General features: G+C 42.9%; 3 protein-coding genes across 22 annotated transcripts; 1 reads left to right on the top strand and 2 right to left on the bottom strand.

Moving 5' to 3' along the window:
* Nucleotides 1–2829: 2829 nt before the first annotated feature.
* Nucleotides 2830–101908, top strand: ARNTL (aryl hydrocarbon receptor nuclear translocator like). 16 transcript variants are annotated; one of them, XM_034995367.1, is made up of 22 exons: nucleotides 2831–2966; nucleotides 32052–32173; nucleotides 32264–32336; nucleotides 51332–51448; nucleotides 68012–68140; nucleotides 70895–71019; nucleotides 71887–72039; nucleotides 74340–74378; nucleotides 74693–74734; nucleotides 76134–76291; nucleotides 78046–78125; nucleotides 82620–82712; nucleotides 84064–84181; nucleotides 85828–85977; nucleotides 88439–88685; nucleotides 89769–89875; nucleotides 91197–91347; nucleotides 92203–92291; nucleotides 93798–93906; nucleotides 96522–96615; nucleotides 100270–100372; nucleotides 101284–101908. In XM_034995367.1, exons 7-22 carry the CDS (start codon nucleotides 71900–71902, stop codon nucleotides 101442–101444), a joined length of 1881 nt encoding a protein of 626 aa, XP_034851258.1. In that variant the 5' UTR covers nucleotides 2831–2966; nucleotides 32052–32173; nucleotides 32264–32336; nucleotides 51332–51448; nucleotides 68012–68140; nucleotides 70895–71019; nucleotides 71887–71899; the 3' UTR covers nucleotides 101445–101908. The 16 variants fall into 16 exon arrangements, with proteins under 16 accessions (XP_034851267.1, XP_034851258.1, XP_034851256.1 ...); XM_034995376.1 differs by lacking the exon at nucleotides 51332–51448 and having other exon boundaries at nucleotides 2830–2966; nucleotides 88442–88685; XM_034995365.1 differs by lacking the exon at nucleotides 51332–51448.
* A 760-nt stretch (nucleotides 101909–102668) lies between these two features.
* Nucleotides 102669–178591, bottom strand: BTBD10 (BTB domain containing 10). Of its 5 annotated transcripts, none has more exons than XM_034995383.1 (10): nucleotides 178401–178591; nucleotides 158045–158202; nucleotides 124383–124576; nucleotides 121528–121813; nucleotides 119176–119278; nucleotides 117374–117494; nucleotides 109465–109662; nucleotides 107545–107649; nucleotides 106810–106920; nucleotides 102669–103805 (listed from the first exon to the last, which is right to left on the bottom strand). In XM_034995383.1, exons 2-10 carry the CDS (start codon nucleotides 158143–158145, stop codon nucleotides 103495–103497), a joined length of 1530 nt encoding a protein of 509 aa, XP_034851274.1. In that variant the 5' UTR covers nucleotides 158146–158202; nucleotides 178401–178591; the 3' UTR covers nucleotides 102669–103494. The 5 variants fall into 5 exon arrangements, with proteins under 5 accessions (XP_034851274.1, XP_034851275.1, XP_034851277.1 ...); XM_034995384.1 differs by having other exon boundaries at nucleotides 158045–158174; XM_034995386.1 differs by lacking the exon at nucleotides 158045–158202.
* Nucleotides 178592–199135: 20544 nt separating this feature from the next.
* On the bottom strand, nucleotides 199136–202039 carry PTH (parathyroid hormone). Its single transcript, XM_034994984.1, has 3 exons — nucleotides 201804–202039; nucleotides 199845–199935; nucleotides 199136–199712 (listed from the first exon to the last, which is right to left on the bottom strand). Exons 2-3 carry the CDS (start codon nucleotides 199928–199930, stop codon nucleotides 199451–199453), a joined length of 348 nt encoding a protein of 115 aa, XP_034850875.1. The 5' UTR covers nucleotides 199931–199935; nucleotides 201804–202039; the 3' UTR covers nucleotides 199136–199450.
* Between the last annotated feature and the right edge of the window lie 21416 nt (nucleotides 202040–223455).

Raw genomic sequence — 223455 nt, 5'->3', positions numbered from 1 at the left:
TATTTATTTATTTATTTATTTATTTATTTATTTATTTATTTATTTATGAGAAAGAGAGAGTGAGAGAGCACACAAGCAGGGGGCAGGGAAAGGGAGAAGCAGGCTCCTTGCTAAGCAGGGAGCCCAATGTGGGGCCCGATCCCAGGACCCCAGGACCATGACCTGAGCTGAAGTCAGACCCTTAACCCACTGAGCCACCCAGGCACCCCTGGTCATCCAATTCTTATGTAGACACTTTCTGTGACAGGAAATTCAACTTATCAAGGCAGAGGAGGTTCTAGTTGTTAGAAAACTCTTCATATTGTTTCATTCTAGAGGTTCTACCCGCAGGTCCCCCTTCCACCCTTTAGGGCCCTGAAGAACGAGTCTAATTTCTATTTGACAGCCCTTCAAATACATGAAGACAGTTACCTTGTACCTCCTGGGGCAAAACCTTCTGCTTCCTTTAATCTTTCCTCATATGATGTAGTTCCCAGGCTCTTGACATCCTGGTCCCTCTCCTTGTGCATGTGTTTACTTTTCCTTTGCCAAGCCTTAACTGGAGACAATACTCTTATGTGTGTAATGACCAACACTGAGTGGTACTGTAACATCCAACTTGCTTTATATCTCAGACTTTTATCGATGCAGCCTAAGACAGCATTCATTTATTTGGGCAGCCATACTGAGGACTCAGATCAAGTTGTCTGTCACCTGAGACCCTTTAGGTTTGCTCTCATATGCATCTGTTAAGATACCTCTGTGTTTCAGCAGTTAGTTTCCCAGGGTGGGACCCCCAGATTTATCCCTGTAAGAGCTAGACCACTGCTCCCACATTGCATTTGGCTTATGTTATGTAATGGTATCTCTTCCCCTCCTGGTTTTGTGTCATCCTGAAATGTGATGCAAATCGTCTGGGTTTTCATTCAGAGCACTGATAAAAGTCCTAAAGTCTAAGCCCTGGAGAGAGCCTTCTATCATTCCGATGGTAACTGGTATGGTATGAAGGTTTTGAAGTCAAAAACCTGGTTTGAATTATGGCTCTGCCACCTATTGGGTGACATTGGACTAGCTGGTTGAAGTTTTGAGTTTCAGTTTCTTCATCTGTACCATGGTGTTGTGAGGATTAAGGGAGAAGATGCAGGGAAAGCATTTAGCTCATAATTGATGAAGCACAAATATTGATTCCCCTCTACCCTTTCTTCAGACCCACAGAGATTCATTAATCAGGCATCTATAGGTTATGGTTACTTAACCAGTTATTGGTCCAATTAATTATACTAGAACCCAGGCCTAGATTTCTTCATCTTGTCCACAATATCTCGTGAAGTGCATTGCTATAATGCCACTTACATAGAGTGGTTTCCTTATGAAATCAGGGCAGGGACAAAGTAAACAGCAATGATTCCACATGCATATAAATTTAGGAAAAATAGTAAGCTACCAATGAACTTGGTCGACCTTGAGAACAGTCAATATTCAGGCCACAAGCGCATATTGGGCTACCACGCTGTGCCTGGCAATGAGCTGTGGACAGCAAGGGATTTACCACGATTAAAATGCAGTGTCTGTGTTCAAGGAAAGAGACGAGAATTCTAGACTCTTAGGGGCTAGTCTGGGTCACAGAATTGAGTGAAGTGATTTCATTCCGTTTGTTCATGTATCCAGTCAACAAACACTTATCAAGCACTTGTTAGGTATCAGGCTCCTGCCCCCACCCCTCCATCTCCCTCCCATCAGGCGCTTAAGGGGAGCGGGGTGAGTATGAGAAAAGAGAAGACACCGCCCTCGCCCTCCTCTTCAGCGAGGTTGACATCTAGAAGGTTAAGAGATCTTTGTGCTAAAGGCCCTCTGCTAAGTGCTTGAGACACAAAAAATAAGACAGATTCACTGTCTTCTCAGTACCTAAGATGTGTTCCGTCATGAAATATTTATTTTTTGTAACTCTTTGTTTCCTTCCGTCTCCCTCCCTGGGCAGCTTTTCGCGGCAGAGACCGCGGCCGCCGGGACGGTGTCTGCCACACAGTAGGTGGTCAAAACCCGGGCACTGGAAGGAAATGCAATGGAATCGCCGCAGGCTTGAGTTTTGTCTTTTCAACAGCGAGAATGACAGCTGCAACGGGACGCTTGGAGGTCAAGACGAACGAAAGGAACGTAAGAAGCTTGGATGGGGAAGCCTTCTAGAAATACTAAGTATTCGTTCTCCCGTTTGGACTTTGGCAAGCCAGGCTGTTTTAGGAAGGGTCTGGCACTCTGTGTTCCTAAAATTGGTTTCCTAGATGGAGTTGGAGGGAGGCGAGCAAGGAAACGCTGCTTTTTGTCAGGGTGCCCGAGGGAAGAAGGGGAAGGAGGAGGGGTGAGACCGGTGAGCCAGAAGCAAGCCAGGGACCCGGAGAAGAGGGACATCCCAGGCGACTGCAAGGAGTGCGGCGTCTGCACCCGCAGTGGCCACCGCGAGCGGGAGACCTGAGGGGAAGGGAGAGGGCAGGGGCGAGGAAATCCAGGGAAAGCGCGCCGATTGGTCCTCTCCTCGGGGCGTGCGCTTCTGTGCGCCCAGCGATTGGTGGCGAGAAAGTAGCAGGTAAACCGGCCCCCGCCGCCCCGCCATTGGTCAGCAGCTTCTCTAGCTGCTACACCACTGGCCAAAGGGCCGCCGAGCCGCGCGCGGATTGGCCGGGGACGACCGCCGAGACCGGCTCCCTTCGGGTGCTCGGATTGGCTGGTGGAAAGAGGCAGGTATCCGGGCTCTGGGGCTCCTCCATTGGTGGGCGGGGAAGGGGGGTTGGGCACAGCGATTGGTGGGCGGGGGGCCGGGCCTGGGCCGGCGGGGAGCGGATTGGTCGGAAAGTAGGTTAGTGGTGCGACATTTAGGGAAGGCAGAAAGTAGGTCAGGGACGGAGGTGCCTGTTTACCCGCGCCGGACTCACCGCCGCCGCCGCCGCGGGATCCGAGTGGGGGCGCGGACGCGGGCGCTCCCGCGAGCCACGGTGAGTGTCGGGCTGGCCGCGGCCGGCGGCGCGGCCCGGGGCACCCCGTCGGGGGCCGTTAGCACCCTGGCAGGCGCGGCGCCCTCGCCGCCGCCCGGGGCGCAGCCCGGCCGCCGGGGAACCCTGCCCGACGTGCCCGCTGCCGGCCTTAAAGGGCCCGTGCCCGCTCCCTGCCCCCACCCGAGCCGCGGGGAGGCTGCGCCCCTTAAAGGCGCCGCGCCCGGCCGCCCCCATCCTCTCTCGCGGGGGCTGGCGCTGCAGGGTAGGGCGGGCAGAGGTGCCGTAGGCGCCCTTAAAGGGACCGGGAAAGTGTCCCCGGGAGTACCCACCTCCCCTCCACGGGCATCGCTACCTGACGGGGGGGGTGGAGGGGGGGGAGGAAGCAGCTAGCTGCCTCTTAAAGGGACAGCTCCGCCCTTTGGGAGCAGTGATCCGGCTCAGGGCGAGTCCTAGGATGTATCCCGGGGAGCTGGGGGGACCTCAAGAGGACCATTCTTGACGGCGGCACCCCAATGGCGTTGGGCAGGCAATGCCTCTTCTGCCCTTCCTCCGCATCTCCTCCACTTCCCTTTCGGGAGCCTGCGGGGCTGGGAGGTGGCGGGAGGGCGTCTCCGTCCGGCTTGGGGAGTACGAGTCTGCCAGCCCCTTCGGCCCTGTTGCGGGGCCTTGGCGCTGCACCCGGGAATCCGGGGTCCATAATGGGGCAGACCCCAGCTTGCGAACTTTCGTCCGGCCTGCGCCGTCTGGGTCCTCGGCCGCCCCGGGAGTATCCCCTGTGGGTCTTTGAGCAGGTGCCCGACGGCACGGGGATGTCGCCCGGCGTCCAGGTGTGGGCCCGCCGCCCGCCCTAGAAGCCCCGGAGCCCCGCGGAGGGCGCAGCAAGGCTGGCTCTAGCACCGGGTTTGACAGATGTCAGAAAAGAAAGGTTCCCGCTCGCGATTGCCGGGCGTTGACAGCCAAGAGAGCTCTTTTGCTCGGAGATAGAAGTGGAAGAGCAGAAATTAATGACGACCTTTTGGGGCTTGAGTCAACGACCCCGGAGGGGTCTCGAGAAGCCGGCTGCGGAGCGCAGGCAGGTGTCGGAGGGTAGTCGCCGGGGAAGGAAGGGTTGCACTGGACATTGGCGTCGGTTGTTACTGTCGATGCTGGCCGATGAGGGACCAGGCTGACACCCCTCACCCCACATTCCCGATCCCCTTTTCCCTCCTCCGCTTCAGCCCCTTGGCCCCTTCCCGGTCCAATAGCGTTGTCTGGGCACTTTGGCGCTTGCTAGTCTCTTCTCCCTGCTTACAGAGCTACTCCTCGGCATGGAATTATTAGCCAAGTTTTCTCACCTAGCTTCCAGAAATAAGATTCGGTATTTGTGAGGAAGCATTTCTTGAGTGTACCTGTATTTCCAGGGTCTTCGTTTTTAAAAAAATCCATAAAAGCTGCCCATTAGATGCATCTCATTTCCCACAACGCTTGCTTGTCCTTCTGACATCTGCTGCTGTTCCCCGCTTTAATCTATTTTTATATGACAACTATTATTTTAATTCTTCTGGTCCCATTGATATCAGGATCTGTCAATTTGGGTTGGTGGAGTTTTTAATTAATGTACTGGTTGAATCATGAGCTTAAAATAGTCATTGCTGCTCCTGAGCAGTTTTGAATAATCTCATGCTCTTTATGCTTGCAAGGGAAAGAAAAAAAAGTCACTGCTGTTAAATTAAATTTCCATATCAATGAAACTCCAAAATATTTTTTAAAACACAAAATTGAATCTTTTGCTCCATGATCTGTTACTGAGTTCACTTTACTGATAAATCTTTAAAACAGCTTCTTGAACCTATTTAGAAGGCTTTGAAATTGCCTGTATCATCTGATGCTGGAATCTGTGGAGGTATTTTGGTTTTGATGGTGGATGTAGCCAGTGAATAATAATAATAATTTAAACTATAGTTAAATTTGTGCCTTATTTGAACCCCTAAAGTTTAAAAAGAGGGAGAGTGAAAGGAACAGGTGGTCGAAGAGCGTTAGCCTGAGAGTTAGAACCAAGGCTGGTTCTGGCCCAGACTTGGATGTTCGTAGCTGTGCCACCTGGGGCAAATCACTGAGCCTCTCTGGGTTCTGTTTGCCTCCAGTGGAAAGTAAGGCAGTTGAACTAGGTGATCTCAAAGGTTCTTTCTGCTCTAGAGTTCTCTGCATCTCTAAATATTTAATACATTTGAGTTCAGGTTGGTATTTACCTCCAGAACATCTGAGCCGAAGTCCTATTTTCATAGGAAACTTAAACAGAACAACAGATGGGGTTTTAAAGACTCCATTTCAAATGATTTATAAAATGATGACGACTCAGGAGTTTGCCTTCTGCAGAAGAGGTTTGCCTACCACATGAAGAAAAGGAAGTGGCCGTGTTTTCAGATTTTTCCTTCCACGCCAACCATCTTTGTGCAATTTATATACTAAACAGTGAACAAGCACTGTGGAAAGACTTGGCTATGTTAACAAAACTGCCTGAGAATCTATGGAAACTAAATATTTCATATCTCTCTTTGGTGTAAGAGTTGCTTTCTTTCTGTGAGCTTTCTTCCGGTGGTGACCGCAGCATCAGCTCTGAGGGTGGTGGTAAGAGAAAGTCAGCATCAGAGAAACAATTTCTGCCCCTTACCATGTTACAGTTACAGAGTGATTTTAGTTAGCATCATGGGAGATACTTGCAGGGAAGTAAAAAATCCTCTCTAGACCTTGAGGTTTAGTGAGGAGCCCAGAAACACAGGCATGTCACCCTTCTGCAGTCTTTTCTCACCTCATTGCCACTTCGCCACTTTGTCACAACACCCAGACTTACCCCAAACACTCACCCTGGCTTTTCTCCTCTTTCTCTCTCAAAATAAGACCTGTTCGGACTTGAGCCCCCTCAGCATCTCTTCTTTCCTGCTCAGAATGGCCTGTCTTCTACACCCTCCCACCCCCATGTCTCATCCTCTCTTTCCAGTTCAGAAAAAGCAACTGGGTCTGTCCTCTGTTTCTTTTCCTTGGACCTTCACCTTGGGCCGGAGCCTGGGACTCTGGTGGCAGGACCTGGGACTTGGGTTCTGATTAGACAAGTGCTTGATCCCTCTGACCGCAGGCTCCTCGTCTGTAGTGTCATGGCAGTGCCTGCCTCCCAGAGTCTGTGTGAGGATCCAGGGAGACGGTGCGTGTGAAATGCCTGGCACACAGGAAGCCCTCCCTCAGTGCCTGCTACCACTCCCTCCCAGCGCTGCCAGGGTCCTGCCCCCTGAATATCCTCACCAACCCCAGAAAAGCCTTCATCTCAGTTTAGTAGAAGAAGGATGGAAGGGGAAAGACATAGCCCTTCTGCAGGCCTGTGATGGAGCAGGCAGCTTTCACCTGTCTGTACGTGGTACCCCTGAATCTGTATGTCTTTCTCTCCCCTCCCTGCCACGCAGCCTCTCACGGGGCTGCGAACATTCACCTCTTCTACTCTCTCATTTGCTCTGTCCCTAGCTCCCACCCTCTAGCTGTTCTCTCTACCACCCTTCTCTATGGTTAGCAAAGATCTCCAAAAACTTTCAGTCGTGAATTCCAGGGGCCTGTCCTTAGTCCAGAATGGTTGTTCTTGGCCCCTGTGTTGCTGTTCCCCTACCTTTCTTTCCATCCTTCTTGAAATTGCCTCGTTCTTCAGCCTTTGGGTCACGATGCTTTCTTGGTTCTCTTCCTGCACACTCTAAAGGCAGGTTTTTGTCCTGGCCCATTTTTCAGTCCTGATCTGTCTCTCCTGCTTCAACTGCCAGTGGGTTCATCGTAGACGTTAATGGCAGCCTGGAGCCAGCATTCGTGACCTTGGAGCTATAGGTTGCACGCTGTTTGCAAGCACTGTCTCATTTCATCCTCGTAACACACTGTTGCCTGTGCCCTTCACCGCCAAGCTGTCCTGAGAGGCAGTTTGAGTGGTGAAAAGTGCAGACTTTGGAGCAGATTGCACATCCTAACTGTTCCTTATCAGCTTTATGATGTGTGGTCAAGTTGCTTTGCTCACTGTGTCTTGGTATCCTCAATTATAAGACTGAGATCTCTGGAGTCCTTACCTCAAAGAGTTGTGGTATAGATTAAATGAGTTAAAACTATTAAAAAATACATGAAGCTATTCATGGCACATAATGAGCATTCAGTGAATGTTAGCTCATGGTACCTCTGCTCCTTCTCGCCTCTCCATATCCAGCCTGCCTGTCCATGTGCACGGGACTGTCTAGTCAAACTGAACGGCTGTCTGTTGCCCGGACCAGCCCTTGACCCATTCCATGTTCCAACTTTCTCATGTCAAAGTCTTACTCTTCTCTAAGACCCAGCTCAAATGCGTGGTCCTCCAGGAGCTATTTCTTCGTTGTGTTTTTCTTCCTCCCCACACCTGGCAGCAGTGTCCCCCAGCCCTTGGTTTAGCTTGAATTCGTAGCTACTGTTCCATCTATATTGTGTTGGGCTGCCTCTGGGAATATCTCCCCTGCTTGCTCAGGCCAGGCACTTTGCGGGGAGTTCATCTTGGTTTCCCCAAATCACAGCCATAGGGAGCCTTTAAGATGTGCTTGTCCAATCTAATTGATTAGTGATCTTTGAGGGGAAGGAGATGGAATGAGGTGCATCAGGGACGCACGTTGGACATGGCTGGGCATAGTTAGGTCTACAGGGAAGAGAGGTTTGAGTTTGGGACTTAATGTGGTAGGGGGGGTGAGATTGGGTAAGTTTTAGTCATCTTTGCTTTAGGGGAACGTTGAGTGCCAGCATATGATGAGAAATGATTTTTACGTTAGTACATGCTGTCCTTTTAAATAGTATAAACTCATGTTCATCCAGCCCAGCTAAAGAAGGGGATGGAGGTCTGCCTGATTTCCTATTCTGGCTAATACTGTACCCATTGGATTTTGGATGTATACCGAGTAAAACATTTACATATATTTATGCCTTCAACTGCTGTTTGAAATGTGTGACCTGGGGCAATTAGTTAGCTTCTTTGAGTCTGACTTACCTCATTTGCAAAACAGAAATAATGGTCCTGATGGCATTAGTGGCTAATATTTATTGAACACTCTCTATGTGCCAGCAAAGATGCGAGTCACCTTATGTTTATTAATACGTTTAACCTTCATCACAACCCCATGAGGTAGGTGCTGTGATTATCCTTTGTTTTCCCAAGTGAAGCGGTCTTGGAAACTGCCCAAGGTCACTCACCTGGTGTGGGGCAGGGCAGGATTTATGCCCAGAGGACTCCAGAGTCTGGTCTCTAAGCACTGTCTTCGGGGCCTGCTGTGTGTGTGTGTGTGTGTGTGTGTTGGGGGCAGGGGCGGCGGCCACCACCTGAAACGCTGTGTGTGCAGTGCCCAGCACCGTGCTGGGAGGCAGGCAGGCCTGTGGCGATGGCTCACCCATCTTACTGTCGACAGATGTGGTCATGCACCTTCTCTTCAGCAGGACTGAAGTCCTTTGCGGCAGGACAGGATGCCCATTTAGATCTCACCCGAGTAGCAGTTCCAAGGGCTCGTGAGCATCCTTCTCACACCCTGTTGTGCACTTCTGTCTCTCTTGCTTCTTCATGCCTCTCTGGGCATCGCTCTGACATGGGCCTCGTGAGGCTCAGCCAGCCCCTCCCCGGGCAGCTCTGGGCATCAGATGAACCTTCAAACAGAGCTCGGTACCCCTTGCCCCCCTGTAGCCATCTGCAGAGCTCCTCACTGGGGAGGAGACCTTTTCAAGAGTCTCTCACCTTCTTCCTCCTCTCCCCAGCTTCTTAACCCAAAGGCAGGCATCAACAGCCTTGGTGTATATATATATATATTTTAATGCCAGTTGTTTCCCCGAATACATTTAGATAGTAAGAGAAACATTGTCTTATGTCAAGAACCTGTTACATAAAAATGTGTTATATAATGTTCAAATATATACTGCACAGTGGAATTAGATACCACTTTTTTTTTCCCCCCAAAGAATAGAAAGATAATAAACACAGGCTATACTGAATGTAATTAATCTTGGATTTGGAAGGCATAGAAAGACATGCTCTGCCCTCAGAGCTGTTGTTTGGAACCTCTGTTATCCTCCTTGAGTGCTCCAAGTGTAGGATGTATGGGAAGTTGACCTGAATCTGCCATGGAATGCTGTTGTGAAATACTCTGGAAATTGTCTTTTTTGGAGTGGGGGGAAATTCCTTGACATCTTGCTTACTTACGTTTTTCTCATATCCAAGCAGAGGGAAGAAGCTCTTTTTGCCCCTCATACTTAGACCAGTGAGGTCATCTTCTAACCAGTTTTCTGTTCTACCCTCTACCTCCTTCACTTCTTCCCATACAACGGGGCCAACTTTGCCTTCCAGAAACAGCCCTGTTGCGAGCGGCCTGTGGTTCACACCTCCGTGTTCGGTGTTCCAGACTCTCCAGAGTCGGATCCTTTTCCCCTTCAGTGGCCCTGCTCCTCCACCCCAACCCCCATTCCCAGACTGAGCTGGGCACCGGAGGTTCGGTACTGCCCTGCTCTGCCCTCCCCTGCCTAGGCCACCCCCATGCCATGCTCCTCCCCGCTTGCTCCCATCTCCCCCTTGACCTGAGGGGCCTGTCCTCTTTGTCTTAGCTTGCCTCGAATCACACTTCTGGGTGAGCCTCCTCTGGTGTCATTTGCCCCCTTTACATACACACTGTGTCTCTCTTTGTCACTTTTGATTGCCAGCCGTTCGTTCAGAAGCAGTGGTACTTCATAATTAGAAAATTATCACATTGTAGCTAATCGGGATGGCCAGTTCTCTCATTTTTTAATCGTTTCATGAGTAAATATCTTGTCCTCACTTCCCATTCTCCACCTCTACTCATTGACCCCTTCAGTGTCGTGGAGGGATGCCTACTGTGTGCACAGCACTGTTACAGGCCCTGGAGATACTGCAGGGAACAAAACAGGAGTCCCAGCTAGAGACAGATCGTGAACAGTTGAAGACGTTCGCTTCTGGTAGCGATAGATAGGCAATCGCATAAAGTAAAGCAATAGTGACGATGAATGGTGGGACGGAGGTTGCTTTAATTGGGTCCCTTGGGGAAGCCTTTCTGAAGAGGTGACATTTAAGCCCAGCTGCAGGAAGATCTGGGGGAAAGTGTCCCAGGAAGTGGGAACAAGTGCAAAGGCCCTGAGGTTGGAAGTAGCTTGTTTTTGAGGAAGGTAAAGGCTTGGTAACTGGATTATGCATTCCTTGTGTGCAGGTATTTTATCCTCCCTGTAACCTTAGCCCAGTGCCAGAAAGTCCCTTAAATACATACAGAACTGGAGCATTTGCCCTTAGTTATATATGGTACAAATAGCAGTTAACTAGACTCTGCACAGAAGGCTTTTAATAAAACTTTGTATTGCACATAAATTGACGGTTCAAAGGGTTTTCTCATAAATGTACACCTAGCATGAATTGCTGTTTTCATTGTGTTTAGTGCAGAGCTTCAGCCCTCAGAATTCTGTTTTATATATGCAGCCATCTTATAAGCAGGTCTGTTCCAAAAGTTCATTTGTAAGGCACTTGAAACCAGGGATGGATTTTTCTATAGAAAAAGATGAACCAACTGGTGGTTTAGTTCCCAGGTGAGCCCACAAACATCATTTCGTGCTGACTCTGGTTGAAGCCATACTGTTTAGTGCTAAAGTATCCTCAGCATTAATTAAGCCTGCTGCAGCTGGACCCCCTCATCTAGATGGCATTCTAGGTCATTTACTATTAGCATCAGAGGGACCCATCTCCTATTATTTTTCCAGCCTGCCAAAGAAGTTTTATGAAAGGAATTCTTGCCCTTGTGCCTTTAAGATTTAGCTCCCCATGTTATAAACGAGCCCATGATGTGCAGAGTAGGGAGAGCCCTGCACTGGGAGCTGGGAGAGCCTGGGGCCCAGTGTCGGCCCCGCCACTGGCTTGCTGAATAACTTCGAGTAAGCTGCCCTCACTGAGCTTTGATTTCTCAGGTCCTTCTTAGATATAACACCCTGTTTTCTCACCACAATCGGAAAACATACATATATTTCATTGTTCCAACCTACCCCCAAATGGCTGCGTCCGGTTTCTGCTTGAAGAAGTAGATGTACTCAAATAATGAGGAGCTCAAGAAATTCCCGTGTATGGTGCTCAGCAGTTACGCACTCCGTCTGCACCCTCATTTTGATCTGCTATCTTTCTTAATGAGTGGAAAGAAATTTCGTCCTAGAACTTTTGGTCCAGATAAGATTCCTGTGTTCTTGGCCAACTTATCTTCCATATAATTATGTAAACTGGTTTTTCTTTTTAACTCTTAGGGATAAAAATGGTGACTATGGTTTGTTACTTATGAATTATACTTCTAAGTGCCCTTAGGGAATGGAATGAATTTGCAGGAGAGAGCAGAGCTGAAAGAGTGTGGGATCAAAAACAATTTTAAATGTTAAATGCAAAGCTATTTTCAGTATCCTGCTGGAGGAAAAAAAAATTTTTTTTTAAGGCTTTCAATGATAGAAGAGGTTTCTGCTCCAAAGGAGAAAGGAGCCTCAGGTTTTGCAGTGGTGAAAACTAGCTAACAACCACCCCTCCCTTCCTCCTTTCCCCTCTCTGTGTTTCACTTTGGCGATATGAGCCACATTTGCCCTTTGACAAGTTTGCCATTTAAAGGACTCTGGGACGCAGGGTGTTCGGGAGTTAGAGCTCACATGGCCCAGGGCGCAGGGTGCTTTGCTGCAGACTTCCCCACCAGATTCGAGCAAGGGAAGCCTCCTTGGGATTTAAACAGCACTTTCAGCATGGCCTCTGTGTGGTCAGTTGTGAATGAGATGTGGTTTTTTTTGTTTTCTTGTTTTTTTTTTTCCTTACGAGAAGGCACAGCAAGGAGTTGGGGCAAGAAGTTTCTGCTGGATTTCACCTCGGAGCTGGAAGGTGGCATGATACCTAGCCTTCCTCCTTAGATGCTAGACTATGAGCAGAATTGTATCTGTTTTGTTCTTGGCTGTATCCCCAGCAACTAAGACAGTGTCTGCACAGAGCAGTCACTTAATAAATACTTACCAAATGAATGAATTCAGCCTGGGAAAACCTTAACTTTCCTTCCCTATCTAACCCTCGTGAGCTTGGTCTTGCAATGTACTTTGGAGTTTAGGTCACAACTTCCTTTTGACATCTGTGTTTTTCTTATTCTTCAGGCTGGTCAGATATCCGTATCTTTTATTGATGATCAGGGCTTAACTGGCTGTGGTTGTCCCTGCCTGGCTGATATTCATCTTTATGTTATCTTTAATTGGCCTCAAAGTACAACAAATCAATAGCTGAGCTGCATGAACTAAAAGAACTGTGTATTTCTTTGGGTGTAAGTACTACACATTTATTTATTCAGTCAACACATATCTGAGGGGCCAGATGCCAGACACTCAGTCTAGACCCAGAGGGAGAGCAGAAAGAGTTGTTGTAGGGGCGCCTGGCTGGCTCAGTTGGTGGAGCATGTGACTCTTAATCTCGGGGTGGCAGGTTAGAGCCCCATGTTAGGTGTAGAGATTACTTAAAAAATAAAATCTTCAAAAAAAATTAAAAAAAGAAAGAGTTGTTGTAGCCAAGGAGCCTGCAGTTTCATCTGTTGATGGACGATAATCCAAGGCCATGTATAATGCCAACCAAGTGGTCTAGACTATTTTAAGTACTGCAGGAATTCAGAGACCAGAGAGATCTTTGTGAGTTGTCATGGGAGGGAGGAGGCCTCATGGAAATGACCAGGTTTAATCCAGACCTTTAAGAATGGGTAGGATTTAGATTCACAAACAAGGGGTAGCACAGCTATTTCCAGGGAGTAGATGGGTGGGAACATAGCACAATTAAAAGCACAGAGGTAGGAATGACCAACCTGTATTCAGGAACAGAGACTTGCCTAGAATGGAGGGTTCTCAAATAGTGGTGCAAATTTAAGTTTGGAAGATCAGTCAATGCCTAAACATGATGCACATCATTTCAGATGATAGTAATTACTAGTCTATAGAGAGTTTTTATGATGTCCTTCGCATTTCACATGTATTATCTGATTTAATGCCTATAAAACCCCATGAAGGGGTATTATTATTAGCATCATTTTTAGAGATGAGGATCTCGAAGCACACAGTGATCCTAAGGTCAATATAGCCAAGAAGCAGAGGATCCAAGCTTTAAAACCAGGCCATGGAAGCTCTTGACCATTGGACTCCGCTGTCTCCCAGTGTCCTCCACATGCAGAATTTGGATTTGGTTGGGTGTTAGAGTCATGAGCTGGAAGTAGACAAGGCTCTATTTAGTCTACTCCTTCATTTTATAGATTAGGAAACTCTGTGAGGTTGAGTGGCAGGTCAAAGTTTACCTGGTGAGGTAGAGACTGGTCAGCAGTGGAGGGAGAACCACTACAGTTGGTTTTACTGTGGTTGTGATTACTATTTCAGTGATGTGAAATAATTATCCCTAAAGCATCAGTCCGGTGTGAGTGTTTCAGTTATACTGGAGCAGAGAGGGACTAGCTGCAGCAGGGACCTGATAGGAGGCTGCTAGCTGAAGCCAGACAGAGAGTTAGAGGGAGCCAGAGCTGGGAATTGTCAATTATGTTAATTGGCATGGCTGTTTTCCGTCACCCTTTAGATTTCTAGAGTGCAGGGAACATCTGCCTGTGTGAGTGTCTTTCAAGTATGTGAATCTGCACTGTATTGTGACCGAGCTGCCTTGGTTAATGAATTCTCTAGAAGCAAAGCACCATTATGAAAGTTGAATGTTTAAAAACAAATACCCACATTTTCTGGAAAAAGAACCAGATGAGGAACCAGATAACTTGCATTCTGGGCTGCTTCTGCTACTTAAGCACCAGATAGCCTGAGCCAAATTACTTAAATGTCTCAAACTGGCTGATTCCTTATCTGTGGAACAGGTGTAACAATTCTTGCCCAGCCCCTTACAGTGTGGTTCTGATGCTGGAATGAGATAAGGAACGAGTAAGGGTTTTGAAAGCTGTAACGTTGGTCCCGGGTTGAAGGGAGCCACCGTTGTAGTTTTCATAGTGAAGATGTACTGGCCTTGCAGGGAAAGCCTGGAGGGCAATGCAGGAAGTTCTCCCGCCTCCGCCTCCGGGGCTTGTTTAGGGATGCGGCGCTGTCCACCTAGTGGGTGCTGACGGGCCTCACTTTGCTGGGTAGGGCCATATTTTAAAGATGATGATATATTTCACCCTTAGAGATGAGGAGCCACAGCCTGGGCATGGCTGGAAAGGTTAGGCATAGATACTCAAGTTAATCTGTTCTTCTCTGCACACACTTCTCAGGATAGTGATGGGCAGCTGTGAACCAGAAAAACAAGTGTCGGGATCTAGCCAGCCGGCCAGTTGGGTATGCTTGGATGTTTTACCTATCCTGGGGCATGAGGCAGAAATCCAGAAGAACCTTGATTAGCCTAGGGGCTAATGGGTGAGCCAGCACACTGTCTAGGTAATGCCCGATTCTAAAGCCTGTAGCAAAGGCTTGATTGGAGATGTGCCAAATCTTAATTTTTGTTAGTTTTGCATGGTTTATTTATTTATTATTATTATTATTATTACCTAACCTTTGAGCATTTGCCATCTGTCAAGAACCGTGCAAAGTGCTTGCCTTTTCCCATTTAATACAGTAGCCCTGTGGGGTGGACACTGTCAGTCTCACTTTCTAATTAAGGAGACTGAGACCCAAAGATGCTTCAGATAACAGACAGGGTCCCGGGATCAAGCCACATATCGGGCTCCCTGCTCAGTGGGGAGTCTGCTTCTCCCTCTCCCTCTGCCCACCACCCCTTGCCCATATGCTGTCTCTCTCTCAAATAAATAGATAAAATCTTAAAAAAAAAAAAAAAAGAAGTCCAAAGGCTTTAATAGATGATCAAACATGGAATTTATGTAATGTCTTTTAAAAGTTGACCATCAAGTTCTCGGTTAGGAACACAAGCTCCTGTTATCACATTGTTTCCATGGAGAAATTAGCCTTGGCTCACATCATTTCAGCTCTTGGTGCCTTTTCCAGGAATGGAGTGAGCCACTGTAGGAGAGAGGACTGGTCATGCTTATCACTTAGAGCTCTTTCCCCTCCTGTTATTGAAGGGAGCTGATTTGCTTCTTTGAGCTCTCTCAATTCTTCCTGTGATCCAAACGTAAATCATCTTTGAGGTCCTGGTAATTGTATTTTTTAGAAGTTTTCCCTGAAATAAATCTGAATGGAACACTTTCTTATATAGTTTTGAACCTCCTCTTTCAAGTATTTAATTGGTGGCAAGGGGCTTTACTCAGAGAATGTAGAACTGTTGTCACTCAAACCTTTTTGGTTGGGACACCAAGCAAGTTTCTGTATTAAAGAGATCCACAGTCACAATGGCTAAAACTAGTCCATAGTAGGTAATTGTCCAGGCCTTCTGTCTTCATCATGTGGTTTTCACTTCGTGGTTGAAGGGGGCAGCTTCTAATTTCACCATCTCCTGGGGGAAAGGGTCCGGGGAGGGGGTCACATGTAGTCATTTTAAGGTCAAGACCTGGCAGTAGCACATTCTTTTATCCTAGGGGCCAGAACTTAGTTTTATGGCTACATCGAACTGCAAAAGAAGGCTGAGAAATATCTTTAGGTGGGACATCATGAGTCCAGCAAAATCTATTTGTAAGAGTGGGGAGGAGACTGAACATTAGGAGAAGCTTGCACGGTGCTGCCTTGCGGTACCAATGGGAAGGATTCAATAGAGTTTTGAAGCTCTCCTGAGAGCTGGGAAGATGCCTGAGCCCAGGGTCAGAACCTAGGCAGGCACACAGAAATCAGGACATATGCAGCCTTCTGGAAGTCAGGGCAACTCATGGCTCAGAAACTAGGTAGCCAGGTAGAACCAAGGTGCTAGAGGGAATATGAATAATCTGAAAGACTTCAGTTGTCTATTAGAGGAAATTAATCAGTGTAAGTGGTACAGTAGAAAGAGCACTGAGCTAGGAGTCAGAAGACCTAGGTTTGAGTCTAACCCCTTCTGCTTCATAACATGGGGCAAAAAAATACTTAGAAGAACGTTGGCTTTATCATCTACAATATGGGAAAAACAGTGGTGGCCTTTCCTGTCTCCCAGGCTTAGTGTGAGAGTAATGGAAGGGCACATGCTCTGCAAACTGCAGCTCCATGGAAACTGGCATAGCGTCTGTTACTCACCTGTGTCCCCAGCACCTGCTGTAAGGGCTGGCATGAACATACTCGTGGAATGAAGTGTCAAATGTGAGAGGTAGGAAAGAAAATGCATTGTGCAGAGATCTTGATCCAGGATGGTCTTCTCTGCTGGGCAGAGCGGTTCTTCTGTTCTCTACTGGCCAAGGTCTTGGGCCTACATGTATAACCAGGTACCCCACCGGGGCGCAGGCAGACATCAGGGCAGCTCCCAGCCAGGTAGCGCAGGACACATAATACGTCTTTGGCAAGGCCATTTGCTTACTTCACTGAGTAGGTGACAGAATCCAACAAAACAGGAGCTAGGACTTCCAGTTGGATGTCATGGTCCATGAATGTGAACTGATCATTTTTAAGTAGTCTGGTCTACCTGCAGATCGGAAGACGAAGCCTTCCCAAGGCTGTCAGAACTTAACTTCTTGCTTCAAAGTAATAAGATGTGGTTATAAAATTCCCCTGTCGATTTGAAGAAAAAAAATTATGTGGCTTGTTCAAAACAATAAATGTTTACTGAAAATATGATAGAGGTAAGAGATTACAAAGATAAGCTTATGGTTTCTATCCTATGGGTGTGTTTCTATCCTGGCCAGAGTGTTTTTTTTTTTTTTTTCTTTTGCTGGAGAAATGGGGGCTCAGTGGATAATCAAAAAAATTTTTTAACTTTGATTCATTTTGTTATTTAATTTGTTTATTCACTAAGGGTGACCTTCTTTCTTGGAACACAGTGAAGTATTTTTAAATGGACTTTATTGGAAAAAAGCAGGAATTGAACTTACATTCACAGTATGCTCCTGACTCTGTTAAAGGCTCATGCATAGAAGGAGGGAAAAGCACCAAACCGTTAACAGTGGTTCTCATCTTGTAGAATTCGAGGTGATTTTTATTCTCATCTCCTTCTCTGTGGTTTTCTATTTTTCAACAGTGAGCATGTGTTCCTCTTATAATCGTAAACGGCTAGTTAAAAATGAGTCTCAAAAATTAATACCCTCCAGCCAAATGAAGAATTTTTATTTTTGGCAACCTGGCCTGGGCTATAAGCTCTCATGTTAGCTCAGACTTGGCCAAGTTATTTTCTGACAAGTTAAGGGGTTTGTTAGAAGGAGGGTGTTTTCCTTGTGGAAATCAACACAGAAAGCAATTGTTTTGTAATATGTCAGGAAAGAGGTCCTGAGGAACTCTGCTCCTGGAATTTGACCAGCCTGTATTAACAGTCACTTACGGAAATGAACTTCGCAGCTTTCCCACTCACCCTGGCACTGTTTCCCTTTCTCTTATACTCATGTGTTCCTCAGGGACCCCCAGACTCCATCTTCCTGGGACTGGGGGACCCTGTCCCTTGTTTTCTCAGGCCCTGCCACTTCCAATGTCCTCTGTGCATGTTCCCCTCCATCTGTTTGTGACTGTAGATTTGGTTGTGGCTTCTTCCCACCGCCATGTTTGTAGACTGAAGAGAACTAGTTGTTGTTCTCTTCTCTATCATAGCTGTCCCTTGCCCTTTTCATTGCTCAGGTGAGTGGCCTGAGCTGTGCTCCTGGGACAGAATGAAGAGGAGGGGTCAGGACTGTAGGGAAAGGGTGGGGATACTGAGCTGGCTGCGGAACCTTGGAGAAGCCACTGGGCCATCCACCGAGCCCTTGACCCGTCCCTGGCAGGGCCCGCTCTGGCACAGCTCCTGCAGACGGCTGCTTGGTGCTTGAAGCCCTGCGTTGATCTCTTGCCGTCTTGTTATGTGGCAGTCACTATTCTAGATGCTGTCAGGGGGCATAGTGATGAGCAAGGCAGACCTGCCCTCTGCTGTCACGGAGCTTTCATTCTCGTGGGAGAGAGAAATGGTTCGCAGGGAAATTAACGAAGCTCATTACGGATTGTAAGAATGGCATCAGAGATGGTTACATGTGCCCTTTTGTAAGGAGCAGGAGGGCTGGGGTTGGGATGATCCCGAGGCCGGGCTCCTTCTATGCCCCTGGTGCTTTCTGGTGGGGAGGGAGAAGATCAGGGAGGTCTCTCGGGAAAGCTGAGCTGCTTCTCCCATTCAGGCTGCCTGGGGCCAGGTCTGGACCTGCAGATCTGCAGAGAGAGCAAAAGCTGATGCATAAGCCTGGGACTGGCCCTCTTGGTCATTCCACTTGCCCATTTCTGGGCTGCAGGTGCACATCCTCCTTTTCTGAAGAGCTATAAGCCAGTCTGCACAAAGAAGTCCCAATCTGTGCAGGCTGCAGGCCTGTCCGAGGCCAAGCTTGTGTTTTCTCCCTTATTTGCAACTTCTAATGAGGACCAGCCTCTCCGTGTCCCTCCAGCAGGATACTGGACTACTGTTCTTTCAGGGACAGGGTTTTCTATTTTGTTGTTGGTGGAGTTGTTTTAGTTTTAATGAGCTCCTCCCTGCTGCCCCATCCTCCACCCGCCCCCAGTCCTGGCCTTGTGTGGATTTAGGCCGTCTTGCTGTGCCATTCCCCTTTCTGCAGCTCTTGATCACCCACGCTTACAGGACCTTTGGGTCCCACTGTCTGCTTGGCTTTCGACTGCCCAGAAAAGGTGGAAGTTGGGTAGTTGTGAGTGATTTTCCTGAGCTTCCTTACTGAGTCTTCTTTTCTATTATACTTCTCTGTCAGATGGGCCATTTGTCCTGCTCTTTGTGCCCCGTCTTTCTGAAAAACCAGGACAAACAGGACCCTCACTCCTGTGGAAACTCAGCATCCTTCCTCCTACAGACCTTAGTGACTGTGTTTTCTGACCCTTCTCTTCCCATCTTTCTCTTCAAAGAACAAAGCCTTTGAAGCTTTCCTCTCACTGGTTTGATGCAGTATGGGGAACTTCCAGTTACCTGGCTCCCAAAGGGGTTTGGGACTCACTTGGCTTCCAGAGCTCCCCTCACTGCTCTCCCACCCATGAGCTGTGATGTTCAACCAGAGAAGTCATTCACACTTTGATCATTTAACACTCCTACCAGGGCCGACAGGAAGGCTCTTGTTACTAAATTAATTTTCTTGGGGAGTGGGGGAGCTTGTTACTATTCTCATCCTTTTGGTGTTGTTACCATTCCTTTAAAAATATATCTGCGTAAATGCATGTGTGTGTATGTATGTTTATATAGTTCTACATATAGCAAAGGGCTTGGGAATGAAGGGGGCCCTCACAGGGCCTTGATTTAAACCCCAGGAGTGGTCGTGATTCTTTGGACAATATATCCTTTTGTCCCAAATATCTACTGGCTGAAATTTGTAAAGTTTTGTTTCAACCTTCATTTCATAGTTTCCCCCAGTTTCTGGGACAGCTTTGGGGTTCACTGGTTGTAGCATCCAGAGTCATTGGCTCTACCCCTTAAAGATGCAGACTCAGTAAGGAGAGCCTTCTGTCGCCTGCCTAGTGCCTGTCGCTCTGAGGCCTCCGGCATCTCTTACACATTGTCCTCACCGAGGATGTTGTCGGGAGCTTTGAGGCCCCAGGGCCAAGGCTCCTGTTCGGAGTGCGCCTGTTACAGTCAGGATGGCCGGGGCCGTCTGCAGACCTCCTTGGTCCTAGCGTGGTGGAGTGCGTCCAGGTTGCTTTGGAATAAGCAGTTTTATTTAAAAACAAGTTTAATCCAAAAGTTGCCTCTGAGGTGGTCTGAATGGCTAACCTCTCTGCTGGTTAGAACAGCGGCCTGGCTTCGTCTGCCTGGCCACTTCTGGCTGGCAGGCCCCCTGACCCCTCAACATGGCTTTGCCTCCCTCCGCTAAGGAGGGCGCGGAGAAGGCATGCTTTCCCTTGTTCTGAAACAGGACCAGCCTGCGCAAGGCTGCAGGGATGAGGGAGCTGTCTCTTCATTCACCATTAATCGAGGGTCCTGTGTGTCTGATATGATTGATGGGAAGCCACTGGAGCATCGAGAGCAAGAAAGTAATACATGATTTATGTGTTTTAAAGGTTTTCCTGCTGCCTGTGGCCTCAAGTGGGAAGGATAAGCATGGAGCAGAGGGATGGGTTAGGAGCTGGTGCTTCCGGTTCCGGCAGCCGGGCTGGCTCGGACACTGCTGGGAGCAGACAGGGACAGACAGGCCTGCACTGGCTGCCATTGCCACTTGCCCTCGGGCTCTAGATTCCCTGCACCATGAGCCTGCCCTAAGTATGCGAGGCCCCGCCGAGCTCCTGCTTCATGGCTGGTGGTCTTCACTCCACCTGGAATGTTCTCTTCCCCTGCTTCCCAATCCTGGTGCTTCTGCCAAAGCTTTACCCAGTGACCTTAGGCAAGTTACCAGATCTCTCTTGAGCCTCAATTTCTTCATCTATGAAAGAGTGATCATAGAACCACCTCATGGGATTGGGAGGGAAACATGATACGCACTGCAGGCCTCTGCCCTGGTCTCCTGCTTCCAACCTTGCCCTGCTCTGTGTGCTCTCTGCCCAGTGACCCAGTGAGGAGGGGTCCACTCAAGTCATACTGGCTCAGAACCCTCTTAACAGTAGCTTTCTGTCTCACTCAAAGCAAAAACCAAATCCTCAGCGTGGCCTGCAAGGCTGCCTGGTTTTCCTCTGGCCTCATCTCCCACCCCAGGGCCTGGTGGGTAACCAGGCAGGCTGAGTTGTGCCGAGCTCACTGTGGTGCATGTGGCTGGCGCCCCCCTGAGTGTGCAGTGCACAACGCACGTGGCCGGACGCATGGATCCTGGCTGCCCCTCTCTTGTTCCACTCTGGCCACATGTTCTGCAAACATCCCAGGCCTATTTGGGCTCAGGCTCTTTCCTTTGATGGCTCCCTCTGCTTTGAATGCACTTCCTCCAGATTATCAGTGTGGTGTGATCACTCAGCTTCTTCAGGTCTTTTCTCAAATGTCACCCTATTTAACATTGTACCATTCGGCCCACTGCCTCCCAGATGTTTCCCTGTTTCCCCTTTGATTTATTCTTCCTCTTGGCTCTTATCATCACCTAACATAGTGTACATTTTACTTAACTTATTTGGTTTATTGTCTCTTTTCTCAACAGAAAGTAAGCTGTGAGAGCAGAGACTAGTGTTTAGTTCATTCCCTGCTGTCTCCCCAGTGCCTCAGACAGTGCCTGGCAGGTAGCAGGGGCTCGCTAATGAATGCATGACTGAGTTTGCACTAGAGCAAGTGAAGGGTTTCGTACGTTTGCTGAGCACGTAGGAAGCACCCAGCGAGTGCTGGCTGCCATGGTTTCCATGGTTGGTGTTGATTATCCTTTGGGGACCAGCCCCGTCCACAGGTTGAATTGCATCATGGCCACCTCTGCTCCTCGCTGCCCTTCTCTCTGTGCCCTCTGCCTCTGTGGCATTTATCACACTGCATGTGTGGGACTTGTCTCACTCTTTTCCCTATATGAGCCCAAAGTCCTGTGGGGCAAAGATTGGCTTGTTGGGATTTGTATCCTAAGGACCCTGTACCCGTGGGGGGTGGCGTGGAGTAGGCGCTCAGGAAGTGTCTACTGGTGGCAGCCGTGACAGGTGGAAGGGGCTCTGCAGTCCCTTCCTGGTGGGCCTGGCTCCAGCATTGCTGCCTCATGTGTGCGCCCCCCTCCCAAGGGGCACTAAGAGAGAGTTTGACAACCACTTAAGTGATGAAATCTCTAATAGTATGTTTAGAACAAATTTGGGGGAGCAGAGGGCCTCCTGTGCCTAGTCCTTTGGATGACGGTGTCTGGGTGACTTTGCCAGTTCCACACGTGAGAGTCTGGCCCTTCGGCTGTTCCGGTCCCAAGAAGACAGTGTGATTCAGTTTACACTCATTCAGTGGGGAGCATGTGAGCAACACCGGTGTGTTTGGAGGAGGCCGGGGAGAAGCAGAGAGAGCTTGAGCTGGCCCCTAGGGAATTTGGGGTAGGAGAGGAGAGCATGGCTTCTGGAGAGTAGCCCCTGCCCAGTTCAGGGACGAGCATGGGTCCCTTGGGAGGCATGAGCAGGTAGGTGATTTGGGCCATATGAGGGAGGACCATAAATGCCAGGGCAATGAGTTTGGCCTCTGGTACTTGGCAGAAGAGTCCAGATTAGGGATTCTGATGGGATAGGTGTAAGAATCAAGGGGGTCAGGGGAGGTGGGGAAGAGCTTTGGAGTCATTTGTCTCCTGTCTAGAGACAGTTGTCTTGTGAGACCCACAGACGGCATACCAGTGCCAGAGGCCCTGCCGCTAGGGACCAGCACCAGCACCAACAGGACAGTAGAGCTTTAGCTGAAACAACAGAGTGTGGGGGACTGAGGATTTAGAAGTGGGGGTTCAGCATAGACTGGGTTCAGGATTGGGCTTTTTCTCCTCAAGGGGAACTGTTGGTGTCCCTGGGTCACTGGGAGTTTCCTACCCTGCTCTGGGTGGACTCAACAATTCATAAGCCACTGTTTCTCTGGAATTAGCCAGGTTTCTACACTTTGTGCTGGGCCAGTCAGCCTGACTCATCAATCAGTTTTGTACCAGAGTGCTCTTCAGAAGAGCTTTAAACCCAGAGACTGGCAAACTCAGGTTCAAGTGTCAGCACAGCCCATAACTCTCTGCGGGGCCTTGGTCAAGATGCTCATTCTCTTGGGGATTCGCCTTCTTTATCTGCCAGGTTAGCACCACGCTAAATCCATGGGTGGTAAGCTAGAGCCTCTCAAATCCCTCCTGCCTTGGGTCAGAATTAGCCCTGGAGACCTGGGTGGGGCTGAACCTTCGGGTGGGAGTCGTGGTGGCCACACTGTGGAGGGGACTAGGCTTGACATTGTCTTAGGGGTTTGAACATTGTTCTCTCACCCAGGGATTGATTTCTTCTGCAAAACTAAGGAGGGTTCTCTTCCCATTCCCCTTGCCTGCTTTTGGATGGAATTCCTGAAATGATCTTGGCTTCGTGGGTCCTTTCCCATTTCTCGTTGGGCTCTCCTAAACATGATCCCTCCCCTATGGCCAGGGGCCTCATTCTCGTATGGCTACCACGTTTCTCTCTGGCCTCATTGCTTGAGATTTCCTCTTACCTCTCTCCTATCTTCCTTTGCATCTGACTTCGAACTCCAGGCCTGATCTGCCCTGCTGGGGCAGCCTTGATGGCATCAACATGCACCTGCATGTTTGCACTCCCTTTACTCTTAAGATCATATCCTCAACCTGCTCCATGTGGCTCCCTCGTTTTTATCATGCTCATTTAAGATGGCTGCATAATATTCTGTCAAGGGAGTGCCTTCAATAAACCATGAGTTTGTTATGGGGCGTTGAGATTGCTTTTAATTTTTGTTCTTTCAGCTAATGCTACATTAACCATCTTTGTGTATTCCAGAATCATTTTATTAGGTTGGCATTTATCTAGCTAATGGCAATGGCCCAAGATCAGATAGAGAATCAGAATTTCTTTTTTCAGGAGAAATGTTGTGAAGATATATTTAAATTTTACTTTAAATGCTAGGAATGTTTTTGTTGTATTTTCCGTGAACAAAGAAGCAGGGTAACGGCAACAAAAAATGAGACACAAGTGAAAGGCTGCATATTTACAAGTAATACATGACTTGTTTGTTGCTAAGTGTGGAGGTGAGCCAGTACATTCTCTTAAGGAGTAATTTATCTGCTCAAATTGAGGAATTCTGTATCCCTATAGCTTCGATGCTAGAGTAAAATAAACAGTGATCCCTTCTTAACGATGTTTTTAAGAAATGCTCTAAAACAAGAAAAAGTAAATGGGATTTTTTAGAAACAAACAAACATACAAACATGTCTCCTTGAGCCAGAGTGAGCCTGTCAGGGAGTGCTCTTAACAGTGGGAGCAGGTTGCAAACTTGCTGAAGGGGTTTGGCTTTTTGTTGGTCATAAGGAAACAACCAGAATGAAACCGACAAACGAGCATCACTGACGTGGTTCCCAGTGCTCTTTTTAGGCTGGAATCTGTGTGGCTTTGGGGTGGTGGGGAAGGCTTCCTGTGCCCTGCTGATCTCTTGTTGCCATTTCAAGTCTCTGGTTGATGATTACGTGGACTGTTTCAACCTAATCCAGCAAATGTCAGCTGAGTCTTCACAGTGCATAAGATTGCAGGGAATAAAACTTGGGGAAGAAAAACCCAATGCATCACCCTTGTTTCCGAGGAGTTCATGAACTAGGATTGAGAAGGATAAAAGAAGTCTAAACTGATGATCCTTCAAGGGCAACTAAGAAGAGGGCGCTGGGGCAGTCAGCCCCACCCTGTTAGAGAAGGGCGGAATTCCATCTCCTCGGGAGGCTAGCGTGGGAATGCAGGTGGGGGTCAAGGAAGGTGTGATGGAGGAGTTGCTTTTGTGGACTGGCTGAGATGGGGACTGGACGCTGCCAGCAAAGCTAAAAGGCGGATAGAGGAGATGGAGGTTTAAGTACATGGGGATATGTCTAGGATTTGGCTAAAACATTGTGTATCAGATGCCAGGCACGGTTCTAAGCACTTCCTATATATTAGCTCATTTAATCTCTACTGAGACCAAGGGAGGTACTGTCATTGCCTCCATTTTACAGATGAAGAAATAGACATAAAGGAATTCATTAGCCGCCCAAGACCATATTGCCGTAGAGCAAAGATCAGACCCAGTCGATTTGGCTCCAGAATCTCTGCTTCTAACCAGAAAGCTGTCCCGCCTCTGATATAGGGGAAGAACAGACACTAGAACCAGAGGCTTGGTGTGCCAGTGATCAGGGGTACACAGGTGGAAGAGGGGTCAGGGTGGAGGTGAGAAGGATTGCAGGGGTGGGGGAGTTTGCTGAGAGCCAAGAGGGGCCACAGGAAGAAAGAGCTTCAAGGCGTGGGTTTGTCAATAGGGCCCAGCACAGGGGCCAGCAGAGTTCTAGGAGGTGAGATTTAAGAGCAGGTCTGAGCCAAGGAGAGAGCTGGGCAGGCCTCCGGAGAGGGCAGCCAGGCTGCAGACGAGGTGCTGTTCCTTCTGGATGATTCTGTGTTTTGAAGGTAGGGAAGCGGGCACAGGCATTGGGTATCATTGTCTGTGTCCTCCTGTCAGTAGAAATAGGTGAGCATGGCAGAGGGGCCGGTGAGAGCCGGCACTGCTAATTTGGCAAACCCAGGGGCTTTTCTGCAGCCTAATGATTTTTGAAAGCTGTTGGCAATGCTGAGGCCCAAGTGTGACTCCCTTATCTGAATGCTGTAGCAATTGCTGTTTTTCCTGGAAAATTGGGCCCATGTGGGCCCTGTGTGTGGTTTATTTGAGTTCCATTTTTATAACCTGATTACCTCGTCCCCATGATGCGAGAGGCCTCTCTTTTCTCGAGCTTTGCTGTGAAAATTGTTTCTTAAAAGGCACAAAGTGATCTCTCATCATTTGGGTGGTGTTCTTCCCATAGTAGCTCTTTTCTGCAGACTCTGCACACACTTTTCATCACCCCTGACACCAGTTGTCATGTTTTTCTGATTGTTGGCAATTTACTGGGAACTTTTAGGCAGCTCTTAAATCTCACTGCCTAGGTGTTTGTCACGATTTCTCCCAGAGGAGTTTGTGCATGTACATATCCATTCAACTCCTACCAATGACCTTGCTACGGCCTGACACCCAGTCCTGTCCTCTCGAGTTGATAACAATGGCGATTAGCATTTATGGAGACTGAGCTGTTACCAGGTCCTGGAGTAAGGTATTTATGTTCATGATCTCAATTATTCCCAGTCTCTATAAAGAAAGTGCTATTACTTCCCCCATTTTACAGATGAAGAAAATGAGTATTGAAGAGGTAGAATAGCTTGCCCCAGGTCACACAGCTAATAAATGGCAGAGCTAGGCTTCACCCGAGGCCTTTCTGACCTTGGAGCCCAGGTACTTCATTCATACATTCATATATTCATTCATTCAACATCAAGTGATTGTCTACAACATGGCAAGCACTGTTCTAGACTCAGGGGATACAGCAAAGGGGGAAAAAAAAAGCACAAAAATTTCCTGCCTTCGGCTCACATTCAAAATTGGGGAGATGGAGAAAAAAAATAATAAATAAAATGTACATTACCCAATATGATAATAAGGACTATGGTGAGAAATAAAGCAAGGAGGTTGCCTAAGAAGCGTTGGGAGAATTTTAGAGTAGTCAAAGAAGATCTCATTGAGAAGGAGACCAAACTGTTGGGTGAAGTAGCAAACAAAGCCCCAGATCTCAGTGTATCAACTCAAGAAAACTTTATTTCTTAATTTACAGTAAAACTTTATTTCTTAGTACAGAAAGATTCCAGTGTGGCTGCTCCTTTCCCTTGTGCTTATTGAGGGACCGCCCTCTTATATCTTACGGCTCTGCCTTCTTCAAGGCCCTCAGATTGCTTCCCATTCAGCTGGAGGATGAGTAAAAAGAGAGAGGGTCTTGTGGGGGAGTTTTTACAGCCCGTCTGGAAGAAACCTGCATCTCTCCCACCCGTTGGTCAGAACTCAGGCACGTGTTTGCTCCTTCCTGCGAGGGAGGCTGTTGGGAACTTGGGTCTAGCCATGTGCCCCCAAGAGAAAGGAAATGGGTTTTTGTGAACTTGTGGCGGAATGTATGCCATAGCGAATGAAGGAAAGAAGTGAGTCGTGTGTGTCACTGGGGAAAGAGCATCAGGGAGTGGGAACCGCAGCGTCAGGGTAGCCAGCGTGGCAGGAGTACGGGGAGGAGAGTGGCAGAAAGTGAGGGCAGGGGCGTCATGGGGGCTGGGCCATTGGGATCACTGTAAAGACTTGGTTGCACTGGGAATGACCAGGGGGGCCAGGAACATGGCAGGGTTTTTGAAAGAGGACTGACGTGGTTTGAGTTACATCTTGAAAAGATCACTCTGGCTACTGTGTTGAAAATCGACTGAGGGAAGAGAAGTTAGCGTCTGTTGGAGTTGCCCCGCTGAGTGATGAGAGTAGCCAGCTCCAGGGTGGGTGGCGAGGGCGGGGGGCAGGATTTGAGGTCTGTCCTGAAGGTGGAGCCACTGGGCTTGCTGGGGGCTTGGGGGGAGGTGTGAGACAGAGAGAGGTGTCAGGCTTGTTCTGAGGTTTTGGCTTTCGCCTAATGACTGTTAGTCTCACTTTCTCCCCGCAGAAGTAAGGGGAAAAGTTTTGGAGAGAAGATATATGAATGCCTTCTGGGCCCTGACCTATCTCACAGTTGGCTTTCCTCCTGCACAGTACTTTCTTTAGCACAGCCAAGCAATTCATAGTCTTTTTTTTTTTTTTTAAGATTTATTTATTTATTTTAGAGAGAGAGAGTGCACACAAGCATGGGGGAGGGGCAGAAGGAGAGGGAGCTAGAGAATCGCCAGCAGACTCCTCGCTGAGCACGGAGCCCAGTGGTGATCTCAGTGGGAGCATAAAGGGGGGGGGGGGAAAGTCTGTCTTAAGCAGAGCAGGGCGTGAGTCATGGCAACAAATGTTCCATGCCTACTAGGTGCTGGGCACTGGCTAGGTATTTTGTTTTCACCGGAGAGCAAAACAGTACTGTTCCTGCCCTTGTGGCAGAGGTAAACCCATGTGGATAGACTGTAGAATGATTCGTTGGAAGACCTTATATTTACGCCTAACTATTTCTTTTTAGCAATTGTGAATGGCATTGTATTTTTAATTTTGATGTCCATGTGTTCATTGCAAGTATATAGAAATAAAACTGATTTTAAAAAATTTTTCTATCTTGTATCCTGCATCCTTGCTAAACTCACTAATTAGTTCTAGGAATGTCTTTTGTGTATTCCTCAGGATTTTCTACATAGGCAGTCATATCGTCTGCAAGATATGGAGATTTGTTTTATTTCTTCTTTGCTTTTTTTTATTTCTCTTTGTTGTCCTTTGTGCTGACTAGGACCTCTAGTACCATGCTGAATAAGATTGGTAAGAGTGGACATCATTGTCCGTTCCTAGTCTTGGGAAGGCAGTCTTCCACCATCAAGTCGATTGTTAACAATAGGGATTTTTGCAGATGTCATTTGCATTTTGCTGGTATGGGTGGGGATGGAATAGGGTTTTCTGTAGTGCTTGGTTGCAATAGAGTGGTTACTATCTAAAAGTTCTCTGTCTTGCTAGAGGGCACAAGCTTTGTGTGTGTGCGCGCGCGCACACACACATGCGCCTTCTGCATTTCTAGATTGCTGGCTTCTTCAATTCCAAGTCTGGGATATGTGAGGCATACACACACACACACACACAAAAGTAAAAAGAAAGAAAGAAAATGCAGGGAACTCACCATGGTGTCATTCATTCCTGAGGTCCTGAGATCGCTAACTGGTCTGCCTTCTTCACTCTGCCTTTCAGACATTTCTTATGTTTGCATTACATATGCTGTCCAGGAGTTTTTGTTGTACTCCATCTTCCTGGAAGTGGCAATGGTTGGGAGCAGCTAGAGAGTATAACCCCCCCGCCCCCCAGTTTTGGGGGGGAGCTTAAGATCCCAGGGGTTTGATCCTGTAGCTGGTTGGAGGGCTATATCGCGGTGTGGAGGGTTGGGTGGGTGGGGGAGTGGCAGAGAAAATGGGAGGCTGTTGCCTGGGTCCAGGTAGTAGACAAAGGGGTCCAGTGCTGTGACAACAGACATGGTGCAGAAAGGAAGGAGAGGAAAGTCCCCATGGCAACAAGGAAGTGCGAGGAGACTAGGCTGAGGATGAGGCTTCTAGCTTGGGCCACCAGCGAAAATTGGGAAGGCCATGAAGCGTCTGATGCAGCAGAGTGGGCATATTCCAGGCATTGAGAGCACATCTGGGAAACCAGACTAATGGTGCTGCCCTTCAGGGAAGCCATAGAGCTATAAGTCTGGCTGCTCCGTAAAGATCCAAGGAGCATGCGCTCTGGGCAGAGGACACAATGTGGGAAAGGACACAGGTACGGGTAAGGGCATGATGGGCCTGTCAGGACCCCCACTGGCTGACATGTAAGTGGGTCGCTATTGGTTCCATAACTGGGCAGGATGCTGTAGGAGTTAACAAAAGGAAGATGTTCCAGAAAGGGAGTTGGTGCCACCGGGAGTCCGTATGCCGCTTGTCTTCTGTTCTTTGTATGTGGGTATCAGTCTTTCCTCCTGCAGACAGACCACCCTCCTCGTGGTGGCACCTCTGCTGACAGCCCCAGTTTAGCGACTGCAGTGAAGTGGCTGCATCTGTATATCAAGTCTAGACAAAGTCTCTGACTGGCTTAGGTTGGGTGGTGTGCTTATCCCCTGGGGCTAATCACTGTTGCCAGGGAGTGGAGGACTCTAATCTGGGCTGGATCATTTGCCCAACCTTATTGGGGCATTCATGGTCTTTTTAAGAAGGTGGAAGAAAAGTGTCTATGGAAGATAAAAAAAGATTTACCCTGGCTTACTATAATATGTTTTGAAGAATTTATAGTACAGCAATGTAGGAACTCTTTGGAGAATTTTAAGCAGGGGACTTGATCAAATTTAGGTTTTATTAAAATCATTCCACTGTGTCTGGGATTGCGGTTGGAAATAAATAAGTGACTAGAGGTGGGGAAACTGGTTAGGAGGTTGTCGCTGGAGCTCCAGGGAGAGCTGACGAGACCCGAACTAATTCAAGTCCTTAGTTGTTTCATTTGGACTTTACCTCCAGCCACAGCACGGTGAAGAGGAGGAGTGGGATAAAGTCTAGAGACAATCAGGCAACCAGGGCTTGGTGACCAGCTGGAGGATGCAGTAAGAAGAGGGGCTTAAGGAGGATCACCCCCCCAACACCGCCACCAAGGGGGTAATAACTATTCTCCGGAAGGCTAGATTTATCTTTGGAAACTAGTTATTAAGTGGTGGCAGACTTGATATATCTTATTTGCTTCTTGAGAAATGTGAGTGTTGTTGGCTTTTTGTGGTGCCTTAACTGGAAAAGAAAGCTGATTGATTGTATTTTTCTCCCTTTAAAAAGTTTCCTTTCTTTATGAACTCAGATAATAGGAGCTGCAGCTGGGACTGCCAGTTGAGAGATGGATGGGAGGAGGACCCTGGCCTGAAGACCCTTCCTCGGGCCTGCCCCTGGGCCTGCAGGTCTACTTTAGAAACGTTCATCCCTTTGCCATTGTCCTTGCTAGGAAGGCTTTTCAGAATTTTAAGCAAAGAAATGACCCGATCTGACTGATGTTGTGACCAATTCCCGCCTGAAATGGGAATTGACCACGGATGGAGGGAGGAGTGACACCAAGAGCCAAAGCGGGGAAGTAGGCACACCCGTTGAGAGGCTCTTGCAATCATCTACATTGGTAATGGTGGAAGGAGTGAGAAATGGTCATATTCTGAATGTATTTTGAAATAAAAACTGATGTTGGTGAGGACTGGACTATGGCGTAAAAGAAAAGAGACGAGAATGGCTCTAACCTTTTGGCCTAGGCAACTGGAAGAACGTTGTCTTAAACTGAGATGGGGAGGGCTTGGAGGAACAGGCCCGGGGGAAGGCGAAAGGCATTGGTTAAGTTTGACACAGTGAACATGACTTACACAGATCTCCTGTCTACATGACATCTTACTGGAAGCAGGCAGTTGGATATATCCTACTAGCCAGGAGTTGAGAGGAGAGGCCCAGGCTTGGAGAGAAATCTGGGCATCATCCTCAGCATACAGATGATATCTGAATCCCAGACACTAGGTGAGACCACCGGGAGGTGACTGGAGGTATACAGAGACGAGATGAGAACAAGGCCTGAGCCCTGGGGCACTCTGACATTAAGAGGTAGGGAGATAAGGAAGAACCAGCAAAGGGAAAGAGTAGCTAGTGAGGTGGGTAGAAAACCAAGAGTGCTATCCTGGAAGCCAAGTGAAAAGGGTCATCAAACAAGAGGGAATGGTTTACTGGTGTCAAAAGCCGTAAGACAAGGTCTGAGACTTGCTTATTGGATCCAGCAACATGGAGGACAGGCCAAATGCAGGCCAAATGCCTGCTTTGGGACCCCAGCCTAACCTTTCAAATAAGTCACAGTTTCCCCACTAAAGAAGAATACAGCTGTGCAAAACAAATCATTTAAGACGGATTGAAATAAATCCAAGAAAGATGAAGACAGTGCCATGGGAGTCTAGTAGGAAGGGACAGTACTTCTGGCTTTTGTGGGGAGGGTTGAGGTCAGATTCATTCATGTCTTCATTCATCATTTATTCATTCCACAAAAACTTACTGGGTTTCAGAGACTTGTGGCGGGGAAGGGAGAAAGTGGAGCTAATTGTTTAATGGGTATAGAGTTTCAATTTTGTGGAAAAGAGTTCTGGAGCTGGATGGTGGTGATGGTTCCACAACAACATGAATGTACATAATACCACTGAGCTGTACACCCGAAAATGGTTATGATTATAAAGTTTATGTCATGTGTATTTTACCACACACACACACACACACACACACACACACACACCAGAAGAGGAAAAAAAAGTATTGGCCCCATGATGAACTTGGTCTGGGATATAATGTTGGAAATAGATGGCATTTCAATAGGAGATAATATGGAGAGAAGGGGAGAGACACATCCAACTGGAGGGAATGCAGAGAGGGAAGGGACCCGCTATCAGCTGTGTGTGTCTGGGTAGTGGGGTCAGTAGGGGAGGCTGTGCAAGCTGAGGCTGTGGACTCAGGCTGGGCCGGTTGGTACAGGCCTGGCAGGCTGCTTACAGAGTTGCGCTTGCCTTCTTAGATTCTGGGAGCCTCTGAAGGCTCTCTGCCCAGGGGAGTGCCATTCCAAAGGTGTGCATTTAGAAGATTAATGTCATTAATCCTTCCTGTTAAACCATTGCTTATTAAAATCAGTGGGATTGAGGCATGCATTTCTCTAGGGGAAAATGTGGCCTAGCAGAATTTTCAACACCCAGCTACATGTTAATGTACCGAGTGAGTTATTTTTCCACCCATTTTACAAGTATTTCTTGACAACTACCTAAATGCCCACTGTGTTCTAGGCGGTGGGGTAAGAGAAGGGGTAAATTCAATAGGTCTCTTCTCTTGAAAAGCCTATACTCTAGAGACCCCCATTCCTAAAGAAGAAATTGTGGTCCCATATGTCATGTGTTACCATAAATGTCTCACCAGAGTTCCATGGGAACTGAGAGGAGGAGGTGCCTGGCTTGCTGGGGAAAAGACTGTCCAGTGGATTGGAAAGATGAGCAGGATTTTCTAGGCAAAGTAACAGAAATGGGCATCCTGAGAGGATGGTAAATCAAAACTTATTGGGGGTTATAAATTTAAAGACAGCGTATAAATATTCTCTCTTAAGGCTAAACTCTTATCTCATTGGCTTTTAGGTGGTGCTGGCTAGAGTGCACACTTTTGGACCCAAACTTAAGTTTTCAAATGTGGAATCCTAGGCCTTCACTGGTAAGTTTGTTTGATGCCTCCTTACCGAATTATGCTATTGAGGATCGGTGTTTGGAATAAAGGGCAAGGAAGTTATCATTGGCACAGGTCTGTGGAGGTTACCAAGCCTAGACTCTAGAGAAGCCTGTAGTACAGCCAGAAAGGACTCACAGGAAAAGTGAAATTTCACTGTTTCTGCAATAGATGCAGAGAGGGGGGCCAGAGGAGGGGCATCCGGGGGTGTAGGGGATGGACACAGCTGGCCTCATGGAGGGGTGGGACTTTGGCTGTGTTTGGAAGGAAAAGTCCAAAAGGAGTGAAATAAGCTTTTTGGGTTCAAGGAGTTGGGTGTAAGATATAAAGAAAGTGGGCTCACAGCAGCAAACCCACAGGAGTAAGAGCTTTATCCAGAAGAGTCACAGGCAAGACATTTGGCAGGATAGGATTACTCTAGACCAAGGTCAGCAAACATCTTCTGCAAAAGGTCAGCTGGTAAATATTTTTGGCTTCACAGGCCATGTGGTCTCTGTCACAGCGACTCAGCCCTGCCATTGGAGCATGAAAGCTGCCACAGCTGATCTGTGAATGAATGGGCGTGGCTGGGTCCCCGGAAAGCTTTACTTACAGGTACAAGTGGTAGGTAGCATTTGGCCTGTGGGCTCCAGTTTGCAGACTCCATCTCTAGACGCTGAATGTCAGGCTGAGACACTTGGACTTTATCCTGGAGGCAGTAGGAAGCCATTGAGGTTATTTTGGGCAAAGAATTGAAATGGCAGAAGTGACATGCTAAGACCTTTCATCTGATAGCTAGACAAGAGGCAAGGGGCCTGTTCAAATGGGCAGCAGCAATCCACGTGTGACATCATGTGGCTAACAGTGGTTCAGATGCGAGCGAAGGACCAACAGAAGAGAGATTGCAAAGGGAGAACCATAAGATTTATAGTCTTCTTGGACTTTAAAGACAGGAGCCAAAGAAAACGAAAGTTTGGTAGTTCACGGTGGTACCATTGACAAATGTACAGACTGGAGATGGAGAGGGGTGCCTGATGCATCTGGTTTTAGATACACCGAATTTAGGACGACAGTGGTTCATCCGCAGGAAATGTCCCATAGACAATTGGAGATGCAGGGCAGAAGCCTGGACTGAGGTTTGGTCCGGAGATGTAGAAGGGAAGCCATAGGATTAAATGAGTTCTCCCCATGATGAGCAGAGAGCCGAGCCTTGGGGAGTGTGCGTAACTCTGGATGGAAGAAGAAGGTGGAAGAGAACCGGAGGCCAAGGAGGAGAGAGTCCCACAAAGGGAAGAGGAGGGAGCAGCAGAGACTCTGGAGAAGGGCTTGAAGGAAGGCTGCTGAATTGGTGACCAGTTGCTTACAGATGGCCTTGAGGAACGTGATGCCACAGAGGGGAATGGGGGCTGAGGGCTCCAGGCTGCACAGGGTCGCACATAAATGAGGGATAAAGCATCAGAGACATGAGTGAAAGAAAGAGGCCACTCAGAGAGAGTGTGGTAGAAGAAGGGAGGTACACATACGATTTGGACATTTGCATGTCACAGTTACCTTTTCTTTAGCTTTGAGGCAGGCCCAGCATGCCATGACCAGTTCTCATTTCCTTCTCTGGAGCCAAGCTTCGGTGGGGGGTTGTGTATACATTGGGCTTGTGATTGTGTTCTTCTGCTCCCTTTGGGGTGTGGTGCTCATAGCTTTGCCACAACTTGCAGCGTGGAATCCAGCCCATGTCTGGACTCTTGCCGTAAGACAAGGTGTGATCTGTTGGGGAGATAGTTGCATTTGCCTAAATTGAGGGAGAAAAGAGGGTAGACCGAGGAACTGAAACGAGACTTCTTACTGCCGCGTCTGCCCACATAGGGGGCTTTGAGATAATTCTTCAAGCCATCCAACCAGATGTCAGTTTGTGCTCTGAGTATTTCAGGTGTCCATTCTTTGGTCTGAATTCTGTGGTCTTTTTGGCTTGGGTGGTGTGAATACAGCAGTTTGAGATCTGGTCATAAAAGCAACAGGTGTAACTGGTTTCGAGCCACCATTTATCGAACTCTCGCTATGTACCAGGCTTGGAGCTGGGTGCTCGGTACACGTCATTTTATGTCATCTCTGCAACAATCCCCAACACGGGGTTTTAGTATTACCACTTCAGCAGTGAGGAAATCAAATCATAAAGAGGTTGAGAAACCTACCCGAGGTCACAAGAGATTTGAACCCAGATCTGAACCCTGGTTACACTGCTCCCTGTTTTCTCTCGCTTTGAGTCTGGAAATTTCTCCTCCTACTTACGTAGAAGGACTAGAGAAAGATTGAGCTGTACAGGTTAAATATTCAGAGCCTATAGTGGGTGTTTCCACCTCTTAGGAGTCTGTTGAAAGGGTGGAGGAAGCGTGGGATCTCTGAAAAAAACCAAGACCAAATCTCAAATACTTTAACTGTTTCCCCAGGTAAAATCTTCCTTAGTTGGAGAAGGCGACAGTCTTGGGTTTGGAAAGGAAATAGCACTAGGAGGCATGACAGTCAGATCCCAGGCCTCGCATGATGATAGTTGTCATCTACTTTTTGTTTAAATATTTGGCATTTCTCTCTGCTCACCTCCAACTTTCAGCTCTGAGGGCAGGGTCCTGTTTTGTCTTATTTACCAGCACTCCCTGCAACATCTAGCATGGTTTTGCCATGTAGGATGTACTCAGTATATATTTGTTGTTTCTAAAGAGCCGGGAGGCTTGGGACAAGCCTCCTCTGTGTGCCAGGCACTGCTCTGGGCACTGTGGTTCTGGGGGTGACAAAGGACAAGTTCTCTGTCCTCATGAGGCTACTCGTGGGAATGCTTCTAATAGGGGAGACAGAACAAATGTGTGAGATGTGTAATGTCATGATAATGCTCTGAAGTAAAATAAAGTGAGAGAAGGGGGTAGAGGTGATGGGCCCAGTAGTTTAGTTAGGGTCATCGAGAAGGGCCCAACCAAGAAATGAAGTGAGACAGAGTGGCTTTTGGGGACAAAGTCATAATAATTCTCTTTGAGGGTTCTACAGACGTCAGCTGAACTGTCAACACTTCTTCTTAATTCTTTCCTGGGCCCTGGTGGCTAACAGCTAACTGACTGCTCCCAGCAGTGCGGAGCCCCTGTTCGGGCCCCGTGTTTGCGGCCCGCTGAGTGCTCCCTTCCCCTCCCTGGTAGGTGTGCCATCTCCTTACCTGGCCTGCCTCTCCTGGTTCTCCTCCAGCCTCAGAGGCCTCGCCTCTGCAGCCTGCTTTGCCACTTCTCTTTCCTTGGTCCTTACCCTTAATAAGGCTTTACTCAGTCCCTTCCTCATTGCTGCAGAGATCATCCCCGGGTGAACCCCTGCACTGCTCACCTCCACCCTGCAGTCCCCCAGAACTGCAGAGCCAGCCCCGAACCTCCTCCCAGGCCGCACCGCTAGCTGCTGCCCGCAGGCATCTGGCGCTCACCCCTGTCCTTGCGGCGAGTGCGTCTGTCTCCCCGTGCTGCCTGCCTTGCCCGCAACTGCAGCCCCAAGTTGTATCTCCTGCACGAGCCATCCCTAGCTCTGTCCTTTCCCCCAACTGTCCTGTTCTGTTGGTTACTGCGTCCTCCTGAAGAGGACATCTTCTGATTTGTCCACTCACTTCTCTTCCTTCCCTGCTCCTTCACTTAGGACTCATCCTTTGGATTCCTTTCAACAGCCTCCTAATTGGTCTTCCTGTGTCCATTTTTGTCCTTCCTCAGTCCACCCCCACACTCCTCATCAGCATGATGTTTATAACTCACTCATCTGATCATGGCTCGCTCCTGCTGCAGACTCTCCGAGGGCTCCTCATTGCTTGTGGGATAAGACCGAAGCCCCTTCGGCGGGCCTGCGGTCTTTCATGATCGGGCCTTGGGCCACATTCCTCATGCCCTACCCCGGATTTCTAACCTCCCCAGCCTCCCGCCAGCCATCCCCGCTGGACCCTCCTGGGAATGACCCGGCCCCTGTTCCCCATTTCAGCAGCTCAGGACAGGTTTCCAGTCTTCCCGACACCTTCCTTCCCACGCTGCTCCTCTCTGTGACCTGGACATGACCTTCCTGCCGGCTCCCAGAACACCCTGCCTTTCTCTCTCCCAAAGCACTTATCAGCATTACTGTTGATTTACTACTTGTCATGCTCAGTAAACTGCGCTCCTTAAGGGTGGGGATGACACATGCGTGTGCATGCGTGCACACACACACACAAACGCACGTGTGCACGCATACACACTATCTCTGGGTTCTCGGAGCCAGCAGAGTACCCCTGGCTCAGGAAGTATTTGTTGAAGGAGGAGGGATAGCAGTGTCTGTGCAGCCAAACAACAGATCTATAATGTGATCAAATGTATTTGGAATTGGAGGTTCGTTGGCCGTTGCGTTCGGCAGGGCCACCCCTCCCCTCGGCTTTGAGTGCAAGATGCATTGCTGGGGGTTTGGGTTGGGCGCTACCCGTTGTGGGTCTCCCGGCAAACTGAGGCCTGAGGAATGTCACTTCTCTATAGTCTTTGCCCCGCACTTTAAAAAAAATTCCTGTTGTTGATGGAATAGTAATAGCAATTCAGAATGAAAAATAATCCGTCAAGGAATGCTCAGGAATGAGGTCTACCCAGCTTCATCCTGGGTGAGTCCCACACTTCCTAAATTAGCCAAAATAATGATTCTTGCTCACTGCTGACAGCTTCTCTCCCCCATCGTCCAGCTGAGAATGCTTTTCTGGCTGGGAGAGGAGGACAGCTAGTGGTCCTTTGTGGAGATGCCCCCAGGGCTTCTTTTTCTGCATTCGGAACCTTGTCCAGTCCTGGGTGAGCACTGAGGAGTGGCAAACGGGAAGGGGCTCCGACCCGAGATGCCAGGGCAGTGTCTGTATCCCCCATAGGAGCTGGCACCGTGCACCTGGCCAGCCCACCAGTCTATGTGCTCCTGCTTCCCTGTGGGGCCGTCTGCTCCATGCTTGTTGCACCTTCTCCGTTTCCTAGTTCTGCCACAGGGAACTGGGAATTTGTACCGAGAATGCAGCTTTTGCGTGGGGGCTCACAGTAATCTGGGAGGGCTTCCTCGAGGAAGGAGCCATTCTTACTGCGGAGGTGCCCTGCTGACCAGGGTGCTCCAGCAGGCACTGGAGCTGCTGTCCTCTCCCGGTAAGACGTAGAATGCTGCTTTCCCTTTCGGGGACTTTCCAGCAGCCGCTCCCGCTGCATGGAGGCATTTTCCTTCTGCTTTGCCTCGTCGGCGCCCATTCTCTCTGATTTGCCTCCTCCCAGGAAGCCTCCCCCAACCTCCCGGATAAGAGACCTGGTCCTGTCGTCACTGTTACCATTATCATTATATACGGCCTATTGATTGCTAGCCAGGGGGCATGTGCTGGGACAGTGCTTGCTGGGCAGGCACTTGGTACCAGGGCCTTGGTGGGTGTCGGCTGTGCTAAGTGTCATCGTTAGTACCCCACAGACCCCCTTTAGGGGACGGAGGCCCAGGTAACGTAGGACAGGCGAGCACGGGTTTGCCGCAGGTGCCTGGGTTGTGGAGCACCGGGCTGCGCTCTGACCCGTTCTTCCTGTGCCACCGTCCCTCTGCCACGCGTGCGCGCAGCCCGCCCTCCCGCTCGGCTTGTCGTCCGCGGCGCTCGCCACAGGAGCCGGTCTCTGTTTATTTGTGTGGTTGTAGATAAGCGCATGTTTGCCCTGCCCCCCTCTCCCTGCCCTGCCCCGGGCCGCACGGTGAGCCCAGGACTGCAGGGACCTGCCTGCTAGGTAGGTGCTCCACACCATGGCCCGCTCTTTCTCTGTGCCCCCTGCACCACGGGCGTCTGGGCCGGGAGCGCAGAGGGGCTTCCTGGGGGGCCCCGCACGTGTTAGCCTCTGTCCTCACCTGTTTCCCCTTCCGAGCCGCTGTGCTGAGGAAGCATCTGTACCTCAGCAGAGTCCCTTCCTCTCAGACCCTCAGGCCCCCTCCCTTTGTCCTTTTTCTGCAACTTGGGTCCTTTTCTGCAGCTTCCTAAGGAAGTGGAGCCCATTCTCCCCCAAGGATGGAGCCAGCACCTTCCTCTGCTCCTCGGGCCCTGCACACACTCTGGGGATGGCTGTGACCCCTGAGGGCCATCATGACCCGTGTGCCTGCCCTCCCCGTCCTTCCGGAGCCCCTGGGGGCCAGGGGGTGTGGTGTCTGTGGCAGGGCGGCACCGTGTAGAGTCAGGGCTGTGGGGTCTGCGGACGCAGGTAAGGGGGGACAGAAGTCACTACCTTAAGAGCAGCTGCTGATGCAGTTTGTGTGTGCGTGTGCCTGCGTTGTCGGTAGCGTGTGTGGGCCAAGGGGTGTGTGTACCTCTCGCTCCCTGTTTTCATTTGCATAGTTTATCCTGGGGCATGTTAGAGACGCCTCTCCCTCTCTCATGGCTCTGATGCGGGGACCTTGAATAATAGATATTTCATAGCCACGGGCTAAATAGATCTTTTCTCCTTCCCCAAGCTGCAGGCGCCTCCCCTCCCCCCTCCCCCTCTTTGGTACCTCAGTGACCACTTCACAGGGCTGTTGTGACCGTCAGCACCCGCTTCCCAGACCCCCTTCAGAGAGCAGTGCCGCGAAAGCCCCATCTAGACCCCAGCAGGCTGCGCTACCCTGCTGAGGCTGGAGGCAGGCCGGCCGTTCCTCCGGGGGGCACCTCACCGGGCCTCCAGGGCCCTCTGGGGCCAGGCTGGCCGAGCTCCGAGTGACTCACCCTGGCTTTGAGCGGGAAAAATAAAAATAAAATAAATGGCTTCTGACCAAATGGGGAAAGTGGGCATGGGGGAGGAGCCGCAGGAGGACGCTGGCCACGCCTCGGGTACATTTGCCCGCAGCAAACTGAGGTTGGCTTAAAGCCCAGACTCCACCTTTAAAGGGGACTCGCATGCTGGTCTCACGCCCCGGCCCTGGAATGTCAGACTCTGTGCCTGCGAGTGACGTGGCTCGGACGACCCACCCAAGTTCTGTAGGCCTCAGTTTCCTCACCTGTAAAATGGGATGGTGATAATAGTCATCATCTCGATGAGGTTCTTGTGCGGGTGAAATGACAATGTGCTGAGCCCCGGCATGTCGAAAATGCCAAGGAACTGTTATTGTTGTTCTTTAAAAGTCGTATCGTTAATAACAACTGTGAGACGACTTTAGACAAGATACAAAGTCTAAAATGCAGTTAAAGGCCCTGAGGAGTGAGATAAGGTCTAGGAAAGGCACTTCGTGAATTGTGAATTACGTGCAGATATTGTTATTAGCACAAATATATCTTGTTGTCTGGGCTTTAGAAAAAATGACTGAGCACAGTTGGATGATGTTAAGGCTAAATTCTTGGTTGTTTTGGCTTTTCATTTTGGAGGGAGATTTGTTAGGCCTTCCCTGGAATCTTGCCCAGAGGCTGTGTGACCCACACTGGTGCTCCTGGGTGCCAAACGCCTAAGTCGCACCTGGCGCCAGGAACCTTTCCGTGCTTGCTGTTGTTATTTGAAAAGTCTTAGGATAAACAGCTAACGCATAGTAGTAGGCTAAGTTCTTAGAGATTGACTGACAGCAAATTGTGGAAATTTGCTCTGGACCTCAAGTGCTCTCACTCTCAAGTGTTTTTATGCCTAGGATAGCCGAGTAATTTTAAACAATGTCTTCACAATTTGGTATGGACAACTACCCTTGTTTTCTCAAGTATGTTAGAAATATATTCCTAGGGGCGCCTGGGTGGCTCAGTCGTTAAGCGTCTGCCTTCAGCTCAGGTCATGATCCCAGGGTCCTGGGATCGAGCCCCACATCGGGCTCCCTGCTCCGCGGGAAGCCTGCTTCTCCCTCTCCCATTCCCCCTGCTTGTGTTCCCTCTCTCGCTGTGTCTCTCTCTGTCAAATAAATAAATAAAATCTTAAAAAAAAAAAAATATATATATATATATATATATTCCTAGTATCAACTGCTTGACTCTCATTCCATATTATTTCCCTGCCTCCTCCCATCCTTCTGAAAATAAAATTGAACGAAAATTACCCATTAAAAAAATGTAGATACTTTCGGGCAGAGGTTGGAAACTCGACTCATGGGCCGTATCTGACCTGCAGGTGTATTTGGTTCAGTGTTCACGCTATTTTAAAACTTTACAGTTAGCGGCAATTGAAACTTGGTAGGTGTTGTCTAGAAATCTGGATTTCTAGCTCTGCATGAAAACCTGCAGGTCTGACAGCATGGGGTCCATCTTTCTTCATGGCAATGCTCAAAAGAGAGTGGTGGTCCCTCCTCGAGGCACTGGTCTCTCCAGTTGGCCCCACCCTGCATCTTTACCCAGCCTGCAGATCACTGAGCTGGCAGTCTCTGCTGAACGGAACCCATACCTCTTAGACACTGCAACAATTTAGAGTTATTTTCATGAGCAACTATGCCCATAGATAGGAAGGTTATTTCACCCCATAAGTTGACATTTTTATGAGAACCCAAGCTTCATTTAGGCCCTTTTGGATTTAGGAGAGTCACCTTCTCTCCTCCCCGTGGGATTTCCTCATTAGTAGTTTTTAAGAACTCTTCAGCCTGACCTAATAAGTCAACATAAAATATTGGATAATGCAGGATATAAATTTTGATTGCCCCTATTTAAGAGAGGTTGAAAACAAGTGAACTTTAGTTCCGTAATTTATGATGTTGTAAATTTGAACAAGACACTTAATCCTTTTTATTAGCCGTCTTGTTGACATAGTTGTAATTTGGCAGAATTCCTATTGAAATAGGGGAGGGGTTTGAGATTCTCAGTCCTGGAGGCCATCCCCACCTTTGGTCCTTTCTTGGGCAAGCCCAGGAGTGCACAGGGGACCGGTGGCCACACGCAGAGATGGGAGAGGAGGTGGTTACTTTAGGGGATTCCTTGCAAACACTGAAATTTTAAAAATTATTATTATTCTATGACCTTTTAGATCTAGTTTTTGTTTCTGTCATCAGGAAAGAGTATACACTTGTAACAAATGCAGGCAACACTCAAGTGCATTCACATGAAGGAAGAAAGTCTTCATGACTTCCCCACCCCTGACTTTCTCCGAAAATAGGTACTTCTGAGACTTTGTTGGGTATAGGCCTGGACTTTATTTGCTCGGTGTTCCCCCTCCCTCGTTTGCCCTTATCCCCAATATACGCATTTTTACTTCTTTTTTTTTTTTTAATTTCTTTTATTTATTTAATTGACAGAGAGAGACAACGAGAGAGGTAACACAAGCAGGGGGAGTGGGATTGGGAGAAGCAGGCTTCCTGCCGAGCAGGGAGCCCAATGCAGGGCTCGATCCCAGGACCCTGGGATCATGACCTGAGCCGAAGGCAGTCGCTTAACCAACTGAGCCACCCAGGCATCCCTGCATTTTTACCTCTGTTTTGTAAAAATGGAATTTCTCTCTTCGTACGGTTCTGTGACTTTCAGTGGCCACCTCCCAATTATTGTGGTCATCTTTTCAAGTTGATATGTACAGGGAAATGTGCCATATTATTTTTGACAGCTGTACCCCATGGTGTGGATACATTTCAGGTTTATTGCATCATTCCCGTACTAGCAGACACCCAGGTTCCGATCTTTGGCCATTGCACCAACTGCTGCTGCAGCCGTGGCCGTGCCCACTTGTGAACTTCTGCGTGAGATTTTCTGTGGTGTAGATACCAAGAAGTGGGACTTCTGGCTTAAATAGTTTGCATTTAAAATTTAATCAGTATTGCCTAATTGCCCTTCCAAAAGCCTGGACCAATTCATGCTCCTCCCAAGAGTATCCAATTATGGCGTTAATAATCTAGCTTTTTTTGCTTGAGCACATAGAAGAAAAGTAAACTTCAAAAAAGTCACACATGTGCCGTCTAAATGACACATTTGTCTTAGTCTATAGGTTTAATTAAATGAGTTTCATGTTTTGGTTTTGGTGCTGGTTATCATCTTACATGATGACAAAAATGCTCCTCAACCGTTGTAGCCAATTTAATTATTAAATACTTAAGGGGGACCTGGATGGCTCAGTTGGTCAAGCATCCGCCTTCGGCTTGGGTCATGATTTCCGGGTCCTGGGATCGAACCCCGTGTCGGGCTCCCTGCTCAGTGGGGAGTCTGCTTCTCCCTCTCCCTCTGCTCCTCCCCCCTGCTTGTGCTCTCTCTCTCTCTCAAATAAATAAATAAATAATCTTAAAAAAAATGTATTTAAGGATCATAGTTGTGCCAGGTAGCCTCTGGAAGAGTAACAGCCAAATCACAGCTTCCTTTTCCAGGGCTCTCCCAGGGCTGCTTGGGTTTACCCCAGAGCCCTCAGTACAGAGGCTGGGTCAGCATTTACACGGGCTGCAGGTGAGGTAGTGAGGTACCTGAGGTTCCCAGCATCCCTTCTTTACATCTGAACACCCTTTTACATGGACAGATTCTTCCCACATGTATTATCTCATAGCGTCCCTCCCTACAACCTCTCTGTGAAGCCGGCATTCCCCTCTTCCCCCTCTTTATATCTGGGGACACTCAGGCCCAGAGAAGATCTGCCGTACGGAGTGTGGCACGGCTGGTAAGGAACAGTGCCTTGAACACAGGTCTTCTGACTCCAAGTGTGGTGGAGTCAAACCCCTGCGAGGCTGAGTTGTAGCTTTTTGCCTATAGCACATCATGGAAGTTTCCTTTACTGAGCTGGAGGTGGAGAAAGGATAAGGAAGGGACATTCCCAGACTTCTGTGGTCACTTATGCCCACAGCTTTCTCCTAGCAGTGCTGACACTCATGATCATGTTCTTGAATGTTTCCCCAGCAATTGGGAAAGATCTGTGAATTCTCAACCAGGGGACTTAGCTGATCACACGTGGCTGAGAACCACTGACCCAGAATGTATCTCCTTCTCAGACAGGATGGGTCTGGGGAGATGGTCGACTTACCACGTGCTAACTGCATGCAAAAATTTTGAATTCTGTCTTCTTCAGAGGCTTCCTCTCTGCCTCTCTGACCTGGTGTTTGGCTTTTGCTACCAGATTACCGTGTGTTGGCCAAAGCTCCTTAGCACTCACCTTACTGATGAGCCTGCAGGGAGATTTGATGCCCAGACCATTCATCCTTCCAGGATGCCCTCAACTTCGTTAGACCCATGCAGGGGGGCTGGTCTAGTGAAAGCAGGGATCTGGAGTCTGATAGACCTGGGATCAAACCCTTGACTCATCACTTTTAGTAGCAGTATGAAACTTTGGCTGTTGACCTCACCTCCCTGAGCCTCAGTGTCCCCTTCTACAAAATAGGGATAATAATTCTCTCATGGGACATTTTGAGGAATACATGAGTTAAGATTTAAAAGGTGCCTATGTTCAGCACAGAATGGATACGTATAAATGTCAGTCCTGGCTCTTTTTCCTGCGATAGAGAGAAGGTTCTCCTCTGGGATGCTCCAAACTGCAGGCTGCTGGCTGGGGATCCTGGGGCCAGAGGAGGGCCACCAAGATGACTCATACACGATGTGTACTCTCAGGAACTCACTATTAGGTAGGGGAACCCAATACGTGCCATCACAATGTGATGTGTATATTGGTAAGAATCAATTAACAGAGCAGAGATTAATTAACCTGGGGTGAGGGGGAAGAAGTCATCAAACAAGTAGGGTATTGAAGATTGAATAGGAGTTTGATGGAGACAATAAGGCGATAGATAATGAACAGCCAACTCTGTTCATTAGCCATCAAGTTACATTATTTTATATGTATATATGTTAACTTCATTGACTCTTACCAATACACTGATATATTCATTCATCCTCTCTCTTTTCCTTTTTCCTCTCCTCTGCCTCCTCACCTTCTCCCCTCCCAGCCTTAAGATACTCAGCCACTCAAAATTTCTCAAAGAATTCCTTTATGCTTTGGTAAATCCTCAGAGAATTGATGCTCCTTTACTCTGCAAAGTTTTTACAAGAGCGCTGGTATAGCTCCCTTCTTTCCATCCCCTTTTTTCCTACAGTATGAGTAAGCTCTTTTGCTTTCTCAGCAGTGAACCAACTACCAGCCATTTGATGCTCGCTGCGTCACTCCCGTATACCAGGGGCATGTGTCATCCCGTTTAGCAGCCAGAACAACTTTGTGAAACAGGGACTCTTTACAGATAAAGAAACGGAGGCTTAGAGAGGCTGATATGCTGATTCTTACACAAGTCGGGGAGCCACGGTTCCACTGCGGGCTTCTTTCCCCTGGCCTCCATTGCTTTGTTCAGTGCCTGGCACACAGTAGGTGGGCAGCGAACATTTGTCCCAAGGGAACGAGAGAACTGCTACCCACGCATCTGGTCTTGTAACCCTCCTGGGGCAGTGACAGCGCTCCTCACTTAGTGTCCCATTTATTAGTGCGGGTCCCAGAATCACACAGCAGTCATCATTGACACAAAAGACAGTTTCCCATTCCCCTTGCTCTTATTTCTAGGGTACATGTAAGCAGATAGGTTAGACTGTTAAAGTGTTTGGCTTTATCGCTGCCCTGTAAGAAATATCTGGCAGAGTGCAGGTGCAGTGCTCCCAGAGCCCGGCCCGGGGTTCGGGGGCTTGGATTCCAGCTTCCATTCCACTGGTGACTCCCCAGTAACAGCGGGCACATCACACCCCTCTCCAGAGTTCCATTTCCTCGGCACGCTCTGGGGCTTCGTGGGTTCCTAAGGCTCCTGGCTGCTCTCCGAGCTGGTGTGATAGGGGGAGGCTGAGGAATGTGCTGGAAGGAACATAGGCAGGAAGACGTGACTGAATCCTGGCTCCAGTACTCCCCAGCCCTGTGACCTTGGGCAGATCACCTAACCGCTCTGATACTCCGTGGTTTAGATCTGTAAAAGAGCGCAAGGAGGACCTGCTTCCAGGCTCACTCTCGTGAGAACAGGAGGCCATGTAAACGAGGGCGGTTTCCTTCCCTCTGTCTGACGCCTGAGTGCTTTGGGTTTGGACTCGCTGGGTGTTTCTGCAGTGAGACCCAAGACACATTTCTCCGGTGCGGTGGTGTTCATGACACCTCATAACACCCCGAGATACTCAGCCCTTAGATCTCTTGAAGCCCTTTTGTATCGTTAGGAAACTCCTGGAGGGCGGGCACCATTCTACCCCATTGAGCTGGGCTACTGCCCCAGGGGCAACACCTGGTTGGTCCCCGTGTCCCTCGCGGTGTGCGTCACTGCGCACGCGTGTACTTTCTTGCGTGTCTCGTTACAGAGAGGAGAACTGCGTTCGTTTAGCAGTTTGCCACGCGCAGGCCTTATGTCAGGAGGGGATTGCAGAGAGGAATAGTCTCACGGTCACTGCCCTCAAGGAGCTCACAAGGAGGAAAGGTGCAAATAGGGGTGATCCAAGGCCATCGGGGCACACGCCGGGGCACCGCAGGAGAAGGGAGGGCTGAGGGCAGTCCGGAGGGCCTTTAGACAAGAGGTGCCTTTTGAGCAAGTCTTAAGAGACGAGTAGGAGTCTAGCCTAGAGAAGTGCAAGACAGCATTCCAGGCAGGGGGAACCACAGAGCGGAGGCCAGAGCCTAGACAAGGTGATGCCTGGGGGCGGGTCTGGAGCTGGGGCCAAGCGGTGGAGGACCTGGTGGTCATCCGCACGGTGATGAGCTCAGACCTTTCTCCCGAGCCCCAACCCACATACCCGCTGCCCACTCCAGCATCCACACTTTGATGTTTCATGGGCATCCCAGACCCAACATAACTCAACACAGGTCTTGATATTTTTTCTTAAAAAGAAAAAAAAAAAGGCAAAGATATGACTCCTCCCCCATCTTCCCCATCTTACATGGCAGGCCCATTTCCCTGGTTACACAGGCCCAACGTGCAGGCGTCGTCTTGGATCCTGCTCCTTCCCTGGCACCTCACTGCTTGGGTTGTTGATAGCTGTTCCGTCAGAGTGTATCTTGAAAGCCACCACATCTCCCTACCCTCGTCCAGATGTCGCCCATCTCGCAGCTAGTCTCCCTGTTTCTGTTCTGGCCCCACTGCTATCAGTCTTCCACAGAATCAGGCAGAGTGACCTTTGAAAAAGTAAATCAGATTGTGTCATTTCCCTGCCAAAACTCTCCGATGGCTTCCTAGCATCCTTGGAATAGAAGCCGAACTCCTTGCCATGGCCTGCCAGCCCATCCTGCTTCTCTGGTCTCATCACTTCGCACTCTTTGCTCTGCTCACTCCATCCCAGCTGCGGTGTCTTTCTTGCTGTTCCTCTTTCTTGCCTCAGGGCCTTTGCACTTAACTGTTCTCAGCCTGAATCAGTCTTCCCCAACATCCCTGCCTGGCTGACCTTCATTCCATTCTGGTCTCTGTTTAAATGAGGGTGGGGGGGACAGAGAGGAATGGACTTACGGTCACTGTGTTCAAGGACTAAAATGCACTGTCCTACTCCACCCCTGGCCCCATCACTCAGCCCGCTTACCTTGCTTTATTTCTCTTCATTAGCACTCATCACTACCTGCCTTTATATGATAGATTTATTTGTCTTCCTTACTGTTTGTCTTACCCTACTAGAATGTAAATCCCTGAGGCTGGGTGCTTGTCTTACCTGTCTCATTCACCACTCCATCTCCAGGACATAAAACAGAGCCTGGCACCCAGGAGGTGATCATCACACATTAGATTGGTGAGGGAAAAAAAAAAATGAATGAATTAATGCAAGTGAAGACTCTGGCGTTTATTCTGTAGGCAGTGCAAATCTAGTAGACATCTTTCAGGAGGTGAGTGACGTGGTCAGCACTTTTATTTTAGAAAGCCAGCTGGTGGCAGTGTGGGGGCTGGACTGTAGGAGGAGGCAGCAGAACTAGTTAGAGGCAGTTAAAATGGTGCAGGAAATTGATGCTGAGTCCTGGGTAGGGCTGTGGGCATGGCGGAGAGGGGACCGATGACAGGGTGTGAAGGCCTTTGAGGATCTTTGGTTCCTGTTGGGGTAACTTGGTACAGCAATTCCTCTATCAGAAATACAGGAGGTAAGCTGGTCTGGGAAGAGGCTAGCAATCCTCTGTGGAGTTTTTTCTCCTCCAGCAAATGTCAGCTCTGGGAGGCACGGTCTCTGCAGTGCCGTTGGCTCTCTGAGGAGCGACTCTGCTGCTCTACAGAGTCCCCTGTTCAGACATTTGGTGAGAGTGTAGTCAAGATGGCGGTATCAGTGAGACCAATTCTTCTTCCTGCAGACGTGCCCTTTGCTCTTATACACTATAACCCCACTAAGTCTTTGGTTCCTTCTTGCAACGAGTACTTTTCCTCATATTTAACTCCCAAGGAGACTTGCTCTAACAAATTCTCTTCTCTTTGAGAACGCCTCTGCTCTGCCCATGTCCCAGACAGGGTTTACCAATCACGTGGGGGTTCGGCATCTCCCTTACCACAAACACACACGGGGACTCTTCTCCCTGGGGTGTTAGAGAGTCAGGTTGTCGGTGGGCATATATTCGCAGCCCAGGAAGGGCCATGCTCTTCGGTACTGCAGCCTCTTGAAAACTTTCTTTTGGAGCTTGAATTATTCCTTCTTCCAGAAGTCCCCAGTCCTCTCCAACTTGCAATGAAAAGCCTTTCATCTCTGAGTAAATGCATTCCTAGCCATCCTGCTGAGGTGTCCCCTCTCTGGTCCTCACTGAGAATATGCCAGCCCAGGCTCGGAAGCCTTGGTGCAAAGTTCCTAATCCTGTTTGTCGAGCCCCGTGAAGTGAAATGCTGCACCATCCATCTGTACTGCCAGATGCCCACCTCCCACCGTCCTTCTCTCTCCCAAAGGTCCAGATGCCATTACATTACATTACATCAATAGCTACGCCGTCGAGCTCCTGAGTGCCAGGTACTGTGTTAAGCACTTCGCATGCATTCTGTCTCACCCTTCCCACCCTGCGAGGGTGAGTAGTAGTAATCTTTTTACAGATGAGGAAACTGAGACTTGGCAGTGCAGTGGAGTTAAGAGCAGGAGCTTAGAGTCCCAACGGACCCAGGTTTGAATCCCCACTAACTGTGGACCTTGGGCATGCTACTGAATCTTTTTAACCTTCTTTTTGCACATCTAGAAGACAGAATCGAGAGGGGGGTCATGTGTCACTGTGAAAAGTAAACAACATGTGTTATCTCATAAGCATAGAAGCGTTTGTCTGCTATACTCTAGACTTCGTGCTGCCAGTAAGTAATAGCTCATCGTAGATATTATTGTCTCATTGTCGTGGTCCTCGCCATTGTCGTCATCTTCATCATCCCTCAAGGCTCACGTCTCGAGGCTACATGACTAGTACGTGGGTGGGGTCAGGACTGAACCCAGGATTGAACCTGTCTGGCTGCCAAGCCCTTGTTCCGTCTCCTGTCCCAGGCTGTTGCTCCCAAGTTCATGCTGCCTAAGACTTTCTGTCCCTGAGGTTGCTCTCTTGGTCTTTTCTGGTTGTGCCTGGGCACTCGGCTCAAGCTGGAGCCCAGAAGTTCCTCAGTGCCTTCTGGCCAGTGACCTCATTTCAGTCATTGACCTGAGCAGTCCCATGGCCAGGCTGTTCAGGCAAGAGCTTGGACAATTTTCCCTGATTGTCCATGTCATCTTGTCTACTCTGCAAGCCAGGGGGGCTCCCCATGTCGTTGTTTATGTCACAGGATTGTCCAAGGAAAACAGGAGTGGCAGCAGAAAGGGCTGGTGGGTGTCCCTCCCTTTCGGGGTCACAGATCATTTTGTGAATCTAGTGACATTTATGGAGCCTCCCTCCAAAAAATGCACGTGACAGAGTCTCACAAGACCAACATTGTTCATGAGACATTTGCTCTGAAGCCCCCCCAGGAATTCTAGCTCAGAAATTCAGAATCAGAAGGTTAGCTTATGGGCTTGTCTGTCATCTTACCCCCACTCATTCACAATCAGGACGGGCTTCCAGTGTCTGTAGGGTGTTTGTATTCACGCGTTGCTAGGCCATCCTGGTAGCATTTGGAAAAACCTGTTTTATCGATACCATTTGCCATTTTCATTTCTTTCCCGTGTTTGAGAAGTGTATCTCCATACTAGAATTGGCTGGCCGTTTTGATGAGACTGACCTGCTGACTTAATTCAAGCCATAGCCCGCATCTAGCAGACAGCCTGGGGAGGAGTTTTGGCTCCCAGTATCAGACTAATAGGAATTGTACTGTGATACACAGCTTATAAAGGTGCATACACTGAGCTTCAGCAGGGTTCAGTGTTCTAAATTCAGGTAAATGTAAATCTCTACTTTTCAATTTTAGGATTTTTGAAATTTCAACCTTAAAAAGTGTGCTTCCTTTTTTTTTTTTTAATTCCAGTTTTCAAGGTGGGGGTATGGGGGAAGGCACATGCCAAGCCCACTTTATAGTCTTCTAACTTGCTCACAGGCCTTTCTCTCCTTGGAAACGTTCCAGCAAATTATGGAGTAAGCCTGCTGATCCTCACAGCAATAGGAGTCACGGGTGTCCCTGCCAATGGCGTCTCCCCTCCCTGCCTGGCCTCCTGAGCGCCACAGAAGGGAAGGAAGGAACCTTCCATAATGGGGGCTCAGGAACCCTTCCTCCACTCTGGCTGTGCATCTGTGGTGCCGATGCCCTCTGCAGACAGCGGGGGGGCTGAGGTCTGGGGACACAGGAACCGAATCTGTCATATATTAGATCATTTGATGTAAAGCTTTTTCTGATACATAGTTTTTCCTCTAAAGTTTTTCCCCTTTGCTTTTTCTAAATTATAAAAGCAACAGATGCTCACTTCAAAGCCAGGATTAGAACTTTTCACGCCTGGCTTGGAATTCCAGCTCCATGAACTCATTAGATGTGCAGCCCTGGGAAAAACACACACCCTCTCTGAGCCTTGATTTTCTCATTGTTACAGAAGAGTAATGATTTCACCTCATCACACTGCCGTGAGCACCGAGGGAGATTGGTCCATAGGATGCTCTTCTGGAGGTTTGGCGTGGATTCGTTTCGCTTCCTCAGTGAATATTTGTTGAGCACCTGTGAACCAGTCACCATTCTAGTTGCTCTGGAAATATTCGAGAACAAGACAGAGGGGGTCTCTGCTCTCATGATGCTCACTTTCTAATCCGAGGAGATGCAAAGAAATGAGACCATTTCAGAAATTAAGAAACGAGAACCCACAGGTGGTGGGTGAGTCACAGGAAGGGCCACTTTATTTTTATTTATTTTTATTTTTTAAAGATTGATTTATTTTGGAGTGTGGGGAGAGACAGAGAGAGAGAATCTTCGGCAGATTCCCCGCTGAGCGCAGGACCCCCCCCGCCACCCCCACACCGTGAGGGCTCAATCTCACAACCCTGAGATCGTGACCTGAGCCAAAGTCAAGTCGGACGCTTAACTGACTGAGCCACCCAGGTGCCCCAGGAAGGGCCACTTGAGACTGGACAGCCAGAGGAGACCTCTCTGACAAGGTTCCATGCTTTGTGACCTCCAAGTCCCAGGCTTTCCAGCTTTGAACAGCTCTCCCCCTTAAAGTATAGGTCCCAGTTTTGAATTTGGAAAATCTGACCACAGAGTACATATCCGTTCTCTTTGAGGGCGGCCTTTGTTTACCCATTGGCTCCGCATGCATTCAGAGCGTGAGCTTCTGGGGCTGGAGCTGTGGCGCAGGGCCTTTTGCTCCAAGAGGAGCACTCACCCAGCGGAGCTGACACTGAAGGGAGGAGGGAGGGTGATGAGTTTCTAGCCGGAGCCCATTTTGCTCCAGTGCTGCTTTGAGCATTCCGGTTTCTAAGGAACTGGAAGTAATTTCTCTCTTAGTGAGACTGTGGCACTCTGCAATCTCCAGATTCTCTGCCTGCAGTGTTTTAAGGGCTCGTTGGGGCCACGGGGGCCGCCCCAGCTCGTGCATTGGCATTTGAACCACAGAGCGTCAGCCTGACACCCAGTATCATCCCTCCCAGGGTAGAAAATGGGTTTTTAAGTGACCGGCTCAGTCTGCTGCACTGAACAAGAGGGACCCAAACTGATTAGTGAGGAAAGGTGCCGAGCAGAAGGGCGGGCTGCCTGTGACTCACCTGTCATGTTCCCAGCTGACCTACTTTAATTTGACCTTGATTTGCTCGGTGCAGTTGGTGCAGTTGGAGACACTGTCGTGAAGGCCCTTCTGCCGCCTGACTTAAGCCCAGCATGTGACGGCCCAGGATCACCTACGTACACATGACCCAGGCAGATGGACGGATGGACAGGTGGTTAGCTTTTCATTTACCTCTGAACTGTAATTCGATCACAAGGAAAGGGCTTAATTTCAAGAAAATGGAACAATTATTTCAGACTAGATACGGTGCCAGAGCAGCAGGCCTTCCTCCTTGCTGCCGGGCGGCTTAATCAGGAGGTGGCCTAGATGGCGGCCTTTCAAGTGGGTCCTTGCAGTAGCTTGGCAACTGGTACAGGGTCATAATTGGAAGAATTTGGCTCTGAGTGTCTGTGGGTGTTTACAGTGCACTATAGGGCAGGGCTTCTTTTATTTATAGAATATTGTGAGCAACAAGCAGCAGAAGGCTGAAAAGCCACTAAATCTCGATTTATTTTTAACAAATTCCATTTTTCCCCTCATCCCAGAAGGAGAACTGAGTTATTAAAAAACAGTAAAAAATACATCATCACAGAGCATGCCATATCTAATTATGGGGTTGCCAGCGTCGGCCTGCAGCCACATTTTAAGGGCTTTGTAAATCAGCCATCCATTCAATCTGTGAACTTATATGACTCCTATTCTTCATTTAGATGTAGAGCGAAATTATTGGCAAGTGAGTGCTGATCAGAAAAAGTTCTACACTGTCTAAATTAAGAGATGGAATGTATAAATATAGAAGAGTGTACTTATGTTCTCAAAGGAAGATAAAATCACTCCTCCTTGTCCATTATGCTTAGCCATACAAGCACACATCCCATAGCACTGGATACCCGAGAGAGGTCCTCGATACCCGCAATGGCGGATCTGCACCGCTCAAAGGAGCTGTCCTGTGATATCTTGCTGAGTGATTATTACCCACACAAGCATGAAGGACACGAATCCAGTGCTTTGCGGCCTACGTTCTCATAGTGTCTGAGAGCTGGACAAGACTTCAGGAGCCCCTAGCTCAAGTACATCCTAGTCTAGGTGGGGAAGCTGAGGCCCAGAGAGGAGAGTGGCTTTCCCGGGGCCCCACAGTGCGTCAGGGCAGAGCGGGGCTGGGGCTGTGGTCCCTACGCTCTCCCCTAACAGAGCCCTCCTGTGCCAAGCTCGGAGCCGGTGAACTAAACAGATGAGATTTCTATCCTGCAGGGTTCCCAGTCTCAGACAGACATCAAGACAGTCCAATAGTCACCAACTGCTTAAGTAGACAGGGTTGTGTGAGTACAACAGCCGGCCAGACGAGTGGGGGAGATGGTAAGAGGGGGTCTTGGGAATCTGTGTCTTTGGACACTAAGGCAGAGGTCAAATCAGCCACTCTCTGGCCCATTTGGAAAAGCTTTATGGATGCTGTAAAGTTGCTAAAGGAAGAAGGTGCAGCGCGTTTGCTGAGTATTGGGGGAGGAAGAGTATGGTGGCGTGGTGGTGCCAGGGAAAGTGGATATGGTGGTCTGGGAGGAGCCCTGAAAGCGGATCATTGAGGAGATCTCATGGGAATACCAAAGGGAGTGCAAGCCTGGAGCACGGGCCAGGGACAGATGGGTCTGAGTGCTGCAGAGTGCTCTGGCCCAGACTGGGATGGCATGCGGGTGCCTTGGGCACGGCCATTCCCAGTCCTCGGGCTCCCAGTCACTGCTCATGGTGGCTTCTTTCCGATACTCAGAATCCTTTGTACAGCTCTCCAGGCAGCCAGTATCCACGGGCTAGAGCTGGCCTGGGAGCTGCACCCTGTCTCTGCCTTGCGCTGGGCTAATGGCCCTGCACGGTGCCTGGCCAGAGTGCGGCGCTCTTGGGGGTTAGGTCTCTTTTTGCGGCTGGGAGGAGGCAGAGGGAGTGAGAGAAACCTTTATGAGGAAGGATGGACTGTGGAAGCTTCTGGAAAAGTCACCTCTTGGCAGTGCTGGAGGCCAGTGGTTTTAGAGGATGTGAGTAGGCCTGGAGGGGGGTGCCCGGGGCCTAAATTAAGGCTGTAGTAGTCAGCATGGAGAGGGGCAAGTGGGGAGGAGAGCTTACAGGGAGGAAGCAGCAGTGGGGGTTAGCTGCAGACAGCCAGCCAACCAGAGGGTGAAGGACAGCCACGGGCTGGGACAGGAACCCACTAGGCAGAGGAGGTTCGTGGTGGGGAGAGAGGAATGAGGGCCTTCCCGGCAGATCCAGCGAACTGGGGGCCTGAGTTACTCAGGCTGGGGCCTGTGGAGTATTGAGAACCTTCTCTCTGAAAGGAGATGTTCTCTGTCTTCCTGCCCTATAAGTTCCTAACTGCTCCAGACAGTGGTTCTCAAAAATATTTGCAGGCGGGCACCTGGGTGGCTCAGTTGGTTAAGCAACTGCCTTCAGCTCAGGTCATGATCCTGGAGTCCCGGGATCGAGTTCCACATCGGACTCCCCACTCAGTGGAGAGTCTGCTTCTCCCTTTGACCCTCTCCCCTCTCATGCTTCTCTCACTCTCTCTCTCTCAAATAAATAAATAAAATCTTAAAAAAAAAAAAAAATATTTGCAGGCGTTTCCAGGAGGTGCAAAGAATTGGAAGTCAGGGGCGCCTGGGTGGCTCAGTTGGTTAAGCGACTGCCTTCGGCTCAGATCATGATCCTGGAGTCCCGGGATCGAGTTCCGCATCGGGCTCCCGGCTCGGCGGGGAGAATGCTTCTCCCTCTGACCCTCCTCCCTCTCATGCTCTCTGTCTCTCATTCTCTCTCTCGCAAATAAATAAAATCTTAAAAAAAAAAAAAATTAAGAATTGGAAGTCAGTACATAGGATGTCTCTGGTGTCATCTCCATAAATTGTTTTTCCTTAATCTTTTGATACCTCCAGCTGCTGATCTGCTTTTGAGTCCTCAGAGCTGGGCACCTATGAATGAGCAGTTAACAGTTGTACAGGAGATACCTGAGAAATAGCTGATGAGCTTTAGTCTCAGAATCTTGTATTTTTTTCTTGCATTTGTGTCGTAGTTTTTATACAGTCTGATAATTTTTCAATGACAAAATGTTTTCCACTTTTTAAAATTTTTCCGTTTTTGTAGTTTATAAAGGTGATAACATTCATGATGGAGGATACTTCCCGAATCAGTTTTCAGGGAGCAGATTAGCCCCTTCCTCTCTCTAGTTCCCTGCTCCTGGCCGTCTCCCCATGTCCCAGCATCTCCTCCTGTGTGCAGCTCCGCCCAGGAGACCAAGGACACCCAGGCCAAGGGATTGTGTCAGTAAAAGTTTCGGTGGTAAAGAACATTGGAACCTTGCCAGAGAGATGGCTGGGAAGCTGCCCGTGGAGCTGGCCCATCTGATGACTTTGTACTGTGTGCCCCAGATAACAGTGGCTTTAGTAATTGATGCTGTCTTTAAATTCTCCAAAGTAAGAAAATGTTGATAGTTCGTTGCCACAGCTCTGTCATCTCACGCTTGCCGGGAATCACTTTGCTAGGCACGCGGCAGGTGTTCAGGAAACACTGTTGAGTTTCATGGAGCCATTGCTGGTCATGGCCACCAAGCCTCGCCACTCCATGGTGTTCTGAGACAATGAAGTGAAAGTCCTGAAGGTTGTGTGCACGAAGACAGTCCGAAGTCCCTCCTCCCTCCTTCGGGCTGATGGGCCACACCCTGGCTATCAGCACGTACTTGCTCGTTATCGGAGTGATAGAATGGTCCTGTGGGAAGGGGCGTCAGGGGTCACTGCCCCTGGCCACTCTCCTGGGCAGGAAAACCGCATGTGTACTGTTCAGGACAGGAAGGCAGGCCCCTGACCCCCTCAGGAACCCGAGCACCAGGCATCCTGCTCCCCCTCTGTAGACATGTCTGCCTGTTCGAAAATCCTTCTTTATTCTAATCCAAAGCTGCCTCTTGGCTCTGTTTCCCCATTGACCTAGGTCAGCCCTTTGTAGCAATATGGAACAAAGGCCCGCGGGTGTGGCATGGTTCCACTTCTCAAGTTTGGAAGTAGCGCTCATGGACCCCTTCCCCTCCCTCCCCGCCCCCCCTTTATCTCCCTTGCAGGGTTTATGTTCTGCAGGGCTCTCAGCTGTTCTTTCTGTGACGGGACAGTCAGTATTCATTTCAGCCATAGGCAACCCTGAGTGCTCACCTTGGGTCAGGCACGGTTCTAAGCTCTTACATGAGTGTCTCTATTACTGCCTACAACCACTCTGTGAGGTGGCTACTGTCAATATCCTCATTTTACTCATGGGGAAACTGAGGAACAGAGGTCCGATCCTGTCCAGAGCCGCACCAGTAAGCAGCAGGGCAGAGGTGGGGACCCAGGCGGTCTGGCGCTTGCGCTCCTGGCTGAGGGGCTATTCTGTCTCGCACCCCGAGCGCTCACAGTGAGCTCGTGGCACACGAGACTGGGGCTGGCCCTACTTTGACTTTTTTGCAAGAAATCATTTGACCGGAGCCCCAGTCGGACCCTGTTCTGTGAAACCTCCTCAGAGATTGTGTGCACACAGCGGACGACCGGGCAGAGACCTGTGCACTGTCATGAACAAATGGGTTCATCCGAGCTCTGCCAGGCCCCATGGGGTGCATTCAGATCAGTGTGACAAATAGGGGCTGTGTGCATTTGCTTTTCCTGAACATGAAGTCTGATGCAATGGGTTCCTTGTTCAAAGTGCTTAGTCACGGTTTTGTGGCCAGAAAGCAGAGGGAGAAAGGTGCCTAAGGACTATCAGACGGGATCCCCTCTTCAAGCACCTGATCCAGTGTTCAGTCCCACAGGACAGCCCCGGCAGTTATGGGGCGGAGGGACATGATGCCCACCTGCCCGCCAAAGCTGGATGGTAGGTGCCAAATACACATTTTTCTGAAATGCATAAGTCAGGAGGGGTTTTTAAATGTGAAGGAGAGAGGGAGGGGGTCAGGGCCGGTCTGGCCTGGGCTGGAGGGCTGGCCCTGCCCCTGACCAGCTGTGTAACAAGCTGCCGGCCACTTGTGGTCTTGGTTTCCTCTTCTGGAAGGTGGAAATAACACTATCTTCTCAGAGGGATGATCTGGAGGGTAATTAAGCAGAGGCAGACATGCCATGAAGCTGTAGTGACTGTTCTGGAGTGTTCCCCACACCTGACACCTCAAAGTTTGGTGACCAAGCCCTCGCTCACTGTCTGGCCTTTCCTGCATTTGTGGTGTGGGCTCCAGCCCCTTGGCTGCCTGCCACCTTGTGGAGTGTGAAACGGACTGTGGAGGCATGGGCCTTCCGGGGCAGGAAAAGTCCCTGCGGTCACACTGGTTGTCCTGGCCTGACCCCTGGCAGGTCAGGCCAGGCTCCTGCAGGAGGCTATGACTTCATCAAGAGTCTGCTTCCTGTGCTCAGGTACCACTGGGTCCAGGCCACACACTGGCTGAACCCGAAGGGCCAAGAAGCTGGGATTGAACCATCTTTCTTTTTGTTCATTGCTTTTCAGACAGCCTGCACCCCAGTTACAATTTCCTAAGGATTGAAGTAGCAAAGTGAGGGACCTGGTCCCCAAGGTGTGGGCCCAGACACCTGGAGGGAGAGCAGCTTAAAGTAATAGAAAAAGGACTGGACAAAATCGAATTCTGTTGTTACTAAAAATGGGGCCCTGAGCAAGGACCTAACCTCCCTGAAATGTGGTGTCTGTATCTGAAAATTGGGGATGGTAATAGAACTAACCCCTGAGGTTAGGAGGATTAGACGAGATACCGTGGGAGCCTAACAAAAGGCACCTAGCACAATGTCTAGCAATTAATAAATATGAATATTAGAATAATTTCCTTTCTCCTCCCCTGTCTGCCCCTTCTCCTTATCTAGTCCTGACTGCTACTGGTTTCCTATATGGCTTTGGGTAAATATCTTAACCTCTCTTTGCCCCTTCTCTTTGTAGAAAAGATAGAGTTGAATCAGCTACTGGTTCTGAGTAGGTACGTAGCGCCCCCTATAGGACATCTTGGGAATGTGTAGGGCGATTTGACTGTCCCGGTAATGCGGGACAGGGCTGTCTGGAGAGAAGCAGATTTGCTAGATGCAACCCATGGAGAACAAAAGATTGTCCAACTTCCTACACAACCTCCTAAAGTTCAGTGGGCATTCATGTAGGTGGAACTCTGTTTACAAGTATCTGAGCCTGGAATCTGACTCCACTTTAAGCATAAACACACATAATTTTTGCATGTTTTTAATATATACTGAATTTTCCAGGAACACAACTACCAAGCATCTGAAGTTTACCTGTTCATTATAAATAGGACCTCATTACATCTTTCATCATGTCTTCTAGAGTAGCTGTACCCAACATTTGCATATTGACTCTGGATGTAGTATATTTTAACGAACTTTCCTTTCTTCTTTGTATTTTAGTTAGGGTATTGTGTTGATTGTTTTTGAAATTATAAGTGCTGGTAGGTTATACTATTTACAAATTTCAAGAGAGTGAAAAGAATGTTAAAAATATTTGTATTGAATCTTTGAAAGTATGAGAGAGGGCGTGTGCACGCACGCATGCACGTGTATGTATTGGCTTATAAATGAGCCGGAGAAACCTTAGAATGAACCTGAAATTAAAAGAAACGGGTTCTTTGAACAAGTCGAAGGGGGACTTAGACAAATATAGGGAGACAAAGGGAGACTGAGACAAACTTAGACAAATGGGTTAAATATATATACATACATATTTTTTTTAATTTTAGAAAGGACAAGTAACACTAAAGGAAACCAGAGAGGTATGCAACAAAGAAATGGGGTCAGAATATCCAACATGGCTCCTCTGAGCCTAGGATTTATGTGATCCTAGTAAATATAAAAGCCGAATATTCATCTACCCCAAATAATTATGTAACTTTGTTGGCTGAATGGGAGGGTAGGTTCCTATGTGTGCCTATAATGACAGATATAATGGAAGAGAGGTGCCTTTTCCTCTCCCGTGGTGAGAAGTGGGTAGATCCTGGTTGAGACTGGAACATCACTGAGTGGTACCATAAGCTGTTGTTCAGAAATGTGGAGGTGCTTTCCGTAACTGGTTGCCTCTGGAAATGGGTTGGGGAACGGGCAGGAGAACCTGGGGACCGATATTTTTCCAGTAGCCTTGTAGAACTTTATGAGTCTTTAAACTAGCCCCTGGGGGAAAAAAAACTTTAATAAAAAATAAAAATTGAATTTAAAAAAGTGGTTTCATTTCTCTTAAAATGTCCTTTTACATAAGAATATGTAATGGAAGTCAGAATTTTTAATAGCATCCTTTGTCAGAGAAATAAGGTATTTTGATGTTTCCCCTGTCCCTTTTAGAAAATATGTAATCTTAAAGAGTCTGAAACATGGTTTTCATCATCTTTCTTCATCTTTGCCGTTTCTGGTTTTTTGTTTTTTTTTTTCACCACTCCCACCTGCACATACGTTTTTTTTTTTTTAACATCCATTTGCAGATTTTTAGAGAAAGGAGAACCAGCCAGCCTCCCTGCCCTTTACCATGTTGTTTTATGGCCTCTGCCTGCACGAATTAATTGTGTGAATTTTGTGAATTACCTCTTCTATTCTTTAGTTTTCCACTGAGGTGTTTGTCTTTTTATTGGTTCATAGGAGGTTTTATTTTTGTTTTGTTTAATTAAGAAAGGATAATAGTCCTTCCCCGTCACAGAGCTTTCGAGTCAGACTGACCTGGGTGTGAATCCTGGCTTTCTCACTCATGAGCTCAGAATTTCAGGCAATTTATTTAAGTCTCTGAGAATGAGTTACTTCTTTGAAAACTACATGAAACAACACTGACTGGCACAAAATCCAAGCCCAGTGTGTGGTTTCTGCTGCCACAGCTTTTGCATTTTTACTTTTCTTGTGATCCTTGCACTGAATATTTTCTCAAAAAAAGTACCTCAAGAACTCATGCTTTTTCAGATCCTTGGACAATTACCACTCCCTTGCTGTAACCAAAGCTCAGAAAAATGAAACTGAAATCACTGAAATAATTGTTTTATTCCTTGCGTAGGAATGAAAGAAAACAAGTTGATTCCGTTTGAGCTAAAAGAGGAACTTGCAGGGTCATTCCTGGGGTCAGGAAACGCTCAGAACAACATCTGAGATCTGGGGCACTGGAGGAAGGCCTTGAGCTTCATCGCAAGATTAAATCGTCTTCCTCAAACTGTGCTCGCCAGGACGGGCAAGTGCATTTCAGAAAGGTTTCCAGTTGTGAGTTGAAACAGAAAGAACCATCTGTTAGGCACACGGCCATTCCCCCAGCACTCTGGTCGATTCTGTCCTTGCTACACGTTTTGACATCCTGGCTTGTTAGGAGGGAGTTGGGAGGGGCACATGCCGGCCCCGCCCTACTTCTCCTACTTGGGACAGAGCTTTTGCTTTTCTCTGCAGAGTTCCTGAAGACACCAAAGCATGTGGGGGGGGGCCCAGCTCTCGAGTTAGGCACATCGGGGTTGGGTCCCTGTTCCCCCTCCTGGCTGTGTGATCTCAGACAAGTGGCTATACCTCTCTGAGCCTCAGTGCCGTCTTATACACGATGTTGATAATAATGCCTTTCTTGAAAGGTCATGAGCTAGCACCGTCCTCAGCATGATTGACACTCAGTAGCTGGGAGGTAGTCTCCGCCCCAGATGGGTGGGCAGCGGGGACACAGCGCTCAGCCCTGCAGTCTGTGCTGTAACTTAGACGTCTTGTGTTCCTCTCACTTAGCAGCTCCCCGACCAACAGCTCCTGGCTGCTAGGTGGACAGCAAGAGGGCCCTCTTCCTCCAGCTATCCCACAGGGCATGCAGTCTGGCAAGTGGAGCTCAGGTTGGACGTCTACCCCCAGTGGCCCCCATAGCTGGGGGCCTTTGTGCAGTTGATGGACTGGCTGTTGCCCCTCGTGCCAGAAAAAATCAGGAAGTCTGGTTAGCTGTTCCTCCAGAATCTGCCAGGAATTGACAGCAACTCACATGCATATATGTGCAGGTCCTCTCACACATGCACGTGCACACACGCTCTCTCACATGCATGTGCAAGCTCACATGCAGGCAGGTGTGCACACTCAGCACGTGCTTTTGCACACACATGCTGCCCCACTGCCCCCCCATGCGCCTGCACACACAGGTCCCCCTCCCCACAATCTCTTCTCAACCTGCAGCCAGGCTGAGCCCCAGGTGGGAGCCTGTCACCCCCCATTCCTCTCAGAGTCAAAGCCAAGGCCCTTACAGGGGCCTGCCAGGCACCATGTGGTCTGTGCCCACCCTAGTCCAGGGCGGGTCCTCTGACACCCCCTCGGCTCCCTCTCCTCCTTTGTGCCAGCTCTTCCTGGCCTGGAGTGCTCCTCCCTCCACGCCTCACCTCCTCAGATCCTGACCACCTCCATCTCCAGAGCTCCTCCTGCCCCGACTCTGAGCTCTCTCCCCAGCACTCACTACCTCCCAGCGTCGTTTACTTATTCGGCTCCTTTGCTTGCCTTCCTCACCAGAATGTATACCAGATGAGGAGAAGGACCTTTGTGTCTTCACCGCAGTCCTGTTGTGGAGAACGGCGCCTGGCACTTGGATGCCCTCAGCAAATATTTGTTGAAAGAGTAATGAATGATTGTGGACCCACACGCTAACAGTGTCTTCATTATTACAACATTGTCCTCGATTGAAATTTGACTGCCACATGCAATCTGTGGTGGAAATTTACTCAAATTCTCAACTCTTTCCCGGTACAAACGACCTGGCATATATGGTTGCTCAGGAAATTGCCTTGGATGGGTTGCTTTAGGGCCTTGGGCCCGTGGTAACCATCTGGGGCCTCCGTACCTGTCAGCAAGACCTATGGTAGGTGGGTCGTAAGGGGGACATCGACCTCCCTGTCCCCCAACACTTCTGGGGTGTCGCTATTTCACCCCAGAGCCCCCGGGCAGCCCCGCCCTGGGCAGTAGCTGTCGGCTGTGGTGTCCATCTCTGTAGGGAAAGCACTGTCCTGTGCTTTCTCCATCTCACCTTCCTGAGCAGCTTCAAAGTTTTGTTATTATCACCCATGGACTTCAGTTTCTCGTGATCCAATTCCCAGCTTTCTGTAGGAGGAGCTATTTCTCTGTATTTTGGTTTCATTCAAGTAAAACGAAGGGGTTGGACTTGAAATAACGCTCAGCTTTCCAACTGTCATGAGTCCTCAGTGCTTCCTGCTCAAAATGCTGGCCTCTGGGGCTGTTCTGCGGCCCCCCTTCCCACCCCAGCCCCAGGACCCTCTCTCCAGCCTTTCCCCAGCCCCCCTCACGGGCTCCCTCGCAGTCCCCAGAGCCCACTGTCCTGGATCCCCTCAATGTTAAGCTCCTTTATGTCCACTGCCAGCACCCCACCACCAAGCCCACATCCTCTGTCTGCTCTTAGCATTTCTGAGCTCCTTCATTTCAAAATTTCTCTTCTGAGTTTGCTTTCTTTGACATCAGAGCGTACCTTTCCACAGCCTTCTACCCCTCCTTTTCTCACCAGCGGGAGGTCATCCATCTCAATAAGCACAGTTAACCTGACGAGCATTCTAAGTGTTTTTCAGATACGGAGCTCATTCAGTTTGTGAGGAGGCATCCTCCTCCTCTTACAGGTGAGAAACTGCAGCTCCCAGAGGTCAGGGAACTGGCCCAGGACACACACCCCGTAGGTGGCAGAACAGGGATTTGAACCCGGGTTGTCTGGCTCCAGAGGCCCTGCCCTCGCTTTTCATGTGCCCATCATTTTCCCCTTTTGTCCACAGCCCGCTTGCCCCCTGTAGGGGGAGAGCCACAGCCCCACTCCTGCTTGCAGAGGTGCTGGGGGCCTCACAGGCCTGGCCTGCCGGCTCTGGATAAACGCCCCTCGATCTTCTTCCCATTGTCTCTCAACCTTGCCCTCATTCTCGAAGAAGGCATGGATCCCTTTTCTTCTCTGAGTCTCAGCCCTCCTTGGGCCCACGCCTGCCGCCTGTCCTAGCCTGCCTCCATCCGCAGCTCGAACCTGAGACTCAAAGCGCCTTCTAGGCCATCCCAACCTTGACTCTGCTCTGCCTCACCCCAGTATCTTGCAGTTGACTATGAAATAACAGCAGCGCATCCTTTTGTTTGCTTTAGAACAAGATGCAGATGTTTTCCAGAACTTTCTTCAACTTCAGGCAGTAAGTCTTTTGGTGGACTGTGTTCTTCCCCTGAGTCTTTAGGGCCAGGCTCTCTTATTCTGTACATTAAAAAAAAGAAGAAATGTTCTCCTTCCGATACCTCAGTAATAGACTTGGCAAAGGTGTAAGACAGTGTCTCTTTTATATTCATGCAACCAACATTTACTAAGCACTGTGCTAGGGTTAGGTGCATGCTCTGTGCCGTGACTCTTGATGACATCTCTGAGTCCCTCTAACAGCCCTCAGTAGCCCCCGGAGACTGGAATTCTGTAGACTCTCCTCCATCAATGGTATCGGCGACCTCTCCCACAAGAACCAGCCTTGTTTTTATTCACAAAGTACCGCAGGATTTACAGATCCTGCCCCCGTGAGGCCCTCTGAGCTGGCCCTCCAAGCCGAGTGCTTCCAAATGCAGCCTCCTTGCTTTGTGTTTGATTTCAGGATTTCCAAGCCTCTAGAGCTGCCAGGAGGACCGGGTACACAAGGACCCCGAACAGGGGTCCCCGGGGCCCCTGACAGCCACTGCAAATGCTGCTCTCCTGGCTCCGAACGGACTCCCCACCCCCCGGTCCACCAGGCAGACATCCACTTCAAGCCTCACCGCCTCCCGCGCTCTTTCTCCTCCCCTTACCCCCACCACGCACACACCAGCTTATCAATAAGCTCATGCTTTTCTCCCCCACGCTGCTCCTGTACCTTGCTTATGCTTCACAGCCAAGAAGGGCCCTCCTTCCTCGAGACGCTTGACTGCCACCTGCTGGGAATTTGTCAGAATGGCTCCGCAAATCTCTGCCATTTAGCAAAAGCCGAGGCGCATCCTGTGCGAGGCGCCGCTCGCGCCACTGTAAGCACGGCCCTGCCTGTGGCAGTGAGCATGCTGTCACGTCTGGATTTAGACCCTGTCTCTCCAGCTAGGTGGAGGGGATCTTGAACATTAGGCCTGCGGATTCCTCCCTGTGTCCCCAGTGCCCCAGGGGTCAGAGAAACGCTTGCTGAATGATCCCGATGCAAACACCTGTTACCCTAGGCACAGGGCATCTGGTTTCCCTGGGTGAACATTCTCTAAATGCATCTGTTGCAAAGCAAGGCAGCTGAACTCCCCACAGGCAGCCGGAGTAACCATGGCGGGCCAAGGTGGACTTGCCGAGGAGACAGAGCCCCTCTAGCCTCTTGCCTCTGCCCAAAGACCACCACCAGCTGAACAGACCAGAGCAACTCCTCATCCATTCCCTCAGTAAACCTGGAGCCGGGCACCAGGAGAATATGGAGGGGAGGCCAAGGGCCACCTGCCATGGCTCTCGGGGCCGGGCAGGGAGAGTACTTCTGGAACACATCTGTGCCCAGGGCCAGCCCGTGAAGGTTGTGGGATGCAGCGATGGCCACCCAAGGGCCCTTACTGGGGAGTTTGGGGCTGGGGGGAAGCAGATCAGTACGCAGACAGCTAGTAGACAGGGTAATCAAGGATGCCCACTCACGAGCCTCCATATTTTCCAAGCCGTGCCCTTTTATTAAGCTACATCATCAAAAGCCACTGCCCCAGTGACATCCTGGGGCTTCAAAAGCTGGCACACCTGAGGGGGGGGGTCAAGAGGTCCCACTTCACTGAGGTCCCATTTTAAAAGGGGAAGCATTCTATTCGTTCACAGGGCTGGTTTCCCCAGAGCCATTCGGCAGCACATCGCTCAGGTCCCATTGAGAGAGCCTCCCTGCTCATCGCTCAGGTCCCATTGAGAGAGCGTCCCTGCTCATCGCTCAGGTCCCATTGAGAGAGCCTCCCTGCTCGGTCTGTCCCCGTGAAGTGATAGGATACACTTCCCAGCGTGTGTGAGGGCCGAACATTTCCTTCTCCGCCCTGCGTGCCAGGAAGCCCAGAGATAACGTGTTGGTTCAGGTTCTGTGGCTCTCCTGAACTAGGATTGCTTTTTTCTTCTTTCCCCTCATGCCTTCCCCAGGAAGGCTTGTTTTGGGGGGGCATTATATTTTACTTTGTGGGGGTGGTCTTGGAGGCAGGACTGGCAGTGGTGTGGTAGTCAGAAGAACCAGCATGGGGCCAGACACACCTGGGTTGCAGTCCCCACTTGCTAGCTGGGTCATCTTGAGCAAGACAGCTTTGCCTCCTCAATCCTTACCTGGAAAACTGGGATGATGAGCACAATTAAGGGATGGGTTATCGTGAAGCTAAAACGAGTCTGGCGGGAACACCTGTCCCCTTTCCCTCCTCCCAGATCAGGGGCTCCATCTGTGGTTCCTTCATCCCGTCTGTGCGTCCTTCATCCTGCCTGTGTCGGTCAGCTTAGGATGAGGGATAGATTCGGCCAGAGCCACTAGGTGACCGACTGGCCTGGTTTGTCTGGGACAAAGGGGTTTTCTGGGAGGCAGGACTTCCAGTGCTAAAGTGGGAGGTTCTGGGGCAGACAGAAGAGTCGGTCACCCTAGAACACACACCATCACCATCTCAGTAGCTGACAGGAGCAAAGGTTTATTTCTTCCTTGTGCTGCTATCCATCCAGGACCTCGGCAAAAGGAGGAGCGTCTATCCAGGAAATTGCCAGTCTCGGCACAGACAAAGGAACTCGTGGTAAAGTTCTGTTCAAGAGTCGGGGCTGTCCCTTCCACTCACATTCATCAGGCCAAGCCAGTCACGTGGCCGGGCCTGAGCCTGGGGCGTTCTGCAGGCTGTCCTTGCGGGGAGGGGCAGCTAAGAGTGTGAACCGCAATGCAATCTACACGCCCCCTCCCCTTCTTGTAGCACTTTGGGGTGCTGGGGCAGGGAGGAGGGAAAGCAGAGAGAGATGCCCGTCTGCGATCGGTGGTCTTCTGGGTGGTCATCCTGTAGATGACATGTGTGGGTTTCTCAGGGGCTGTTCAGCCTCACCCCGCTCTGCTCAGAGGAGCAGCTGTGTCTGCTGTTGGTGCCTAATAGTCGTTGACACCCTCACCCGCCAAGGTGTCTCTGCAGGGGAGCCGGGGCTGGGATGTCTCTTCTAGCCCCTGTGCTCCTCTCTGTGGAGCCCCTGAGATTCTTCTCCCTGAGCTCCAAGGAGAATGAGGAGACTGAGGGGGGACCAGGGGATCCACCAAGTTCTCCCCAAGCACACTGCACAAGTCCCTTCGTGCCTCTCTTCCTCTGACATCCAGGGAGCCGCCCCCCGCCCCCACTTTGGAAGTCTTTAGCTCAGAAGTGGGCACACATGTGGCCCCTGATTCCAGAACCACAGGCCAGGCTGTCCCCAGAGTGTCTTCACTCTGCGTCGCTTGGATGGCAGCACCAAGGCTGGCCCTGAGCTCCCCTGGGCAGGGACCCCTCTCCCAGGTACCCGTGGTCTATAGGAGCCCCTTCCCTGGGCTCAGTTCTCTCTTGGAAATAGCACAGAAAGAGAGTTGGTGTTTTTTCTTTTGTTGTTTCATTCATTGTCTCACATCTAAGAACACCTTCTTGGAGAGAAAACAGTTTTCCAGAAATACTTGTCACAGCTGATTCAACTTCCTTACTCGGTCTAAGCATATAAGAAAGGCCTTCTGATTTTTTTTTTAAAGATTTTATTTATTTATTTGAGAGTGAGCAAGAGGGGGAGCAGAAGTGGGGGGAGGGGAAGAGGGAGAGCAGACTGCCCACGAGCAGGGAGCCCAAAGCCAGTCAAGGCCTTCTGAATTTTATTTTGCAAAATATAATGCCAAAGTTTATGCTCGCGTTCATTATTTCTATAAAGTAAATTTGAGTACTGGAACGATGAGTCCAGATAAGAAATTTCATATGGAGTTTGGTACTGAGAAGGTTCATCTAAGTTTCAGAGAAGTGGGGGAAAGTGAGTGAGGTGTGGTACTGGGAGCCCCCCAGTAGTGAGATCACGGGGCGGAGGGGCCACAGGTGTGAGGAGAAGGGCCCGAGCAGCACGGGCAGAGCCAGGGGGCTTCTCTGAGCAGGTGCTCCCTGAGAGCACTTGAAAGGAAAGCAGGAGTTCACCAGGTGGGTCAAGGGAGCCGCGCCTGCAAAACAGCGTGGGCCCAATTGAGGCCACGTGCTCTTGAGAACTTAAGTATTCCGGTGGCCTAGAGCTTTGGGCATCAGATGGGCGGAGCAGGGCAAGACAGGACGAGAAGCGAGCGAGCCCGTTGTGGAGTTTTGCTGTTTCCTGGCAGGGCGTTTCTGGAAGGCTCGGAGCAGAGCAGTAAAGCCACTGAAGTGTTTTAAACAAGGGGGTGTCTTCTCTGTGACCGGGGCATGGAGGGGCGAGTGTAGGGAGGAGAGCAGCCTGGGTGGAGGCAGTGGCCAGGGGACAGAGGGGAGCAGCTAGGGCCGCCCATCAGAGGGCTAGTGGGGTGGGGGGAGGAGAGGGTGCCCACGTGGGTCCCGGGTTGCTCATCTGGGCACTGGAGAAGAGCATGGGACCTGGGTGGGGAATCAGACCGAGGCGAAAGGGCATGTGGTAAACGCTCGGGCAGCACTGCCCTGGGGACCTGGTGTCCAGGGACTGCTCCACGGAGGCTTAGGGCCCGGAAGCCCAAGATCCCGTCGTGCTGTTTGCACGCGTCCAGACTGGCTCCCAGAGTCAGACGGCGAGGGTGTCTGAATCGGACAGCAAAGAGGAGTAAGTTGGGAGGACAAGAGCAGCCCTATTCCTGGACATTCATTTGAAGACCTCTGCCACGATCAAGCCCCAGGTAATCGGAGGGCTGCGAGAAGTAGCCAGCGGAAGGTGCAAGCCCAGGAGTTTCACTTCAGAAAGGTCAGGAAAGGCCCATTCACAGCCTGAGTCTTACCGTCTCAAGACGAGCCAGGAGGGGGTAGGAGGGCGGGCGCAGCCGCCCGTGGAGCCAGTTCCTCGGAGAGACGCAGGGACCACAGGGCAGAGCGGAGACCCCCCCCTCCGCCCCTCCAGCAGGAGAAGGCAGGGCCACAGGCCGTTTGCTAACTCGGCGCCTTCTCACCACTGACTCCCCTTCGCTTTGGGTGCCCGCACTGCTTGAGCTTCCCGGACACGTCTTTAAGCGTCTTGCCTTGCTTCCAGCCGTCTTAGAGGTGGGCCTGTGCCCATGTGTCTGGCCTACTGCTTCCTGGACGCCCGCTTGCCCTGGTCGCTGGTTGTCTGCCGTCGGGCGGGCGCGCGGCTGCCCTTGGCCGTGGTGCGGCTTCTGGAGCCCCTGGGCCCTCCCGCCGCGTGACCTTGGCGAGTGTCCTCCTTGAGTCTCTCTCTGCCTCCGTCTTCTCATCCAGACAGTGGAAAAAAACAGTATCTACCTCAGAATTATTTTCAGGCCTCAGTAAGTGGGTCTACATAACACCGTCAGAACGGTGCCTGACGCCAAGCACACAAGAAATGTTCGCTAGTAATTGTATTGCCTGACCCAGGTGGAGAAATGAAGAGTCCCATTATCTTTCTCGTAAGGCTGCATCCAAGAATCCATGTTTAATCATTTCAAAAGCATTGTTTGTCCTAGAAGAGCTCTCCTGCCAGATTGCTTCATGTGTTCGCAGTTTGGCTGAGCAGGCGGCTGGAGGCTGCCTGCTGGGCCTCTCCCCTCGCTGTCGGGGGCTTGTTCCATGTACCCCCTCCACAAGTGACCTGTGTGGGTTTTCTTTTCTTGTGGGCCCCACTGTAGGTTTCTGGAAGAAGTTGACTGCCTGAAAGGAAACGACAAAACATGAAAATCGCTTTGAGGTGACCCATAAGTCCAGTGGCCCCTTGCTCCTCCCAAGGTGGATCTGAGCTTTAAGAACTGTAATTTCAGGTAATAAAATCGCACCCCCAGCCCCCACCTGCTATCATTGGCAGCTTCCATGGTATTTCTTTCAGGAAATGTGGTTTCTCCCTGCAGCCCAAAACTTGGGGGAGAGTCCACCTCATGCAACAGTCTAGCTATTCATAAAGAGGGAGTGGGGGCCAGAGGTGGCCCCCCCATGTCTGCCAGGTGGCCCAGAGGCTCGCCAAGACCCTGAAGGGAGGACTCTGTACTCCTCCCTCATCTACTTCTCCTCATGTCCGTGATCATGATAACTTCTAGCAACTGCCCATCAGGGCCTTTGATGTGATTAAATGACTACAAAGTGCTTCTCAAAGAGTAATTGGAATAACTAGGAAATTTCTGAAAATGAAAAGTCCTAAAGGAAAAGGTTTTGTTCTACCTAATAGTAGAATGTATTATGAGGCCACTATAACAAATAGTATGGTACTGGATTGGAAGTCACTAGATCAAAGGAACAGAATAGGAAGTCCAGAAATAGACAATAAATCAATAAAGGTGGCATTCCAAATGATTGGTGAAGGCATGTCTGGTCTAGTAAATGGTGTTGGCACAGTTATCTATCCACTGGAGGGAAAGAAGTCTCCAACCTTAGGTAGTATACCAAAAGTAATTTCCAAATGGATTAAGTGCCAAATAAAATTATAAAAATATTAGTAAAGAGGATATTTCTATTTTGGGGTGAAAAAGCCTTTTTTTTTTTTTTTTAAACACGTCACTTTTAGTATCACATACAAATACTGTAAGCCAAGCTAAAAGGTAAAAAGGGGGTGGGTATTTATGACATCTGTGACAAACAAGGAATAAATATTCCTAATGTTCAAACTTATTTATTCATTCAACATCTATTTATTGAGTACTTACTATATGCTAGAAAGTGTTGTAGGCTACTAGGGTGCAAGTAGTAAAACAAAATCCCTGCTCTTCTGATGCTGATAGTCTAATGGAGAGGAAGCTGGTAAATAAAGAAGTTGATTATTGATAGGGGCCATGGAAAAAAATGAAGCAGGGTGGGGGGGGGTTGTAGTATATGGATATTCAGGGAAGCTTCACTGCAGAAAATGACCTTTGGGAAGAAATATGAAGGAGAAAGGAGAGAAGTGGTTAAATTTGGATGTCTTTGCAAATGTTGAGCTGATGGGATTTTCTGACAGATTGGGTGCAGGTTGTAAAAGGAAGCAAGAAGTCAGGATGACTTCTAGGTTTGGGGCCTGAGCATTCAGAAGTACCACTTACTGATGTGAGCATCACTAAGGGGCTTGGCTTGGGGAGAACCAGGGGTTTGGTTTGATGTTTCAGTTAGGTCTCTATTGTATATTCAAAGGGAGACCTCAGGGAAATGGTCCTCTAAGTTTGGAATTCAGAAGCGGTCCAGGCTGGAGGTATAAGTTTGGGAGTTCTCAGAGCCTAGATCATATTGGAAGCAGCGAAGCTAGACCGATCTCTTAGGGAGTGGCTGTAGACAGAGGAAGTCTGAGGACATCTGCAGGACTCTCATGTGGAGGTGAGGGAGGGGGAGGAACCCACAGAAGAGACCAGCATGGAAAGAGTGGCCACCGAGATAGAAGGGGACAATGAGAAGATGGCATCTCCAAAGCCAAGAGACAGGAGGGACAGATCAGATCTAGCAGATGTCGGAATGGGGCAAGTAGGGAGGGAATGGAGAACCAGCCACTGGATTTAGCAATGAGGAGCTCACCGGGGAATCTAAGAGGGGCTGTTCTGTTGGAATGATGAGAACAAAAGCCCGATTTGAGTTGGCTTATACTGAGTAAGAGGAAAAGCATTGGAAACAGAGAAATGGGGTACTGACTAGAAGGGAATGGAGTTCAAAAAAATATGTGGTTTTTCCCCGAAATGAGAGTTGTTTGTATCCAAACGAGAGTGATCCAGTAGGGTGGGGAAAGTGGATGGTGCAGGATGAGCGGCAGGGAGAGAATTGCGGGGTGATGGTCTTCAGAAGTGAGAGACAATGGAGTGCCCATCCATTGGGGGTGGCAGCGGCCGGCGGGGGGGTCCTAACCAGCAGCGTCTGGGTGGGCCAGTGGATGTGCTTCCTTTACTCAGTGGGGTAGAGAGCCAAGTATCTGCTGAGAGTGAGGATGGGGAGCTGTCGGAGGCTTGCAGAGAAGAGAGAGGGTGTGATGTTCTTGGTCGCAGAGCAGGGGAACAAACAGAGCAGGGGGTTGAGGATCACTGGGCAGAGCTGGTTGGTGTTGGAGGTGTGAGAGGTCGTGGATGGAAAGTGAGAGCGGCCAGTTCATTGTGTGCTTTCCGCCCCCCAGGCTCAGGTGCACAGGTGAACATGAGTTAGGAGTCCCATCCATACTGAAGAAAATATGGTAGGAAGGACATGAGTGGGCACAAAGGAAACCAGAGAAATGCCTATAAACATAGGGACAGCATCCGTAATCATTTAAAAATGCAAGTAAAAACCAATGGGGTTTTGTGCTTTCCTTCAGATTGACAGGAGCTTTGGGGAATATAAATTATTGGAGCTTTTTGGCAGAACACTGTTCCAGAACGTACCAAGACATACCATGTGTGTTCCCTTTTGTCCTGCTTTTAGACATTATAGACTGAGCGATAAGAGCTCCAGGGCCTGGAGTTAGAGCACAAAGATGCTCCCTCCGGCAGTGGTTGTGAAAGTGAAAAGTTAGCCCACACCCAACCCTGGTGCACTCATCTGTGGGCGGAACCGTAATCAGGAAACTGAGCTCACAGTCCCCTCTTGCTTTGCAGATGAAGAAACTTGAGCCCAGAGAGAGGGAGTGACAGCCCCAGCCACGTGGTGTGGAGCTGGGACCCCGTCTGTGGGCAGTGCGCGGCCCTCTTCAACTTGGTTTGGAGTCGGAGTCCCTTGCAAGGTACTTGGCAGCCTCTTTTTTTGGGCCGGCTGACTCCACGCTTATAAAACATAAATTCTCAAAACGTGTTGCAAATTGGTCTACAATGTCTTTATGTCCTGATGCAGGTTTTCCTGGCAGGGGATGCTGGGCGCAAAGGCTAGTCAGGGAAGGCAGGACAGACTTTGCCTGGCCCACTGATAGACAGGGACCATATTTTCCTGGCTCCCGGGAGGGACCCACGGTCTGAGGATATTTTCTGCTTTCCTATGACTTTTACAAAAGTCGTAACAAAAACACAAAGATAACCAGTAAATCATACTTATTTTATGGACTGGAAGTAAATAAAATTAGAACTGTCAGAGAATATCTGGTCCCCTCCGTGGGAGGAGCACTGGGCTCTAAGTCTTAGAGCCTTGGGTTCTGGAATTGTTCTTGCATGCCCTGGTACGGGGACCCAGGAGAAGCTATCCACTTGCTCTGAACTTTGGATCTTCACCAGAAATATGAGCAGGGGGCGCCTGGGTGGCTCGGTCGGTTAAGCGTCTGCCTTCGGCTCAGGTCATGTGGGATCAAGCCCTGCATCAGGCTCCCTGCTCAGTGGGGTGTCTGCTTCTCCTTCCTCTGCTGCTCCCCTTGCTTGTGCTCTCTCTCTCTCTCTGTCAAATAAAATCTTAATGCAGGTTAACCTCATATTTTTTTTATCTATGCTAACTCCTAAAGCACGTCCACTGCTCTCTCCGTCCCGCCGCGCCCCTGATCCAGTTGGCCCTGGGGGAGCTGTGTTAGTGCAGTAGACCAGTACCCCGACCCTCCGCGGGACCACCCTGGCCCTCCACCGCGGTAGAAAGAGCATGTAGAAATCACCTTTGTGCCTCCTTGTACCAGTTCCAGACCTCCAATGGCTGACCAGAGAATGGACATTTCTTCGACCATCAGTGACTTCATGTCCCCGGGCCCCACCGACCTCCTCTCCAGCCCCCTCGGCACAGGCGGCATGGATTGCAACCGCAAGCGGAAAGGCAGCTCTACCGACTACCAGTAAGGCCTTCCGGGCTCCTCTTCCCCTGGCTACTCTTGGTGTCCGTTCCCTGCACATCGAGGGGCCAACTGCTGTTCCTCCTGGAAGAAGGGGTCCTCTTTGTGGAAAGGGATGGAAATGAAAGATCCAAGTCTAGGTGGCCCCGCAGTGGGGTTTGTTTTTGTTTTTGTTTTGTTTTGTTTTTGCTTTTATCTTCCCCCTAGATTGCAAGCAGGAGGGAGCCTCCAGCCCTGCTGAGGCACCCCATCCCCCCTCCCCTCCCCAAACTGTTCCACATCAAGGGAAAAGGAAGAGCCTTAAAGCCAAGGTCTGCCTTTCACCCTTTTCCTTTGACCTCCTTGGCTCCCTTGAGCAGGATGGCTAAGCCCCTGGATGTAATCTCCGGTTTCAAAGAGGACTTTGCCTGAGGCGCTCTCTGAGGAAGACCTCAGTTGCTTAATTCTGTTTGTGGAAGGAGTGAGGGCAGGTCATCTCCGAAAGTTCTATAGGAACATTGGTGTTGCCCTGAAACATTATTCAAATTAGTATGTACCTGTTTTATTAAATAGTATTTTTGTTTCTTTTTAGACTTGATGACTTTTAAGTAAATTTGCACACTTACAGTCAACTCTTTATCTGTACAAACGCCCAGGGAATAGACTGCCGCATAGAACATTCAAAGGCACGTTTTGTTTTGTTGAGGCAACTGCGTGGAATCTTCTCTCCATGTCCACTTAAGAGGTTTTCTCTTGTTTAATGAGGGAAAAATCTCCAAGGAGGTATCTCCCCCACAGCAGATGTCCTCTCTGCTGAAGTTCACAGGTCGAATTTGGGGAGCACAGTGGCTGAAGGTCAGATGCCCACTAGGAGATGCTATGATTAATATGTAAGTGATCCCAGATGATTGAGCAAGCCAACGCCCAGGGGATGGAAAGTGGGTGTGAGGCCTGAGAGGGTTCTTCTGGAGCAGCCCCTCCCCAACAGGGAGGCCAGGAGATGTTTTCCACGGACCACTTGTCTTGGGCGGACGGAGTCACTGGTGCCTTCTAAGACCTCTGCTATCTAAACCTGTGGTTTCCAACCTTGTCCCCACCCAAGAGCTCCAGGTTTCCCTCATGGACCCCGTTTACAAATCTTCTGTGATTCGTGGAGACCCTATTAAGCACCCCTCATCCCTTTCCCTGTCATTTCATTGTGCTAAATGTGTCTGATCGGTCAGGCGGAACTCTCTTCACCTGGGATGATTATCCTGGCCTCAGTGACCAGATACAAGCCAAGACAAAAGGGGAGGGAGAGTTTTGGTTTTCCCCTGTGGCCTGAATCCTGTCTTCTGTGCTTTAGGACTAGCTAGACAAGCTCTCTGCCTGTGACGCAGTCAAGGGCTCCTGGTTGGGAACCCCTGTTCTAGAATGCCCTCGCTGTGATTCAGTGCTCCTGAGAAGAGTTGTTTTTGCCCTTGAGACTACATTGTGTGAAGGGCTGTATGCCTCTGTTCTTACAGGATAAAAGAGAAAGACAGGCCCAGGTGCCAGGGAGTGACCTTCTGGTGATAAGCTTAGGGGCTGGAGAAGGGTGTGAGCTGACCCCAGGGGGATTTGGAATTCCTTCCTTGGAGGATTTTAGTTTGTTTTCTACTAAACCGTGAAACTTGGATCTCTGGAATCTGTAAAAGGGGGGTAGATCCCTGCTGTGACCCCAGGATCCTCTGCGGCCAACCAGGGCTCCATGCCCCTCAGCCCCACTCGTGCCCTGTCTCCCAGTTCCTCGGGCCTCGGGGGTTCCCACCTGGCTGAGAACCAGAACATTGTGTATCCGTGTCTTTGAAAAGCTGCCTCAGGGCTCTGCTCAGTGCTGCTTTGTGGGTTCTTTGGTCTCCCCTCCTCACTTTACCCCCCCCACCACCAAATATATATGTATGCACACGTATATTTGAGGCTTGGTATGTTTTACAAATGAATAAACTCCATTTATCCAGAATGATGAGGGGAATGAGGTATTATAGTTATTTGGATACTCTGATTAAGAATTTCCATAAATGCTCTGTATTCCCGATTTCCAAAATAATGGCGTAAAATATGTTAACAGCGTGCTCTATTGATGACCGTACGTAACTTTTGTTTGGTCATCTCGAAAACCGGTCCTAGTTGCATGGTAGGGGCAAGCTGTGTTTGTTTGACTAGTCTGCGTCAATCAGCAATACTGTGGATATTTGAACTTTCTGATTATTTGGTTTCTGGATAAATGAGAGCCTTCCATGTTGTAAGAAGCAGCTTTGTATGTCTTTATTGACAGATACTCGTGTTCTCTCTTGTTTTTTTAGAGAAAGCATGGACACAGACAAAGACGACCCTCACGGAAGGTACCATGAACCTAGTCGTGACCTTCCTCCTGCTATTTTCCTTGCATAATTACATGTTCTGTTACTTGGTGCAGGTCCCACCTGTGTCCTTGATTGGGGATAAGCAAGGAGGCTGGGAGCCTGGGAGCTCTGGATGCTCTCCCCTGGCCCCAGCCCCCAGTGTGCATAACAAGAGCCCTTGTGTGTTGAGAGAGATGACAGGGATTAAGCAGGGAAATGAATGAAGCTGGGAAGAAAAGAGATGTGTAACTTTGCCATTAGTCTCCCAGGGTTTGTGTCTGATCTTTTGCTTTTCTTTTCCCCTTCCCTTCCAGGTTAGAATACACAGAGCACCAAGGAAGGATCAAAAATGCAAGGTAAGCGTGGACCTGTCTATACACTGTCCTGGTTCTGGGCGCCCGGAGTGCAGCTGAGCTAGCTGTGCGTGTCTGGTCCCTGTCGGTCTAAGCATCCCTTCGGGGATGGGGGTGGGGGCCTTGGCTGGATGTGGCCACCTGCCGCTTGTCCTCTCCACACTGAGTTGGCCTTCACTCTTGGTTTTCTAAGCACATTTAACCTGCAGGGGACTTTGGAAGTAGCAGAAAGCCCTGCAAGGCTGAAGCTCTTCCCCAGCAGGTTGCTCCTTCCTGCCTCGAGGGGCCTCCAGAGTGGACCTGGCTCAGTGACTCCATTCTTGGGCCAGGCCTTGCCTCTCAGAGTGGTCCTTCTTGTACAGCAAGGGAGGCCTGGGGCTGCCTGCGCCCTTGAGTAGATTCTCGAACTCGGTCCCTCCTGCCTCCAGCCACACTTGCTGACCCCATCCACGTGGGTCTGCTCTCCTGCCAGTGACTCTAGGGCCTTCTGAGGCTGTCATGACACGGACCCAGTGCTGCAGAATCAGACTGGCCTGAGACTTCTAGCTTTGCCTGCACAGCCTAGCTGTGGTGGGAGGTCCCTCTTGGTGGCTCTGTTGCTATGGCAGCAAACGACCTTTCCACTGGTGATGCACTCCATAGGGGACAATCACAAAGGGCAGGTGCAAACCAGTCAGGGAGAGCATGTGTGCCTGTGGACGCATCCTCCTGCCTTGATGGGCAGCCACTCCGGGGAGGGAAGAGCGTGACACTCTTCAGAGGAAGCTCTTGGGGACAGATGGAGCATCTGCTGTGTCCTGGTGGAGTCATGGTTGATCCAAAGATGGCAGTGCTAGTTATCTAGGGACTCAGTCGGGGAGTCTCTGACAGGCCACACAGCGGGCTCCTCACAAATCTCAGAGATCTCTGCGGGACTACAGGACCTCCCCCCCCCCCCCCCCAGCCCCCCGACGCCGCCCCCCAAAACCCCCCGGCTCCCCGCGGGGCGGCTGGGCCCCCCCCCCCCCCCCCCCCCCCCGCCCATGGACATTCTGGATGCTTTGCTCTTTGCAGACTCCACCTCCCTTCTCCTTCCTTCCATGCCCATCTTAAATTCCAACTTTACAGAGGTTGAGGGGAAAAGAAAGGAGAAATTACCAATCCAGTTTACTCTGAGCAGACAGTTTTTGTAATATTTCTTCTTAATTCTAAGTATGAGGTAAGCATACAAACAATACTGACCCCGCTCAGTGAGGCCACTTTTTTTGGTGCCTTTAGTAGAAAAGTCGAGTTCTAAGCCTCGTGCAGATTCTAAACGTGCCCTGTCGGGGGAATGTCAGAAGCCGTGATAACTTATTTTCGTCATTGTCTCCTTGAGGCTCGACTTCATTTTCTAGAAATCATTTTTCCTGTTGTTGTGCAGGGAAGCTCACAGTCAGATTGAAAAGAGGCGTCGGGATAAAATGAACAGCTTCATCGACGAATTGGCTTCTTTGGTGCCCACGTGCAACGCCATGTCCAGGAAATTAGATAAACTTACTGTGCTGAGGATGGCCGTTCAGCACATGAAAACACTACGAGGTAAGACCGCGGGCGTTCTTGTTCTTGATGCCCTTGCCCACAAACGTTCCCTCCCTTGCCTAGGGTGTGCCTGAGTCCCCAGGACCGTGTGTATTATTTGCCAATGTGTAGCCTTGAGTAACTGTCCTTCCGAGCAGTAGACCTGATGCCAAATGAAGTGATTCCTGAGCTTATGTGGGTGTCCATTTGGGATTTTGCATGCCTACATCCCCGGGCGGTGAGGCTGTGGTCTGCACACGCGTCTGCACGTGTATGTGGTAGGCAGGCTACGTGCATGTCAGAGGACCCACATCTTGCCTGTGTGTGCGCGCTGGGCCCCAGCCGCCCAGTGATCACCATCAGACATGCAGGTGCCCTTGGTGACGCAGAGAAGTCCGTTGCTGTTTTTAAGGGGAAAATTCACCGCGGCTCCTTTAAAGAGTGAGTCACTGGTTGATGGTTCTTGCTGCGTTTTACTGTCAGGGATGAACGCTGATGATATTTTCATGTTCCTGGAATTTTCCCAAACCAGATAGACTCTCTCTGAGGGAGGCAGTATTTTCCTTCTTTTCTGAGTGTGGGGCGGGTGAGAACAGAGAGGCAGAAACGTGGAACAACTTATCCAAACCACAGGAGAAACCTGCGGTGTCGCAGGCACTTTGGTGAACGCTGGGCCTGGCATGTTCCATGGCCTGTCTTGGACCCTTTGAGGAAATTGGAAAGTGGGCGCTCAGTCAGACCTCTGACCTGCGTGGTAAAAGAATTGCGTCTTTATGTTTCCACAAAGCCGCCAGAAAGGAGTAGCCGGTTCCGTCTGCCTTTTGATCACTATTCAGACACGTCAGCATCATGTCCTGTGCCGTGAGGGGGGCATCGAAACATTCCTATTAGGGAAGATTGTGGGGCTTAAATTATTATAAGCTGATTTTTATTAAATTGGAAGGAAACGAGGGACAAATCTCGAGTTACATAAAAAGCAGGGATCTGGCTCAGTGTGTGCCTTGTTAGCTGGTATGAAAGCCAGACACATTCTGTCAACCTCCCCCTTCACCGTGGTACTGGGAATTGCTACAGATCTTTTCCATTTTATTTCTTCACCGTTCTAACCGTTTTTGCAGATTCCAAGGTCATTGCTGCTGGCATTTTTCTCTGTTACTATACGGTGTTCACCCGTACGGTGTTCTCTCTATGGTGCCAGACGGATGGCCTTTTAAGCATCTTGTCCCCTTTCAGCCCGAGGAGCCAGAGTTGTATTCACTGGAGTAATGCATTTCTCTGGGTTGCCAAGCTCCTTTACCTCACTCCGATGAAGAAGCACTCCCACTAAATGCCTTCGACAGTATATTTATTTACTCAGAGCCTGGCCGCCTGGGTGATTTCCCAGGAAGGCTCAGCGTGGCCATTTGAGGGACTGCTAGACAACGCACTTAATGTAGGCCCTGGGAGGAGGGGACCCTCCCAGGAGCCTCTGCTGGTTGACTTCCAAAGCTGCCTTCTCTCTTTGAAGCAGATTTTTACTTCCATCTATGACCTCTTGGCTCCCCTACAGTGACCAGAGCAAACCTGTTAGGTCCCCTGTGGGCAGCAGTGTTGTCTTTTCAATGGATTCTGTCCGGAGCCCGACCTAGCCCTGTGTCTGTTAAGGAAAAAGAAGAGAACATTGACGTCCCAGGTGGTAGAGACGAGGCCGACATCTGGAAGGTCGGAGGCAGTGAAGTGGTATGAGCCATTCCCTGAATAGAAAGGGTACCAACTCTCTTTTTTTTCTCCCTCAGGTGCCACCAACCCATACACAGAAGCAAACTACAAACCAACTTTTCTGTCAGATGATGAATTGAAACACCTCATTCTCAGGGTATGTCACAATTATGAGCTTGTCTTATAAACGCTTACAAATTTCAGAGTGAGGTACCAGAGTGTGGGAATTTGATGTCTAAACATTGGACCTTTTGAGGCTGACGTCGTCTTTTCGGGTCTCCACATCTGTCTGTCTGGACAGTCTCCACAGTCCTTCCACTCCTGCTTAGACAAAAATCGAAGGCCCAGGCTACTGTGATTTTTAAATGGAGGCAGGATTTTGTACACATAGGTAGTTAAGAGCCCCATTCCTGCATGAAGGTTTTAGAAAGGGACGGGCACTGATAACAACGGAGAATTTGTCTTCTCCTCACCTAACCGCTAGCACAAAAACATCCGCGTACATCTTGACACTAAAATCCCATCAAAGCGAGAAAGCTTCCAAAGACCCCTCTGCCCAAGGGAGAAAAGAGATGGGGGCGGTGAGGCTCTCCCCTCTGGACCGGCGCGCTCGCTTGTCTTGCTCGTCTCTGTGGAGAGGTGGCGCCGCAAGAACTTGGCTTCCACGTGGCATCAGGTCCGCCTCCGGGTGGAGCGAGACCAACTTGGAAATTGAAGGGAAAGAAACGGGATTCAGAAGGCTGTCCTCTGGCCAGTTGTAAACAGAAAAATGTCACCCGCCTCCGTCCCCCCACAGCCAGGGTGGACGTCGCTTGCCAAGCCCCTGCGGCATCTGGGCACCTTGCTTTCAGCAGACATTTGCCAGGCCACTCTGTCATCACCCTGACTTTCCGCTCTGCCTGGCTTCCGGTCCTCTAAGTCTGGCCTGTGTGCTCACTCCAGCATTCTCTGTCCATCCCCTCCTGACGTGTTCTCTCAATTGGAAAGCTTTCAGCTGCAAGGAACAGATGACCTGATGAACAGACAGGGTTTTGTTTCCCAAATACAGCCCGTCCTGCGGTAGGCCGGGAGGGGTTGGTGTGGTGGCTCAGTGAGGGTGGCCGGAACCAGGCCCTGTCTGTCTTCGCGAACAGTCGTGCCGAGCTCGTGTGCAGCCGGCTTCCTCGGTGTAGCCACACCAGCCAGAAGCAAGGGGCAGGGGAGGGTCTAGGCCAGCTGTCCCTTTTCTCAAGAAAGGATATGCCTTCCTAAAAGCCCAGTAGTAGACGTCAGCTTCTCCGGAAGGTGTCAATTGATGACCACTAGCTTCAGGGCAAGGGTTTAGATTTTCCCAGCCGCCACAGTCGAGGCAGGCAAGAGTCCCCCATCAGCACTGGCCACACACACTTTCCAGAGCCCCATCTGTTTGCTAGATTTTCCTTCAGAAGTGGCTCTCAGGACCCAGTGCAGATCTTCAGCTGTGGTCTGGTTGGCCTGGGGTTGAAAGGGCCTGGCTCCTTCCTTGCCGTAGAAGCCATCATATTAGTGCCACGTTTGGGACCACTGTGATACCGTCCCTCCCACTCTCTTAGGGATTATTGTGAGGCCAAGTTTTTTCCATCCTGTATTGGTGCGGTTCGTTTTTTTGAACTTCTGTTTCTGTCAAAATCTATTTATTGGATGGTCTTACATTCCAGTTTGTCATTAGTGATCCTCCGAGGCTTCTTGTGACTGGTACAGCTGATAGGCCTGCCTTCAAGGTCTTTCGTTCACGAGTGCCACAGATATTTCTGAGACTTAGTTCTGTGTACGTGGCACTGTTCTAGGTACATCCAAGTCAACAATAAACACGTTGTGGGGGGGCCGGGTGTCCCAGCAAGTTTGTGATGGTCCTTGGGCTACCTCCCTCAGGGCACAGCTCCGCACTCCTCTCTCCATCCTCCTTCATAAAGCTGTCCCTGTTCTCAGGGAGGACTTGCTGAAGTTAAGAGAGACTGTGTCTGCAGCATCTCTGGAGAAACCACCAGGGCTGGCTTCATGGGTGGCGGCCTCTGCAGCCACACAGGGACTTTAATGCTCTGCGCTTGCCGTCTGGAAGGGCAGCATGTTTGAACAAGGGTCTCTGCACGTTTTCCATTATGTCCTGGGCCCCACAAACCCTGTGGTTTGTCCTGATTGCCATACTGCTAATTGGATGGGTTTTTTTGTTTTTTAAAAATTTTATTTGTCAGAGAGAGACAGCGAGAGGGTGAGCACAAGCAGGGAGGGCAGCAGGGAGAGGGAGAAGCAGGCTTCCCGCAGAGCAGGGAGCCCGGTGCAGGGCTCGATCCCAGGATCTGGGATCATGACCTGAGCCGAAGGCAGACGCTTAACGACTGAGCCACCTAGGTGCTCCACAAATGTGTTTTATGAAGTTCCTATTATATATAACAGGTTTATATGTTTATATATATTTACATATAATATATATAAACTTCTTTTGTAATGGCAAATGCTCAGTAATTTTCTCTCTTTCTAAATTTCCTGTCTGATGCCCACACTTGTCAGGGTATGGCACAAGGATTTTCATTGCCATTGAAGCTAAATACCTCATCTTGGGCTTGCCTTTCCTGCCCTTCCGTGTCCTCCAGCATCTGTAGGACACAGTGGTGATGTCTCTCTCCTGATGAAACTCTTCTGCCCTCCCTGGCGTGCGTCCGTGGTGACGAAGCACGGTCCAATCCCTCGCCACTTCCAGCTGCCCAGTTCCCAGGAATTTGCTTCAACAGGAGGCAGGGTCCGCTCAGACGGTGTTTGAGCGGTTCGGCCGCGGGAACTGGACTTCTGCGTTCCCTTCCCAGTGCGCGTCTGACGGACCACTTTCTCTACTGAGAGCTTTCCAGATGGCTTCCATGATGGTGTGTCAGGGAGCAGTCAGCCTGATCAGTGGATGATGGCTGGGTACTCCACCTCCCCATTTTCTGAAAGCTAGGCAGACCCCACCAGGGCTTCTGTGTCCCTTCCTAAGCCTGTCCTCCCCCAAGAGGGAGCCTGTCCTGTCTCCATGTGGCCCCGTGGTGCTGTTGGCATTCTCTTAGTCTCTGCTCATCTGCTGTGCCCTGGGCCCAGCTCCTTCACCTGCTGGTGGTTATCTGCTCGAGGGAAACCGAGTCAGAACGTGTTGAGCCTCTCCTCACTGACGATTCACTGGCCTTCGGAGCCCTCTCGCTCTCCCTGGACGTGTTGAGACCCACTTTGTTGATGTCACGGGTTCAGGCCCAACTCTGCGCAGCATTCCCTCCGGGATGTCCTGGGCAGCTTCTTCCGAGGCCCCTTCTGGGCCACTTCACTTCATCCGTGAAAAGCCTCAAGACACTTCTCCTGTGAGATGGGAGGTTGCCTGCAAGTTATTAATACCCTAGCTCTTGACTGGATGAGGCTTCCAGCAGATGGTGCTTGGAAAGTCTCTTCTCCGCTGTCCTCCCCCGCCCCTGTGCTAGCTTCGGAAGAGCTCAGCCCCAGCTCCCTTCGGGCCGAGGGGCCAGGCGCAGTCCCAGGGGCGGTGGTTCGGTCCCTGCTGCCGCCGTCATGGCCGCACTGGTGCGTGCGCCGGGATTTTCCTCCGGCACATTAGCTCGTTTCCTACTTCTCTGAATTATATTACATCCCCCAAGGCCCTTTTGGGGAAAGGGGAATAGAGTTCCTCTAGATTTTTCCCCAGGAGACCCCGAGGACTGGCGAATAAAGCAAGCTGTTGAATTAGAACTGTGGGAGCGGGGCATGAATGCAAGTACGTGACTGAGTGTGGAGCCCCCTCCCCGCCACTGGGAGCCCCCAGCAGGGGCCAAGTGGCGGGCCTTGCAGAGCTGGGGGCAGCTTTCACCCACGCACCACGGAGCCTAGCGTCTCAGGCGCCACGGCTCCAGTGCTTATCCGCTTCAGCCTAGCGGCGTCCGGCCTCGATGGCCGCCTGTCCCGGGACTTTAGATTTTTATCTGCACTTAGGGTGAAGAAGAGGGAAGAAGAATGTAGGGGAAATTTTTGCTTTGCTTTTCTTGTCTCCCTTAGGATATAAGCAGCCCAGCCCTGGATCAAGAAATGATAGTCAAGAACAGTAGTTCTCAGTCCTTGTACATGAGAATCATTTGGAGTAGGGGTGAGAACAAGACTCCTGATCCAGCCCCACCCCAGACCATGAGCATAAAAACAACAACAAACAACACACCACTCCCCAGGTTGAGAAGCACTGTTCGAGAGCGTGCTCTGTACACGGAAGTGTTCACGTTGAGGACAGATGGTGGTCAGGATACAGGAGAGGGCGTTTTGATCTTAAAGGTTCCTTTCAATCTCAGATTCTATGATTCTACATAGTTATAATTAAAGCAATAAAATAGGACTTCTCCGGACCTTGATACCCTCAAAGGAAAAGTCTTAAAGTGAATTCACTGTTGTAACAGAAGTTACTTCAGTTGGACCGTCCCCTATAATCATTAGATGATCTGTGTGTCCGGACCTGCCTTGGAGAGCATCTTCCTCCTCTCCTGATGCGTTAGTTGTGAGCATCCTGTGACTGTCAATGAGGACAGTTCTCTGCTTTGGATACTTAGCAGACAAGTCCTTATTTGCTATCAGAGTGATTACAAATCGTGTTTCCTAAAGTGTGATAAATTGATTATCCATTTCTCCTGATTAGGCAGCAGATGGATTTTTGTTTGTCGTAGGATGTGACCGAGGGAAGATCCTCTTTGTCTCCGAGTCTGTCTTCAAGATCCTCAACTACAGTCAGGTATGACTCCTGTCGGGCTGGTGGTGGGCAGCCTCACAGCAGCCGGAAAGGTCACCCCACGTTTTAGAATGATTATGATCTACAAGTCACATGGAAGATGCTTGTATCGTCCGCCCACACACACCCAGTGCTTCTTCCAGAAAATTTGTCATTTCTTAACAGAGAAATGAATTTAAACCTAGAAAAAAAAAATCTTTTTTTTTTTTTTTTTAAAGATTCATTTATTTTTGAGAGAGAGAGAGAGCACGTGTGCATGCGTGCATGGTGGGGAGGGGCAGAGGGAAAGAGAATCTTAAGCAGACCCTGCATTCAGTGCAGAGCCCGATGGAGGGCTCGATCTCACGACCTGGAGATCATGATCTGAGCTAAAATCAAGTGTTGGACACTTAATCGACTGAGCCCCCCCAGGGGCCCTTAGAAAAAAGACTTTTGCATATGTTCCACGTTTCCCTCACAGGAAGGTTTAACTGTGATCTCAGCAGCAGCTTTATACTTTCTTATTGCCACCCAATGACTATGCCACAACTGAAGGGGGGTGGGAGGCCGGAGGCAAGGGGCTCTCTAACAAGGAAAGGCAGGTATTACCGGAGAATAAAACAATTGGGAATCCACCGATACTTTGTTTGTGATGATGTATCCCTTTTTAATTCTGTTGAACCTTGGCTTCCTCTAAAAAAAAAAAAAAAAAAAAAAAAAAAAGACCCTAATAACCCCTACCTTTTATGATTGTTCATAGGATCAAATAAGATAAACATTCCCAAAAGCTTCTAGAGCAGAGTTTTTCACTTACTCTGTCCCCAGCGTTTTTACTCATCCATTCATTCACTCACTCCTTCACCTGCTGGTGTTTGCACGGGAAGTTGGTAAGGCAGCAGAAGAGAAGAATCAAAAAAAACATGTGTATACATTTGAAGGGATGTAAGTTGAATGTGTCCACAGTGTCTTGCTCTTCCTGGTCTTCGAGCAAAGTTATGAAGGTGGTCGCGGCTGAAGAGCACGGAGACTCGGGCTAGAGTCTGCACCCACGCCCTGTGTCCCTAGAAGGGCTTTCGTGGGCATCAGAAATCAATCAAAGGGAACGTGTGCAGTTGAAAGATTCCTGCCTTCGAGGAGCATGAACTATTTATAGAAGTATCCATATAATTAAGCCCTTTTCCCCTCATGTGTTATCAAAACCAAACTCCCAATGCCTCGTTCCCTGTGTCTATCTAGGCAGAGTGATTGGACAGGTGTACATGTTCACATGGGAAATCTTTGAAATTCTCCTGCTTAGAAAGACAAAGGCAAAGCACCTGTTGGGTAAGTTCTGTTCCACGCGCCGTTGACTCGTTTCCGTGCTTCATCCCCGCAGAATGATCTGATCGGTCAGAGTTTGTTTGACTACCTGCACCCTAAAGACATCGCCAAAGTGAAGGAACAGCTCTCGTCCTCCGACACGGCGCCCCGGGAGCGGCTCATAGATGCAAAAAGTGAGTCCAGGAGAAGGCTGCGGCTGCATCCTCGGGGCTCCCTCTGACCGCGAGCGAAGACAGCCGCTTGTGGCCCCCACGCTTGGCCTCTGGCCCCCCTCCTCCCTGCCCTTTATCCGGGTCACAGGTGCTCTCTGGCTCAAGGCAGTCCTCCACCTTCCTTCCTATTTGTTTGTTTTGTTTCACATAAAGAAGCAACAACTCAATGTCCAAATCCACTGAGAGGAAAAACAGCTACTTTGATTCTTTCTGGTTTTCAGTCTTCCCCCCCCCCCCCCCCCCCCCCGAATCTAGAACTTCCCACTTGTATGCTCCTGAGTTTCAAGGGCTCACGCCAGTTTGATTGGTTCCCCCCCCCAAAAAATTCCCTCGGTTTACCTGAGTTACACACATGCAGCCTCCTAAGATAAAAGTAAGAAAACATGAAACATAATTTTGTTTCTTTGGCCAAAGTGGTCGGCCAAAGTCGGCTCCCGCTCCTGGCTTCCTTCTTTAGCAGCGGAACCACCGTTCACATCCCCCCCCCCCCCCCCCGCCGATGTCTCCTGGGTGAGGCCCTGTAGCCCTCCTCCCATCAGTCCTGTGGCTCCAGCAGTTAAGAATGTGGTGGAGTCTGGAGTCAGATTGCCAGGTTCCTGGCAGCCACTTCCTGGTTCCCTGATTTTTCCAGCTGTGTGACCTTGAGCAAGTTACCTAACCTCTCTGTGCCTCCGTTTCCTTATCTGCAAAACAGTACCTGTCTCATTGGGTAGTTACGGGGATTAAATATATTAATATACATGAAGCCCGTGGGGCAGTTCCTGGCACACAATAGGCACGATTGGCAGTATTGTGTTATTTTCATTAAGTTCCTAAAAGTTCAACACGGCCCCTGGTACCCGTTGCCTTTTATAGTCTGGCCCTGGCAGTTTTTGGTAGTGACGTGAGGAGAAAAAGAAGGTGATGTTTGGTCCTTGCCTTTAAGGCTCTCACCACATAGTCAGGGAGACCAGGAGACAGCACCCCGCATACTAGGTCCTGCCATAGAGATAGTACCAGGCACAGAGAACAGACGACTCCTTCTCGTGTGGGCGCGAGGACAGGCATCACCGAGTAGGTGACAGCTGAGGTGCGTTTGAAAGGATGACTACTGTGTGCCAGGCGGTGAAGAGACGAACAGAGCAGGGAAAGCGATTTCTGGATGGACACACAGGTGTCGCGCCCGCTCTGTGGCTGGAGCAAACCGAGCAGGGGCCGGGGGGGGGTGGCGGGCCCGTGCGCATTCCGATCCCTGGGGTGGCTGTGGGAGGTAGGCTGGAGGGGTGACACCCAGCAGGAGCCCCAGGCAGCGGCCCCTCCTCTGATGGTCGCCCCCATGGTGGGCTCGTGTTATCCCCGGACACGGTCTATAGACCAGTATCCAGTGTTCATGGGATCATGGTCCTGCTCCTCCTACCAGTAGCTGCATTCGAGGTGATCTGGAGACCTTTCCAGATTGATGGCCCACTTCCCTGTGTTGCATCTTTTATGGCCTAAACTGAGGAGGAATGGTGTGGTCGTTATAAAACAGTGAGGCAGGAAAGAGGAGGCTTTCTTCAAGGTCACACTCCCCCTCCTGACAGACAATACTACTCTCAGTTTATCACATTTTGTGTATTGATTTGCAGCTGGACTTCCAGTTAAAACAGATATAACCCCTGGGCCATCTCGATTATGTTCTGGAGCACGACGTTCTTTCTTCTGTAGGATGAAGTGTAACAGGCCTTCAGTAAAGGTGGAAGACAAGGATTTCCCCTCTACCTGCTCAAAGAAAAAAGGTAACCACTTCACTTCTTTAAAATCTTAATACAGTGAGGCAGGGGGGCTCCTGGGGGCTCAGTCGGTGAAGCGTCCGACTCTCGGTTTCAGCTCAGGTCATGAGCTTGTGGTCGTGGGATCGAGCCCCGTGTGGGGCTCTGGCGCTCAGCATGGAGTCGGCTTCAGAGTCTCTCTCCCTGTCCCTCCTGCACTCTCAAATAAATAAAATCTTTTCAAAAAATAATAAAATCCTAATACAGGGGAGGCTGGCTTTGTGCACTGAGGGGCTCAGCAGGGCATGGGTTCGGTGGTCCCTTGCAGACCCCAGGACTGCAGCCAGTGCCATTCTCCCTCTACTGGGGAGGGCCTTTGGGGAGCAGGAGAGATTGGGAAGCCCTGGTGGTTGTCACCCAGACAGCGATTCGTGGGAAAGCTTCCTCCGTGTAAATCCGGTCTGCTTTAAAGTGGTTGAGAAAGAGTACCCTCAGCCACGGTGCCAACCACGCCGAGCATCCCGCCCGTCCACCGAAATGACCCCTGCTCAGTTCACCCAGGACTGTCCTGTTGCTAGACACAACGGACACTTCGTTTTTCTTCCATCTTGAAATATTTTTTCCCCTCGGATTCCACGAAACCTCATTCTTCTCGTCTCCCCCATCCTCTTCCATGGTAGGCCCTCTTCCGACTTCCTTTTGCTGGCTCCTCATGTGTCCTGAGCCACCTTTCTATCTACACTTGACCCCTAGGTAATGTCATCTACTCCCTTAGCTTGCCGTGTCACGTATACGCCAGGAATGCCCAATTTAGATTTCTAGCCCAGACTTCTCTTTTGAGCTCCGGATCCATAAACCCACTTCTTCTATCTGCCTGCTCCGCTATCCTCGGGCTCCTCGAACATGATCTGTGTAAGAGTGACCACCCGAGCTTCTCCGCACTGTAAATGGCACCGTCGCCGCCCAGTTCACATACTGGAAGCTGGGGAGGCACCCCCAGCCCGGTTCACTCCGTCTCCCACTATGGTGACGAAGTGTGTATCCGCCTCGGACCCCGGCCCCCCTGCGCGCTCGCCACGGCTCTAGGTCCTGCCATAGAGATAGTACCAGGCACAGAGAACAGATGGACTCCTTCTCGTGTGGGCGCGAGGACAGGCATCACCTGCCATCTCCCCACACAACAGCCAGGATGATCTTTCGGAAGCACAGCTTTCTATCGGCTCCCTGTTTAAAACCCTGCAGCGTGCCCCGCTGCTCTTGGAGAGAAGCTGCGAGTCCGTGACCGTGCACCCTCCACCCCCCGCCACTCCGTGTGCTCAGCTGTGCCGACTTCCTGTCCACGCCTCGCCCCCCTTTCTGCCCCAGGTCTCCGTCCGTTCTTGGTGGCCCCGGCCCCCGCCAGCTGCCTTCAGCCAGCTGCTCCTTTAGAGCTGGGCGTCCGGGGCCACCACTCACCACAAACAGGTTACTTGTTTGACGTCTGTCCCCCCCCCCCCCCCCCAGGGGCTAGAAACTCCATGCTGGCGTGTCTGATGGGTTTCCCAGTAACTAGCACAGACCCGCTGCTTCATAAACCCTCCATAAGGATGTGTTTATTGTCAAAATCCACAGGTGGTTCCACAGAGTGTGTCCCCAAGTGAAATCCTCCCTCTTCTCTGCAGCGTACTCTCTATTCTCTCTTCCCTGAGTCTGTGAGCAGCAAGCATGCACTCCAAAAAAGTTGGGGTCCCCTTCATTTTCTTTCTTTCGTACCAAATGTTCTGATATCCATAGCAAATCTCAAGAGTTCTCAGAAGCTTCTCCCGCGTGCTTCCCCACCTGCCCGTCCTCACTGCAGCACCAGAGCACAGCCCTCCCCATCTCTCGCCGTCTCCGCTCCTGCCTGTCTTCCTCCTGATCCTTAGCGCTCCGGTTTCCCTAGCACTCTGCTCCTGCAGTGTCCAAAGCACCATTTGCTTTTGCTGTTTCCCCACTTACGTGCCTTTGGAAGCTCCCCATTCCCTGTCTGAGAAACACACGGTTGTTAGCAAATCGTCTAAGACCCCAGTAATCTGCGCCCACTTGCCTGTCCAGCTCTGTGTCCATCCCCTCCCAGGCCCCCCTTTTCCACTTCAACCACGCCAAGCCCTCTGTTGTTTCTCGTACCGGACGCGCCTCCGCGCTTTGTACCTTCTCAACCTTCGCCCATTCTAGTCCCTTAGCTGGTCCACCTCCTACCTGGTTTTCCTGGGCAGCCCTCCTCTCCCCAGGTAGATGGAGCTACTCCTTCCTTGGTATATGTGACGCTCTTGGCATAACGGGCCCAGCCCCGCACGGATGACGCTGGATGATAGCGGCCCACTTCCGTGCCTTCCTCTCTCTCTCGAGTCTCCCTTCCGGAGAGCGAAGCTTGTTTCTTGTTTGACTCCCTTCCCACAACCCAGCCCGCCCCAGGCTGCCGAGCCTGCTTGCCCCCAGCCCGACACTGACCGCGGACTTTGCTTTCTAGCAGATCGAAAGAGCTTCTGCACCATCCACAGCACAGGGTACCTGAAGAGCTGGCCGCCCACAAAGATGGGGCTGGATGAGGACAGCGAACCGGACAACGAGGGCTGTAACCTCAGCTGCCTTGTCGCCATCGGACGCCTGCATTCTCACATGGTTCCGCAGCCGGTGAACGGGGAAATCAGGGTGAAGTCTATGGAGTATGTGTCTCGGCACGCGATAGACGGGAAGTTTGTTTTTGTAGACCAGAGGTGAGAGTCTGCGTGTTACCCGTGAACACTAGTCGTGTAAGATTTTCACGTCTGAGTAAAGCAGAGCAGGCTGGGCCATCGGGGTAAAGAGGGAAGGAAGCAATGGGGATCTCTGCTAAAAAAGGAGACCCTTCGGAATATCATCATAGATACAGAGATTTTCTCTTTAATGCTCTTTGGCACGTAGAGATAGCTAAGTAGGTGACGTCATGGTTCGATGTCCATGGCCAGGAGAGAAATGGTAGGCATAGGATGTTGTCTGAATGTGCGTGGAATGTTCAGAACCATGGCTGTGATTAAAATTCTGGAATGTAGGACTTGGAAAAGATGATCTAGTCCTGAGCTGTCCGATGCAATGGTCGTTGGCTATGGTAATCTCATACGGCCATTCAAGTCTTGGTTGAAACTAAGCTAAAAGTTCCTCAGGCTCACTAGCCATATTACGGGTACTCTTTCGCTCTGTGAGGCTAATGGCACAGATCGAGAACATCGCCATTGCAGAAAGCTCCGTTGGCAACACTGATCTAGTCCAGTCTCATTTTTCTGGGTGAGGACCTGGGGCCCCACCTGAAGACTGGCCGCCTCCCATTCACGGCGGAGTATAGTAGTAGACCTGAGCTGAGGACCCTCATGTGCCCAGTTTGCTCTCTGTGGCCTCCTTGAGAATATTCACAGGCTGGTAAGTTTTCTGGCTATTAGAAATAGTCACTACATGCAGGAAAAGGATGCCGCCACTTTTCAAGGCCCTTGTGGCCCCCGCCACTGGAGCTTCTAATGTTTGGCCATTTGATTTAAAAAATTAAAAAAAAAAAAAGTAATAAAATGGAGAAGCTTTGGGTTTCTGTCACATTTTTATCTGACTACTATAGTTACCATTTTTAAGTCTCCGTTCTTGGGATAACGGCCCCTTTGAGAGGCTTTTCTTTCTCTTCCCTCTGTTTTTAGAGTGTTGGTTAAGTTCAGTTGCACAAAAAAAATACATCCACCCAGCTTGGACCTTGTTCTCATCAGCGCAGTGGGGTTCATCCACTGCAGAGATGCTGTTAATTGTCTGAATAACTTTCTTTTTTTAAAAAACTCTAGGGCAACAGCTATTTTGGCATATTTACCACAAGAACTTCTAGGCACATCATGTTATGAATATTTTCACCAAGATGACATAGGACATCTCGCAGAATGTCATAGGCAAGGTAAGCTGGGCGGGTACAAAAGGTCTTAACTTTAAGGTGCCCCCCTGCTTTGAAACTAGTCCACATAAAGGTTCCAGAGAAATCTGCCCCCAATGATGTGGGAGTCAGCCAGGCCAGGAGTCTTCAGGCCAAAACATGTCTGAGAAGAGGCTGATGTTCCCGGGCCCCGTTTATCCCCTCACAGTGAACCCACCTTGGACTGCCTAGCAGTTTCCTGTACATAGGACACCGCGCTTTCTGGAAAGCATCCCTTGTCTTGTTACACGGACCCTGTAAAGATTTGGTATGGCTCAAACAGATCTGATTCTCTCTTCCGTAAAATCCTGCCATGCTTCCTGTATTTCCCTCTTGCTTTGTGGCGTGGGCACATACCAGCCTCCCAAGAGAGGAGCCGGTCCTGAGCCCTTCCCTTGTTCATTCACCTCAGACGTGCGTTTCCAAAGAGGCCCCTTCTTGCGCCTCTGGTACTACAACCCTAGTTCCGGCCCTTGGGCCCAGCCGGTAATTGTGAGAGACTCCTAGCAGGCTCCCTTCTGCCCCACCTTCCACCTTCCACCTTCCATAGCTGTCCTGTTTACGTCCCAATGGATTAAGCTTGATGTCCCATCCTTCCTTAAACTTCCTGCCTTTAAAACCTTTGACCAGCATTCAGGACCTTCCACCTCCTGACCCTGACCCCCCGTCCTCAGCTTCACCCCCTCCCCCCCCCACCCCCGCCTGCAGAGGCATCAGGGACATCTCCTCATTTCCTGCCCCCACCAGGCCGTGCCACGCGCCGGGCACTGCTGGGTTCTTCCCTCCCTCCTGTCCACACACCTGTACTCCTGCCTCGAGGCTCCGATCTCTTCCTCTGCGTGGCTGCCTCTCGCGTTCCTCTCCTGAGGGCAGGGCCGCGTGCTGTCTCCCTTCTCTCTCCAGTGCCCGGCCCGTGAAAGGTGCCGGTTACATGTTTGTGACGTGGAAGAATGAAGTTTGACTAGGTGGGTGACCCCCCTGGAGTCAGAGGTCCTAAAAATGCTGTTCCGCCATCGGGCTTTGTGACGGGGAAAGGACGCGGGCCCCCGGGACGTTTGTTGCTCCCTTCAAGGCTCATCTCAGTCCGATGCCGATAGCCTTCGTTTCAGACGCTGCACAACAGCAAGTGACTCACACGTGAACCGAAAGGCTCCGGATGAAGCCCTCGGAAACCACCCGTTCTCCGAGGGCCCGCGCCCCGGGCTGATGACACAGTGATGGCTCTGGAACCTGGCACACTTAGGATTTGGCTGGTTTCGTATGTTGGCCTGCGGGAACCATATTCATGGCTTCTTTCCATTTTCAGTTTTACAGACGAGAGAGAAGATTACGACTAACTGCTATAAGTTTAAAATCAAAGATGGTTCTTTCATCACGCTGCGGAGTCGATGGTTCAGTTTCATGAACCCTTGGACCAAGGAAGTCGAATACATTGTCTCAACCAACACTGTTGTTTTGTAAGTGTTCTCCCCGGATCAGAAGCTCCCTTGCTTCCGAGCTCTAGGTGCCCGGGGCTCTCTCCCTGGGAAGGCGGGTGCGGGCGGCAGCGAGTACCCCAGCCTTCCCCACGAGCTTGCTGATACCCTCTGAAGCCTCAGGGCTGGCAGAAGCCCACAGGGGTGTTAACACAGAACACGCTTCCAGACGGAGACCGCGCAGGCCCCTGGCTTGGGGAACTGCGCCAGGAGACAGCAGCGTTTCCTGCCCAGTGCAGCAGTTAGCGTTCGAGTCCCGGCGGCCCTGCGCCCTGGGCGCCCCGGTGCTGCCGTGGACGGAAGGGTTGACGGTCCGTTCAGAGCAGCCCGGGCTGCAGATGGCCGGGTGTCCGCGCCCGCCAGGCCGGTGGCCCCAGTGCTGGCAGCCGGAAGCCTGCCTCAGAGGCTCGGCCCCCAGCTAGGCGAGAAGGGAGGGACCTGCTCTTTGGCCAGAACTGCTCCGCACATCTCCTTCCCCGTGGTGTCCGGATCCAGCCCCTGTGGCTGGAGCCGAGTGGCGGGGCGGGCCGGGGTGAGGTGCCCCTGCAGAGTGGCGGGGGAGGAGGCCTCGGAGCGGGGGGCCGCGGGCGGCCACAGGCCCCTTCTCTGCTGGACCGTGTGCCCCGTACGGACCAGGAAGGCCCAGGCAGGCAGTGCGGCCCAAGGCCGGAATGCTGCCCGTCCTGTCCTCAAACGGCGAGGAGCCCTGCTGAGCCACTCAGACAGACACTTCCTTTTCTGGCCTGTCCAGGTCCAGAGTGGACACCAGATACCTTGGCCAAGGTGGAAGGTGCACAGTTCTGAGCAGGCCTGACTCATGTTTCCTTATTGCCACAGAGCCAACGTCCTGGAAGGTGGGGACCCAGCCTTCCCGCAGCTCACAGCGTCCCCCCACAGCATGGACAGCATGCTGCCCTCTGGAGAAGGTAACTCTGGGCTGCAGGGGCATCGGGGCTTGCCCGTGAGAAGCCGCTTTGGCCAGCGTACCCTGTCCCCAAGTGTCCCCAGCCCCCATGTAAGAAAGGAGGCTCCAGGGGATGAGCACTAAGGACGTTGTCCTCTCCTATTCTCTGTTGAGCCTGGAATACAGGGAGCTCCATTTTTGCTTCTCCTGAGGCTGCCTGGACCCTGGAAGCCCTTGAAATAGCAGACTCCCTGCTCCTCTCGGGCTTTCCCCCATGTTGCCCAGTGACTGGGACATGGTGCCTTCTGGTGACTGTCACTGGCTCCAGTGGTGGGCGGAGGGTGTCTGTCAGCACCAGGCTATGCGCTCTACAGAGCGGGGCTCCCTCCCGGCCCCGGCCCCTGCTCTCTGCACTTGACTCATCCTTCCACGGGACCACCTCTGCTTGCATGGCTTCCTTCGGTCCCGTCTCCACCAGGGACTCCTACGTCCGGTCTGTCTCCAGAGCTCTAGGTCTGTCTCTCCAGCTGCCTCCTGGACAGAGCCACCTGGAGTCTCAAAAGCACCTGAAATTCAGCGTCTCCAAACCCAGTCTCTGCACTCCTCTGGTTGCTCAAGCCAGAAACCTTGACTCCTTCTCGCCCGTTCTATCTGAACACGAAATCCTGTCCTTTCTACCTGTTAGACTTCTCCATCTCCCTCGCCTGGATCATTGCAGAGAATTTTCTAACCCTAGTCTCACTCCCCCACCCAATCCCCTTTCTCCACTGTCATTCATTCTCTGTGAAGTGAATGAATGACACTTTCCAGTAACCAAGTCCAAGTGCCTTTTCCGTGGGAAGTGCTTTGGCACCCCTTATCCTCAGGAGCCCATCCAAATCCGTTAGTACAGTACCCAAGACCTTTCAGGATCAGATGGGTAGCTCCTGTGGTGTCATCTGTTACCCCTGCATCCTCATTCATGAGGGATCTCCTGGAGTAGTCTCCCAAGTTTCGTCCCCGCTCCGTGCTCTTGTGTATATTGGTGGCTGTGGGTGGAATGCCTTCCCGTCCTCACCTCTCTGCCAAGCTAATTTCTCGTCCTCTCTCAAGACTCAGCTCAGAGTTAAACTTTCCCAGGAAGCTGCCCCTGGCCCTGGAGGAGTTGGGTGCCTTGCGCTTACCGGTCAAGCTTACCGCACTTGGTTCCAGCCATTGTTCATCTTGTCTGTCACCCTGTTAGACTGTGAGCTCCTTGAGGGCAGAGCTGCTGACTTACCTCTGTGACCCTGGCTTGCATACGGTGGTGGTCAGGAAACAGATGTTGAGTGTGGGAGGGGAAGTAGATGCTTTGCTTTGGTCTCTGATCCTGGATGCAGACTTGAGCCTTCTGCTGGAATGTCTTTTCCTGACAAGCTGTGCTCTGTTGCCCCTTGGGCCGTAACCCGAAGGTTGAACTTCAAGTGGATCACAAGATGAACTGGTTTGAACTCGTAATAGCATTTCTTCCTTGGTTGCCCTTTCCCACTCTCAGATTCCTTTGTTGTAGGTGGCCCAAAGAGGACCCACCCCACTGTTCCAGGGATTCCAGGGGGAACCAGGGCTGGGGCAGGCAAAATAGGTCGAATGATTGCTGAAGAAATCATGGAGATCCACAGGCAAGTAACACCTTCTAGTTGCACCCTTAAACCAGTGGTTCTCTACCCAGAGCATTTTACCCCTCAAGGGATGTTTTGCGGTATCTGGAGACATTTGTGGTTGTCATATCGGGTAGGATGTTGCTGTTAAACAGTCCCGTGGATAGAGACCAGGGATGCTGCTTGCTAAACATCGTGTCGTACACAGGGCAGCCTCCCTCCCATTTCCCCCACCCCCAACAAAGAACTTTCCAGTCCAAAATGCCAGTAGTGACGAGTTTGAGAAACCTTGCCTTAAAGAGTGGAACCCAAACAGGCCAGAGTTAAAGGGAATTCTTTGGGAGACTCAATTTTCTTGTTACTTTGTATTATGACTCAAGGGGCTAATGAGGATGGATGAACACTAACAATACAGGACTGCAGGAGCGGTGACAGTCTGTGATCTGGGCCTTAACAAATCATTAGCTGCTTCTAGTCAAAAAGCTGCCTAGCTTTAGTAATAGAGACCAAGCAGAAGCTCTCTTGAGAGGGCTTCTTTTCCATATGAAAGAGAGGGGAAGTAGTTTACTTGGGTTTGAGTTCTGGGCCTCTACTTGACTGTGCTTAAGAGATTCACTTAACTTCTGGTCTCTGTTGAGTTAAGCCATAAAAGGTGGGTAATAACTATCTCTCAAGGATTGCTTTAGGAGTGTGAGAGGTCTCAGGAACGTTTCTAGAACAGAAACTGACATATGGTGAGTGCCCAAAAATTGTTTGAGTCTTTAAGAGTAGTGATTAAGAGGGAAGCAGTTACATGTTCATCTGAATTTGGGGGATGGAGAGGGTAGTAACCAGGCCCTTAGGAATGCACGCTTAATGGAACATAGTAAGAGAAGGGAAAAATTATTCCCTGCTGCCCCTGGATTGATTCTCTCAGGAGAATTAAAAGCTGGTCTTGTTTTCTAGTTGGCCATAGGGGGGCTCTTATCCTAGTGGGCAGGACCGTTCTGTTCCAACCCTGTGGGAATGGTGGCTATGACCCCTTGGGTCTACTTCAGGAAGATGTCAGGGCAGAGCGCAGTGATAATCAGATTCTTACTGGCCACTATGGACATACTCTGTGCCTTGCTTGAAACCATCCAAGAACAGGGTAAAACAGTCCTTGACCTCAAGGATCTTACAATGGCTGAGAAGTCTATTTTCTTTATGAAAATAGAAAAAGGGGGTGTGTGAGCTGAAGCAAGGAAGGGAGATTGCTAAGAATCCTAATAAAAAATGCCGAAGTTTAGGAAAAAAATTGTAAGACCCCATTCATTGTAGGATGCTGAACGGATGTCCAAAATGTTAATAATAACTTATGTTAATGCTAATAAGCATATGGAAGTTGGATTGGAATAGGAAGAGATGAAGGTGAACATGCTTAATAACCCAGGAATGAGGCCCATCCCTCAGTGATGATACTGTCCCAAAGAAAAATCAGTAATTTAAGGACTAGAAGATGAAATAACAATGAAAAGGCAATGCCAAGATGGGGAACCCAGGAAAATAGTGGTTTCCTAGACATAAGTAAAGGAAGATGGGAGACATTCAGCAATTTAGTAAGCGATTAGTACCCATCTGTGTGTGCTGAGAGTGCATGGCATATAGTTGTATCCTGCCTTTGAGGAGCTTATGATCCTGGAGAAAGCTTATTCACTCCCAAGTCTACAGAACCAGGCGGCGCAGGCCAATGGCCAGAGGACTGCTGGGCACTTGGGAGCGGGCTGCCTGGGTAACCCGGAAGCTGCATTCGTCCCTGTAGATGCTAAGGGCCTGGTGGTCACACAGCTGCCACCGTACGCAGGCTTCCCCGCCAGGCCGTTCCTTCCTCTCCTGAGCTCCCTCAGCCTGACGAGCGTGTGTGTGGGTTTACAGTTCTAAGATTTTCTCTCTGTTAATCTCCTATGAGGAGAAACCCACCAGCTGAGAGGGCCTGGAACCCCTGTTCATCACCTGTTGCTTTTGAAGGCGGTGGGAACAGTTGCCCTACTCCTACCCTTCCTCCTCATCCTTCTACTCCTCCTACTGCAAGGCTACTTTCTAGGTGTAGCTGAGCCACCCCAGCACCTTCCATTTCCTAAGAGTATTCACTAGCTGAAAAGTGTTTGTAGGGAAGAGGATAAATCACTTGCTGTGGTTTCTAGTTTATGGTATCAAAGATAGAGGTTGAACTTCTCAAGTCCCCTCCAGCTCTGAGATCTAGATTCTATAAGAAATGAAACTGGCCACTTACTTGAAACTCAACAACCTGAAATCCAAACTCTAAGGCTTTGTCAGTGAGATGCTGGACTCCAGGGACTGCAGTCTAGATCAGGTGCCTGTGGGGTAAGGAACAGCTTCTCGCCTGTTTTTGTAAACGTAATGTTATTGGCACACAGCTACACCCATTCGTTTCCATATTATCTATGGCCGCTTTCAAGCTACAGTGGCAGAGTTGAGTAGTTGGATCAAGACCTTCTGGCCTACAGAGCCTAGGCAGTTACTATTTGGCCCTTTACAGAAAAGGTTTGCCAATCCCTATTCTAGTTCTTCATCCTTCTTCGTTCCCACCCCCCACCCCTGACACCCCACTGAAGAAAAGGAAAGGCAATATAACTAACTCCTCTTTTCTCTGACAGAATAAGAGGGTCCTCACCTTCCAGTTGTGGCTCCAGCCCATTAAACATCACAAGTACACCTCCCCCTGATGCCTCTTCTCCAGGAGGCAAGAAGGTAAGGCTGATGACTCTTTGACTAAGGTCCTTCTTAATCCGGAGAGCCTCTCGCCCAAGTTCTGAAATGTTGGGGGTGGGAGTATGTGATTACCATTGTGGTTGCTGAAACAAGTTGGACCCTCTTTTAAATAAAGGCATCTGTGTGAGTTTAGGTATAAGGCATTTGGGTGGAGCTAGAGACGTTGCTGATATCCTTAGTGGATTTATTCCATGTGAGTAGGGGAAGGCAGAAAGAATGTTCTAAGGAATGGGGAGGCCACTGCATTGAGGGAACAATTCAAGAGCTCCCATGAAGGAAGGATTAGTGAGTACCTCACAGAAAAAAATTATCTAGTTCACTGCCAAGAATTTTCAAGGGAGAAAATATCACTAGTCTCTAGTGCAGGCACGGGAAACGGTAATACTAAGCAGGAGCACTTTGGTGCTTTGGAAGGCAAGCCGTGCCTTCGCAGCTGCAGACTACGTGGGGGCTCTGCTGCCTGGGTTTCCTGTGATAGGACAGCACTGGGTACAAGTACTGTATCAGTCGCCAGCGCTCATGAAGAGTTGGCTAGAAGATGACACTATCAATAAGCTTAGAAACCACTCATCTGTTTTCATCTTTGCCAGAGAATTTACAAGTGTAGAGCCATGTTAATTGCAAATCATAAATCTGTAGTGCCTGATGGTAATACAGGTTAGGATGATCCAGAAATCTTTGGCCATAGTCTTCCTCCCCCTACCTCCCAAAACATACAGAGAGAAAGAATATTGTAATTTACATAGACAGGACTCCTAAACACAAATTGTATCAAAAGCAGGATATGGGTTTTCCGAACTGCATTCCTCTGAGGCTCAGGTTACCAGGAGCTGTGGTGCTACCAGGTAGGATGGGGCAAGGGTGGTTAGTGAGTAGAGAGGGCAAGGACTCCTGCTTCTACCAGGGTGGCTTTATTTTATACGGGAATCTGCTGTAAAAATTTCTGTTTGAAAAGAAGTTTTGATTCTACCCCCACCAAAGGTTTCAAAGTCAATAAATTAATGGGTAAGAGTGATCAGTGAAAGACAGACCTGGTCTTGAAGCCTGGCCTTGCCATGTGCTAGCTGGGTGGCCCTGTATAATTATTTAGCCCTACTTTTGTTTTATAACAGGGCTCCTATAGGTTAGGACACTCAGCATCTTTGTATATGAAGTCCTGTTATGAGGTAATATATGTGAAAGTGCCTGGCTTTTGGTAATGACTCAGAAGATAGCACCAACAGATAAAGCCTAGGCTTGGTACATCCCAATCCCTGTTTACAGGTTTTTCTCTTAGGCCTGTTCTCCTGTTACATCCCTAGGTCCTTCCTCCATATTGGATCCACCATCTCCTTGGGGTGGTATCCCTTTCTCTGCTTCTCAGTTCAACTTTTAGGCACTTGACTTCCTGGTATTACCAAGAATCCCACTACCCTGTTTTGAAAGGTTATCACGCCAATATAGTGCTTAAATATTACTCAGGGAACTTCTATGTACATTTTCTCATCTTAGCCTCACAACTTTATAGGTGGCAAAATCTAAGCTCCCAAATATTAAATGCTGGGCTAATCATTTAACAAGTATAGCCCCAAACTTAAAGTCAGGTCTCTCGACTTTTGATTCTTTCCACACCAACAACTTCAGAGATCTAATACTGTACTCTACGTCACAAAACCCCAAGTATTGTTGAGGCATTAATGGAAAAATTTTTTTCTTTGGGCTTACAAAAATGGATCTGGCAGAAAAAATTTCTGAATACATCCTGACCCTCAGCAACAGGATTTGTAAGAGTAGCTTAAACAAGACGAGAGTTAGAAAGGACAGCAGATTGTACCAAAGCCAGGAGAGTAAAGGTGGCACCATGCTTCCAGCCCTTCCCAGTCACTTTTAAATTGAGCAGGTCCAAAAATGAGCCATTTAGCTTGACCGTTACTTCATTCAGGGTCAAGCTAAAAAAGTGAGGCTCTGAGTGCACCTCCTAGGTTCCAGGAGTCTGGACATCCAGAGGCACTAAGGCAGGTTCAGTTAAAGCAGCAGCTCCCTGGTGCTGAGGGAGGCAAGATCCTTTCAGGGATCTGCAAGGTCAAAATTATTTTCATAATCGAAAACATTTTTTTTCCTCTCACTGTGTTGATACATGAACTAATAGTGCAAAAAGCAGCGTTGGGTAAAACTGCTGGTGCTTTGGCAAAAATCATGGCAGTGGCACCAACCAGGACTAGTAGTCCGTGTAGTCTTCACCACCATATACTCACAATAAAAAAAAAAAAAAACAAGCCGGTTTCATTTAAGGATATCCTTAATAAGCAGTAAAAAGAGTTTATAACATCCTTGAGTAAACCTTTTTAACCCTGTTACAAACTGGGAAGTATGCGAAAAGCACTTGTGCTGCATGCTGAAGTACAATGGTCCGTCGTCTCAGGGAAAAGCACCCGCGTGCTAAGTTAGAGCTTAAGGAACTGCTCTTGTCAAGGGACACCACTGTTACTATTGCAAACTATGCTTGTTCAGACTTGGGTATTTAGCGTACATTTAAATGAATGAACTGGTGAGTTCAAGGAAGACAGCTGACAGTATCTGTTGCCCATGATAAAACTTAGCTTTCAAGCAAAAAGTAGAGTTTTTGGAAAACTTGTATCTGCTACTTTGAACTCAGCAGCTTCCCAAAACTTACTATTACCTCATCATCAGAAATACCTTTTAACAATGGGGATGTTTTGCGTTATAATAAATGAAATGTGTCAGCATCAGCCAAGTGTTTTCCAAATAACCAATGCAGCAAGATACTTCAAAATCATGCAAATGTATACCAATGGATTTTTATATAATAGAGTACAAGAATTTCATTGATACGGTTTCCGATTCCGCACTGCACCTAATCTTTAAGAAACTTCACTTGTTGAGTTTTGACGTAGTATCAAAGACTACCAAAGTTATTGGAAAAAGCTATTAAATAGGACCTCCCTTTCCCAACTACATACCTGATTTCCTTCATACACTTCAATCAGACATCTAAATAGACTGAAGAAAATGAGAATCCTGTTAAATCCTATTAAGGCAGACATTTGGTTTGCAAAAAAATTTTTTAAAAATGACTTTTCTTTTTGCTATTTTAGAAAAGCTATTTTTCTTTAAAATGCTATTCATGTTAACATCTAATAAGTTTATTAGATTTTAAAAATTTATTAGTTTTAACTTCAAATATAGTAAATATAAATACATGTAAGCAAAAGTTCTTTGGAGTTCTCAATTCTTAAAGGTTTCCCTACCAAAAAGCTGGATTGGGAAAATAAATTTGTAATGCCACCTACTGGCAAGATCTGAAATCACTGCCTCTCCTGAAATCTAATCAGCTCACCAAGGTAATTTAGTCCTTGGCCTTAATCATGTGAATAAGGTGATCCAAGATAATCGAATGCTCTAGGGATTTCATTCAGCCTTTAAAGTGCCTGTGTGGGTTGAATTATACCAAGAAAATACTTTGGGAAGAGGTTTTTCTTACTGTGACCATTACTAACAGTTTCTTGTTTGAAATCCTCCAATAGGAAACTGAACACTTTCCCCCTACCTTTCCAACATGCTTCATTTTCTTGATGATCTTGAGTACAGTACTGGTTGAAACTGTTGATATGAAATCTTCACTTTTGCTTGTAGATTTTAAATGGAGGGACTCCAGACATTCCTTCCAGTGGCCTACTACCAGGGCAGGCTCAGGAAAACCCAGGTTATCCATATTCTGATAGTTCCTCTATTCTTGGTAAGTAGCATTATTACTCCTTTCCACTACAGTGAGCTTGCACAACATCTGGCATAAAGTTAGTTTTAAGAACTGAATGAGTTGGGGCGCCTGGGTGGCTCAGTTGGTTAAGCGACTGCCTTCGGCTCAGGTCGTGATCCTGGAGTCCCGGGATCGAGTCCCACATCGGGCTCCCTGCTCGGTAGGGAGTCTGCTTCTCCCTCTGACCCTCCCCCTCTCATGCTGTCTCCCATTCTCTCAGATAAAAAAAAACCAAAAAACAAAAAACTGAATGAGTAAAACAAGCTAGTTCTAGATAAATTTGATAAAAACCAAGTTTAAAGGTTTAAAATTGGTTTAAATCTTCAAAGTTGAGTTTAATGGTTGAGTTCGGGGGGAGGAGGGAGCCTCCAGGTTTGTCACTGGAGCTCAAAAGGAGACTCCAGCAGCCTAGATACATACAGGCTCTTCCCCCCACCTGGGCCGTCAGCTCTTCTTTGGGAGAGCTGATGAAGGTTCAGAGATGAAGCCTGGAAGGATGATCAGTAAGTATTTCAGCGGGTATTAAAAGTGGTAGAGTTTGCTTCTCCCATCTCACCCATCTTTTTTGCTATTTGTCTTTCTGGATTTTTTTTTTCCCCCCTAATCCCTACTTTCCTGTTTCTTTCCTTTCGTATCTCCCTCCTTGTAACTGGTTATGTCAGAATATCAAAATGAGGTCAACTCAAATGCTTTTAATCTTTATTGCATTTTCAGCGCTTTGTTTCTAAAGAAAATATATTATGGCACTGCAGCTCCAAAAGCCTTCTCTTCCGCCATTCCCACCTTCCTGTTAAGAACACTGTACTTATTAAAAGTGTGCTTAGGAACTGCTTACTCAAGTTAAACATGCTCTGGTATTATGACCGACCGGTCTTTATCTCCCCCTACAGGTGAGAATCCTCACATAGGCATAGACATGATAGAAAACGACCAAGGCTCAAGCAGTCCCAGTAATGACGAAGCAGCGATGGCTGTCATAATGAGTCTCTTGGAAGCAGATGCTGGGCTGGGTGGTCCTGTTGACTTCAGCGACTTGCCATGGCCGCTGTAAACACTACATGTTGCTTTGGCAACAGCTACAGTATCAAAGTGCATTACTGGTGGAGTTTTACAGTCTGTGAAGCTTACTGGATAAAGAGAGAACAGCTTTTATGTACTGTCCTCATAAGAGCCATCTCAGAGCCATTGATACAAGTCAATCTTACTATGTGTAACTTCAGACAAAGTGGAACTAAGCCTGCTCCAGTGTTTCCTCATCATTGATTATTGGGCTAGCTGTGGATAGCTTGCATTAATTGTATATTTTGGATTCTGTTTGTGTTGAATTTTTTAATCATCGTGCACAGAAGCATCATTGGTAGCTTTTATATGCAAATGGTCATTTCAGATGTATGGTGTTTTTACACTACAAAGAAGTCCCCCATGTGGATATTTCTTATACTAACTGTATCATAAAGCCGTTTATTCTTCCTTGTAAGAATCCTTTACTATAAATATGGGTTAAAGTATAATGTATTAGACAGTTAAATATTTTTAATAAATGTTTCCCTTGTTCTATAAATACTGTTCACATTTCAAATAGAAAAAAATCCCTGTGCTGCAGGGCTGGATCAGTTTTCTACCGTGGCTATTTCAGGACAAGCCATGCCAGTAACATTTACAGTGCCTTTCTGGCCTGTGATAATCATTCCAGGACTTAACATAATTTCCCTGTTAGCTTAGCTGTACTGTTAAAATAGTTATCCAAATTATTATTATGTGAGTACAGTGATGTTACTGCTTAAACACAAATTTCAAATCCTATGAAATTACAAATTCAAGATTAGTTGTAACAAATGGGCTGCTTTCCTACAACTCCTCTACGCCCACGGTTGTGTGGCTTAAGTGACCCTGGACCCAAAGCACCTAAGTACTTCCATCCACTTCCTTCTTGAGTTGGGCCACAGAGTATTTTTTTAAAAAGCATTTGCACTAATAGTTTGCTTAGAAAAGCAGCACAGTATGATGGACAAAACACCGAACCAGTGTCAGAAACTGGTTCTGACACTTAAGGTTATCCTATAACCTAGTAAAGTTATTTCACCCTTCTTAGGTTTGACTAGAAAATGTTCTTTTTTCAGTCAGACACTGCTGTGGATTTCTAGGGAATCCAAGTGCTTCATCACACACAAACCAAATCGGGAGTTCCATGAGCTACTCGGTGGTTTCTACTTATATGGATGCCAGCAAGACAGGAAATCTAATTATGAGACTAAGGATCTGGTCAAGGTGTCTATAAAGTTGATCAGAAACATTAAAACAGTGGAATTTTATTTTGATGAAAAACTTGAGTTTACAATCATTTAGTAAATGAAGAGCAAACACTTCATTTTCCTATCCCATAACTCTTAAGGAAAAAAAATTAGTAAATAAATATCTGAACAGATTAAGGGTAAGGCAGACTGGATAATAAACCACCTCTGATATTCACACTTCCTGCATGTGACTCACTCTAAAAGGGCAAAAACAGCATTGGAGAGAAATAAGATACGGGCATTGGGTCTCCTCCAAATCATTCAAATCAGCCCAATGATAAATACTCCTTTTTTGCCCATCATAGGCAGCAAACTATACACATTTTACTGAAGGAATACTTTGATAGAAGCACTTATTTCAGTTATATTGTGCATCACAACTATAAAAATGGCTTGAACAGTTCCATTTAACCACCATTTATAAAGTGCAACTATATAATATTCTACATTTTATCTGGGGTGTGATGAATATCAATCTAAGCTGAAAATACCCCAGGTGCCAATTTTCACCACTTCTGAAAATATCGAGATGTGTGAAAAAGGACTGTTCCCCCATACAAAGAACCAATTTCACAAACCTACTGGTAAACAAATACATTTATATAACTGGAACCTCAGGATGCTAGAGTTGTACTCATTTAAAAAAACCATTCAGCTACCTTTGGTCTTTAAAAAAGCCTACACTGCAATATCCTAAACATTGGCATGTGCATCTCACGATGAAGAGAGCGGCCTTGCAGTGCAGAATGTGGAGAGTGCAGCGTCACCGTGAAGAGTAGCATGCTATGGTTTCAAGGAACATCAGCATCACAGCATTGGATTCTGTGCATCAGGATCGAGGTCATTGTTGCCAGAAGGGGGATGGATAGGGAGAATATCCAGCTCATCCACTTGTGGAGTTGGGTGCATGACTACCAACTGGTCCTGGGGAATGTCTGCGGCAGCTGCTGCAAGATTGGTGATAGATTTACTCTTTACACACTGAAAGTCTACGTGCCGACTCTTTCCTTCTTCCTTCTCCCAGGACATTCGAATAAAGGGTCTTTGGACATAGTTGTAAATCACTTCTGGGCGGCCCCCAGGCCTTTTCTTTACTTTTTCTTTGTAGGTAGGATAACCTGGAGGAGAGAAAAGTTTTAAAAACTGAGGATACACACATACACAAGCGTGCACACAGTCCTGCACACTTCTCACCCAAGTTAGCCTAAAGAGGGTTTTTCGGCTGTAGTTCCTGAACAAACAAAACAAAGAAAGGAAACCAATATTCCATCTGCTTGGTCATCAGTTCAACAGCCAGACACAGAAATCCTACTGATGCAATTCACACAAGCTTCCACCATCCTCTCAGCCACTCAATACACCAACCACCAGAAAAATATTCTTGAAGTAAAAACCTGAAGGGGATAGGTCCTAAATACAATGGTATGTAGTCTGGTGCATCTTGGGCTCTACCTGTGTATCCCTAATATCCCTGAACCCTTCCCTTCACAGGATTATCTGGCCTCGAGGCCTGCAATTTATTGCCACATTAGCCTTCTAATTTCCTTAAACCTAAATCTCATCTTTATATTGCCTTCGGTTTTTTTCTTTCCTTTTTTTGTTAAAAGATAAAGAGCTATAGAGTTCTCCAGCTTCACTGGTTCTAGGTATACTTCTGCACCTAGGTCAGCAAAGCCAATATTTTAAGCCCTTTATCATTTTAACACTACTCCCAACAACCAAGCAGTTCATTCAGATTGGCAATTCCAAAGCTGATTAATTATACCTTCCTCTTCTTGGATAATTACTGAAAAGTAACAATTAGTGAAGACAATTCTAGTTAGGGAAAAGTTTCAGTCATTTATCAGTAATGCAATTTTTCCAAAGATATATACTACTTAGAAACTATTATAAGTCTATCCCTCCCTCCTACTAGCAAGAATTGCTAGTTTAGACCAGGGATTGGCAAACCTTTTCTGTAAAGGGCCAGATAGTAAATATTTCAGGCTCATTTTCAGCTTCTCTTGCAACTACTAAACTATGCCACTGTAAAGTGAAATCAGCCACAGAAATACATAAATGAATATGTCTATGTTCCAATAAAACTTTATAAAAAACAGGCAATGGTGGGGGAGGACAGGCAATGGGCTCATGGGCTACAGACTGTATTGGAATCAGAAAAAACTGTATGTATGTGGCTCAGGGGCAAGCAGGGCTAAAAATGTATTAAAGACCCTCTGTAGAATGTATTCTTTGTTTCACACTTCCAGTCAATACCATCTGAAGGGCAGCACTAGAGTTCAGAAAGGTCTCCAGCTCTATTCCCTTGTCCTTGATTCCTCTTAGACTATTAGTCTTTTTTTTTTTTTTTTTTTGAAGATTTATTTGACAGACACAGCGAGAGAGGGAACACAAGCAGGGGGAGTGGGAGAGGGAGAAGCAGGCTTCCCGCTGAGCAGGGAGCTCGATGCGGGGCTCGATCCCAGGACGCTGGGATCATGACCTGAACTGAAGGCAGATGCGCCCCGACTATTAGTCTTTAAAATTCCCACCTCATCATAGTCCAATTTGTCCTCCACACAGAATCACCACTCTGATACAAGTGTAATCAATCATATTACCTCCTTGCTTAAAAACTACCAATGGTTTCCTCATGCTTCAAGGGCAAGTCCAAAGTCCTTCACATAATGTATAAGGCTTTTTTACAACCTGGTTCCAACCTTCTTGTCATCAAGCTTCAGCTCAAATATCTCTGCCTGAGAGAGGCCTTCCTCATCCTCCTAATCTGCAGTAGCTTCCAGGCGCCTTCTCTCTAGCTCTGAAATCAAACAGCTAAATACCACTATTTACAACATGACAGAAGACAACACACACTGGTGAAGCTAATGTGTCAACAATTCCACTATGTTTTTAAACCCAAAGTCTCTTTCCCTTCCTGCCAAGATCCTATTTCTGGTCATTCTTTCTCCTATGTCTTAGCAGCCCGTTACTGTGATCTCCAACAGCTCAACTGGTCATTGATCAACACCATTATCTTCATTATCAGCATCACAAACATTTGCTGGTAAATCACTATGTGACAGGCCCTGTTTTCAGTGTTTTTCAGGTATTAGTTCATTCTGTCATTACAATAACCCTATAAAGTACTTATTAATGCTCCCATTTTAGATGAGGAAACTGAGGCACAGAGAAGTTAAGTGCCCTGGCCAAGGTCATACAATTATTCAGTCATAGGATGTGAACACAAGTAATGTGGCTCCAGAACCTTTAATCTTTACACTATGCCACGTTATGCCAAGGGAAACACTTTGTTCTTAGTAAGGACACTTTAAAATAAAAGTATCTGACGTGGCATCTGGAAAAATCCATTTAAATCACAAAGTAAAAGCAATCTAAAAATGTATGCATTCAAAAAGCTGAAATTAAATTTGAAATCTGTATTTAATTTGAAAATAAGTTAATTTGAAAATAAGTATCTTAAGAACCAGTAAGCTACTAACATGCTTCTACATGCATTTTCAGATAGTAGTTTTTAGTTCTGTTGGGCTTTGAGGAACACCAACGATCACTAATGGGCAAAGAGCCCTGCCAATCTTACGGGAACGTGTACACGTGTGCCCAAACACACTACATGGGTTCAGGCAAAAATGCATCAGGTGATGACCTATGACAGAAAAGACAAATTCACTTCTCCCTGTTGTTAGGAGATCTTATGGAATAAATAATAATTTTTTTTTTTTAAAGATTTTATTTATTTTTTTGACAGAGAGAGACATAGCGAGAGAGGGAACACAAGCAGGGGGAGTAGGAGAGGGAGAAGCAGGCTTCCCCGCGGAGCAGGGAGCCCGATGTGGGGCTCGATCCCAGGGTCCTGGGATCACGACCTGAGCCGAAGGCAGACGCTTAACGACTGAGCCACCCAGGCGCCCCTAAATAATAATTTCTAATGGCTTTCTATCTTTTCAGATAAAGGAAGTTAAGTTTTGTTATTTATAGGTCTATTGCATGAGCATTCATTCAGTCATCATTTGAGTTTTCACAAAGTATGCATTTCTCAAACTATATTCTAAATGGGATTTTGATTTTTAACCTTGCTTTTTTTTTCCAAAAGAAAATTAATAGAAAGTAATGAAAATGTCTTACCTTCTATTCCCAATCTAATCTTCTTAAGACCCCTCTCCTTCAAAACTGATTTGGCCACATCTCTGTTTTCAATGTACTTGAAAAATCTATATAATTTTGTGCTATAAATAACTGGAAACAAAAAAACAAAAATATTTTATTAAAATCAAAGTACTTGGGAGATGAACTTAAAATTATCTTGATCATCAAAGGGGCCTGACAACCCTAAAAGCCCAAATGGATGCAGTGATGCGAAAGGATGACTAGCCAACATGACAGGATAATTCAGTACAGTTAATGTATAAGCAAATGTCTACTTAAGTTGAAACAAAAAAGCTTTAATAATCAGGTAACCCAATCCATAGGAAGAATCTCCTTCTGAAAGATATATCATATACAAACTTATTGCAATAGGATCTGCCCCACATTCTTCAAATAAGAACCAAAAGAAGATGGCAATATCACATCATCATCAAGCGGGCAAAGTAAAGGACTTTGCTGTGATGCCTACAAGGCCTTGTCTGGAAGGGGAAAAACTGCATTGTCAGAGAGGACAAAACGGATACATCTTATATTTCATGGATTGAGCAACTATTAATAATTCCCCCAAAAGGCAAAAACCCTCCCCACAAACTGTTTTCAATTCAGGCGAACAGCCCCATTTAATACTGATGTTAAAAATGGCAGATTCGAGCATGTTCTGCCTCGGTTAGTCTGTTTAGAGCAAACTGGCTTTGCAAAGGACATTCCACTGACAACATGTTGAGTCTTCCAAATGTGCTGGGAACTTCAAGGACTTAGACTGATGGACCTTCCTCGCCTTCTCTCTTTCAGGTGGAGTTATCTCCCTTAAAAGGTGAACTGCAAAGGTTTTTTCAAAAAAAGAAAAACACACTCACAAACCAAACATGCTGGTTTAAGAGCCAATAAAAGGAAAATACGTATACAGATGCTACTCAGGGGGTAAATTTGTGATTTACATCCTTAAGATTACTGATATTTTAAGATAAAGATTTGCTGACATCTCAGAATGGATGGTGTCATAATGTCACAGTTCGGAAAATCAGGCTGAAGAGGCTGTGCCTCCTCAAATGAATCTTCTTTAGGTTGAAACATGTTGGCACGAAATGAAATATTTTTAGACAAATTAAGTAAAAATGTTTCTAGTCCTTTTTAAGCTTCAAAGCTTAAGATGAAAAACAAGAAAACAAACCAAAAACACAGACATGGAAAGTACAACAACTGACAAGGACAAGCCAGGTTTACCGTAATTCCTCTATCACTAGAATGTCATTTCTGTGTTCCATAGCTGGGACCACTGTCCCGGAGTCAAACTTCTTGAAAACTAAAATGCAATTTATTTTGGTTTGTTCATTCCTCTTTCTTAGTGGAAAATAATTTAGTATATTTCTTTTAATTTTGGTTAGCCTTTCATTTTCCCTGTGTTTTGTTCAACTTTTTATTCCACATATTATTACAGAAAACTATTGTCAGCAAAGAAGCTAGGAATGAAGAAATACAACAAAAATGTCTGATACTGCAAGTTCAGAGAAGAATCACAACACTCATTAAGTATATCATGCAAAGGAAACATCTCGATGTAAATTCTGAAAAGTGCTACCATAACTTTATGTTAAAATAATCTTTTGAAAATCTTTAGAAGTCAAAAAGAAAATCCCTCGGAGTCTGCTTTGTTTTGATTTTAGACAAGGATAAGTAAAATGAAAAAATGAGATATTAAGCATTCTGGGAACTTCCTATATTTCTGTATTTTTTTACTTAAACTGTATTCTTTACCAAGTCAACAAAGACCGGAGTACAGAACAAGATGCTGGCCTATTTTTACCTAGTTCCTCAAATCATTCTTTTAACTCTGTCTTCTCAAATCTATAAAACAGCTCAAAAATACTATACTGGGTTCATCAAGAAAAATAATAGAAATTTTCTGACAACCAAAAATTCAAAAGCTCTAATCAGAAAAGGTTTGCAAGTATAGTAAGGAAAAAGTCATTGTTGCTCAAGATAAGCTGTTTTGGTCAGAAATACCTAACTATAGTTCCACAAAGCTTTCAAGAATACCTAACTATAGTTCCACAAAGCCTTCTGAAGGGTCACTATATCCTCCAGGAACACATAGGATACTAAAAAGGAAACATGTTAGAACTTAAAGTCACCCTAGAAATCAATGTGTTGAAGCTTCTCATTGTATATACAAATAACAATTCATCCAAAAAACCAGCTGATTGTTTATAATCTATTTACTCTAGAATCTACTTCCTAGACGACTTCTTTCTAAATGCAAAGAAAAAAATCCATCAAGATCCAGATACTCAACAAAGAGCAAACCGTTTCTGTGCACGACAGGGATGGGCAAACTTTTTCTGTAAAGGGCCAGAGAGTAAATATTTCGGGCTTTGCGAGCCATGCGGTCTCTGTTGCAACTACTCAACTCTGCCATTGTAGCGCAAAAGCAGCCATAGACAATACATAAAAGTTTATTTCTAAAAACAGGCAAGAGGCTGGATTTTGACCCACAGGCCAGAGTTTGCTGACTCTTGGCGTAGGTAAGAGTTCAATGTACTTTCTTTATAAAAACTGTCCTATGATCAGTATTCTAAAAGATAAACACAGAATCTGTGATGATTCAAGAGAGAGAAAACATGTCACAGTACTTACTTTGTGAATACTCTTCTCCCATCTGTGGTGGATACTCTTCATCCCAATCAACCACATCATCATCTGTAAGGACTACTATGTGGCATTCTCTTTCCCCACTCTGGGCACTAGCTACCATGAGAGGCAGGATCATTTCTTCCAGGTAAAATTCAAACTGTCTACGAGCACCATCATTTGATAACTCATGCATTAGGGCACCTGAAATGAAACCCACAAAAATATCTTGATTTTTTTTTTTGATGACTGATGAGTAAAAGAGCAGAAGCAACACACACACAAAACATTAGATTATTTCGGCATCTACTGTGCAAACCTAGAGACAAAATACAGTGGTTATTCTTTAGTCAATAAAACTTTTCCTAGGAAGAGATTTTACAAACTGTAGAATCTTACAGCAAGAAGAGCCAATTAAAAGCATCTAACACAAGCTCCTTCATTTTATACTTCAGGAAGTGATCTACCTAATGTTATAAAACAAATCTGCGAAATGAGAATTTAATTCCCCACCCTCACCCTAGCTAGCCCAGGGTAGTTTTACTATATCATGTTGTCTTCCATCAACATATGCAATTATATTTTAAAAGTATATCTTAAGGATGTTTTCAGATTGTCCATATGAACTAAAATAGCTCCCATAATTCCATATCCCATGTTTTCTTTTTCAGAAAATTATGCACAAACATTAATATTTCAGCATAGGAAAAGAAGTGAACTGGCTTTGGGATAAGGAAGGCAAAGGCCAAGCAAAATACAGCATAGTACAGGACTTATATAGCAGACCTGACCCTAGAAGTCAGAGGGGTATAAGATAATTTCGCTTTACCCTCAAGTATAGACATAACGAGTAACTTCAATTTCCCAAATACACGATCACAAAATCACCTGCATTGACCTAATTTTTTTTTTCCCTATGACAATGGCAGTGTCCTATCTCCTATTTAAGGCACTACTAGTTCAGGAACTACTGGGAAGGTTAGAACAGGAACTAGAATTCAATCTAATCTATAGTCTCCCAAGGGAGAGCATTTTCCCCCTAAAACAGGCTGCTAATTATGTATTATTAATAATATATAGTGATATAATAAGTGATTAAGTAATTCATGGCATTTTTAGCCATGCCTCTCTCTAGGCTGGCTACTTTCCATTATGACTTATTTTTCATTCCCTTGATTGCCAAACTCCTAGATATATCAACACGTTCTTTTTCCTTTAACTTTTGAACCAATTCCACTACTCAAAACTGCTCTCAATATATATTGTCTCCAAATGACCTTTAGATTGTTACAAATAATGAACACCTTTTGATCCTGTTCTTATCTGACTTCAGGGCTGAATCTCTTACAGGGACCACCACCCTCTTCCCAAAACACTCTCTTCCCTAAGAATCTCTGATGCCATTATCCCTGGTTTTCTTTCTCCTCTGGATGTTCTTTATCATCTTTGCCAATCCTTTCTCCTCTAGCTGTTCATTAAATACTGATGTTTCTCAAAACAATTTTCTTTTCCTCTCTTACGTAACTTATGCTGGTAATTCCCAATTTTATTCCACTAATTCTTGTCTTCTATATTCTAGATACATTATATTCAACTACCTTCTGGAAATCTCCACTGGGATGCTACTTCACAGGCACCTCAAACTCAATATATTCAGAAGTGAATTTAATCCTATCTGCCTCTCCCTGCAGTGTTTTCCAAACCAGTAAATGCCATCATCATCCATCCATTTCTCAAAATCATTTCAGAAGAGTGCAGGCACATAGTAGAAACTTAAATACTTGTAGAATTAATATATGAATCCTTGATTCCTCTTTCATCTCTTAATTCAACCATTCCCCAAGCCCTATCAAGTCCACCTCTTAAATGCACCTTGAATTGTGTCATTTCCTTTTCTGGAAGACGCTAACCAAAGATAACTGCAGAATCTCTTATGCCACATGCTTTTCTGCAATGGGAAATCTCCTCCCTGGAGGTGGAGTCTAATTCCCCTCCCCTTTAACCTAGGCTGGTCATACTGACTTGCTTGTAACCAGGGGAGCATGGCAGAGGTGACAGTGCATGACTGCGGTCTAGCTTTGGTCCTGGGTAATGCTCACTCTCCAAGTGCTTCCCTGCTGAACCCAGTCTCCAGACTTGGAGAAGCCCAAGATGCATGCAGAGGCCACATGTAGTCCTAGCTGAACCCAGCCTTTGAGTCGTCCCAGTGCACGCAGCAGACTTGTGAGTGAAGAAGCCTGCAGTCTTCTGCGTCACCTCAGCCCTTCAATTATTCATAAGATGAGGCCTCAGACATCGTGAAGCAGACACAAACCACCTCTGCTGTACCTTGTCTGAATTCTTGACACACAGAATAAAAATTATACTTTATGCTAAGTCTGGAATGGTTTGTTACATAGCAATACTTAACCAGAACACACTCCATCCCCAATGCCCCCACTAAATAGTAAACTAGAAACACATAGCTGATACTTAAGAATTAGAGATAAAGTATTAGGGGATAGGGCTTGGGGAATAAAACCTAATTACATTCCCCCAACATTTACTTTTGCCCCTGTGTAATTCATCTTCCCCACAGCACCCAAATTATGCATCTCCTCTAGTTTAAATCTTTCATGGCTTATACTATCCTTAAAATAAAAGTCCCAAATCCTCAACTTGGTCCATACACACACACACACATACACACATACATATATACACACATATATATCCTGCACATAAATTTAGTCTGGCCCATATTTCTCTCCTGAACTTTAAACATGTATACCCAGTGCCTCACTAACCACTTCCACTTGGATGTCTAATAAGTATTTCAAATTTAACATGTCCCAAATCAAGCTTCTGAATTTCTGCTCCCCATGAAGTCTCCCGCATCTCACTTAATGGCAACTCCACATTTCCAGTTAATAAAGTCCTCTTTCTCTTCCCCATCTCATAACTCAATCACCAAGCAAATCCTGACAACTCTGCCATCCAATATATCCAGAATTTGACACCTTCCACTGCTTCCACCCTGATTTAAGCCACCACTATCTCTTACTTGAATTATGGCAATAGCTTCCTAAATATCCCTTTACTTTTACCTTAATTCCCCTCGCAATCCATTTCCAACACAACAGCCAAGAGTAATTCTTTTAAACCACAGTCAGATCAGGACTACAGCACTGCACAACTCTATACTAAATTCTGTGTAAACAGTGCTCCCATGAAATGGTACAACCTTGGAGATCATATCACTCCTCTGCTCAAAACACTCCAATGGCTTCCCACATCACTCAGAGTAAAAACCGAAAGATTAGGGTCCTACATGACCTAGGTCCCCTCCTACCCTCCATCTCCTACTACGGACACTCTTAACTTACTTCACTCCAACTCTTTGCTACTCTCAAACGTGCCAAGCAAGCTGCCTCAACCCTTGCACTCATTGTTACCCTCTGCTTGAAATTAAGCTTTCCTCTCCAGTTAAGGTTTCTCTGGCTGCTCTATGCCCCTTCCTTACTTTCCCCCCTCCTCAGCACTGATCACTAGTATACCACATGTTATTTGTTCACCTCGTTTGTCTGTCTTCCCCAAAAAAGTGTAAGTTCCATCAGAACAGGAAGTTTTGCTACATCCCCGAACTTAGAACAGACTGGTAGAGAATGAACAGTCATCAGATATTTATTCAGTTAACAAATTTTGTTTTCTCCCTACTTCTCTGGCCTTACTTCTTACCACTCACACTCCATCCCTCCACTCTAGCCATACTTCCCCCTTCTTTCAGTGCCTTAAGCATGTCATATTCCTCCCAACCTGACGGCCTCTGCAAATACCTTTTCTGCTGCCTGGTACAGTCAGCATCTTATCCACTTGCCATTCCTTTAGGTCTCAGCTTTAATGTCACTTGATAATGACTTTGCACAGCCCCTTTACCATACACTTTTCATAGCATCTCATTTCTTCACCACATTTTTCACGCTTTTCATTACTTGTCGAATGCCTCTCTTCTCTACTAGACTGTAAACTCCACAAAGGCAGGGACAAGGTCTGTCTTGTTCATCACTCTATTTTACTATATTCATGGAACTCACAAAAAGCCTGAGTAAGGGGCAGGGGGGATTACAAGTTAAATAGTAAACTAGAAACACATAGCTGATACTTAAGAATTACAGATAAAGTATTAGAAATCCACAGTGTATAGGGAGTGTTTGAAGACATAAAGATGAATAAATGTATAGATTCTGAGCGAGAAGGGAGTTTAAGACAGAACACTTGGGAATGAGCACATTCAAGAGATCAAGGATCAAGGATCAAGTGAGAGAAGGATAAACAGAAGGCCTAAAAGAAGGATGTCAAGGAGCCAAAGGAAGAAAGCGTCAAGAAGAAAGGAGTGACTTAACAGTGACATCTAAAGAAAATGCCTTCAAAGACAGGGATGCCAGAATTACCACTAAATTTTTAAACATTGTTCAAAATATTCCAGCCAATTCACTAAGACAAAAATATATATATAAAGTGTTATTTACAACAGAGCCAATTATCCACCAAAAATATATGAGAACCAATTGAAAAACTATTAGAAATAGAGACAGTTCTGTTAGGTAACTAAATACAAATATACAAAATTCAATAATTTTCTTATATGTTAGCAGAAAATTTAAACATACTCTACATACAACAAAAATACAAAGTATCAAAAAATAAGATCAGAGCAGAAATAAAAGACATAAAACTTTGTAAACAGAAAGACAGCAGTTGGAGGAGACAGTAAATATGTTAATTTTCTAAAACATTAACTTCAAAGAATTCCAATGAAAACCTTAAAATATTTTAAATAATTTTTTTAATTTCTACAATAGACATAGGTCAGATCTGAGTCTGTTTGAGGCTGAGGATTACTCTATATAGAGGAAAAGACTAATTATACTAGAGAAGATGACAACAATTAGAATGGGGTCCTAAAAAATGAGTGAGGGGATAAAATAATTTATTCATTCAGCAAATGTTTATTGAGTCCTTACTAATGTGGCAGGCAGGCACTATGGACGCAAAGTCAAAAAGGTATAGAGAGTTCCTTGTATAATTTTAAGACACAAACAGACATCTTAGTGTAATATGCCATTCCAATAGTAAAGGCACATATTAATAGGAAACAATTCAGTTTTGGACTCACGTCTACACCTACAGTATCCTTTTATGTTTTTACAAGGCCATTCTGTCTCTTCAAATTCTACATAGTTTTGTTTTAATAAAGTCTATGAGAATTTCTGTATTTTTAAAAATATGTATTACAAGTATTCTAGAAACAGTTACAATTATTTAAAAGCCAAAAGTTTAGAAAAACCATTATTATACATATTTTACATAAAGACTTACCTTTAATTTCACAACAAATAAATGAGACTTAACAGTGATGACAGGGTCTATGTCCAAACGATTACAAAACCAAATCCACATCATTTTTTTTTTCTCTGACAGTCCCCAAAATTCAACATCTAATTATATGAAATGAAATTAAAATGGTCCCAGGGCACCTGGGTGGCTCAGTCGTTAAGCGTCTGCCTTCGGCTCAGGTCATGATCCTAGGGTCCTGGAATCGAGCCCCGCATCGGGCTCCCTGCTCGGCGGGAAGCCTGCTTCTCCCTCCCACTCCCCCTGCTTGTGTTCCCTCTCTCACTGTGTCTCTCTCTGTCAAATAAATAAATAAAAATTTGGGGCACCTGGGTGGCTCAGTCGTTAAGTGTCTGCCTTCGGCTCAGGTCATGATCCCAGGGTCCTGGGATCGAGCCCCACATCGGGCTCCCTGCTCGGCGGGAAGCCTGCTTCTCTCTCTCCCACTCCCCCTGCTTGTGTTCCCTCTCTCACTGTCTCTCTCTGTCAAATAAATAAATAAAATCTTTAAAAAAATAAATAAAATAAATAAATAAAACCTTAAAAAAAAAAAAAGAAATTAAAATGGTCCCATGAATTAAAAAAAACCACAACACTTGAACTCAAGGATCTACAATTAGAGTAATTAATGTTCATGGTTCAGTAAAAACATTTTTTAAGATGTGGAAAAACAGAAACTTTGTTCGAGTTTACACATGTATCCTCTACTTATTTGACTTTAAACTTTTAAATATCATTTATAGAGAAATGGACTCAGAGGCAGACCAGCCACTTTATCCTACCTATTGATATTTTTATGAAGACTTTAAAGAATGTTTGGCAATAATAAAGTAGTACTTAGGGGAAGACTTAATAAGACCACACATTTTCAATGAGTTAGCTCTTAAATAAGCATGAAGAAAACAGCTATATTTAAGTATACAGTAGGTGCCTTAAAATTTTAAATAAAATTTCCCATTCACGGTGCACCTGAGTGGCTCGGCGGTTAAGCGTCTGCCTTCAGCTCAGGTCATGATCCCAGGGACCTGGGATCGAGCCCCACATCGGGCTCCCTGCTCAGCGGGAAGCCTGCTTCTCCCTCTCCCTCTGCCACTCCTCCTGCTTGTGCTCTCTCTCTCTCAAATAAATAAATAAAATCTTTAAAAAAATCATTTAAAATTTCCCATTCACAGTTTCTAACACACCAATCTTTAAGAAGGTATGCCAAGCTACAGGTGAGTTTAGGTTAATGAAGTAAAGATAACCATAAGTCCGGGATTAACATAAGGCTATAACCACGTGTAAGAAGCTTTTTTTTTTTTTTTTTTTTTTTTTAAGATTTTTATTTATTTAACAGATAGAGAGCACAAGTAGGCAGAGCGGCAGACAGAGGGAGAGGGAGAAGCAGGCTCTCCGCTGAGCAGGGAGCCCGATGCGGGGCTCGATCCCAGTACCCTGGGATCATGACCTGAGCTGAAGGCAGCCGCTTCACCGACTGAGCCACCCAGGCACCCTGTGTAAGAAGCTTTTAAAATGACTTCCCACCATATATAGGATAAAATGTAAGAACATTAGTTTGGATCAAAGACCTTCCACAATGTGGCCCACCTATTTATTCTCATCTCCTTCTGGTCCTGATATAAAGTCTCTGCCCCAACTAGGTTCTTTCCAAAGTACTTCTTTTGCATTTTTATTACAAAAATCTCAGCTCTTAGAATTGCCTCCTTCTCTACTCTTTCTAATCATTCCTATTTATTCTTTACTACCTGTCTCTTCTGAACTCTTCCCCAATCCCTCTAGCAAACAATGATCTCTCCTTCTGAACTTCTCCAACTACTCAGCATCCAAGTCAACATCTAAAAATTCTCCTATTCTGACTTTTCTGTGTATAATCACCTTTTTTTTCCCTCAGGCATGGCAAAATGGTGAGAGGGAGAGGTGCTGGGGAGGTGGTGAGGGGAAAATATTGATCAAAAAGTTAGGATTTCCAAAGTTCTAGACTCTGCTCTGAGGCTGTTTGCTGTTCTTAAGACAAAGTCACTTAACCTTTCGTATAAATGAGGGTTTGGTATTCAATCTAAGATCTTTAATGACAAATACTGCTTTTGAGAATTATTTGTATCTTCCACAGTGGCTTAGGATATTACCTTACATGGAAAGTACAAAAAAATTATAAATTTTTGGTTGATGTGATCTCAGGAGTGAAGCCAAATACCATACTTGACCAAAGCCAGGGCTCCCAAGCTGGGAGATAAAGACTGGCAACAAATGACAGAGATGGAGTCAAGGAGGAAATCTGCGAGAGTCCATCAAAAATAAATACATACATACAAATATACATACAAACATACATATATATAAAATTTTTTTGAAGTTTTGGAAAACTGCACAAGGAGCTTATAAAAATCTCTATAGGCTTCCATAAATCATCCTCATGGTATCACAATGCTTTATAATCCAATTAAACAAATATCTGATGTCCACATAAATAGCACTCTTCCAGGGTTTTCATTCCAATATATTGTAACTCACAAACCACTCACACAAAAAACATCATACTTACTGAGATCTCTACATTTAATAGTACTATATTCAAAAGAAATACAAAGGTAGTCGCATGCTTCTCTCAGTTCAGGAATAGATATACCATCAGGACAACGGATTATTCCTGTTTTGTAGTAATCCTAAAAAAAAAAAAAAAAAAAAAAAGAATGTATAAAACATCTAGAGCACAAGGTGGCCAAAACCTTACTATTAAGGCTAAGCTGGCAGCATTTTCAGAAACAGTGGAGCTCTGAGATTTCTGAACTGTGGAATTTTACAGTTAGATGGGATCTCAGTTCACCTAACCACTTTTGCATTTTACCAGTAAGAAAACGTTGGCCCTAATGGGTTCATTTACTCACCCAGTCGAACAATTATTTATTAGCAGAGGAAAGATTAGAACCCAGGTCTCCCCGTTACTGATGTGTTTCTTCTCTCTACTGTATCATGCCAATTCATATGTATTTTCCCCTCTACAAGTTATTTTTCTATGTAACTACTATCAAATTTTAAAACTTTAAAAAGTTAAGTGATATATTTTAAGGTACCTTAAATATTACCTAGAGAACTGAGCAAGATTTATGGTTCTTAGTAAAGAACTTCAAAGTCATATCCAAGTATTAATATATGTAAACAGAATGCACAATTAGATATTCTTCTTCCAAATACTATTCTTTGGTGTGTCCCATATTACAAACAATAAATAGTGTTTATTTCCACAATCTCCTTTAACAATTGTTAAGGGCTAGCCCCCAAATTACAGCTGAGTCATAAATTTTTTTTTTTACTTGTCAACTCCATTGGGGGTTAAATGAAGTATGGCTAGCTGAAAAAGCACTCCCCCCCCTACACCCCCAAAATGAAGATCTGCCTCAAGCTTGGTTCCGAGCCACAATAACATAATAAATTTGCTATACCAGTACAAGCAAGATGTCTTCTGATACTTGCCCAAGTACTAACAACCCAATCAAAATCAACTTCTATTCCTGTCTTGTACCCCAGGATCCTCCCTGCCCACTTTCCCCAAAATTATTTGAGGAAACCATATTTTCAGACTGTGGCATAAATTGTCACACACTATAAATCAAAGCTTTATCACCGATTTGAAATTACAAGTAGGGACTCTGTAATACTAATTCAAATAGTCCTCAAAATAAAAGGTTAAAACCTCAAAAAAAAAGGGTTTAAAACAAAAATGCTAACAAATAACATTTTATTTTTTTTAAGATTTTATTTATTTATTTTGACAGAGAGACACACAGCGAGAGAGGGAACACAAGCAGGGGGAGTGGGAGACAGAGAAGCAGGCTCCCTGCAGAGCAGGGAGCCCGATGCGGGGCTTGATCCCAGGACCCTGGAATCATGACCTGAGCCAAAGGCAGACACTTAACAACTGAGCCACCCAGGCACCCCTACAACAAGTAACATTTTAGATGACTTTTAAGTGTTAACTGTCCACATTGCCAATTATATGCAATAAAATATTAGAATTCAAGTAATCACATTTATTCTCAGGTAGCAAAAATGATCAACTTACTGCATGTAAGAGAATTAGGGAGGGAGGAGTAACATGACTCCAGAAGTATTACCACTAAACTCTTTGAAAGAACCGCCTACTTATACTTAAGAGATGAATCATCCCCTGACCTATATTTGTATATTATCTTTAGGTACTAAGATAAAAAAAGAATAAAATGGTATTTTTTTAAAAAAACAATATTCTGCATAGAGACATCCAAACAGAACTCTGCTTCCAATACAAGTACCTACCAAAAAGGAGTTCTATGATTAAGTCAATACACAGAAGAAATAAGCACTCACCAGAATAGCTCGAAACACGGTGGAGCCAATTCCCTCTGCCACTTCATACTCTCCCTTCTCATTGGGACGTGTAAAGTTATGTTCTCTGCCAGATCCAAACATCCTATGATATTAGTAAATAATTGAGAAATATAACAATAGGATACTTCCTTCAAAGGGAAAATTTATTTCATGTACAAAAGTAAAAAGGAATTATAATTTATTCATAAATTAGTTAAAAAATTCTTATCAGCAATTTATTCTGACAAATGTAATAAATGAAGGATTATTAAAAATACTTCCTTCCTGATGGGAGGGAATAGTAGTATAGATTCCCTATAAGCAAACAAATCAGCTGATAAAGCTCGGAAGCTAAAGAACTTTTCAGCTCCTTCTTCTCAGGGAGAAAAAAAAAATCAATCAATCTAGAGGAAAAAGTGATTTTTATACTAATCTTACCAGAAAGGGAAAAAAAAAAAGGAAAAGGGAAACCATGTTATCAGTACATTTTCCTTAAAACCGCTGCCTTCACTGCAAAGTTAATGCTATAGTGCAACACATACAGTAAAGCAGGAAAAAGATAGGCAGATTAGTTTCACTTTTCACAACTGTAACTATACATGTAAGAAATACACTCAAAATTCTTACACTTGCATCCTAGAACTGAAAAATTAGCAATCAAATGCTCGGGTAAAGAGGAATGAGGAAGTTAAGTGGTAAATCAAAAGTTTAAACAAATGAGTAAAAAGCCCTTAATATTAATTTCTACATAAGAAAATACAGATTTCTATTTTTTCCAGTAACGTTCTTGGCCCTTTAATAGTAAGTATTTTGAAAAGAGGAAACTTGCAGAGTATGTTCTTCAAAATCAAAAGTTTAATGCATTACTCCCAAGAAAATTTAAAAACTGTGGTTAAAGGAAGTTGAACCTCCGAATTAAATGATACCATCATTCTTAAGTATTCTACTCAACAATTTTCCAATTTAAATAGTTTCTTCTTTTGTTAGAACACAGAAATCTATAAAGAACAAAGCTTTTTTATTTCAAAGTTTCCAAAAGAATGCCAACTGCTTTTTACAGTTCCCATGAATATTAATTTTCATCCCCAAAGATATGCTTTACTAAACTGGCATGAAAAGATGACTTCATGGATTAAAAACAAAAAAGGCAAGAACTGTCTTTCAGGAATCAAATGTCATGCAATTTTCTCAAATACTTGAAATTTTTTTTACAAAAGGAGAATGCTCTGCTTTTCAGATCAATATGGATACACACACACAAATATTTTGGGCTTTTTTTTTTTAAGAAAATGTAGCCTAACAAATGAAGCAAAATTTCAAATATCTACTTTTTAAGTGTGTTTCTTTAAAATTTAGGTAAAAATTAAAAGTATTCATAGTGTCAAGTCATCCTCCTGACACCTTCCATCAGTAATCTTCCTCTGTGCTTCTAAAAATACACAAAAGCCATACTTGTTTTTTTTGCCTCAGAGATGTAAAGTCTAACTGCAATGTTAAAAGGAATATTTAACTATTCAAAATGTGTAATGTCATATGTCAGCTTTTATTCTGTATGCAGAGAAATCACATGTACACACAAAGGCATCCTAAATAGTTACTCATATGCAACCTAGGAAAAAACCGTAAGTTTTTTACATCATATAAACTTCTATTTCATTTCTATGCTCCTCCATTTTATATTAGAGTGAACAGGAAAAGATACTAATTTTACAATGAAAAGGTATTTGATCCTAGTTTTGGACACACTGAAAAATCAAGTCTATAAGGCCTGTATCATTCTTAAGACTGCAGTTCCCACAACTATAAACTTTACATTAACCTTTACTCTAGACCAGCACAGATAAGAAGATGACTACAAGTATCTTTCCTTCATTCTACTACTTGTTAATAACATTCCTTTTTTTTAAGTACCTATATCAAACTGACAATTCATGCTGACTTTTCAGCTAACCAAACTGTTTTTTTTTTCTTTAAACAGTGTTGATACCTGCTGTATTTGGGGGTTGAATTTGGGATCCCCAAGTGAAAAAAGCATTTAACTGTTAAATTCACCTTGTTAGATACAATTTAAGGTTTCAACCTGTGGAGATCGTTTAGGACCCTGTCTTCATTAACTAGTATGTTTGTTTTTCCTGCTAGTACAGCAAAGATTGTTAGAAATAAAACCAAGTTCAAGATCTGGCTTTACCATTTCCTGGCTGTATTAACTTGAGCAAGTTACATTTAACCTCCAAAGCTCAGTTCATCTGTAAAACAGGAATACTACATTCCAACAGACAATTTACTGTAAAGCTTAAGTAAAATAATGTGAAAGTGCTTTATAGTAATACAAAGAACTGCAATAATACAAACCTGCCCAACATTGTATTTGGCTGTGCAGTAAAAATGGATGGGTCTACAACAAATCTAGTGTTATCCACTATGAGTGTTACTCGTTCCGACGTTCTTACATTCCGAGCTCCTTCTTTTGCATTTTCATACACAAACACCATCTCCCCAGATGTCTTGCAGCTACCATCTGAACTTGACTGACTACTGTTTCTGCTGCTGTTCCCAGCACTGCTACTGGAACCATTTGGAGATGTCTTCTGAGGACGAGGACTGCTTGGACGAGAGGAACTGTGATCTTTTTCTCGTTCTGAAATAAAGATGTTAAAATTATGCAAATCGTCCTTTAAAAAATTCAAGATCCACATATATCTTTTAAAAATTCTGATGTAGAAAAGTTGTTTTAAATCACAGCATTTCTGGGTGCCTGGGCGGCTCAGTTGGTGTCTGCCTTCGGCTCAGGTCATGATCTCAGGGTCTTGGGATCAAGCCCCACGTTGGGCTCTCTGCTCAGCAGAGGCTGCCTCTCCCTCTCCCTCTGCCCTTCCCCCCACCACCCCGCTTGTGAATGCGCATGCACGTGCTCTCTCTCTTTAAAAAAAAAAAAAAATCAAATCAAAATCAAACAAAGGATTTCTGCTTTTTGATTTCAAGTAACATTTTCACAGAACACCATAAATATTATTTCCCAGGAATAAAACCTAAAACATCAAAATGTTTTCTAAATTAATTTTTCTAGATTTTTAAAAAGATGTATAGCTGACTAATGCTCACCCAGACTAAGATCAAAATTAAGGTAAATTTTATGCTATTACGCTATTTAAAAATATATGAACCCCAAGGAACAGAATAGTCTTACAAGTTAAATAAGCATTTGAAGTAAGTAAAAGATTAATAAAAATAGCAACTTTAACTGTCCTAAATACTGAAAGTATTAGTAGTACTCTGAGAACACAAAGTACAAACTCTGGACTCTCACTATGTTAATTAGGCCATCCCCAAACTAGTAATTTATCTTACAAAAGCAAGGTCCCAAAGGAAGGAAAAAAGGTCACTAAGAACACAAAAGAGTATTTATTCTTTCAAATGACTTTTAATGTTTACCAAATAAAATGGCTTCAATAGCTGATGATACATTGGGGTTTTTTTTCAATCTCACTTTTGTTGGAATAAAAGCACTGCCACAAACTCTAGAGGATCATATAATTACTATCCATAATTTTAATTAGGTAGGAAATACTGTTAAAATTCAGAAGATTTTCTTTGAAGTGCCTGGGTGGCTCTGTCGCTAAGCATCTGCCTTTGTCTCAGGTCATGATCCCAGGGTCCTGGGATCGAGCCCCGCATCGGGCTCCCTGCTCCGCCGGAAGCCTGCTTCTCCCTCTCCCACTCCCCCTGCTTGTGTTCCCTCTCTCGCTGTGTCTCTCTCTGTCAAATAAATAAGTAAAATCTTAAAAAAAAAAAAAAAAAAAAAAGATTTTCTTTGGCTGTTCCAATATTCTATAAAGGGAAAATTAAAACTAAGATTCTGTGATAAGTTCCCTTTAGAGGCTAGATAACTACACTTTAAAGGTGACCTAAAAATGTACCTCCATCTCATCAGATTCATCAGCTTCTGCCAAATTCCTTCATGACTCAGGCTACTCAGAACACTCTGTACAGCTTTACTGATTATATAATTAGGTTTGCTATATCTCCAGAGATATTCTGACACCTCCTTTTTACTGCCCGTTTCCAGAATGCTGGTAGCATCCCAAAAGCAAAATTTGCTGAATTAATAAAATCATTTATTATATCTTCCTATTCTCTTCCCAGGGACTGAACTTAGCATATTAACAAACTGTCAACTCCTATTTATACTTGCATGGATTTTTGGCTTATCAGTACTAGTTTGACTTTGAGGACCTACTTAGATACTGACAACCTCTCTGTATAATTAAGCCCTAAGATAAATGATTTTGATTTATAACAATCAAAAACAACGTCAAATGGTAAATCAAGGTATTAAATTCACGCCTTCTCCAAGGGAAAATGAAAATCAGCAAGCTCACATTGCTAATGTACCTCTTAGTCACACAATTCATTTATCTGAAATATAATAATGTTCATTTATACAAATGAGTAGGAAGGAAGAAAAAGACCTAACCTACTTGCCAAGAAAACGAAAACTTCACACCTTCCTTTTCATCTACTATTTTTTAAATTAAATTTAAAATATTGTCAAAACTCAAAATAAATTACTACATGGTTATTCTAGCTTTCACTTCCTTTTCTACCATGATTAACCAAGAATTCCTGTCAATAGTTTACTACAAATTTTAAAAAATAAACCACTGCTTATGTATCACATAAGATAAAAATCAATTTGAAAGATTTAGGGGCACCTGGGTGGCTCAGTCGTTTAAGTGTCTGCCGTCGGCTCAGGTCATGATCCCAGGGTCCTGGGATCGAGCCCCGCGTCGGGCTCCCTGCTCAGCGGGGAGCCTGCTTCTCCCTCTCCCTCTGCCTCTCCCTCGTCCCCGGCCCCCAACACTTGCCACTCTACTTGCCACTCGTGCATGCGCTCTCGCTCCCTCTCAAGTATTTTTAAAAATTAAAAAATAAAAGAAGATTTAAAAATCTCATATCACAGTTTTAAAGGCTTGTCAAATTACTTCTTTTATGAAACTGTCCTAGAGTCAAAAAAAATTCACTTTTAAGTTTCATTTAAGAAGTTGATTTTTTATAGCAAGAATGAAGCTAAGCTAAAATAGAAGCAACTGAATAGAACTAAAGTTCATTTTACTCTGAAGTACTAGGCACAATTCAGTCATTACTGTTTTAAAAAGGTAACTGCACGCTTTTAAAAACCATCAGGAAGATTAGTTGATTTTACATACCAACATGGTGCTGTCGTGTTGGAGAAGTAACATTTCTAATGCAAGGAGTGAGCTGAGATTCTGTTCTTTCATGAGATGAATCTCGTGATCTGTCACTTGATCTTCGTCTATCTCTTGATCGTTCATGTCCCCCGCTAGCACCATGTAGACTCATTTTGGTGTGGTCAACTCCTTTAGCAACACGTGAGGGAGTACTGGTAAGTCAGAAAAGAAAATTAACCATAATAGTGGAACATGAGATCACAAATACTTTTAAAGAAAAAAGCAATTAACATAAAACTACTACTATTTTGAAGTTTAAGAATCAAATGCTACCTTACAATTCTGAAATGTAATTACCTTAAACTTACAGGTTTTATACATGCTGGAACACAGTATCTTTAAAGATCACATAACCCAACTCAGTTTTTTTAAGAATGAGAAAACTAAAGCCCAGAAATGTTAATTAACTTCTGAGTTAGTAGTAATAGTAGTAGTACTAGAGACCACCCAGATCTCCTAAATATTGCTCAAATATTTTGCTCTCTTTGATGGGGGGTAGGTGGGGCGGAGAGAACACCAGCTTCCAGAACTCTTAAAAAATGAGCTATGGGGCAAAGTAACTGGTCTCCTTGCCAAATAAAATAAGCCTACATGCTTACTTTAATCAACTCATCTTGATTTTGACTGAACTTCTTTCAAAATTTTTGAAAAAAAACTTTTATTTTTGAAAGCATTTCTCTTTTTTAAAAAGCTTAATTGTGCTGTGTAAAGTTACAGAATTTAAAATTTTAAAACATCTTATGTAAATTTGCTTGTGAGAAGTAAATAACTGAGAATGATGATTAATCTAGCTGATAGAATTAAGTCACGCAATTATTTATAAAGTTATATGTACTATGTGTACAATGCGGTAGAGAAGCTCCCTCAAGGAACTTATGTGTATCAGTATCAGTAACAGATGTCTATCAGTAATACATAAATATGTAGAAATTTAAACAATTCAAGAGTTATCCCAAATTTCAAATATAAAACTGCTAAATATATTTCAAATATATAACTAATAAGTGAGAGATAATAAATGCTTTAATATCTCAGAGGAAGAAGACATCACTGTAGACTTGAGTTTATCACTGGTGAACCAGGTGCTGGCAACTAAGTAAGATTTTAATAATCAAAATACATTGCAGGTAGGAAAACTGACAGGAACAAAAATGAGAGAGCCAGACCTAATACGCCTGGAAATTTACCATCTTATCATATACCATGGTGCATGGCTTAAAAATATTAGTGTTTTTTATAAGTAGAAACAGAAGAAAGTTCACGGCTTTAGAGAAATACAGAAGTACAATACAAATTGTACTTTAATACTTAGTTGCTCAACATGTTGAGTATTACTTAATATTTTGGAACCTCAGCTCCTCATCTGTAAAATATAGTTCTATTTACTTTGTAAGGTTAATATGAGGATTAAACAAAGAAATATAAGTACACTAACCAACAATGTACCTAGCACAACAGAATCACCCATTAAATACTAGTTTATTTATGTTAAAAGTGTACAAGTTGCTTTGTTACAATAAAACTAAATGTGTACACAAAGGATTTGATGCTTTTCTCTCAGAACAGGTGTATTTAATATGATTTTCTAAGTTTGACTTGTATAACGTATTGTCAAACTTTGTCACCCTGACTCCGTATTTTTTGATACGCACTTTGCAGGGTGACCTCAGGGCTGTGTGGACTGAGAAAGGGATCTGAATCAATGTAGTAATGTCTCCAAAGCCAGGAGCCATTGTGGGTACAATTTGCTGTTTCTGAAATCTTCACATCAGTCGGGATACCAGATTGCTCAAAACTCAGTTCTGATTATGTTGTGCCCTTGATTTGTGTCTCAAATTGGCATTTTTAAAAATGGGCCTTTATTAACTGGATATAATAATAGTGCCTGCCACCACCTTCAGACAGACCTGGTGCTCTAACGCCAAGTTACACACAAGGCAGTTACTGGCATGTCTTCGTTGGTACTATGAAATTTGGCCGAGAAGACAGACTCTCAGAGTAAGAAGTCCGTATTGGTGGTAAGAAACTCAGGAGTACTTTTGTCTCAAAGTACTAGCTATTTAGCATATAGCTCTCCAGCGAGGCCTGTCTGTGTGAATCCGGGTGAGATGCCGGGCCCTGCTCTGCTAAATGCCACTGTGCATAGGATACCATTTTGGGAAGCTGCCTAATGCATAAGCTTTTTAATGCTGTAAATTATAGTAGCTAAAATTAAATGCCACTTAACTTTTTCAGAGATGAATTAATGGACAGCCTGGTCAAAATTCAAAGCTTTTTGATGTATAAAACTTTATAAATGGAACTATTCCATCAATAGGCAAAGTGTAATGAAAACCTGTCTAGATGGATAGTATGTAATTCTGCACAGGTCTTGTTTAGTAATACATCACTGTATACTGGTCAGGAATCTTGCTCCAATAAAGGAACGTAAAGATTAAAAAATAATAATAATAATAAATAAATAAATAAATAAATAAATAAATACTAGTTTATTTAGTTATGACAGATGAAGATATTAAAGTTCAATTACAAAACTGCTCAGAGTCACAGAATATTTAGTGGATATGCTAACAATACTGTAACCCAAGCCTTTTGATTCATTCCAGTGCCCCCTCCATAATATTAGTCTGCACTCCATCACTGAAACCACACTAGTTAAAATTTAAATCTTCTTGATTCAATTTTAAATCCCATAGTGCTTCTGGGACATCTCCTCTGTTGGCTTATTATCTACAATTCTTTGTTATTTTAGTGTTTTCTTTCATTATGAAAATCAGTCTTAAATCTTAAATCTCAATCTCAAATCTTAAATCTTTCTTTCATTATGAAAATTATAACAGACTACAAAGATAAAAGATAAGGCTAACTTTGTATTTACCCTAAAAGTTACTTCTAGGGAAATAAAGGCAACCTGTTAACCTTTATCAGTTGTCTTTCATAAACCTACAGAGAGAAAAAAAAAAAGTTCTACTCTCACCTTCTTTCTAGTGAAAAAGATCAGAAGAGGATTGCATCTTGGAACAAAATTTTTTCCTTCTTATAGAAAAGATCCTACTGCATTTATGTTAAAAACCTCAGAGTAGAAACAATGGAATTTCTGGTTTGTGTCTTAAAGTAGAAAAAAGAAAACAATCTACACAAATAGAAAAAGGCCTATATATTAAAAAAAAAAATAACTCCTCAAATTATTCTAGCTGTTAAGTTTTAAATGTGCTTAAGTAGGAATCTAACTGTTAATCTAATGGACAAGGTATAAACATAACTACAACTAAGGCAAATGCAGGCAAATGTTCAGTTTGAGTAAGGGCCAAGGAGACTAACTGATTAATTTAAAAAGCGTTTCTACCAAACACCTCTAAAACTGAAACATTAAATGCTACTAAGCATTCATTCGCTAAAATAATGGCTTCATCTCTAAACTGTTTAGATTTTCAATAAATGCAAAAGGTGTCATACTTCCATTCTTTCTTTTCATTCCCAAATGGAATGTACTCTGAATCAGACCTTCAAAATCAGATGTCATGGAAGACTAATTATGTCCTACTCTATTTAATTAAATAATTTTAGATCAGAAAAGCACTCTAAGGGCAAAAATAATTAATATATGTAAAAGAAAATGAGGAGAAGCAAGTTCAGAGGGGATAAGTCTGCATGAGTTGCATTTATTTTTTTTTTTTTAAGATTTTATTTATTTGACAGAGAGAGACAACCCGAGAGAAGAAACACAAGCAGGGGGAGAGGGAGAGGGAGAAGCAGGCTTTCAGGTGAGCTGGGAGCCCAATGCAGGCTCGATCCCAGGACCCTGGGATCATGACCTGAGCCGAAGCGCAGCTTAACGATTGAGCCACCCAGGCGCCCCTCATGTTGCATTTAAAAGAGAGAGAGAGGGGCACCTGGGTGGCTCAGTAGTTAAGCGTCTGCCTTCGGCTCAGGTCATGATCCCAGAGTCCTGGGATCGAGCCCCGCATCGGGCCCCTGCTCCGCCGGAAGCCTGCTTCCCCCTCTCCCACTCCCCCTGCTTGTGTTCCCTCTCTCGCTGTGTCTCTATCAAATAAATAAAATCTTTAAAAAAAAAAAAAAAAGAGAGAGAGAGAGAGAGATCCATGAACTGAGGACAGGTAAGGAGATGAAGATTACATCAGCCCCAACATCTACTTCTAGTCAAGACAGAATAACAAGGACTGAATCGACTTTCCTAACTGAAAAAAAACAAAAACAAAAACAAAAAACCCAAAATGGACAAAATATATAAAACAATGGTTTGCAAGACAGTACATCAGCAAAAAAAGTGATCCCTGAAAGATGAAAAACAAATGAGATAAGCCCAACAACTGCTCCAAATTACTGTTTTTCCCCCCCCAAATTACTATTTTAATAGAGTTTCCAGAGTAAACAGGGAAGTGAAACCCAGGCAGAACCTGGTAGATTCAGGTAAGCAAACAGAGCTGGAGAGCTTGGGAATAGTAGGTGCCTAGAGTTCTCAGGGAAGAGTACCAGAGAAGGGAGAGCAGCACAGAGAAAACTTCAGAGATCTGCAGAGTCTTCTTGGAATACTGACCTGAGTATTAATCAGCAAATACATCTGAGGAAACTACATAAGGCTGGGGAAAAAACCAACTCAAAGGACTAGAAGATGCAGTGACCAGGACTCATATAGGACCTACTTCTCCCGGGCAGACTGGAAAACCTCATAATTCATAGGGCATTGGAGAAAGAATCTAAAGGGTCTTGGTTCTGAAATGGGAATTAAACCTAGACTGGGCACCGTGCTAGTCACATCTAACAAATCTTAACAGCAAGACCTGAAAAGAATCAAACTGTTTCCAAGTAACTAAACTGAATCCTAAAACAAAGCTCAAGAATATTTATAGAAAAACAAAAATATCCAGCATCCAAACAAGGCAAAACTCACAATGTATGGCATCCAACAAAAGATTACCAAGCATGCAAATAAGTAGGAAAACATAAGCTGTTAAGAGAAAAAACTCAATCAAAATCAACGTGGAACTGACATGTCTCAGGATTGGAAACAAAGACATTAAAACAGTCATTATAATCATATTCCTCCAAAAGGTTATGTAGAAATATAGAAGATAAAAAAGATGCAGATCAAACTTTCAGAGATAAAAATGGTATCTGAGATGAAAAATAGACTGAATGGAATTAATGGAAGATTACACATTATAGAAGAAAAGATTTGCGAGGGTGCCTGGGTAGTTCAGTCGTTAAGCATCTGCCTTTGGCTGAGGTCATGATGCCAGGGTCCTGGGATAGAGTCTCACATCAGGCTCCCTCCTCGGCGGGAAGCCTCCTTCTCCCTCTCCCACTCCCCCCGCTTGTGTTCCTGCTCTCGCTCTCTCTCTTTCTCTGTCAAATAAATAAATAAAATCTTAAAAAAAAAAAAAAATTTGTGAATTTAAAGACACAGCCAGAGGAAATATCCAAAATAAATATAGTATTCCTTATAAAAAATAAAATAAATGGAGCATGAGTGACCTGCAGGTCAATTTCAAATGCCCTAATATAAGTATAATGGAGTCCATAAAGGAAGAAAGGTAGAAAAAAGAAAAAAATATTTAAATCATGTCTTGAAATGTAAACTACATGTAACACACACAACAAATCCTACATTTTAAGAAAAAATAAAACACAAAACAAAAAACCCTGTGAACCTATGTTTGTTTTATCTAGTAGAAACCCTCCAAAAATAAAGAGGGAAATGCATTTTCAGACACACATACAAAAAGATGGATGAATGAATTCATCATGAGCAGACTGGCATTGTAAGAAGAGTTATAGGAAGCCCTTTAGTCAGAAGAAAAAGTAATGCCAGATGAAAATATGAATCTACACAAAGGGATGAAGAACACTGGAAATAGTAACTACATGGGAAGATACATGTTTGTTTTTTTTTATTGTTTAAATCCCTTTAAAAGATTTAAACAATAATTATAACAATACAGTATGGGGCTTATAACATATACATACAATTACAATAGCATAGTTTGGGACGAGAGACATAAAAGTACACTATTGTGGCTCTTAAAGCATTTCTTGTGTCAAGTAATATCATTTGAAGGTAGACTGATAAATTAAAGATGTGTATTACAAGCCCAAAACAACCACTAAAGTAAGGAAACAAAGCCAACAATTAAATAAGCCAACAAAGAAGAGAAAATGAAATCATTTTAAAAAAAGATACAATTAATCCAAGAGGGCAAATGAAAAAGGGAGAGGATGAGAAAATAACAAATGGGACAAACAGAAAATAAACAGCAAGATGACAGACTTAACCTTAACCATTATCTATAATCACATTAAATATAAGTGGCCTAACCCATAAAAGGTAGAGATTATCAGACTAGAGATAAAAGTCAGACCTAACTATATACCATTGCCTATGTGAAACACACTTCAAATATAAAGGTTCAAAGAGATTCATTATAAAAGGATAATGAAAGATCAACTATCCTAACACTAGTCAAGAGAAAGCAAAAGTAGCAATATTAGTATCAGACAAAGTAGACCACAGAGCAAAGAATATTACCAAGGCATTCACAAAAAGGGATATATTCATTAAAAGCAGGTCCCAAAGTTCTTCTGCTTCATAACAGAGCTTCAAGAAACATGAAGCAAAAACTGGTAAAATTACAAGAACTCCATAACTATACTCAGAGATTTTAATACATCCTTGTAATACTTAATAGAGCAAATAGACAGAAAATCAGGAAATATGAATAAAATTTGAACACTATCAACTGCCTTGACCTAACTGACATTTATAGAACATTTAACCCAGTAAGAGCAAAAAACTCATTTGTTTCACATCCACACAAAACATTTACCAGACAGATGATATTCTTAGCAACAAAACAAGTCTCCAGGGACGCCTGGGTGGCTCAGATAGTTAAGCATCTGCCTTCAGCTCAGGTCATGATCCCAGGGTCCTGGGATCGAGTCCCACATCAGGCTCTTGGCTCAGCAGGGAGCCTGCTTCTGCCTCTCCCCCTGCTCATGCTCTCTTTCTCTCTCTATCTCTGTGTCTCAAATGAATAAATAAAATCTTTAAAAAAAAAAAAAGTCTCCATAAATTCAAAAGAATTCAAACATATAAAATTTGTCCTCTGATTACAATGGAATTAGATTAAGATTCAGTAACAAAAAGATATATGGAAATTTCCCAAATATTTGGAAATTAAATAACACCTTTTTTTTTTTTAAAGATTTTATTTATTTGAGAGAGAGAGAATGAGAGAGAGAGAGAACATGAGAGAGGGGAGGGTCAGAGGGAGCAGATGCCCCGCCGAGCGGGGAGCCTGATGTGGGACTCGATCCTGGGACTCCAGGATCATGACCTAAGCCGAAGGCAGTCGCTTAACCCACTGAGCCACCCAGGCGTCCTAAATAACACCTTTTAAATAACTCATGGAGCAAAGAAAAAAGCAAAAGGGAAAATAGAAAATTTTCAAGTAAAAAAACCCAACATAATCAAAATGTGTAGAATGGCATGACATTATAGCAGTAGTTAGGGAGCAAATTATAGCATTAAATGCCTATGTTAGAAAAAAAGAAAGTTCTAAAGAATAACTTCAGTTTCCACCTTAAGAAACTAAGCAAAGACTAAATTAAACCCAAAGTGGAAAAATTAGTAACAAAGATCAGAGTGGAAATCAAAATAACAGAAAACAGGGGCGCCTGGGTGGCTCAGTCATTAAGCGTCTGCCTTCAGCTCAGGTCATGATCCCGGGGTCCTGGGATTGAGCCCCACATCAGGCTCCCTGCTCTGCGAGAAACCTGCTTCTCCTTCTCCCACTTCCCCTGCTTGTGTGTTCCCTCTCTCGCTGTCTCTCTCTCTGTCAAATAAATAAAATCTTTAAAAAAATAATAAAAATAAAAATAAATAATAGAAAACAGAAAAAAATAGGGGAAAAAAATCAATGAAAACAAAACCTAGTTTCTTTGAGGTGGCGCCTGGGTGGCTCAGTCGTTAAGCGTCTGCCTTCGGCTCAGGTCATGATCCCAGGGTCCTGGGATCGAGCCCCGCATCGGGCTCCCTGCTCTGCGGGAAGTCTGCTTCTCCCTCTCCCACTCCCCCTGCTTGTGTTCTCTCTCTCGCTGTGTCTCTCTCTGTCAAATAAATAAACAAAATCTTTAAAAAAAAAAAAAAAACTAGTTTCTTTGAAAAAACCAATTATATTTATAAACCTCTAGCCAGACTGGGGAAAAAAAATTGAGAAGATACAAATTCCAATATTAGAAATGAGAAAATTGACATCACTACAATTAAAAGAGTAATAGAAGAGTATTATAAACAATCTCATGCAAATAAGTTCATCAACTTAGACAAATTGGACAAATTCCAAGCTACCAAAACTCACTCAAGAAGAAACAGATAAGGTTAATAGTTTTATTTTTTTAAGATTTTATTTATTTGAGAGAAAGAGAACACATGCAGGGGGAGGAGCAGAGGGAGAGGGAAAGGGACAAGCAGACTCCCTGCTGAGCTCGGAGTCCGACCTAGGGTTCCATCTCAGGACCGTGAGATCATGACCTGAGCTGAAGTCAGATGCTTAACCAACTAAGCCACCCAGGTGCCCCTGAATAGCTCTATTTCTATTAAAGAAATTGAATTTGTAGTTAAGAACTTTCCCTCTAAGAAAACTCCAGGCCTGGACAGCTTCACTGATGAACTCCACCAAGCACTTAAGAGGGATATAATATCAATTCTACATAAACTCCTTCAGAAAATTGAAGACAACATATTTCCTAACTCATTCTATGAGGCCAGCATTACCCAAGTACCAAAACCAATATAAGATAAATACAGACATCCCTCAGAATATGCGTATTTTAAATAAAATTTTAATCAAATAGAGCAGTAGATAAAAATGTCAATACATCATGATCTAATGAGATTTATCCTAAAAATGCGAGATTGGTTGAATACACAAAAATCAATTACCACATGTCAATTATACTTCAATAAAAAAACTTTTAATCAATATAATTCACCATATTAACAAATTAATGAAAAAAAACCTATCTCAATATACATACGAAATACATTTGGCAAAATACAAAATCCATTCCTGATTTAAAAACAAAACAAAACAAAAAAAACCTTAGCACAGTAGGAATACAATGGAATTTCACTAACTGGATAAAAGATATCTAATCTATGGAAAACCTACAGCCAGCATCATACTTAGTGGTTAAAGACCAAACACTCTCCACCTAAGATCAAGAACAGTACAAGGATGTCCACTCACCACTTTTACTCACCAATGTACTAAAGATTCTAGCCAGAACAGTATGTCAAGAAAAAGATCTAGAAGGCATCCAGATTTGAAAAGAAGTAAAACCATCCTTATCTGAAGACAATACAATCACTAATTGTAGACTCCAGTACAAAAAGGTACTAGAACTCATGACTTTAGGGGCGCCTGGGTGGCTCAGATGGTTAAGCGTCTGCCTTCGGCTCAGGTCATGATCTCAGGGTCCTGGGATCGAGCCCCGCATCGGGCTCCCTGCTTGGCGGGGAGCCTGCTTCTCCCTCTCCCTCTACTGTTCTCCCTGCTTGTGCTCTCTCGCTCTCTCTGTCAAATAAATAAATAAAATCTTTAAAAAAAAAAAGAACTCATGACTTTAACAAGGTTACAGAATACAAAATCAATCAATATTCAAAGTCAACTGTATTTTCATACAGTTGATTCTTGAACAACGCAGGAGTTGAGGAACCAACCCCTGCACAGTCAAAAATCTGCACATAACTTTTGACTCCCCCAAAACTTAACTATAATAACCTGTTCACCAGAAGCCTTACCCCTGTAAACAGTTAATACACATTTCATGTTATATGTACTGTATTCTGACAATAAAGTAAGCTAGAGAAAAGAAAATGTTATGAAAATCATAAGTCACAGAAAATATACTTACACTACTATATGTATATTGGAAAAAAAAAAATCCACATATAAGTAAGTCCTGTGCAGTTCAGACCCATGTTGTTTAAGGGTCAACTATACTAGCAACAACAAAAACTAGAAATTAAAATTTTAAAAGAACACCATTTACAATAGCATCAAAAAACTGAAATATGTAAGCATAAATCTGACAAAAGATGTGGAAGATCTGCATGCTAAAAACAAAATATTGCTGAGAGTAATTTAAAAAAACCTAAATAAATGGAAAATTTTGCCATGTTCACAAGTCAAATGATTCATTATTAAAACAGCAATTCTCCCCAAGTTGATCTATAGAAACAATATAACTCCAGGGGCTCCTGGGTGGCTCAGTCAGTTGAGTGTCTGACTTCAGCTCAGGTCATGATCTCGGGGTTCTGGGGTCAGCCCCACCTGGGGCTCTATGATCAGTGCAGAGTCAGCTTGTCCTTCTGCCCCTCCCCCCGCCCATGCTCGCACTCTGTCTCTCTCTCATAAATAAATAAAATCTTAAAAAAAAAAAAACACAATATAATTCCAAAAAACTTAGCAGGTTTCTTAGTCAAAAGTAACAAACTGATTCTAAAATTCATATAGGGGCGCCTGGGTGGCTCAGTTGGTTAAGCGACTGCCTTCGGCTCAGGTCATGATCCTGGAGTCCCAGGATCGAGTCCCGCATCGGGCTCCCTGTTTGGCGGGGAGTCTGCTTCTCCCTCTGACCCTCCTCCCTCTCATGCTCTCTGTTTCTCATTCTCTCTCTCTCAAATAAATAAATAAAATCTTTAAAAAAATAAAATAAAATAAAATAAAATAAAATAAAATTCATATAGAAGTGCAAAGGACCTAGAATAGCCTAATAACTTTAAAAAGAACAGATATGGAACATTAACACAACCTAATTTCAAGGCTTAAAGATAGAGGAATGAACACAGTGTGCTACTGACATAATAATAACAGACAACTAGATCAATGAATCAGAAAAGGGCCCACACACATACATACAGACAACTCGTTTTCAACAAGGATTCAAAGTCAATTCAAGAGTCTTTTCATCAAATAGTGCTGAAACAAATGAATATACAATGTATACTTTACCTCCAGCACCTGGGGAGGGGGGAGTTGCAGGTGAGGGGAGGTGAGTTTGTGTCATATACAAAAGTGAAGTAAAAATGGATCACAATCCTAAATCTAAAACCTAAAATTATAAAAGTTTGAGGAGAAAAAAAGCAGAATTCATTAAAAAATAAATTGACGAGGGATACCTGGGTGGCTCAGTTGGTAAAGCATTCAACTTGATTTTGGCTCAGGTCATGATCTCAGGGTTGTGAGACTGAGCCCCATCTTGAGCTCCATGCTGGGTGTGGAGCCTGCTTAAGATTCTCTCCCTCCCTCCCTCCCTCCCTCTCCTCTCTAAAACTAAGTAAATAAGTAAATAAATAAAAAAATAAACTGATGTTTGATGAACATAAAAATTAAAAACTTTTCTTCGGGGCACCTGGGTGGCACAGTCAGTTAAAGCATCTGCCTTCGGCTCACGTCATGATCCCAGGTCCTGGGATGGAGTCCCACACTCTGGGCTCCCTGCTCAGCAGGGAGTCTGCTTCTCCCTCTCCCTGCCACTCCCCCTGCTTGTGTTCACGCACGTGTGCACTCTCTCTGTCAAATAAATAAATAAATAAATAAATAAATAAATAAACAAATAAATAAATAAATAAAATCTTTTTAAAAAATTAAAAACTGCTCTTCAAAAGACACTGTTAGGAGAATTAAATCACATATCTGATAAAGGACATGTATCTAGAATATAAAGAACTTTCAATGTGCAAAAAATTTGAGATATAAAGATAAAAAAAAAAGTACATGAAAAGATGCTGAACATCATCACTCATTAAGGAAATGCAAATCAAAACCACAATGTAACACCATTTCACATCTATCTGAATGGCTAAATAAAAAGAATGGTCGTATCAAGTATTGATGAATATGTGTATGAAATGAAACTGTCACATACTCCTGATGGTAATGTAAAATGGTACCACCACTTTAAAAACTGTTTAAAACAGTTTGAAAGTTTCTTAGGAAGTTAAATATATACTACCCATATGATCCAGCCATTCCATGTTATCTATTTACCCAAAAGAAATAAAAGCATACGTCTATAAAAGCATACAAACATTGTTGGTTGCTTTATTTGTAACAGCTCCAAACTAGAAACAACCTAAATGTCTATGAACAGGTAATCTGATAAACAATTTGTGGTGTATACATACAGTGGAATACTACTCAACAAAAAAAGAGAAACGAACTATTAATACAAATTACAACATAGATCAAGTTCAAAATTATGCTGAATGAAAGAAGCTAGATCCCTATACCAACCAAAAAAGAACACAGTAATATCAAGTTCTAGGAAACACAAAAACTAATGTACAGTGTCAGAAAATATACTGGTGCTTGTATGGGCATGGAATATGGAGGTTGAGAGAGGCAGAAGGAAAGAGTTACAAAGGACTCTAAGGAGAATTCTTTGAAAAGGCCACAACTACAAGAAAATTATGAAAGGAGAAAAATTTCATAGGTAAAAGCAAACATACAATTAAGGTGGTGGATTAATCACTTATAAAAGCAGTATGGAGGTTGAAACACAGAAGTAGTAAAATCAATTATATCTACAAATATCAGTCAAGGAATACACAAAATAAAAATATGTAAATATGACACCACATACCTAAAATGTGGAGAGAGGAATAAAAATTTAGTGCTTTTAGAATGTGTTCGAACTTAAGTGACCATCAACTTAATATAAACTGCTATACACATGTTATAATATGAACCTAATGGTAACCATAAGCCAAAAAACTATAATAGATGCACAAAAAATAAAGAGAAAGGAATCTAAGCATAACACTAAAGAAAACCACCAAATCATGAAGGAAGAGAACAAGAGAAGAAGAAAGGAACAGAGAAGAACTACAAAAACAACCAGAAAACAATGAACAAAATGGTAATAAGTACATACCTATCAATAATTATTAAATATAAATGGACTAACAGTTCCAATCCAACGACTGAATAGATAAAAAAACAAGACCCATTATATGCTGCCTACAAGAGACTCACTTCAAACCTAAACACATGTACAGATCAAAAGTGAAGGGCTGGAAAAACATATACCGTGCAAATGGAAGTAGAAAAAAAAAAAAAAGCCAGGGTGGTAATACTTATACCAAACAAAAGAGACTTTAAAACAGACTGTAGCAGGGGCGCCTGGGTGGCTCAGTTGGTTAAGCGACTGCCTTCGGCTCAGGTCATGATCCTGGAGTCCTGGGATCGAGTCCCGCATCGGGCTCCCTGCTCGGCAGGGAGTCTGCTTCTCCCTCAGACCCTCCCCACTCTCCTGCTCTCTCTCTCTCTCAAATAAATAAATAAATAAAATCTTTAAAAAAAAAAAAACAGACTGTAGCAAAAAAATAATAATAAAGTAAAAAATAAACAGACTGTAGCAAGAGAAAAAGAAGGGCACTACAAAATAATAAAGAGATCAATACAACAGGAGGGTATAACAATTGTAAATATCTATGCACCCAACATAGGATCACCTAAATGCATAAAGCAATTATTAACAGATATAGAGGGAGAAACTGAAAGTAATACAATAATAGTAGGGAACTTTAACACCCCACTTACATCAATAATAGATCATCCAGACAGAAAATCAATAAGGAAACAGTGACTGAATGACGTATTAGACCAGATGGACATAACAGATATATACAGAACATTCCATTCAGAAACAGCAACATACACATTCTTTTCAAGTACACATGCAACATTCTGTAAGACATATCATGTTAGTCCACAAAACAAGTCACAATAAATTTAAGAAGACTGAAATCATATCAAGCATCTTTTCCAACCACAATGGTATAAAACTAGAAATCAATCACAAGAATGAATCTGGAAGGAACACAAATACATGTAAGCTAAACAACATACTACTAAAAGATGAATGGGTCAACCAAGAAAACAAAGAAGAAATAAAAAAATACATGGAGACAAATGAAAATGAAAACACAGTGGGGCCCACAATTTTGGGGATACAGGAAAAGCAGTTCTAAGGGAGAAGTTTATAGCAACACAGGCCTACTTCAAGAAACAAGAAAAATCTCAAATAAACAACTAAACCGGGCGCCTGGGTGGCTCAGTTGGTTAAGCGACTGCCTTCGGCTCAGGTCATGATCCTGGAGTCCCTGGATCGAGTCCCGCATCGGGCTCCCTGCTTGTCAGGGAGTCTGCTTCTCCCTCTGGCCCTCCCCCCTCTCATGTGCTCTCTCTCATTCTCTCTGTCTCAAAAAAATAAATAAAATCTTTAAAAAAAAAAAACCAAAAAACAAAAACAACTAAACCTTACACCTAAAGAGCTAGAAAAAGAACCACCAAAGTCCCAAGCTAGCAGAAGGAAGGAAATAATAAAGATTAGAACAGAAATAAATAGAGGATTAAAAAACAACAGGGAAGATCAATGAAACCAGGAGCTGATCCTTAAAAAGATAAACACTGATAATAAGCTCTTAGCCAGAATCATCAAGAAAAAAGGAGAAAGGCTGAAATAAAATCAGAAATGAAGGAAAAATAACACCAACACCACAGAAATACAAAGAATTATAAAAGAATATTATGAAAAACCGTACGCCAACAAATTGGACAACCTAAGAGAAATGGATAAATTCCTAGAAACATACTATCTTCCAAAAGCTTAGCGAAAACTTAAGCAGATCAATCACTAGTAATGAAATTGAATCAGTAATCAAAAAACTCCAAAAAAAAAAAAAAACAAAAAAAAACTCCCAAAAAACAACAGTCTATGACGAGATGGCTTCCAAGGTGAATTCTACCAAACATCAAGAGCTAATACCTATTTTTCTCAAACTATTCCAAAAAACAGAAGAGAAAAAAACACCTGCCAAATTCATTCCACAAGACCAAAACCAGGCAAAAACACTGCAGAAAAAGAAAACTACAGGCCAAGATCTCTGATAAACATAGATGCAAAAATCTTCAACAAAATATTAACAAACTGAATTCAACAAAACATTAAAAGGTAACTCACCACAATCAAGTAAAGTTTATTCCAGGGATGGAAGGGTGGTTCAATATTCGCAAATCAATGTGATACATTACATTAAAAAAAAGAAAGGATAAAAACCATAAGATCATCTCAGAAAAAGCATTTGACAAAATACAACATCCATTCAGGATACAAATTCTCAACAAAGCAGGTTTAGAGGGAACAAACCTCAACATAATAAAAGCCATATCTGAAAAACCTACAGCTAACATCATATTCAATGATTAAAAAACCGAGAGCCTGTCCTCTAAGATCAGGAACAAGGATATCCATTCTCACCACTTACATTCAACACAGTACTGGAAATCCTAGCTGCAACAGTCAGACAAGAAAAAGATATAAAAGGTATTCAAATTGGTAAAGAAGAAGTATAATTCATTATTTGTAGATGACATGATACTATATATAATAAACCCTAAAGACGCCACCAAGAAACTATTAGAACTGAAAAATGAATTCAGTAAAGCTGCAGGACACAAATCAATATACAGAAATCTGTTCCATTTCTATAAACTAATAACAAAGTAGCAGAAAGAGAAATGAAGAAAACAATCCCATTTACAATTGCACCAAAAAGAATAAAATACCTAGGAATAAACTTAACCAAGGAGGTGAAAGACCTGTACTCCAAGAACTATAAAACACTGATGGGAGAAACTGAAAGCAACACAAACAAATGGAAAGATATTCCATCCTCATGGATTGGAAGAATTAATATCGTTAAAATGTCCATACTATCAAAAACAATCTACAAATTCAAAGTAATCTCTTTCAAAATACCAACACCATTTTTCATAGAACCAGAACAAATAATACTAAAATTGGTATGGAACCACAAAAGACCCTGAGTAGCCAAAGCAATTTGAAAAAGAGTAACAAAGCTGGAGGTATCACAATCCCAGATTTCAAGATATACTACAAAGCCTTATAGTGATCAAAACTATACGGTACTGACATAAAGACCAATGGAACAGAAGTGAGAGTCCAGAAATAAATTCATGCTTATATGGTCAATTAATCTATAACAAAGAATATACAAGGGGAAAAGACAGTCTCTTCAATAAATGGTGCTGGGAAAACTGGACAGCTACATGCAGAAGAATAAAACTGAACCATTTTCTTACACGATACACAAAAATAAACTCAACATGGATTAAAGACCTAAAGTGAAATGGATTAGAACTCCTAAAAGAAAACATATCTCTTAGACATTGACCTTATTAGCAACAGATTTATGGATATGTCTCCTCAGGCAAGGGGAAAAAAGCAGAATTAAACTACTGAAACTACATCAAAATAAAAAGCTTTTGTACAGCAAAGGCAACCATGGATAAAACAAAAGGCAACCTACTGAATGGGAGAAAATATCTGCAAATGCTATATCTGATAAGGCATTAATATCCAAAATATATGAAGACAACTGAATACCAAAAAGCCCTAAATAATCAGATTAAAAAACAGGCAGAAGATCTGAACATTTTTCCAAAGAAGACTACAGATGGTCAACAGACACATGAAAAGATACTCAAATCACTAATCATCAGGGAAATGCAAATCAAAACCATGATATCACCTTACACCAGTCAGAATTGCTAAAATCAAAAAGAAATAACAAGTGTTGGTGAAAATGCAGAGAAAAAGGAACCCTCCCACACAGTTGATGGGAATGTAATTTGGTGCAACCATTGTGGAAAACAGTGGTGAAAGTTACTCAAAAAATTAAAAATACAAAGACCATATGATCCAGTAATCTCTCTACTCATATTTACCCAAAGAAAACAAAAACACTAATTCAAAAAGATATATGCATGCTTATGTTTATTGCAGCATTATTTACAACAGCCAAGATATGGAAGCACCCCACGTATCCACTGATAGATGAATGGATAAAAAAAATGTAGTATACATACTATAATTGAATATAGCTATAGGAAAGAATGAAATCTTGCCATTTGCAACAGCATGAATGAACCTGGGGGTATAATGCTAAGTGAAATAAGTCAGAAAGAAAAAGACAAATACCATATGATTCCACTTACATGCAGAATCTAAAAAACAAATGAACAAGGAAAAAAAAAAAACAAAAAACAAGGGCAACTGCGTGGCTCAGTCGTTAAGCGTCTGCCTTCAGCTCAGCTCAGCTCATGATCCCCAGGTCTTGGGATCGAGCCCCATGTCAGGCTCTTTGCTCAGCGGGGAGCCTGCTTCTCCCTCTCCCACTCCCCCTGCTTGTGTTCCCTCTCTCGCTGTCTCTGTCAAATAAATAAATAAAATCTTTAAAACAAACAAAAAACAGATTCTGAAATACCGAGAAATGGTGGTTGCCAGAGGGAATGTTGTAGGGGGGAGGAGTGAAATAGATATTGGGGATTAAGAGGTACAAACTTCTAATTATAAAATAAGTCCTAGAGATGGAAAGTACATTATAAGGAATATAGTCAATAATATTGTAGTAATAATGTTTGTCTGATGACTATACTTTTCCTGGTGAGCACTGAGTAATGTATAGAATTGTTGAATCAATATGTTTACACCTGAAACTAACATAACATTATATGTTAATTATACTTCAATATTAAAAAAAAAAAAAGGACTTCAAGGAAACTTTTGAGTGTGATGGGTATGTTCATCTCCTGATTGCAGTGAAGTTTCATTGAGTGCATACCTTTATCAAAACTTATCAAACTACACCAGAACTGGCCTCTTGGCTAAAACATGGCTTGCTTAAGGCTATCCTCCCAGGAAGTTTCTAGTCAGTCATTTCAATTACACTTAATAAAAGTCATGCCCTTCTTCTCCTAATAAATCCTAAATTCTCCTTCACTAACCAACATAGATTTTTGCATTCCCTCTTATAACATGGTTCATGTTCTCATGAAACCAAAAGCCTTTTTACAATAAGATTAAAAACAACTACCATCTCCAATTGATCACCACTTGAAAACTCACAGATCAATATTACCCAATAGTTACTACAGAAACCCAAACCAGAATCCTTAATCATGACTCCTCTAAAATCAAAATTTTCATCAATAATACCACTCATAGCACCTCTAGTTATGTAAATAAACCAACCTTAAACACAAATCCTACCAAAAGAAAACATTTCCATTTTTTTTTTTTTTAAAGATTTTATTTTTTAGAGAGCAAGCGAGAGAGAAACAGCATGAGAGGGGAGAGGGTCAGAGAGAGAAGCAGGCTCCCCGCTGAGCCGGGAGCCCGATGCGGGACTCGATCCCAGGACCCTGGGATCATGACCTGAGCCGAAGGCAGACGCTTAACCATCTGAGCCACCCAGGTGCCCCAAAACATTTCCATTTTTAAATCTTGGAACTTCATAAGCTAATAAGGCTTCTGATTTATCTTATACCAACTTTCCACTTAACTTCAAAATCATGCTTTGAAGCATGAGATCAACAGGCAGTTGACTGACCAAAAATACTTAAATCTTACTAAAATGTTCACTCTCAGAAGCAAATATCTATTTACATCAAACTTCAGAATATTCATTTTGTATGAATTTCTGCTTATGACCTTGCCACCTAATTTGTTTAAAATTTCCAATTATGGGAGCCCCTGGGTGGCTCAGTCGTTAAGCGTCTGCTTTCGGCTCAGGTCTTGATTCCAGGGTCCTGGGATCAAGCCCCATGTTGGGCTCCCTCCTCCGCGGGAAGCCTGCTTCTCCCTCTCCCACTCCCCGTGCTTGTGTTCCCTCTCTCGCTGTGTCTCTGTCAAATAAATAAAATCTTTAAAAAATAAAAATAAATAAATAAATTAAAAAAATAAAATTTCCAATTACGGCAACAGATTCCAATGGCAGGCAGTTTCCTAAGGACTGAAGAGAAATTTAAGGGTCTCCTTCATTTTGTTCAGTGCAACAAAAAACTCCTATGGGGGATGGGAGGGAATAGTAAAGTAATATGTATAGAATTTTAAAAGTCCAACAGTATTGCAAAATATGTAACAAAAACCACGCCATTCTCTGAAAGGATAAATAAACTGTGGTACATCCGTAGAATGGAGTAGTACTCAGAAATAAGAACTACTGATATGTACAACAATGTGAATGGATACAAGGGCATTATATGAAACGAAAAACCCAAACCCAAAAGTTTACACACTATCTGATTACATTTATATAATATTCTCAAAATGACAAAAATATAGTGATGGAGAACAAATCAGGGGTTGCCAGAGGTTAAAAGTGGGGGGAAAGGGTGTGATTCTAAAGAGACAGGATGAGGGAGTTTGCTTGTGGTGATGCCAACAGTTATGTATCCTGATTGTAGAGGTAGTTACACAAATCTATAAAATAATTTGATAAAATATCACAGAATATATGCCAGAAAAAAAAGTTCATATAAAAACTGATGTCCATAGTTTATAGTATTATATATTGTACCGATGTCAATCTCCTTGTTTGCTAATGTACTACACTTAAGTGAGATGTTATTATTAAGGGAAGCTGGGTGACAGTACCCACGAACTCACAATTTTTGCAATTTCTTGTAAATCTAAAACTATTTCACAATAAATAGTTTAATAAACATAGAAAAGGCAATAGACAGGGCGCGTGGGTGGCTCAGCCGTTAAGCATCTGCCGTCGGCGCAGGTCATGATCCCAGGGTCCTGGGATCGAGTCCTGCGTCAGGCTCCCCGCTCAGCGGGGAGTCTGCCTCTCCCTCTGCCTCTGCCTGCCGCTCTGCCTACTTGTGCTCTCTCTCTGTCAAATAAATAAAATCTTAAAAAAAAAAAGGCAATAGACAATGTAGAGACAAAAAAAGCAAAACTATAATTAATAAACCTAGTGATTTGAAAAGGTATTACTTCCATAACACAAGGAGAGGGATGCTGTTTTAAAAAAAGAGAATGAGAGTTCTTAGAAATTCAAAACACAATAGCAGAAGCTTTTAACGGTTACTAGAAGGGCTGAAAGATAAAGTTGGGAATAAAAGAAAGACAAAGAAAATAGAGAAAGGATGAGAAAATCAGAAAAATAATGAATGAGGTCAACATTCAAATAATGTATGTTCAGAGAGAACAGAGAAAATGGAGAGAAATTACACATGAAAAATTTCCAGAAGTACCTGATATTAGTAAGCACTGCTGCTATCAAACAGACACTAGTTGTAACAAATACACAAAAGTAAAATATCTACAAAGTGAATCATATGCACTTATATATGGCACCCTTATGTAGAATACACATGGTACAACCTTATATGGTAGCACTTTCCTAGTTTGAGGAATTATATTACTTATCTTTAAACACTTCCAGCAACCAGCATCATAACCTGGTGTATCTTATTAATATTTGTTGAATTTAGCTGAAGTTACAGGGTATATATAATATCTAAGCATGTTCCCCTTCATCGGTTGTTTATTCCTTGTCAAACACTACTCTGTGTGTGTGTGTGTGTGTACAGAGAGATATGGAGATATGGATTTATGATTTACAAATTATTTTAAACATTTAATCAAGGTTTTAAGACCTACTTTTTTAAAGATTTTATTATTTATTTAAGAGAGAACAAAAGCAAGAGAGCTCACAGAAGGAGAGGGAGAGGCAGACTCCTGAGCAGGGAGACTGACGCGGGGCTCGATCCCAGGACCCTGGGATCATGACCTGAGCCAAAGGCAGACACTTAACCATAACTGAGCCACCCAGGTGCCCCAAGACCTACTTTTTCTTTAAAATGAGGTGAGCATCCTTGTAAATTTTGTGTTAGGTGTTCCTATCCATTAGTCTGTCCTTAAAAAAGCAGTATTTTAAATTTCTATTTTCATTTTGGGGAGAATTAAGCTGTTTTTATTAGTATAACAAGTATCACATCTATGTTTTAGCTTTTTTAACTAAGACTTTTAAATGATTTCATATTAATATACTGTTAAGCACTTAATTTGCATATGCTTTTTATAAGCATTTTTAAGGTGTTAAGAGATGTAAAACCATGGTTCATGGACCAAATGCAACCCATTACTTGATTTTGTAAATAAAGCTTTATTAAAACATAACTATGCCCATTCATTTATACATTGTTAATGGCTGTTTTCACTCTGTAATGGCAAAACTGAGTGGCTGCAACAAAGACTAGAGTCCACAGAGCCAAAAATATTTACTATTCAACCCTTTACAGAAAATTTTTCCCATTCTTAAATGTTAAGTGTCAGTTAACTGTGACGATAGAAGAAATGCTATCAAACTTCTAAATCTATTTTCAACAGATTTAATACAAATTTCTCTCTTCTTTTCCCTTTTTTGTCAATTAGCCTTTCTATAAGCTTTTTGTTCTGCTTAATACATGATCAGTTCCCCAAGGAACAAAGGCTAATTACCGAAAAGGGCAGTTGTCAACTGAGGACTGAGCTATGCTCTCAAAAGTCAACTGTAAGTATGTGGTTTGATCTTTTTTTTCCATAGAAATATTTTAAATGATACTTAAATCCCAGATTTCCCCACTAAAGACAAGTATAGCAAGAAATATAGCCCAAGAATAGTCTTAATACTAGTCCTAAATCCTAACATCTTTCTCTTCTCCTTAAAAATTCCATTGTCAGATAAGTCAGCAACTGAAGTAAGGCAGAAGCAGTGGCAGCAGCAAGAAAGTTCCATAGAAAAAAGAACTCTTTACACGGTTGGCGGGAATGTAAATTGGTGCAGCCACTGTGGAAAACAGTATGAAGGTTCCTCAAAAAATTAAAAATAGAATTACCCTATGATCCAGTAATTCCACTGCTGGGTATTTACCCAAAGAAAATGAAAACACTAATTCAAAAAGATACATGCACCACTATGTTTATCGCAGTATTATTTACAATAGCCAAGATATGGAAGCAACCCAAGTGTCCACTGATAGGTGAATGGATAAAGATGTGGTATATATATATATATATATATATATGGCATACATACATATAAACAATGAAGTATTACTTGGCCATAAAAAAGAATGAAATCTTGCCATTTGCAACAACATGGATGAACCTAGAGGGTATAATGCTAAGTGAAATTATTCAGAGAAAGACAAATACCATATGATTTCACTCCTGTGGAATTTAGAAACAAGACAAAAAAAAAAAAAAGAGAGAGAGAGACCCAAAAAACCCCACTCTTTTTTAAATTTTTTTTTTAAAGATTTTATTTATTCATTTGAGACACAGAGGTAGAGAGAGAGAGAGAGAGAAAGCATGAGCAGGGAGAGAGGCAGAGGGAGAGGGAGAAGCAGGCTCCTCGCTGAGCCAGGAGCCCAATGTGGGGCTCGATCCCAGGACCCTGGGATCATGACCTGAGCCAAAGGCAGACACTTAACCATCTGAGCCACCCAGGCGCCCCAAACCCCACTCTTAAATACAAAGAACAAAACTGGTGGTTGCCAAAGGGGAGATGGCTAGGGGGAATGGGAGAAATAGATAAAGGAAAGTATCTTGATGAGCAATGAGAAATATATAGAATCGTTCAACCATTAGATCATACTTGAATAAAAAGAAAAGTTTCATATACTGTTGCATGACTCTAAGAGCACTCTAAGAGCATCTTTTCTGTGAAGTCAAATGAAGACCTAGATACTAAAAATTCTGACAGAAAAGTACCCCTTAAGGGCAAAGCTTTAATGTTTTACTACCAGGGTAAAGTTTTCCCAACTGATAAAAACTAATTTCATGTAAACAGCAAAGGAGCTGAAGATTTCTTTAACTTTCAAAATGTCTATTACTTTGCTTCTAGTTTTTGAACTTTTTTAATAAAGGAAGATGTTGCTAGGCAAGCACCTCTCCAAACTGAGGAGTCTCTGAATTGAAGTTATAATATCTAAATGTTATACTGCTAACTTTTTCAGTTCTAAAAAATAGCGTAGTTATAATTCATCAATAGGTATCAGGTGCTTACAACATACAATGACAACTAAATCCTATAATAACTGAAAGTACTCTTACCCTCCTATCCTTTATCTTAAAAATTTGTTTTAACACGCAATCTACCAAATATTCACTGAATACAAATCATATGCGATTTACTATTCTAGTCCTGATGGATATAACCAAGAAAGCCTGTGCCCTCAAAATTAATACAATCAAGGAAAGAAAAACAGAATATATACAAATAAATACATTAAATATTATATGGTGATAGGTGCTATGAGGAAAAATGAAGCAGGGTGAAGAGAAGAGATACTCATTTTGAGGTATGAGGTTCTATCTTACATAGAGTGGTCAAGGGGCACTGTCTGAGGAGAAGATGTCTGAGCAAAGATCTAAGGAAGAGAGAAACAGAACTATGAGAATATATGAGGGGTACAAAGACCCCGTGGCAAGAGTAATCTTTGGCTTTTTTATGGCATTCAAGAAGGCCAAGATAGCTGAAGCACAGAAAGCAAGACAATGTTAAAAGATCAGCTCAGGGGCACCTGAGTGGTGCAATCAGTTAAGCATCCAACTTAGTCTCTTAGGTTGTGATCTCGGGTCATGGGATCCAGCCCCACATCAGGCTCTGTGCTCAGTGTGGAGTCTGCCTGTCCCTCTCCCTCTGCCCCTCCCCCTCACTCATGTGCACACTCGCTCTCTCAAATAAATAAATAAAATCTTTTTTAAAAACCTAAATAAATGGTTTTTGCTTTTGATCTGAGATATGGGTACCAGTGAAATTTAAGTTACATAATCTAACTTATGTTAGATCAAGTGGACAATGGAAGAAAGGATGCAAATGTAGAATCAAATGACCAATTCAGAGGCTACTGCAAATAGTTCAGGTGAGAGCTAAAAGTGACTTGGACGAGAGTTGTAGCAGTGCACATGGCAAAGAGTGGACTATACATTTTGAAGAATAAGACTCTGAAATTTCAGAGATTAAATGTAGGAGGTGAGAGAGAGGAGTCAAGGATGACTATTATTTTGGTCTGAGCAACTAAAAGAATGGAAGTTCATTTACTGCGTGAGAATGAGAGTGGGAAGATTAGGTTTGGAAAGTGTAGGTATATCTTAGATATTGTAGAGAATGAGAGGTTTATTCAACTCCAAATGAAGATATCAAATAAAGAGTCAGACACACAAGTCTAAAGTTCAGGGGAAAGGTCCAGGTTAGAGATAAAAATTTGGGAATTGGAAATCACTATATACTTAACAGTCTCAAGCAACTCCCTACCATAGAAAATTATAAAGTAGTTTTAAAATATAGCTAACCACCAGGGGCGCCTGGGTGGTTCAGTCGGTTGAGCGTCGGGACTCTTGATTCAGGCTCAGGTCATGATTTCGTGGTCGTGGGATCAAGCCCCACGTCAGGCTCTGCACTCAGCACAGAATATGCTTGGGATTCTCTCTCTCCCTCCCTCTCTACCGCCCACATGTGCGCTCTCTCTCTAAAATAATGAACAAATCTTTAATATATATATATAGCTAACCACTACTAATAACTGCACAGATCTAAATTAATGGTCAGATATATTTTGTATCTACTAATTAGTCATTTATTCAACAAATATTTACTCAGTATTTTGTGCAAGTTGCTGTTCACGACTGAGAATAATATTATAATGTACATAATCACGTACGTTTAAAGGTGCTTCAAAAAACTGTAATTACTTTTAAAAACCTCTTAGAGCATCTATCCTACTTATTACTAAAGGGGGGGAAATCAACCAGTGGAAAAAAGATATGAGGTACAAACACAAGATTTAATTTTAGAAATATATATCATTTGTCAGTATTTTAACGAATTAGTTTCACAAACATGTTTCTAGAGAAAAATAGCAATCCGACAGTCACTTGTATTCCAAATGGCCTTTTGAAAACACAAACTGACTTATTCCATTAAATTCCCTCCTCTATTCTCATACTAAAGTTGTAAGCAATAAAACAATTAAAATTAAAAATCTAAACTACTCTGCTAAACTAAATTAGATTGATAAAATTAAAGAATGAAAGAATTTGCATCAGAAACCCTTTGATACTGGTCATTCAATATACCTAAATATCCCGAGAAATACTCACAGAAACACAGAATCTAAGTTTAGGAAAACCCTTTTAGAACATGTAATCCAAACACCTATCCAATTTCTGAATCTCATCTATCAAGTCCCCATGAATTGGCAGACCTATTGCTGTTAATGACTGGTAAGGGTAACTTGGTTTTTTTCTTTTTAACAGTTCTGTTCAATCTTTGGAAAGCTCTGACTCTTAAGACAATTTTTCTTAACATTAAAGCTTAATTAAACCTTGTCATCTGACCCCAGTTCAGGGTTTTGGACCAGTTAATTATTTGTTATGGGAAGCTGTCCTGTGCATTGTAGGATGTTTAGTAGCACCTCTGGCCTCCACCCACTAGATACTAGTAGTACTCTCTCCTCCCGGCCATTAACCAAAAATGTCCTCAGACATTGCCAAAGCCCAATGAGGGGTAAAATCACACCTCTAGTTGAGAACCACTGCCTAGTTCTATCTGCTAGAGCCAAATAACAATAACAACAACAACACTAAGATCTGAGCATTTAATACATGCCAGGTACAATTCTGAGCACTTTACATATATCTTCATGTAATCCTCAAAACCATCCCCAGTTGAGAAAAACAGAAGCTTAGAGGCTAATAAGGAACTCGCCTAAAATCAGATAGCAAATTAAATGGCCGGTCTGAGATGTGAACTAAGCAGTTCAATTTCAGAGCTCATGCTTTCAACCTCAAACAAGTCTGACTCAAACCAAGTCTAGTGTCATTTCCAGAGGGTGACTCTTCACATATTTAATATCAATCAGAGCTGCCCCCAAGACCTCTAATCAGTTCCTTAAGCTTACAAGATTTTCAACTTCTTCACATCCTTCCTTTGAATATACACAGAACTAAAGACAATAATACTTTGGTGTACAGTAGAGTGGCTGTAGCCTTTTCCACTGTGATTTTTTTTTTTTTTTTAAGCAGGGAGGGTGGGTGAGAAAATGGAATGATGGCAGCCATACTGTACTTTTGTTTTCTATCAAATTTACTGGCAAAAAACACCCCCAGGTCTTTTTCATGTGTGATGTTGTAAAGCCATGCTAACTTAATGTATGTTAGTGTTTTTCAGGTCTTATATATCTCAAAAAAAGTATTCATTTAAATTTAGTCCAACAATACAAACTCAGAGGTCATTTTGGATCATTTATCATTTCCTATCCTTCTTTCTTCATGGTCCCCTATAAATTTAATAATTTGCCTTCTCCAGATGTGCAATGAGACAAAGCAAAGAACAAAGCCACCTTCCAAGATCAATAATCTTTGGGTAGGGTCATTCAAAATCAAAAATGTGTTGATTAACACAAACAACTTACAGTTAACTCATTTTTTCCTTCACCATACACCCCAAAATTTAAAAACAGACTTCACTAAAAACTAAGCTTAAGTCCAAATACATTATATTGCTACTAGTCTACCAACTGCATCAGAAAATGGCTCTGACAATCTATTTTTAGCAAACCCATTCTGGATCATTTTTAACCTATTTTTCTTCAAGTTAGTCATAAACTATCTTTTTCATTTTTTGTTCTAAAATCTGTTTTTCTCAAAATCAGACCTAGAATCCTCCATCTTTAGTACTCCTGGTATTCTCCTAAAATCATTAGAAATCACAAATAATACCAATAAGTTTAAAATTTTACAGGCAGTTCCTTTTATAAATGTAAGATGTTTCAACTGACCCAGAAGATAACTCATTTAATTAGATGCATTCTTCATCACTATATCCCTGTTGATTTTTATGTCCTTCACAGCAATGTTTGCTTTATTGTTATTATTGGTGGTGGTTTGAGCTTCCTCTTTAACAAAGAAGCTTCTAAGTAAGAGCTGAGGGATTTTTTTCTTCCTTCATTGTCAGGCATTATTATTATTACACTTTCCTTGATTACCTTTTTAAATGTAATATAAGATACCCTTTTGGTTGGTCTTAGCATTTTTTAAAAGTCTCAGCTCACTGTTTTCCTAATTGTTATAAAGATTTCTTTTCTATACTTTATTATGGCAATCTTAGCTATTTGCTTTGTTCTAAAAGTAGTGCATATCTTTAAAGAGTTTATTGTGTAGTCACACTAAGGATCTTTCTCTGTCCGAAAAAATATCAAAATTACATTTTTACTTAACTCTCTAAGACATTCTTCCTTTTTTAGAGAAATGTATCCTGTGAAATCATGCTAATCTTTAATCAAAAATCAGGAAAACTCAAATTGGCAAATTACAAAATATATACACCTAAAACACTACACCATTCTTAAGAATTATGCTATAGAAGACTATTTCATGACACACGGAATGTTCATTATTAAGTGTAAAAAAATGGGTTATATAACAGTACATACAGTAATAATATTTCAAAACCACTTTTAAATATATGTGTGATTTTATATTTTTATACATATACAAAAAATAGGTTATATGCAAAAAAATTTAAGCTATGATAAAAGAAAAATATTTTAACATTTTTGTTTTCTTCTATGTGCTTTTTGTATTTATCAAATTCATATAATGAATATGTATTACTTTTACAATAACACAGGCATTATTATTTTAAAAGAACCAGCAAAACCAGAGAAAAATATTCTAGCAAGTATAAGACAAAAAGGTCTAGTTTGAGATTTCTGCTTTTATAACTCTATTACTAAAACAAGCTTAGAAAAACATTTCTGGACACCAAACCACAAAAAAAGCCAATACAAGATACCACTAGCTAGCCTAAACATATAAATAAGTTGTGACAACCATTAAGATGACCATTTGAACTTCTAGAAATTAAATGGGGGAAATCACAAGAACTTCCTGTCATTTCGAGGAAAGGCTCTTATGAACTATTTAAAAACATTAAAAATAAAATAATTTTAAAATGTATATCCCCCCAAACCCCTACAAAATGAAGGGTCAATAGGACAGGAATAATGAAGACAAAAGAAAAAAAATAGCCAAGGTGTTTAATATTCAGCTAAAATTTCCAAATAAAGTAAGCAATGCTAACCTGTTAAGATTTAAAATCTCACAGCAAGAACAATTATCTTTATTTAGAAATTCTCCCTGGTTGGAAATCATTTTGCAATAATCCAAAAACTTATCTGATTTACTCTCTAGTTCAATGGCAGCATCTAGATCATCTATTCAGAGTCTCTGTTCTAAGAGACTAGAAAAAAAGTCATTTTAACCAGTTAAAATTTATCATTCAAATATATTCAATTCTGTAAAATACTACTGCATATAAGTGGTTCAGCTAATCATTAATTCATCCAAAAATAAAAATACATTTACCCTCTTCTTTAGAAAATTATTTCAACGATTTCATTTGTCTATCTTGAATTTAATTTTCAAATATATTAAAAATACTTTAAATTATTCTTTCCTTGAATTGTTTATGATATTCATAAAAAACAATACCAAACATAATGCATTCTCAAGTTACATGAAGATTCTAAGACTTTAAACGAAATAAAAAACAAAGCATCAAACCCATGAAAACAATAAAAACACACTCCATTTATTTTAAATAACTTGCCATTTAGCTGACAATCAAGATATATGATCTTTTTCATCCAGAAAAGTAAATGATCATAATGAAACAAAGGCCAAACATATCTTTCTCAATCTCTCTCATATTCATAGATGTATAGAATTATAACCCAGTGATATCATGTAATAAATGAATACACACCTTACTTTAGCATATGCCAAGGTAGACACACAAAAACAAGAAAAAAATTCTGAGATCAGAGTATAAAGGGACTCTGCTTTTTCAAACAATGCAGCACTGAAAGCCAGATCAGCATCCTTGGGCATTACTAGGAAACTTTAGCACATCTGATATTTCCATCATCTTCAAGATTCCTCTGAACAATCAGAAAATTTCCCAGTCTCCCCCTACCTCCCCTGTCCATAGACTTCCTCTAGCTTTCCTCCCTCTACTGTGTAATAATGCTATTGCGGTTATTTAGGCTGTAAATGTTCAGAGATACAACCCCCTCTATATATTAATTCAGTTCATTTTCTCACAGACACTGACTCAGCCGTGGGTTGTGCAGCACTGACGTTTCTAACCAAACAGCATCGTGTGAGCTGTGATCATCCCATTTCTCCATCTCTGTGCAGCGATTGGATATTGTAATTGATAGACAGGCTGAAGAAAACTCAGGAGGTGAGGGCTTAGTGATATGTAGCTATGTTGCCAAATGCCATCTGTAATGCTAATTCTAGCTGTGCCAGCCTGCCAGGTTTTGGAAAACTAGGATACAGCTAACTTTCTTTTTTTCCTTTCAATATTTTATTGTGTACCCATTCTAGGCAGTAAAGCTTCTCTTTAAAACCAAAGAAAAAAATATTGTACTTTAAGAATCCATTCAAGAACTATTCTTTAAAGCAACCAAACTTTTCTATTTCTAAACTACTGCTGGGACTACGAAGTGACTTAAAAAGGAAACTGTAAAGCTCAGTCTTCACGCAGTCTCAGAAGAAAGGAGCATGCGTACTTGTATGTGGGAATGAAACCTTGCGGCAAAGTCTGATATTGAATGTATGATGCGTTTATCTTTAGTAACCTGAGCAGACTGCAGATCTGAGTTTTAAATAGTTGTATTCAACCCAATTCAAATATTCAGGAGCTTTTAAGCATATTGTCAATCTAGCCATTTTGATGTTAGTTGTACAGAAAAGGTGCTTTCTTTTTCCCTTTTTAAGTAGCAAGAACTCTTATAATTTATAATTTAAAGAAAGTTGTTGCAATTCAGGCCGAACACACTTCAACTGAAATGATATTTAACCTCTTAGCAAACTACAAACTCCTCTATACAAGTATTAACTATACAACTACTTAGAAAGAAACAAAGTTCAGTAAATTTTTAACTAATTTATTTGTATGCACTGGCTTATTAAGCCATAGGGAACACAGGCACCCTGAAGTCCATCCATGTTGAGATTAGCTTCCTTGTCTTGTCTTTTATATCACAGTACTATACCTACCAAATCTACATTCAAAAAAAAATTGAGAAAAGAAAGTACCTTAAAGTTTATTAGATGGAAATGAAACGTTAGCAATGCCCACCAAACCCTCAAACCTCAATGGTAAGTACATATATATAGTAACTATTATTATCATTTTTAGAATTCAAGAAGTTTAGTTTTATCCTTGCCAGTAAAGTGGGAGGAAAAAAAATAATCAAAGAAAAAAATCTGAAAATGCAGGCAATTCCAAAATGTGAATAGAACAAAATATAAATTTATACAAGACAACTTTTTAAAATTATGCACAAAAACTGAACCAATAAAATATGCTTCTCTCTTTACTGCTAAAGACTAAATGTCTGTGTCCTCCCAAAATTCATATATTGAAATGTATTCCCCCAATGTGATGGTAGTTGGAGGTGAGGAGGTAATTAGGTCTTGAGGGCAAAGCCCTCATGAACTGGATTAGTACTTTATTTAAAAAGACCCCAGAGAGATTGCTAGCCCCTTCACCATGTGAAGACACAGCAAAAAGATAGTTGTCTGAACAAGGAAGCAAGCCCTTACCATGTTATCAAATGTGCCAGTACCCTGAACTTGGACTCTCTAGCCTCCAGAACCATGTGAAATAAATTTGTTTATAAGCCACCCAATCTATGGTATTCTGTTATAGCAGCCTCAACAGATTGAGACATTTGCTTTTTATAAATTTAAATCCCCAACTCTGTTTGAGGTGGCAATGTGCCCACCTCATTTCTTAGCCTCTAAGACCCAGAGAGGACCATATGACATAGTTCTAGCAATGATTTATAAGCAGATGCCTGCTGGAAATTTCTGAGAAAATTTAATTCCCTAATATAAATGAAACCCCTTTCCCACTGTCCCCTTCTCCCTTCTACCTCATTCTTGTCTGGAAGGTGGACATGATGGCTGGAGCTACAGTAAGCCATCCTGTGACCATGAGAAAAAGCCAAGAAAATCAGAAATTTTTGATCCTAACAACCTTAAGCCACTAAATCCACATCAGGCATTACCTATCTGTGAACTTACATACAAGAAAAATAAACCTCTAACTTAAGCCAGTGTTTAGTCTGGCTTTCTTTTGCTCAAATATCCCTAAATAAAATACACAAGATCCAAAAAAAGGATGAGTAGGGAGAAGCAGAGATGAAACACAGCTAGCCATGTGAGTTGATATAACTTAAAGCTGAAAGATGGGTACAGAGGTATTATAACCTCTGTATTATACCTGTTTTCTCTACTTTATTTGTATTTAAAATATACCATAATAAGTTACTGCAAATGTTAAAAATAAAAAGAATGAGAAACTTGTTTATAAATTTTAGGTTTGCCATTGAGAAACTGCATGGTCTTGGGCTAGTTTATTAACCTCATTTTTTTTTCATATGTCAATTGGGGAAAGTAATACTATTCATAGAGCTCCACCTTCAAATCTAGTCAAGGTTATCTCCAGAAAGTCCCTGGCAGGAATGTCCATCAATCTACCTAATCATTCAAGGATTAGCTCAAGTCTCATTATTACTCTGTTGATACTGATTCCTTCTTTGAACTCTAATTTTACTACAACTCACTACCACAGTTTGGTGCCCTGTTGTCCTCTAATTGTTCCGTAAGTGGATTTTAAGCATTCCATGATGGTACCCTGACAAAAACTTCTGAATCTCTCCTGAACTGAGTGCAGTATCTCAACAACACTTGTTGGTTGTTAGTTTTTAAAACTTCCCAATTATTTTAGTATCAACTCAAAGAATACCATTTTTTAAAAGTCACATTGCATATATTTTTAAAGTATGCTCAGTGCATAAGAACAAAAGGTCTCTAAAAATAAGCTGTTTTCCCTTGGGCAGAATTTCCATGAATGAGGTTAAAATAAGCTCAAAGGGGGCGCCTGGGTGGCTCAGTCGGTTAAGCGGTTAAACGTCTGCCTTCAGCTCAGGTCATGATCTCAGCGTCCTGGGATCAATACTCATGGGGGGGCTCCCCTCTCTGCTCAGGAGGGAGCCAGCTTCTCCCACTCCCTCTGCCTTCCGCTCCCCCCTGCTTGTGCTCTCTGTCAAATAAATAAAATAAAATAAAATAAAAAACTAAGGATTTCATGGTCTTTCCATTAAAAACAAATAATGTACTGGTATTTATTTTCTATTTCTCTTTAATATTTTTCATTTAAACAACCAATCTACGGTCTACCTGAGGAGAGCACCAAAAAGTTACTGATGTTATAGATATTAGGAAGAGCTATGATGTTTGTTATTTTTGAAATGAAACAACAGGAATGAAAAAGTACTATTAGTTTTCCTTATTGATGCATTTAGCTTTTATAAAGCAAACAACAGCTTATTTTGACCTTTCATCTCTTCATTTATAATACAGTACTGTACATTGGCAGAAAAATATTAAGAACTAAGAGGGATAACATAGAATTAGCCTGGAAAAATGTATACAACATAGCAGATAAAAATATCCCACACTTAATGAGATAAAACTAGTATCTCTTTAATCTCAAAGACAAAATAATTACCCATATAATAAGCAGGATGGAGAAAAAGTACTAGAGCACCAGCTAAAGCACACATACACACACACCACAAAAATGAACAAATAAACCAAAAACATTCATATCATTGTTGTGCACTTATAAATTAATAAGTCAACTTAACTTTTTCACTCTAGACCTCACTACATTAAAAGTCCACAATAAAGATAGACATCTTGTCAGGAGACTTAAAAAGTACCAGTTACTCATACTTTCTAGCTGTAGTATATAGTTTAAGAGTACCTGAATTATTTCTTTAAAATTACAAAAAGGATTTCAGTATCACAGCATGTTTTAATTTAATTTTTTTTTTAAGAAAACTGGTAACAGTTATCAGTGATTAGGAGAATTTTACACTCAAGTAAGTTAAATGTTTGATAATATCCCCTAAGTAAATATTTACAAAAGCACAATACTCTATGAAAACATGCTTACATACCTGTAATGTGTAAGGTTTATGAGCTGCTAATTAACACCTTAAAATATCAAATCATAAAGCATTCTAAATGAGGTATTCCTCATTAAGTCACGGAGTACAAAATGAAAGCTTTACATATACAAATGGGCAGAAATTTTTGAGATGAATTTCATTTAATGCATCAAACTTTAAATGAACAAGTAGAATCATTGCAGAAAGACTGATATTACCATTAGTATTAGGATGACAAGACAGTATGACATAGCCTGTAAATTATTATGTATAATCTACACACACAATGTGTTTAGAACACAAAATAAATTCTGATTAGAGAGTTTTAAATACAAAGAACTAACCTGTCTTGCAAGAGTTCACAGTCTAATTACAGCATTTATTCATGGGGTCAACTAAGGAGATTTTAACATTATTCAGAAACAGAAACAAAAATTCAAATAATTACAAATATAAAAAGATTAAAAAGAAATGTTTCTGTAAAAGTTTTTTAAGGAGAAATGCAAACATCCATTATTTTTTGTAAACCAGCCCCCATCCTCTGACAGGACTTGCCACAACCAAATGCAGTTTGATTCTTTATAAAAGTCAATTTTATCAGAGCTTTGATATGTGAAATACATATTTTCTACCTACCTTGAATGTTTATAAAGTTTACGAGGTCTACTATGCAATTTCCGATCCCAATTCTCTGGATCACTGGAGTTACTGTCATAAGGATGAGGCCGTCCTGCCATCCCACTTCAAGCTTCCTCACACTACTGCTCTGAAAGCACATATGTAGCACCCATAACCTACATAAAAGAGTAGTGTTGACCTTTAAATCTATTCCACGTAAAATAAAATAGTCAAGAATTTTACATACTTTGACATTACTGTGACATATTTTTAAAGTGATGAACAGGATTATAAAATACTAGACATAAAAAATGCCACAAATGAGATTAAAATAAACACCAGAAGTCTTTTTAGGTACTTTTCATTTGATTCTTCTATTAAATCTGCTACTCTCTATGCAACAGTTTAATAGAGTGCCATTTATATTTAAATATCCTTAACTGCCATCTGGGTATCTCATGCTTCCAAACATTAATATTGAACCAAAAAAGGCAAAACAATTCCACAGAATTATTCTTTCAGACAAAATTTCACCTGGAATACATTTAATTACTAAAAGTTTTAAGATGCTTAACAAAGCATCTAGTAAAACCAAGTAACAAAGTTATTTCTTTAATCAAGTTAAAAGACCCTGAATAGAAACTTAGTGTGGGCTTAAAAATAAAAGAATGTAACATCATGATGTTTCCTTACATTGTAATTACCACAAAAATATTGTATTGATCTGATTCATATACTTCATGACTTTTCATATGTGAGACTTGTGACTATTATTCCTATTATAGTCATAAAATTATAAGAAAACTAACAGCTTTACAGAATACCTGAACTAAGTATTTTGAAGTATATTTCACTATCCAATTTAATCTTCACAATCACCTTATAACCCCCACAAACAGAAAACAGTCTCAGTAGTTTAGTAACTTTGTCAATGGTCACAATGTTGGCAAATGGCAGGATTATAAAGAACAATGAGAATTTATAATACAGAATGAAGTCTTGATCTTGAAAAATGCTCAGGCTGGAATATTTTGTTTGGAAATAGTAGATCAAATTTGATGTTCAGAGACTGCAAACACCAAAAGAAAAACCAAATGAGGTGAAACAATTAGAAAAAAGTTCTATAATTTGTACCAGAGCCCAGGTTTCCTGACACCCACTCTGTATGCTTTCTATACACTTTTCTAAGATGGATTTGATAGAGGGAAGGGTGGGGGAGTTATGCATAAAAGTCAAAAGGAATCCAGAACTGGGAAAATTCTATACTTACTGAGTTTCATAAAAAATTCCAGTACAATCTCACAAAAAATGTCAAAGGTAAACTTATTAAAATTGTGAGTTTATCTCAGAGCTCATAAAAAAGAAATACTTCCATAAAGAATAACATAATAAAAAAATATTTCCACTTTAGAGAAACTGTTTTGCTATTTGATAATTTTTTCTTCATAGTTAATTAGTACTTTCTTTCCAAAAACAACTGAAAATCTTACAATAGGGGCGCCTGGGTGGCTCATTTGTTAAGCTTCTGCCTTCGGCTCAGGTCATGGTCCCAGGGTCCTGGGATCAAGCCCCACATCGGGCTCCTTGCTCGGCGGGGAGCCTGCTTCTCCCTCTCCCACTCCCCCTGCTTGTGTTCCCTCTCTCGCTGTCTCTCTCCCTCTCTCTGTCAAATAAATAAAATCTTTAAAAAAAAAAAAAAAGAAAGAAAATCTTACGATAAGTGAACACTTTAATATAATAAATATATAAATATATAAGGTCAATGGTCTATCAAAATAATAGAAAAGGGGGGCACCTGGCTGGCTCAATTGGAAGAGCATGAGACTCTTGATCTCGGGGTCATGAGTTAGAGCCCCACACTGGGTGTACAGATTACTTAAATAAATAAATAAACTTAAAAAAAAAACCCCAAAAAACAGAAAAGGGGAAGGGGAAGAACAGTACAATGGCTAACTCAAATTGCCAGCAAATGCCACACAGTTTATTTGCCGAATGCTCCTGAAAAAGGAGACCTGTTTCTTTAAGGATCACTGAGTAATTAAAAATCAATCAGATATCAGATAAACATAAAAACTATAAAATTATTTTAAAAACAAAAAATCTCAATCTCACTTGTTTTTAATTATAAAAATTAAAATGTATTTACTAAAAAAAGAAACTCTTTAGACGTCCAAGTCGGGGCGCCTGAGTAGCTCAGTTGGTTTAAGCATCTGCCTACGGTTCAGGTCATGATCCCAGGGTCCTGGGAAGGAGCCCTGCATCAGGCTCCCTACTCAGTGGGAAGGCTGCTTCTCCCTCTCCCACTGCCCCCCCACCCCACCCCACACCCTTGCTTGTATTCCCTCTCTCACCCTGTCTCTCTCTGTTAAATAAATAAATAAAAATCTTAAAAAAAAAAAAGAAAGAAAAATTGATAAAAAGGAAAAAAAAATGTAGAGAGGCTTAGCAGGTGTAGAATGAGATTTAGAACATTTTTTCCTTACTTTATAGGTCTTCCAGTAAGCTATTTCAGGAATTTACATTTCTTTACAAGAGCATTTTATCTCCTCCTAACCCTTAACTATTGTAAGACACACCTCTATGGATATCCAAAGATGTCCACTGAGAGAAGAATGATCCTAAACCATAGGAGGAAGTGACTAAAACATACAACCACAAAGAATGCATAAGGTAAATTCAGATCCACATTTTCCAGCATTTTACAATGGGTAGCATGTATCTAGCAGAAAGGAAATACCAGTATGTCTTACTAATCAATCCTATTAAAATTAATAAGCATGTATTTTACAGCTAGACACAAGAAAGTAAAGAATTTCAGATGAAAGCTATCAAAAAGGTCAACTGGAAAATCATATTTACATTTCATTTGTCATTAAAACTCGGATATCACCATGTGAAAGACTTCTCCCCAATCCTTACTCCCAATAGTCATGGCTACAAACATGCTAAAAACAAGTGAAATTCAAGTTGAGATACCTGGAAAAAATATTCCTGTGTTTGCCTACATGTGCTCCTATTATTTTCAAATGTTATCAACAAGCTACAGATAAAACTGCAAATAGATAAAAGGCAAATGTCACACATTATATACTATTTTGAAATGTCTAATAATTTTTTTTTTTTTTTTGGTGCAATATGGTGGTTTTATTAAAGCCTGGCGACAGGACCCGTGGGCAGAAAGAGCTGCTCCCGGGGCGCCTGGGTGGCTCAGTTGGTTAAGCGACTGCCTTCGGCTCAGGTCATGATCCTGGAGTCCCTGGATCGAGTCCCGCATCAGGCTCCCTGCTCGGCAGGGAGTCTGCTTCTCCCTCTGACCCTCCTCCCTCTCATGCTCTCTGTCTCTCATTCTCTCTGTCTCAAATAAATAATAAAATCTTTAAAAAAAAAAAAAAAAAAGAGCTGCTCCTGAAATGTCTAATAATCTATCTTAACCAATCTCTGCACCATAGTTGGTAACATTATATTTTATTTCATTCATTCATTCAAGAACTCATGGAACACCAAATACAGTTACTAATCTATTTTAAGATGCTAAAGTAAGTTGGACATTGTTCCTGTACTCCAAAACTCACCCTAGTAAGGTAAAAAAGCTTCAGTTAAAGGCTCCGTATACCACTTACTCCTGTGTCTCTCTCCTACCTGCATAGTTGTTGCACTATTACCCCAACTTTCCATGCCCATTAAAGTCTGGGCGTTCTTCAGGATTCCATCATCATTTGCTGGGTCCAGGGGGACAGCAGACAAAACCATGAGGACCAAACCCTTGGGAACACCAGATTTTATACACTACCTACACTCTGTTTTCATGATCTCTACCTGAATTCTTCAATAAGCACCCCAAATTCAACAATGTCAGGCTCTATCTTGGCTTCCCACATCAGCTAGTGTCATCTCTATTCACTAAGAACCCTGAAGTCATCCTTGACTTACTTCCCAACATCAAGTCTACTTCAAAACTTTCTTTTGATTCCTTCTGTCCCTTTTTTTTTCTTTCTTTCTTTTTTTAAGATTTTATTTACCCATCTGACAGGGAGAGCATAAGCAGGGGGAGCGGGAGAGGCAGGCTCCCCGCCCAACAAGGAGCCGGATGTGGGGCTTAATCCCTAGACCCTGGGATCACCACCTGAGCCAAAGGCAGATGCTTAACCAACTAAGCCACCCAGGCGCCCCTCTCCCTTTTCATTCATAAGGCTGCTGCCTTCATTAAAACTTTAACATCTATCTGGGTGCCTGGGTGGCTCAGTTGTTAAGTGTCTGCCTTCGGCTCAGGTCATGATCCCAGGGTCCTGGGACCAAACCTCGTGTCAGGCTCCCTGCTGAGTGCGGAGTCTGCTTCTCCTTCTCCCTCTCCCCTCCCCCCCACTTGTGTGTGCGCGTGCATGCTCGCTCTCACTCTCTCTCAAATAAATAAATAATCTTTAAAAAGAATAAGATAAAATATGACTCTTGGCTCCCCAATGTCTACTTCATACAAGGCAAACTGAAGTTTATTATTGTATGGATTTTGTAATCATCAAAAAAATAATTACTGGACTACCGGAAACAAAAGTTCTTAGAAAACATGTCACAGTTCATTGCTACTTTTAGGTATGACAGAAATAATCTAAATTCTAAATACTTTAGAAATAATCTGTACAGAGGCTGGAACAACTTGGCCTATTGGCTAGGGACATGCATTCAGGAGACTGCCAAAAGCTAGGAAAAAGGCAATTGATAACTTCTCTTCTCTTGGATATTACCATCTAAAAAAGGGCGGATGGGGGAATAGAATCTTCAGGACTACAATAAATAAATAAGCGGCCTTTGGGATATTATTTCCAGGTAGTATTAATTAATGGCAATGATCCATAGAAGGATTTTTTTTAAAGGGTAGCATATAGAAACTATTTATTCCGTCTTTACTATGTATCAATGAGCTAGGAAGTTTAATTTTCTCCTTTTTAAAGCTCGCAACAACCTAATATTATAATCCTGTTTCACAGATGAGGAGATTTTAGAGCTAAGATTAGAATCGTCTAACAGAAAGCCCATGTTCTTTCCAATGTAGCAAGCTAGGTACACAGAAATTCATATGTTTGCTCCTATTGCCAGCAGATTTCTTTTTTTTTTTTTTTTTTAACTTCGGCCATCTTTGGCTTTGTCCATCCTATTGAGATCTCACTCTAACTAGTGTCATTACATGAGAACTTTCCTATTAAAATAAAATTGTTTTTCTCTCTCAAACTTTGCAAACAAAGTAATTCTTCAAGTGTGGTGGTTACTGGAGAGAAAGACCTGATAGGTAAGAGGGACAACAATGAAAAGAATAAAATCACAGAGTGATGCCAGGGCTAGGAGCCAAGGACTGCCTTCAGCTGCACAGAAAGCCAAATATGCAGAAGATATTTCAACTACATCAAGAAGTGAAGAGGCTGGAGAGAGTGAATACTGCTACAGATAATTGTGAAAGAAAAAGAAGAGGTGGAAGCAACTTTCAAAAGAAAAGTACACCAGAGGGGTGAAAAGAAACCTCCTGCAAAGGCAGCCAAGTGAGTGATCATGTGAGCCCCTTGCAGATAACAATGATTTATATCTGGATAAAATATTTTTAAAACTACAGGTTAAAAGCACTGGCAAATGTCCCAAAGCACAAAGTAGTGAAAGAAGAGCGTATTCTGAAAGGGAACAGAATTGTGAGTTCAGAGGGAAGTTTTTATGCTAAGTGCCCTTCCCACGCCCTACAAATATGGCGAAGGAAACCAGACAGCATACAGCTCAAAGTAGTAGAGAAGACACTTCAGAGCTGGAAGTGCAGCTGGAAATTTAAGTCAGATATACTGGGAATGAAAGAACCACACAGAGGTACTGACCCAAAATCTGAGCATAAAGTCTCCTCAGCTAAATTAGACGCGTATGAAAGGGAGACCCCAGGTAGCCTCTGCAGTAAAATAGAGGCATTTACCCTTGAAACTGCAAGGCATAAGATCTATGAGTTTGATGCTTTTTAAACTGAGTGCATTCCCCAACCATACACAGCCCAAGCAGCAGAAAGTTGAAGGCCTTACTAGCTTAGGGTGTCAGGCAGAGGAGCTGGAAATTAAGAGGGAATACCCAGAAGTAGAGGAACCACACAGAGGGTGAGCTCCAAAATCTGAATGTAATCGCAGCCCAAATTTTTGGCTAACCACCAAATTACACAGGTGGAAGAGAACTTTCCTCCATCCACTCCCAAGAGACCAAACTGAAAAACAAGTAGCTGGAAGAAGTAAGAACTGAACACAGATAATCAGCTAGTATACACTGCTTGGGAAAGAATGTTTGCAGATTGAGTCCAGGCAAGTTAATGGACCACTAGAACAAAAAAAATCAATGCTCATGAGAACATTACAATGCCCTGGTTTCAGCCAAAAATTATGAGATGCAAAGAAATAATAAAGTAAAAAGGCAATCAATAGAAAATGACTCCAAGTAGGTCCAGGTTTAGGATTTAGCAAATGATGACTTCAAACCTTACATGTAAACAATTAAGGGAATATATTCAAAGAACTAAAATAAGAAGGGGGTCTTAGTGACCGGCAGACAGGGAATCTCAATAGAGAAGTGAAAAACTATCAAAAAATGAAAAATTCAGCTCTAGCTGAAAAGAGCAAGAACTAAAATGAAAATTGCAATTAGGGGCGCCCGGGTGGCTCAGTCGTTAGGCGTCTGCCTTTGGCTCAGGTCATGATTCCAGGGTCCTGGGATCGAGCCCCGCATCAGGCTCCCTGCTCGGCGGGAAGCCTGCTTCTCCCTCTCCCACTCCCCCTGCTTGTGTTCCCTCTCTCGCTGTGTCTCTCTCTGTCAAATAAATAAAAAAATCTTAAAAAAAAAAAAAAGATTAAAAAAAAAAGAAAATTGCAATTAGATGGGCACAGTAGCAGACAAGATGAGAAAAAAAAAATAAGGGAACTTGAAAACAGATTAGTAGAAGTTATCCAATCCAAAGAATACAGAGAAAGACTGAGGAAAAAAAATGAACGTATCTGTAGACACAGGTAGGACAGCATCTAATGATACATTTTGGTAATTGGAGTTACTACTGATACACTCAACAAAATGGAATTTCAAAAGCATTATGGTAAGCTAAAAAAGACAGTCTCAAAGGTTGCATACAGATGATTCCATTTCTATAACATTCTCAGAAAGATAGGGATATAGAACAGAACAGCCAAGGACAGCACAATTTAATTTTGGGGTGGGGGGGCTGATGGAACTGTTCTATATCTGGATTGTGGTGGTGGTAGTTATGCAACTATATGCCTTTGTCAAAATTTTTAAAGCCTGGGGGCACCCTGGGTGGCTCAGGCAGTTAAGCATCCAACTCTTGATACCAACTCAGGTCTTAATCTCAGGGTTGTGAGTTAAAGAAAAACAAAATTCATAAGACCTATACACCAGAGAATTTTACTGGATGTAAATTTACAAAGAAATTTAGAAAGAAAAAAAACAAGTAGAGATGGTTAATACTTATAATTATCAAACATACTAGGATGACATATTTAAACCCATTTTTAATCAAAAAACGTAAATCCTATTGCCCCCATTACCATCCCAAGGATACTTAATAGCTATCTTCCCACTGCCATAAGATATACATAAACTTTTGATAATGAAAACTGGTGGGAACTTTTCTACTTCTGCCACAATAGTAAGTGATTAAGACAAAAAGGTTCTGGAATCAGATACAACTAGTTGTATGATTTTGTATAAGCTTCTTAACCTCCAAGCCCTCAATTTCCTTAAATGTGAAGAAAACAACACAGTTCTCATTACCATTATTTTATCTATTACCTATAACTGCCAATCAAATTGTTTTAAAAAATAGATGGGTCAGGAAACCTTATATAATAACATAGTGCTGGGGACATTGCTGACTTTCTCTAGTAGACTACTGAATCAGAATTTGCATAATATTTCACTAGCTCATTCATGACTTTCTATTTGCCTTTTGAGATCACAGAAGACAATGAGAATTCCTAGGTAGTTGCTCAACATTTATTGAGCACCTATAATGTATTAGATGGTTGGAATAAAAAAGATGAATATGGTATCATCCATGTCCTGGTTCCAAACAAACAAACTCAAAATAATCACAACATATGAGTAGGGGATGAATGATTAGGTATCATATTTCTACTCATTTTGAATTTTCTTAATTTCTCCAGGGAACTGACCCTCCCTGTTCTACTTAACATCAAAAATACCTTAGAAAGGGGCGCCTGGGTGGTGCAGTCAGTCCAACGCCCAACTCTTGGTTTCGGCTCAGGTAATGATCTCGGGGCATGAGATCGAGCCTCATGTAGGGCTCCAAGCTGGGCGTGAAGTCTACTTAAAATTCTCTCTCTCCCTCTGCCCCTCCCTCTCTCTCTAAAAAACAAAACAAAAGAAACAAAAAAAACCCTTAGACTATTCAGGGTCATCAAAGAGCTATGTATTGACACAACTGCTGATAACGGTTTTAAGAACTAAATCAAAACCTTATGTCATTAAAGTACTTAAATGAAAACAATTATTTCATTGTTAGCTTAAAAGTAAAAGTAAGGCAAGTAAAATAAAGTTGAGAACTTTATTCAGGATATTTTTATACTAGATTATATGTGACTAAATTTTGTGTAACTAGTTCCATGATATCAAATTTAATTGATTTATGTTTTCATTCAAAATCTATTCATTAATGGGGCGCTTCCGTGGCTCAGTCATTAAGCGTCTGCCTTTGGCTCAGGTCATGATCCCAGGGTCCTGGGATAGAGCCGCATCAGGCTCCCTGCTCCGCAGGAAGCCTGCTTCTCCCTCTCCCACTCCCCCTGCTTGTGTTCCCTCTCTCGCCGCCTCTCTCTCTAATAAACAAATAAAATCTTAAAAAAAAAAAAAAATCTATTCATTAAGTACTTAGCACCTCTTCAGGCATTTTGCTAACTGCTAGAGATACTCACAGATTTAATAAAATTGCATGGAACTCCCATTAAAAGTAGGGAACTTTGTCTTTCCTTAAAGGGCTTCCTTATCTAATCCCACCAAAATCTGACTTCCAAAGTCAACTCACATTCAGCCCTTGATCTTCCAGAGGTGACCCCGAGATAAAATCTCTGAGATAACTAACTTTATAGAATTTCTATTCAAATTTTGCTGACTTCTTATTCAAGGCATTAACACTTCAAGAAATGTTTCATTTTTTTGTTTTATCCCATCTTAAACAGATCAATAAATGTTTGAAAATCTTTCCATATGTTACCCATTTTCTAATTACCTGCATTATATGGATAGCACTGTAAAGAATTAGATGCTGTTTACAGTATTAAATTCTTAAAACTCACTAAAAGACATGATTTTTTTATATTCTAAAAAAAATCTTGTTTTGTTTTCTGTGCGTACGTTCCTTTTTCCTTTTCTTCTATGACCAAATTTTGCCTTCAAAACTGGAAGCATCTTAATTGAAACAAATCACCTTGAGATAAAATTTAATATAAGGCAAATGTCCAATAAGTTGATGAAGTGCCTAAAACAAAGGAGATTACATTCAACTCCTAAGAACCAGCATCCTTTAAACAAAGTCAGACTCAAACAATGTTTTCTTTTTTCCTACATTACCCCTTAAACAGAATTTTATTTTATTTTTAAAGATTTTATTTATTTATTTATTTGACAGAGAGAGACACAGAGAGAGAGGGAACACAAGCAGGGGGAGTGGGAGAGGGAGAAGCAGGCTTCCGGCGGAGCAGGGAGCCCGATGTGATGCGGGGCTTGATTCCAGGACCCTGGGATCATGACCTGAGCCAAAGGCAGACGCTTAACAGACTGAGCCACCCAGGCACCCCTTAAACAGAATTTTAAACAGTGTTTTCTTCTTTTTTACTCTGTGAGGCTTTTAAAATAAGTTACATATTTTCTTTATATAACCTTTATTATGCTGTTCCATTTTGCCCTTTTCATTATTCCCATAACCTTCTGTTCCTTTCAGATTTTTGCTTGTTTATCTGCCATCAATTCAATAGGCCAGAGAAGACCCTAAGTATGATCCAAGTTCTAGACTACAGTGCTATCCAACAGAACTTTGTGTTATAATGAAAATGTTTTATTTTTGCACTGTCCGAAAAGTAGCCATTAGCCATATGTGGTTACTAAGCACTTAGAATGTACTACAACTGAGAAAATTTTTTATTTTCCATTTTAATTAATCTAAATTTAAAGAGCAGTATGTAGCTAGTTAACTACCATATATGCCAGCACAGTTGGAAGCTGAATATCGGCGCCTCCCCCTGCCAAAAAAGTTATTTTCCTCTAAATGGAATCTTTTATTAGATTAAGGAATCTAAAATTTGCCTTGAGACAAAATACCTGCACACACATACACACACACTATTTATCTTTGTGTCTAATATTACAGGTAGTGTTCAACTTAAATAAAATAAAAATTATTTTCTTATATTCAGAGATCATTAAGGCTTATTTCAAAAACTAAAAGTTGGTTGTACTTGTATATGAATAGACAAACCAACAGAAGAGAAGGTTCAGAAATAAATCCCTAAAACATAAGAAAATTTGATATATGATAAAGAAGTAGTTTCTCGAATCACTTGAAAAGACAGACACTAATAAGTGGTATCGGGACAAATGGATAAACGAACATTTGTGAAAACATAAACCTGAATCCACACCTCACAAATACTAGGATAAACTCCAAAAAAATCAGCTATCTAAATGTAAAAGTTGAAATCATACAATATTGCAAAAAACAGCAGAAATAACAAAACTTAAATACTTTTTACTATATAAAGAACTCTTTAAAAAGACAGAGAAAAAAAAAAAAAAAAAGATAAGCTCCCTCCTCCAAAATAGAGGATTCACAAAAGACGTGGGAAATTCTCAGAAAAAATAAAGGCAAATGGCCTTAAATCTATGAAAGTATGTTCAACCTAACTCATAAAAGAAATGCAAGATAACACTTCCAATTTTGACCATTGGGGAGAACCAGATATTCTTTGCATTCTCATACACTGCTAATGAAAAACAATGATATAACCCCATGGGGAGTAATTTTGCAATATCTAAATTATACAAATGTTTACCAGCCCCACTTGTAAGAATCTATCCTGAAGATAAACTCCACAAATACTAATCAAAATATTCAAAATATATTCACTGTGGCCTTATTTGTAATGGCAAAAGACTAAAAACAGTCTGAATGTGCATCAGCAAAGGCTAAATGAATAAAATGTGGTACATCTACACAATGAAATACTAAACATATATAAAAAAGAATAAGGGGGGTGGGCGCCTGGGTGGCTCAGTCCTTAAGTGTCTGCCTTCAGCTCAGGTCATGATCCCAGGGTCCTGGGATCAAGCCCCGCATCGGGCTCCCTGCTTCTCCCTCTCCCACTCCCCCTGCTTGTGTTCCCTCTCTCGCTGTCTCTCTGTCAAATAAATAAATAAAATCTTTAAAAAATTAAAAAATTAAAAAAATAAATAAAAATAAAAAAGAATAAGGGAGAGGCACCTGAGTGGCTCAGTCTGTTAAACATCTGGCTCTTGATTTTGGCTCAGGTCATGGTCTCAGGGTCATGAAAGTGAGCCCTGCTTCAGGCTCCAAGCTGGGCGTGAAGCCTGCTTAAGATTCTTTCTCTCTCCCTCTCCCATTGCCAGGGCCCTCCCCCCTCACTGGTGCACGCTATCTCTAAAAAAACAAAACAAATAAGAGAGATTCCCATGTGCCATTATGGATTAATATCCAAGATATATTGTTAAGTGGGGGAAAAAAAACGAGTGAAGAACAAGTAGTACACAGTTACCTTTTGTGAATAAATAAATATAAATATATATACACACATAAATACGAATATATTTGTTTATTTTTGCAAGAATAATTCTAGAAGGATAACCAAGACACTAATAGAAATGGTTATCTACATGGAATGGGGTGAAACCAATACAGATGTAAGCAAAACTTGTGAGTATTCTTTTTATATAGTTTTGATATTTGAACCATGTATTTATATATTCTAAATAAATAATTAAAAGGCCTACTACTACCATGTTCAAAAATGCACCATTTAATGTTTCTTTGGCTTTATTTAAATAAATGGTAGATGTCCATTATAAATGTAATTGCAGATTTAGTAGCAATAAAAAGGATTGCCATGTCACTCAAATTCATTCACCTCTTATTAAATACCTCCATCTAGAATAGTAAGTAATAACCAAGACATATCAAAATGGGTTCTTGAAAGAAAAAGACAAAGCCATCCTCCTTGGGGAAGTTTACCAGACCGGTGGTAGATTAAATACGTTTCAGCATTAAGTGAACTCTAGCAAAATATCTAGTGAGATTTTTCAAGTAGGATTGAGGCACAGGGTCTTCTAGATACACCTAATTCAGGGAACCTTGGATAAAAAGTTGGATTTTCATATATATTATCTATGCTAATCCGCATATCAATCCTCTAAGACACAAGAGATGTCTTTTTAAAAAATTGAGAAATTGGCTTAGGCTTAAAGGGATTATGTTATTTACCTAATGTCATATAGCGAATAAATAAACCAAGACATAGATACACATCTCTGTAGTCAAAATCAGTGTTTTTTCCACCATACTATATACAGTCTCTCAAATTTAATATACAACCCATCAAAATGCTATACCCAGAAAATAAAAGTTAGTGGTAGCATTTCAAATCACCAAGAGAAAGATAGCTGGGTTATAGACAGATTCAAGGTTAGATAGGTTCTAAAAAAATTATTTGAGAAGATCCTTTCCTTCTTCATGTTTTATCTCTCCCAAATTCCACATTAAAAACTTCACAGTACAGGGCGCCTGGGTGGCTCAGTCGGTTAAGCGACTGCCTTCGGCTCAGGTCATGATCCTGGAGTCCCGGGATCAAGTCCCGCATCGGGCTCCCTGCTCAGCGGGGAGTCTGCTTCTCCCTCTGACCCTCCTCCCTCTCGTGCTCTCTGTCTCTCATTCTCTCTCTCGCAAATAAATAAATAAAATCTTTAAAAAAAAAAAACAAAACTTCACAGTACAACATAAAACCATAAAAAAAAAATCAAGGAGAAAATATAAGTGAATAATTATCTGACTCTCAGAATAAGGAATTTCTAAGCCTCAAATCAAAGAAAAACACCATCAAGACAGAGTGCTAGTCTGTGAAACAGGAATGTGCTGCCAGCCAATTTATGCTAACATTCTCAACAAAAACTGGTGAAAACTTCATTAGAGATCAGAATTAGGACTGTACACAGGCTTCAAGAAGCATTAGGTTAGACCACATAAAAACTCAAATAAATAAAATAGAAATGAAAACCTATAAGAAGTTTTACAATACAAAATAAAGAATTAAAATCTTAAATATATAAGAATATTTATATATCCATATTAAAATACCTCAACACTATGGGCAAAGTTCATGAACTAGCAATTTATAAAAAAAAAATATGAGTGGCCAAAAAAGGTGAAAAGCAGAAATATTCAACCTCAGTAGTAATATAAGAAACCCAAGTTAAATCTGAGATCTTTAACCTATCAAATTGTCAAAGGTTTGTTGATTGGTTGGTTTTAATGACAACCAGTGATGGCTGAAGTATAGAGAAAATGACTACTCAAGTTCGTGGGAATATAAACTGTAAAACTTGCAAGGTATCATACATTTTGGCACAAGAACCCCTATTTTTAACCTTATCCTAAAAAATATGTTCATCAAAGCATTTCTGATAGAAGGGGAGTGAAAAGAGTAAAGAAATGTTAATTTTTAAATCTATGTATCTGTTTTACCATTCAAATTTTCTTTTACTTTCTCAAAATAAAAATTTGAAGTCACTACAATACAGAATGATCCCAATTTGGGGGGGGGGGATGGAAGCAATCATCATTGGGCCATGGGATTACAGTGTCATTTTTTTCTTCCTTGCTCTTTGCTTAATGTCCCAAATTGCATGCAATGCATTATACTTTTATAGTCAGAAAGAAATTACTCCAAAAAATATATTTTTAGAAGTAATTTTCAAAGTATTCTTACAATTTCAAAACCAACAAGTGTTCAAGACTGCTGTTAAATAATATCATTCACTGATTGATGAATGATACATGAAAGCAATGATCAAAGATGTCACAACACTTTTCTTCTAAAATATGACTTTCTCCCTTAATGTTTTGAGTTCAATTAACAGTTGCATATATATATATATATACATGAATATAAATAATGTATTTATACTGTCTTACCAGTAAGATATATACTAAACAAAAAAATGGTAATGAAAAAGAGATTATTTTAAATATATATAAATAGAAGTTCTATTTATTCCTTCAAATGGCACAACAAATAAGTTTTCCATACACTCCCAGAAGTACATACAGCCCATTAGGGAGATAACTGAAATAAACCACTCAGAATCAGGAGACTTGCAGATCTATATTCTATTTTCAGCTTCCCTACTACCAGCCAGTAACTTCTATCAAAATCAGGTAAGAGGGTTTAATCTGCTCTTCCAAAAATTAGAGTATTAATGATTTAAAGTACTTTGTGTATTATGGTTTTATAATTCCACTACTTTCTAATAACTTGACATTCTTTTTCAAAAGAGAAACTCCGGCAATTTGGAATACTCAGTAAGAAGGAAACAATAGTGCCCCACAGTTACCATCTTACAGGAACTTTTTTAAAATTTTTTTATTGTTATGTTAATCACCATACATTACATCATTAGTTTTTGATGTAGTGTTCCATGATTCATTGTTTGTGCATAACACCCAGTGCTCCATGCAGAACGTGCCCTCTTTAATACCCATCACCAGGCTAACCCATCCTCCCACCCCCCTCCCCTCTAGAACCCTCAGTTTGTTTTTCAGAGTCCATCGTCTCTCGTGGTTCGTCTCCCCCTCCGATTTCCCCCCCTTCGTTCTTCCCCTCCTGCTATCTTCTTCTTCTTCTTTTTTTTTTTTTAACATATATTGCATTATTCTTATAGGAACTTCTTTAAGAAAACTCTAACAAATGAGGAACCAAAAGGACAGAGCAGATTGTGTTTGCTCTCTAGATATGAGAAAAATCAAATTCAATCTTGCATTCCATAAAGCACACTGCCCTGAATGAAATAATTACCTTTAAAATAATACAGCACTATTTGTATGACCATTCAAGAATAAGAAAATTATAAAAATATTTTGTTGCATAATTTTGCACCTGAAATCTCAGATTCACATTCTGAGGTATGTGAACTTTAAAACTTATTTTTAAGGTGAGATTTAATGTAATCTACAAATAGTAAACATAGGATAATTTCCTACTTACCTGCTATAACAGTAACAGTCAAAGAAACAAAAGGGAAACAATCCAAATAAAAATAATTTTATATTTAGAAGTAAATAACAGTATCCTAACAGATGATTTTTAAAATGCGAAACCATCTCTCCAATGTACTCTCCCTTCCCTTTTTGCTACTATTCTACCTGGCATTCAAATTACATAGAATACCAGCTATCAGTCAATGGATGCCAACATGAAAAGCAAGAAAAAGAGCTTTCTATTGTTCAGTGTTGACTAGAATAAAGAAAAAGAAAAAAACATTTCTAATTCCTAGTGGAAGTGTCATATGGCAAGGCTGTAAGTAGCCATTTGAACCTGTTTCCCTCCAAAAGAGACAGCTGGATGTAAAAGTAAATTTACCTGATGGGTGTGTTTCCAGATCACTGGCTATTTTCTGAGCATAAACACAGAACAAAGTGCTAATAAGTGATATTCACTTTACTATTTACATAGCACTTTTACATATTTTATTTCACTCTCAAACTCATGACAATTGTGCTCTCTCTCCATTTTTCATGTAAGAAAACAAAGGTTCATAGAGGTTAAGTAACCTCACAGAGCTAACATTTGGCTTTAAATCCAGATCTAAATGATCCCAACTAGGGTATTACAAGCAGAGAAGTATGTTTACAATTTAAAATGACCTCAGAAAAGTGTTATTTATACTTTCTAATCAAGTACTTCAGTGATTCACTCTGAGACTCCTCCCCATCCAAAGACTAAATGTTAATTTCAATTTGTGACCCAAAATATTAATAGATAATTCATTTCAACTATAAAGACAAAAATAAGTGCCAGATATTTTACATTTTCAAACAGAAAAATATAAACTAGTAATTAAGAGCAAAGAAAGATGCTTTGACAGGCAAAGCTATCTTTTAGCATCTTACTGATCTCTGGCAATCTACATAAGGCCACGTATTCCACATAAAATCTTTCTTCTTTTATGATCAAGCTCATGCTGTTTCTAGTACTCAGCTCACTGTATTGCCATCGTCTACGACTAACATCTACTAACCTCTTAAACCTCTCCCAGGGAGGATCTCTGAATTCTGACTGCCTTCCATCTCTGTGCTCTGGATTGCGACCTGCTTAGCAAGACGTGTGTTTCAAGGATGCCGAAGTAAACCAGAGCAAGCCAGAGGAGGAGAAATGTAACATCAGCTTGAACCCTAGCAAACATTCTATCCAAAAGAGGAAAAAAAAATCTTAAATAATGCTTCCTCCATTAACGAACACCCCTAAGTATCTCTTCCTCCCTTACTGTGGGCTCATAACCAAGCAAAGAAACAAAACACAGGAGTCAAATAAAGATAAAAATACAGCTAAAACCAGTGGCCAAAAAAGCTTCCTATTACTTCAAACATAAATTAAACTTACTTAGATTTGTAGATATTCCATTTCCTTTTCCCTCACAGGGCCCAGCCTGCTCAGATAAATCTACCATACAGACAAATAGAAAATGTATATCCTAAGAACTTGGAGTTCCAAAAACAGAACCAGAAAGCACTGAGCAAAAACACACTCAATCCCTTCTCACTTCACCTAATGCTTTCTTGGGAAGGCACTTGGGGGTAAAAAACAAAAAAAAGGGGAGGGGGGCGGCTAGCACTTCAAAGAGTAACTTTACAAGTCATGGTAGAAACATGGGGATTGGGCGCCTGGGTGGCTCAGTTGGTTAAGCGACTGCCTTCGGCTCAGGTCATGATCCTGGAGTCCCGGGATCGAGTCCCACATCGGGCTCCCTGCTCGGCAGGGGGTCTGCTTCTCCCTCTGCCCTCTTCCCTCTCGTGCTCTCTGTCTCTCATTCTCTCTCTCTCAAATAAATAATAAATAAAATCTTTAAAAAAAAAAAAAAAAAAAAAGAAACATGGGGATGGAAAAATGATGTTTCCCCCTTCAACAAACATAATCTCCACAAGTATACAACAGATTCTTCAGAATGATTTTAAAACTCTCAAACAGCAACACCTCACAAACATAATTCACATCTCCTGTTTCACTTCCTATACTATAGAGAGGAGGAGGGACTGGATGAAGAGATAATAGACTAGTTTGACCTGAGAAGACTGGGTTAAAAGGAAGAAAATCAAGTCTGCAAACTACCCAAGAGGTCCTCATGAAAAACCAATATTCTCTGTAGTCTTTGTATGAGTTATGGTAAATTTAGCTGTAAAAGGTAGAGCTCTTTGTAAAACTGCACAGTAGATGAAAGGGTACTTCACCATTTTATCTTCCTTTTCAAAACTCTCTCCCTCACCTAGCCTCCTCTCTCACCCTCATCCCCTGCAAAGACTCCCCACCTTGCCTTCAATATGCCTAAGGTCCACTTCTTTCTTGGTCTGACCTCTAAACTCCATTCCCCTCAGTCCAACTAAGTATGAATCAGATTATGTGATTAAAGTATTTCCCACTAATGGGTAAATGTGCTTTAATCCATGGGATTCAATTCTACAAATATCACTAAGCTCTATGTGTAATGCACTGTGCTTAGTCCAAATAACTATTCTTACAAGAAAAACTAGTTAAATCAATTTTTTAATATACAATGTAAAGAAGAGGAACATGAGTCTTCACATCACACTCTCCCCATCCCATTTCTTTCTATCTCTATACACCTTCCCCTCACCCCATCTGCCAGGAACAGAACCCAAAAAACTAATATTGCTTCCAGTAAAAGTCAATGACTGGGAAGACAATGTGGGATGGCAGAGCAACCAATAAACATTCAAAACTACAGATGACTTATAGAGGGTCTCCTGAATTTAATTTCACATATTAACTGCAAGTACAGTAAGGGGCCTCTTGGTGAATCAATTTCCTTACAAGATACCTATAAATTAGCTTTGCTCAGCTTATTATTAGTTATTAAACCATAAATACTGAGAAGTTTCTTCTTTGGTTGTTTCCATAGTTAAAACATTAAAAAAGTACCAATTCCATTTGCCAGACTATACTTCAAGGCTGTTAAATTTGGCTATTAAACTTATCTACTGTTTTCAATTTGACATTTTTCTCAAATCCTCCTAGGTTTGAAATTCCAAACTAATTGGCATATTTGCTTTAAATCTTTTTTTTTTCCAGTTGTAAAATTTATTAATTCTAACCTATAACAGAGGTCCAAAACTGGAAAGCAGGATGCAACTACTGATAGACTTGGGTTTGGTTGGGCCACATTAAGTTATTTTTAATTGTTTTAAGTAGTTGTCAATATTTTTAACAATCAAGAGACTACAAGTAAAAATCTAGATTTCCTGTGTTCTATTAAGAAGGCTGAAAATTTAGCCAAGGAACCATGACTTAAAAAAAAAAAAAAAAAGAAGGCTGAAAACTAGGCCCGCATTCATGTATGGCACTTATCAGGTGGACGTGATAACCGGATGTCCCTCTAAGATAAAGCATAAACTCTCTAGTGCAGTTCACTCATTTCCATCTGCCTAGTACCTGAAGGCATGTGAATTTGCTATTCATAACATATTCCTACGAAAGGTGCATATTTTCCAGCTCACTCTCACACTTCACCACGTCACCTAAACGTAAAAAACCACAAAGCAGATCTTGCTGGTTTGCAACTCAATAATAAAAATTTTTCACAAGGCTTAGAAGAAAGGGTAAGAAAGAAAAAAATTCAGACTGGTGAAGGGTGACATAAAGGTAAAAAGCCAATCTGAAAGCTTTTCTGGGAGTGAGAAAAAAAAAGATGAAAAAAACTCAAAAACACTGAGACACTAAAAACCTTCCTGATTGAGCACTATGTTAACTCCATGGTTCCTTACCACACTCCATGCTTCAGATTCTCCCCCTCTTAACTTTCTCTTTATATATAACAATAGTAGATAGGTCAAACTCTGAGAAATTTTGGGAAATTTATAAAACATATTTACACCTTCAAAAATAATTCTCACGCACTTTTTAGGTCTTAATCACCATCAAGTCCTTTCCCAAATATTTTCTACCGCTTCCCACTTTACATTCAAATGACAACTGCAGTCCTCATTTTTCAAGGCTTGGACTTCAGTCCTGGACCGTGTCTCCAGCACAGAAACTTTTTTTTGGTCCTTATGGTTGCATTCTCCATTAGACCTCTTATTCCAATCTCTACAGTCTATTTCATTCAAAATTTATCTTTAATCCCCTTTCTAAAAATTCTTGGTTAAATCTGTGTGGGGGGGAGTGGGGAATGCCTAATTGTCCAAATAAAATCAATATACTGGGTTGTTTCACTGAGATTCATTTAAACAAAAAGCATGAAGACTCTTAAAGATTAAGAAATTTTAAATTAATTTTTATATGCTAAGTGCACCAAGAGACAAGTTAAGTCAGGCTCTGGCTTTAGCAAGTGTGGTTTAGTGACTTTTCATCATGGACTCTAAATACTGACAACTACTGTACGAAACCTACGAGACCCAAGGATGGTCTCCTTGCCCCCACACTAACAAATTACCAAATGATGTCTCGTCTCCCCGCACCCCGTTAACGAGGAAAAAGGGTGTTAGGGGATTTGCATCTGAAGAAGAAAAAAATAGGCAGCTTTTCTGTGCAGGTTTTGGGAAAACAAAGCTTTACCATACGTGATACTGTTAACAGCATAAAACCACGCAGCACATGACCGGAGTCTCACTCCTCTTCACCCAGAGGGAGACTACCTGCTACTCTATCCCCTATTGTGATGCGCCCTCCTGAGGATGTCGCTACGTTAGCCCAGCGGTGACAGAAAAAGGGGCGGGGCACGGGGTAGCTCAGCCCTGGGAAGGAGGGATGAGGAGGGTATCGCCTTCATCCCCGAGGAAAGGCCTCGGGACTCCCAACCCAAAAACAGCATCCAGAAAACCCAAGTCCCACCCCTGCCTCTCCGAATCGGGTGCCGGCTGCCGGAGCCCAGAACCCCACCCACGGTCTCCTAGCAGGGTCTCGGACGTCCGCCCAGACCACCACCACAGCAGCCCGGCGCTCAAGCCCAGCTTCGCCCTCCGCCCCCTTCCTCCTTCGCCCAGCCAAGCCCAGCCTCCGGCGCCGCCCCCACCGAGTTCCCCCGCTGAGACCAGTCACCCTCGAACCTGCAGTCCCTCTTGAGTGTCCACGGAGGGCCTAGGCAAAGGCGGGGGCAAGGGACACCTCCGTTTCCTCCTCAATTGGATCCCTCCGGAGGTGTCTGTGGCGGCGCCCAGTCAAGCGGCTGCGGCTAGCAGAGCCGCCCGGGCGGGTTACAGGCCGACTCTTAAGCTTCTTCTCGCGAGAGCCCGGAGTCCGAAGAGGCGAGGCTAGCCGTATTCTCGCGAGAATGGCGGCTAGACGCCCGGGAGTGGGCGGGGCGCTAAGGGTGTGGGCAATTGAGGGAGCGGCAGCTTGGGGTGGGCTTTGTGCCTGGGGGTTCGGGTCTCAGAGTGCCGGGCGCCTACTCTCACAGACGTTAGCCTGGGGTTGAAGGCGATCCTGAAGTCTGAGTGGCTGCGAGCAGAGTTACCCTCAAACCTTTGAGTCCCACGTTTTTCCTTCGACTTCCTGTCACCGTTAGAAAAAAACGGACAGCGTCTCCAGCCCAGAGTTAGAGAAATAGCTCTGGGACCCTGAGTGCTCAGGGAAGAGGTTTCCCTCAATTGAGCAAACTCCGAAATCGCCACTGCGGGCTCAGCTGGCGGCTGTTAACCCACCTGGATCCGTGAAAGGCAGTCGTCCGGAGGCCGGGTGTCCGCGGCTGTTTGTTTTTAAAAGCTGGCTTGGCGGGAACCGGGGTGCCAGCTGAAACTCCAGCAGTTGGGCCGCCTAGCCCACGTCGAGAGGAACCTGGGTCGCATGTTGCTCCTGTGCGCAGAAGGTCGCCAATTAACAGAGTTCCAGTCATCCAACTTACCTGAGCCTACCATGTGTCAAACGCTGGACGATCCGCCCCGGGTGGGGAATAAGAGGCGGTCTCCGCTCTCCAAGCTCACACCGTGGGGGCGAGACCAGCCCGAAAATGTAAACCCACTATACTCATAAAAACCGGGTTGCTCGCAGTGAACTGCAGGAGCAGAGAGGGAGCTCTGCCTGCCATGTTGAGGAAAGCCTCCACCAGCGGGTGACATTTGAGTTGAATCTGGGATGAGTAAGAGTTCCCCAGTTTTGGGAAGAGCAGGAGGGGCGTTGCAAGCAGAGGACGCAAAGAGGAAGAGGACCTGGTTTGAGTAATTTGGTATGAGAACAGATCTTGCGGAAAGAACTTTGTTGAAAAACTTGTAATCATTGTTTATTTCGGAAGAGAAAAAGACTCTCAGTCTCCCACATGTGATAACCGAAGTGTTTTCCAAACCCAGGTTTATGCTAAGGAGATGAGTTTTGCCGTACAGTACAGGATAGTGACTATCTTCTTCCTCGTCTAAGTACACTCACGTATCAGAGACGTAAGGGAAACGGAGGTTATTATCATAGTATGCCAAATTATTATTGCCAACATTCTGCTAAATTGGAAATTCCCAATAATCTTTGCGGATTTCTAAGAAGAGTGATCTAACAGAATTTTTGTAATACAAGGACTCCCAGGGAGAAACTTCAGAAAAATCCTCAGGCAACAAAACAACAAAAACTTAACCAATCTTGATTTATTGTCAAAATTGTCTTCGGTAAGCTAAAATCAAATGAGGTAATTCTATAGTCCAAGGTAGGTTTAGAGAGGTCTGTCAAACAGTAATCATTTCCCTATAGCAAAATAGAAGCTATAATTTCCTACAGAAAGTCTCTGGTATTCTATAGAGTTTCCACCAATTTCCCTTTAGACACACTATTTTCATATTTATGATATATATTTATATCTACAATAGTTTCATTTGGCTCACTCTATCCTCCCTACAAATAAGCCCAACACTTAATAGGAAAACAAACAGTAGTTTTAACCTTGCTGTGGGCCAATCAGGTGTTTGGCTTAGCATAATTCACAAGTTCTAGTCCAAGTTCCAGAAAATCTCCAGGAAACATTGGAAGAATTATGTCAGCAAAGATTTTAGATGAAATATGGAAACTCTGTTCCATACTGGAATCAAAACATTTTACCTTGATTTGAGAGGCCTATAGTTCATTTCATTCTGTTATTCGAAGGAAGGAAAGAAGGAAGGAAGGAGGGGAAGAAGCAAGGAAGTCTAAAAATCTAATAAAGCTAACACCATCATTTGCTTAAAAAAAGTTAACCTATCAAATATTACTATGGGAAGCATTGGTAGCATATATATGTCTAAATAGGTAATGCCATTGATTCAGATCATCACAAACTGCACAATCATTTGTAAATGTTACCTGACTGAATGAGGTAAGATTCAGACTCCTAATGAAAATCTTCTACAATATCAATTGCAATATGCACCAAAAAGATTACAAATAAAGAGAAGTTTTATTTTTTTTTTTAAGATTTTATTTGTTTGAGAGGAGAGACAGAGAGAACCTGAGCTGGGGTGGGGGGGTGGGGGAGGTGCTGGAGAGGGAGGACAAGCAGACTCTTCATCAAGCAGGGAGCCTGATGCAGGGCTTGATCCCAGGACCCTGAGATCATGACCTGAGCCAAAGGCAGACACTTAACAGACTGTGCCACCCAGGTGCCCCTAAAGAGAAGTTTTATACAGACGCAATGAACAAATAAGTTCCTTTGGTTGTATTATTGTACCTTGTAACATGCTAAGACAAGATTATTTAGAGAAGAAGATAGACTTCTAGTTGAATACTTGCTCAACAAATTAATGATAAGCCACAGACCCAGAATCCTAATTAACTTTAAAGCCTGGGATTTCTTTGTACTATAAGGTTTGAGCACTGTCACCTGATGGCAGGAACAGAAAAATCACATTAACACCAAAAGAACTCTATCACTATGCAGCAAATATATTTATAGATTTAGACCCTGTGTAGGAATACTAGGGGAGGTATGGGCATTATTAATATGCAGGTTCTACTGACTTGAATGAGGTGTGTAAGTAACAAAGGAAAAGCAAACCAGGTCATAAGGAGATAGAGATAATGTGCTGTGGGAAGTCAGAGAGAGGAAAGATTACTACTAACTGAAGAGATGAGAGATGAAGAAGGTGCAGGAAAGGGGGAGGATGGCTGTTCGACCTGGGGCCTTGAAGAATAGATAGGATCCATGCATGAAGAGATAATAGGAAAGGACTTTTTTTTTTATTTTTAAGTAAACTCATTGCCCAACGTGGAGCCCCGAGACTGAGCCAGCCAGGTGCCCCAGTAAAGAACATTCTTATGGAGAGATCAACAAAGGCATATAAATGGCTAAGCTGTGTATGTTGTAGGGGCGACAATGAGCCATTCAAAAGAATGAATAGGAAGTTTGTTTTTTGTTTTTTGTTTGTTTCTTAACACCAAGAAAATGTTTTAATTAGACTACAGAAACAATGGTTATAGTACATAATATTCATGAGCAAAAAAATACACCATACTATAAGTACTTACAAAGTTACAAACCATTTGCTCCCTTTACATTTTCCATATTTTAAGTTCATATATGAAGATGATCAGATTTACCATTTTGGGAAGAGGGGAGAAAAAGTGTATTTATCATAAGCTAGATGTACTCACTATATGCTCTGTTATGTATATGCAAGGCCGGGTGACCGGAAGTGCCATTGTAGAAAGTAGTGTAAGAAAAGTAGAATGGAATTGGGACATAAGGGCCTGGGATGTTAGGTTAAAGTAGGGGTCTGCAAACTTTCTGTAACTTGTGAGCTTGCAATAGGATAAAATCTCAGAATTTTCAAAGCTTTTGACAAATCCTATTAGGCTTTTATTTTGTAGAGACTGACATGGTGATCCAAAAACTTACATACAAATGCAGAAGTCTTAGAATATGAATATGAGCATTCTTGCTTGCTCTCTCTAAATACATAAATACTTCAAAAAAAAAAAAAGTCCTAGACATGATACCAAAAGACAAATCATTAAAAAAATTGACAAACTTAATTATTAAATTTAAAGTGGGATAAATTTAATCAGCAAAATTTAAAATTCTTGAGCTTCAAAAGACAGCATTAAAAAAATTAAAAGACAAACCACAGACTGAAAGGCAATGTTTGAAATCATAGAAGGGACTTGTATCCATAATATGTAAAGAATTCTTACAACTCAATAAGACAATCCAATTAAAAAACAGCAAAAGACTTGCATAGACATTTCTATGAAGATATAGAAATTGTATGGGAAAAGGTGTTCAGTTTCATTAGTAATTAAGTAAATGTAATTTAAAACCACAGTGATTTAAGATACCACCACATACCCACTGGAATTGCTATAATAAAAAATCAGACAATGAGAAATGTAGATAAAGATAGGGATAAACTTGAACCTTCATACATTGCCAATGTGAACTTAAAATATTAAAACCATTTTGGAAAACAGTAGTTTTTTAAAGTTAAATATAAACTTACCATACTATCCAGCAACTTCATCCTTAGGAATCTACCCAAGAGAAATGAAAAAGTCTGTCCACACAAAAACTTATGTGTGCTGTTCATAGCAGCATTATCCATAGCAGCCAAAAACTAAAAATAATGAATTGGTGAATAGATAAATGTGGTATATTCATACAATGGAGTACCCTTTGGCAATAAAAAGGAATGACATACTGATATATACTACAACATAGATAAATCTCAAAAACAGTGAAAAGTCAGATGCAAAAAACTACATATTGTATAATTTCATTGAGATGAAATGTCTAGTAAAGGCAAATTTATAAAAGACACAAAGCTGATCCATGATTGTGGGGGCTAGGAGTGGGAGCATGGATTGACTACAAATGAGCTCAAGGAAACTTACTGAAGTGATGGTAATCTTCTAAAATGAGATGAGTGATAATTGCACAATTCTATAAATACTAAATATCACTACATTCAATAGGTGAATTTTACGTAGGATATACCTTAATAAAGCTGTAAAAAGAAAAAAGACTTTAATGCTATTGGATTGGATACCTCAATTAATTCTTTGGATCTCATTTTTTTGGTAATCACCCTGTTTTAGTTTTCTTTAAAAAAGACTTCTGAAACTCATACAATTTAATGGAAAAAGATATATAACCCAATTTAAAAATGGGCAAAGGACTTTAACAGACATTTTGCAAAAGGAAACCTACTTGGGGCAGCTGGGTGGTACAGTCTGCTAAGCATCTGACTCTTGGTTTTGGCTGAGGTTGTGATCTCAGGGTAGTGAAATTGAGCCCTGTGTGTATTAGGCTCCATACTTGCACAGAGTCTGCTTAAGATTCTCTCTCCCTCTCCTGCTGCCCCTCTCCCTGCTTGCACTCTCTCTCTCTAATAAATAAATAAATCTTTAAAAAAAAAAAAAGGGAGACCTACCTTAGTATATACAGCTCACAGATATATGAAAACGTGCTCAACATCAGGGGAGTGAATGAAAATCAAAACCACAATGAGATGTCACCTCACATCAGTTAGAATGGCTATTATCAAAAAGGCAAAAGGTAACAAGTGTTGGTGAGGATGTGGAGAAAAGGGAACTCTTGTTGGTGGGAATGTAAATTGGTACAGCCACTGTGGAAAACAGTATGAAGGTTCCTCAAAAAATTAAAAATAGAACTACCATATGATCGAGCAATCCCCACTGCTAGGTATATATTCAAAACAAATGAAGTCAGAATCTTGAAGAGATATCTGCACTCACTCCCATGTTAGGTGCAGCATTTTCACATTAGCCAAGATATGGAAACAACTGAAATATCCATCAACAGAAAATAAAGAAAATATTATATATTACATATACACACACAATGGAATATTATACAACCTTTAAAAAGAAGGAAATCCTGCCATTGTGACAACATGGATATATCTGTATGTCTATGTATATCTATATGAATATATGTATATAGATATAGTATACATAGACATACAGATATATCCATATCAGGAATTCCATATGTATGGAATTGTGGCAGAGATGTCTAGCTTGTCACCAAAAACCTGTGCTTTCCTAGTATAGTTGTCACTGAAAAGTATCTACCTAGCCAGAAACTACATTTTCCAACTTCCCTGTTCCACCCCACTTTACAATATTAGGTGTAGTTATGTGACTATGTTATAGTCAATGGGATGTGAAGAGATGATGTCACCTTTCCACTCCTGGCTGGTAAAAACTTCCCACATGACATTCCTACCTTTTTTACTTCCAGTTAACTGGAGACAACCCCAGCATTAACCATGGTAGAAATAGAGGCCCTAGCCAGTATGTTGACCTGTTAACCTGCCTAGTAATATAACATTCCAGTAGTGTTATATGAATAAGAAATAGATAGGAGTCCAAGATGGCAGAGGAGTAGGAGACCTTAATTTCATCTGGTCCCAGGAATTCAGCTAGATAGGGATCAAACAATCCTGAACACCTACAAACTCAACTGGAGATGGAAGAAAAGAAGCAACTCTACAAATAGAAAAGCGAGCACTTTCTGGAAGGTAGGACGTGCGGAGAAGTGAATCCACAGCGATATACGGGAAGATAGACAGGGAGAAGCCTCCGTCAGCCGCTACCGGCAAGTGATAGAGCCATTGAGCGCAAAATCGGAATTTTAGAATTCAGCTCCGCTGAGGGACGTCACTCCAGTGCTAAGCGGGGGTGGAACCCTCACGGGACAGTGTGGTCTCAGGACCCTCGGGGTCACGGAAAGACCGAGGGTGCCTGAGTGCGGCAGAGCTCCCAGGTATCGGAGCAGGGAAGTGGGCTGCAGAGGCGGAGCCCAGGCACGGGCTCTCAGCTCAGGGTGGCCATAAACCGTGATCCGCGGCACAGTCGGGCCCCTGCTCCTCCAGCAGGGACCCAACAAGCGGCAGATCCGGGGAGACTCACCTTCTTCCCCGGGAGGAGCGGCGCGGGAGTGCACCGCAGGGATCTGCTGGGTTTGCAGACTCCACCCGGGGTCGGGAGCCAGAGATAGAAATGCGCGGTCACAGGCCGGGTGAGCACGGAGTGCGGCCGGAGACCGGAGAGACGGGAGTGACTGACGGCTTTTCTCTGGGGGCTCACTGAGGAGCGGGGCCCCGAGTTCTCGGCTCCTCCGGGTCGGAGATTGGGAGGCCGCCATTTTCACTCTCCGCCTCCAAAGCTGTACGGAAAGCTCGCAGGGAACAAAAGCCCCGGAGAGCAAACCCGAGCAGATTACTTAGCCGGGAGGGGGCAAGGGCGGGGCAATTCTGCATCCGGCAAAGACATTTGGGAACCACGGCAACAGGCCCCTCCCCCAGAAGATCAGCAAGAACAGCCCCCAAGACCAAGTTTACTGATCAGTGAGAATGGCAGAACTCCAGCGCTGGGGGAATACAGCACATAGAATTCATGGCTTTTCCCCCATGATTCTTTAGTCTTTCAACTTTAATTTTTGTTTTAATTTTTTTCTTTCCTTTTTCAACCAATTTCTTATTTTTTAAAAAATTTAATTTATTTGAGAGAGAGAGAGAGCTACAGAGAACACGAGCGGGGAGGAGAGGGAGAGGCAGGCTCCCCGTTGAGCAGGGAGCCCAATATGGGGCTCGATCCCAGGATCCTGGGATCATGATCTGAGCCAAAGGCAGATGCTTAACAGACTGAGCCACCCAGGTGCCCCAATTTCTTATTTTATCAACTCCTTATTTAAATCTTTTTAAATTTTCATTTTTACAGTTACATTCTATCCCTTCACTGTATTTAATCTTATATATATAAGGGAATCCCTTAATCTTTGTATATATAAGTTTTTCTGTGTTTACAATTTTGGGATGCAGTTTCTTCTAACAGACCAAAATACACCCAAAATCTAGTGTATGGCTCTGTTCTAGTTACCTGTCTGATCATATTTTCTCTTCTTTTTTCTTCCTTTTTGTTTTTTGGGGTTTTTTTGTTTGTTTGTTTTGTTAAAGTCTTTTTTAATTTTCATCTTTATAATTACATTCTATCCTTTCAATGTATTTAATTTAGTTTTGTATATATAAGTTTTTCTTTCTTCACAATTTTGAGATGTAGTTCCTTCTAACAAACTAACCAAAATACACTCAGGAGATAGTGTATTGCTCTGTTCTGTTTACCTGTCTGTTTATATCCCTTCCTTTTTGTTGTTGTTGTTTCTCTTTTGTTTTTTCTTGTCTTTTAATTTCCATTTTTACAGTTACATTCTATCCTTTCATTGTATTTTTGTACATATAAAAGTTTTTCTTTCTTTACAATTTTGGGGTCTAGTTTTCTAAAAAACAGACCAAAACACACACAGAATCCAGTGTATTGCTCTATTCTGCTCACTTGTCCGATTATATTCTCTCTTTTTTTTCCTTTTTTCCCCCCAGTTTCGGGTCTCTTCTGATTTGTTTAGTGTATATTTCTCTGGGGTCATCGTTGCCATTTTAGTATTTTGGTCTCTTGTTCATCTATTTTTCTCTGGACAGAATGACAAGATGGAAAAACTCACCTTAAAAAAGAGAACAAGAGGAAGTACTGACTGCCAGGGGACCTAATCAGTATGGACATAAGTAAGATGTCAAAACTAGAGTTCAAAATAATGATTATAAAGATACTAGCTGAGCTTGAAAAAAGCATAGAAGACACTAGAGAATCCCATTCTGAAGAAATAAAAGAACTAAAATCTAACCAAGTCAAAATCAAAAAGGCTATTAATGAGATGCAATAAAAAATGGAGTCTCACTGCTAGGATGAATGAGGTAGAAGAGAGAATTAGTGATATAGAAGACCAAATGATGGAGAATAAAAAAGCTGAGGAAGAAAGAGAGAAACAACTACTGGATCGTGAGGGGAGAATTCGAGAGTTAAGTGATACCATAAAGTGAAACAATATTAGAATAATTGGGATCCCAGAAGAAGAAGAAAGAGAGGGAGGGGCAGAAGGTATATCAGAGCAAATTATAGTGGAGAACTTCCCTAATCTAGGGAAGGAAACAGGCATCAAAATCCAGGAGGCACAGAGAACCCCCTGCAAAATCAGTAAAAATAGGCCAACATCCTGACATGTAATAGTAAAACTTACAAATCTCAGAGACAAAGAGAAAATCGTGAAAACAGCTTGGGACAAGAAGTCTGTAACCTGTAAGAGTAGAAACATTAGATTGGCAGCAGACTATCTGCAGAGACCTGGCAGGCCAGAAAGGACTGGCATGGTATATTCAGGGTACTAAATGAGAAAAATATGCAGCCAAGAATACTTTATCCAGCTAGGGTGTCATTCAAAATAGAAGGAGTGATAAAAATTTTCCAGGACAAACAGAAACTAAATGAATTTGTGATTACCAAACCAGCCCTACAAGAAATATTAAAAGGAATCCTCTAAGCAAAGACAGAGCCCAAAAGTAACATAGACCAGAAAGGAACAGAGACAATATACAGTAACAGTCACTTTACAGGTAGTACAATGGCACTAAATTCATATCTTTCACTAGTTACTCTGAATGTAAATGAGCTAAATGCCCCAATCAAAAGACACAAGATATCAGATTGGATAAAAAAGCAAGACCCATCGATATGCTGTCTGCAAGAGACTCATTTTAGACCCACAGACACCCCCAGATTGAAAGTGAGTAGGTGGAAAATCATTTATCATGCTAATGGAAATCAAAAGAAAGCTGGGTGGCAATCCTTATATCAGACAAGTTAGATTTTAAACCAAAGACTGTAATAAGGGATGAGAAAAGACACTACATCATAAAGGGTCTATCCAACAAGAATATCTAACAACTGTAAATATTTATGCCCCTAATATGGGAGCAGCCAATTATATAAGCTAGTTAATAACAAAATCAAAGAAACACATCAATAATAATACAATAATAGTGGGGGACTTTAACACCCCCTCACTGCAATGGACAGATCATCTAAGCAAAAGATCAACAAGGAAATAAGGGCTTTGAATGTCAGACTGGACCAGATGGACCTCACAGATATATTCAGAACATTCAATCCTAAAGCAACAGAATACACATTCTTCTCGAGTGCACATGGAACATTCTCCAGAATAGATCACATACTGATCAGGTCTCCACCAGTACCAAAAGATTGGGATCATTCCCTGCATATTTTTGGACCACAATGCTTTGAAACTGGAACTCAATCACAAGAGGAAACTTAGAAAGAACTCAAATACATGGAAGCTAAAGAGCATCCTACTAAAGAATGAATGAGTCAACCAGGAAATTAAAGAAGAATTTTAAAAATTCATGGAAACAAATGAAAATGAAAACAACTGTTCAAAAATCTTTGGGATTGCTGCAAAGGCTGTCCTAAGAGGAAAGTATATAGCAATACAAGCCTTTCTCAAGAAACAAGAAAGGTCTCAAATACACAACCTAACCTTACACCTAAGAGCTGGAGAAAGAACAGCAAATAAAGCCTAAACCCAGCAGGAGAAGAGAAATAATAAAGATCAGAGCAGAAATCAATGAAATGGAAACCAAAGGAACAGTAGAACAGATCAACGAAACAAGGAACTGGTCCTTTGAAAGAATTAATAAGATTGATAAACCCCTGGCCAGACTTATCAAAAAGAAAAGAGAAAGGATCCAAATAAATAAAATCATGAATGAAAGAGGAGCGATCACAACCAACACTGAAGAAATACAAACAATTATAAGAACATATTATGAACAACTGTATGCCAACAAATTAGGCAATGTGTAAGAAATGGATGCATTCCTAGAGATGTATAAACTACCAAAACTGAACCAGGAAGAAACAGAAAACCTGAACAGACCCATAACCAGCAAGGAAATTGAAGCAGTAATTGAAAATCTCCCAAAAAACAAGAGCCCAGGGCCAGATGGCTTCCTAGGGGAATTCTACCAAACACTTAAAGAAGAATTAATACCTATTCTTCTGAAGCTGTTTCAAAAATCAAAATGGAAATAAAACTTCCAAACATTTTCTATGAGGCCAGCATTACCTTGATCCCCAAACCAGACAAAGAACCCACTAAAAAGAATTACAGACCAATATCCCTGATGAACATGGATGCCAAATTTCTCACCAAAATACTGGCCAGTCGGATCCAACAGTACATTAAATGGATTATTCACCACAACCAAGTGGGATTTATTCCTGGGCTGCAAGGGTGGTTCAACATCTGCAAATCAATCAATGTGATACACTACATAAATAAAAGAAAGGACAATAACCATATGATCCTCTCTATAGACACAGAAAAAGCATTTGACAAAGTACAGCATCCTTTCTTGATTAAAACTCTTCACGGTGTAAGGCTAGAGGGACCATACCTCAATATCATAAAAGCCATCTATGAAAATCCCACAGTGAATATCATTCTCAATGGAGAAAAACTTTTCCCCTAAGGTCAGGAACATGGCAGGGATGTCCACTATCACCACTATTGTTCAACATAGTAGTAGAAGTCCTAGCCTCAGCAATCAGACAACAAAAAGAAATAAAAGGCATCTGAATTGGCAAAGAAGTCAAACTCTCACTCTTTGCAGATGACATGATACTCTATGTGGAAAGCCCAAAAGATTCCACCCCAAAATTGCTAGAACTCATACAGGAATTCAGCAGAGTGGCAGGATATAAAATCAATGCACAGAAATCATTTGCATTTCTATACACTAACAATGAGACAGAAGAAAGAGAAATTAAGGAGTTGATCCCATTTACAATTGCACCCAAAACCATAAGATACCTAGGAATAAACCTAACCAAAGAGGCAAAGGATTTGTATGCAAAAACTATAGAATACCCATGAAAGAAATTGAGGAAGACACAAAGAAATGGAAAAAGGTTCCATGCTCACGATTGGACAAACAAATATTATTAAAATGTCTATGCTACCTAGAGCAATCTACACATTCAATGCGATTCCTATCAAAATACCATCAACTTATTTCACAGAACTGGAACAAATAATTCTAAAATTTGTATGGAATGAGAAAAGACACCAAATAGCCAAAGGAATGTTGAAAGATAAAACAAAAACTGGTGGCATCACAATTCTAGACTTCCAGCTCTATTACAAAGTTGTAATCATCAAGACAGTATGGTACTGGCACAAAAGCAGACACATAGATCAGTGCAACAGAATAGAGAACCCAGAATGGACCCTCAACTCTATGGTCAACTAATCTTCAATGAATCAAGAAAGAATATCCAATGGAAAAAAGACAGTCTCTTCAACAAATGGTGTTGGGAAAACTGGACAGCCACATGCAGAAGAATGAAACTGGACCATTTCCTTACACCATACACAAAAATAAACACAAAATGGATGAAAGACCTAAATGTGAGACAGTAATCTATCAAAATCCTAGAGGAGAACACAGGCAGCAACTTCTTCGACCTCAGCTGCAGCAACTTCTTGCTAGACACGTCTCCAAAGGCAAGGTAAACAAGAGCAAAAATGAACTATTGGGACTGCATCAAGATAAAAAGCTTTTGCACAGCAAAGGAAACAGTTGACAAAACCAAAAGACAACCGACAGAATGGGAGAAGATATTTGCAAATGTTTTATCAGATAAAGGGATAGTATACAAAATCTATAAAGAACTTATCAAGTTCCACACCCAAAGAACAAATAATCCCATCAAGAAATGGGCAGAAGACATGAACAGACATTTCTGCAAGGAAGACATACAAATGGCCAACAGACACATGAAAAAATGCTCAACATCACTAGGCATCAGGGAAATACAAATCAAAACCACCATGAGATACCACCTCACACCCGTCAGAATGGCTAAAATTAACAAGTCAGGAAATGACAAATGTTGGCGAGGATGCGGAGAAAGGAGAATCCTCCTACACTGTTGGTGGGAATGCAAGCTGGGCAGCCACTCTGGAAAACAGTATGGAGTTTCCTCAAAAAGTTGAAGACAGAGCTACTCTATGACCCAGCAATTGCACTACTGGGTATTTACCCCAAAGATACAAATGTAGTGATCCGAAGGGACACCTGCACCCCAATGTTTATAGCAGCAATGTCTACAATAGCCAAACTGTGGAAAGAGCCCAGATGTCCATCGACAGATGAATGGATAAAGAAGATGTAGCATATATATACATATATATATATATATATATAATGGAATATTATGCCACCATCAAAAAAAAGAAATCTTGCCATTTACAATGACGTGGATGAAACTAGAGGGTATTATGCTAAGCGAAATAAGTCATTCAGAGAAAGACAACTATCATATGATCTCACTGATATGTGGAATTTAAGAAATAAAACAGGATCTTAGGGGATGAGAGGAAAAAATGAAACAAGATGAAACGAGAGAGGGAGACAAACCATAAGAGGCTCTTAATCTTAGGAAACAAACTGAGGGTTGCTGGAGGGGAGGGGGATAGAGGGATGGAGTAACTGCATGATGGACATTAAGGAGGGCTCATGATGTAATGAGCACTGGGTATTATATAAGACTGATGAATCACTGACCTGTACCTCTGAAACCAATAATACATTATATGTTAGTTAATTGAATTTAAATTAAAAAAATTTTAAAAGTATTTATTTATTTATTTGACAGAGAGAGAGTGAGAGAGAGAGAGCACACATAAGCAGGGGGAGCAGCAGGGAGAGGGAGAGAGAGAAGCAGACTCCCTGCCAAGCAGGGAGCCCAGTATGGGACTCAATCCCAGGAACCTGGGATCATGATCTGAGCCGAAGGCAGATGCTTAACCGACTGAGCCACCCAGGTGCCCTAAATTTAAAAATGTTTAAAAAATAGAAACTTCTATTTAATTTAGGTGGTTATACATTTGGGATCTATTTGTTACAATTTGCTCACCCTAACTAATTCAGAAATGAGTACCTTCAAATGACATGCTGACTAGCAAAAACCTAGAAATGTGGAGCAAGGTCTTAGCCATAGTAGATGGTAAGAAAATGGATTTCACAGGTTGGAAAGACAGAATCCATATTATGCAACAGCATGCATTTGAAAAAATACTAGACTATGCATCTAATCAAAGGATCTTTCTGTAAAGAAAAGCAAGCAAATAACGGTGAATATAAAAGTAAGGAGGCGACGATGAAGGGGGATGTGGTTAGGAAGAGCTTATAAGGAATTTCCAGGGTATTGGCAATATTCTATTTCATAATCTGAGTAATGAATAATGGTTGTTTATTTTATTTATTTATTTTTTTAAGATTTTATTTTTTTATTTGAGAGAGAGTGAGCCAGAGAGAGCACAAGCCAGGGGAGTGGCAGAGGGAAGAGAAGCAAACTCCCCACTGAGCAGGAAGCCTGATGTGGGACTTGATCCCAGGACCCCGGGATCGTGACCTGAGCTGAAGGTTGATGCTTAACCAACTGAGCCACCCAGGTGCGCTGTTTTTTAATTTTTTTCTTAAAAATCTACATATATATGTTTCTGAATATACAGTAACTTTTACTATTTAAAAAGTAAAAACATATCAATATCAAGTAGATTTTTTCCTTGGCATGCAAAAATATTTAATTTTAATCACATTAATGAGCTAAAATTACCTATTTTTGGAGACACAGTATATTATAAAGTTTAATACCCTTTTGTAATTTCAGAAGAACCCTTAGAAAACTAGTTATAGAAAGGAATGCCATCAGTTTGTTAAAGACCATTCTCTTGTTGAGAAATTAAAGACACTCCCACTAAGGTCAAGAATACAATAAGAAGGGCACCTGGTTGGCTCAGTTGGTTAAGCTTTCAACTTTTGGTTCTGGCTCTGGTCGTGATCTCATGGTCGTGGGATAGAGCCCCATGTCGAGCTCTGCGCTCAGATAGGAGTCTGCTTCTCTCCCTTTCCCTCTCCCTCTACCCTTACCCTTGAGAGTGCTCGCTCGCTCTCTCTCTCAAACAAATAAATAAATCATTAAAAAAAGAATACAATAAGGACGCCTATTATTATCATTCATTAACATGGTATTAGAGGGACTGGATAATACTGTAAGGAATGAAAAAAGAAAAAAGACACGAGTAATCAGATGAAGAAGAGAAATAAGTGTTATTTTTTGAAATTATATGATCATCTACATAGAAAATCAAATGTAATCAAGAGACAAACCATTAGAATTAATAAGACAGTTCAGGAGAGTTGTTATATATAAGATAAAATTATAAAAATGAATAATGTTCCTCTACACCAAAATGAAGTCAGGATCTTGAAGAGATATCTGCACTCACTCACAAATAACCAACTAGTAAATGTAATGAAAACATAGATGTCTTTCACAATAGCTACAAAACTATATAGTATTTAGCAATTAACAAAGGATACATAAGATTTTTTCAGAGAAAATGTCTATAGACTCTACTTGTCATAAAAAGAAATCAGAATAGATGAAGAAGAACCTTACTATATTGATGATAGGATGATATAATAAGGATAACAATTCTTAAAAAAAAAAGGATAACAATTCTTCCTAAAATTAATGTATAATTTTAGTATGATCTCAATCAAAATTGGAGCTGTATTTTTTTAGAAAAGAACTCAACAAGCTTATGAAATTTGTATGGTAGAATACAGGTCTATAAAGAAGGATGAGTGTTTGTTTGTGTACTTTATATTGCAGGAATAAACAAACACATCAATAGAATAGAATAAACAGAGCTCAAAAATAAGCCTATGTTAATGACATCAGCAAGATGGTGCAATAGAAAGTCCTCAGCCCTCAGCCCTTCACAGAAACACTGATTTAACCATGATATACGGAGCAGAATATGGTTTTTTTCAAGGTTTTTTTAAAGATTTTATTTATTTATTTGAAAGAGAGAGAGAGCACAAGCAGGGGGAGCAGTAGAGAGAGAAGCAGGCATCCTGCTGAGCAAGGGGCCCGATGCAGGGCTTGATTCCAGGACCCCGGGATCATGACCTGAGCTGAAGGCAGACACTTAACCAACTGAGTCACCCAGGCGCCCCCCAGAGCAAAATATCTTTATGAGAAGTCTATAATCCAGTTAAGAAGTTGCAATACCCCAGAGAAGCACAAAACCGAAAACAGCCACATTAAAATGGGGGCCATGAAAAACTTAGACAAAAATCAACATGTTCCATCATCATGCCCCGTGTTCCAAGATGCCTATCTGACATTCAGCAAAGGGCACTTCGGCTTCACCTGCTTCAAGCATTTGGAGAGGGAGAATCAGGACAGCCTTTTCACTTGGCCCCAGTGTCTTGACATCTCTTGGATCCAGAGAATCCAGACTAACATGGCCCTGGGGAAACTGGTGGCTGAAATCAAAGTGATGGTGCCTCTGATAAGCAGGTGGTGCTGGATGCTAAGATTCTCTGTGAATATGATTCTGGATCTAGCCATAGCCACTGATTCCTCATATTCTCTTAATGACCTACAGAACATGGGAGGTGGGTAGATCCAGATGAGACCACCAGAGTGCCAAAACATTCATCTCTGCTGTTTGTGTCCTGGGGTCCTCCTGCTTCACCTCTGGCTGCCTCTACTGGGAGGTAGAATTTGGAGAAACACTGGAATGGGCTGTGGGTGTTTGCAGGGCATCTGCTTATCATGAAGGATCTTTCCCGGTATCCTCAGATCTGGGGTTCTGGGTTGTGAGCCTCAAGCAGGGACATGAAGTCACTGCCAACACAGGCACTGAGACTGGTCTCCACATGAACCCAAACTTGCAGAGGTGGGGAATTTCCTGGATTGTAACCTGAAAGCCATTTCATTTTTCGGCACCACTTATGGTTTCCATGTACGTGCCTTCATAAATATATCTTCCTCATAACTTCTTCATCCACTTTTCTGACCTGGGATCCTAAGAGACTGTGAGAATGTACAACCCATGAAGATCTGTGCCAAGGAAGCCACAGATGTTGCAATTTGGCCATAGTCCTCTCAAGGAGACGTGATCTCTGTCTAAAAAGACCATGTAGAATGAAACTGATAGATCATACACTCCTGAGCTCTTCTGTTAGTAGCAGGAGTTTATATGGTTGAGAAAACTATCCAATTTGTTTTACTGAAAAGGAAGCTTTAGGATAAGAATTGCAAAAATTAATCATTGATTTTAAAACCTGACTATTCGGGCGCCTAGGTGGCTCAGTCGGTTAAGCAACTGCCTTCAGCTTAGGTCATGATCCTGGGGTCCTGGGATCCAGTCCCACATTGGGCTTCCCCTGCTCTGTGGGGAGCCTGCTTCTCCCTCTCCCTCTGCCTGCCACACCCCCTGCTTGTGCTCGCTCTCTCTCTCTGTCAAATAAATAAAATCTTAAAAAAAAAAACCTGATTATTGTAAATACTGGGCTTTGCTTGGGATGAAGTTGAACTAGACTCAACAGACCCAGTTTAAGGGTAGGTTGTTTCTTTCTCCAGCATGTCCTTGGAGGGGCCACCTCCATGAACTGCTACTTTAAAACGGAACCAAGAACTTGTTTCTGTAGAGTTCTGTATAGTCTGTGTTGGATACTCACAGGCCCAATCCCTGAAGACTTGGGAAAGAAGATTTCCTGTGTATGGGCCACGTGGGGAGGAGAATGATAGGGCTAGAGACATTCAGAGGGACACAATATCCAAGGATTAAGTTAAGGGATGAGAGAAAGTCATGGAAGAGTGACTTGTGGGCCCCCATCTGAGACTGACCTTTCAGGGACTGAAAGTTGATTCAAAGGGCACAGTAAAGCAATTTTTCACTCCCTAAAAGTAATAAACAAACAAACCCATGTTTACATGGGAACTTAAGATATGATTTTTTAAATTATCTACAAAGCTATGGGGAAATAAAAATTGTTTGATAGATGGCATTTGGAACACTGATTGTCCATAATAATAAAGTTCCAACATAACATTTTGTCATACACAAAGTTAGAGTCCAGAACAGTAAATACTTAAAAGTGAAAGGTAAAACTCTAATGCAGATGTAAGAGAGAACTTTGTGACCTAGGATTGGGGAAAGACTTCTTCAATAAGACTCCAAAACACAAACAGTAAGTGAAAAATTGATGTATTTGTGTCCATCAAAATTAAGCATAGAGTTAGTAAATACATGATACACTGGGAGGAAATACTTGTGACATTGAAAACCAACAAGGAATTTGTATTAGAATATGCAAAGAACTCAAAATTAACAGGGCCAGAAAATGAATTAAAAATTGGCAAAAGAGGGCGCCTGGGTGGCTCAGTCGTTAGGCGTCTGCCTTCAGCTCAGGTCACGATCCCCGGGTCCTGGGATCGAGTCCCACATCGGGCTCCCTGCTCCGCGGGAAGCCTGCTTCTCCCTCTCCCACTCCCCCTGCTTGTGTTCCCTCTCTTGCTGTGTCTCTCTCTGCCAAATAAATGAATAAAATCTTAAAAAAAAAAATTGGCAAAGGATATAAAAAAAAGTACACAGACAGGGAGGCTCAAGTGGCCAACATATAGAGAGAAGTTCAGTCTCACTAGTGAGTAGAGATAGGCAAATTAAAACAGTAAGTGACCACTTACCATCAATGTGACAAAACTTTTTATAAATGCATGTACATCCAATTGTAGGTGGAAATAGGCAGAAATGCCTCGTTCTTCTAGTGTGAATAGAAATTGTACATGTGATTCACAAGCAGTCTTGAGAAGCTTGTTTATGTATCAGAATTCTGCCCCTGGGTAAATATCTCAAGGAAATTCTCACACGGTTCCATCAGGGGACATATTCAAGAATACTCATTGAGGGCGCCTGGGTGGCTCAGTTGGTTAAGCGACTGCCTTCGGCTCAGGTCATGATCCTGGAGTCCCAGGATCGAGTCCCGCATCGGGCTCCCTGCTCGGCAGGGAGTCTGCTTCTCCCTCTAACCCTCCTCCCTCTCATGCTCTCTGTCTCTCATTCTCTCTCTCAAAATAAAAAAATTTAAAAAAAAAAGAATACTCATTGAGGGGTGCCTGGGTAGCTCAGTTGGCTAAGCGACTGACTCTTGGTCTCAACTCAGGTCTTGATCTGAGGGTTGTGAGTTCGAGCCCCACACTGGGCTCCACGCTGGGCATGGAACCTACTTTAAAAAAAAAAAAAAGAGTATCAGTGAGGCTTGACACTACCAAGGAGCTAGAGGCACTGTCCACACCACCTTCTAGTGCTTATTCTTGTATTAGATAGCGGGCTGGAAAGTTAAAAACTACATTCCCCAGACACCTCTGCAGCTAAGGTTCTAGAAGGAATTTAGGTTCCGTCAATCGTATGCACTCCTGTGAGATTGGGCAGACCTAAGTAAGGTGATTCTTCTTCTCCCTTTCTGCCGGCAAGTACTGTTGTTGGGGGCGGGGTGGGGAGGTTGATTTTGTTGTGCTCCTGCTATCAGATTCCAGCAACAAGGCACACTAGATGTCAAGAAGCGAAGTGGTTGCCATCTGTTTCTGCTGGGGTTGGTCATAGCAGGTACAGTTTGTTTCTGGAATAGCAGTAGGAAGCAGCTGCCTCCTGATCAGGGCAGTCTCAGGATACTATCAGTCAACTGCTGATATTAGAAGAGAACAACTCTCTTGGTGACTTTGTGAGTTTTTCCTTCAAGTTTAAAAAAGAGTCTATTTTCATCAGCATTCTCAATGATTGTGTAATGAATCCCTTTCCATTTAAACTAAGTGAAGTAGGGCGCCTGGGTGGCTCAGATGGTTAAGCGTCTGCCTTCGGCTCAGGTCATGATCTCAGGGTCCTGGGATCGAGTCCCGCATCGGGCTCTCTGCTCCTTGGGAGCCTGCTTCTCCCTCTGCCTCTCTCTCTCTCTCTCTGTCTCTAATGAATAAAGAAATAAAAAATCTTAAAAAAAAAAAAAAAACTAAGTGAAGTAGATTTTGTTCTCTGCATTTCAACCAAAGCCTGATCGATTCCACCTGGATGCCTGACATTTGTTAATATTCCTCTACATTTTGCAAAATTTACTTGCCATTTCAGTTCCATCTCAATTATTCCCTACACCAGGAAGATCTGTTCCCTTCTCTGTGTATCATTGTGTTGCGCATTTCACATGTAATATTGTAAGTACTTGCTTGCATCTCTGTCTTCCTCATTCGAACATGAACTCTTTGAGGCCAGGATGGGGTCTTAGTCCTCGGTGACACAAGGCATATTTTATTTTTTTAAAAACATTTTTTAAAGTGTATTTATTTTTATTAGTAATCTGTCCACCCAATGTGGACCTCAAACTCATAACCCTGAGATCAAGAGTCACGTGCTTTACTGACTGAGACAGCCAGGGGCCCACACAAGGCATATTTTAATTGCACATGTAGACACTGTATTGGACATCACAGAATCTAGAACATTCCCATCATCACAGAAAGTTCTTCTGGATAGCATCAATCTAAATAGAACAGGGCTCTGTGTTATACACTTCTGGAGTACTTTTCTTTCATAGTGCTTATCAAAACTAAGAATGAATTAATGTCTGTCTTTCCTACTAAATTGTGGGCCCCATTAAGATAGGAATTGTGTCCATTTTGCTTACTGGTATATGTCCAGTGTCTAATACAGTACATGACAAATAAAGGACAGTAAATCAATATTTGTTAAATGACAAGTGAATGAAATTATATTCTAATAAATACAAAAATTTTGTTCTTTGAAATTTGGGATCCAGACTAGTGTGTAGACAAATGCTTTTTCAAGTTTCGGACCACTTTCTGCCTTTCCTTACTGAGCATTTCCTTTCCTGAAATGAAGAGGACAATAGTATCTAGCTAGTGGGGATTCGAGGACCTAGTACTTCGGTAGTATTAAAAGGATGTCAAAATATGGGAATGTGAGACACATGATTAAAAAAACATCTTGCATTATTCTTCCTACTCAAGAACAATTTAAACATTTTGGTATTACTCATAACCCCAGAAAGCATTCTTATAACAAATGAAAAATGCTCAACTTCATTTATTTAAAATTATGATCATTAAACTTTTATTTTACATCATAAGATGGGAGAGAGGTTAAAAAGGGCAATTTTATTCTTTTATAAATTATGCAAAAACATACTTTAAAAAGAATAAACAATAGAAATAGCATAATTAAAAGAGCTCTTAAATGAATTAAAGTAGAATCAAAATAATCAATTAAAATGTCAGCTATCAGGGCCAGCAATGGATTAGATGTAAATTTTGGTGTTTATTAATCTTAAGAGCTTGAAAATGTTAGCAGCACGTAATATAGTTGCCCAGTGCTGTTTATAGCAGTGCTCTGATATATCTGTCATCACTGGGATTTAGCTTTAGTTAATACATCCACATCAGCTTTGTCAGTTTCTCCAAGACTTTTCTGATGGTTCTCAACCAGGACATTGTCTTCCTTCTTCCGGGGCCTCTGGGACCCACCATCTCCGTGCACTATTGGAGCCCCAAGGGCAACAAAGTTGTGCACATCCTGCAGCTTCTTCCGAAGCCATTCCACCCTCTCCATGGAGCTCAGGTGTTTGCCCAGGTTATGCATAAATTGTATCTCACTCACAGATCTCTTCCTGGAGGGAAAAGAAAGAGGGAGGATCACTCCATTAGCGAAGTGTCAAGTGTCTCCTCTTCCAGATCATAAAGCCAACCTCAGAAAGCCGATTCCCATGGCCTCACCATGCAGAAGAGGTTACAATACTTACTTAACAGGTTTCCCATCTGATTTTGCAAGAAAACAAATTGCAAACATGACAATCATTACTTTAGCCATGTCTTTTGCAGACAGCATCTTCACTAAAAGGAAAAGCAAAAAGAAAGTATTTAAAAATATTTTTAATATGCCAAACTGTACAATTAAATTTATAGTAGTTATCATTACAACCATACAACTGCATAGTGAGTGTTACAACAACTAATTGAATTGGTTTTCATGAAAGACTTTAAGAATTGGCCTCTTTTATTTTACAGATACATTAGTATATATTTTACATACACATAATCTGACTTAGAAATTAGATAGATTAGTTTTACTTTCTTAAGTATCTTTTTGAGAGTTTTGGGCAAGTCTTAACATATGAATTTTAAGCCACATGAAGAATGGAAAGGCTTCCTTTTTAGAATTTCCTCCCACATTTTATGTTGGTTATGATTAAGTGCCTATAATTTGCTTGAAAATGGCTCTCTCTCTGTCTTTAAAGATTTTATTTATTTATCTGACAAAGAGTGTACAAGTAGGGGGAACAGCAGAGGGAGAGGGAGAAGCAGGCTCCCCGCTGAGCAAAGAGCCTGACGCAGGGCTTGATCCTAGGACCCTGGGATCATGACCTGAGCCAAAGGCAGACACTTAACCTACTGAGCCACGCAGGCACCCTCGTAACCAGGTAAATTACTAATACTGTTTATTTACTTAGCAAATTTCTTTTTTCATAAGTCAACTTCATTTCAGGCACTGCAGTAATAAAAATAAATACCAACTTAATAGGCTCTGATTTAGAGATTTTTAATGAATTAATGCACACCTCTATCATTAAAAAGAATGTGTCAAAGTATTTTAAAATCATCTAATTAATTACTTGTTTACAGATATAGAGCCCTGACTCCATATGGAATGCTTGTCTGTCTTATTCGACTTATTTTATTAACAGTCTTGAGTATAATTTTTAGCACTTTCCTCTTTTGCTCATAAGGCTTTTCATCTCAAAATAGAATAGTCTTACCTTAATCTGCATTTCAGTAATTGCAAAGCCTATTATTACAGAAGTGCTTTTTCTTAATGCTTGACGTTCTCTATTTTAACAGACATAGGAGGTCTGTCTACTCATATTTTAAAGGGAAATAGCATCATTTAGAAGTCGCGTAAGAAACATAATCTACTACATTGGTTTTCACTCTGTAATATAAAGCTACTGATGGAGCTACAAACGAGGATTCTTCAATGTTGGTTTATGCCAGGAAGAGGCATAGAGCACTGTAGCTAGAGGATAGGAACATTGCTATCCAGTTCTGGCTTTGTCACATTCACCTAGTAACTTAAGACATCTGTCCTTGGCTTCCTTGTTCTTAATAGAGAGAAGAGCTTCGTATAAGAATGCCATAAAAAAGCAAAAGAGCAGTTGTAAAACACACTTAAAATTCACGTACAGTTTTCAAAATAGCCAATTTGGAAAGGCTTTATGTAAAGGGATTATCCAGCAGTAAAACTGAATTTTTCCAACTATAATACATAGATTTGAGCTTTCTATGAGTCATAAAACAGTCTAGATAAGGATATCCTGAAGGACAAATGAATTTTAATACAACTTAATAAATTTGTATTGGTTATTTAAATCAGAATTACTCATTCCTTACTAGACTGTTTTATTTCAAAATTTCAGAGCATATCATGCCAAATTTTAATTATTTTTGTGTAATTTCAGATGAATTTAGAAAAAGCAAGGCATCTCAAAAGACTTGAATCAAAAAAGTTATGATTAAGAGCATTTTAGCAGCATAAATTTATTTTGTACTGTGGCATTATATATTAAACAGAATTCAAACTGTCCCTTAATAATTTACCTTGAACAAACAGCATTTTTATAGAAAATAGTACACGTTATATAATTGCTCAATTATGAAAAAAAAATCTCAAATGAAATTTAAAAGAGAAACTAAAGATTACTCACCACGCTATGTCTTGTGACAAGATCTTTCAGGTGTATCGGCAGCTGATGCTTTCTCGAAGTTGAATCAACTTGTGAAAGCTGATGAACTGTAGACCCTCAAGTGTGACTTTTATATACAGGTCTTCCACTCACCAAGAGAAGCTTTTTTTCTTGTCACAGATAATGTCACTCCCAATTCTCTGGATTGTAACTATAGGTTCAAAGTCATACACACACCCCCATTGGGCGGTGCCCATCCCTCTCACATCTTAAATAATTGGATATTACAAGGAAAACAACGTGGGCCTGGAAAAAGAGTTTATGCAAAGATTTCTAACAAATATCAAATTATAATTCTGACTGGATTAATGAATTTATAAGAAAGACTGATTTCAAAGGTTAATGGTAAAGTTATTGTTTGAAAGTAAAATCTGAAAATAAGTGTATTGGTTAGAGCCACACTATTGGTATAATTATTGTGAGGATTATAAAGAATCACATTATGTTATTCTTTTTTTTTTGAAGATTTTATTTATTATTTGACAGACACAGAGAGAGAGAGCACAAGCAGGGAGAGCGGCTGGCAGAGGGAGAGGGAGAAGCAGGGAGCCCGATGCGGGGCTCGATCCCTGAACCCTGGGATCATGACCTGAGCCGAAGGCAGCTGCTCAGCCGACTGAGCCACCCAGGATCCCCATCATTATGTTATTCTTACTTTATAAGCCATTTTCAATCAATCCATATTATTCCTGGTCATCTTTCCAAAAAAGTAGACATAGTGCTCTTCTTAAAGTGTTAAAAATATTTTGAGAAAATGCTTTGTATGTAATTAATTTTAAAGCTTTAAATGTGAAATTACTTTAAAATTCATTTAACTTAAATTTCATTTATGTATTTTAATTTGCAAGGAAAACCCTTGCTAAGCACTATCTGCCAGACTTCATATGTATTATCCCATGAAGTAAGTCTTCATCGCCATCCTTTAAAGTAAATACTGCTATTAGCCCAACTTTCACATGAGGAAACTAAGGATTGGAAAGTGGAGAAGATGGAATCGAACAAAGGCCTTTATGACTCCAGAGCCATTCTGATTCTTACGATCTCAGTTACCCCCTAGAAATGTAGCTCTTCTTTGCATTCCAGTCTTTAATTGGCCTTAAAAGGCCTCCAGCCTTTTGCAGCCTCCCAACCGAAGTCCCAGCACTGGATTCGTTTTCTTAGGTCTGGTCCTATCCAGGCTGCAGGTTATGCCTTTTCCTGCTAACCATTGCCAAAGTTTGACTCTACACCAAGTACAAGCCAGTTCAAGTTTGGACAGTACCTGTACAGAGTCTAGAATGAGCGATATGTATCAATCCTCTTCGCTGGGCAAACCTCATCTAGAGTGTATGTCCAGACTCCATCTCAGAAGTGCTACAGATAAGCTACAACGTGACTAGAGGATATGAACCAGATTGCTGAAAATGTCGAAAGGCCTGACATATGAGAAGCAGTTGAATGGAACTGGAAAAGTCTGGAAAAGACTTGGGGTGACCATAGATAGCTGCTTTTAATTTTTGATGGCGCTATCACAAGGAAGGAATATTTACTGTGGTTTAAGGAAGAAAGGACTGAGTTTAATGGTTAAAGATTACAAGAAGGCAGATTTGAGGTGAACTTGGACATTTTAACTATTAAAATAAGGAATCAAGGGGTGCCTAGGTGGCTCAGTTGGTTAAGCATCTGACTCTTGATCTCAGCTGAGGTCTTGATCTTAGGGTCATGAGTTCAAGCCCCGCGTTGAATGTGGAGCCTACTTAAAAAAAAATAAAAGAAAACAAGGAATCAGGTACCTTCTTAGGTAGTGAGTTCTCCTACACTGCAAGTGTTCAAGTAGAAGCTTCTTGAGCATTTGTCAGTATAGAGATTCATACATAACAGAGGGTTGAACTAGGAGATCAAGAGATCCCTTTTCACTGTAAAAAATCTATTATTTTGGTCTTTTTGAAGACCTCTTCTGATGCAAAGTCTACACGTGATGTTTGTGTACCATTTTTTGGTTATATACTGTTGAGAGGAAGGAGAATTGGAAATGCAAATGATTTTATAAACACATTTTCGTTGTTATTATCATGCCATGTTTAACATTTTAATTTGTAGATTTTTCCCACTTCTTTGGGTAAGTTTGACATAACTGACAGCTTTCCAGGAGCAATGCAATTAGTGCTTTTACTGTGTTCCTCCTACGGCAAGTGAATAAGAATAAATCGTCTTATTAAAGACAACCACAGTGTTAAACTAGTTTTTCAGACAAATAATGCAAACAACTTAAACAAGGTTCACTTGTTCAAAAAATGCATTGAGTATCGATATCAGCTAAGAGCTATGTTAAGCACTAGATGACTGAGACACGATCTCTGCTCTCAAGTTTAACACATAATTATAATATAATGTGACAGGCATTATAATAGAGATATGAAGAAAGGCTTATATAAGCACAGATGAGGAAGTGACTAAATTTCCAGAGTTGTTGGAAGCTATTTTACTGAGAAGCTGAAATGTTCTCCAGAATGAGTGAGTTTTCCTCCAGAGGTGAGAAAGAACAGAGCGAACAGCATGCGCAGAGGCATGGAGGCAATGAAGACTGAATATATGCTAGTAGAAGAAGAAGGGAGATGAGCAATGATCCTATAGAAGATCCTTGGGTGCAAGCTGTGGAAGGCATTCACAGTCCTTTCTAAATTCATGCATGTTAGTAATAGTTTTGTGTCTCTCAGATTTTTTAAAGGACTTTCTGACCTTCCCACCAAGAAGAGATACAGTTGCCAAGACTTGGCACATTGTTTATCTGAACCATCAGGGTCTGGGACTGCAGTCATTAGATAGAAGGACATCATTTAAGAAATAAGAAGGCTAGGGGCTATGTGGGCACAGGAGGCTGATGTCACATTGACAGAAAAGCTGAGCACAGCTTTTTGCTTTAAAAAGCTCAGCCTTTCTTAGCGCTCTCAAGTTCTCTGAAACCAGGATCAGACCACCTACTGTATTCCTCACATTTGGGAAAGATAAAAGGGCCATGTGTTTCCTCTTGCATTATGGGAGGTTTAATTTTAGACTGATACTTTTTCCTTCTGTTTGCACAATAGCAATTAGTATGGCTTTGGGGACTTAGCATCAAGAAGAAATTTCCAGGGCTAAGAAATCCAGCTACATTTCTCCTGATTCCAGACAGATTAGATGGTGTCTAAACAGTTGACTTACTCTTTTGCTTTAAGCTCCCCTAGGGATATTGAGCTACTGGGTTCTTTTTAAAATTTTTTTATTATTGAAGTGAACATACAGTGTTATATTAGTTTCAGGTGCCCAACATAGTGATTTGACAATTCTGTTCATTATGCATTGCTCACCATGGTAAGTATAGTCATCATCTCTCACCCTACACTATTATTAGGATATTATTGACTATATTCTCTATGCTTTACTTTTCATCTCCATAACCTGTTTATTTTAAGAATTGGAAGTTTATATATTTTTTTAAAGATTTATTTACTGAGTGTAAGTGTAGGGGAGAGAGGCAGAGGGAGAGGGAGAGAATCTCAAACAGACTCCACACTGGGTGCTGAGTCCAACATGGGGCTCAGTCTCAAGACCCTGAGATCGTGACCTGAGCCAAAACCGAGAGTTGGACGCTTAACCAACTGCTCCACCCAGGCACCCCAGAAGTTTGTATTTCTTAATCCAATTTCACCTATTTTACCCATTCCCTGCCCCTCTGGTAACTACCAGTTTGTTCTCTGTATTTATGAGTCAGTTTCTGTCTGTTTATTCATTTGTTCTGTTTTTTAGATTCCATACATAAGTGAAATCATGTCTTTCTCTTACTTATTTCACTTAGTATAATATCCTCTAGGTCCATTCATTTTGTCCTAAACAGCAAGATATAATTCTCTCTCTCTCTTTCTTTTAAAGATTTTATTTATTTATTTGACAGAGAGAGACACAGCGAGAGAGGGAACACAAGCAGGGGGAGTGGGAGAGGGAGAAGCAGGCTTCCTGCCAAGTAGGGAGCCCGATGTGGGGCTCGATCCCAGGACCCTGGGATCATGACCTGAGCCGAAGGCAGATGCTTAATGACTGAGCCACCAGGCGCCCAAGATATCATTCTCTTTTATGGCTGAGGAATATTCCATTGTGTATATGCATGCATGAGTGTGTGTTTGTGTGTGTGTGTGTGTGTGTGTACCACATCGTCTTTATCTATTCATCTATCAATGGCCAATTAGGTTACTTCCATATCATGGCTATTGTAAATAATGCTGCAGTACACACAGAGGTGCAAATATCTTTTTGAATTAGTGTTTTCCTTTCTTTTTATTTTTTTATTTTTTTATTTTTTAAAGATTTTATTTATTTGACAGAGTGAGACACAGCGAGAGAGGGAACACAAGAAGGGGGAATGGGAGAGGGAGAAGCAGGCTCCCCACAGAGCAGGGAGCCCAATGCAGGACTCCATCCCAGGACCCTGGGATCATGACCTGAGCCGAAGGCAGACGCTTAATGACTGAGCCACCCAGGTGCCCCAGTGTTTTCATTTCTTTAAATACCCAGTAGTGGAATTACTGGCTCATACAGTAATTCTATTTTTAATTTTTGAGGAACCTCCATACTGTTTTCCACAGTGGCTGTACTAACTTACATTCCCACCAACAGTGTAAGAGGGTTCCCTTTTCTCCACATCCTCGCCAACACTTGTTACTACTTGTGTTTTTGATTTTAACCATTCGGACTGGTGGAGGTGATATCTCATTGTGGTTTTGATTTGCATAATGTTGGGTGATGTTTAGCGTCTTTTCATGGGTCTCTTGGTGATCTGGATGTCTTCTTTGGAAAAATGTCTATTCAGGTCCTCTGCCCATTTTTAATTGGATTATTTGGGGGTTTTTTTGGTGTTCATCTGTATGAGTTCTTTATATTTTCTGAATATTAACTCCTTATCAGATATATCATTCACAAATATCTTCTCCCATTCAGTAGGTTACCTTTTTGTTTTATTGATGGCTTCCTTCACTATGGAAAAGTTTTTTATTTTGGTATATTTTCAATGGTTTATTTACTTTTGTTTCCCTTGCTGGAGGAGGCATATCCAGAAATATGTTGCTAAGGTCACTGCCTATGTTTTCTTTTTTCTTTTTTTTTTTTTAAAGATTTTATTTATTTATTTACTTGAGAGAGAGAGAGAAACAGCATGAGAGTGGAGAGGGTCAGAGGGAGAAACAGGCTCCCTGCTGAGCTGGGAGCCCTATGTGGGACTCGATCTCAGGACTCCGGGATCATGACCTGAGCTGAAGGCAGTCGCTTAACCAACTGAGCCACCCAGGCACCCCACTGCCTATGTTTTCTTTTTAAAACCTATGTTTTATAGTTTCAGGTCTCACATTTAGGCCTGTTTGTTTTGTTTTGTTTTGTTTTGTTTTTTAAGTTACAGCATCTTAACTTTTCAGATCCCAATTTCTACATCTCAAAGTAGAATACTGCCCTCCCTCCTTTGAGTTATGAGCTTTCATATGAGCTATCATATGTGAAAGTGTTTTGCATATAATTGGCACTCAAAAAATGCATATTGAAACTAAATCTGAAGGGGAAGTGTTCCCTACCCGGAGGGTCTACCTCACTCCAGGAGTCCCCAGTAATAAACGTGGAGTGTATTGAGCAGCTGGGCCCAATCTGCGCTCGGCCTCCAAGATCTGCCAGTCCCTGAAGTGCAAAGAATTCTGAGGCAGTAGGCAGCTAGGATGTTGATAAAATCCACTCTCAATTTGCTGATTTCACGAGGAATTGTAAAATTTAAACTAATCATTTTTAGTTAGTTTAGATTAAGTTTCAGATTAGTTTAGTTTAGATTAAGTTTCAGATTAGTTTAGATTAAGACTAATCATATATTTGCATTCTCGGTAACAAAATGTGCTGAATGTAATTGGAGAGTGGGCTCCTATGCAAGTTAACAAACTGACAGGTGGCCTCAGAAGGTACGTTCTCACACCCACCGAGCAGCACCATGTGGTGGAAACGCTCAGGACCTAAGTAGGGAAGATGAGGGCAAAGATCCAAGCTCTGGCACTTACTAGTTGCACAACCCAGGACAAGTTATTTCATCGCAAAACCTTAATTTCCACACAAAAATAAATATAAATTGCCCCCATAGAGTTACTGTGAGGATCAAATAGAATAATGCATATCCATGCACCTTGTCAACTGCATACATAGTCTTGATTAAAACCATAATTAACAATAATAACATTGTTTTCGTGAATTCTGTTGAAGTGACCTAATTCCAGTTTGGAGCTTTCTGTGTCCTGTCCAAGCTGAATGCAGTGCACTTTAAACATCACAGAGCTGTTCTAAAGGCTACACTTAGAACGCTATTGACTTCATCTTTCAACAATGAAGAGAATCTTCAGTATTGCCTAACTCAACAAACTGTCCAGAAGAATGCTCTAGTGGGTGGGAAGAGAGGCATGAAGATGAGATTCTGTATTTTCCCTGCAGGGAAATTCTTCAGATGTCTAGGGCATCAATAAAGTATTTAAAAAGTCACTGTGAGACTTAATTCCAAACATACTCATGCGGTTGGTTAGTTTGGGAAATCAACTAGAGGGAAGATCACAGTGGAAAGAACAGCAGGTGTGGAGTAAAAAGACCCAAGTTCAGATCTTGGCATTACTAGGGTCACCAGATTCAGCACATAAAAACACAAGACCCCAGTCAATAATAACATACTGTATACTTAAAGTTTTATTAAGAGGATAGATCTCTTGTTAAATGTTCTTTACACAATTAAAAAAAAAGAATTTGAAAAATGCCACAGGACACCCAGTTAGATTTGAATTATTTCTAATTACCTGTGCGCATGTACACTGAGATAAGAGAAAAATAGTGTATGGGACACACTTATACTAAAAAAATATTTGTGTTTGTCCAAGATAAATTATAAGTATTTAAAGTACATACCTCTTGGGCGCCTGGGTGGCTCAGATGGTTAAGCGTCTGCTTTCGGCTCAGGTCATGATCCCAGGGTCTTGGGATCGAGTCCCACATCGGGCTCCCGAGCTCCTTGGGAGCCTGCTTCTCCCTCTGCCTCTCTCTCTCTCTCTGTCTCTCATGAATAAATAAATAAAATCTTTGAAAAAAAATAAAGTACATACCTCTTTAATTATATTTCCCTGAATATCGACTTTTTCTGTTTCCTGTTTTGCAGAATTCTTAAATAAGGTTTCTTGCAGTGACAATTTATGCTCCAATTACATTGTAACATGGCTTCTACATCCAAATTATATTGTTCTTTTTTGCACTGAACATACAGTAATGAGAAAACATGCTCAACATTATCATATGAGCTGGTGTCCTGAACATCTACTGAAATAAACTTAACAACTCTGAGAACTGCTCTTCAGTGTGATTTGTTAAAGCATACAATACCATCCTCTTTCCTGGCAGGAACTGCTTTGCCACTCTTCAGGATTACATTTCATCTCTTGATCAGTGGCTTTTAAAATTGTTGTCCACTGGGGAAAAAAAAACAAACATTGTTATCGATCGTGATTCCCTTCTTCATCACGACATATACAGATTTCATTTGTTCCCACACTGAATGAGTATTTAGGAATATCTATGTAAAGCAATAAAATTCTTCAAGGGGGGAATCCATTTGAAAAATAGCTCTGACAAGTGCCATAAGCATTGTCCGCTTGTCCACTTTGAGTGGGAATTCCTTTTCCTGTCCATAAAAAATGTTGTTCCTTTTAAGAACAGGTACTTAAAGGGATCTAATTCTCGTCAACTCTTTAATATATTCAATAAGTCCTTTTTAGCAATGGAGCACTTTAATAACACTGTTTGCTCTTTTTTAATTTGTATAATCTTACTGTTAAAGAAATATTGACAACCATGAACAAGAAATAAGTAGGCTTCACTCAATGGAGTATTTAAAAACTCAAGAATTTGGGGAAACTTTTCTTCAGAAAGTATAATTTCTTTTTTTTTTTAAAGATTTTTTCATTTATTTGACAGAGAGAGACACAGCGAGAGAGGGAACACAAGCAGGGGGAGTGGGAGAGGGAGCAGCAGTCTTCCCACGGAGCAGGGAGCCCAAAGCGGGGCTCGATCCCACGACCCTGGGACCCCCATGACCTGAGCGGAAGGCATACGCTGAACGACTGAGCCACCCAGGCGCCCCCAGAAAGTATAATTTCAATGTGTCAAATAGACTGAGGATTTTCTTTGTTAAACAGAGTCAATGGCTTTTTAAATGTGAGAAAATTAAATAATACCGAATGCCAACAGAAATAATTTAATCATTATTTTGAACAGAATAAATACTGAAGGTTAGATGGTCATGTCTGTCCAAATCATGGTTTTGAGGCTGGCTCTCCATTTAGCAGGGGCTGTGGATGGAGGAAACTTTTCTTAAAAGGAGTTCTGGGCAAGGCAGTCAATAACATACATCTCTATCTTATAGAATCAACCCACGCATCAAAGTATTTGCTTTAAAAAATGTTTGGGAGAAGGAGCATATCTCCCCACTCCTTAAGTGTGGAGTGACTTCTTCCAAAGAATACAGTATAGAAAGGGGGGAAAAGAGTAGCTTGATAGTGAAGAAACCTGAAGAACACTACCTGTGATCAAGGTCAACATCAACAGTGTAAGTCATGTTGATAGAGTTTACCCTTGATATTATGTAATGAAAAATGGCATTTTACCTCTGTGCGTTTGCATATCCCCAGTCTAATCATGAGGAAACATGAGGCAAATTCTAATTGAGGGGCATCCTACAATATACCTGACTAGTACTCCTCAACACTGTCAAGTCATCAAAACAAGGAACATCTGAGAAACTGTAACAGCCAAGAGGACCTTAAGGAGATATGATGACTAAAGGTAATGTGGTGTCCTGGATGGGATCCTGGATCAGAAAAAAGGACATTAGGTAAAAACTAAGGAAATAATAATAGACCATGGTCTTTAGTTAATTGAAATGTATTGATGTTGGCTCATTAATTATAACAAATTACCATACTAATGTAACATGTTAATAACGGGGGAAACCGGGTGCCTGGGTGGCTCAGTCATTAAGTGTCTGCCTTTGGCTCAGGTCATGATCCCAGGGTCCCGGGATCGAACCCCACATCAGGCTCCCTGCTCAGCGGGGAGCCTTCCCACTCCCCCCTGCTTGTGTTCACTCTCTCACTGTGTCTCTCTCTCTCTCAAATAAATAAATAAAATCTTAAAAAAAAAAATAACGGGGGAAACCATGTGTGTGGGGGGTATAGTGGAACTCTCTGTGCTATCTGCTTAAATTTTCTGTAAATCTAAAACTCTTCTAAAAAATAAAGTCCATCAATTAAAAAAAATTCAAGGAGGTATAGCAGGCAAGATAAATAAATGAGTGTAACTGTCGGGGAAAAAAAAGCTTACTAATTGAATTGAGAATTAAAGACACCACTTAATGCAACAAAATTCAGAGTGAAAGATTTTTTTAAATTATCTGTTGTCATTTTCCACAGCACTTTATGCTATACATTATCTTATTTGGTTCTCACAGTATCTTTGAGGTAAATACTGTTCCTGTCTTTAAGTGAATTTTAGACTTATGAAGTTACTGGTTCAAGTTTACTCAACTAGTGAAGGGACACAGCCAGAATTTACGTCCGTGTCTCCTACATCCATGACTTTTTCCTCAATGTCATACTTCAGAGAACAAAGGTCAAAAGAATGAAAGCAGAGGGTGGGGGATGGGTTAAATAGGTGATGGGGAATAAGGAGTGCATTTATTGTGATAAGCACTGAGTGTTGTACGGAAGTGTTGAATCACCAAATTGCACACCTGAAATTAGTATTACACTGTATGTTGACTAACTGGAATTTAAATAAAAACTTAAAAAAAGAAGAATGAAAGGAGGAAATTCAACCTAAAACATATTTGCTGAGGTCAAGGTCCTGTGTTGGAATGTATGAGATTATAGAGACGGTCAGTCATGGACCTGAACTTGAGGAATATACGCTCTAGTTGGGGAGATAGAAAAATATGATTTGCGATAATACTTGGTCCACTGGAGTGGAGAGGAGAGGCAGATGTGGCCGTTTAACATGTACCCAAACTTATTCCTGCGGGTGCTAAGAAGTTTCAAGGTCAGACTCTTACACTTCTATGCAACCAGTGCAGATTAGAAGATTATTTCTTTTTACCTGAGGGAGCATTGAAGGATAGGCATCTTGGTTTCTTTCTGGCTGTAAATAAGATGACACACATAAATGATAAAGAGGACAATCTTCTATCTACTGTAAAGGTCTCTGTCTATAGTTTTTCAGCTGTGAACACTTTCCTTGCCACTAAATAGTTTAGCCGACATTCTGATTTTAAGCTTGGATTCAGCAAAAGACTCCTATCTTTCATGAATTAGATTGCAATAATATAAAAATAGTTATAGAGCACTTACTAGATGGCAGGGACTATTCTAAGCACTTTATACACATTATCTCTTTAATCTTTACAACAATCCTAAAGTGGGACCATTTTTTTTAAAGGTTTTTTTTTAATTTATTATTTGACAGAGAGAGAGACAGCGAGAGAGGGAACACAAGGAAGGGGAGTGGGAGAGGGAGAAGCAAGCTCCCAGCTAAGCAGGGAACCCGATGTGGGGCTCGATCCCAAGACCCTGGGATCATGACCTGAGCCAAAGGCAGACGCTTAATGACTGAGCTATCCAGGAGCCCTAAAGTGGGACTATTTTAACATGTATTTTGCAACTGAGAAATTTGAAACATAAATAAGTTTAAAACTTGTCCAGGGACACAATTTGAATAGAAGAATATGACCCCATAACCCATCTTATAATAATTATGGTATATTGCCCACCTATGAACCCCCCAAACACACGCACAGACACATAGACATACACACTAAAACAGTATATTAAAGTGTGTTTACTATACTATAATTTATATGTGAGGAAATATAATTTTTCTAATTTCTAAAATTATTTTGATCTTCTCAAGCTCCCCAAGAGCTATTTAGCAGGGGCATAAAAATCCTCAATTACATTTAGTTTAAAAATGAGTTCAATTATGCACCATCAGCAAGTGGGATTTATTTCTGGAATGCATAGTTGGTTCAACATGCAAAAATCAATGTACTCTACCATATTTACAGATTAAAAAGAAAAAAAACACATTATGATCTCAAGTGGTGCAGAAGAAGCATTTAACAAAATTTGATACCCTTTCATGATAAAAAACACTCAACAAACTAGGATTGAAAGGAAACCACCTCAGGACTACCGGATGGAACAGTCCGTTGGGAACCCAACTCTTGGTTTTGGCTCAGGTGGTGGTCTTGGGGTGTGGGATCAAGCCCTGCATCCGGCTCCACGCCCAGGGTGGAGTCTGCTTGGAATTTTCTCTCCCTCTCCATCTGCCTCTCCAGCTCACGCTCTCTCTCTCTCAAATAAATAAATAAAAATCTTCCAAAAAAAAAAAAAAGAGAGAGAAAGGAAACCACCTCAACATAATAAAAGCCATATATGAAATACACCCAGCTGACATCATACTCAATGATGAAAGACTAAAAGCTTTTCCTCTGAGATCAGAAACAAGATAAGGATGTTTACTTTCATCACTTCTATTCAACATAAGTGTTGGAAGTCCTAGTCAGACCCATTAGGCAGGCAAAAAAAATAAAAGCAGCATAATCAGACAGACAACATAATCATGTCTGTAGAAAATCCTAAAGATTACACACACACACACAAACACAAACACAGACCTAATAAATTCATCAACATTGCAGGATACACAATCAACACACAAAAACCAGTTGCACTTATTTACACTCACAATGAACAGTCCAAAAAGAAAACCAAGAAAACAGTTTCATTTAACAGTAACATTAGAAGATTAAAATACACAAGAATAAACGTAACCATGACGGTGAAAGACTTGCATGGTGATAACTACAAAACAATGCTGAAATTAAAACACCAATAAATAGCAAGACATCCCATGGTCATAAATTGGAAGACTTAATATTGTTAAGATGTCAATACAACCCAAAGCAGTCTGCAGATTTGATGCAATCCCTACCAAAAGTTCAGTGACGTTGTTTGCAGCAATAGAAATATCCTTCTAAAATTCAAATGGAATCTCAAGGGATCTGGGATAGCCAAAATAATTTTGAAAAAGAAGAACACAGTTGGAAAACAACACTTTCTGATTTAAAAACTTACCACAGAGGTATGGTAATCAACCCTGTGTGGTACTGGTATAATGACAGATATAAAGACCAATGGAATAGAATAGAGAACACAGAAATAAATCCTTGCATACATGGGCAAATAACTTTTGGCAAGGGTGCCAAGACAATTCAATGGGGGAAAGGACAGTCTTTTCAACAAATGGTGTTAGGAAAACTGGACACCCACATGCAAAAAATTAGAAGCTAGATCTTTACCTTACACCATATATAAACATTAACTGAAAATGGATCAAATATCTAAACCTAAAAGCTAAAACTTCTAGAATTCTTAGAAGAAAACATAGGGAAAAGCTTCATGACATGGGATTTGGCAATGATTTCTTGAATATGACACCCAAAGCATCTAGGGGTAGGGGTGGAGAGGGTGGAAAGAAAATTTTCTTGGAGGAGGTAACATTTCTAGCTGGGTCTTAGAGCAAGGAATTATATTACTATGTAACTGTTTTACATGTATATTTTGTGACTACAACTAGATCAAAAGCAATTCATGGAAGGTAGCCTGAAAGAATCATAGTTTCAGATTTAAAAGGATCGTTATCATTATTTAAACCAATATCTTCATTGTACTGCTGTAGACTGAATGTCTGCATCCCTTCCCAATTCGTATGTTGAAACCTAATCCCCAATGTAGTGATATTTGGAGGCGGGACCCTTGGGAGGTAATTAAGTCATGAAGGTGGAGCCCTTGTGAATTAGATTAGTGGATCTAGAAGAGGCTCCAGAGCTATCCCTTACCCCTTTCTGACATGTGGGGACATAGAGAGAAGACAGCCATCTGTGAGCCAGGAAGCCAGTTCAGAAATAAATTTCTGTTGTTTATACGCCATCTAGTCTATGGTAGTTTGTTAGCGCAGCCCAAACAGACGAAACTGCGGCTCTCAGACGGGAAATAACTTGCTCCACGTTCTTTTTATTTTCTTCACGGTAGCTGTCACAGATTTAATAGGTCTACATCTCCCCAAATCGGGCATACGAAGTGATTTCTTTAACATTGAAATGATGAAGACTTTGTGCCCCCCTCCCACTTGACTGAAGAAAGTGTTCTCACTTTATAGGCTCTCCTCCCTCAGTGGTTTTAACATCAGAGAAGCCTAAATGTTCTGCAAATCCAACCCGATGGAGTATGCTACCTATTTAAGCGAATGGTCTCAGAATGTCGCTTTTCTGTCCACAAGTATGACCATTCATTTGCCTGCCCATCACATGCTACAATTTGGGGATTATCATCTGTCCTTGAACACATGCTGCCCTCACTCTTCTGGTGTGGGCAGTAAGACAAGGAAACAAACCCTTCCTTTCATTGATAGTGGACAGAAAGCGGAACAAAGAAAACAATGTATACCCATTGCTGAAAACGTGGCTGCTCAGAGTCTTCAGACCTAGCTTCAGACCCATCTGGTCAGGGTCCTAGAAGGATGCCGCATGCCTAGCTACTGGTCCACCACCTTCTGGTCAGCACCATCTTATCTCTCATGAAAGAGAAGCCCTTGAGCATCTCGCCTGCCACGAAGCTGAAGCTCCACCTACCACAAAGTAGCTTCAGGGCCATCGCCTTAGTCCTCGTTTTCTGTTCCAGAATCAACATCTTTCTAGGTTGGCAGAAAGATTGGGTGTAGAAATACCCACCTAATTCAGAAGAAACCCCTTCTACTCTACACAAGGGGGTTGTAGTGCAGAATGACCTACAAAAATCCAGTCTCATTATATCAAAATATGTCAGTGTCGGCACAGTTGGGTTATTTCTTCCAATTATCTGTAGACCCTCATAATCCGGCACAGTCTAGTTCCTCCACTTCCTATTCTTTTCTCCAGCTCCAGATAATGTTTGGGACCTCACATTTTGGTACATTTTTTCAGATTTCCAGATGTCTTGGAGGAAAAACCTCTCATTTCCACAATAACAAACAAGAAAGCTGTTTCAATTCAATCAAAGAAGAGAATAATTTTCCCCAAAGAAGTACAAATACTGCAGAGTAGCTCTGCTGCACATCAAACTTGTGTAATCAGAAAGAAACCTGAACTCATCCAAAACATCTGCTTTCATGTCATTCCCATTTTCTCAAAAAAGAATGGACGGGTATTGGGGATATATGTATATATTGAACACTTCAAGTGGTTTCCCTCAAATCAAATAAGGTCTTCCTTAAAGGCAAATAGGGCAAAACAGGTCTTCAACTTTGACAAAAAAAGAATGGCTTAAAACTTGAAAATTACACATACTGACTTCTATCCAGCAGAGTTTTTAAAAAATCTTAGGGCTCAAAATATTCTTGAGTAAAGGAATAAATAGATGAATTAAACTGAACTAACTTAAATGTTTATTGAATACCTGTTATACGCAAGCACTTAGCTAGATAACGAGTACACCACTGGAAAATAAAATAGTGCACCTTGCCTTTCTGGAATTTGAGCCTAGTGGAAAAGACAGGCGATAAATAAATAAACACTTTGGGGTGCCTGGGTGGCTCAGTCGGACAAGCATCTGCCTTCGGCTCAGGTCATGATCCCAGAGTCCCAAGATTGAGCCCCACATCGGGCTCCCTGCTCAGTGGGGGAGTCTGCTTATCCCTCTGCCCCTCACCCTGCTCCTGCTCTCTCTCCCTCTCTCTCAAAAAAAATCTTAAATATAAAACGGGGGGTGCCTGGGTGGCTCAGTCGGTTGGGCGACTGCCTTCGGCTCAGGTCATGATCCCAGGGTCCTGGGATCGAGCCCCGACTCAGGCTCCCTGCTCAGTGGGGAGCCTGCTTCTCCCTCTCCCTCACCCCCTGCTTGTGCTCCCTCTCCCTCTTTCAAGTAAATAAATAAAATCTTTAAAAATAAATAAATAAATGAACACTTAAATGCGAATGGGGATAAGCACTAAAAATAAACCAGACTTGGTTCTCTCTTAATAGAGAATAAAGGTGTATAGTGAGGGGATCCCCCTTTTTTTAAAGTAGTGTCCACACTCAGTGTGGGGCTTGAACTCACAACCCTGGTTGAGAGTCTCATGCTCCACTGACTGAGCCAGCCAGGTGTCCCAGGGACAGCCTCTTTATTTTTTAATTTTTATTTTTTTTAAATGTATTTATTTATTTTGAGAGAGAGAGAGAGAGAGATTCAGTTGGGGGAGGGGAAGAAGGACTGGAGAGAGAGATCTCAAGGAGGGTTCCCGCCGAGTGCGGAGCCCGACACAATCTCACCACCCATGAGCCAAAATCAAGAGTCAGACGCTTAGCAACTGAGCTACCCAAGGGCCCCAGGGATCTTCTCTCTAAATAAGATATCAGGGAGGGCCTCTTAGAGGCTCAGTCATATAAGCCTAGACTGAAAATTAAGATGGAGTCAGATGGGCTAAGCAAAGGAAGCCCCGTGTGTGAAGGCTCTCCGCCTCCAGGGTCTGCAGAACTGAAGATAGGCCAACGTGTGAAACGATAGGGAAGAGAGAGCGAAAGCTGTGTCAATTTATGTAGGTCTTAACAGGACGCTATAAGGGCTCCGGATTTTATGCAATTGAGGGAGCCAGACAGGATTTTAAATAGGGCCGGGATGGGGATTGGGCAGAAGATGTGATTAAATTTACAATTTCAAACGATTACTCAGCTTGCTGTGTGGTGAATGGATAGGAAGCCTGCAGTGGATAGGATCCGAGAGGCCCCCTTAGGAGCTCTTGCAGGTGAGAGACTCAGGAGACTCGGACTAGGATGGTGGTGCGGAGGTTTGATCTGTAGGTGCAGACCCTACAGAGGTGGTCGAGTGGAAAAGAGATAAAAATCAAGGATTACTGACTGACTATTCGCTGCTCCTGTGTTGAGGGCCTTAAATAAAGTCTTCCCTCTTTGAGTTGATGTGCTCTTGGCCTTATCTTCAGTGACACTGAATATGACAAAGAGCACACTTAAAGACCTTCCATTCCCCTGGCAGCTATCCAAAAATCACACAAAGTGAAATTTGCATCCCTTTTACAGGTCATTACATTGATCCTACTAGGCAGCGGTTCTATGTTCTTAGTTTGCTGGCACCAAAGTTCGAATAAATGAATATCTGTATCTTAGCACACTATTAACACAGAGCTGATGATCAATGAATTATATGTTGAACTAAACTGAGAAAAAGTAGATATACTTAAAGTTATCAGGTTTACCTTTTGAAAGCAGGTTCAGAATTTGGGAATAGGCAAAAAGTCATTAGGAGTCAGATATAAGAATAGCTCTACTTAATGGCATGATGTGACCATAAAGCAGTGAGTGATTTTCTTTCATGGCTCATAAACTGAAAAGACAACTCCCAGAGAGCATCTACTTCCTCCTCAAACCCCTGAATCCCCACCCCAAGCTGCATGTGCTCACTCCTTGAGCACTTATAATAACTTAGGGTACCATCTGGGCATTGGATATACAAAGTAGCATAAAATATGGACCCTCAAGGAGGGTGAGGTGACCTTTTGTATGTAAGGCTTCCATAGAAATCTATTCTCCCTCTACCAAAGCCTGTGTCTCACTAAAGTGCAGATTTTTGTTAGTCTGTCTTGTGCTAAGCAAGGCTCATATGCTCCATGAGAGCAGAGATGTGTATCTTACCATGTTTTTCCTTGTACTTTTTAGTTAGGTGAGCTGATTTGTTTAAGCTATTTGGATTTGAGCTTCTGTCAGTTGCATCTAAAAGAGTCCTGACATTTAGCAGCATTCTATAAATGTTTGTTGATAAAGTATATCGAATTATAAATAGAGTAAAATGGAAAGTATAGGTGAGGATGAAAACAGTGTGAGCTAGTTTGTTTAAGCTACTTGGATTAGATTTCTGTCATTTGCATTTTAAAGAGTTCTAACATTCAGCAGACATTCTATTGTTGAATAAGTATATTGAATTATAAATAGCATGAAATGGAAATATAGATGAAGATGCAATAAATTGCACTGAGTGTTTTAAGAAATGGTAATTTGCATTTATCTGAACCTATAAACAGTAAATCAGCAAGAAAGTGAGTAGTGGAGACATTCTAGGCCTAAGGAACCTTTGTAAGAACAAAGATTTGGCAAAGTGGAAGTAAAGGGTGATTGGGAAAAGATCTGTCCTATGTGGGTAGAGCAAAGGAATGAAAAAAAAAGATTATTTTGTTGAAGCTGCAAGTCTCTGAGATTGTATGGAGGGAAGGCAGATCATCACTGGTGTGTATCACCAAGCTTCTGGGCTAATGCTGACAGGTGGGCTCTAAAAGAAGGTACAAGATGTACAAACAACACTCTGATATGTTTGGGATGTAACAGCAAAGGGATTGCAGCAAATGTAATCAAGCTGTGGCTATTAGTTATGGTCACATGCAATCAGGGTAAAGATCTGCTGAGACCCATTGATTCTGAGGTGTGTTCTTCACCCACATGAGAGCTCAGCATACACAGGTCAGTCTCCTTGGTGTTATTTTGTCCTGATTTATTTCACCTGGGTGGTGCAAAAGCTGGCCTCTACAGCAAAATAAATACATTTATTTTGATCATGTTAAAGTTGTCATCAAAGTTGTTGGGGGTTTTTTTTCAGAAAGCAATAAATAGTAAAAGTATGCAGTATTTCATATTGATTGCTCATAATAATGCCGGCTCTCACAACGTCTAATATGAACTTCCATTTATATAGCCAGATGCTTTAACATGAATTATTCCATGTCATCTGCACAATTGCCCAACAAAATCAAAGTTTAAATTTTGCCAAAGTCACCAGACTTGAAACCATGCCTTCTCTCTTCAAGTTCACACCTCTTTCTAATACTTAAGAATAGCCTCATGGTGATTCCTATGGATATTCAATAAATATTTGCTAAGATGAGCTGAAATAGCACAGTTAGTTCTTGGGTTTTATTTCTCAGAATATTGGCCTGAGAATATTTATATTTATATTCTCAGAATAATGGCCTCCTTTGTCTGACACCTCCCCGGCACCCAGGGAGTCAGACTTTTCCCGGGAGTAAGCCCTCTTCCTCAGCTGCTTTTGTTGCTGGAAGAACCTGACCTTCTCCTACACGGCTTTTGCACATCTCCTAGGCATTTCCAACTTAACATGTCTAAAACTGAATTCCTTGGACACCTGAAACTAATATAACACTGTATGTTAATGATACTGGCATTAAAATTTAAAAACTTAATAAAATTTTTAAGAAACGGAATTCTTCATGATTTTTTGGAAACGTATATATACTCTCGTTGGCTCCCACTCTTCCCCATGGCAGCATTCCCCCTCCCCATGCCACCATCCAGTGAGTTATTAATGCCAGAAATCTGAGTGTCAACCTATCAATTTCACTTCCAGATTACATCTGGAATCTCTTTACTTCTCTCTGCTTATCTCCACTAGTAGGGTCCTAGTCTAAGGCAGGCTCCTTCCCTTTTGACAGTTGTGAATGCCCCCTAACTGGACTTCCTGATTCTAATCTATATGCTCAATCCACTCTGCACACGTCAGCAAGAATGAGCTTTTAAAAATGTAAATCAGATCACCACATTCTTTGTTTTAAAATCATTTAATGGCTCCCAACTGCCCTTCGGATGAATCCGTTCTCACGTCACCTGCCATGCCCCACATATATTGCCTGCTTACCTGTCCAATATCACTGTCCTCTTAGCTCCATACACGCTAGTCACACTGGCTTTCTGTCAGGTCCTAGGATACACCCAGCTCTTTCCTGCCCCAGGGACTTTGCTGTTACACCTTTTTCTGCTTGGAATGCTCTTGATGAGGCTAGTTCTCCCTATTCTTCATGACTTGACACACTTTAACTCTTCAAGGAGGTTTTCCATAAAATCCCTATCAATAGTAGTGGTCTCTGATATTCTCAATTATGACACATTTTCCTTTTCTTTGCAGCAATCTGCAATTATTTGCTGTAATTATTTTATTAATTACATGAATAGTCTAAGGACTCACACTTCATGGTTTTAAAATTTGCTGAAAAGCTATAGTAATCAAGGCACGGCCATATTGGCATAAAACTAGACATAAAATAGATGGAATCGGATTGAGAGTTCAGAAATAAACCATTACATATTCAGTCAGTTGATTTTTTTTTTAAATTGAGATATTGAGATAAAATATAAAATTTATCACCCGAATCATTTTTAAGTGTGCATTCAACGATGTTAAATGCATTCATAATGTTCTATAACCATCCCCACTATTCACTTTCATAACTTACTCTTCTAAAACTGAACCCTATACTCATTAAACAATAACTCCCCATTCCCCCTCAGCTCATGGCAAACACAATTCTACTTTCTGTCTCTATAATTTTGACTACTCTCAATACCTATCTCATATAAGTAAAAACATATAGTACTTGTCTTTTTGCGACTGACTCATTTCACTTAGCACAATTATCCATATTGTAGCATATGTCAGAATCTCCTTCCTTTTTAAGGCTGAATAATATATTCCATTGTATGTTTATACCACATTTTGCTATTCCATTCATCCAATGATGGACACTTGGGTTGCTTCCATGTTTTAACTATTACGAATAACATTGCTATGAACATGGATGTAAAAATATGTTTGAGCCCCTGCTTCCAATTCTTTTGGGTATATATCCAGAAGTGGAATGCTGGATCACTGGTAATTGCATTTTTAATTTTTTGAGGAACTCTCATCTCTTTTCCATAGGACCTATACCATTTTACATTCCCAGTAGCATTGCACAAGGCTTTGAATTTCTCTACGTCCTGACACTTGCTATTTTATGGGGTTTTTTTTTTTTAGATAGTAGCCATCTTAATAGATGTGAGGTGGTATTCCATTGTAGTTTTGATTTGCATTTCCTTAATGATTAGCGATATTGTGCATCTTTTCATATGCTTATTGATCATTTGTACATCTTCTTTGAGAAATGTCTAAGTCTTGTCTGATTATTTTTTTAAGATTTTATTTATTTATTTGACAGAGAGAGAGAGTGAGAGTGAGCACACAAGCAAGGGGGAGCAGCAGAGGGAGAGAGACAAACAGGCTTCCTGCTAAGCAGGGAGCCTGATGCGGGGCTCGATCCCAGAACCCTGGGATCATGACCTGAGACAAAGGCAGACGCTTAACTGACTGAGCCACCCAGGCGCCCGACTTGTCTGATTTTTAATCAAGTTTTTTGTCTTTTGTTGTTGCTGAGTTTTAGGAGCGCTCTATATATTGTTTTTTAAAATTTTTTATTGTTGGGCGCCTGGGTGGCTCAGTCGGTTAAGCGACTGCCTTCGGTTCAGGTCATGATCCCAGGGTCCTGGGATCGAGTCCCGCATCGGGCTCCCCGCTCAGCAGGGAGTCTGCTTCTCCCTTTGACCCTCCTCCCTCTCATGCTCTCTGTCTCTCATTCACTCTCTCGCAAATAAATAAAATCTTAAAAAAAAAAATTATTGTTATGTTAATCCCCATACATTACATCATTAGTTTTTGATGCAGTGTTCCATGATTCATTGTTTGTGCATAACAGCCAGTGAGGAGCGCTCTATATATTGTGAATATTAATCCCTTATCATATATATATATATATAATTTGCAAATTTTTTCTTCCATCCTGTGGGTTGCCTTTTCTCTCTGTTGATAATGTCCTTTGATGCACAAAATTAAAAATTTTTCATGGAGTCTAATCTGTCTATTTCTTATGTTGCTGCTTGTGCCTTTGGTGTCAGAGCCAGGAAATCACTGCCAAATCCAATGCTGTGCAGTGTTGGTTGTATATTTTCCTCTAAGAGTTCTATACTTTCAGATCTCACATTTAAGTCTTCTTTCTGTTTTGCGTTAATTTCTGTATATGATGTTAGTCAAAGAGCCATTCATTCTTTTGCATGTGAATATCTAGTTTATCCAGCACCATTTGTTGAAAAGATGTCCTTTCCCCCACTGAATTGTCTGGTACCCTAACAAAATCATTTGACCATACAAGCAAGAGTTTATTTCCGGGCTCTCTATTTTATTCCATTGGTCCATATGTCTGTCTTTATGCCAGTACCACACTGTTTATGGTCAGTTGATTTTTGACGAGGGTGCCAAGACAATCCAATGGAGAAAGAGTGATGTTTTTGACAAATGATGTTGGGACAACTGGATATCTATATACAAAAGAATGCCATGGGATTCCTACCCACACCATATATAAAATTTAACTCGAAATGGATCAAAGGCCTAAATGTAACAATTAAAACCACAAGGTTCTTAAAAACAACACAGGTGTAAATCTTTGTGACCTTGTATTAGGCAATGGTTTCTTAAATATAACACCAAAAGCACAAGCAACCAAAGAAGAAAGATAAATTGGGCTGCACCAAAACTAAAAACTTTGGTGCCAAATGACACTGTCAAGAAAATGAAAAGAGAGCACCTGGGTGGCTCAGCTGGTTAAGCGACTGCCTTCGGCTCAGGTCATGATCCTGGAGTCCCGG

This window comes from Mirounga leonina, unplaced genomic scaffold (assembly GCF_011800145.1).
Source record: "Mirounga leonina isolate KUSES-001 unplaced genomic scaffold, KU_Mleo_1.0 Mir_92, whole genome shotgun sequence".
Taxonomy (NCBI): domain Eukaryota; kingdom Metazoa; phylum Chordata; class Mammalia; order Carnivora; family Phocidae; genus Mirounga; species Mirounga leonina.
This window is presented reverse-complemented; position numbering and strand designations above follow the sequence as displayed.

Excerpts from the sequence above, each read along its gene's own strand:
- ARNTL (XM_034995373.1), top strand. The coding sequence starts at position 71,900 with ATGGCTGACCAGAGAATGGACATTTCTTCGACCATCAGTGACTTCATG. Across the intron at positions 74,735-76,133 it reads GGAAGGATCAAAAATGCAAG|GGAAGCTCACAGTCAGATTG; the intron begins GTAAGCGTGGAC and ends GTTGTTGTGCAG. Across the intron at positions 84,182-85,827 it reads GCGGCTCATAGATGCAAAAA|CTGGACTTCCAGTTAAAACA; the intron begins GTGAGTCCAGGA and ends ATTGATTTGCAG.
- BTBD10 (XM_034995383.1), bottom strand. The coding sequence starts at position 158,145 with ATGGCAGGACGGCCTCATCCTTATGACAGTAACTCCAGTGATCCAGAG. Across the intron at positions 124,577-158,044 it reads AAACTTTATAAACATTCAAG|TACTCCCTCACGTGTTGCTA; the intron begins GTAGGTAGAAAA and ends CTGACTTACCAG. Across the intron at positions 106,921-107,544 it reads TTTGGAAGACTCAACATGTT|TTATTTATAGCACAAAATTA; the intron begins GTCAGTGGAATG and ends TTTTGTTTCCAG.
- PTH (XM_034994984.1), bottom strand. The coding sequence starts at position 199,930 with ATGCTGTCTGCAAAAGACATGGCTAAAGTAATGATTGTCATGTTTGCA. Across the intron at positions 199,713-199,844 it reads TCAGATGGGAAACCTGTTAA|GAAGAGATCTGTGAGTGAGA; the intron begins GTAAGTATTGTA and ends TTTTCCCTCCAG.